General features: G+C 55.2%; 7 protein-coding genes and 1 pseudogene across 8 annotated transcripts in view; 5 read left to right on the top strand and 3 right to left on the bottom strand.

The window, feature by feature from the left end:
- Nucleotides 1-15,742, bottom strand: part of LOC136566957 (nuclear receptor ROR-beta-like) — a 16,216-nt gene extending 474 nt beyond the window's left edge. The window contains exons 1-10 of one of the 2 annotated variants that reach the window (XM_066566359.1): nucleotides 15,695-15,742; nucleotides 8,083-8,168; nucleotides 7,824-7,965; nucleotides 7,081-7,494; nucleotides 6,262-6,383; nucleotides 5,362-5,494; nucleotides 4,208-4,315; nucleotides 3,187-3,297; nucleotides 2,416-2,528; nucleotides 1-1,879 (exon numbers count right to left, since the gene is read on the bottom strand). The exon at nucleotides 1-1,879 is cut by the window's left edge and continues 474 nt beyond it. In XM_066566359.1, the coding sequence (XP_066422456.1) occupies nucleotides 1,718-1,879; nucleotides 2,416-2,528; nucleotides 3,187-3,297; nucleotides 4,208-4,315; nucleotides 5,362-5,494; nucleotides 6,262-6,383; nucleotides 7,081-7,494; nucleotides 7,824-7,836 (1,176 nt within the window). In that variant the 5' untranslated portion in view covers nucleotides 7,837-7,965; nucleotides 8,083-8,168; nucleotides 15,695-15,742 and the 3' untranslated portion in view covers nucleotides 1-1,717. Of the gene's footprint in view, nucleotides 1,880-2,415; nucleotides 2,529-3,186; nucleotides 3,298-4,207; nucleotides 4,316-5,361; nucleotides 5,495-6,261; nucleotides 6,384-7,080; nucleotides 7,495-7,823; nucleotides 7,966-8,082; nucleotides 8,169-15,441; nucleotides 15,524-15,694 lie in introns of those variants that run through there. The other variant, XM_066566358.1, reaches the window with a different exon arrangement.
- An 18,764-nt stretch (nucleotides 15,743-34,506) lies between these two features.
- On the top strand, nucleotides 34,507-44,096 carry LOC136566846 (AN1-type zinc finger protein 5-like). Its single transcript, XM_066566168.1, has 7 exons — nucleotides 34,507-34,620; nucleotides 34,930-35,209; nucleotides 36,267-36,440; nucleotides 37,448-37,541; nucleotides 38,323-38,441; nucleotides 39,871-39,981; nucleotides 41,683-44,096. Exons 3-7 carry the CDS (start codon nucleotides 36,290-36,292, stop codon nucleotides 41,829-41,831), a joined length of 624 nt encoding a protein of 207 aa, XP_066422265.1. The 5' UTR covers nucleotides 34,507-34,620; nucleotides 34,930-35,209; nucleotides 36,267-36,289; the 3' UTR covers nucleotides 41,832-44,096.
- Nucleotides 44,097-45,152: 1,056 nt separating this feature from the next.
- LOC136566848 (protein FAM32A-like) lies at nucleotides 45,153-46,057 on the bottom strand (annotated as a pseudogene).
- Nucleotides 46,058-46,388: 331 nt separating this feature from the next.
- Nucleotides 46,389-53,620, top strand: ABHD17A (abhydrolase domain containing 17A, depalmitoylase). The gene is made up of 5 exons (XM_066566223.1): nucleotides 46,389-46,488; nucleotides 48,464-48,958; nucleotides 50,344-50,538; nucleotides 51,707-51,886; nucleotides 52,706-53,620. Exons 2-5 carry the CDS (start codon nucleotides 48,654-48,656, stop codon nucleotides 52,929-52,931), a joined length of 906 nt encoding a protein of 301 aa, XP_066422320.1. The 5' UTR covers nucleotides 46,389-46,488; nucleotides 48,464-48,653; the 3' UTR covers nucleotides 52,932-53,620.
- An 11,452-nt stretch (nucleotides 53,621-65,072) lies between these two features.
- On the top strand, nucleotides 65,073-115,714 carry REXO1 (RNA exonuclease 1 homolog). Its single transcript, XM_066566312.1, has 16 exons — nucleotides 65,073-65,262; nucleotides 82,766-84,522; nucleotides 89,293-89,394; nucleotides 91,671-91,872; nucleotides 92,535-92,698; nucleotides 94,786-94,923; nucleotides 97,351-97,474; nucleotides 98,546-98,659; nucleotides 101,252-101,389; nucleotides 103,374-103,487; nucleotides 104,728-104,801; nucleotides 108,253-108,363; nucleotides 108,687-108,802; nucleotides 108,950-109,088; nucleotides 112,229-112,349; nucleotides 113,348-115,714. The coding sequence occupies exons 1-16, from the start codon at nucleotides 65,073-65,075 to the stop codon at nucleotides 113,434-113,436; spliced, it is 3,693 nt and encodes a 1,230-aa protein (XP_066422409.1). The 3' UTR covers nucleotides 113,437-115,714.
- An 11,245-nt stretch (nucleotides 115,715-126,959) lies between these two features.
- Nucleotides 126,960-154,686, top strand: ATP8B3 (ATPase phospholipid transporting 8B3). Its single transcript, XM_066566617.1, has 27 exons — nucleotides 126,960-127,021; nucleotides 127,497-127,588; nucleotides 128,849-128,962; nucleotides 130,162-130,260; nucleotides 130,670-130,731; nucleotides 131,287-131,359; nucleotides 131,449-131,519; nucleotides 132,869-132,951; nucleotides 134,869-135,027; nucleotides 135,949-136,037; nucleotides 136,610-136,803; nucleotides 137,519-137,727; nucleotides 139,826-139,860; nucleotides 140,983-141,139; nucleotides 141,769-141,957; nucleotides 143,093-143,205; nucleotides 144,457-144,621; nucleotides 145,874-145,985; nucleotides 146,227-146,302; nucleotides 146,679-146,811; nucleotides 147,232-147,499; nucleotides 148,289-148,512; nucleotides 150,358-150,441; nucleotides 150,948-151,187; nucleotides 151,379-151,517; nucleotides 152,423-152,553; nucleotides 154,279-154,686. The coding sequence occupies exons 1-27, from the start codon at nucleotides 126,967-126,969 to the stop codon at nucleotides 154,684-154,686; spliced, it is 3,774 nt and encodes a 1,257-aa protein (XP_066422714.1). The 5' UTR covers nucleotides 126,960-126,966.
- A 2,774-nt stretch (nucleotides 154,687-157,460) lies between these two features.
- ONECUT3 (one cut homeobox 3) lies at nucleotides 157,461-192,903 on the bottom strand. The gene is made up of 2 exons (XM_066566177.1): nucleotides 191,874-192,903; nucleotides 157,461-165,385 (listed from the first exon to the last, which is right to left on the bottom strand). The coding sequence occupies exons 1-2, from the start codon at nucleotides 192,901-192,903 to the stop codon at nucleotides 165,093-165,095; spliced, it is 1,323 nt and encodes a 440-aa protein (XP_066422274.1). The 3' UTR covers nucleotides 157,461-165,092.
- A 193-nt stretch (nucleotides 192,904-193,096) lies between these two features.
- On the top strand, nucleotides 193,097-198,157 carry LOC136567108 (basic proline-rich protein-like). Its single transcript, XM_066566616.1, has 5 exons — nucleotides 193,097-193,383; nucleotides 194,695-194,833; nucleotides 196,058-196,361; nucleotides 197,563-197,663; nucleotides 197,954-198,157. Exons 1-5 carry the CDS (start codon nucleotides 193,097-193,099, stop codon nucleotides 198,155-198,157), a joined length of 1,035 nt encoding a protein of 344 aa, XP_066422713.1.
- Nucleotides 198,158-277,946: the final 79,789 nt, after the last annotated feature.

Raw genomic sequence — 277,946 nt, 5'->3', positions numbered from 1 at the left:
GCAGAAATCCCATGGGAGAGTCTTCCCTCATCAAGGTTGGTCCATGGTCTTCCCTAGGAGGTGTTTTAACAAAAGCAGGAATATCCCTCACGTTGCTTAGAAAGCTGCTTGTTTGGTTTGAAGGGTGCAGTTGTGGATCCAAAGGTTTTGGCTCCCGCTCGGGGATGGTCCGAGCTGCCCGAGGATGGGGTTGGGTGCACGAGGAATCAGCACAAAGCAGGAAAGGAGCTTAGGATTTTAGCCCTTTGTCAGCAGAAACTGGGGCTGCCTCGGAGCAGGTTTTTCCCTCGTAGTTTTTTGGCATTTGCTGCAGTGGGAGCAGGAGCAGGGACAGAAAAATCCATCTGCAGAGCCACCGAGTCTCTCAAGCATCCCCTGCTGCCGTGGCCGAGAACAGCATCATCCCACCAATCCTTCCTTCATCCCCTTTTGAGCCTCCCAAAAGGAGCAGCAGGTCCCAAACACCACATTCCTTCCAACCAGCCTTATTCCTTGAAGGGAATAAGGACCTTTCACTTCCCTTGGCTCCAACAGACAGTTTCTCCCCCTCAAAAGCTCCTAAATCCTGCAAACTCAAGAGCAACTCCCAAAATAACAGTTCTAGGGAGCTCATTGAGGGGAAAGCCTGGGTCCAACTCAACCTGCAGCCACACCTGGGCTCCTGTGTGTGGTGTGGGAAAGGGGAACCTGGGGATGGGGTGGGATGGAGAAAGGGTCACAAACCCTGCTCTGGGTGCTGAACCTTGGGGCAGTTTTAATGGGATTGATAAGAGAACTACACACAGCAGCAGCAGCACCCAGAGAGCCACCACTGCTGCGGCCACCACGGGGACAGGGACAGCCCTGGAGCCCCTCAGTGGCCACGGGTGCCTCTGGGGTGGGATGGCCAGGATTTGGGCTCTGGCTGAAGTCCCACAGGCCTGGAAAAGCTTCTGGGATGCACAGAGGTGGCACGAGGCAGGTGAACCTGCTGAACCAGCTCCACAAATTTGGGTGGTCGCCCAGCTGGCCAAGGAGCTGGCTGAGAATTTGGGAAAATGCTGTGATGCAGGGCATGGAGACCCTGCAAAGCTTTTCCACTGCTGCACTGAGAATCTTTTCCCTCAAAGCAGCTTCCCCCACAGGAAAATCCTGTGCTGAGTCCCCCACCAGCCACAGCCAGACCTTTCCTGGCCAAGCTCCCAGGGTCCCGCTGCACCCGTGGGAGATGAAATAAAGCAAAGGCTCTGTCCTTTCCCTCTCCTCAGCTGCAGCCCCAACCCGACCCAGCCGAGTCAGCATCGCCCCTTCTTTATCCCATGCCTGATGTTCGGGTTAAAAAAACCACAATAAAATAAAAATAATAATTAAAAAACCAAAGAAATAAAAATGGGAGGTGGAGAGTGCAGCCAGGACAGCGGGAAGGGCACTCCCTCCTCCCGTGTCACCAGGAGCAGCCTGTCCCTCACCACTGCCAGGAGCATCTCCTCTCCCAAGCAGAGATTTCACATTCATTTCACTGGTATGGCAAAGTCCATTTGCTTTTTCCTTCAAGGTGCTTTACATTCAAGAGCTATTGCAATCCACAGCGAGGAGATGGGGCCAGGGAGGCACCGCAGCCACCCCGGGGGTTTCTCTTGCCTTTGATTATTTGATTTAAATAAATTGCCCCAAACCTCTGAAGTGCAGTTTGTCTCCAAATTTTGGGGAACTCCAAGGGGGCCGCTGGCTCCTGGCCTTAGCTCTCCCGGGGGTCGCTGTACTGAAGCTCAGAGTTGAAAACCTCCTTGTAGAGGGGGGGGAAGTTCATGGCAGTCTCCGGGTGCAGGAGACGGAAAAATTCCAGCTTGTCCAAGTGCAGGTTGCAAATGGTCTTCATCAAGGGCAGCTTGGAAACCATCTGCAGGGAGAGAAGGAGCTGGTGACCACTGGGATGCTGTGTGTGGTGGCCCTGATGCTGCTCTCCCCCCCCCTTGGGGACAAGCAGGGGTGTTTGGGGACCACTCGGTGTCCCCTGCACTGCTGTTCCCCCTTCCCTGGGCACAGGGGGTGGGTTTGGGGATCAAACCTGGCGCTGGGGCACCAGCACACTGCCCACCTTTGGGCAGCCTGGCAGCAACCTGGCCTCACCCCAAACCCTCATCTTTCCACACTGGGGGCTCCTCCTCACCCCAGCCCTGTGCAGGGCAAAGCATTCCCAAAATGGCTCTTTTTCCTAAAACAACCACCCCCATTTCCTGGTGCACTGCCAGGTTCAGCAGCACTGCCTGCACCACAAGGGAGATTCACAGCCCTTGGGAGGAGAAATTCTTCTCCTCCTCTGACAGGTTTGGGGTCTCTCTCTCCAAAATGTTTTTGGCTCATGAGCTCTGGCCCAGCCACATCCCCCAGCTCAGACACCCCCTGCACCCCTGGCTGGGTTTGCTGTGCCCCTACCTTCGAGAGCTTGTCCTCAGCGGAGTGTTTCTTCTGGATCTCGTGCTGCAGGGCCACATAGATCTTGTCCTGGAGCTTCTGCACCTTCTTGGACTCAGTCAGCCACGGGCGGTCTGCAGGAGAGGAAGGACAGAGTCACCACTTGTTGGATTGGGTTCTTTTCTGACTTAGAGATGGGGCAACAGAGAGGTGTTTTAAGAACTTTTATTTTATTTTTAGTAAATATAATATATGTATAATATAATGTAATATAATGTATTGTAATATAATATAATGTAATATAATATAATATAATATAATATAATATAATATAATATAATATAATATAATATAATATAATATAATATAATAATAAAATATAATATAAGTATTAAATATATGTTTTACTGATAGCATATAATATATGTTATAAATCATGCTATCACAATTAGAAGCTAACTATTAGAACACCATCACTATTAGAGGCTAATCCATTTCCCACAACCACAGAGCCACCACATGGCCAGAGTCACCAAGGGTCTCACCCAGGCACAGAGCAGTGGCTCTTTTAACCTTTCCTGCTCCCCAGGATGGTTTTGGGGACACTTGGCTCCTCTCTCAGCTCCCCACCCCACCATGGGTGACACGGTTCCTCTTCCTACCAAGGAAATTTGGCAGATGCATTTTCCCCCCAAGTTCCTTTCCCAGGAATAACTGAAATCATCCACCAAGGAAGGTTTCTGGGGACAGCTCTCTCCACAGGACACCCCCAGATTTGGAGCCCCCCAGTACCTGGGGAGAGCAGGACAGCAGCAGTGAAGAGGGCGAGCTCCTCGTCCGACAGCTGCAGGCGGCACAGGGTCCTGCCCAGCTCGAAGACGGCACCGATGAGGTCGTCACAGCCTGAGAGGGGACAGCAGGGACACCTCACTGTCACTGTCACTGTCACTGTCACTGTCACTGCTCTGCCCACCCAGCAGCAGAGCCCAGCGGCACCCGGAGCTTGGAAAGGTTTTGGGAGAGGAGATGGGTGGGGAGGGGGGTCCTGGACACTCACCTGGCAAATTCCAGCCTTATCTGGGTTCCAGAGGGAGAGGAGAGGGACAGGGAAAAGAGAGGATAGGGGGAGGAAGAGGAGGAGAAGAAGGAGAAAGAGGGAGAGAGGGAGAGAGGGAGAGAGGGAGAGAGGGAGAGAGGGAGAGAGGGAGGGAGGGAGAGAGGGAGGGAGGGAGGGAGGGAGGGAGGGAGGGAGGGAGGGAGGGAGGAAGGAAGGAAGGAAGGAAGGAAGGAAGGAAGGAAGGAAGGAAGGAAGGAAGGAAGGAAGGAAGGAAGGAAGGAAGGAAGGAAGGAAGGAAGGAAGGAAGGAAGGAAGGAAGGAAGGAAGGAAGGAAGGAAGGAAGGAAGGAAGGAAGGAAGGAAGGAAGGAAGGAAGGAAGGAAGGAAGGAAGGAAGGAAGGAAGGAAGGAAGGAAGGAAGGAAGGAAGGAAGGAAGGAAGGAAGGAAGGAAGGAAGGAAGGAAGGAAGGAAGGAAGGAAGGAAGGAAGGAAGGAAGGAAGGAGAAGGGAGGAGAAGGTGAAAGAAAGAAGGGAGGAGAAGGAGGAGAAGGAGAAAAGAAGGAGAAAGAAAGAAAGAAGGGAGGAGAAGGAGAGAAAGAAGGAGGAGAAGGAAGGAAGAGAAAGAAGGAGGAGAAAGAAGAAGGGGAAGGAAGAAGGAGAAGGAAGAAGGAGAAGGAAGAAGAAGGAAGATGGAGAAGGAAGGAGGTGAAGAAGAAGGAGAAAGAGAGCCCCAAGGGAGGGGCAGCAGGAGCCCTTACCGAGAGATTTGAACATCTGCATGCCACCGAACTTGCCCTCGAAGAGGACGGTGTTGTTCAGGGGGTTGAAGGCGCGGATCATGCGGATCAGGAGCACCTCGAGGCAACCTGATGTAGGCAGAGAGAGCGCAGACGAGGGCAGGGCAGGGCAGGGTGGGGAAGGTCAGGGGGGTTTCCATCACCCCAGGACCAAATGTAAGAAAGAGGAAAGCCCCCAGTGCACGTTTGAGGTCCAGATTGTTCATTCCCAAGAGCAGAATGGGTATTTCAACAAATCCAGTTTGGGTTTTTGGGATTGGTTAGGTTTTTTTTTTAGGTGTCCAATTGTGACCACAATATTTCACCAAAGGGAAATATTATCCAGTCATTGGCAGCCAGGCACAGAGAGACCGAGGTCGTGGTGGAGCACCGAGAGAGAGGAAAGGGTGAAAACAAAATAAATAAAAGGAAAATGGAAGGAAGAAATGAAAGAATGAGTTAAACTCCAGCGCTTCAGGCACAGCCAGCTCTGGCTTTGGGGTACAGCACCCTGCTGGGATGCTGGCACGTGTCCCCAGGGCTGGGTGCTAATCTCAGCTCCCCAGCTCTGACAGATTAGAAACTATGAGGTTGTCCCAGTGTTTTGGGGATTTTGCACATTCAGCTCCCTGGCCTGGGCACGGCATTGCCAGCTTGGGCAGATGGAAGGGTGGGGGACGTGGGTGTGCGCTGCCATCATCCTCCTCTTCCCAGTCTCTTGCTGGGAGAAGAGGCCAATCCTTTTCTCTCAATCCTCCCTGCTCCTGTTTGAGTTTGGCACCCCTTCTCCCAGAGGAAAACCTTCTGTTCTCGTTTCCATCCCAGTTTCTGGGTGACATTTGGATGAGGGCGGCCGTGGAGAAAAGCCTGTGCCCAAGGCAGGCACTCGCCACGTGCCCCCCTTCACCATCATGGATGTGACCTGCAGCTCCTCCCAGCCCAGCACCTGCTCCCCCAGCACTGGGAGAACTGGGGCAGCCGGGGGGGGACCCCCAAAAAAGGAAAGCACCAGCCAAGAGAAAAGATGGGATTTGCTTCTGGCCCCACGGCTGCCGCTCAGGAGAGGGGTTGGGGGTGGCAGGGGACAGTGGGGACACGCAGGGGGTGGCAGGGGGCCAGGGGGGCTCCCCCCTTACCGGCTTTCAGGAGGATGATCTGGTCGTTCTGGCAGAGCTCCATGAAGCCGTCGATGCGCTTGGCAAACTCCACCACGTACTGGATGGCGTTGGAGATCTGCAGCGAGCACTGCTGCCACATGGCCTCGCAGCTCTGTGCCACAGGGGACACTCTCAGGGAGTGCTGGCACCCCTGCACCCCAGCTCTGTCACCCCCAGGGCAGGGACAAGACCCCAGTGCTGAGCCACCCATGGGGGACACTCAGGGTGTGCTGGCACCCCAGCTTTGTCACCCCCATGGCAGGGATGAGACCCCAGTGCTGTGCCATCCATGGGGGACACTCAGGGTGTGCTGGCACCCCTGCACCCCAGCTCTGTCACCCCCAGGGCAGGGACAAGACCCCAGTGCTGAGCCACCCATGGGGGACACTCAGGGTGTGCTGGCACCCCAGCTTTGTCACCCCCATGGCAGGGATGAGACCCCAGTGCTGTGCCATCCATGGGGGACACTCAGGGTGTGCTGGCACCCTGGCACCCCAGCTCTGTCACCCCCATGGCAGGGATGAGACCCCAGTGCTGTGCCATGCACAGGGGACACTCTCAGGGAGTGCTGGCACCCTGGCACCTCAGTTCTGTGACTCCCCAGGGCAGGGACGAGACCCCAGTGCTGTGCCATCCATGGGGGACACTCAGGGTGTGCTGGCACCACAGCTCTGTCACCCTCAGGGCAAGGATGAGCTCTGTCACGCCAGGGCAGTGCTGTGCCATCCACGGGGGATGGTGGCATTGGGACACCTGGGGTGTGAGCTGTCACAGCAAACTCCCCCTCTGGGCAGCTCCCAAGCACTGACAGACCCCTCCTCAGCCAGCAGAGCCCCAGGGGACAGTGGCTGTGCCAGGGGCTGTGGCAGTGGCACTCACCTTGCTCTGCAGGGCACGGACCTCCTCGGGGGAGTAGAGGCTCCACGCCAGGCGCTTCAGCTCCTCCGTTGTGTACTGGCACGTCTCCAGGTGGGACTTCACCACGTTCTGGGCCACCCGGTCTGCAGGGGAGGGGGGACAGCAGGAGGTGAGACCTGGGCCCCCCAACCCTGTCCTGGCCTCTGGGGCTGCTGGGCTGAGGGCTGGAGGGGTGGTGGGGCTCTCACACGGTGTCACAGGGTGCAAGGACAGATGGGGCAGCAGGGGCTGAGCCCAAAGCAAGCAAGGGATGTGCCACAGACCTTGGGTGTGCTGAGCTCCACAGGGAGCCTCGGGGCTGCTCCAAGAGCTGAGGCTGGGCTCATCCCCTGGGATGCTCAATACCCTAGGGATGCTATTGGTACCCCCAGGGATGCTACTGGTACCCCCAGGGATGCTACTGGTACCCCCAGGGATGCTCAGTATCTCAGGGATGCTCAGAATTGTTTGGGTTGAAGCTTAAATCCCATCCACTTATTCATCTTAAATCTCATTCCAACCCCCTGCCGTGGGCAAGGACACCTTCCCCTAGACCGGGTGTGTGTCCCCAGGGCTGGGTGTGTCCTGCAAGGTGCTGAGGTGGCAGCAGGGATGCACCCCCTTGGTACCCCCAGGGATGCCATCACTGTATCCCCCCGGGCAGGTTGGGCTCTGGGGAAGGACTCACTCCCATTCCAAGTGTAAGTGGAGGGATGGATCCCTCCTGCATCCTTTGACTCACTGACTCATCCTCGTGGCCACACACCCCCCACACTTGCCCTGCCCTGCCCTGGCACTCACCAATCTCCAGGACAGAGATGTCAGGGGGCAGCTGGGCACCCTCCAGCGCCCCGTGTGCCAACAGCGCCGGCTCCAGCATCAGCTCGTAGAGAGATTCCTGCTTGATGAGCGTGGCATCAGCCACGTCCAGGCTGGACTGGTCGGGCGAGGGCTGTGCCGAGGCCAGCAGGTCCAGGTTGTAGTAGGTGCTGCTGCCATCAGGGGTCAGGGGGAAGTCGAAGAGGAGCCCGTCGGACAGCGTGGAGATGTCGTCCAGGTCCGAGAGGCCGCTGCTGACGCTCGTGGTGTAGACGCGGCTCAGGGGCTCGGGCTCGTCCTTGGCGCCGCCGCTCTGCTCCTGGCTCTGCTGGTGCTTCTGCACCTCGGCGTAGAGGCTGTCCCGCTGCTTCTTGGACATGCGGCCGAACTTCACCGCTGCCCCGGGGGGGAGAGGCGGCCGCGTCAGGGCAGCTTCACCCCCCAGGGCAAAGCCGCGGCCCTGGGAAAGGCCCTGGCTGCCCGGGGAGCGCCTGGGCTGGGGGCTGGGACCCCCCTGGATGCACCCCCGCCATCCCAGACCAACCCTGGGTCAAACCAAACAGAACCAATTTCGATTTTCCCCCCGAAAATACAAAAGCGTTTCTTGCTTCCCAAAGCCTCCTCTCACCGGGCTGGCCCTGAGCGGGGGGAGCAGCTTCATCCTGAGTGCCTGACACGCTCCGAGGAGGAGCAGGGGACCCCTGGGGACCCGGGGCAGGACTCACCGTCGCGGGACATGCCCAGTGCCAGGCATTTCTGCAGGCGGCAGTGCTGGCAGCGGTTGCGGTTGGTGCGGTCGATCAGGCAGTTCCTTTGCCGGGAGCACGAGTAGCTGGCATTGTTCTGCTGGCTCCTCCGAAAGAAACCCTGCCCGGGATGGGATGGGATGGGATGGGATGGGAGGGGATGGGATGGGAGGAGTTGAGAAGCGGCCGCTGGAAGGCAGGGCCGCCCCCTGCCCGCAGCCGGCCTCCCCGGGCTCACCTTGCAGCCTTCGCAGGTGATGACACCGTAGTGGATCCCTGAGGATTTGTCTCCGCAGATCTTGCACGGGATCACCTCGATTTGGGCTGCGGTGGATGGGGAAAGGGGGGAAACCAGGGGGTTAATGATGGTCACTGCTGAGAGGGAGGAGAGGGATGGCTGAGGGCTGGCTCAGTACCTGGGGAAACTGAGGCACGAGAGCTGGACCCAAGCGGCAGCTCAGCCCTTCCCACAGACCCCACAAGGGTTCTTGCACCTCAGAGAGGTCCCTAAAAGGTTCACACAGGGTGTGGGGAACCCCCATCCCGCAGCAGCAAGAGCCAGGGTAGGAAAGCCCTTGGAAGGTTTCTGCCCCAGCGTGCCCGGGACCCTGTTTTGGAATCACTGCCCTTATTTTTCAACCAATGTGTGCACCAGGACAGGGACAGCCTCGGCACAGGGACCATCCCATCCCTGCAAATGCTCTGCTGCTGGAGGTGTGCCCCAAGCAGAGGGTCTGGGCCCCCCCGTGCCCCCCAGCAGCTCCTTTGAACCCAGGACCGATATAGCCACCCCCAGCTCAAGGTCCCGGCCCCTTCCCCCCACAAATCCGCTTCCCTGCCGCTTCTGCTTCGCTGGCACTGAGCTGCTAATAGGCTTCGTCCTCCTCATTTTCCAGCTGCCCCAGATCTGGGCCGGCTCTGCCCTCCCGCCCCGCGGGGGGGATGCTCGGCACCCCCGGGGCTGTACGTGCCTCCCGGCATCTCTGCACCCTCTAATCCCCGCTGCAGCCCCCGCAGCCCCGGCCGGGCTCAGCCTGGCGGCGCTCTCGAGGGCGCTGGGCAGGCACCGCCGCGCCAAAATAACCCCCAGGGCCAGATTATGGTTATTTCCAATCTCCTGGGCCTGTGCAAATCCCCGCGCTCGGGTAATTCCCTTCTGCCTCTCCCCTGGGAGCCATCGGTGGCTCTGCTGGAGAGCTGTGCTCTGTAGGGCCACCTCTGTGAGTGACAGCCCCAGTGCTCAGCCAGTGCCACCTGTACCTGGCAGGGTCCTGGGGTCCCTTAATGCTTGGGGGAGGCTGGGATGGGCAGTGAGGCCTCACTGGCCAGAAGGGCAGCCGAGGTGCCATTGGTCCCCCAGGGATGCCATCGGTCCCCCAGGGATGCTCAGTACCCCAGGGAAGGCCTTGGTCCCTCCTAGGGATTCTCTCTGTCCCCCAGGGGTGCCATTGGTACCCCCAGGGATGCTATGGGTACCCCCAGGGATGCTGTTGGTACACACCACCCCACCCCACCCCCCAGGGATGCTCAATATCCCAGGGATGCTGTTGATACCCCCAGGGATGCTCTTGGTACCCCCAGGGATTCCATAGGTATCTCCAGGGATGCCCTTGGTACCCCCAGGGATGCCACCACTGCATCCCCCAGGGCAGGTTTGCTCTCCCCGGCTCTGGGGAAGGATCCACTCCCATTCCAGGCATAAGTGGAGGAACAGATCCCTCCTGCATCCTTTGACTCACTGATTAACCCCGTGCCCCACATGCACCAGCTGGTTTTGGGGCTTACCCCTCCTCCCCCGGGCAGCTTCCCCAGGGCTGTGTGTTGTCCCCCGACTCGAGGGAGTCACATCCCATCCCTGCCCCTCCCCACATCCTCTGCCTACGCCTCTGCCGTGCTTTGAGCCTGAGCAGAGCTGGTTTCCCCGCGGTGGGCAGGGCAGGGATGTCCAGGGCATCCTCACATCCCCCGCAGCTGCACCGACACCGCAGCGCCTTTCACAGGGGCACGGAGGCACCAGAAGGGCCACTCGTGGTCACCCCCAAACCACCCCCCAGCTCCCATGACCAAAACACCCCCAATTCCCCGGATCCCGCTGCCATCTCCCGCCACTCTGCCGGACCGCAGGGACCGCTCTGCTCCCCACCACCCTGCCCGAGCCCTGTCCGGGATGGGACCGAGGTGGTGGCACGGCGGGGGGCACAGGGAGGGGGTGCCACCCCCGGCAGGAAGCGGCGTCGGGCTCGTTATGCAACGTTAATTGCAGCCGCCGGCAGCGCGGGTGATGCATCGCGCCCGCCGCGCCCTCACGCCCGCGGCCGATACTCCGGTCCCCGGAATTACCGGCAAACACCGGGGCTGAGCGCGGCCCGGCAGCCCCAGCTGAGCCCCAAAAACCCCAACGACCCCAAAGGCTTCGTGTGCCGGTGGCCAAATCCCGCCCCACAAGAGCCTCCGGGGCTGGAGCTGAGGGTGATGATGATGATGATGATGCTGTCCTGATGAAGGACAAGCCCCGACCGCCCGCCGTGTGCCCGCAGCCTTTTGGGGCTCTAATTACCATCCTGCTAATTACCCGGCCGTGCCCGCCGCTGGCACCTGACCCGCTCTAAGACGCTCGCCCCAAATAACTGACGTGGAGATACGGCCGTAACCTGGCGATGGCAATTACAGCCCGGCACGGTTAATTGCTGCTCTGATTGGAAACCCGGCTGAATCACCGAGTCGGCTCCTTCAGTGTCCCCTCGTGCCGCGGCCATGGACCCCCGAGGCGGCCGGACCATCCCCCATCTCCCCCGCGACCCCAAACACGCCCCTGGGGCAAATCCAGAGGGATGGGAAGGAAGGTGGGTGTGGGTGGGGTGGCCACGGCAGCTCCGGCATCCCCCAAATCTCACTGTGATCAGGGAAAACATCTCAGTAGACCCCAAATCCCGGATATTCCTCCACCCCAACCACCCCACCCTGTGCCTCAGTTTCCCCACTGGAGAATTTAGCATCTCCTCCCACCCCAACCGTGCGAACGGGGGGGGGGACATTTAGGAGGGGCTGAGCCGGGGGAGGCAGCAGGGAACCTCCACCCCGGGCCCGATGGGGCTAAAACAGAGATCAGGATAAAAGAAACAACGAAAGGGTTAAAAAAAATAAGTAATAATGATCTCCAGCCGGCAATTAAAATGTCCCGGCGGTGGTATTTGCTCTCCTCCCACTGTAAACACTTCTTGCCCAACTCCCGGCCCGCTGCCACCGGCCGGCCCTTATGTAAGCGGCCCGGTGCGGCCCCGGTCCCGGCCGTGGCGGGGCGATGCCCCCGGTGCGGCGTGCAGCCCTCCTGTCCCTCCTGTCCCACTGACACACTTTCTGCCCGTGGCCACGCCGCTTGTGTAACCACGGCCCTTAACCCTTGCGGGCCCGCGGCCGCTCCCGCGCCAGGCTGGGCTCACACCGACCTCCCGCCCCCGGGAGCGGGGATTTTGGGGTGTTTTGGGGTGATACCTCCAGCTGAGAGCACCCATTTGCCACCCTGAGCTGCAGCTGCAGGCGAGGGGCACAGGTGTGTCCCTGGTCGCCTGTCACCCCCCAGACCTGGCTGTGTGTGTCCCCTCCAGGCCAGCACCGCTCCCCCTGCCCGTGCTGGAGGCTCCTCCACGGTTTCGGCAGAGCCAGAGCCGCCCTCCCCGAGCAGGAATGGGCCGGGCACACCCTCCCCTGCATCGCCTCCGCCCCAAGGGCGGGCATCTCTTGCACCCCAAAACAAAACAAGGCAGGCCCTGCAGGGTGCAGCCGTGGGCGCTGGACCCCTCTCGGTGGTGCAGGGAGGAAGGTGGCCCCATCCTCATCCTCCCCCTCCCCCTGTCCCTCCCCTCGGCCCTATGATCTCACTGCTGTGGGGGAATCACCCCAAAACCCTCAGCACCCCATTAAGCCTTGGGATGTGCTGTGACCCCACTGCTGCTGGAGAATTTTTGGAGCTGCCTCCCCCTCCCCATCGGCATAGCTGGGTGCCCCTGGCTGTGGGGTGAGGACTCCTGGGAGGGGTTTGTTTTGGGGTGCACTTCAGATCCCTGCACAGTCCCCCAGGGTGAGCCTGCACAGCTGTCACCCCACAGGGGCAGAATGTGGGCACCCCTTCCCCTGGGGGGCCACGTGAGGCCATGGTGTCCTTGCTGGAGGCAGTGGGGCAGCATCCCAGCTCTGAGTATTTCAGAGGTGGCTCTGTGCCTCTGGGGCCATCCCTGCCCCAAATACCCCCCAGTGCTTCCCCAGTGCCCTGGCTTGGTACCCAGTGAACCTGCTGGGAGAGAGCTCTGTGCCCCATCCCTCTGCCAGGCTCCATCGATGCTGCAGGATGGGCACCCCTGGGAGTTGGCAGCAGCCCTGCAGCCCCCCTGGATCCCCCAGCCCCAGCCAGGGCACCGGGGGGCTCTGATGCTTCCCCTCCACCACCTCTCCCCTTGCAGGGGGACTCAGCATCCCCCTGGTGCAGCCAGAGCAGGGAGAGGAGGGTGAGTCCAGGCTGCACAGGGACCCACAGGGACCCACAAGGACCCACAGGGACACACAAGGACCCACAGGGACACACAGGGACACACACAGGGACCTACAATGCCACCCCGTTTCCCATTCCTGCCCTAAACCCCAGTTCTGCACCTGCATCCTCTGCAGCAGCCTCCAGCCCCAGGAGTGACTGCACTTCCCCACAGCCACCGTCCACAGTTGTGTTTTGCTGTTGGGGCAGGAATAAACAAGGAAATAAAGGGAATTATCACCCCTTTATATCTGCTGTTGGCTTTGCTATTAAACAGCCTCCAGTGCTGCAGTGCCTCGGGGTCTCCCAGCACCCCAACACTTCGGCCATGGCTGCCAAAAAATCCCATCCCCATCCCTGCACCCCCGGGAACCCCAAACAAGGCAGGCCCATGCCGGGTGTTCACAGCCCCGGCTCCAGGAACACCGGGGCCAAGTGGGCAGCAGGGAAAATTCAGATGACACAACCACGGCCCGTGCCGGGCTGGGATTCTGGAGGGAGAGCTGCTTTCCTAAGCGATCAGCAAAGATTTCCTGGAAACTTTGGGCCAGAACAGCGCTCAGCTGTTCTCACCCTGCCCTGGGGCAACCCCTGGCCACCTTCCCTTGCAGGCACGCGAACGGAGCTTTTGCTTTCTCCCCAGTCTCCAGCAAAGAGCTGCTTTTCCCCCTCCCATGGTGCAGTGTGTGCCCCCAACAGGGAAATGGCAGCTCGGGATGGGCGATGTGGCTCCCCCAGGGCCGCTCCGGTTCAGCAGCTCCGGTTCCACAGCTCCCGTGCCACGCCGAGCCGTGCCAAGGCCAGCCCCGCAGCCCTTTGCACTTTGCCTGCTGCACAAGGGTGGCAAAGGTGAGGCCTTTGCGGGGAGGGGGGACCTGCCAGCCCGGGGCGGGGACAAGCCGGGCTGCGGTGGGAGAACCCCTCCGGCAGAGCTGCTAAACCGGGGGGTAATTATCTCCCTGGGGGCTAAAAAAAGGCAGGAGAGCAGCTCTGCTCACCACATCCGATAAACCGGGCTGATTTAGACATTAGCAGCTCTTTAAATAGTCGCCGCGAGTTCAAAGTTAAACGTGACAGGGAGCAGCGACAGGGACTGTAGGATGGGGACAGAGACCACCGACCCCATCGCTGCTCTCCCCTCTCCCGGCGCTGACTCTCCCTGGGGTTATCGGGGTGGGGGATCCTGCAAATCCCGTCCGGACCCCCATAAAGGCAGAGGACAGCTTTCTCCTCCAGGTTTGGTTTTTGGGAATGGAGGCACGGCCGTCCCCGCGCTGCGGTCCCGGGACAGGCGCGGCCGTCGTGCGGGAGGGCCCGGTGGGTGCCGGCCGCGCCAGCGTGTGCACGCCGCCGAAACGGGCAGGGAAGCTCCTCCTCCGCCCTCTCTGATTTTTTCCAATGACAGATCTAGGTCACTAGGACAAGTCGCAAAGGCTGCCGAGCCACCGCACGCTCCTCGCCACGCTGCTTGCAAAACAAGTGAGCAGGAGGGCTGGAAATCGTATAGGATTATACAAGGCAAAGCCTCTTCCCCGGCCCCGGCGCAGCCGCGGCGCAGGGAAGGACAGGAGCGAGGAGCTGCTGTGGGCCCCCGGGGAAATGGGGCAGAGCGGTGGCGGTTTTGGGAAGGAAAATGGAGATTGAATCAATTTGGCGTCGCCATGCGGCATTTGGGCTTCGAGAGGGATGAGGACGCGGGACTGCGGGAAAAACGCCCGACTGGGGGGAACGGTGGGATATCAGCAGGGTTCGGCCCTAAATTAGGGTCGACACCAGCAATTCATGGGGGGAAAGGAAAAATATTTTTAAAAAAGGAAAAGTTCGCCCAGTTGCTAATTAAGCCGGTGCTGGCTGTGCAAGTGCTACGTAAGAGCCAGGCGTGATCGCAATTAGGCAGGCGATAATGCTTCCCTCCGTCCTCGTAAAGGTGCAAAGCCAGGATGTCGAGGGGCAGGAAGGGGATGTGGGGGGCTCGCGTCGCCCTCCTCACCCACCCCAGCCCCACCGTTACACAAGAGTGAGGCGGGGGCAGAGCCGCAGCACCCGCGGCGCAGGGAGGAAGCAGGTTTTGAGGATTTGAGGAGCTCAGGATGAACGTCCTGGTGCCCACTCCCCAAAATGAGCCTAAGGACGTGCACCCCCCAAAATACACCTATGGAGGAGCACCAGGGAGTCCTGGCAGGGCTCAGGGCTCGGGGAAGGCAGGGCATGATGGAAAAATGGTTTAAAGGAGGATGAAAATCCCAGCCCAGCATGCTGGAACGGAGCTGAGTCCGGCCACCGCTGCGTCACCATCACCAGGCCCCGCCGGATTGTCCCGCTGGAGCCTTCCTCCCTCCATCCTCCTCCTCCCCACCGCCTGCTCGGCAAAGCAGAGGGGTGAAAAGTAGGAATTGCCTTTGGTAACGGGTAAAACCAGGCAGGTGCTGGCACAACTCACCCCTGCCCTGGAAAAGGGGCACCCAAAATTGCACCTGACCCCTTGCCCGTCCCTGCGGGAGCCTCCCAAACTGCCCCCTACGCCGTGGGGAGGGGGAAAAGGGGGAAAAAACTACAATAAATCCAGCCCTGGTGGGAGCAACATATTGAAGAGGAGATTAAGGGGTTTAGTGCGGGGAAAAGCTTAAGAGTGCGTCTAAGCCGGCGTCGGAAAGCAAAGCAAAATAAACAAGAATTTTATTCCCAACGAAAGGGGAGCTGGAGGAGGCAGAGCGGCCCCGGCGGGGCTGCTGCGGGTTCCCCCCTTGTCCCGTTCCAGCGGGGCTGCTGCGGGTCCCCCCGTGTCCCCGGTGGGGCCGCTGCGGGCTCCTTCCCATCCCTTCCGCGGGGCTCACACGGCTCCCCTCGCCCTCCTCCAGCAAAGTTGATGCGGATCCCCCCTTGTCACTGTCCGGGCTGACACCGAGTCCCCCCGTCCCCCACGGCGGGGCTGATGCGGCTCCCCCGTATCCCCGTCCGGGCTGACGTCGGGTCCTGCCCGTGCCCCTCGGCCAGGCTGGTGCGGTGTCCCCGATCCCCACCGGCACCAACTTGTGCCGCTGCCCCCCGCAGCCCCCGGCCCCCCGGACCCACCTCGCATCGTGTCCGCCGCGCTCAGGGCGCCGGGGGGCGCATGGGGCGGCGCGGGGCTCCGGAGCGGCGCGGGGCGCGGCGGGGAGCGGCGGCACCGGGAGGCACCGGGCGGCACCGGGAAGCACCGGGCGGCACCGGGCGGCTCTGGCACCTGCCCCTCCGCCGCGCCGTGACCCACTTCTGCCCGAGCATGCGGCCGTTCACATGACGAGCCCGCCCCGCCCCCCCCAATCGGTTTCACTTCCAGCCCCACCTCCTGCCCTTCGTCCTCCTCCTCCTCCTGCTCCATCCCCATCCCCGCCGCTCCGCCGCCCGGTGCTCGGCGCTGCGCGGGCGCTGCCGGAGTCCGCCCGGGAGCGGGGTCTGCGCGACCCCCGCCCGGCCGGGGCGGCTCGGAGCTGCCCCCGGGGCTGCCCGCCCCCGGGAGGGACGAGCCGTGCCCGTCCTGCCCCGGCTCGCCCAGGCACGGGGCCGGCTGCGTGTCCCGCTGAATCACGGCTGCCTTGCTTCACTTCGCGCCCGTGCAGCCCCGCTGTCCCCGCCAGGGACCCCAAAAAACCCCGGCAGGACAGGACAGGACAGGACAGGGCTGGGGGTCTTTGCAGAAGGGGCAGCACCCGGCACCGGGGGGGTGTGGGGAGCACGGGAACCCCCCTGTGGCTGCCCAAAGTGGCCATGCCAGGGTGCAGATGATGAGATCTGGGGGCACATCCGAGCTGGGAGCCCTGCGGGTCAGGAATGGTGCCGTGGAAGAAGAGGGAAGCTTTGAAGGTGGCAGGGAGGCATTCCCACCCCATCTCTCACGCTGGGATGGGCACAGGTGGTTTTGGGGCCCGGGGCTGTACCCTGGATAAGGGACACTGCTCTAAGAGGTGCAGAAATGGTGGCTCTGGACCAGGCCTCACCGTGCAGAGCCCGAGGTGCCAGCACAGGGCAAAGTCCCCTGGCTGGGGTTTGTGGTGCACCAGGTCACCAGAGTCCTCCCTGGTGCCACATCACAGGGGTGGAGGCAGCTGGCCCTGGCAATGCTGGGCCAGGGTTCAGGTGCCAGGGTCAGTGCTCAGCAGTGCCCAGCAATGCCTGGGGACAGTGGCACTGGCCTGGAGACCTGATGGGTGTGGAGAAGGCATCTGCCATAGGCATGAGCACTGCTCCCACTGCAGACACGGATCTGGCATCCACCATGGGCATGGGCCTGGTATCACCACAGCCATGGATGGGGCATCTGCCATGAGCATGAGTGGGGCATCTGTCACGAGCATGGCATCCAACCATGGTCACAAGCATGGCACAGCCATATCAGCTATGGATGTGGAGACAACATCCACCAGAGGCACAGATGCAGCCACCATCACCATCACCACACGTGGCATCACTGCCTCCTGTCTGGATGGCCTCCTGCTCTTGCAGCTGGGCCCTGAGGGGACACCTCAGCCCCCCAACGCTCAAATCAAACCATTCAATGGCAGCTGAAGGGGGCAATTTCAGCCCACATCCACCCCAAACGCTGAGCTGAGCCGGGGGTGCAGAGATGCCAATGGGCCGCTGGCAGAGGGGTTCCCCTGCTCTGGCACAGGCGGGTGGCAGTGGCAGGGGGACGCTGGGGCTGAGCCGTGGTGGCATTTTGTGTTTTGTGCTCTCCCAGCCCTGCGCCGAGACCCGCCCGGCTCGGCTCCGGCTGCGGCGGGGAGGGGGCCGGGGCTGGGGGGCGGAGGGGCCGAGCTCGCTCCAGCGCTGCTGTCTGACACGATTTTGCTGACGGCGATTGGGAACGGGTTCGCTGCTCTCGCCGGTCGGATTCGCTCCTTCCTCCCGGCTTTCCTGCCTGCTCCGCATGGATGGGCACGCAGACGGGACGAGGGCCGACGTCTCGCCTCGCTCTTGGCAGGCTCCGCTCGCAGCGCGGCCCCGGATGGAGGCAGAGCTCCCGGCCCGGTGCGCATCCCGAGCGGCCCCGGCCGGGGGCAGCCCCCGCGCTGCCTCCCCCGGGGTCACGGGAGCTGCCCCAAGCAGGTCACCCTCATTAGCCCCATTTCGGATGGGGAAACTGAGAGCGGGAGCAGCGCGGTGACTCCTCGTGGCACGCAGGGTCCGGCCCCGGCCGAGTCGCCCCTCCCTAAAGGCGGTCGCCGATTGCGGCTGTTGGGACAATCGTGGCTGAATCGCGGCAGAGCGAGAGCGAAAAATCCTCCCGGAGTGCTCGGCGCAATCCAAAAGTACGAGGTTACATAAGCGGCACCACACCTGCCGTGAGCAACGCGGGACCCACGCAGCCATCCACGCACCCGCTCCCGCCGCCGGCCCTTTAACCCTTCGTGTGCGGCACCCCCCCCCGCTCCGTCTTATCTCTGTTCACATTTCCCTGTCTCTTCCTGCATCCCATGGGGCACCTACAGGTTCGGGAATGGCCCGGGGAAAGGCCCAGGGGAGAAGGAGATGCTGCAGGGTCACCTGAGCATGTGCTGGGTGCTGCAGATCTGGGATTCAGCCCCACGGCTTTGAGGCCACATGGGTGGAAGTGGAGAGGTTCTACTGGAGCACGACCCCTTTTTCTCATGATGGGGTCTCACCCCATGGGCTTGGCTGGGTTTAAATTGGGGGAATTTTCCTCACTCCCAGGAAAGCCAGAACAAGGTGGAGCCAGCTCACTGGTGGCTGAGCCCCTGGAGTAACATTTGCTCCTAAGAGAGGAGCAGCCTTGACCAGGGCTGTTTCTGCAGTGGAGGTCACATAACATGCCCTAAAAACCCTCTCCCCCTCTCCATGCAGTGACAGGAGCTGGTGCAGCTCATTCACATCTGCCTGGGGCAGAGACCTCACCCCAGCATCTCCTGCTGCTGCTCCTGCTGATGGGAACAGTGGGGCTGGAGGGCCAGAGCTGCCCTTGGTTCCTGCGTGGTGCCAGGCCCAGACTCTGTGCCAGGAGCTGCACCCACCGGGACAATGCTGGGGGACAGGTCCAGTGGGGCTGGATCCAGCCCAGCCCAGGTGGCACCAGTGGCAGAGGACAGAAACAGCCACCAGGAAGGGACAAGCACCCAAAAACTGACACTTGCCACCATCCGGCTCTTCTCCTCCTGCCCCAGCCCCGCTGCCAAATCTTTGTGATCAGGGCCAGGGCAGACGGCGGGGCCCTGCCAGGCTGTGGCAGCTCTGAAGTGGCCACCAGGACCAGCGCAGCCGCCCCGGGCTGGCCCGGAGGTGAGCAGGAATTCCGGATGACACCATCGCGCCTTAATCACTGTTTGCTCTCCCTCGGGCCCCACCCAGCGAGAGGGGAACCTTCTGCCAGCATCGCCCGTCCCACACCCAGAGCCCCCCACCCAGAGCCCCCACCCAGAGCCCCTCACCCCGCTCGGGGCTGGAACAGCAGCCCCAGGCTCGGCGAGCCCCGGGCTGGCCCCGCCGGACCCCGCGGTGTCCCTGCCTGGGCTCCCTGCCAGGGCACTGCCAGGGCACTGCCAGGCGCCTGCCGTGACTCAGTTTCCCATCTGGAGTGGCTGACTGCCCGGCAGGGAATGGGGCACGGGGTGAACACACTGATGGGGGCCACAGCACTGGGGTCCCCACAGCTCATCCTCGGGGAGGGGGGGAGGAATGTGCCCCAGGGCAGCCCCCAGGCTCAGGGCTGGGCAAGAGGGATGAGGGTCCTGTCCCTCAACCTCTGGAATGGATGGGGGTCCTGGGGGTCCCTCAATCCCTGGGCTGGATGAGGGTCCTGTCCCTCAGTCCCTGGAATGGATGAGGGTCCTGTCCCTCAACCTCTGGAATGATGGGGGTCCTGGGGGTCCCTCAGTCCCTGGAACGGATGAGGGTCCTGTCCCTCAATCCCAGGGTTAGATGGGGATCCTGTCCCCCATCCCCAGGGCTGGATGAGGGTCCTGTCCCTCAGTCCCTGGGCTGGATGAGGGTCCTGTCCCTCAATCCCAGGGCTGGATGAGGGTCCTGTCCCTCAATCCCAGGGTAAGATGGGGGTCCTGTCCCCCATACCAGGGCTGGATGAGGGTCCTGTCCCCCATCCCCAGGGCTGGATGAAGGCCCAGCCATGTGCCCCACACTGGTCTGAGGGTGAGGGCAGCACTGGAGGTTGGGGGGGCTGCAGCAGAACTGCAGCACTTGCAGCCACTGAGCCTCATTGTGCCCCCCAGCCGTGGGGGTGGAACAGGGGGCACCCCCTGCTCAGGGGCTGGGTTAGGGTTAGGGTCACTGCTTTGTCCTGTCCACGGTGCCAGTGCCACCCTCCCTCCCCCCCTGCTGCTGAAGTGCCTCGTGGCTGCAGGATGGGGGTCCCTCACTGTGCCAAAGCAAACGGGGCAGTGCCCTCAGACCACGGGCATGAGATGTGGCTGTGCCAGCTGTGCCAGGCCTGGCAGGCAGTGGGATCAGGCATGGTGCTGGGCACGTGGCCCCGCTGCAGTGCTGTGAGTCACTGCACCTCTGCTGCTGCTGCTTATGCAAAGGCTGGCACGGCATGGGCTGTGGGGCCAGGGGTAATGGGGCCATGGAAAATGGCTGTGCTGTGGGGCTGTGGGGCCATGGGATGGGACTGTGCTGTGGGGCTGTGGGGCTGTGGGGCTGTGGTGTTCAGGAGCCATGGCATGGGGCTGTGGGGTCATGGGGCTGTGGGGCCATGGGGTAATGGGGCCACAGAAAATGGCTGTGCTGTGGGGCTGTGGGGCCATGGGATGGGACTGTGCTGTGGGGCTGTGGGGCTGTGGGGCTGTGGTGTTCAGGAGCCATGGCATGGGGCTGTGGGGTCATGGGGCTGTGGGGCCATGGGGTAATGGGGCCACAGAAAATGGCTGTGGTGTGGGGCTATGGGATCATGGAATGAGACTGTGCGGTGGGGCTGTGAGGCTGTGCTGTTCAGGAGCCATGGCATGGGGCTGTGGGGTCATGGGGCTGTGGGGCCGTGGGGCTGTGGGGCCATGGGGTGGGACTCTGCTGTTGGGCTGTGAGGCCATGCTGTGTGGCTGCGGTGTTCAGGGGCCATGGCATGGGGCTGTGGGGTCATGGGGCCGTGGGTGTCATTCAGACACACTGTGAGTGCAAAGCAGAGCATGGAGAAGGGGGAAACTGAGGCAGCAGCGGCGCGCACCCCTGAGTCCTGCAGCCCGTGCGGGGCTGTCCCTGTCACTGCCCGGGGCCGGGAGCAGGGGGGCAGCAGGGCCAGGTGTAACCGGAGCCCCCGGGCTGGCCTGGCTCGCTCACGGCTCACGTAACGCCTGCCCGGTGCTTATGCAATTGCTGCTGCCATGTGGCTCTAAGGGACACCGAACGCCGGGCAATTACCCGGCCCCTAATCAGCAGCGACGCAGGATAACGAGGCTAATTGGAGCCGTGGCCAGCAGAGCTGCCGGGGGAGGAACATTCAGTCTCCCCCCGCACCCCGAGGGGTGTCCCAAGCAATTAGTGACTGCTGAGCCTTCCTCAGGGGCTGGGGGAGGGGGAACCGTGGCCGGGCTGGGTCCCACTGTGCCCCGGGCAGCGGCTGTGGGTGCCCACTGGGGTGGAGCACGGCACCTCCATCCCTGCTTCATCCCCATCCCTGCCTGCATCCACACCCCTGCCTCATCCCCATCCCTGCCTCATCCCCATCCCTGCCTGCATCCACACCCCTGCCTGCATCCCATCCCTGCCTCCATCCACACCCCTGCCTCCATCCACACCCCTGCCTGCATCCCATCCCTGCCTGCATCCCATCCCTGCCTCATCCACACCCCTGCTTCATCCCCATCCCTGCCTCATCCACACCCCTGCCTCCATCCCATCCCTGCCTCATCCACACCCCTGCCTGCATCCACACCCCTGCCTCCATCCACACCCCTGCCTGCATCCACACCCCTCCCTCCATCCACACCCCTGCTTCATCCCCATCCCTGCCTCATCCACACCCCTGCCTCCATCCACACCCCTGCCTGCATCCACACCCCTGCCTCCATCCACACCCCTGCCTCATCCCCATCCCTGCCTCCATCCACACCCCTGCTTCCATCCCCATCCCTGCCTCATCCCCATCCCTGCCTCCATCCACACCCCTGCTTCATCCCCATCCCTGCCTCATCCACACCCCTGCCTCCATCCACACCCCTGCCTCATCCACACCCCTGCCTGCATCCCATCCCTGCCTCCATCCACACCCTTGCTTCATCCCCATCCCTGCCTCATCCCCATCCCTGCCTCCATCCACACCCCTGCCTGCATCCCATCCCTTCCTGCATCCCATCCCTGCCCTCATCTGTCTCCATCTCCATTCCCCTCTGCACCCCCATCCCTGCCTGCATCCCCATCACTGTTTGTATCCCTGTTTCTTCCTGCATCCCTGTCCATCTGCACCCTCATCCCTGTCTCCATCCCCATCTTTGTTTCCATCCCTGTCCCCGTCTCCATCCCTGTCTCTGTCTCCATCTCTGTTTCCATCCCCGTTTCCATCCCCATCCCTCTCTCCATCCTTGTCCCCATCCCCATCCCTCTCTCCATCCCCATCCCACACTGCTGTAGCTCACTGATGCTCCAAGTAGGTCACTGGGCCGTGGTGTTGTGTGACCGTGGGTGGCTGCAGGGCCCACCCTGGGGGGCTTGGGGCTCCCCTTGCCCCTGGTTTTCCTGGCCCCAGGCCCAGCCCTGCTCACCCCTCTGGGCTCGGTGGTCCCTGGGGAGGGGCAAAGGCAGCTTCTCCCTGGCCCAGGCTGCAGAGCCCTGACCCCCCTCACTGCACAAATGCCACCCAAATTGGCACCTGAAGGATGGTCCTGCCCTTCCAACACCATCCCCTCCCTCCCCGGAGCCCCAGGGGCTCAGCTCAGGGCGAGGGGTGCAGGGGCTCCCCGGGCAGCTCCCCCTGGCACAGCCCCAGCTCGGCACCGTCCGGGCACCGCGCGGTGCTGCCGAATCTCCAGCGTCATAATTAGGAGATAAACAGGAAAGAGGAAAGGGGCAGATTTCATATTCCGCCCCGATCCCCCCCGGGACAGATAAAAGCGGAGTGGGGGGACTCAAGGGGGCTTTTTTCCCACTTGTTTCTGCTGAATCAAACATTTTTCCTCCTGCTTAGAAGATTTCCTGACTCCCCCCGTTTCCCCCCGCTCCTGCCTTAATGAGGTTTTGCTGTAAAAGTCTCCGAGCCTCAACCATGGCCTTGAGTTAATCTCCAGGCACCTTCAAAGCTGGGTTGTTCCTGCCCCCCCCACCAGCCCCTCCTTCACCTCCATCTTTTTGAACTTCCCAGCCACAAAATTGCTGAGTTTCATGTGATGCTGCTTCCCCCATGCCCGATGGTGAGCACAGGGGTCCCGGGGCAGATGGAGGCACTTGACAGTGATACAGTCCCTAGGGCTGGGGCAGGGATGGGGAATGGTCCCTCCAGGTGGAAAAGCCACCTGCCTTTAAGGGGAACCTCCAATCTGGAGTGAAAAGGGTAAATTTGGAGATTTTATTTTACCCCTATATTGGAATATTGCGGAAAGGCTGCTCAGGGACACCAAGATGGTGGCTCTGTTTTCACCACCAATAGTGAGGCTCTGGGGGCTGGTGGCACTGGGGCATCACCCTGTGGGGCAGGCAGAGGATGTGGCAGGATAGGGTGGAGGTGCCAGGAGCATCCCCCATCCAGGGCTCAGCTGGGGATGACTGAGGGACCCCAGGCTGGGGGTGGCAGCGGGAAAATGGTGCTGGTCAAGGTCCTGTCCTGCAGCCCACCCAGGGCTCTGCCATGGGGAGCAGCTGCTCCCTGGGGAAGGGGTTGGAAGCTGCACAGCCCCTCGGTGGCATCCCTGCTGCCAGGGCAGACCCTGACCCTCAGAGCACCCATCCATCCCTGCTGGGGGGCTCTGGGCACCCCACCCTGCCTATGGGTGCCCAGCCCTGAGCACAGCAGGTCCCAAACCCTGGCAATGGGAGCAGCAGGAGCAGAGCTGCCAGCACAGTGGGGTGCTGCCCTGTCCCACCCATGCTGGGCCCTCGGGCACTGCCAGGGCTCCTGCCCCCGGTGCCCCCGGTGCCCCCGGTGCCCGTACCTGGGCGTCCCGTTCCAGAGCTGATCTGGAGGCTTTAGTGCAAGTTAATCCCAGCAATCCCTTAATTCCAAGGACCAAAATAGGAAAGATCAGTAGGTCAGTGGGAAAAGCTCTTGGCCAAAGTTAACATGTTAATGCAGAGAGAAGGCGAGGTAAAGAGCAGGGAAGAGGAAAGTGCCCAGAAATCTGCTGCTGGCCCTCCCCATGCCCGGGCTCTGATCCCTGCATCCCGCTGGTTTGGGGATGCCAAGCCCAAAGGAAGGCTTGCCAGCTCCCCTCTGGTGCAATTTTGGGAAGGAAGGAAGGAGGATTTTCCCCCTTCCAGCGAACACCTCAAGCCCAGCAGCGGCATCCCCGGGGCGTTCAGCCCCGCCCTGCCGGGGCTGGGACTGCGCGTTAGCACCGCTGAGCGGCCCTAATTAGGGCTTGGCAGGCGCCCTCCTCGGCCCGGTAAGCGCCTTTTTGGCTGCTGCTCTGGAAAAAGCCGCGCCAGAGGGCTTAGCTTTTAATGCAGCCAAAGCCCAGGTGAGCCGCCCACCGCTGGGCAGCCCCAGGGGCCGGTGCCAGCCCGCCCCGAGGGGCTCAGCCCTGCTTGTGGGTCCCAGCTCCAGCTGTGGCCTCACCTGGTGGCCCCACACAGGACCCCCAGCCCTGCAGTGCCGGGGCTGCTGCTGGTGCATCCCAGCTGGAACCTCCCAAGGCCTTTCCCTGCATCCCCAGGTGCTTTCCCCTGGGGTTGGGTGCTTTTGGGCAATAATATCGCTATGGGAGCAGTTTCCTTAAATCCATCTTTGTTACCACAAGCAGCTTAGCACCAGAAACTCTCTTCCTCTCTGCTCTTTTAATACGATCCCAGCTTAGCAAAGCCCTGGGCTTAGCCACTGCCCCTGCAGTGCAAGTGAGGAGAGGAGAATTAAATAATATGAAAGGAGAAAACAAAGGGCTCTGCTTGATTTAAGCAGCTGGAGGGGGGGTGGCAGCAAACCAGCCCTGCCTCGGGAGAGCCACTGGGGTTACCTGAGGAGGGGGATGCTTGGTGGGGTGATACAGGGTGGGGCCCCTCTGGGATGCCTCCTTTTTACAGGTCAGTGGGTCAGGGATGCTCTGAGGCTCTCAGCCATTGCTCCTGCTGACAGATCTCAAGGGAGACAAGGTGCCCTCAAATACCTCACCATGCTTCCTCGTGGCAAATATCCCCATTTTCTGGAGTTTTTCTATCTTGGGCTCTGCCAGAACCAGCAAACAGCTCGGGAGAACTCAGTGTCCTTTGCAGGGGCAGCATCACAGCAGGACACGGGCCTTCCCCACATTCCCCACCCCACTAGAGCGGGGTAGGGGTCCTGGCAGCCGGGCAGACCCTGCTCCCACCATGGGCTGGGGCTTCCTGCTCACCCCGGCCTCGCAGCTGCCCGGGCTGGCTCCCATGGCTGCCACCGTGGCTCACCTTGGACTCCGCTCCCGGCACAGCCCAGCGCCCGCCGGGGTTGCTGGGGAGACGGGCTGGTTTATTTACCATCGGCTCTGCGATAAGGAGTGTGAAAGGAGAGGAGGAGCACATGGTGTCCAATGTGCCTGACCCACTTTTCCATCGCCCGGGCATCGCTGGCCCTCGGCGATTGGATTGCAGCGGCTGCGGAGCCCTGGAGCTTGGGGCGTCCTCTCTTCCCTTCCCTTCCCTTCCCTTCCCTTCCCTTCCCTTCCCTTCCCTTCCCTTCCCTTCCCTTCCCTTCCCTTCCCTTCCCTTCCCTTCCCTTCCCTTCCCTTCCCTTCCCTTCCCTTCCCTTCCCTTCCCTTCCCTTCCCTTCCCTTCCCTTCCCTTCCCTTCCCTTCCCTTCCCTTCCTCCCCCTCCCTCCCTCCCGCTCCTGTCGCGATCCCGCAGGTCTGGAGCAGTCCCCACAGGGAATTTCGGTCTCTCAGCCTTCACCTGCCGTGTCCCCCCCGCTGTCCCCTCCCCTCTGGTGGCACCGGCACCGCAGGAAGGTCCAGTGGCCCCTGAGCCCCAAACCCCGCCGTGCCCCGAGGGTTTCGCTCCCTCTCGCCCTTCCCGGAGCATCCTCCCTCCCTCCCTTCCTTCCTCCCTCCCTCCCTCCCTCCCTCCCTCCCTCCCTTCCTCCCCTGCGAGCCCCAGGTGGGCACACAGGTGAAGCATCCCCGGCTTCGGGGAGTGGGTGAGGATGGAATCCCGCGTGGGATCTCCACGGGGCCGCTCCCCCGGTCCGTCCCTGCCGCGGTGGCCCCGGCGGCGCTGGCACAGTGGCCCAGATCTGCCATTCCGCATGGCTGCCCCCGCTGTCCCCGGGGCCGGGCCCGCCGGGCCGGGCGCTCGCTCGGCGCCTCGTCCGCCCTCCCGCTAATCCGACATGACTCTTCCATTAGAGACGAGATGCCGGCAAAGAGCTTTTCGGTGTAGGAATTAACTCCTTCTCCCACCCCGCAGCTCCCTGACCTGGAGCGTGGGCTCTGGCTGCGTTGCCTGTGTGGCCTGGGGTCTGTGGGATGGGGAGGGGTCCCCCCGTTGTCACCCCCGGCCTGGTGGTGGTGGCTGGTTCCCCGGGGGACATGGCCAAGCCCTCAGTGTGCACCTCCCATCCTCCTCCTGTGGGAATGCGGGATGCCAGCAGAGCCCCGGCACTGAGGGGGCACAGGGGGACAGAGAGGGGCACCCCCCGGGTGGCAGGAGGGGCCCCAGCCCTGTCCCTGTCCCTGTCCCTGGCTGCAGCACAGCTGCTTCCCTTATCGATCTTCTCTTGTTAATTATCGGCTCCAATCGAGCCTGATCAGAGCCACGGCTCCCTGTTGTGGTTTTGGCCATTCCTCCCCTGCCCTGAGGTGCTGGGGGTGCAGGGCAGCAGATGGGACCCAAAGGGGAGCTTGGGGAGCTGGGGGCAGGTGGGATTTGGGGGGCATTCCTGGCCAGGGGGTGCTCTCTAAGCAGGGGCACTGGGAACATGGTGGGGACTGAAGGAGGGGAAGAGCCCAAGCCAGGAGTCAGCACATGGAGCCCTGAATGCCCCAGAGCAGAGGTGCCAGCACCTCACATGTGGCACTGGGGGACAGCAAGGGTGGCTCTAACAGAAAAGGAAGTCAAAACAGTACAGGGTTCACTCTCCAGGACCAGGCACTGCCCCAAGGACAGCCACCTTCCCACACTGGGCCAGAGCTGTCCCTCATGTCCCTGTACCCCAGGAGCCATGCAGGGGTGGTGACAGCAGTCCCCAATCCCCTGCTCCAAGGAGAAGCCCCAACATCCTTCCAGAAGGGAAGCAAAGCTGATCCTGCCTGGTGCTGGGCTCAGGGGAAGCACCCACACTCTGCCTCCTTGTGCTGCTCCATCGATGAAGAGAAGGATGGGCACTTGTGCCCCTGGCCACCCTTTCCAGGGCTGGGGTCTGTCCCTGGATGGAGTCAGGACCCTCCTCGAGCCAGGTCTCATAAGCTCTTTGAGATCTATTTCTCCCCCAAGATAGCTCAGCTACCTTAGAAGGCATAAAATCAGCAGGATGGCTTCTGTGGTAGTGTTGGAAACAAAAAGGTTCAATAAAAGGCAAAATAACAAACTCTTTGCAGGAAAAAACTGATCCAGGTGCAAGAGGTTCTTGCTCCTGGTAAAACACCTCACAAAAGCCATTAGTTTCTTTGTTCTCCTCTTTTTCTAAATTGCCCAAACAGGACTTTTTGGCTCCCGTGCAATTGGCTATCCTTAAGTTTGAGGTGAAGTCCCCCAGGTCCTGTGAGATGCCTTTTCACCTAATAGAGGAGAGAAACTTCTGGGCTTATTTCCTTTTTTGAGGGGACAAAGGAGAGTTTGGTGACTCCATCAACAGAGGGCACATTCCTATACCTGATACCCCATTCTCTCGCCTGAGGTCCTGGAAAATGCCCTAGACAGAGGGCTCATCCCCAGGATACAGAGGGGAAACTGAGGCACGGAGTGAGGAGGGGACATGCACCATGATGGGCTCTGCAGAGCTGGTGGCTCTGCTGGCACCAGGAGGGTGCTTGAGCCCTGTCCCTGCCATGGTGGGCTCTGCTGCCCTTGGGGCTCCCTTCAGAGGCAGCCACCCCCCAGCAGCCCCCCAGGCAGGGAGTGCTCAGGAAGGGCTGCAGCCAAGGGGGCTGCAGAGGATGGGGAGGAGCTGCTGTCCCCTGATGTTGTCACCATCACCTCCCCCCTCACTGGTGTCACTGCTCTGGGGACCTTTTGCCATCGTGGGCTGGGTCAGTTTGGGTCAGGATCCTGTGTAAGGCTGGCTGTGAGCACCTGGCTCACAGAGGGGATGTCCCAATGGAGAGCTGACCTGGATCCCAGCCACCCGTGTGACTGTCACCTCCCATGCCTCTAATGGCCCTGGGACAAGGGCCTCTAGCAAGGAAACAACCCTGCAGCAGCCAGAGAGGACAGGACTGGGGACAGCTGTCCCTTGCAGTGACACCAGGACATCCCAGCCCAGGGTGGGCTCTTGGGGCCCCTCTGTGGTGCTGTGGGACTCAGAGTGAGGGACATCCACCAAAGCCAGTTTGGGAGGTCACCCTGCAGACCCGGGGTCTCCTGATCCCCCCCAGAGCAGAGAGATGCCCAAAAGGACATGACCTCTCCTCCCACTCTGGGCAGGGCCAAAACATGCATTGATTATTTCTGAGGGACTCTCTGGCTGCAGATCAGGGTGCCATCACTCTTCCTCCACACCGGATGGCTCAGACTCCATGGCAGGGTGGGGCTGTGGTGGCAGTGCAGGAAACCATCCCAAAATCCCAGTGCAGAGCCCCCCATGAAATATTCAGGCTGCTCTGCACAATTCCCACCTTGCTGCTGTCGGAAGCACCATGAATATTGCAGGTGGGCATTAAAGTTTCAGGGCTGCCATGTTTCAGGACACTGTCACCACGGGAAGTCCCTCCACTGGGACATGTCACACCTTCTCCAGGCTCCAGTGTCCTCTTTCTCTCTGGTTTACCCCAAAAACTGGTGGTGGTGATGGGCTGGGTCCTTGAGGTGCAAACCAACAAGAAGCTCTTCACTGTGTCCCTGGAATGGGCTGGCACAGTTCAGGGAAGAGTTTCAGGACTGGGAAAAGCAGAAATTGTGCTCACCCCACCCCGAGGCTCAGCCATGGTCCCCAGTGCCCTGACAGCAGCGTGGCCCCACTCCTCCCCACTTCCAGGCACAGAAGGATGCCCTGAGCATCTCAGAGGGTTTCATCCTCCATGTCATGAGCTTTCCAGGTCAGTCCCTATCAGAAGGGACCATTCCCTTCTCATCCCCCTGCTCTTATAACTTGGCTCTTCCCGTGTTTATATAACAGCGACGTCTCCTGCGGACTGGGGAGAGAATTGGCCGGGGAGAAATAATGAGGATAATTCAAGTCATTTGGGAAGACGAGGTTTTCGAGGTGCCCAGCGTCTTCCACCTTTTACATGTTGTCTCTAATCATCCGCAATCTCGGATGGCCATTGATGGAGCTCGTTGCTGTGGTGACGGATGAATAGCCCTGGGACTGTACCATGCCAAAAAAGTGCTGTCCTTTCCATCAAAACAACAACAACAACAAAAATATCGTTTTGTTCAGGAAATTAAGCAGTTTGCAACCAAATAGCAGAGTCTGAAAAGGCTCCTGCGTCTGTCCCTTCCTCCCGGCTCCCGCGGCTCTGTTGGGTTTGTCAGGAACATGCCCAGCACCCCGGAGGGTCCTTTGTGTGCACCAGACAAGGAGAAGGTGGTAATTGCAAGGGGGTTTCTAACCCACTGAGCCTTTTAAAAGGATTTGATGCCCCCCTGCACCTCTGTGCTGGCCCAGATGTGTGTCACACAGGCAGGGAGCGCGGGGCCGGGGGCGGGCGCAGCACTAGGTTAATGTGTTAGCTGTGCACAGCCAGCAGCCAGGGGACAGGGCAGTGGGGGGGACCAGGCAGCAGGCAGGGTGTCAGGGCTCAGGTCCTGCTCATTCCCCAGGCAAGCAGCAATTCTCAGTGGTGAGAGCCAGCATGGGGCTCCTGAGCTGCTGAGAAGTGTGGCCAAGGCCAAACAAGGGTTTCTGCTGTTGTCAGCCTCTGTGGTTTTCCATATAAGCTCCCTCCCAGGCAATAGTACCAGAGCTCAGCTTCCCTTCCTCCCCAGATGCTTGAGAAGCATCTCCTGGGATGGCTGCTGGAGATGCTGCTCTCAAGCTGTGCCACTGGATGTGGGTAGTGCAGCCCTTGGGTCCAAGGCTGCCAGGCTGGGAGGGGGAGGCTTTGGGGTCTGCCCAACCAGGGATTGCCCCTGGCTGTGGGGGTTTGACCCTCCCAGTGCTGGAACCATGTCTCAGGCTGTTCCCTGAGGGTGTTTGTATAACCCCAGACTGGCTTGGCTTGGGAGGGACCTTAAAGCCCACCCAGTGCCACTCCTGCCATGGCAGGGACACCTCCCACTGTGCCAGGCTGCTCCCAGCCCTGTCCAGCCTGGCCTTGGGCACTGCCAGGGATGCAGGGGCAGCCCCAGCTGCTTTGGGCACTCTGTGCCAGGGCCACTGGGTCACTGTGCTGTGACACAGTGTATCCTCCACGTATGACCCCCATCACTGCTCTGGGCTGCATTTTGAGCCAGAGGTCTGGTCCTTGCTGGCATCTTTGGTGCTCCCAAACACTACCCACCAGTGATGGAATCACAGAATCATAAAATCCTGGAATATCCTGAGTGAGAAAAGACTAACAAGAGTCATCCAGTGCAGCCCCTGTGCCTGCACAGCCACCCCAAGAACCCCACCCTGAGCAGCCCTGGGAGCTCCTGGAGCTCTGGCAGCCTTGGCACCATTCCCTGGGGAGCCTGGGCAGTGCCCAGCAGCCTTGGGGGGAAGAACCTTGCCCTGATCTCCATGCCAAGGCCTGGCCCAGCTCCAGCCCTTGCTGGGCTCCTGTCCCTGTCCCAGAGCAGAGCTCAGCCCCTGCCCCTGTGCCTGCCCTGGGCAGGAGCTGCAGCCCCCAGGAGCCTCCGCTCAGTCTCCTGTGCTGCAGCTGAACAAACCGAGGACAGGGATGGTGTGACTGGGAGCTGTGTGGCTCCAACATCCATCCTGCAAGAGCGTAAAAAGCCAAAACCATCGCAGGGCGAGTGCCCAGCTGGCAGCCTGGGAGAGCCCTGGGGCGCAGCAGGGTCGGAGCCAGGCCCTGCACTTGGGGGCAGCGGGAAGGAGGAGGGAGGAGGAGGGATGGGCACACGGAGAGAGAACATTTTAGACGACCTGAGGAGGAGAAATGCGCTAAGTTCCCTCAGATCCAGCCCCTCGCCGGGCGAGGGCCCAGGGCAGCGCTCTGCCAGCCGTCCCCAGCGCCCCCCACCCTCTCTGGGCTCAGGCAGAGCCAGATGGAGGGAGGCACATCCTGGCTGCGCGGAGATCGAGGCGGTGAAGCGGGCTGGGGAGATTAACTCCACCGGGAAAACAAGCTCAGCAGACGCGGCGGAGCTCAGGACCCCTCTGTGTGCGTGTGTGTGTGTGTGTGTGCACACGCGTGTGCCCCGAGCACGCACGGACACACACGCACAGAGGGAACGGGGCGCTCGGATGTGTTTGTGTGCTTGTGTGTGTTCGACAGAGCCGCTGAGCCCGCGCCTCGCCTCGGAGGGGCAGCCGGGTATTGGCGATGTGGCCTCATCCTTTAATTGCTCTGCTTTGATAACAGTGATAATTGGCTGGAAATCGATACTGTTTTGCTCCTGTTTTTCCCATCCTGTCTCACCCAGCCTCCCCTCCCTTCCCGGACGCCGTCGTGCTCTCTTTAGTGGGTGACATTTAAAGGCCGTGCCACAGCCATTAGATAAGCCAGGCGGAGAAGATGCTGTGGAGAGACAGGGCTGATGCCGGCAGGGATGGGGGCAGCTCCCCTCTCCTCTCCCATGGCTCAAGGACAGATGGACACGATGCTCCAGCAACACGTCCTGGTGCTCTGGGAGCCACAGGGGTGGGGGGACCGCTGGATCTGGGGGTGAGGGGAGAGTGAAGAGGGAGAGAAACAAACCCAGGCTGTGTCGGCCAGGAGCTCCCTCCAGCTTTGGCTCTGAAAATTGTGCCAGAACATCACGGGAAAATGTGTATTAATATCACACTGCCCAGCCTGCCCTGCTCTGGCAGCCCCATCCCAGTCTGCAAGAGCCAAGGGACCTCATTAGCCAAGGGAGCCTTGTTGGCTGAGTGACCCTCACTAACAAAGCAGGGTCCAGGGACCCCCTCTGCAGGGCTGGCAGTGAGTGAGGGATGCCTGGGAGGCTGCAGGTGTGTGAGTTACCTGTGCCCTCACTTCCATGGGCACCTCTATGCCCACACTCCCCGGTTACCTGTGCACACATCTTCCCTGGTAACTCCTGCTCACACCTTCCCAGGGTACCTGTGTGTTCATCATCCCCATGGAGCTGTGTGCCCACCTCTAGGAGAACCTGTGTGCCCACCTTCTGTGGGTATCTGTGCACTCACCATGCCAGGTATCTGTGCTTTCACCCTCCCCAGGTACCTGTGCACCCACTGTCACTGAGTACCTGTGCACCCACTGTTGCTGGGTATCTCTGTCCTCACCATCCCTGGGTACCTGTGCACCCACCGTTCAAGGTTGCCTGTGAATGCAGATTCCTTGGGTACCTGTGCACCCACCATCTCTGGCTACCTGTGTGCCCACCATTTGTGGGTACCTGTGCACCCACTGTCACTGGGTACCTGTGTCCTCACCATCCCTGGGTACCTGTGCACCCACCGTTCAAGGTTGCCTGTGAATTCACCCTCCTCAGGTGCTTGTCCACCCACCATCTCTGAATACCTGTGTGCCCACTGTCTGTGGGTACCTGTGCACCCACCATCCCTGGATACCTTCCCACTGTCCCTGGGTACCTGTGTGCTCACCATCTGTGAGTACCTATGCACTCTGCATCCCTGGGTACCTGTGTACCTACCTTCCCTGGGTACTCACACCCACCGTCCCTGTGCACCCACCCTCTGTGCCCTCACCCTCACTGGGTACTGTGCACCCACCATTCACGGGTAGCTGTGTGCCCACCATTTGTGGGTACGTGTGCATCCACTGTCCCTGGGTAGCTGTGTCCTCGCCATTCCTGTGTACCTGTGTACCCACCTTCCCCAGGTACCCACACCCACTGTCCCTGTTCACTCACCCTCTGTGGGTACCTGTGCACCCATCCTCTCTGGGTACATGTACACCACCCTCTGTGCCCTCACCCTCCCTGGGTACCTGTGCCCTCACCCTCTGTGGGTACCTGTACACCACCCTCAGTACCCTCACCCTCTGTAGGTACCTGTACACCCACCCTCTGGGCCCTCACCCTCTCTGGGCACCCGTGCCCACGTCCGTGGGTTCCAGGTGCCACCTTGTGGCCGCGCTCCCGGCCCGGGGTGCTGTCACTGGCAATGTCCCAGCCTGTCCCCGCAGGTTGCTCTGCGCTGCCCCAAAGGCTCCCTACGGCACCCCCAGAGCGGAGCCCGGCCCGCGCCTCTCTTCAAACCGAACCCGGGCCGAACCCCGCCGGAGCTCAGGGCACAGCTCTTTGTAGGGCAGGGAGGTGCTGGGGAGACTCCCTGGCAGTGGCTTCCCGGGGGTTTTGCTGCTCGGTGTTCCCCAGCCGAGCTGGGAGCGGGCGTTTTCTCCTGCGGGGTCTGCCCCCATGGCAATGGCAGTGGGGAGGGCTGGACCCCCGGGAAGGGTTTGGAGGAGAGTCCTGGAGCCCAGCACGGACACACGGGCTCGGAGGGGAGTCCTGCACGCAGGGCTGGGCACACGGGCTCAGAAGGAACTCGGGCCCCTGGCCAGCTGGGCCACCTGAGCAAAGCTTTGACTGAATAAACCCCCACATCCCCCAGTGCGTGCTGAAGAGATGCAGGAACAGTTTGTAGCTGGGAATCCCTTGCAGCTGGAGCATCCCACCCATCCTATGGATGGTGTACGGCCCCAAACCCCAGAGCTGGGGGTCCCAGCCCCTCTCCTGCCGCTGGGGCAGAGCTGGCATCCCTCCCCTGTGGATGGGGTGTGAGCAGAGCGCTGTCCAGGCTCTTCCCCAGCAGTTACAGCTATGTCCCAGTTACCCCAGTCCCCTGCCCTGCAGCTGGAGCCCCCGCAGTGTCCCAGCCTCTACAGCCATGCAAATCTGTGTCCCAGCCCCTATAACTCGAGGGACAAGGGTCTCACCCCCCTTCCTACAGCCTGGGTGTGGTTGTGACCCCTCTCTCTGCAGGGGAGCGGGCTGTGTCCCACCCCACACACCCACGTGAGGTTCTCAGGCCCTCAGCTATAGACAGGGCACATCTATAACCCTGGCCCTACAGCCAAGGGGGTCAGAGCTCCCTCTCCTACAGTCAGGGCACACGTACACCGCAATCCCTGTAACCAGAGGGTCCCAGCCCTCGCCTCCATTGCTGAAGCACACCTATATCCCAGCCCCTGCCCTATGCCCCTATGGCCAGGCAGGGAGGGCTCACAGTGCTCCCCGCTATTCCCATAGCCCACCGACACTCCTGTTCCCACAGCCGGGGGTCACAACAATCCCCGCTATTCCCATAGCCCACCGACACTCCTGTTCCCACAGCCGGGGGTCACAGCACTCCCCGCTATTCCATAGCCCACCGACACTCCTGTTCCCACAGCTGCGGGGGTCACAGCCCGCTCTGCTATTCCCATAGCCCACCGACACTCCTGTTCCCACAGCCGGGGGTCACAGCACTCCCCGCTATTCCCGGAGCCCACCGACACTCCTGTTCCCACAGCCGGGGGTCACAGCACTCCCCGCTATTCCATAGCCCACCGACACTCCTGTTCCCACAGCCGGGGGTCACAGCCCGCTCTGCTATTCCCATAGCCCACCGACACTCCTGTTCCCACAGCTGCGGGGGTCACAGCCCGCTCCGCTTTGCTGACACACCCACACCCCAGCCCCTGCCCTGCACGCCGCCCGTGTCCCCGAGGGCTGTCGCAGCCCCCTGCCCTCGCCCCGGCTCGCACCGACACCCCCGGCCCCGTCCCAGGCCTCGCGTCCCCCCCGTCCCGTCCCCCCCGTCCCGGGCCCTCCCCGGGGGAGGCGCTCGGGGCCCGCGCCCGCCATGTTTCCCGGCAGCGCTCCCTGCCCGCCGCCCGCCTGAGCCTCCCGGGGCCGGCCCGGCCCGGCCCGGGGCCGCCCGCCCTCCTCCGCCGCCGGTGAGTGGGGCCCGGCCAGCGGGGCCCGGCCCGGGGCTCCCGCTCCGCGCAGGCCGCGGAGCCTCGGCCTCGATTAGCGCCGCGGGCCGGGAGCGGGGAGCGGGGCCCGGCCGCGGCGGGCGGGGGCGGCGGGCCGGGGCCGGCCGCGGGAGGGGGCGAGCGGGCAGGGGTCTCTCCCCCGCCGGACGGGAGGGGTCCCGGCAGCCTCGGGCCGCCCGGGCACGGCGGGGGCCGCGGCTCGGCCCGTCCGGCCGGCTGGGCCGTGCGGCGCTCGGGGAGGGCTGAGCCCGCGGCCCCTTCTCTTCGCAGGGACTCGATCGACAGCAGCTCCCCAAGGTTTGTCCGTGTGGCAGCGGGCGCCAGCCGGGACCCCCGAGGGATCCGCGGCTGCCGGAGCTGCCCTGGCTGCGAGTGCCCGAGGAGAGGCCGGTTCGGGCCGGGAGGGTCCCGGTGTAGCCATGGGAGCGCTGGTCTGAGCTCTGCGGGGGACCCCCGGGTGCGGAGCCGAAACCCGCATCCCCCAGCTGGGGACGAGGAGGGATAAACCAGAGGTGATCCGGTTCCGTCCCACGGGAGCGCTCCTGGCAGGGTAATGGTTTCGTGTTTGTCTTGTTTATTCCCTCGGTGAAGCAAGTTTTGTAGGAGCAGGAAGGGAAGCGGCAGGGCTGGCTGGGAGGTCGTGGGTACTTCATGAACCCCACAAAGGCAGCACTGCTGGGAGCTCCTGGTACCAACGGCGTGGCTTTGTGCCCGAGCTGGAGCCACCCGCACCCACCATGGTCCTGCGCACATCCTCTCCCCTTGTTCTGTGTCAGAGTTGGACTGGCTGCAGCCACGTTGTCCACACACATTGGAATTGTGTGTGGTTTTTGTTTGTGCCTCATGGTTCTCATTTGGAGCACTGTGGTGGGTTTGGCCCTGTAAATGCTACACCGTGTGTGGCTGGAAGGGGCTGGTTCCTGGGGCTGGAGGTAACTGCATGTGATCCAGAGAGAAATTATTAAGATTAAATTTAAAATTAGGTTTCAGTGTGTCAGCTGTTTTCCCTGGGAAGGTGTTCTGGAATCACATCTTACTGCTGGAAAGAAAACCTTATCCTTATTTCCAGCCTAACCATGCTAATGTTCCCCTTACCCACGTATGTCAGAGCAGAGCGTCAGTGGGTTCTTTCTGCATCGCTTGCGTCATCTTCCTGAGAATTAAAAAACTAAACCAGGCTCGAAATGAAAACCAAAATGTGACTGACTGGGCCTGCACTGGGCGTGTGAGGTGTGGGTGTTCACGGGGGGGGCATCGATGGTGCTGTGGGGGCACATTTGGTACCGGTGCAGAGCGGATTGTTGGGGTCTGACGTGCTCGTGTGTCACCGGGAGTTTAGGGAGCCTCGTGGTGCAGCAGGGAGAGCTGGGAGCCAGTTCCTGTTGGCTTTGCAGTCTGGCTCTGGGCAGCTGTGGATGACTTAGGGCCCCAGGACATGGATTTTAGGAGCCCTGAGTTGCTCGAGGATCTGGGGGCCTGGTGTGGTTGTGCACGTGCAGGAACCAGGCTCTCTTGGGATCCTTTGTGCTCCTTCCTGATCAGCTGCAGCACACAATGCCCGGGTGCTCAGGCCCTCACAGCTGTTTATTTCTGATTGCTGGCTGCAGCTCGGTGCCTCGGAGGGGCGAGGATGGCTCAGGAGACGAACCAGACGCAGGTGCCTCTGCTGTGTACCACGGGCTGCGGCTTCTACGGCAGCCCCCGGACCAACGGCATGTGCTCCGTGTGCTACAAGGAGTTCCTGCAGAGGCAGCAGAGCAGTGACCGGATAAGCCCTCCAGGTAGAGGATTTTTTCCTGGAAATCTGTCTTAAATGGGTGTTTGGATACAATCTGTGTTCAGCATGGTGCTGGTGCCTGGCCACCAGCAGATTTACCCCCTCCTAGAAAAATCATACTTCCTTTTTTATGGATGCCCAAGGCTCTAAATCAAGGACCCAAGCCCTCAAGCACTTCTGTTCCTTGTCAGGAGGGACACTTGCTTTCTTCCCAGTCCCACCAGTTTGTGAAGGCCCATCCCAGCCAGCACCTTCCAGTAAACTGTAGAATTTCACATGTGATAATGGTGATCCCAGCTTTCAGCTATTTCCTGCTCCCTGATTAGGTGCTGACTGCTGGGAACCATGACAAAGCCCCACAATGAAATTTTATTTGGCCTATTTTTATAATATTCTTATCTTAACAGTATGATATCTAAAAGCCATGACTTACAAGTTTTGTTTCCTGCACTTGGGATGGGAGCAGGGGAAGGATGCTCTCTGAAACGTGAGCAGGGATCTCTTTTGCTGGGGGTTTGTGCAGATGCCATGTGTACAGAGTGAGAAATGCCTCTGAGAGTTCTTCCACAGTTTATTCCTGGGGGTCATGGAATTCATCATGGCTTCCCTTGAGTCACCCACACAAAATATGCTCAGGAACATGACTTTTCCTGACAAAGGCTCTTCCTAAGACCCCAGCTTAGATCCTCAGCTGATACAAACCCATATGTGTCTGTTGAAGCTTTTTCCTTTCAGCAGATGATGATCTGGTTCTTACACCTTGGAGAAGTTACAAAGTGCCATTGGGTTCAAGATCCAGACAGCTCTGGTGTCCCCTGCACAAATTTGGAGAGTGTAGGAACAGGGGTATGGGAGTGATCCCAACAGGGGTGTGCCCTCCCAGCTCCAGTAGGGAACAGGAGTGTAAGGCCTGCTGGAAGTGCTCGTTCTGCTTTCTCCTTGACTGTCCAGCACCTGAGGAACTTGCTGATACTTCCCAGAGATTTGACCAAGCCTGCTCTTGTCTCACAGCACCCAGTGGTCCTAGCAGCAGCCCCATGGCTCCCGAGGCCATCGCGGGACAGCGCGCGGAGGGAGACTCCACACCTGAGGATGCAAAAGCCAGGTAGGGGCAGAGTCTGGAGGGGAGGGGATCTAAACCCTGCTTAAATCCAGCTCTGGGACACAAGGGACAGGCTGTCATCCTTTGTATGTCTGTGAACAGGCTGGGTCAGACTTTGTGTGGAAGATTGAAATGTCCCTCAATCTGCTGCTGCTGCTGAGTAGAGTGAGGTATCAGAGGGTTGGAAGTAAATTAAGTGACATCTTGGTTCTCCTGCAGCCAGTGTACCTTGTCTGTCCCTGGCTCTGTTCAACTGTTCAATTTCTGCTCAGTCACAAGTATTGGGATTTTTGGGGTTTTCCTGCACAGGGCCAAGAGTTGGACTTGGATGGATCACGAGGATCATCAGCTCAGAATGTGGTGTGATTCTAAGTGAAAGCACCTGCTGATGACCCAGTCTGGAAGCTGTGACAGCAGGATTAGAGACCTTGGAACTGTTTGATGGGGAGGAGGACAGAGCTGCACTGAGCTCTACCATCACATTACAGCCCTGACTCATAACTGTGTTTTCCTGCTCCTGGACTTGTTTGGATAGGCTCTTGCCTTGTCTTTGAGATATAATTGGGTGCAAAAGGAAGCTGAGATCATCATAGATTCATTCCATTTATGTCTATAAAGAACTTTGATCCCCGATCTCAAGGGGAATTGACCTGCTGTGCTCCTGACCTACTTTTGAATATAAGGAAATAAACTTTATGGGCTGAAGGTCTCTCCCACATAACTGTCTATCAAATGAAAATACTTGTGTTTTCTCTTTTTGTTTGTCTGCTGCACATGCTCCCAGCGCTCAGACTCCTGTGACCCATCAGATGACGGCCATGAGCATATCCAGAGAGGAAACCAGCAACGAGACAGAGGAATTCAGCAAGACAGATGAAGCCTCATCGGCTTCTTCCTCATCAGGTAGGGTGGTTGGTTTGTCCTTTGCACAGATCTGAGTGACACTGAGGCTCAGGAGTCCATTGGAGCAGCAGGGACAGCTGCTGACCCCGGGGTGTGTCCCCTCCTGGCAGTAAAGACACACCTGAGAGCTGAGGAGGAGACTTGTTTTGGTGACAGGGAGGAGAGCAAATGCTGTGCTCGAGGGCAGGCTGATAGAGATTGCTCTGTGGGCTGAGGGCTGAGTGGCTGCCAGCCCTGGAGTGGCTGGCAGGAGGATAATCTTCCATGACGCCTCTCCCAGCGAATGGCAGCGAGCCCGGAGCGTCCCACAGCCTGACGCGGCTGCTGCTGCCGGCACTCCCCTGCCAGCTCCCGAGGGGGAGGAAGGGAGGCAGATCCATCCGAGCCTTGGAGAGAGGTGACTCCTTTGTGACACTGCCTGGGGGTAGTGGAGGCCTGTTGTTGTCACCCCCTGTGATGGGGGAGCGTGTCCCTCGGGGGGTGTTACACAGGGAGTGCCCTGACGTGATGGAGGAGCAGCAGAGTCATTGCCCAGTGTGGCACATCCTCCAGCTGATGCCATAGGCAGGTGATCTGCATGCAGACACCCTCCTTTGCTCAGCTGACAGCTTGCTTGCATTGAAAGCTAAAAAAACCCAGGAGCTGTTGGTTGCTAAAAAGCCAGGCTCTAGTCACCACACATGGCTGGGCATTGTGGGTAGGTTATCTCTGCTTGCCTGCAAGCCCAGGAGGCAATTTACAACAGGCAGGTGAGAGGCTGTTAAAAAGAGGTTTGGGAGAGCCTGCCCCTTTCATCTGCCTGGGTAATTTTTAGGAGGCTGTTTAGGGTAAGCCCCACAAAGCTGTCTCTGTTTTGTCTCCTCAGAGCAGCCTGCACCACAGGTGCTCCAAGGAGCAGTTGGAGCTCCTCCCTCCTGTTGACTTCTCTAACCTGCTTAGGTACTGGAGGAAATCCTGCTAAGCATCAATGACCTTTAACAATCTGGCTTTGAGAGCTCAGTTTTCCCTTTGGTAGATTAGAGGCAGTGATGGATATCTGTGTAAAGCATTCTAAGACCTACATTTGGGGAACACTTACATAAGAGTCAGCAAAAATAATTACTAGTACTTACAAGGGGTTAATTTTTTTTCTCCCTGCAAAGATTAACTGTGGGCTCAGCTGACAGCTGTGTTGCTGTACAGCAGCTGAGCTGTAGTGACTATCCAGTCACTGTCCAGTGGCCACTTCAGCTTTGGATTTAAGGCATTTGAAACAGAGAGGAAGCTGTGAGGTGGAGATCTCAGTGGAACAAGGCAAATCTCCCAGTTTGTGGTATGTCAGCCAGGGCAGAGTGCACACAGAGAGTCATCAGAGCCTCAAGCAGCTCCTGTGGTAAAATGAATGTTTGGTTTATCAAGAAGGGCAGCAAAACTCTTGCCTCTGTTTCAGGTACCCTGCTTGAGATATCCCAGAACACGGCTGAGGGCAAGACGGCTTCGGAAAAACCGAAACCGAAGAAGAATCGCTGCTTCACCTGCCGGAAGAAGATTGGGCTGACTGGTAAGTGCCTGGCTCTGGGAAAGCTTCCCTGTGCCCTAAGCAGCCCAGAGTGAGAGCCCTGTGAGCACAGTGCTGTGGTGCTGCTGGGTTTGGAGGGTCAGAGGCTGGAGGTTCCCCCCAAATCCATCCTGGGGCCGTGGTGCTGCAGGAGAGGAGGGAGGGGAGCTCCGACCTGCAACAGCACTGGCTGAGGCAGCATCCTGGGGAACATCCCACTCACTGCCAGGGTCCTGGCAGCCCTTGGGAGCAGGGTTGGATGCAGCAGCACCTCTTGGTTGTTCCTGCTTCTTGGCAGAAGCTGCTGTAGAGGAAGGCAGAGCTCACTGTGGATCAGAATCTGCTCCCGGTCAGGTTGTGGTAAAGCTTTCGTAACAGTGACATGAACTGAGCTAGACCCAAATGGAAAATCTCTCTCCAAGACTCATCCCATTTGTTAATGCTGCCTGATTTCCACTGTTAGCTTCCTGAGAGCAGGATGGCTCTCAGCATGCAGGCTGTAAAGCTGGAGGGAGAAGTGCTGGGATGGTGTCAGGGCACTGCTATCAATGGGAAAACAGCTTCTGGAAAGTGAAGCAATTAATTTGGCTGTGGTTTGTTAATAAAAACATCATTCCCCTAAATTATCTCTGGCATTTAATGCTTCTCTGGAAGAAAGTTAACTCTGGAGCTGTGCAGGTCATGTTGTTCTGGCAGAGCACTTGCTCCTGTAGCCTGCTTGGGGCATCCAGCAGCCAGGGACTGACTGTTTTCATGGATATAAGAGGCTTTGGCCAAGTCTAGACTGACAGTTTGAACCTGAGTTTGCCTGGAAATCCATGGGCACTGTCCTGGAATAGGGGTAGGTTTATAAACCTGGATCTGGGCTGGGTGCTCTGTGCCCAGCCTTCACGTTGCAGAGAGGATTGTTTTCCTGGATGAGGGTTTCCTTTAAACTATGAGAAATTCTCTTCTTTAGGATTCAACTTAGAACTCCTGTGAATTCAGGGCATTAGGATAAAATGAGTTTTCTCTACCAGGGGTAAACTGGCACCTTGGAACAAGGTGTTTGTGGGCTTTACAGCCTGTAGTTGGAAAAACATGAAGGGACAGAGCAGGATTCCCTGCTGTCCTGCAGCACATCCCCTGCTTGCTCCCTGCCTTGCTTTCCCAGTGTGCTGTGTTAATGGTAGCACTCTGAGCATTGTTCCTGAGTGAAGTGACTGAAGTAAGAATTTTGAAGCCTTAATAGCTCAAACATAAGGGGGTGATCCTAAGGTGGTGACAGCTCTGCTGCTTGCTGCTGGTCAGCCCAGCTGCTGCTGTGTGACCCTGGGGAGCTGGACTGGCTCGGAGGGCTCAGCTCCAGCTCGGGCTGCCTGGGGAGCCTGGTCTGGATTAGCAATCTGGCACTCTGCAGTGCCTGGCACGTCCCTTGTCCCCTGGGAATGTGGACAGCAGCTGCTCTGGGAGCCTTTCCCACCATGTGACAGCTGGGGCTGCCCGGAGCACACAGAGCTCCTGAGCCAGAGCAAAGCCAAGAGCCACCCATGGTCTCCCCCAAATGAAGAGTCCCTTTGGCCTGTGCAGGCCCCCCTCCCTTGGCCCTCTTTCTCTGCATTGGTGGCATTTCCTGGCCTGGCAGGAAGGAGCCAGGCCCTGCTGCCTTCCTGCCCAGCTGGATGGGGTCTGATGTGGCTTTGTCCCTGCTCTTCCTCCCCTCAGGCTTCGACTGCCGCTGCGGGAACCTGTTCTGTGCCATTCACCGGTACTCTGACATGCACGCCTGCCCCTACGACTACAAGGCAGAAGCTGCCGAGAAGATCCGCAAGGAAAACCCCATCGTTATCGCCGAGAAGATCCAGAAGTTGTGAAGGGGTCCGAGCAGCTCGAACTGCAGCCAGGCTGCCTGGTGCTCCTCCCCTTCCTCCCAGCCTTCCTCCTCCTCCTCCTCCTCCCAGCCCCTGCGGCGGTGCGAGGGTGGCTCCGGCAGCGCACACAAACCGGCACCTGGACACGGGGCCTCCTCGCGCCTCTGGCAGTCAGTTGGTGTTCTCCTCTCCCTCCCTGCCTGTCCAACAGCCACAGCTCAGCTGATGTGTTCTCAACCAGCTTCCCAAAGGAAAAGGGACCGTCCTGTCCCGCTGCTCTGGCTCTAAGACCTCGCACTCGCCTCTTGCCGGGCACTGCACGGTGGGAGCAGCCGGGCTCTGCTGGGCTCAGCCGGGCTCAGCCTTTCCCCTCCCGGCAGCTCCGAGTCCTGCAAACCACCCAGGGCTTGTGGCAGCAGTCCCCGAGCAGCCTGGGCTCTGTTCCCTCTCCTGTAGCCCCGGGAGCTGGGGGATCCTGGCAGCCCGGCTGCCGTCTGCTCCCCGGGAGGTGTTTGCTGCCCGATGCAGAGAAGTTGATTCTGTAGTTCCAGCACCCCAGACCCCTCTCCCCACCCTCTGTTGCCGCTGTTGGAGAAGCACCAAGGGGGCTGAGCAGTGATGCTGGCACAGGGAAGATATTTTGTGGCTTGAAGTGACGTGGGCAGGGCAGGACCTTCCAGAAGGTTCTGCTCGCTGTCGTGTGCCTCTCTCCACAGGGAGGGAGCCAGGGACACCCCTGCTCCAGCCTCCTGCTCCAGCACCCCTGGATAACCCCGGCTGCTTTCCCAGCAAGGTGTGTGTCCCTCAGTGCTGCCTGTGCCTGCTCTCCTCTCTCCCCTCTTTCCTCTCCCCTTTCTCTTCTTCCTTCTCTCTCTCTCCCTGCCTTCTGCCTTACACGAGTCGCTCTCATCAGGGTTGTGCACAAAGCTCAGGTCCCCACACCTCTGCTTCTGGACTTGTCCCTGCATCCAGGTGACAGTGGGGTCCCCTCCTCCCATGTGGGCCATGCTGGTATTGGGGAGAGCTTGGGGAGCCCACCCAGCTGCTCTCCTCTGCCTCCTCCCTGCCTGTGGGCTGAGAGGCCGGGCCAGGTCCCCAGGAGATGCTCTGCAAGCCAGACAGAGGGAACTAGGGCACAGGGAAAGTCACAAGGAGGGTCCCAGGGTGCCCAGAAGTCCAGGTGGGGGCTCAGAAACACCCATGGAGAGACCCAGGGAGCAGGGAGAGGTGCTTGGAGGGCTCTGGGCTCAGTGAGAGACTCAGAATTCCCTGAGGTGCTGGAAGGCCCAGGGAGGGCTCTGGGGTGCAAGGGAAGGCAGAAGGAGAACTTTGGGGTACAGTGAACATGCTCAGAGGCCTCAAGCACCCCAAAAGCCACTTGGAAGGCTCTGGGGATGCAGACACTCACACAGGAAGGGAGGTGTAGGAAAAACCAAATGCCACTCAGTACCACTCCAGAAGGAGCACCTGGAGGGCTCTGTTGGGAGGACCTGGGGCTCAGGGATGCAGCACAAGGCAGGCAGGGGCTCCTGGGGCACAGCCACAGCCTCTTCCATGCCCAGGGGATTCCTGGGAACACCAGGAGCGGGGCTGTGGCCATGGGGCTCTGGTTCTCAAGCAGAGAAACCCGTCTGTGTCCCGGGGGATGAGCAGCAGCCTCTGTCCCACTCTGCTGGCCATCCCACGCTTTGGAAGCTTTCCCTTGGTGTCAGCAGAGCTGCAGGGCCCAGCTGGGGGAGATCACAGCAGTTCCTTCCTCCCAAGGGCTGTTTTCCTGCCCTGCTTGTGGCAGTTCTGCCCAGGTGCTGGTGGGGGGGATCCCTCTGAGTGTTTGGTTTCTGCAGTCTGCTCCAGCCAAAGCAGTGTGTGCTCTGTGCCAGCAGCATCTGAACCTCCCAAACTGCTGCAAACCCCCCCTCCAGCACTGAGAGGAGTGAGGCTGCCTCTCACCAGCCTTTTCCTCAGGTTTTTCCTTCTGGATAACATTGACATCATGTCTGGAGCACGCAAGTGGCTGCACCCCTGCACACACCTGGGGAGCTGGAGCTGGTGCGTGGCCAGGCTGGGTTTGCCACGGAGCTTTTGGCTGAGGATGATCCCTCACCCTCGGGGGATGCAGGAATTGCAGCCACCAGCCCCAGGAAGTGCAGCAGCTCCCATGGATCCCTTGGGAAAGCCCACAGCCACCTGCTTCTCCAGCACTGCCCCTTTCCCTGTTCTCCCTCCCTGTCCATGAGTGTAAATACAACACAGTCTAGTTTGCTTGGATGCTGTGGGTGCTCTGTTTCAGGCAGGAATGTCTGTGGGGCTTGGCTTGGCTCTTTTGGGAGGCTCTGGGGCTCTGTGCCTCAGTTTCCCTGTGGATGATCACTGACAGTATCTGGAGCTGGCTGGGGATCAGAGCACCCCACACCTGCACCCCCAGATCTCAAATCCACCAGGGCCTGGGCTGGATGATCCCCAGAGGTCACTTCAACCCTGACAAGTCTGGATGAGCAGGAAGCCCTGGCTGGGTTTGAGGGGCTCTGAGGTTCTCCTGAGTTCCCTCTTGTCTGCTGTCACTCCCTTGTGGGAGGAAAGGGAGTTTGGGACACCAAAGCCTCCCCCTCCATATCCTTGTGGGGCGTTTGGGCAGTGGCACCAGGACTGACTTCAGCTTGGTGACATCTCTGCAGGGAGACACGGGAAATGTGGGAGGATGGACTGGATGAAGGGAGGGCCTGGTGGGCACAGGAGTGCCCATCTGTGCCCAGCGCTGTCCCCAGGGCTCGGTGCCTCCTCCAGGCCTGTGCAGTTCCTGTAGCAGCGCCCTGTGCGAGGGGCAGACCGGATCCTGATCGGGTTTCACGGTGATTCAGAGCAGGGGGAGTGACTGATTCACCTGCAGGCCCTGCTGCCATCCAGAGGGACCCTGAGGGGCTGGGTGAGAGCTGGGTGGGGGCAAACCTGGGGGGGTCAACAAGGGCAAGTGTAGAGTCCTTGTAGACCCTGGGGAGGAACAACCGCAGGGGCAGCACGGGCTGGGGGTGACCCGCTGGAGAGCAGCTCTGCAGAGAAGGACCTGGGGCTTCTGGGGGATGGCAAACTGTCCCTGAGCCAGCAGAGTGTCCTGGGGCCAGGGGGGACACGGGGACCCTGCCCCTCTGCCTGGGGAGGCACAGCTGGGGTGCTGTGTCCACTTCTGGGACAAGAAGGACAAGGAGCTACTGGGGAGGGTCCAGTGGAGGCCCCAAAGGTGATTTGGGGTCTGGAGCTCCTCTCTGATGAGGAGAGACCATGGGAGCTGGGCTTGGTTAATCCAGAGAAGACTGAGAGTGTTGGATGTTTGGGTTTTTTTCAAAGACTATAGAATAAGACAGCTTAAAGTCACAAGAGCTCCGAAGTTGCATTCGAGAATATAACAATGTGGAGAACAGCCAGGTTTACATCGATACAAACCAAACCCAGCTCCAGAGCCGCGACAAGCAGTTCATTGAGTCCAGCTGCCTTTGGGATGTCGCAGTGCTCGGTCAGAGCATCCAAGTGCCCGCTGAACTCCTCCACTCGCTCCTTGCGGGTTTTCGACGCTTTCTTCAGGATCTGCTCCATTTGCTGCTTCTCCTGCATCTTCTCCAAGGCCACCTGCGCCAGGGTGCGCTTGTCCAGCCCGCGCTTCTCCTCCACCTCCTCCTCCTCCCTGCTCCTTGCTGCCCGTGATCTGGGCTTTGTCTTTCGCCTCCTTCTCCCGCCTGCCGGTCCCCAGGGCCCCCGCTGCCCTTCAGCCGCAGGGGACCGCGCTCCATGATTTTTTTTCAAATTTCTAGATTTTTGTCAAATTTTCTACAGTCCCAAACCCATAGAAATCAATGTTTAATGTTCATTGGTCCCGAGTTGCGCAGTTCTTGGTATTTGGTTTCCTATCGGATACGGATTTCCTCGCCTCTGATGTTAATTAGGTCTTCACTCCTGATTTGCATTTCCTTACCAGCCTTTTCCAGGTGTCTCCAGCTTTGCCAGGGGGCAGGCCTGGAGTAACGTTCGCTGATGTTTCGCCAATGGCCCTTGATGGCCTTTATCTCTCGTGTATCTCTCATGCTGCTCGGGGCCTGCTGAGATGCCGATCTCATTGTTGCAGGTGGAACAGTGCTTTGGAGGGAAACTTCTGTTCCCTTCCCCCGGGGCAAAGGCGAACAAACGTGACTAAAGTTAGGAAATAAAAATTTTAAACTTGGTATATTGTCCAACAAGAGGCGATCTCACCACTACACCTAAATATCTCCAACGTGAGTGTCAGACTCCTTCCAGTGATGCAATGGCCATAAACTAAACGAAACCACAAGTTCCACCTCAACGTGAGGAAGAGCTTATTTACACTGAGGGTGGCAGAGCACTGAGCAGCTGCCCAGGGAGGCGGTGGAGTCTCCCTCTCCGGAGACCTTCCAAGCCCACCTGCTCTAGGTGACCAAGGCCGGCCTGGACGATCTCCAGGTGCTTTTTGGGATCCATTTGGGATTTTGGGATCCAGGGCACGAGGAGAGGCGGCCGCGCTGTTCCCATGGCAACGGGCGCGCGACGATGGCGTCACTTCCGGCCGGGGCGGGGCCAGCGCCGCCCCCGCCTGGGAGGCCGCAACGGCCGCGGGGCCTCCGGCAGCGGCGAGCGGGGCCGGGAGGATGAGCAGGTACCGGGCGGGCACGGCCACACGGGCTGGGGACCGGCACACGGGCCGGGGGCGGCCTGCGGGGAGCGGGGCCCGGCGGCGGGGCCGTCACGGTGTGTTGGTGGGGGTCTCCAGCGCGGTCAGAGGGAGGGGAGGCCTCGGCACGCGGGGGAGGCCGCGCTGGTCGGTGAGGGGGGGACGCAGTGGTCAGTGTGGGGGACGCACTGGGGGGTGGGGGAGACTGGTCAGTGAGGGGGGGATACGGTCAGTGAGGGGGAGACACGGTGGTCAGTGGTTTAGGGGGGGCACATTGGTCAGTGAAGAAAGGACGCAGTGCTCAGTGGTTTGGGGGGGACACAGTGGTCAGTGTCGGTTTGGGGGGGGGGGTCATTGGGGGTGTGGAACCCCTCCCAGCGGGCAATGGGAGGGGGAGGCCGGGCAGGGTGTGTGAGCCTCCCCAGCAGGCGGGAGAGGCTCCGGTGGGCGGCGTGTCCCGCAGCCGGCGGTGGGGGCAGGACGGGGACCCCTCAATAGGCGGGGAGGGGTCCAGTGGGGCTGTGGGGGGCACGCACTCAGTGATCGGGGAGGGGTCCCACAGCTCAGTGTGTGTTTGGGGGGTCCCCAGCGATCAGAGAGGGGATTGGGGCCCACAGCAGTCGGGGGGGCCCACACGGGTCAGTGTCGGGGGCGTCTCCATGCTTGTCTGCAACGTGGGGGGGCCACAATGGACAGCGAGGGGGAGAACTCACTGCTCAGGGGTGGGGGGAAGGGTCAGTGCTGGGGGGAGGCCAGCAGCGGGCAATGGAGGGAAACGTGTGGGATGGGGGTCCCAGAGCCCGGTCAGGGTTTGCGGGGTGAGGGTCCCAGAGCCCGGTCAGGGTGTGCGGGGTGAGGGTCCCAGAGCCCGGTCAGGGTGTGCGGGGTGGGGGTCCCAGAGCCCGGTCAGGGTGTGCGGGGTGGGGGTCCCAGAGCCCGGTCAGGGTGTGCGGGGTGGGGGTCCCAGAGCCCGGTCAGGGTGTGCGGGGTGAGGGTCCCAGAGCCCGGTCAGGGTGTGCGGGGTGAGGGTCCTGTTTCTGCCGGGGGGAGGGAGCCCCACCAGTCAGTGGTGGGGGCCCCACAGAGGTCAGGACAGCCGGGATCCCCCCCCTCGCTGGGTGTGGGCTCGGTGTGTGTGCGGTGGGTCGGGGCAGGGGCCGGGCAGGGCTGGCCTCCCACGGCGGGGTGTCCCCAGCTGGTCCCTGGCTTTGTCCCAGCGTGTGCGAGACACACGACACGAGTGTGACACGCGCTGTGAGTGGCCCGTAGTGCCACCTCCCCGCGTGGGTGTGCGGTCACCGGAGACCCCGTTCTGCCCCGGGAGTGCCACGGGGTGCCAACCCTGGCAGGGACACGGCTGCCACGTGCCAGGTGTCACACCGGCCTGGCCCTGCTGTGGATGGTCACCGGCCCGAGGGGGCTCCCACCGGGGCACGGGGCATCCCTTCACTGCCAGTATTTTGGCTTATTTCAGTGCCAGATCCCAGCCTCAGTGCCATATCTCTCTTCCACCCTTTCCTCCCCTTTCCCAGGCCTTAGGAAGCAGATGGAGCGAATTCCTCGGGGTGTGGGCTGGTTTGACATTCCTCAGCTCAAGCCTGTGCCCAAACTTGCAGAAAATAGTTGCCTTTTTTTTTTTTTTTTTTTTTTTTTCCCCTCTTCCCCCCTTCCTCTCCCCTTTCCCCTTTTCTCCTCGGGAGCTTGGCTCTCCCGAACGCCTGGGTGGCCCCGGGGGAGCCGTGTCCTTTGTCCCATCAGCCGTGTGGCTGCTGTGGGGGTGGCGTGTGTGGGATCTGCGCTTGTCCTCGCCCCCTCGGCGGGGGCTGCCGAATGTGGCAGGAGCTCGGATTTCGGGGGGGGCTTGCAGGGATGCTCGGGGGAGCGGGGGGGACACTGCGGGGAGCACATTTGGTCACGGAGGGGACAGACAGAGCCCTCAGAGCCCCCGCCCTGCCCGCAGGCCCCCGCAGCCGCCGGACGGACAGATGGACACGGCAGCCCCGGCCCGCGCTGCTCGGCCGGCGCCAGCCGTGCCCAGGGCCAGCTGAGGACGGGGCGTCTCCGGGCCCGGCGTCGTTGCCGGCCTCTGTCGGATTCGGATCCTCCCTCGCTCCGGGCGCGGCCGCCTCCCCTCCCGCCTCGCCGCCGTCATGAACGGGCTGTCGATCAGCCAACTCTGCTGCCTCTTCTGCTGCCCGCCCTGCCCCAGCCGCATCGCGGCCAAGCTGGCCTTCCTGCCCCCGGAGCCCACCTACGCCATGGTGCCCGAGCCCGAGCCCGTGGGCAGCACAGGCTCCCTGCGCGGCGCCGCGGGCCGCTGGAAGCTGCACCTGAAGGAGAGGGCGGATTTCCAGTACTCCCAGCGGGAGCTGGACAACATCGAGGTGTTCGTCACCAAGAGCAGCCGGGGCAACCGCGTCGGCTGCATGTACGTCCGCTGCGTGCCCGGCGCCAGGTGAGTCACCGCGGGTGTGCCAGCTGGGGCTCTGCTGGGCTGCCCTGGGGCTGCCCTGGGGGCTCCTGTCCCCTCTTCCCCCTCGCTGGAGGAGCTGGCCCTGCCCCGGGGTTTTGGAGGAGCTGGCCCTGCCCCAGGGTTTTGGAGGCTCCGGTGGGACGGGCGAGCTGCGCTCCCAGGACCGGTCTGGCCGCCCTGGGAGTGGGGTTAAAGCAGGAGCAGAGGCAAAGCCGAGGCTGCAGGGGTGTGGGGATTCCCCAGGCTGTCTCACAGGCCCCTGGTGTCGTGGCACTGATGCAATGCTCCAGGGGTTTGCACAGAGGTGGTGCTCAGGGGGCACTGGGGTGGCTGCACCAGCTGCTTCTCCCTGTGCCCAGCCCTGTGGTGACCATGGGATGGCAACTGCCCCTGCCAGCCAGGAGAGCCTGGCTTAGTCAAATTCACATCTTTTGATTCCTCAAGGAAAAGAGGGATGGGAGTGAAAGCCAGGAGGGGTTTGGTCACTCCTGTGGGTCTGTGAACTGGCACCCTGGAGTGTGAAATGGAGACCTCCTCCTACTGCCAGGAGGAAACTTGGCAGCTGCTCCCCAAGCAGTGGCACAGTTTTGGGGTTCAGGTGCAGAGGGAGGCCATATCACCCCAGTTGACCCCTTTCATATGTTCTCCCAGGAACAACAGGTTCTCAAAGACCAGCATCCCAGGCATCAGGAGGGGAAAACCTGGGCTGGGGGGAACCAGGCCTGCCAAACCATGGGGTATCAGGTGCTGCTGGCTGTCTGACCTCCCCCAGCTCATCCTGTCACCGACTTCCAGCTGGGGCTCCCTGGGCATCCAGGCCAGGATTGGAGGCTCAGCCTGGCCACAGATCCCTTGGACCAGCTGCAGGGGCTCAGCAGGGAGTGGGTCCTGCTCCCTCCCTCTGGCAGAAGGGAGCCAAGCTCTCATCAATCTGCTATTAGTGTTAATTTTTATGATTAACATTGTTTTTCCCCTTATGGTGGAAATTTCTTGTGCCTTGTCACTCCCACAATTCACTTCTCTCTCAGCATCTGGTGTCTTGCCAGGCTCAGGAGAGAAAAAACCCGCTGTCAGAATTCTTACTTGAAATCCCCATTGGGCAAACGGCCCCAAATCCTGAGCTTTTTACCAAAAATAGACTCAAAAACTTCAACAGAATCATCATCCTGCCTTCAAGCTGCCTGTTCCTGCTGGGAGCGAGCCCCTGGCTCTGTCAGGGAAGGGTCTGGGGGTGTCACAAGGAGCTCCCTTGGTGGCTAGAGGGGTGTTGGCCCTTTGTGTGCTGGGGTTTGCTTGCTGCCCTTGGGGGATCTCCGTGCTGGAGCTCCAGCAGAGCCCAGGATTAACGTTCCATACCCACATCCCAGGTACACGGTGCTCTTCTCCCACGGCAACGCCGTGGACCTGGGGCAGATGAGCAGCTTCTACATCGGGCTGGGCACCCGCATCAACTGCAACATCTTCTCCTACGACTACTCTGGCTACGGCGTGAGCACGGGCAGGCCCTCGGAGCGCAACCTCTACTCCGACATCGACGCCGCGTGGCAGGCGCTGCGCACACGGTGAGCATGGAAAAGCCTGCAGGAGAACCCTGTGCTCAGCAGCCTGCAAAACAGGAAACCTCCCAGGAGGGGAACCCTGGGCCGCTGGAGACAGGAAGGGGTGGTTGGAAAATGTAGAGGGAGCAGCTGGAGGATCCAAGGGGCAGGGATGCTGCAGAGCATGACCTTGGCACAAGCTCTGCTTCCTGTGTCACTGTGCCAGGCTCAGCTCTGGTTCCCCTGCCAGGCTTGGGGTGCAGCCCCGTGCCAGGCTCAGCTCTGGTTCTCCTGCCAGGCTTGGGGTGCAGCCCTGTGCCAGGCTCAGCTCTGGTTCCCCTGCCAGGCTTGGGGCGCAGCTCCATGCCAGGCTCAGCTCTGGTTCTCCTGCCAGCCTTGGGGTGCAGCCCTGTGCCAGGCTCAGCTCTGGTTCTCCTGCTAGCCTTGGGGTGCAGCCCCATGCCAGACTCAGCTCTCGTTCCCCTGCCAGCCTTGGGGTGCAGCTCCATGCCAGGCTCAGCTCTGGTTCCCCTGCCAGCCTTGGGGTGCAGCCCTGTGCCAGGCTCAGCTCTGGTTCCCCTGCCAGGCTTGGGGTGCAGCTCCATGCCAGGCTCAGCTATGGTTCTCCTGCCAGCCTTGGGGTGCAGCCCTGTGCCAGGCTCAGCTCTGGTTCCCCTGCCAGGCTTGGGGTGCAGCTCCATGCCAGGCTCAGCTATGGTTCTCCTGCCAGGCTTGGGGTGCAGCTCCATGCCAGACTCAGCTCTCGTTCCCCTGCCAGCCTTGGGGTGCAGCTCCATGCCAGGCTCAGCTCTGGTTCCCCTGCCAGGCTTGGGGTGCAGCCCCATGCCAGGCTCACCTCCTCTTCCTCAGGCCTGGCTCATGGTGTGACCCAGAGCTGGGGCTGCCCCATGTGGCTACAGTCCAGGGTCTGTACACCCTATAACCCTGACCTGGTGAGGGAAAGCCTTGACTTCCCCCAGAACTCAGCTGGCAGCTCAACCCTGCCTGCTCCCTGGTCCTTTGGGAGCTCAGGGAGCTGCTCTGGGCCAAGCCATGAGGAGCTGGGCAAGATCAGGGAACAGACCCCAGACCTTACCAGGAGCCTTGTGGGTGCAGTGACCAGCACAGAGTAAGCCCTGAGCTGTCTCTCCTGGCGATGTGCCTGCCCACTGAGCTGCCCTGTCCCATCCAGGTACGGGATCAGCCCGGAGAACATCATTTTGTACGGACAGAGCATCGGCACCGTGCCCACGGTTGACCTGGCCTCCCGCTACGAGTGCGCGGCCATCGTGCTGCACTCCCCGCTCACCTCCGGCATGCGCGTCGCCTTCCCCGACACCAAGAAGACCTACTGGTTCGATGCCTTCCCCAAGTGAGTGCCCTGGGCAGGGGGCACGGGGGGTTTGGAGGGGCAGTGCCCAAAGCAGCTCTGGTCACAACCAGGGGACATGTGACATGTGGGCCATTTTTTGTGATAGGTTTAAATATCCCCTTTCAGCATCTTCTTGCTCTGTGTTTGGGGCCCTCTGGGAGTTGTAGCCCTGCCTGGGGTCACTGTGCCCACTCCCCTGTGCCATCACCTCCTGGTCACCCCGTCCCAGTGACTTTGCCCACCAGCTTTGGGGCTGTGCCGCTGGCCCCCATCAGGTGTCACAAGCCCTGGGTGTCCCTGGGACCCCTCTGCCCCCCAAGAGTAATTCCTTAGGGATTTTTCTGCTCTTCAGATAGCAGGAGGGTGCTGAGAGGCTGAGCTCTTCCTTTGCCTCTCCCTTGCAGCCAGGCCAGTGGGGCCCAGGGGGCAGTCCCTGAGCCGGAAGCTGTGGGCTGGGAGCCACCAGCCCACGCTCTGCATCCTGATGGCCTCACATGGCCTTTGGGATGGGCTGGGACCTGTGTTTCCCTTCCTCAGAGCCCAGCAGGGAAGGGCTGTCCTGTAGCAGTTCCCATCAGCCCTGCCGAGGTCCCACGGGGATGTTGTCACTGCTGTCTGCTCCTTGTCTGTCACACTGGGGCAGATCTTTTCCTTGGCAGAAGCTCTGTGTCCCTCCCTGTCTCTGTGCTCTGCCATGATCAAAGAGCATTTCCTGGTCCCTGTCCCAGGGGATGTTTTGGGGGCAGGAGGAGTGGAAATGTCTCATTCCCTGTGCTTACCCCCTCTCTCCTCTCTCCCCCATCCACCCTTTTGTGACAGCATCGAGAAGATCTCCAAAATCACCTCTCCTGTCCTCATCATCCACGGTACAGAGGACGAAGTCATCGACTTCTCGCACGGCCTGGCGCTGTTTGAGCGCTGCCCCAAGGCCGTGGAGCCGCTGTGGGTGGACGGGGCCGGGCACAATGACATTGAACTCTACAGCCAGTACCTCGAGCGCCTTCGGAAATTCATCTCCCAGGAGCTGGCCAGCCAACGCAACTAGCCAGGGTGACAGGCAGGGGGGTTCTGCTTGTTTCTCCAGTTCTCCCAGTAGCTCTCCCTAGTCCCTGCTGCTGGAGCTGTAATGAGTTTGCTCAGCCTCGGCTCCAGGCTCAGGAGAGGGCGGGAGGCCCTGGAATGGACAGTGTTTGCTCTTGGCCATGAGCACAGCTCTCCTCCCTGCTGGTGCCAGCCTGGCGCTGCTGGCACCACCGGCCAGAGATGGCAGCTCCCTCCTTGCCCCTCCCCAGAGACATGAGCCCACCCTCTGTGGGTGGATCCTTGGCTTCAGACACGTCCTCATCCCCTCTCCCGAACCGGCGACATCCCGAGTCCCTCCTGGCCGCTCTGCTGCTCTGACCATAGCAATAAGGCGAGTTGGAGAGGGGCTGGGGGCCGGCCCCTCGCGGTGTCCCCGTGCCTGGGACACAGGAGGTGGCAGTTCCTGCTCTCCATGGAGCTTTCCCGGGCCCAGCGCTGGCGGTGCCCGGTGTTCACCCCCGGCTGGGGCAGAGCCGTGTCCCCACGGGGACGATGGGGATGCATGGAGGAGGTGCCCCCCTCCCCACACCTCCTCCAGTCTGGCGCTGCTCGGCCTTCCCAGAGCACTCCTGGTGCTCAGGTCACCCCTGGAAAACCTCCTCGGGGCGAGGGAAGCAGGCAGCAAATAAAGAGCAGAGGTTTAACGTTTCACCTGTGTGTGCCCTTTCCCTGCCTACCCCTGGGGGCTCCAGAGCCAGCCCCAGGGTGTCCGGCCCCTCAACCTTCCCCCTGTTCAGCACCTTCCCTAGATTGCCCTCGGCCAGATCCCCAGTGCTTGTCACCTTGTCACCCTCCTCTGGGGACTGGGTGACCCCAAGGTGCCAACAGGAGCAGGGAAGATGCCCTCGGCCCCTGGGACCAAAGGTCTGTGTGTCCAGTGGGACCTGAGGACAGCAGGAGCCCATTCCCCTGTCCTGTGTCATTAGGGGATCCATGGGATCACAGGTGGAGGGTGGCCTCAGCCCTCAGGAGCTGTAAGGGGCTGGCTGTGCCACAGGGGACAGGGGACGTCCCCATGGCCTGCTCTGTACCAGGCCAGCACAGCAAGGGTGGACATGGGCTGGTCCAGGGGTCCATGGGATGATCCTGGAGAGAGCAAACCCTATTTCTGACCTGCTCCATGCCCAGTTCTGACCAGAGCTGTGTGGGGACCTCAGTGATTCTGGGGGTGCACAGGCCATGGGGGCAGGTGCAGGGGTGTCCCACAGGGTCCTCCCACCAGCACGCAGGAAATTTGCCCCAGGGAAGGGCAGAGGCTCAGGTTGGTGATTTTTGGGACAGTGCCTGCTCTTCCACCTCAGGAAGAGCTGCTTGTCTGTGTGTTTTCCTGCCCCTGGGACATCCCTGGCCCCAGCCCAAACAGCAAAACACTGCTCTGCCCTTCCCTTCCCCTCCTGTCGCTGTCCTCCCGGTGTCCTGTCCCCGACAGAGGCCCTGGGGCCCGCCAGGCTCATGTGAGGAGGGATTTAATCTCCTTAGGGGCTCAGGGGCCAGGCGGGGGGGCTGCTGCACCCCCCTCTCTGAGCACTCCCATTGTTGGGGGCTGGGGGGGCAAGGTGGGGGGCACGGGACCCCCTGCTCCCCACACATCCCTCTTTGCCCCCAGGAGCAGAGCAGGAGGGATGAGCCTCCCCCAGTGCTGGGGCTGTGCAGGAGCTGGAAGAGGAGTGGGTGGCTCTGGAGGGGGCCTCACTCATTTCCAGGGGGATTTTGGGCTCCAGGAGCTGGGATGTCATAAATGAGCTGGGATGTCTGGCTTCTCCCTGCACAATCCCCCAGTCCTTCCTTCCTTGCCCATCCCTCTGCCAGCAGTGGCCAGGTGGTTTAGGAGCCATGGCCTCACACGTGTGTGGGAAGCCAAAGCCTCCCAGCCCAGCTCCTTCTGGCCCCACTGTCCCAGGGCTCCCTAATCCTGGCACAGAGACGTTCTGTGTGCACCCAGGGTATTTTTATCCTCTTACTGCTGCTGTTTCCTGTTGAGCTGTGGATGCTTCAGGCCAGTTCTGCCTTGCCAGCAGGATGGCTCAGAGCTCCTTGGGTTTGGGGGAATGTTGAGGTGGCTTGAGGTTGTTTTTCCTGTGTCTGAGTTTAAAAACAGGCAAAAGGTCAGGGAAGTTCAGCCTGATCCCCAAAGTCTAGAGGCAGGTGAGGAGTATGGGAGTCCATGGAGATGGACATTGCTGGGTGCCACCTCCATGGTGGGGAGCCCTGACTGGGATCAGGGGTCAGGGCTTTGGGTCTGGATGTGGCCCAGGATGGAGGCTCCATCCCCACTCAGCAGCTGGAGCAGGGAGGGACAGAGGAGCACTCACCCCACGAGAGCTGCAGGGGCCTCAGAGGGTGTGGGCTGGGGGTCCTGGGCACAGGAACCCCCACCTGGGGCCAGACTGGGCCACAAACCACTGGGATGGCACTTCTGTCCCTCTGGGACGGCACTTCTGTCCCTTTGGGATCACACTTCTGTCCCTCTGGGATCACACTTCTGTCCCTCTGGGACAGCACTTCTGTCCCTCTGGGATCACACTTCTGTCCCTTTGGGATGGCACTTCTGTCCCTCTGGGATGGCACTTCTGTCCCCTTTGGGACAGCACTTCTGTCCCTTTGGGACGGCACTTCTGTCCCCTTTGGGACGGCACTTCTGTCCCCTTTGGGATGGCACTTCTGTCCCCTTTGGGACGGCACTTCTGTCCCTTTAGGACGGCACTTCTGTCCCTCTGGGATCACGCTTCTGTCCCTCTGGGATCACACTTCTGTCCCCTCCTCTGGTGCTGCAGTTTGGGGTGAAGGAAGGGCACTGGGTGGGGGACAGGGCTGGACAGTTTTGTCCCTGGATGGGGACTCTGCAGTGTCCTTTCCTGGAGGGGACAGGCAGAGCCAAGGCCTTGAGTGTCCCCAGAGTCCCTCCTGCAGCCAGAGCAGAGCAGGGTCAGGGCAGGTGTCCCTCTGGCCGGTTTGGAGCCCCCAGCCAGGGGGGCACAGGGGCCCAGGCTGGGCATGGGGGACGTTGGGTCCAGCCAAGAGGGGTTTAAGTCTCATTTGGGGCATAAATGAGGCTTTTGATGGCCGGACCCTGCGTGCCACAGTCATGAGACCTCGTTCAGAGGCCGAGCTCAGTCATGGGATCCAGGAAACTGAATTAAAGCAACTTAAGGAGCTTTTTTCCGAGCTCTGCTCTGGTTTTCCACGTGCTTGTCATATGAACAAAGACGCTATAAAAGGGCAGAGGGGAAGGATCCCATCGGAGGTCGGGCTGGGAGAAGGGGCAGCGTTGGGGAGGATGCCAGGGTGAGGAGAGCAGCACGGTGCTGGCTGAGCTGGAGGGAAGGAGACAGAAAGGACAAGGAGAGGGGAGAATGTGTTGGCTGTTGAGTGAGGTGGAGGCCTGGCAGACAGCAGGGACAGTGGGGACAGAGCTGGGGGAGCAGAGCTGGGGGAGCAGAGCTGTGTCCCCCTCCCCGAGCAGCGCAGAGCCCGACGAGCCCGAGGCTGCACCGCGACACCGGCGGCACCTCCCTGGTGAGACACGGGCAGGGGGGCAGGGGGGCACCCATGGCCCTGGGGACATCACAGCCCTGGGGACACCACAGCCCTGGGGACACCCCGATAGGGCACCCACAGCCCTGGAGATACCCACAGCCCTGGGGACACTCTCAGAGGACACCCAGAGCCCCGGGGACATCACAGCCTTGGGGACTTCCAGAACCCTGGGGATACCCACAGCCCTGGGAACACCCTGAGAGGGCACCCACAGCCCCAGGGACATCACAAACCTGGGAACACCCTGAGAGGGCACCCAGAGCCCTGGGGACACCCTTGAGAGGGCACCCACAACCTTGAGGGGGCACCCAGAATTCATGAGTGGCACCCAGAAGCCAGGGGGGCACCCGGCCCTGCCCTGTTGGCTGGGGCTGGGACAGGGGTGGCAGGTGGTGGCTCCTGAGGGTCCCTGAGCTGGGCTGGGAACCTGGGCCTGGGTGGGAATCCATGGGATGGCCCCACCCTTCTCTGCCTGTGCACATCTGTGTGCACTCACACACATGTGCACGCACAGGTGTGCATACAGGGACCTCTGCACGCGTGTGCACACACACAGGAGTGTGCACAGCCCTGCTGAGACCTGCACACACACACAGGAGGTGTCCACAGACACACAGGGACCTGCACAGACACACAGGAGTGTGCACAGACACACAGGGACCTGCACACACACACAGGAGTGTGCACAGACACACAGGGACCTGCACACACACACAGGAGGTGTCCACAGACACACAGGGACCTGCACAGACACAGATGTGCACACACACACTCACACACACACACAGATGTACACAACACACAGATGTGCACTCACACACAGATTTGCACTCAGACACACTCACACTCACACTCACACTCACATTCACACAGATGTGCACACACTCCCTCTGCCCCTCTCCTCACCCTGGGGTACCACAGCAGTCCCTGCACCCCCAGCTCCACTGCACCTCCTCCTGCACCTCCCAAACCACCCCAGGGACCTCAGCCATGCCAGGGCTGTGCCAGGGACACCCAGGGCTGCTTTCACCTCCTGGAGATGTGTGGCAGCCCAAGAATCTCCAGCTTTTTCTGACCCCCCAGCTCCCCTGGCTCCATGGGAACCCCAGGATGCCATAGGATCCCTCAGCTCTGTGGGATCACCCCAGATCTCCTCAGCTGCTCGGGATTTCCCACCTCCCTGGGATCCTCCACCTCCCCAGAATCCCCCACCTCCCCAGATCCCCCAGCCCTTTGGGATCCCCCAGCTCCCTGGGATCCCCCAGCCCTTTGGGATCCCCCAGCTCCCTGCGATCCCCCAGCTCTCCAGAATCCCCCAGCTCCCTGGGATCCCCCAGCTCTTTGGGATCCCCCAGCTCCCCAGAATCCCCCAGCTCCCCAGATCCCCCCAGCTCCCCAGATTCCCCTGCTCCTTGAGATCCCCCAGCTCCCTGGGATCTCCCAGCTCTCCAGAATCCCCCAGCTTCCCAGATCCCCCAGCTCTTTGGGATCCCCCAGCTCCCCAGATCCCCCAGCCCTTTGGGATCCCCCATCCCTTTGGGATCCCCCAGCTCCCTGGGATCTCCCAGCTCCCCAGATCCCCCAGCCCTTTGGGATCCCCCAGCTCCCCAGATCCCCCAGCCCTTTGGGATCCCCCAGCTCCCTGGGATCTCCCAGCTCCCCAGATCCCCCAGCCCTTTGGGATCCCCCAGCTCCCCAGATCCCCCAGCCCTTTGGGATCCCCCAGCTCCCTGGGATCCCCCAGCTCCCCAGCTCCCCAGATCCCCCCAGTTCCCCGGATCCCCCAGCTCCCCAGATCCCCCATCCCTTTGGGATCCCCCATCCCTTTGGGATCCCCCAGCTCCCCAGAATCCCCAGCTCCCCGTGCTGTCCCCTCACGTCTCTCCTCTGTCCGCAGGAGCTCTCGCAGGAGTGCGGGGCCGGGCCCGCTGCCCCCTGTGAGCTTCCCTTTGTCATCCTATGCCTGAGCGTTCCTGGAGGCTGGGACGGCCAAGGGAGGCCCACGGGCCGCCACAGCCCCGCGGTGACAGCGCCAGGACAGCACGGCTGGGAGCCCGCACTGGGCTGGGACACCCTGTGGGACGGAAATGTCACTTGGGGGGCAGAGCATCCCCGTGGGGGCTGGGAGCAGCCCCTTCGTGGCAAAGAATCCTTGTAGGGGCCAGAGCATCCCTCTAGGAACATCCTGGGGGGTGAAAATCCCATAGAGGGACCAGAACGACCTGGAGGAGGGGCTGGGATGCGACCCCTTGGTGTGCCAGGAGCAGCTGTGGGGAGCTGGAGCATCCCCTGGGGAAGGGAAAGGATCCTTTTGGGGTGCCAGAAGAATTGTGGGGAGCTGGGAACATCTGTAGGGACCTGGAGCATCCCCTGGGGAAGGCAAAGGATCCCTTTGGGGTGGCAGAAGAATGTGGGGAGCTGGGAACACCCATGGGGAGCTGGAGCATCCCTTTGGGATGGCAGAAGAATGTGGGGAGCTGGGAACACCCATGGGGAGCTGGAGCATCCCTTTGGGGTGGCAGAAGAAGTGTGGGGAGCTGGGAACACCCATGGGGAGCTGGAGCATCTCCTGGGGAAGGGAAAGGATCCTTTTGGGATGGCAGAAGAATGTGGCAAGCTGGAAACATCTGTAGGGAGCTGGAGCATCCCCTGGAGAAGGGAAAGGATCCCTTTGGGGTGCCAGAAGAACTGTGGGGAGCTGGAGAACCCCTTTGGTACCCCATGGGCTGGGGCTGGGGCTGGGCAGGGGGGCGGCAGCAGCCAGGCCATTGCTCAGGATGTGGATGGGATTCTGGGATGTCACAGAGAACCCATGCCTGGGAAGGAACTCCCATGGGGGACATGGACCATGGGGTGTTCAATGTAGGGTGGTACCAGGATGAGGTACTGGGAGAACTGGGAGTACTGGGAGCGATGTCACCGTCCTGGTGAGCCCATCCCTGTGCAGATGTGACCCCATGGGAGGATGTTCTGGCAGCTCCAGGGAAGGAAGGCCCTGTTCTCCCAGCTCTGTTCCCTCCTCCAGCTTCACAAACCCCTCCTGGCACCTCGTGCTGAGGCTGGAAATGTTCCCATGAGCATTCAGAGAAAATCTCCCCCTTGGGGAGCAGAAACTCGTCCTGGGAGCTCAGATGAGGTGATGCAGAGCGAGGAGCAGGGAGTGGGGGTCTTTGGGGGAGGCTCTGCTCACACCAGTGTCTGGTTTCCATTTTTTGGGTTCTTCTCCCAAAACTCGACCCCATTCACCAGCTGGGGGTGGCTGGCAGGGCAGGGATCAGCTGGGGGGGCAGGGCTGGAGGGTGGGGGTGAGATCCCAGGGGACCCCCGAGCCCCCGGCTGGATCTGAGCTCTGCTCTGGGAAGGGAACAGGAGTGAGGGAGGGGCTGCTCCTGGGCCACAGCCGGTCCTGGGGCTGTGGGGGACACCCAGCAAGGAGTGAGGTCACCCTGGCACCAGGGCAGGTCCCTGTGTCCCCCAGCACAGTGTGGTGTGTCCCTGTCACAAGGGACAGGTCCCTGTGTCCCCTTGTGCGGTGTCCACCCTGTGTGGTGTCCCCCTGTCATAGAGGACAGGTCCCTGTGTCCCCCAGCACAGTGTGGTGTTCCCCTGTCAATGGGGACAGGTCCCTGTGTCCCCCAGCACAGTGTTGTGTTCCCCTGTCAATGGGGACAGGTCCCTGTGTCACTCAGTACATTGTGGTGTGTCCCTATCACTGGGGACAGGTCCCTGTGTCACTGTCACCTAGCACAGTGTGTTGTCACTGGGGACAGGTCCCTGTGTCACTCTGTGTCCCCCAGCACAGTGTGGTGTCCCCCTGTCACAGGGTACAGATCCCTGTGTCCCCCAGCACAGTGTGGTGTCCCCCTGTCAATGGGGACAGATCCCTGTGTCACTCTCCCCCAGCACAGTGTGGTGTCCCCCTGTCAATGGGGACAGGTCCCTGTGTCCCCCAGCACAGTGTGGTGTCCCCCTGTCAATGGGGACAGGTCCCTGTGTCACTCAGCACAGTGTGGTGTCCCCCTGTCAATGGGGACAGGTCCCTGTGTCCCCCAGCACAGTGTGGTGTCCCCCTGTCAATGGGGACAGGTCCCTGTGTCCCCCAGCACAGTGTGGTGTCCCCCTGTCAATGGGGACAGGTCCCTGTGTCACTCTCCCCCAGCACAGTGTCGTCTCTCCTGTCACAGGGGACAGATCCCTGTGTCCCCAGCAGCAGGAAGGGCTGTGCCAGGAGACTCTGGCCCCGATGCAGTGACATGGCCCCTGCCTGGCTCTCCTGGGGAGGTGAGGGCCAAACCCCTGTCCCCGTGTCCCTGCAGGGTCAGGAACAGCCCCACCCTGTGCCCCCCTGCCCCAGCTTGTCCCCTCCTGCCCTGGAATCAGAGCCTCTGCCTGGGGTCCCCCTCACTGTCTGGGGTCCCCTCACTGTCTGGGGTCCCCCTCACTGTCTGGGGTCCCTCTCACTGTCTGGGGTCCCCCTCACTGTCTGGGGTCCCCCTCACTGTCTGGGGTCCCTCTCACTGTCTGGGGTCCCCCTCACTGTCTGGGGTCCCTCTCACTGTCTGGGGTCCTCTCCCTTCTCTGCAGAGGCTCAGGAGCTCTGAGGCGCTGGGGTCAGGTTTTGGGGTCCCTTGGTCAGTCCAGGACACTGGGGGGGTTCAGGTCCTGGCAGGGCTGGAGGGATTCCTTGGGGTGCTGAGCAGTGGGGGAATCTGGGGGTGCTGCTTCCAGAGGAGCTGCCTGGGGTTGCACAGGGACCCTCGGGAGCTTTCCCAGTGCTCCTGACTGGGAGCTGAGTGGGCATCCCAGTAACCTGAGCTAGTGAGGAGGCAACAGCAAGACCAGCATCGATTTTGGGAAGGATTTCCATGTGGGGTCCTCCAGGTCTGGGCAGAAAAAAATATTTTATTTTATTTAATTTTTAAAAAATTATTTATTATTTTATCTTATTTTATTTCTTATTTTATTTCTATTTTATTTTATTTATGAATTTATTTTATTTCTTATTGCATCTAATTATATTTCTTATTTTATTTCATTTTATTTATGAATTTATTTTATTTTGTTTATGATTTTATTTTATTTTATTTCTGATTTTATTTTATTTTATTTATCTTATTTCTTATTTTATTTTATTTTATTTTAGTTCTTATTTTATCTTATTTCTTATTTTATTTTATTTTATCTTATTTTATTTCTTATTTTATTTTATTTAATTTCATTTATACCATTTTTATTGTGCTGGTTTGTGAGTTGAAGAAGCACAGGATGAGAATTATAAAGGAGGGAAATACTCCATGTATCTGCACTTTTATGTGTGTGTCTTTCTTGAAACTTCTCTGTTACAGCTGAAGTTCTATAAAACACATTTAACCACGCCATAAAAACAAAACCACTCTGTTTCAGTGGGGGAAATGAGCCTGCTCTCCCAGGCCTGGTGGGGAGCTCTGGGTGGGGATCTCAGCACAGCCCTGCCCCAGTACCAGGGCATGGTTTCTGCCCGAGGGAAGGCAGCTGATCTCCTGGGCTTTCCTGCTTTTTAGGAGCTCTTTAGGGATTATTCAGCTTTCCCAGGGTCAGCAGCTGCTGGTTCTGCTCAGTGCTAACCCTGGGCTCTGCTGGGATGCCGTGGGAGCAATGGGCAGGAGGAGGCAGCAGCCTGTGCCCAATTTGGAAAACAAAGAGGGTTTTTTTCACTTACCACTATTACAAAACACAACCTTGCAGTCTTTCCCTTGTCCCTCCCTTTGGCCAAGGCCAGCTCCTCCTCGTGCACCTTCCTCTGCATCACCCACTTGTTCCTGGCATTGCCCTTGAGCCTCCCATCTCTCCTTGCACATGAGGTGAGGCTCTCCTGGACCATCCTGAACCCCAGGCTGGGCTGTCCCGTGGGATTTCCCCTCGAGGGTTGGGTCCTTGCTGGCTGAGAACAGCCTCACCTGCTGCAGATGGAGTCTCCCTGCTCTGAGCACCCAGCAGGGGCAGTGCCAGGGGATTCCCAGGAGCTGTGGATGCCCCTGTCTGGGTTTGAACAGACAGGTGTGTGCTCAGGAAGGCAGGAGCCTCCCCTGAAATGGAAAATGTAAACCCCCTCTCTCTGAATTGTTATAACTTTGAAATTAAGGGGCTCTCAGGCAAAGATATGGGAATAGGAATAACAGTTCTTTACTAGGAAAACTAAAAATACAAATGCAATAGTACAAACAAACCCTGCCAGAGTCAGACCATGCCCTGTCCCCTGTGTGTCAGGGGGTGGCACAGCCCCATCCCATGGGGGCTCAGCCCTCCTGCAGTGCCAGCTGTGGTTCTGCTGGAGCAGGGATCCTGCACAAGGGGGGAGTTTTCCTCTGCAGCTCCAGGGCTGCTGGAGATGGGCCTGGGCTCCCTCTGGCCATGCAGGGCAGCAGAAGCTGCTCCTCTGGCAATGCACTGGGCAAAGGCTGCTGTGCTGTGCCAGGCTCACATTGGATCCAGGTAGGAATGCTGGGCTCCTGCCCTGGGCGCAGCATCTCCCCATGGGATGATGGAATTGGATCAGCCCTGCAGGGACACTCAGTGGCCATGGACAGCAGAGATCTCCTGGAGGGAGGGTTGGTGTGGGAGAGATGAAGAAAAAACTGCCCAAAGAACAGCAGAGAACTGCCCCAGCTCTGACAGGTGGTATAATAGAATACACATCCCCAACCACATCTTCCAACCTAAGACAGCCTCACATGACTGATTCCCACAGGGCTGGCTCCAAGTCCCTGCTATGGGCTCAACCAAAGCGCTGTCACTGCGTGCCTCAGTTTCCCCACTGGTGAATGCAGCTGTGTGACTGCCTGGGGCAAGGAGGGGGCTGGGCCCTCATGGGATGTGGAACCAGTTCTTGGCCTGGACTTGGCCTCGGGTCGCTGCCCAAACCCGCCCAGGGTGCTGCTGCTCTCCAGGAGGCCCAAGCTGTGCTGGGACCCAGGGAGCTGCTCTGAGGTGCTCCATGCTGGGGTGGATGGGCTGGGCTGGGGCTGGTTCTTTTGAATTTTAAAAGCTCCCTAGAATGCTTTAGGATGGTTCTTTAGATGATGTTATAATTATCTTTCCATGGTAGTCGATGCTGAGGCAGTGGTCTGTGCTGGGAAGGTTGTCCATGGTGGTGTTAAAAACAGGACCACACTCCCGGTACTAAAGTGCTTTCAGCGTTTATTATAATAAAGAGAAAGGCCTAAAGCAAGGGGCCTGGGCTGAGCAGGAGCATTCCTGTCGAGGATGCTGCAGCACCGGTGCTGGGGCTTCCTCGCAACTTCCCTGGGTGAGAAGCCCTTCTTTATCCTGTTTTTTGTCCCTTTGGATTGGTTTCTTTTTGGATCCTTCATTTGCATGGAGGTTTAAGGTGCTTGATTGGCCCATTACAGTTCTGTCTGTTTCTCTCTGGGGGTGGCGCACTCTACTGAGGTGTGTTATGGTATGTTGAGTACAGTATTTCTTATAACCACCCTTTTAACCCCTTTTACCATAACCAAACTAATAGTACGTGTTTAACAATTACCAACTATTTTACAACCGTTTCTAGCCTATTTTTAACAGGGGTCCATGCTAGGCATTGATCCATGCTGGGGCTGGTGGTCCATGCTGGGAATACTGGGACTGGGGCAATGGTCCATGCTGGGGTCTGCAGGCTCTGCTGATGTGGTCCCTGGTGCTCCACCGTGGTCTGTGCTGAGGATTCTTGGCTGATGTGCCACAGAGCAAGGAGCCCGTGACCATCACTGTGCCCACAGCTGGCAGCAGGGTGAGGTGGCTCTAGCTCTGGGGATGAACCCTCAGCCAAACCCAGCCAAGCTTGGATTACAGAAACCTGGAATATCCTGAGCTGCGAGGGAACCATGAGGATCATTGAGTCCAACTCCCTGCAGACACCCAAGAACCCCACCCTGAGCACCCTGAGAGCGCTGGTTCTGCATGGCAGCTCTGCAGCCCGGCCGGACCCGAGGGAACGGGAGCGCTGGAGCTCGGCTGGAGCCCAGGAGACTGAGGGGAGGCTCCCCGGGGGCTGCAGCTCCTGCCCAGGGCAGGCACAGGGGCAGGGGCTGAGCTCTGCTCTGGGACAGGGACAGGAGCCCAGCAAGGGCTGGAGCTGGGCCAGGCCTTGGCATGGAGCTCAGGGCAAGGTTCTGCCCCCCGAGGCTGCTGGGCACTGCCCAGGCTCCCCAGGGAATGGTGCCAAGGCTGCCACAGCTCCAGGAGCTCCCAGGGCTGCTCAGGGTGGGGTTCTTGGGGTGGCTGTGCAGGGACAGGGGCTGGGATCCATGATCGCTGCGGATTCCCCTCAGGCCATCCCCGATCCCCCTCAGGCCATTCCCGGTCCTGTGGCCGCTCCCGGCCCCGCCTCAGCCCCGCCCGCCCCGCCCCGCTCTCAGGCGCGCCGCGGGCAGCCCTGTGCGGGCAGCGGCGTCGCGGGGTCCTCGCCGCCGCGCCCGGCGCTCCCAAGATGGCGGCGGGGCCGGTACCGGCCGTGTGAGGCGGGAGCGCGTCCCGGCCGCCCGCGGCTCCTCTGCCCGCCCGGCCCCGCTCCCGCCCCGCAGCCGGCGGGATGCTCAGATCCACCGGCTACTTCCGCGGCATCGACTGCCCGTTCCTCAACGCCGGGGGGTCGGGGCCGGGCCGGGGGTGCCGCAGGCCCTACTGCCATTTTCGCCACCCCCCGGTGGCCCCGGCGCCGTGCGGAGCCTCCGGAGCCTCAGGCGACCCCAGCGTGGGGCTCCCGCTCGGACACGGCGCAGGTACGGCCCGGCCCGGCCCGGCCGCGGTGCCCCCTCACCTTCCCACGGCCCCGTCTCCGGGTGCGGCCGTTCCCGTCCCCGCCGCCCCGGCCCGGTCGTGCTTTCGCCCCCCGCCCCGTGTGTTTTCCCCCCTGCGAGGGCAGGCCCGTGCCTGGCCTCCTCCTCTGCCGCCTGCCACCGTTCAGGGCCCGGCTCAGCCCCCAAGCCCCTCCGCAGTGCAGATCCTGGGGTCTGCCGTTGTCACCGGCGGAGCCCGGCCGTGCCCTGCCCGTGGCTGTCAGCTCGCCCTGGGGCCCGGGGAGGATTTGAAGGAGCCGTGCGGCCCCAGCGGGTGAGGGTGGCTGGGCTCGGTGGGATCCCACCGGGTGTTGGCGAGCAGCGTCCCGAGGCTCCGGGACAGCCCCAGCGCTGCCCCGGTCCCGTTCTTTGTCGCTGCGGGCACTGGGCTCACGAGGCGCTGAGGTGTCAGGCCGGTTCCAGAGCTGCTGACAGCTCCCGTTAGATCCAGGAGCTGCCTAGAGCAGGGAGGCAAGGCCCAGGCTGGGCTTGCTGGGCTCTTTGGGGGGCTGTGGTCAGGCAGACCCTCCCGTGGTCCATGCTGGGGCTGGTGGTCCATGCTGGGAATACTGGAATGTGCTGGGAATACTGGAATGTGCTGGGGCAGTGTTCCATGCTGGGGCCAGAGGTCCATGGTGGTCCATACTGGGAATACTGGAATGTGCTGGGAATACTGGAATGTGCTGGGGCAGTGCTCCATGCTGGGGCCAGAGGTCCATGGTGGTCCATACTGGGAATATCAGAATGTGCTGGGGCAGTGGTCCAAGCCTGTGAGGAGCTTGTGGGGCTCAGGGCACTGCCAGGCTTCTCAAAGGCAGCCTGGCACAAACCCCCAGTGATTGAGGCAGTCATGGAGTGTCCTGAGCTGGAACAGACCCACCAGGATCAATAGTGAGCTATTGTTGGCCCTTCTTCCAGCAGCTCTTTTCATTTTATTTATACACATTATTTGCTGTTCTGCTGATTTATAGGCAGAAAAAAGCCTTCATTCTTCTCCCCAGAAGAGCATTCTTTATGTCAAAGCTTTGTTATTTCTGTTAGGTATAATGGGATAATAATGCTGGTGTGGACAGTCTCTAATAATCTGAAGCAGAAATTGCCAAAACAAAGCCTAGTTTGTGGTTTTTTTGTGTGCTTACTTAACTTTGGGTTGCTCTCAAGTTTGGAAGAGGATTAATTATTGATGTCTCCTGGTTACCAGGCCAGCTTACCACCAATACTAGTTTAGTTTAAAATAAAAGAAGCATTCTCAGGGCTGTCACAGGCAGATAATTGTTAGAAAGACAAAGTCTTTTTTCCAATTTTAAAATTCTTTTGAATTTTAAAAGCTCCCTAGAATGCTTTAGGATGATTCTTTAGATGATGTTATAATTACCTTTCAGTGTGCTGTTCCTGCACATCTTTAAATATCTGAATGTCAGTTTTGGAACTGGAATTGCTCATTTTGGCCTGCACAAGGTACTGCTGTGCTTGGAGGTGGAAGTGGGGAAGGGAAAACCTCTGTGTGCCCCTGGGAAGTGTGTGAGGCTCCCAGAGCTGGCTGGAAGTGTTGGTGTGAGCTGAGTGTGAAGGACAAGAAAAAAATACCCCAGTGCCTTGCTAGGCTTGGCCTGGGCGTGTCAGACACAGGAGAAGCAGCCTGAGCTTTGGGGAGTAAGAGTTTCCTTTCAATCATGGAATTGTTAAGGTTGGAAAAGCCTTCCAAGGTCATCAAATCCAACCTTCAGCCATTGTGGTCACCACCAACCCCTGTCCTCTAGAGCCACATCCACACATTGTTTGGACACTTCCAGGGATGGGGACTCCACCAATGCCCTGAGCAGCCCCTTCCAGTGCTTGACAACTTTTTCTATGAAAAAAATATGTTTTCTTAACTCTATATTCTATATATTCTGTATTCTATATAGTCTATATTCTCTGTATTCTGAATTTCTCATAGAATTTCTCATAGAATTTCTCATAGAATTTCTCATAGAATTTCTCATAGAATTTCTCATAGAATCTCTTATGGAATCTCTTATGGAATCTCTTATGGAATCTCTTGTGGAATCTCTTGTGGAATCTCTTATGGAATTTCTTGTAGAATTTCTTATTAGAAATTCTTATTCTTATAGTCTTAATATTCTATTCTATTCTTGTTTCTTAATAGAAATTCTTATATAGAATCTATATAATTTCTATATTTTCTTACTATCCAACCAAATCTACAGCACTTAGAAGAGTTTTTTTGGCAAAGAAGAGCCCCACTGTGGGCCTGGTTTCCCAGGGGAAGGTTCTGTCACTTTGAAAGAAGCAGGATGACGAGGCTGAGCTCCAGGCACTGCTCCCTGCAGGCAGCTCAGAGCCTGTTCCTGCCTCTTTCCCAAACTCTTGGCATGCAGCACATGGCACAGCTGGCATAACAGGGAGCTGTGAGTTCTGTCTCAGCTCAGGGTTTGCCTCCAGACATTTTTTAATGTTGGTTCTGTGTTGGCTCCCACCTGCAGAGCTGGGCACCAGCAGCAGGAGGACGTGGAGCTGCTGGAGCCAGGCCAGAGGAGGCACGGAGATGCTGCAAGGGCTGGAGCCCCTCTGCTCTGGAGCCAGCCTGGCACAGTGGGGGTGCTCACCTGGACAAGAGAAGGCTCCAGGGACACCCCAGAGCCCCTGGCAGGGCCTGAAGGGGCTCCAGGAGAGCTGCAGAGGGACTGGGGACAAGGCCTGCAGGGACAGGAGCCAGGCAATGGCTCCCAGTGCCAGAGGGCAGGGCTGGATGGGATCTTGGCAATCAGGAATTGTTCCCTGTGAGGGTGGGCAGGCCCTGGCACAGGGTGCCCAGAGCAGCTGTGGCTGCCCCTGCATCCCTGGCAGTGCCCAAGGCCAGGCTGGACAGGGCTGGGAGCAGCCTGGGACAGTGGGAGGTGTCCCTGCCATGGCAGGGGTGGCACTGGGTGGGCTTGAACAAACCATAACCCACAAACCATTCTGGGATTGTGTGGAATTCTTTCAATGCCCAGCTGTGGCTCAGGGTGCTCCCAGGTGTGGCTGTGGCTGCAGGGGCCAGGGAGGAGCTGCCTCTGCCTGGGGAGCTCCTGTGCTGAGCTGAGCTGAGCTGAGCAGGCAGAGGGGGCAGTGCCACTGTGTTTGTGTCCCCAGTGGAAGGACACGACTCCAGTGAGGATGCCAGAGCCTGCAAGGAGCTGATGGTGTGGAAGATCAGAGAGGATGGCCCTGGATCCCTGGCAGGACAAGGCTTGGAGCAGCCTGGGACAGTGGGAGGTGTCCCTACCATGGCAGGGGTGGCTCTGGATGGGCTCTGAGGTCCCTTCCCACCCAAACCATTCTGGGATTCTGTGATTCCAATCGAGAAATGGGAAATGAGCAATGGACCTGCTGCAATCTCAGGCTTTTAGAACAGACTCCAGCAGGTCACAAAATGTTCCTGATTCCTGTAGGAGCAGGGAGACACTTCTGCAGTTATTTTGCAGTGCTTGGCTCAGCTTGCAGGGAAGGATTCTGGTTGAAGTGCTCCTCTCATTCCCTGCCTGCCCGAGGCTCCTGGCCTGGAAGGATCTGGAGGATTTACACTAGAGGGTGTAGTAGCTCAGCCAGAACCAGGCAACCATCTTCTGGGAGCAGCTTCTCATCCCCCAGGGCTTGCTCCCTGCCAGGGGAACTGCCTGTCTTGTTTTGAAGTAGCCTCCTAACCATGCACGTGGCCAGGTCTGACCTATTTAATCACATCACTCGATAGAGAAGCTTTAAAAATGTCATTTTTTTTTGCCAAGGCAGGTGGGTTTCTACACCAAGAGCTGCAGCACAGATTGGTGTTTTCTGGGATGGTGCCTAGAAAAAAAGGATAACATCTAAAGGAGCAGCCTGCTAAGCATATTGATTTGAGGCTGGGGCTGGCTTTGATGTTTGAGGCTCACCAAAGGATTGGCAGGAACCCCAAAACTCTTGGTGCAATTTCATAGCTTTGAAAGGAGCTTTTGAAAACTGCAAGTGGAGCTGGCCCTGGCAGGTTGTGGGAGGGGGGGGACGTGCACATGTGCCAGGTGGAGCAGAGAGGATGTGGAAAGAGGAATTAGTGGGATGCAGCACTGTTCCCCCCCTTTTTTTTGCCCACCCTCACTGCTCCAGGCTTCCCAAGGTTCAGGTGTTCATAAATGATCCCTGTTTTTCACACACGTTGCTAGAGTGCTCCCAGGCCCTGGGGGACAGTGGTGCAGAGCCCTCCATGCCCCTTGGAGGTCTGGAGGAGCAGGATTGAGTTTTCCCTGACTGCTGCTGGATTGTCAGGAGTTCCCTTCCCCTTCCCCTTCCCCTTCCCCTCCCATCCAGAAGCAGGTCCATAAATACAAACATGTTGAGAGAGGGGCACATTTGAGCTGGAGTCTGAAACATGGAATGCTTGGTGTGGGAAATCTATTCCAGTGGTTTTTTTGCAGGGATTGCCTGTGTGGTAACAGAATGTGGGTGCCTTGGAGGATTGTGAAAATCCTGTGCTGAGCTGAGGCTGATGGGCTTTTTGTCCAGGACTGGGAATCTGGAGATTGCAAATTCTCATCCTGACTTGGCTGAAGTGCTTTTTCCATCTCTGAGACGACTAAAACCCACCTGCTTCAGAGCAGGATGAAAAGATTATTGAATGTGTGTGAAGTGCTTTGAAAGCGTGCGCTGTAAGGAGGAGGGAAGAGCTGCCTTCAGTCCTAAAAGCGTCTTTTCAAGAGCTGTAGAGGGGAAAAATAGGTCTCTCTTTAAAGTCAAGGTCCTGAGTATGCTGAAAAACATAAAAGAGGCATAATACAGCTCTTCATAAATATCTTAAGGTAGGCAGCCCTGGTTTGCTGGTTTGATGCTGTCTGGGGGTGTTTTGGACGTGGATGTTTTTGAACCCAGAGCAGAAAGCTGCTTCCAGGTCTGGAGCTCTGAGCTCTTTTGTCTGCATTGATCACAGAATCCTGGAATGTGCAGAGCTGGAAAGGACCCACAGGGGTCATCAAATCCAACCCCTGTCCCTGCCCAGCCACCCCAAGAACCCCACCCTGAGCAGCCCTGGGAGCTCCTGGAGCTCTGGCAGCCTTGGCACCATTCCCTGGGGAGCCTGGGCAGTGCCCAGCAGCCTGGGGGGGAAGAGCCTTGCCCTGAGCTCCATGCCAAGGCCTGGCCCAGCTCCAGCCACTCCCTCAGGTCCTGATCCTTGTGTTCTTGTGGGATGGGAAGAGCCAGCCAGGCTTTCAGCACCTTGCCTGAAGTATTTTGTTCTGCAGTGAAGGGCACTGAGCTGCTCAGCAGTTTTCTGATGTGGTCCAAAGCTTGTGGAGCAGTTTTCTGGCTGTGTGGATTTTTTCTATCTGGGTGTACAAAGCTTTGCTGGTTAGACCTGGATCAAATCTGTGGAAGGTGTCAGGGACAGAGTTTGCTCCTCTGTGTGATTGACCCAGTGAGCTGCTGCAACACTACTGGGCTCAAGTCAAGTGTGGAGAAATCCTTGGGCTTATCTCCCCAGCTTTATCCCTGGATCCTGTCACTGGTGCAGGGAGGCATTCACTTCTCCCTTCTTCTGCCCAAAAGCAGCCACAGAGGATGGCTGTGACCAGGATGATCCCCCCAAGGCTGCTGGGCACTGCCCAGGCTCCCCAGGGAATGGTGCCAAGGCTGCCAGAGCTCCAGGAGCTGCCAGGGCTGCTCAGGGTGGGGTTCTTGGGGTGGCTGTGCAGGGACAGGGGCTGGGATCCATGATCCCTGTGGGTCCTTTCCAACTGAGGATGTTCTATGGTTCTGTGATACTTGGTAAAACCTAAAGAGGTTCTTTAATAGTTAAAACCCAGCTTTAATTGCCCCTTACTCAAGACAGGGCCAGGTTCCTCACACAGCACTGCTGAGGGGCTGTGCCTGTTTGTGGCAGCAGCCTTGGCACAGGTTGGGATTTGTGTGACTCACATTGCAGGCCATGTTCATGCTGTGTTGTAGAAGGGATGACAAAACATCTTTCCCAATGCATTTTCCTTCCTGGAACTGATATTGTGCACGATCATCTCAACAGAGAGATTTTATTACTGTATTTGCTACAGCAGAAGTGGAAGCCCAAGTGTTTTCAGTATCATTTCACTGACACAGCAAAGCAGGTGTTCAGCGTTGGGTGCTCCAGTCCATGAACTGGGAGGGGGCATCAATTCTGCTTCCCCCCCCCCATCAGTGTTTAGGAGAATAATTACCAAAATGCACACCAGTGGATTTTATTTTTAACCAAGTTTTGAAATGAAGAGTGAAGAACCAGTTGGTGGTGAGGTCGGGATGTGTCTTTTCAGCAGTTTGAGATTTGTGGTGATTTCCCTGGTTGGGGCGTTCCTGTGGGTGGGCAGGTGCAGGTGCCCTTTGTGCTGGGACTTCAGTGTGGCCTCACAGGACACTTCCCATATTTGGGTTTTCTGTGGCTCTGGGGATATTCCCCCCTAAAAATCCAAGTCTCCCCACGTGGGGCTCCGGATGTGTGAAAAGCAGGAGGGAGGAGCAGATCTCCATCAAGCCAGCAGGATTTAGGGTTTGGCACAGCTGGAGTTGTGCCAGTGCTGGTGAGTCCCCGGCTCCTCTCCGCCCGCCCAGCAGCCGCCCTGTGTGTGCAATCCCGGCATTGAAAACCTCCTCTCATCCCTGACATTTGAACACTTCCTCTAATTTACGTTTTTAATCTCCAGCCAAGCCCCGCCGCTCCAGCGGGAAGCACAATTCACTAATGCAGCGCTTCCCGGAGCGAGCTCCGTGCGCTGCGCGGGGCGGAGGCGCCTGGGGGCTCCCGTGGGCTGGGGAGGCAGCGACGGGCAGGGCCAGGCTGTGTCCCTGCCGTGTCACCTCCTGTCCTGCTGGCCCAGGCTGTGTCCCTGCCGTGTCACCTCCTCCCCGGGCTGTGTCCCTGCCGTGTCACCTCCTCCCCGGGCTGTGTCCCTGCCGTGTCACCTCCTCCCTGGGCTGTGTCCCTGCCCTGCCACCTCCTGTCCTGCTGGCCCAGGCTGTGTCCCAGCCGTGCCACCTCCTCCCCGGGCTGTGTCCCAGCCGTGCCACCTCCTGTCCTGCTGGCCCAGGCTGTGTCCCAGCCGTGCCATCTCTTCCCCTGCTGGCCCAGGCTGTGTCCCAGCCGTGCCACCTCCTCCCCAGGCTGTGTCCCAGCGCTGCCACCTCCTGCCCAGGCTGTGTCCCTTCCCTGCCACCTCTTCCCCTGCTGGCCCAGGCTGTGTCCCAGCGCTGCCACCTCCTGCCCAGGCTGTGTCCCTGCCGTGTCACCTCCTCCCCAGGCTGTGTCCCAGCCGTGCCACCTCCTGTCCTACTGGCCCAGGCTGTGTCCCACCGCTGTCACCTCCTCCCCAGGCTGTGTCCCTGCCCTGCCACCCCTTCCCCTGCTGGCCCAGGCTGTGTCCCAGCCGTGCCACCTCCTCCCCAGGCTGTGTCCCTGCCGTGCCACCTCCTCCCCGGGCTGTGTCCCTGCCCTGCCACCCCTTCCCCTGCTGGCCCAGGCTGTGTCCCTGCCCTGCCACCTCTTCCCCTGCTGGCCCAGGCTGTGTCCCTGCCGTGTCATCTCCTCCCCAGGCTGTGTCCCAGCCGTGCCACCTCGTCCCCTGCTGGCCCAGGCTGTGTCCCAGCCCTGCCACCTCCTCCCCGGGCTGTGTCCCAGCCGTGCCACCTCCTGCCCAGGCTGTGTCCCTGCCGTGTCACCTCCTCCCCGGGCTGTGTCCCAGCCGTGCCACCTCCTGCCCAGGCTGTGTCCCAGCCGTGTCACCTCCTCCCCAGGCTGTGTCCCAGCCGTGCCACCTCCTGCCCTGCTGGCCCGGGGGCTGCAGAGCTGCGGGTTTGGCTCGGCACGGCCGGGGGTGGATGTTTGCGGAGCTGCTGCGCACAAGGTGTGGAGCTCAGACCAAGCTGAAAGCAGCCGCAGGTGGGGAGTGGGGAGAGGAGGAAGAGGAGGAGGAGGAGGTCAGAAACTCCCCCAAGGTGAGGGCAGCAGCTCTAGGAAAGAGGAAGGGGCTCGGGCAGCCCTTGCAGACGCTCTGGACCGCGCCGGGCCGGGAGCACCGGAGGGCGAAGGCGGGCCCGGGGCTGGTCCTGCCCCGGTGCCCACAAAGTGCTGTGTCAGCATTCGCGCACCGCGTGCTGCCGCCTGCCCGGGCCGGGGCAGCTCCAGCATGAACAAATACCTGCAGTGTTTGTCGAGCCCCGGCAGCTCAGGTAACTCTTTCTGAAGTTTTTGGCGTCCTGCGGGGTGAGGTGGAGGTTTGGGGGGTGCGGCTGGGAAGGAGCAGCTACAGAGAAGCGACTTCTCCAGGGAGGTTTCACGTGGTGGCCATTCATTGAGCAGGGACCTGAGTGTCACCTGCCTCTGGAATATGTGTGCTGTGCAGAAAGCCCACATTGGCTTTGGAGGGTCTGGTTTACAAGGGTTTTCTTTCCCCTGTGGATTTTGGATTTTTATTGAAGAGAGGTTTGTGCTGGGGTGTTGGGTTCTGTGGTTCAAATTGGCTGTGGAGCTGCAGGTGTCCGAGACCTAAAGGAGCTGCAGAGTTTTAATTCCAGCTTTTGAATTGTTTAAAGCCAGACAGGTTTTAAAAACAGTTGAAGTTTTGCTTTTAGCTTTTCATACATCACAACTAAAGTGTTTTTAATATAATATAATATAATACTCCTTGAAAGGTGTTTTTCTTTAGCTTTCAACTTTGTTTTCCAAATGTTCAGTCGTGACTAAGTTGAAATAGTTGAGTTTTGGGCTTTGTGGGTTTTTTTCCTTGTCTCAAGCAGGAATTTTTCCCCCACACTAGTTAAAGAATCAGACAGGTGTTGAGAAGATAACTTATCTACAGCATGCCAGAAAAAGGCTGGAAAATTAAAGGACTGGTCAGTGTTGCTGCTTGTGACTGTGCTGGTTGGAGTAGGTTTTCAAGGTGAAGTTGAATGGAGAGAAGTCACCAGAATACTTGAAATATTTAATTTTTCTTTTTCTTTGAAAAGAAGACTTGCTCTGCTAATTGTATTTTTGAGTAGATCCTTAGTTTTATTACACAGGAGATGTGGAAATGGTTTCTGGGCTTTTTCTCAGAGGGAAAAACCAAGTCTCTGTTAAGTTTGTTTTGGGTTTTTTTTTCCCCAAACAGAATTTAAACTTCTGTATTTTGAAGAGTAACTTTATTGCTAAAATGAGAGGGAGAATAGAAAGATCTCCAAATAACCCAAACACTGAATATCCAGATTTTCAAACAGTGAGACTCCTTCCAGCCTGTGCATGACAGGCTGTGGGGTCAGGGTGTATTTTGGGTGCCAGTCTTTGTCCTCTGCCTGTCCTGGCCAATCCAGCCAGTTGGGATTCTCACATTTTTCCTAAGTTATGGGAGCAATATGTCAGTGGTGTGATTTCCTCTGAGGAAAATGTCTCGCAGACCTTGATGCTGTTCTCCAGCAGAGTGGGTGGGACTGGCAGTGATCCTGGGCATGGAGGGATGGCAGCGATGGGTTGGTGTGGGCCAGGTCATCCTGTCCTGGCTTTTGCATCCCTGGATTGAGGGGGTGTTGCTGGGTGAGGCAGTGACAGCCCCAGGAGTCTTTGGGGACTCCCTGTGAGGCCACCAAGAGGGTGAAGCTGCCATGCTCAGTGGCTTGAGGACCTTTCAGATTCTTGTTTTGCTGCACCAGAGACAAAAGTGCCTGTGAGAAGTGATACTTCCAAAAATGTAAAAGGTTTATTAAAACCTTATCAAAAATACAACAGAAGACTGAATAGAGAAAATATTACAGCACCTGCAGCAGAGGATTTTTCCCACCATGTGCTCACCCACACAATGGAGATTTTCCCTTTTAACCCTTTAGCCCCTCCCAAAGTTCTGTCCATTGGCTCCTTTGCTGTCCAGTGGTGGAGTTCACTTCTTAATTCCTGATTGGAGGTCAGGTGCTGCCATAGTAACAATCCCACCCTCCCAAATGTCCCAAACCCAGGCCACCCCTGATAACAGCACAAGGGGGGTAAAACACAACTATAAATCTATAAACTTCTCTTAATACATATACAGGATATTTGCCTTTTAATTGTAAGAGTCAAATATTGCATTACTCATCTATCACATGCCCAAAGTTGCGTTGCCTTGAATAAATTGAGGAGGTGGGTGCTGCATCCCAGGTTGTTTCTGTCTGAGCTGCTTGGTGGGATGTGCCCTGATGAGTTTCCTGCTGAGTTGTTCCCTGATAACACTTCCAGCTTTGGAAGGACCCTCTGGAGGTGCTCTGGCTGAATGAACCCCCTTGGGCAGGTCTCTGTCTTGAGATCAGGACTGGGGACAAGGCCTGCAGGGACAGGAGCCAGGCAATGGCTCCCAGTGCCAGAGGGCAGGGCTGGATGGGATCTTGGCAATCAGGAATTGTTCCCTGTGAGGGTGGGCAGGCCCTGGCACAGGGTGCCCAGAGCAGCTGGGGCTGCCCCTGCATCCCTGGCAGTGCCCAAGGCCAGGCTGGACAGGGCTGGGAGCAGCCTGGGGCAGTGGGAGGTGTCCCTGCCATGGCAGGGGTGGCACTGGGTGGGCTTGAACAAACCATAACCCACAAACCATTCTGGGATTGTGTGGAATTCTTTCAATGCCCAGCTGTGGCTCAGGGTGCTCCCAGGTGTGGCTGTGGCTGCAGGGGCCAGGGAGGAGCTGCCTCTGCCTGGGGAGCTCCTGTGCTGAGCTGAGCTGAGCTGAGCAGGCAGAGGGGGCAGTGCCACTGTGTTTGTGTCCCCAGTGGAAGGACACGACTCCAGTGAGGAGGGACAGGAGCCAGGCAATGGCTCCCAGTGCCAGAGGGCAGGGCTGGATGGGATCTTGGCAATCAGGAATTGTTCCCTGGCAGGGTGGGCAGGCCCTGGCACAGGGTGCCCAGAGCAGCTGGGGCTGCCCCTGGATCCCTGGCAGTGCCCAAGGCCAGGCTGGACAGGGCTGGGAGCAGCCTGGGACAGTGGGAGGTGTCCAGGAATGAGATGGGCTCTGAGGGCCCTCCCAACCCAAACCATTCCCTGATTTCTCTCATGGCACTGCCTGCCCTCAGTCTGGGGTGGCTGAGCTGAGCAGGCAGCTCAGGGTGCAGTGCAGAGCTGGGGTCTGGCTGCTCTTGTCCCTCAGTGTGACCCTGGGGTTCAGCCCTTGGGGACAGGTGGCCCCATTGGCCACAACATCTGGGGAAACCAGCACTGCCCTGCTGGAACCCAGCAGGGCTAAAAATACCTTGGAGTGAGAGATGACTGTTCAGACAGTTTTTCAGTCTTGCTAATATCAGACTTTCTTTTCTCATATTAGCATCCTTTTTTCCATTAGAGAAATGACTGTAGAGGTTCATGATGTACTTTGAGGCTGTGGCATTAAATACCTCCCCTGGAGGAACAAATCCAAGAAGTGCACAGGGATTCTTCTGCCTCTAATGCCTCTCAAACCTTGCTTCCTGGTGTTCCTTGACCAACATAGGGTTATCTCTGCTTTTAACACTTAATTTTATAATTAGATTTACTTTTGAAAAACACAAAAAAGGAGCAAAACAAATCCTTGGACTAGGGTTGAAGTTGAAGAAACATTTTTCTTAGCTCCCCTTTGCTGCCCTCCTAACCCATTTCCTCTGGATGATTATTTGAAATGTACTATTTTAAATCTCAGTGTTAATTATTTCCAAGTGGTTGCATATTATTGTTAAATTAATTGTTGGAAATTTGCTTTGGGTCCTGGTGAATGAGCTCTGTGCCAAAACCTGCCATTTCTTGTGTGCTCTTGAATTCTGAAGAGTAGCAGAACTCAGGCTGCTGGTAAAACCTCTCTGAAACATTCTGTTCTTGAGGCACCACTCTCCCTTCTGTGAAGTGTTAAATGCAAAGCTCAGAATGATTTTCCAGTGGTGATAATTTTTCTGCAATCACAGGGGTTGTCCCTTTGCTGAGTGCTGGCACTGTAAACACAGCGAGCTCTTAAGCCAACAAAGCTGTTCCGATGACGTGAAATAAAAATGCCTTTATTCCTTCCTTTTCCAAAGAGTCTCCAAACAGCTTTCACCTTCCCCACCTCCACATGAATTCCCCTTTTGTTGCCAGCTGCAGGTGACCCAGGGCAATGGGTGCCTGCAGCAGCAGGGCTTGAAAATCAAAAAGAGCTCTAAGATCATTGTCCAGCAGTCAGCCCAGCCACTAAACCATGGCCCCAGGTGCCACATGCACACCATTTTTGAGCACTTGCAGGGACAGGGACTCCAGCAGTTCCCTGGCAGCCTGTGCCAATGTCTGACAACTCTTCCTGTGAAGAAATGTTCTCAATATCCAATTTAACCTCCCCTGGCCCAGCCTGAGGCCATTCCCTCTGCTCCTGTCCCTGTTCCCTGGAGCACAGCCCAGCTGTCCCCTCCTGTCAGGAGCTGTGCAGAGCCACAAGGGCCCCCTGAGCCTCCTTTGCTCCAGGCTGAGCCCCTTCCCAGCTCCCTGAGCCTCTCCTGGTGCTCCAGCCCCTTCCCATCTCTGTTCTCTCCCCTGGACACCCCCAGCCCCTCAGTGTCCTTCTTGTGGGTTCACTACAAGAAATGTTCAATGTCTTTTGACCCGTGCTGGTCCCTCTGCAGCTTGGCCAGCAAAACCTTTTGTTTGGAATTCCTAATTGCTGTAAATTTGAAAGTTTCTAATTCTTGCAGCCTTTTTGGCTGGCAGCAGCAGCAGCTGAGTAGCTCTGTTGGATCTGGGAGAAGCAGTTGTCATCCAGTTGTCCAGAGCAGCTGTGGCTGCCCCTGCATCCCTGGAAGTGCCCAGGGTTGGACAGGGCTGGGAGCAGCCTGGGACAGTGGGAGGTGTCCCTGCCCATGGCAGGGGTGGCACTGGATGAGCTTTAAGGTCCCTTCCAACCCAAACCAGTCTGGGATTCTGTTTCCCACATGCATTCAAGAGCTGGAGTCCTTTTCCAAAACCTGCACGTTTGCATGATCATTACAGCTCACCTGTGACACATTTGGGCTTTTCTGTAATTAAAGCATCTCAGCTATGTGCTGTGGTAGGCCTGGACAAAAGAAAGAAAGACTTTTCTCTGGAATGATTCACTGTAAAATAAGTTTTACCTTCACACAGGTGACCTTGTCCTCCCACTCTTCTTTAATGTCAGCCTTGTTTACTGCCCTTGCCTGTTGCCCAAACTAGAAGGACCAGTGAGGAGTCTGGCTCAGAGAAGCTTTGTAATAATCCAGCTCCACCTTGGAACTGAAGCCTCGTGTCCCTCAATCATCCTGACAGTAACCAGGGAAAAAACCCATCAGCCTGGTTTTTTAGGTAGAATCTTGTTCTGTGTTTCTATATTTTCTGTGCTGCAATGGCTGATTTAAGCACAGCTCAGTTGGGTGTGTTCTAAAGCAGCTCTGGGTTAAATATAATGGTCTGCATAGAGACCTCTGTGTCTCTATTAATATAACAGATATAATTCTTAATGATATATTAATAATATTAATATCAACAACTTGTTTAATATTAATAACTTGTTTTCTAGAATATTGATGGTAACCTCACCTTTTGTTTCTCATGTATCTGAGATACAATAATTTATTAAAATAGTTTGTACTTTGAAAAGTGTTTTTAGTTCACAATCCTGCCAGGAGTTGGCATCTCAAGTCTCATTATCTCGTGATTCCCAGGGGTCAGAGCAGATTCTGCTCTCCACCCCTCCAAAATGAGTTCCTTCACTAGGAGTGCCTCAGTCCTCCTGCTGCAGCAGAGCAGCAGCCCCAGTGCAGCTCATCCTGCACCCCCTGAGTGCCCAGCTTAGTGAAGGGAAGAGGAATAAAAGACAACGTGAAGCAGACTCCTTTGAGGTCAGCTCCCAGGGCAGGATCCTTCCCTTTGCTGGTTCCTGGGAGTGTGGTTTGGCAGCTGAAAAGCTGATTTCAAATGGCAGGTTGAACCATTTCAAATGGTGGTTTGGAGACTTGTGTGCTAATGCCTCATCATATATGTATACATATAAATAGATACAAAAAGGATATAAAATAAATCTATAAATATAGAACTATAAATAAACATATAAAACATATAATATAATATATGCATGTAAACATAATTTTTAAAATATAAATATTTCACAACTATACTAAAATATAAATATTTCACAACTATACTAAAATATAAATATACAGTTTATATAAATATATAATTTATATAAATATATAATTTATATAAATTATATAGATGTACATTTTATAATATATATAGCATAAATTATCTATATTTATATATAGATAAATACATATCTTTATATATTTATATAAGACTATATTTATGTTTATATATTTATATGAATAATATTTATATATATTTATATTCATCTAAATACAAATATAAATAAATATACTCCTATATAAATATACATTTCTATTTATATATATTTTTGTATTAATGTTATAATATATATAAAATGTTATATATATAAAATATATATTTATATCTATTATAACATTTATACAAAAATATATTTAAAAACATATATATAAATATATTTTTTGTATATATTTTTTTGCATAAATTAAACCCCTCCTGCCGTGTTTCTGCTGCATTCTCTGCAGATGCCTCGTGGCCAGAGGGGATGGTGCTGATGGGCATCCTGGAGCCTCTTACCCAAGTCTTTCATGGGCAGGCAGCCTTTGATCAGCAGTGCTGGAGAATCCATCAGGCCTCCCCCACACTTGCACAGAGCTCTTTCCCTGCCCTGTCTCACAGCCTGTGGCATGTCCTGAGGTTATAATGTGTGTTTTCATCATTCCAGACACAGAAAATGTGCCAGGAGTTTTGTGCTAGAGATAAGCAGCAGCCACCATGTCTGTGCTGGGCTTGCCTCCTGCTTGCCCTGATCCTGATATGTTTAAAATAGTTTGGTTTTCTGCATGTACAAGATGGCTTTTGTTTAGTTAGGGTTTGTTGCTTTTTTTTTGGCAAGTCTCTAGATCCAGACTCTGAGTTCTCTGTTTGCAGGCCATCTGATATTTAGCCCTGCATGAATTATCAGCCTTTCAGCTGTTCCCTTCAAATATTTGTGCTGCATTTTAGGTCTCAGTCCAGATTTAGAGGGTAGTGGCTGACTCCTGCAGGCTTCAGTGCACTGGTGCTTTCTGCCAGTGTGGAGCTGATGTTTCACCCCATGGTCACACATGAGCTGTCTGCTCCTTCTCACTTCTTAGGCTGATTTTGTCCCTAACAACTCTGATAATCTCTACATAGCCTTGCCTTGATGCTGCTGCTGTTTGCATATGGGTTTGTTCATATTTTTGCCTTGTTACCTGCATTTCTTCAAGGTTTCTAACCAGGAATTGCTCTGTCCCTGGTCTGACACCTGCTCCCTCCCTGTGTCCCAGGGAGGAGCACACCTTGGCTTTGGGAAGACTCTTGGTGTCATCATTACAGCTCTCTGCCATAGCTGGAGGAGAACTGGCTGCAGAAGTAGCACCTTGTTCCTCTTTCCCCACGTTGGTGGCTCTGAGCAGGGCTCAGGCAGGCCTGTGGAAGGGGGTGACATCACACTGCCATTGCCCAGAGTCCCTGTTCAATCAGGAGCTAATTGATTTGGGAAAAAACCTTGCAAACCCAAAGGGATGAAAAGTATTTTCTCAAACTGCTGCCTTTATTTTAACCCAGCCTCTTTCATTCTGCTTCCTTGGGGGCCAGTTATGCCAACCACTAGACAGATCCTTTTCCTGTTGCCAAAGGAAGCTTTGCATTTATGTATTGTCTCTAAAAAACCCCAAACCTACCCCTGCCTCCCCCCAAAAAACCCCAAATCCCTCAGTCTTATGAGAATGATAGAAACAGCTCTTTTAACCCTGTTTCTGACTGTTATGAGAAATTCTCTCATCCCTCTTAGACATGAGATTTTTTAAATTTTCTGTTTGCTTTTTATTTGGTTCTTATGCATATCCATGTTGGAGAGCCAGTTTTGTACTGTCCTTGTAGCAGAGAACAAAAAGCTCCTCTGGAATGTCAGCACCTAGAGATGCTGTGATAAAACAAGGATTAAAAACAGCTCAAAGTCAAAAAGCAGCTGTTAATGTTCCTGAGGCTTCTGTCATTGAGTCCTGGAAGGATGTGGGTTGGGAGAGACTTTAAAAATCATCCAGTGCCACCCCCACCATGGGCAGGGACACCTTCCTCAATGCCAGGGTGCTCCAAGCCCCCTCCAGCCTGGCCTTGGGCACTGCCAGGGATGCAGGGCCATCCTCTCTGATCTTCCACATCTTCATGCAGGCTCTGGCATCCTCACTGCAGTCGTGTCCTTCCACTGGGGACACAAACACAGTGGCACTGCCCCCTCTGCCTGCTCAGCTCAGCTCAGCTCAGCACAGGAGCTCCCCAGGCAGAGGCAGCTCCTCCCTGGCCCCTGCAGCCACAGCCACACCTGGGAGCACCCTGAGCCACAGCTGGGCATTGAAAGAATTCCACACAATCCCAGAATGGTTTGTGGGTTATGGTTTGTTCAAGCCCACCCAGTGCCACCCCTGCCATGGCAGGGACACCTCCCACTGTGCCAGGCTGCTCCCAGCCCTGTCCAGCCTGGCCTTGGGCACTGCCAGGGATGCAGGGGCAGCCCCAGCTGCTCTGGGAAATCCATTCCAGGGATGGATTCCACAATTCCTGATTGCCAAGATCCCATCCAGCCCTGCCCTCTGGCACTGGGAGCCATTGCCTGGCTCCTGTCCCTGCAGGCCTTGTCCCCAGTCCCTCTGCAGCTCTCCTGGAGCCCCTTCAGGCCCTGCCAGGGGCTCTGAGGTGTCCCTGGAGCCTCCTCTTGTCCAGGCTGCATGTGGAAGAGAGGCCATCAAAGGGACTTTTCTGGAAAGGGGAATGTGGAAAAGGGAGATGCTGTGGGTGTTCAGTGTTCTTGGTGGATGCTCTCAGTGGTTGTGTTGTGTTGCCTGTTGTAGTTTTTCCTTCCTGCCAGCAGCTCTCAGTTTGTCAGTTCAGATCAGAGTGGTTTTCCTGCAGCTGCCATGAGAATCACGGAGCCTTGAGGAATACTGGAGGTGAGCATTGGGTGTTGGCACTGGGAAGTGAGAACCTAATCCACAGTTTCTCACTTCTCCTCTTTCCTCCTTGGTGGCTTCATTGAATTTAGCAGATCGTTCTGAGCACAGTCAGCTCCCCTTGGGCCTGATAGAGTGATTATTCTTTGGTGCCCTGAAGAATATTTAATTTATAGAGCTTTTCCATGAGTCTTAAAAGCACTTGTTAACAAATCTTTAGTCCTGGGAGTAAGTTTTACAGTCTGGTTTAGTCTAGACCAGAGAACATCACTGGTGGCTTTTGGTATCCTATGTTTATTTATTCTGTGGTGCAAGAGACACTGGTTTTGGTTGTGTCATTCAGTGTTGGGGTTTGATCAGAGCAGACCCTAAAAAGACCTCATTTTAAATTTTACTTGAATTGCTGGCAGTAAATGATTTTTTTTTCCCTTTCCAGAGCGAGGCTATGATCCCTACAACCCCGAGCTGCCCAGGCCCTCTCTGGAGGTGGAGGATGGCTTTCTGGCTGACATTACAGATGTCACACCTGGAATTCTGGAGCTGGAGCTGGTCAACAAGGCCATTGAGGCAGTGAAGAACGAAGTGGAGAGGGAGCAGAAGAAGTACGAGGAGCTGCTGGAAACCACGAAGGAGTTTGGTGCTTCAGAGGGCTCCTCACTCATTTCAAACACACCTGTGACAGCTGCTGGGCCTCAGAATGATTCCTTTGCCTCCTTGGAGTACAATCCAGGGAGCTACAACTTCACTAATAACTCAGACTACAACCCCACTCCTCTGGCTGCTGCTGGCTGCTCCAGTAAATACACTTTGGATTCCTCCCGCTCCAAAGGCAGCTCCCTGGAGTACGTCCCCAAGGCTGTGGTGCAGAATAAAAAATACAGCAGCACTGTCACTAACAACAAATACGTGATTGATGACTCCAAGCCTTCCACAGACTTGGAATATGACCCCCTTTCCAATTACTCTGCCAGGCTGTTGGGCAAAGGCACAACCAAGGGGTCCAAAAGGGACAGGGCCTCTGATTATGAGGACTCCTACTCTCCATCAAGGAAGAAGCTCTGTGAAGATCCTGATGATGATGAGGTGTTGGCCAGGTTCTCCTCCTCTGAAGATGAGGCTGAGGTGGAATATAAAACAGCTTCTGGTAGTTCACCCTCAAAAGCTGGTTCTGAGAGTGAGTCAAACGAGTCCTCCAGCAAAGAGCAGAGCTCAAAAGTGGAAAGCTCTGCTTCCCAGGGGAGCAAAGAAGCAGCACAGCACAGGGAGGACCTTCCAAATTCACAGAAAAACCTTGCCAAGAACTCATCAGACAAGAACTCAAAGGCAGCGAAGTTGTGTTCTGGTAAGAACAACAAGGAAATTGAAAATAAAAACAAAGACTCCAAAGACAAAACAAAAAAGAAGAAAACCGATGTTAGTAAAGCAGCAGGCCTCAGTGAGGCTGGGAAGAAGGAGAAAAATAAAAATGCAGACAAAGACAAAGTGCTCAAGAAAGAAGAAAAATTAAAAACCAAGAACGAAGAGAAAAACTGCAAAGACAAAAGCGTCAAAGTGAAAACAGATGGGAACTTGAAAAAACCTGAAAAACAGAAGTCAGAAAAAGTGGATGGGTGTAAGAAAGAAAAATCCAAGTCCAGCACCAGCAGTTCAGGGAAAAGCAAGAGCGAAGGTGTCACCAAGGGCACAGAGAAAGTGGGGAGCAGCAAGAAGGATCCTCAGAGCAAAACAGCTGATGTGAAAAATGGCAAGGAAAGTTCTGGTCCTAAAAACAAGGAGAAAGGGCCCAAGAGCTCCCTGGAGAGAAAGAAGGACAAGGTCACTTGTGCAGGACAGGGAGACCCCAAGAAGGGTCGGAAGCAGCAGAGTTTGAGTCACGTGGACCTGTTTGGGGATGAGAGTGGAGATGAGGATGACAAAGGCCGGCCTTTGTCCTCCTCATTGCTTGATGTGAGCTCAGACTTGGATGGGGCTGACTCTGGCTCAGCCTCTGACAGTGACAGGGACAGGACAAAGAAAGCAAAGCGCTCCAAGTTGTCCAAGTCCTCCTCATCTTCCTCTACATCTGATGACATTGATTATTCCATCCTTGAGAAAGATGTGGACTTTGAGTCAGATCCCATGGAGGAGTGTCTCAGGATCTTTAATGAATCTAAAGATGTGAAAACTGAAGACAAGGGAAGGCTGGGCAAACAGGTAATGCTGGGTTGGAGGTGTTGGTTCTCTCCCCTCCAAAGGTGGGAGGATTCTGGTTTGGTTTAGTGGTGCTGCTTATCTCAAGTGGCTGAAGAGGGAGACTCCATGTGTTGGAAGAATCCCTTCCTTGTTGTGACTGAGTGCCTGGAAGTGTTTGCTCCTGAATTTACCTGTTGGATTCAAAGCTGCTGTGAAATGCAAGAGTTCAGTCCCCTCTTGTGTGGAAGGCTTTCAGCTTTCAGATTATCAATTACTTCTGTCTCCATCTGGCCTGGGAACCCTGGGGGTGTGGATGGCTGGAGAAAAGGCTGCAGGGAGTGAGTTTGGGGGTTTCAAAGCCAATCTAAGGTCACCAGCCTGGGCACTGCCTTCCTGTTGCAGCAGAGTTTAAGGAACATGGGGGGAGGTAGAACCTGGACAGGGTGTTGGTGCAAGTAAGTCCAGTATTTGTCAGACACTTTGGAGACTCCCCAAATTCATCTTTCCTATTCTAAATGCATACTACAGGTAGTTCCTCGGGATCTCTGGATACCTTGTGGGTGGTGCAAGCAAGAAATGGAAGGTAAAATTTCTTCCAGTGGTGCCAGGGGCTTCAGACTAAGGAGAACTAAAAGACAGTATTTCCATAACAAAAAAATAATTGAAGGGTGCATAATCTGTAGCAGGAATTTCTGATCAGTGAATTCAGAAAGTGCTGAACCAGGGGCTGCCACTCACAGCAATCAGTTAATTGTGGCCTGGAGTGACAAAACTCAGCTGTCAGCAGCTGTGGCTCCTTTGCATCTCTGTGCTGAGGTTTGGTTTCCTGCTCCTTGGGGAAGGAGGCTCACTGCAGCACAGGGATCCTTCTCTGGGAGATGGGTGTCTGTGGGTGGGATTGGTCATGGGGCATTGTTTTTGCTTGTGGAGTGATTTCCTAGATGGACCCATTGTGGTTTGACACTGGCCAAACACCAGGCACCCATGGAAGTCACTCACTTGCCCTCCCCTGCTACAGCTGCACAGAGGAGAGAAAAAATTCAAACCAAGGGTTCATGAGTTGACCAGAAGAGAATACTCCAAGGGCTCAACTTAGAGGTACAAAGTGAGTTTATTGCTAACAAAATCAGAATATAATGAGAAGTAAAAGAAGCCCTTAAAACAGCTTTTTCCACCCCAGCCCCTCCTTCCTTCCCACTGACAGTGCAGGGAGAGAGGCCATGGGGGTTTGGTCAGTTCATCAGTGAGATTTTCTTCCACTGCTCTGGGAGAGGACCCCTGTGAGACTGTGGGGTCCCTCCAAGGGGGGAGAGAGCTCTCCATGAACTTCTCCAATGTGGGGCCACTCCCAGGAGCAGCAGCCCTGCCACACCTGCTGCAGTGTGAGTCCCTTCCATGGGCACACAGCCCTTCCATGGGCACACAGCCCCCCAAAACTGCTGCAATGAGAGTCCCTTCTGTGGGCACACAGCCCCCCAGAACTGCTGCAGTGTGAGTCCCTTCCATGGGCACACAGCCCTTCCATGGGCACACAGCCCCCCAAAACTGCTGCAATGAGAGTCCCTTCCATGGGCACACAGCCCTTCCATGGGCACACAGCCCCCCAAAACTGCTGCAATGAGAGTCCCTTCCATGGGCACAGAGCCCCCCAAAACTGCTGCAATGAGAGTCCCTTCCATGGGCACACAGCCCCCCAGAACTGCTGCAATGAGAGTCCCTTCCGTGGGCACACAGCCCTTCCATGGGCACAGAGCCCCCCAGAACTGCTGCAATGAGAGTCCCAACCATGGGCACAGAGCCCCCCAGAACTGCTGCAATGAGAGTCCCAACCATGGGCACAAAGCCCCCCAGAACTGCTGCAGTGTGAGTCCCTTCCATGGGCACACAGCCCTTCCATGGGCACACAGCCCCCCAGAACTGCTGCAATGAGAGTCCCTTCTATGGGCACAAAGCCCTTCCATGGGCACAGAGCCCCCCAGAACTGCTGCAATGAGGGTCCCTTCCACAGACACACAGCCCCCCAAAATTGCTGCAATGAGGGTCCCTTCCGTGGGCACACAGCCCTTCCGTGGGCACAGAGCCCCCCAAAACTGCTGCAACGAGAGTCCCTTCCAGGGGCACACAGCCCTTCCATGGGCACAAAGCCCTTCCATGGGCACAGAGCCCCCCAGAACTGCTGCAATGAGAGTCCCAACCATGGGCACAAAGCCCTTCCATGGGCACACAGATCCCCCAAAAACTGCTGCAATGAGGGTCCCTTCCATAGACACACAGCCCCCCAAAACTGCTGCAATGAGGGTCCCTTCCATGGGCACACAGCCCCCAAAACTGCTGCAATGAGGGTCCCTTCCATGGGCACACAGCCCCCAAAACTGCTGCAATGAGGGTCCCTTCCATGGGCACACAGCCCCCCAAACTGCTGTGGCATGGGTGCAGTGCTCCAAGGCCAGGCTGTTCCAGTCTGGAAGTGGGGCCCCTCTCTCTCCACTGGGTCTCCCACTGGATCACAGCCCCCTCCAGGCATCCACCCAGCATGGGCACCTCACCCATGGGCTGTGGGTGGATCTCTGCATCCCCCACGGATTTCTGCATCCTCTTTGGATCTCCATGGGCTGAAAGTGGATTTATGCATCCTCCATGGAGCCCCATGGGCTGAGAATGGATCTCTGCATCCTCCATGGATCTCTGCATCCCCCATGGGTCCCCAGGGGCTATGGGTGGATCTCTGCATCCCTATGGATCCCCACAGGCTGTGGGTGGATCTCTGCATCCCTATGGATCCCCACAGGCTGTGGGTGGATCTCTGCATCCCCCATGGGTCCCCAGGGGCTATGGGTGGATCTCTGCATCCCTATGGATCCCCACAGGCTGTGGGTGGATCTCTGCATCCCTATGGATCCCCAGGGGCTGTGGGTGGATCCCTGCATCCCTATGGATCCCCACAGGCTGTGGGTGGATCTCTGCATCCCCCATGGGTCCCACAGGCTGTGGGTGGATCTCTGCATCCCTATGGATCCCCACAGGCTGTGGGTGGATCTCTGCATCCCCCATGGGTCCCACAGGCTGTGGGTGGATCTCTGCATCCCTATGGATCCCCAGGGGCTATGGTGGATCCCTGCATCCCTATGGATCCCCACAGGCTGTGGGTGGATCTCTGCATCCCCCATGGGTCCCACAGGCTGTGGGTGGATCTCTGCATCCCTATGGATCCCCAGGGGCTGCAGGGGCACAGCTGTTTCACCATGGTCATCACCACAGCCTGCAGAGGAATCTCAGCTCTGGTGCCTGGAGCACCTCCTGCCCCTCCTTCTCCACTCACCTTGGGGTCTCCATGTTGTTTCCCTCACATGTTCTCACCTCCTCTTCTTTAGCTGGAATTAAAACTGCATGCCTCACTTTATTTTGATTTTCTTCTTTAAATCTGTTATCACAGAAGTGTTACCATCTCCTCTAATTGGCCCAGCCTTGACCAGCAGCATGTCCATCTTCAGAGCCATCAGGGATTGGCTCTGCTGGACATGGTGGAAGCTTCCAGCAGCTTCTCTGTGCATCAGAAGCCACCTCTGTGCATCCCTCCAATACCAAACACCAAGCTCTGCAAAACCAGCACAACCCTGTGTTGTTTGGGTTCAGTAATGTGCCAGGCCTTGGCATGGAGCTCAGGGCAAGGCTCTTCCCCCCCAGGCTGCTGGGCACTGCCCAGGCTCCCCAGGGAATGGTGCCAAGGCTGCCAGAGCTCCAGGAGCTGCCAGGGCTGCTCAGGGTGGGGTTCTTGGGGTGCCTGGGCAGGGATGGGGCTGCACTGATGATCCCTGAGGGTCCCTTCCAGCCCAGGATGTTGCAGGATTCTGTGATTGCAGGAGCTGCATGTGGCAGTGCAGTGCTTTTCTGCCTGGCAGAATTGCACTGTGAGAGTTTATTAGGGGTGTAAGTGAATTACCAAACCCTGGGGTTCCTGGGGAGCCAGGTGAGTCAGGGTGCCCCTTGTGGTGATGAATACAGGCTTGTCCCGAGTGCTGCCTGAGCTCATCCCTAAATCCAGCCTTGGCTCTGCTGCTGAATTTCAGAGACTGTCAGGCTCATGGCAGAGTTTTGCCAGGAGCTGTTTTGAGAAACTGAAAACAAGATTGTCTGGAGAGCAGCTGGAGTTCTAAGAAACAAAACACTTCACAAGTTTCTATCAATTAACAACTGAGTCAAATTTCAAGCAGATTTCCAAGTGGTTCTCCTTGTCCAGGAGCAGCTCTGAGGTGTCAGCTCGGAGCAGCTTTGGCTGGAGAGGTGCTTCTGCCTCCTGCTGTGTTTCTGGATGTGAGCTGAGCTGTGTCACCAGAGTCTCCCTGCAGTGACAGCTGTGGCTGAACCTGCTGAAAATATTTCCCTAAATGTGGGGTGAGGGCACCGTGGTTTGGTGTTGAGCAGGTGTCAGCACCTGCCCAGGGCAGAATGAGTCAGTTCCCAACTTCTTAAAAACCAATCCACCCTAAACCCCCTGGACTCTGAAAATGCCATGGGAGGTGAGGAGTGTGAGTGGCTGCCAGGGGAGGGCTGGTCAAGGCTCCTGTGCCAGGTAAGGCTGATCCTGCCCCATGCCAGCTCATGGAGCTGCTGCTGGGGTGGGAATGTCCTGCTGCTGTTCCTTGGTGGCTTCTGGAAGGTTCTTGTCACTGGCCCAGCAGCTGGCCACGTGTTCCCACCTGTCCTCTGCAAGGTTAACCCAAAAGGAGACTTCCCACATCTCCTTCTTGTAAGGGATCTTCAAGTCTGTTCTCCTGTTCTTTTGTTTTCCAGCCATCCAAAGAGGAAGCAAATGAAGAAAAGACAGAAGATAATTTAACTACCTTGTTTCCTGGCCAAAAAAGAAGGATCTCTCATCTTGTCAAACAAGGAAATGTAAGTGCAGATTTAGAAGCAGATTAGTTTAGGTTGTTCCAAGTGAGGATTTTCTGTCCTGACCCTGGAAAAGGCTGCACTCCCAGGGCCAGGCAGCAGTGTGAGAGCTGTTTGTGCTGGGATCAATCTATGGCTGTTTTATTTCCTCTCTTTCCAATTCCTCAAAAATTTCCCATATTTAGGATCTTTTAAAAGTGGCAGCAAAACAAAAAACCTTCCTAAAACCAAGGGTAGGCTGGGAAGAGTGAGTGAATTGTGCTCTTGGTAACCCTTTGGGATAGGTTGGGGTGTTCATTTTTCTCCAGTATAGCTTAATTTAGAGATTTCAATAAAAAATAACTGGACACAAGGTTACTCTGTATCTGCTGGTATTTTTCTGTGCCTTGTGGATCTAAAAGATAGTACAGGAATTTGGTCAAATGTTTAAAACCATTACCTTACATCTGCTCTGAATCAGCCAAGATCTCAGCAGTATTTGTTTGGATAATCTTCTTTCCCAATTGTACAAATACAGAGGAGAAAAATTAAAACCAACCAAACAAACAAACAAAAAAAAACCAAAAATCAAAGAAGAAGCAAAAAAATCTGATTTTTTTATTCCTTTCTCCCTGGGATTTTAATTCATGTATTCTCTGAGGGTTTAATGTGTTTCCCTCCAGGTGCTGATCTCAGATTAGTTTTATGTTGCAGCTGGATAAGAGTGGAGCCTTGTGCACTAATTTGAGCTGGGTAGTCCAAATTAATTGTTCTGCCTTTCCTCTCTGCCTAGGAAGGATTTTTTTTGCCTTTAATAATTTGAAGCCCTGGGGTCAATACAATAGGATTTATTTAACTACATATCTCCAGCCAGTTCATGTGGTTTGATAAGGGCCCTTTCTTCCAAAGTGAAGAGATAAGAGACTGAAGCAAATGGCTTGGAAATTCATTAACTCAAATATTTATTGCAAAAAGGCACCTTTTAGACATGTACAAACCTTTAAATATATTTTCTTAATGTGACAGCTGATCCAAAAATGCTTTCCAAAGATGGGAGCCCCAGCAGAGCCTTTGCTTGGGCAAACAGAGCTGATCTGGTGTGCTCAGCTGCCAGGGCAGCTCCAGGACCTGCATTCCCTGCAGTTTCTCAGCTCAGAGCAGCTCCCAGCTCTGCCCAGGAGGTGCTGTAACACCTCAGCTGCCACTTTTCACCTCAGAACGTGCTTTGCTGTGTCCCTCCAAGTGGAATATTTGCTCAGTCTTGCTCATGATTTATGGCTCAGGGACTGAGAGGAGAAGGGGAGGGAGCCGAGTTCGGGGTTGGTTGCCAGGGGAAATGGGGGCCAAAGGAATTGCAGGTGAGGCAGAAAATGAGTGGCCTGTGCTGCTTGGAAGTCTGTAATTATAATTTAATGTCTGACTGCACCCAGTTTGGTATCCAGAAGCTGCTGTCAGCATCAGAGGCCGGGAATGCAGGAGGTGCCAGCTTTGCCCCCAGGTGTTTCACTGGGCCACCCTCGTCCAAGGAGATTCCAGGAGGGAGGGCCTGTTCCTCACATTTCAAAGGCTGTTAAGTAGAGGGAGAAGTTTGTACTACTGCTGCTTCTCTTGCACTTGTGCTGCTAGGAAACTTCTCTCTTTGCTGACATAATTTCTGGCACTTTTCCTGCGAACCTAAATTTGGCCATCAAAGGAAGCTCGTGTGGAACCTGTTTGTGCTGTAACTGAGGTGCCTCCAGAAGTGGGCAGGGACAGAGCCTGTTTGAAATTCAGAAAATCAGTTTATGTAATGCTCTGATCCCATAAATACTTCTCTGTGAGGCTTTTAAGCAGTTCCAGGGCTGCAGAGAGGTGGGAGCTGCTGTGGTGCAGAGGTGGATGCAGGTGTCCTCAGGGAGGGAGCAGTGGAGCTCAGTGTCCTGTGGCAAAGAGGAGTGGAGAATTGGTGTCACTTTTTTATTGCAGTAAAAAGCAAAGAAAGCAGCACAGGGCAAGGTCTGTGTGCTAGGGCAAGGCTGAGGGTGTTGATAGAGCCCAGGACTGGGCTGGGCACAGCCACTAAAGCAGCTCATGAGTTGAGGAACGTGCCAGTGAGCTGGGAGGCCTTCCCAGAGCATGAATCATTAATGCCATGTTTGTTAAAGGATGACTCTTAATTATTTCATTCTGGAAGACACTTGGGTTGTTGTCCTCTCAAAACCCTGTACTTGCTAACAGAGGGCTTGAGGAGAAGGGACCTTTCTGGGGGGTGTGGATGGAGCAGGGGAGCTGCTGGCCCTAAATGCTGTTTGTGTGTGCAGGCAGAGACCCCGAGCAAGCCGGTGGTGCGGCCCTACCGTCCCCCCACAGCCCAGGAGGTGTGTTACCAGAGGATCCAGCTGGCTCAGCAGCAGGCAGCACAGCTGGCTGGGGCTGTTCAAAAGACCTCTCTCTGTTTGCCAGGAGAAAAGAGGAGGATTGCTCACGTGCCAAATGCAGCCCTCACCGCAGCGGCCAAGCAAAGTAAGCCAGCAGTGGGATGTGGGGTCACTGTCCTGTCCTTCCCCTGGTTAAAGGCTCTACCCTGTTTATATTTCTCCTGAGCACGTGTGAAACTGTCAGGGGATGTGTAGGACTGGCCATGACTTGAATCTCTGCTGGGAGTGTCCAGTGGAAGGTCTTTCCCTGAGAAATTCCACCCTGCTGTGAAAAGCAGCAGGTCAGACGTGTCCAGCCTGATCTGTCTCACCCAACCTCCCTCGCTTCAGCCTCTCCTTTTTCTGTTTCTTCCTTGGATTGTGTTTGCTCTTCATTCCCTCTTCCATTGGAGCCTGGAGGGGGCAGGAGCAGGAGGGAAGTGCTAATGAAGGCTCCTTGCTGTGCCTTTGTGGTGGAAGGACTCAGAGCTGACGTGTGGGGTGTCAGTGCCTCCAGCTGACAGAGTTACCTCTTTAAACTCTGCTGACTCAGGCACCCCAAAACAAACCCAAATGAGACACGTTTCCTGGCAGATGATTTCTTCATCCTTGCCTGCAAGGTGGTAAAATTGCCCAATTTGTGTCCCTTTGGAGACCTGGATTTGAGAAAATCACAGCTTGCAGTACTGGCCTTTGATAGTGAGTTCATTCTGGCAGCCTGGAGCCCAGTGGCAGGATTTGTACCTGAGTGTTTTGTGTTCCCTGCAGGCCTTGGGAGCAGTAAGACAGCTGTTGGTGGCAGGAGTGTCACACCTTCCAATGACTCTGAAGCCTCCACCCTTCCTCTGAAGCCTTGCACCTTGGCTGGGATGGCTTCCAAGACCACCAGCACCATCGTGCCCAAAAGGGTAGCACATGTTCCCTCCTTACAGGTAAGGGGAATTTGAATTCTTTCCTGTCATTCCCCAGGGAGGGTGGAATGTTTGATCCTGCTGTTCCAAACTTAGCACTCCCTGAGAATGGTGTTTTGATTACGTTGATTGAGTGGGTTTGTTTCTTCCTGTGGTTTTCCTAGATAGCATTGTATAAAAAATTAAACACTCAAGTGGTAGGAGCTTAAAAAGGTAGAAATACTTAAATGCTGCTCTGATCTCTGTGAATATTGATCACTTGTCTCCAATTTGAGCCTTCTCTTGTGCTGACTGGCCTGAGTGTGTTTGGGTCAGGGGCTTGGAACCTCCTGTGCTCAAAAGCCAGGGGTGGATTCATGGCCTTGCCAGGCTCTGTGGGCCACACTGGTGGTTATGAATAATGTCCCTCTGTGACCTAGATAATAAAATGTGAGCACTGAACTTCATGCTGCTGGTGGTTTTTAAAGAAAAGGCTATTTTGTCTTTGTTAGTTGCTTTTGTTTTGTTTCTCTTTACCCCCTGGGATCTCTGCCCAGCCTTTGGGTGCCTTTGTTATGAGTTCCTAAGCAAAGTGACAGGACACAGGGAATGGCTTCCACTGCCAGAGAGCAGGGTTAGATGGGATCTTGGAAAGGAATTTGTGGCTGTGAGGGTGGGCAGGCCCTGGCACAGGGTGCCCAGAGCAGCTGGGGCTGCCCCTGCATCCCTGGCAGTGCCCAAGGCCAGGCTGGACAGGGCTGGGAGCAGCTGGGACAGTGGGAGGTGTCCCTGCCATGGCAGGAGTGGAATGGGATGATTTTTAAAGCCCCTTCCCACCCAAACCATTCTGGGATTCTGTTAAGTCCCTCCTTTCCTGGTACTTGCTAAGACAACTGAGAGCAGAATTCCCCCTGGAGCAGCCTGGGATGGCATAAGGAGCTGTGTGCTGGAGTGCATGGCAGAACTGGTTAGTGCCACGACTTGGTTAAAGATCCCTTTTTTGATGATGGTTTGTGTCAAGATCTGTCATAACTTGCTCTGATTATTTCTAGAAGAGTGAAAAGTAATTTTTTTCCTTTCCCACCCAAACTGCCACCATAGTAACGTCGAACTTGAAGCTGATTAAAAATAAGAGAAATAAGTGAAAGGATAAAATATTTAGCAGAGTTAGAGAGGTGCTTAAGGGTATAATATTAGAGGTTGAGAATTTATATATTTAATGTAAATTTAATGATGCCCTGTTCAAATCCCTTTGAACAGGGCATCAAGGTGAGAGTCTCCTGGGGAAAATGAGCACTTCTCCCATTGGGATAGGACCAGTTGCTCCCCTTGGAACAAGCTCACAGCTTCCACAGAGTTGTTGTTATTCCAGATTGCAGCAGATGGCTTGGTTTATGGATATCTCTTGGGTGGGATGGAGGACAACTGACAAAACAATTGGGTGTTTTAGAGATGAATGAACATTTTCCTCTCTGAAAAAGAGACAAGTGTGCTGTGATGTGGGGCATAAACTGGTGTGAAATGGAAAGCTGCAGTGGTGGCTCACAGCTCAGCCCAACATGCAGCTTTTGAAGAACATGCCATTAAATTGAAGGGGGCAAATCCTTTTAGGAACCTCATGATTGACATGAAAAATGGAAGAAAACCCCCAATGCAGTCAATTTACAGGAATGCCCCAGGAAGTGGGGGTGGGATCAGTTACAGCCTGGCAGGAGGGGCCTCCTGTTCTCTCTTCAGAGCCAGAGCACCAAACCTGTGTGTGGTGCCCATCACTGGTGGTGTGTGTTCATGGCTCCAGTGGTGCTTGGTGCCATCCTAACCTTGGCCCTCTCAGTGGAAATGTCAGCATGCCCTGCTCTGGAATGCTGGGTGTGACTAATGGCCCTGGAGTCCCTGGCTCCTGGCTGACCTCAGAGTGAAATACAGCTGTTTTCTGAAGGACTTAGAGCACTGAAGGTGGTGAAGCCTCAAGTGGTATTTTTAGTACCAAAAGTGCTGCGTGTTAAGTTTGGCTTTGGGCAGATTTTCAAAAAGGAAGTCATCCCATGATTAATAACAGGAAGTGGGAGAGCCTCAGAGCAACCTCCTGGAGCCTGACCAGCCTCTTTCTCTCTCTGTCTCACCTCCAGAGCACCACTTTACAGAGGCCTGTTATTCCCACAGAGTTTGGTGCTAAAGTCCCAACCAACATTCGTCAGAGGTATCTCAATCTCTTCATTGATGAGTGCCTGAAGTTCTGCTCCTCCTCCCAGGAAGCCTTCGACAAGGTCTGTACACATCCCTGCTTCTCAGGAATAATGTTTGCAGCAGGGAATGACATCCTCTGCCTTGGCCAAAACCTTCTAAAATGGTAGCAAATCCAGAAAACTGAATTGTATTTATGCTTGCAGAAACTTGGGGGTGTGAGCTTGATGATCTTAAGGTCCCTTCCAAGCCAGACCATTCCCTGATTCCCTGAAGATTCCCCTATGCACAACTGAGGAAAATGGCATTAAATATCACCAGAATGGGCAACAGCAAGTGTCATTCCAGTGGGGTCTTCCAGTAGGAAATCCCATCTTTCCCTTCATTTGCAAATCTTGCCTGAGCCCTTTAATAACCCCAGGAGAGGATGCAGAGGAATGTGCATTGTGGTCAAAGAGCTTCTGCTCTGGTGCAGCCAAAAACACCTCCTGGAATCAAAGTGTTGAGCACAGGGAAGTGTTTGGGATAGACGTGTTTGGTTGGGAATTGGGTCCTTGCTGCTTCTGAAGGCTGTTAAGGAGACTTTAAGGAACTTTCTAGCAGTAGGGACAGTATGGTTGGATTTCCAGAAGAGAGTAATACATTTTCTTGGAAAAGCTTGGCTGTTATTTGGGTAAATGTGGGACATTGTGTGGTGTGTTCCAAAACAAAGCAGACACCACAAGGATTTCTTTTGTGGGATTCCACCTTCCCAAGGAGCCACCATTTGCCAAACCTCCTTTTCTTACCAGTTAAGATCTTGCACTGCCCCAAAGTGGGGAAAGCAGCCTTGCCCAGGCAGTTCCAAGAACAAGAATCAAGAATTACTTGATGAAAACGTGGCAAACTTAGATATTCTTGGGAACAAGAGCAGCTCTGGAAAACTTAAGCCAAGGTGGCAGCAGACTTTATACTGGGGGAAAGACAAAGGATGATATCAGTTTAAAATATGTTAAAGTTTCAATTTTTTTTTTTTTTTTGCTAAGTAGGAAAGTTTTATTAATCTCTTCAGGAAAGTTTCTCATGAAAGTACTTTTTCTAGCACTTTGCTTAAAATGAAATACTTTTTTTTCTCTTATTTATGTGAGCAAGTACATATTGGTGCCATATTCTGCTTTATTACTCAATTCCTTGTCAGGCAATTTTTTTTCTTTGTGGTCCTACTGATGCCTTGTGAAGGCTGAGCTAGAACAGAGACTGGACAGAGCTAAAGAATAAAGCAGGGATTTATTAGGAGGCCACAATGGATCCACCTTGGGCAGCACAAGAGCCCAGCCAGGGCTGCACCCAAGATGAACCAAAATGGTCCCAAAATGCACAACTGATCACAGGGTCCCTCACTTTGATCAGTTCTGCTCCATTTGCATATTGGAGTTCATTGTCCAATTCCAGCCCCACCCCATCCAGTCCCATCCTTGTTTTTCTCTCTCCAGACCGCGTTGTTTGTGCTCTTGGGGCTGAGATTTGGATCATTTGTCCTTGGTCCCCAGCTGGAGCAGGAATTGTTTTGTCTCCCTGCTCTGTGCACAGAGCTCACCATGCCATAATGTGAAACCCAGACCCACAGACTGAAGCAGCACAGAATCTGAAAAACAGAAAAGCTCAAACCTGAGGCATCACTACTTGGAGTCTGTATTTAAGAGCCAAACATTTCTTTTCTCCAAAAGCCATGGAAATGTGGCTGCCCCATCCCTGAGAGTGTTCAAGGCTAGGTTGGATGGGGCTTGGAACAACCTGGGATAGTGGAAGGTGGAAAAAACTGATCTTTGAGGTTCCTCCCTGACAGAACCCAGGACATTCCTCTGACTGCCCTGGAGGACTTGAGGCCCTGGCAAGGGGCTCAGAGACCTTGGCACAGAGTCAAAAACACCTGTGCCTTTGATTTTAGTCCATGGAAACAATTCCCAACTTTGTGTGAAGAGTTACAAGCCACAGGGGTTTGAGTAGAATGATAGTGAATTTACCACAGGGTGGAAAAGTAGAATTTTGGAGTTTTTAGAATGGGGGTTCAAGAGGCAAGATAGAGGAATCTGGGCATGTTCTTTCTCCTTCTTCTTCTTGTCCTCCATCTTCTGCTGTGATGGTGGCACTTTTGGGTTGGTTTAGAGTACAGACAGACTGTCTAACATAGGTGATAGGTATTGGAAAATTATTGTAAATAAAGTACAGGTAGTGTTTAGTATAAAAAGATAACACCATCTGAGGGTGGTCAGTGTGCCTCAACCTGACCTGCCAGACAGATCTCAGCAGGTCAAACAGACAATGATTAGATAAGAGCAAATAAACAACCTTGAGAACCAGAGCCAAGGAATTCTGCCTTCTTCTTCCATCTTGGGGTTTGGAAACAGAGACTTTCCAACACCTCAGGGTCATCTCAACACCAGAGACCTCATCACCTCCTATCCCAAACCGTTCTGGGGTTCTGTGAGCAGTGGAAAGGAGTGTGTGGTGATGGTTTGTGCTGTTCCCAGGCCCTGGCAGAGGAGAAGGTGGCCTACGAGCGCAGCACCAGCCGCAACATCTACCTGAACGTGGCTGTGAACACCCTGAAGAAGCTCCGCAGCCTCGTGCCCAACTCCCCAGCCAGCACCAACAGTAGGTACCTTGCAGCTGAGCAGCTGGAGCCCTGCTGGGATTACAAACCACACAGAGAAACTTGTTTCAAAAGCCAGAACCCATTTCTCAGCAGCATTATGCTGAAAGGCAAACAGCTCCAGTTTAGCTTTTTATAGCCTGGCAAGCCTTAATGGGCCTTCAAGAGGCAGGTCCTGCAATGCTTTGTTGGCTTTCTCAGCTTAAATGGAGATAATGCCACATGGGTGGTTTTTTTTTTAGCACAAGTTCTTTCAAATGAAAAGCCCTGCTAATGGAGTAACTTTCACATGATGCCTTCAAAGTGATAGACTCGTCCATCACCACAGAAATCTGTTACACACATTAAGCTTCAAGAGAGAAACGAAGAGGGTTAAGACATTTCATTATTGGCCCTCCAGAGGGTACATTAAACAATCAATTTGTGCTGTTCTTGTGATTTTTTTTTTCCTTTGGTCTCTTCCCTTCTCTCCTCTCTGTCTTCATTACGTTCCTGGCCATTAGGCAGAGCAGCTGAACTTGGAGGCTGGCCTTTAGGAGAGGGCTGCCAGTTAATGATTAGTAAAAAGCCCCTCTCTGCCATTGTCTGATGTGTTGAGCATATTCTAGAGCTCTGAAGCTCCTTTCTGAAAGAAGCTGAAGGATCCTACGTGGGAGGTTGGTCTGCAGGGCCCCAGAATCAAAGCTGCTTCCTGGGGGTGGGTGATGCCCTCACACAGCACATGAAGGGGTCAAGTTGTTTCTGTGCTGACTCCTCTCTTCTGGTCAGTCAGAGGCCTTGCTGTGCAGAGTGAGCAGGGAGAGCTACAAGTTTCTAACAAAACTGGAAAAGTGTTTTTGCTGCCCTTAAAATTGCTGTGGGCTGACAGTGTGAACAGAATACTCTCTGTGGTGCTGGGATGGAAATGCTGGGCCAGCATGTGGCACAAAAAATCCATTTCTGGAGCAAAACAAGAGTTAAAGAGAATAAACACAATCCTCCTCTTGCCCATGTGTAGCGTCCCAAACTGGGACTGAAGTCACCCACTGGGTACCTGATCTCTGTCCCCCTGTGCTGCTCCCCTCTCCTTGCAGAGACAAGTAACAAGAAGGTGGTGTCCCACGAGGCTGTGCTGGGAGGAAAGCTTGCTGCCAAGACCAGCTTCACTCTGAACCGCTCAGGGAGCCTGAGAGCTGAGGATCTGACAGGTCAGAGCCTGTTCCTGCTGGGCTGTCACTGCTGAGGGGGGAGCTGAGGTGTGACACTGACTGGGGGGTGCAGGACCAGGCTGCTGCATTCACCTCGAGTTGTGGGGGCACTCTGGGCACCACAAGATCAGAAAGATCAAAAGCTGTTGGAGAGTGCCCAAAGGAGGGACTTGGAGCTGGGGAAGGGGCTGAGGAAAAAAGAAATGCAGCAGCAAATCCCAAAGCCAAACAGGACCCAGATGTCCTGGAAATCAGCAGACATGCAGAGAACCAGACCAAGGTGCCCAAGCTGAGCTCTTCTAAGGCAGGAGCATCCCTTGGGATGTGCTCAGCAACTGTTCCAGGCATCACAGCAGATCTGGCTCATCTCAGAGCACTGCAGAAAGGGCCCTGGGGGTCCTGGTCAGTGGCAAGTTGGATCTGAGTCACTGCTGGGCCCTGGCAGCCCCAAGGGCCACCCTGTGCTGGGGGCACCAGGCCCAGGGAGGGATTGTCCCACTCTGCTCTGCCCTGGGGCAGCCTCACCTCCAGTGCTGGGGGCACTTTGGGCACGACGAGATCAGAAGGAGCCAAAGCTGTTGGAGAGTGGCCAAAGGAGGGACACGGAGCTGGGGAAGGGCTGAGGAGCAGCTGAGGGCACTTGGCTGGTTCAGCTGGAGCCCAGGAGACTGAGGGGAGGCTCCTGGGGGCTGCAGCTCCTGCCCAGGGCAGGCACAGGGGCAGGGGCTGAGCTCTGCTCTGGGACAGGGACAGGAGCCCAGCAAGGGCTGGAGCTGGGCCAGGCCTTGGCATGGAGCTCAGGGCAAGGTTCTGCCCCCCGAGGCTGCTGGGCACTGCCCAGGCTCCCCAGGGAATGGTGCCAAGGCTGCCACAGCTCCAGGAGCTCCCAGGGCTGCTCAGGGTGGGGTTCTTGGGGTGGCTGTGCAGGGATGGAGCTGGGATCAATGATCCCTGAGGGTCCCTTCCCACTGAGAACATTCCAGGATTCCTTGGTTTGTCCAGTCTCTGGGCCTGTGTGAAGCTGGTTGTGGTGGCAGTGCAGGGCACTGGGGCTGTGTGTGTCACTCCTGGTGTCACCTGAACTCTCAGTGGCTGCTGCTGCCCAGGGTGACAGAGCTGGACAGGCTCTGAGCAGCCTGGTCTGGTGGAAGGTGCAACAAGATGGTCTCTAAGGTCTCTCCCAGCCCAAACCTGCACTCTCAGGGGTGCTCAGGGTGGGGCTCTTGGGGTGGCTGTGCAGGAACAGGCGCTGGGATCAATGATCCCTGTGGGTCCCTTCCCACTCAGGATTATATGACCTGAAGTACTGGGATTTCTCTGTCCTCTGGCTGCATCACAGAGCTGCAGAGTCCCCTGGGGGATGGTGACACCACTGACCAGTGCCCTCCTTCCGTCCTCACTGGGGCTCTGAGGTCACAGCTGCAGCCTGGCTGGCTTTGATGGAGCATCAATAACCACTCAGAGCTGCCTCTTGTGCTTTGGGCATTATTTTACTTCAACTTTCTTGCCCTGAAGCAGTTCTTTACAATGTGCCTGTCAGATTAAAAGGCAAACTTAAAAATCTCCATTTCTGCAGGGCTCAGTTTCACCAATGTCACGGGAAGGTCGTATCGTAGCCAAAGGGTTGTGCCACGAGCATTTTTCATGTGGGCTCAAATCAGTTATGGGTATTTTGGTTGCCAAGAGATGTAGGCAAATTGTGGAGGAGATCAGAGGAGAGCCAGGGAGGCCATGGAGCAGAAGGAATTGACATTGAGAAAGCTTAAAAGGGCCAATATAGCTCAGCTAAGCAACATCAAAGGGCACCCAGGAATATTGGAAGGGTTTAATGCAGCAGCCAAAGGAGATATTGAGCAGAGTGCAAGGAGTTATAATTATTCTGTGAAATGAAACAAGCAGCCTGAAATCAGTAGCAGGAAGAAACTTCTGATAATGAAGTTTTTAGGGAGCTGTGGGTGGCCTTTGAGGGGTATTTGAGGGCTGTGTTACCAATTATCAGCTGTTGCATTTAAACATTAGAATTGGAGAAGTCTCTCACATTTAGTGACAGGACAAGGGGGAATGGCTCCCACTGCCAGAAGGCAGGGCTGGATGGGATCTTGGCCATCAGGAATTGTTCCCTGGCAGGGTGGGCAGGCCCTGGCACAGGGTGCCCAGAGCAGCTGGGGCTGCCCCTGCATCCCTGGCAGTGCCCAAGGCCAGGCTGGACAGGGCTGGGAGCAGCCTGGGACAGTGGGAGGTGTCCCTGCCATGGCAGGGGTGGGATGGGATGATCTCCAAGGTCCCTTCCACCCAAATTGGGTTGGTTCTATCAGTAACAGCAAGGCTGAAGATGGGCCTTGTGGAGGAATTCTGTTCCAGCTGTGCTTTCCAGACTTAATGCTCCTTCTTCAAGGAGTTTACAAATCAACTTGTACAATAATGGCCAGATTTTAAAAATGACCACCCAACACCTATTCCCCTGTCCACCCTGAGTTGAGTCAAGTTCAGAATAGTGGGGGAAGTTCAGTTTATCAAGGCAGGAGACTTTGTAAAGGCAGAAACACAGGCAGTGCTTCGGTGCTGAGAGCTGAGCCCTGTGTTTGTGTGCAGGAGCTGCCCTGTACCGGCGCCTCAAGGAGTACCTGATGACTGAGGAGCAGCTCAAGGAGAATGGCTACCCAATGCCTCACCCTGAGAAGGCTGGACGGGCTGTGCTCTTCACTGCAGAGGAGAAGAAAGTCACTGACTGTAAGCTCTGCTGCCTCTTTCCTTCTGCAGGGTCTGCTGGGCACGGCAGGAGCTGCCCCTTGGTCCTGTTGGGATGGGGAGTGTGGCTGCAGAACTCTGCTGCTCTGGAGAGTTTCTTCAGCTTTCACATCCTGAGAATGCTGGTGTTGACCCAGAGTTTATAGTCTGTGAGGCTGAGGGAGGTTTCTAATTTGTAATTTCCAGGTAACAAGTGACAGGATGAAAGGAAACAGCTTCAAGTCGCACCAGAGGAGGTTTAGATTGGATATAAGGGAAAATTTTTGTGTGGAAAAGGTTGTGAAGCATTGAACAAGCTGCCCAGGGCAGTGGTGGAGTCATCACCCTGTAAATGTTGAACAAATGTGTGGATGTGGCACCTGGGGACGTGGTTTAGTGGTGACCACGGTGGTGGTGCTGATGGTTGGATTTGATCTTAAAGGTCTTTTCCACCCTCAGCAATTCCAGGATTCTGTGCTGCCAAAGAACAGCAATGGAACAGGTTGGAAAGAGGCTCCTGTTCTGCACATGGTGGCCCTCCCCTCTCCCAGGGGAAGGATTTTTTTCTGTCTCTGTCTGTGTGAGCTGCTGTTATGGTGGGATAAGGACTGACACAGGGCCAGGCTGGTTTTGCACTGGGTCCCGCTCTGCTGCTCTGGATTGCAGAGTTTGCAGAGTTTTCCATTTGATCTCGTGGCACTTCTGGGCCAAATAGTTCCCCAGAGCCCTTTGTGCAGCTGGACAAAATGATCATAAAATCACAAAATAGTTTGGATTGGAAGGGACTTCAAAGCCCATCTCATTCCACTCCCCGAACACCTTCCACCAGACTGGGTTGCTCCAACCCAATCCAGCCTGGCCTTGAACCCACAGGTTGGGTCAACCCACAGGATGGGGTCTTCCTCTGAATTTTCTGAACTCATGGCAAGATTTCTGCTGCTCAGCCCCTGCCTAAAGCAGGCTGTGCTGCAGCAGGGATAAAATCCAGACTGGTGATTTCTGTTGAGGTGCTTTGCCACGCACCCCTGAGCATCTGTGTGGAGAGACCTCACTAAAGTGTGTTAAGTGCTCATCCATGTTAACACCTTGTGCCTACATTTGTCCTGTGGTTGCTGAAGCAACCTGGGCAAAAGCTCTCTTGCATTAACACTGTCAAGTGCTGTATTTGTGAGAGCCCTTTTTTCCCAGGAACCAGCCAGCTTCTTTATATGAACCTGAGCTCATGTTCCTGCTTTTGTTCCTGTAGTTTCCTGCAGATGTTGCAGGATTTTTGAATTTCTCCTTGTTTAACTAAAGCTGCCACTGTGACCAGTTGGGCAGAGCTGGCAATGTGCTAACAGCTTTAATGCTCACCCCAAAATGGAATTTTGGTGGAACTGTGGAATTGCATGGAGATCAGAAGAATCATAGCTCCTTCCCAGTGGCTTTTTGCATGTCCCTTCCCCAAATTTTGGGCAGTAAAAGCAGAGGTGGTAGGAGGGAGCAGTTGCAGACTGCCAGGCCCTGCCCTAAGTGCTCCTTCATCCAGCTGCTGGAAAATCCTGACAGAAAAGCTGTGCCCTAGAAGGGCTAAAATGTCATTTGGAAGTGACAAGGCACAGATCCCCTGGAAACCAGGCTTCATTAGCTCTGGTGTCCAAAGAATGACTTATTTATCCTGTTCCTTAAAATAACTGTGTTAGACTCCAACGTAATTTGCTGTGCGTGGAGAAACAATGCAGCAAACCTTGACGGAACTGAGGGCAGCTTATGTGGACCAGCAAAACCACTGGAGAGTCTTTGTGTTTGCCTCTGGGAAGTGTTTGGAGGGGGGGATTGCTGTGCCTTTATAGGAGTTTGCAACAACATTTGGAATCTTTTATAACAGAAAACATCATTTAACAGCGTTTGGGGCTGAGTGATGGTGATTTACTTGGCTTTGGCCAGGTGAGGGGGTAGGAAAGGCTGCTTGCAGTGACCTGGCTGTTGTTTGTCTCCTGTCCCCAAGCCTCGTGCAGGATCTGCTGTCGCTGTGGCACCGAGTACATGGTGTCAGCCTCGGGGAGCTGCATCCGCAGGGAGGAGTGCGTCCATCACTGGGGGCGCCTGCGCAAGCAGAGAGGTACAGCCAGCCCTGCCAGGCACTGCTGCATCGATGGAAAATCCCTTTGCCACCACTGCTTCTCCTGAGAAGCTTCAGCTTCCCCATGTTTTGCTCCTCTGGAATGTGATTTGGAGAATTGTTTACCCAGCATGTGAATTGGTTTTAATTAATGGCCAATCACAGCCAGTTGGGTCAGGCTCTCTGAGTCTGTCACGGGTTTTTTATTATCATTCTTTGCTCGCCTTCTGATGTCTCCTTCTTCTTTCTTTAGTGTAGTTTTACTGTATAATTATAATATAATAAATATAATATAATATAACATAATTAATATAATATAGATAATATAACATAACATAACATAACATAACATAATATAATATAATATAATATAATATAATATAATATAATATAATATAATATAATATAATATAATATAATATAATATAATATAACATAATAAATATAATATAATAAATATAATATAATAAATATATTATATTATATTGTATTATATTATATTATATTATATTATATTATATTATATTATATTATATTATATTATATTATATTATATTATATTATATTATATTATATTATATTATAATCAGCCTTCTAAGAACTTGGAGTCAATTCTCACCTCATCCTGGGACCCACAACAACACTGCAACAATTAATAACCACAGGTTGGCCCTGCTGCCTGTGCTGCAGCCCCAAACACAGGCTCTTCCTCAGCTTTGAGCTTGATTTTGGGGCTTGTCACGCTCCCAGGTGGTGGCAGTTCTGTGCCTGTCACTGCAGTGGCCTCACAAAGAGCTGCTGGGCTTGGCTGTCCTCAGAATGTGACACTGGGGCTGCAGCACGGGGGTTTCATTTTTGTCCAGAAAAGTAAAGGGAAAAGCCTTGCTGTGCTTTTTGAAAAGAATCAGCCCTTTAAAAGGCTGACTGGGAGCACTAGAGGTCTGTCACTCCCAGGAGAGTTCACTGATCTTGGCTGAATTCATTTGCAGCAAGGCACTAACCTAGTTTGAGCTCTGCTCTGGTTTTCCATCAGAGCAGCTGAGTGGCTTCTGGAGTTTGTCTGGCTGAGTACCAGAGACTTAAACTCTTTAGATTGCTGCCTGTGAATCCACAGCTATTTTTCCCCTGTGTTGGACACACTTTTGTCATGCTTATCCAGGGGATCTGCAGTGAAAGCTGAAGTTCAGATCTCTTGTTAACAAGAGTTCTCTCCTTGACCCTTCATCTCTTTCTCTTTCAGTGCCAGGTGGGTGGGAAACTCACTACAGCTGCTGCTCTGGAGCTGTGGGGTCACCAGGCTGCCAGGTTGCTAAAGTAAGTGATGGAACAACACCTCTTCATTCTCAGTGACATTTGTGCTCTGCTCACACTGACAGTGGCTGGGAAATCCTTGCTTAAGCCTTTACAAGAACAGTGGCTTCCCTTAAGGGGATAAAACAAGTGCAACTTAATTTTTTTTTGCTCTGCAGTGGTGGGAAAATCCAGTATCTGACACTCAGCTGTCTGCAGTGAGCTGGGTTCATTTATCCTGAGCTGCCCAGCTCATCTGCTTGAGGGACATAGGAAAGCTCATGTTCTTCAGTGAATCACAGAAGAAATGAGAAAGAAGGGATTTCCTTTTAAGGAGCAGTCTCAGAGCCTTGGCAACAGTGCCAAACCCTTTTCCCATCTTTTCCTTTCCAGATTCCCATGCTAAGGTAACTTTATCCTGGTGGACAGATCTTTTCTGACAAGTTTTCTTGGTTGTAATGAGGGGAGGACCCTTCCCAATGAGCCTGTTGTAACTCCAAAATATCACAAAACTTCTTTTGAGGGAGCCCAGCACTAGAAAAAGGAATGAAGAAACTTCTCAGTTGTGGAGTTTGATGGAGCAGAGCACTGTCTGGGTACCTTTGTACCTTTTTTCTTTCCCTTAGGCAGCAGAAGAGTTGCTGTGCCACCCCAGCATCCCCAGTCTGTCCTGTGCCTTTCTCTCAGGTCTCTGGGCATGTTCCTTGTCATTGTTTTAGTGGCATTTTTATATTTGGCAGCTGCCACACAAGGGAGAACAAAAAGCTAGAGGTAGAAGGTGATTCTGGGCAAAACTCAAGGTTTGTTAGAATTTATTTGTTTACACCATTAAAGCCTGTCCTGCACAGTTGGATTGGATGGGATCAGGTTATTACTTTTCTTTTTTTTCCACATGAATTTAAGATTTTTTTTAAAAATCAGCTGCTCTGGGCACCCTGTGCCAGGGCCTGCCCACCCTGCCAGGGAACAATTCCTGATTTCCAGGATCCCATCCAGCCCTGCCCTCTGGCAGTGGGAGCCATTCCCTGGCTCCTGTCCCTCCATCCCAGTATAAAAAGTCTCTCTCCCTTCTTTTCACAAGCCCCCAGTTTTCACAGCACCCCTTGGTAGCTTCAGGGTTGAATCCACAGCCTGCTCAGCATCAGAGCACACCGTGAAATTTTGGGATGTTGGGGTATTGGGGAGCACAGAATCCTTCAGTTTTGAAGAAATGCTTTGAAAGCAGAAAATCTTTGTAATGAGGCACCATTCTCAGTAACTGGAGCAGTAAGCTGCTTAGAAAACTCGTGTGTGTCCAAGCACAGGGGTGGGAAATCCTTGCTTAAGCCTTTAGCAGAACAGTGGCTTCCCTTAAGGGGATAAACCAAGTGCAACTTCAATTGTTTTGCCCTGCAGTGGTGGGAAAATCCAGAATTTGGCGCTCAGCTGTGTGAGTGAGCTGGGTTTGCTGCAGTTAGGCAGGGAGGCAGGAGGTGGCAGGAGGGAGCTGTGCTGCTCCAGGGAGCCTGCAGAGGCTGCTCTTTGTGCTTCCTGAAAAACAGGAGCAACTTCCCTGCCCTCCTCCCAGCCGAGGAGAATTGGGCATTTTCATGACAACAACTGACAGAGAAAAATACCTAATGGGATTTTTTTCACTTCACTGCTCAGTTCTGTTGTATCACACAGGGAGGGAAGGGCTGAAGCTGCAAGGGGGAAGTGTTTGGTGTCTCCTGGCTGCTGAGCTGCTCTCCCCAGTCCCTCAGCAGAGCAGTTCCATGCCATGGGTGCAGAGGGACAAGTGCAGCCCCTGGCAGCAGTGATCCATGAGGCCTTGGAGCAGTGCTGGCTGTGGAATCTGGGACAGATTGGCCTCAGTGTTGGCCCAGCTGCCTCATTAAGTTCAAATGATGCAGTTCCTGTGCTCTGGCTGTACCTGCAGTAGTGACCTGTGCAGGAAAATATGCAAATCCTGCTTTGGTTTCCTCTCTGCCCACACGTAGCAGCTTTACAAGGGCCTCAGTTCCTCCTCTCTCCAGCCTTTAATCCTGGGACAAACCAGAACAGTTTCATTCTTTGTAGGGTGAGACCTTTGGGAAGCTCTGTCCTGTGCTGGGCACTGCTGAGGTCCCACTTCAATTCCTGGGGTCAGTTTGGGCTCCTCATGACAAGAAGGACATTGAGGGGCTGGAGCATGTCCAGAGATGGGAACAGAGCTGGGGAAGGGTCTGGAGCACCAGGAGAGGCTGAGGGAGCTGGGAAGGGGCTCAGCCTGGAGCAAAGGAGGCTCAGGGGGCCCTTGTGGCTCTGCACAGCTCCTGACAGGAGGGGACAGCCCAGGGGTGTCAGGCTCTGCTCCAGGGAACAGGGACAGGAGGAGAGGGAACGGCCTCAGGCTGGGCCAGGGGAGGTTTAGGTGGGATATTGAGAAAATTTCTTCACAGAAGGGTTTGTAAAGCATTGGAAGGGGTTTCCCAGGACAGTGATAGAGTCACCAACCCTGGGAGTGCTCAGGAAGCACGTGGGTGTGGCACCTGGGGACATGGTTTAGTGGTGACCATGGTGGGGCTGCTGGGTTGACTTGATGATCCTGGGAGTCCTTTCCAGCCTTAAGGATTCAGTGATTCCTTGGTTTTGGGCATGGCAAAGGAGGCTGTACCCAGGTTGCTGTGGTTGTACACAAAGACATGGAGATTTAGGGACAGACAAAACTTCAACACAACAAAAAACCCCACTGGGGAATAAGGGAGGGAGAGCATTACCTCTGGGTGTGGTGCAGGTTGGTTTTACCTAGAACCATGTTAGCAGGCAAAAGGACTGTCCCAGCTCTGCCTTGCCCTCTGCTACCTGTTCCTGCTTCCCCTTTAAACTTCCTCCAGCTCAGATCCCCTGCTTGCCAGGAAGGTTTCAGGATAACCAGTGGGATCTGAGCTGTGGAGGAGTGTGGGAGTATCTGTGTTGCAACAGCAGCTCAGTCATGCACTGGCTAAAACCACTTGTGAAATCACTCCCTGAGTTTTCCTGCTGGATCTTGTTGACCCTGGAGCTGGGAACAATGCTTGGAAATGCCCTCCATTGCCTCACGTGCTGCTGGGCTGGGGCTGCTGTGGGTGTGGCTGCCTGGGTGTGGATGCACACATTGCTCTGGAGTCTGGGCTTAGGATCCTGCACCTGGCCTTGATTTGGCCACAGGAACCAGGAGCTGGAGTTACAGCAGAGTCAGGCCTCAGTGTGACCCTTCCTGACTAATTCTGCTCCAGATTGAGAGCTCCTTCTCCCCAGACATGTCCTGCTCCTCCATGTGCTGTCAGTACGATGCCACCAGCCCTGATGTGCCGCTGGAATCAGGGCTGCCCATGCTGTGTTTGCTGTGGTTGTGAACTTCTCAAAACTTATTCCTCATTAAGAAATTACTAAAACTCAAGTGGAGGTTTGTTGGAGTGGGCTCTTTGGCTTCTTGTTCCTATGCTCACCAGCTGTCCCTGTCTTTTCCTTTCAGCAACACGTGCACGATGGGCGCAAGGAGAGCCTGGATGGTTTTGTGAAGACTTTTGAGAAGCTGCCCACAACTGATGGCTACCCTGGGATCTATGCCTTAGACTGTGAAATGGTGGGTCCAAAGCCAAAACAAAGCTTTTTGGGGCTGCCTGAGGTGTGACACAAGTGGCTGTTTGTGTGTGTGACACAAGGGAAGCTGTTTGCTGACCCGATTCTCTCTGTTCTGAATATTGGTGCTGGAGGTGTAAATGAGCTCTTATTGATTGCTGTGTTTGGCTTGAGGGCTGTGCAGCCCTGGCAGGCTCTGACTGGCCCACGCTGGGCAGTGCTGCTGCCTGGCCTTGCTGCATTTTGGGAGCTGCAGCCCTTGGTGAGGGGCTCCACAGATCCCACACTGTTCTGGCCTGTGCCATCACTTCTGCCCTGTTCTTGCAGTGCTACACTAAGCAAGGACTGGAGCTGACAAGAGTAACTGTGATCAACTCAGAGCTGAAAGTGGTGTATGACACCTTTGTCAAGCCAGATTCCAAGGTGGTGGATTACAACACCAGGTGAGGATGGTTTTCCTTGGGACAGAGCTTTGTGCTCTCTCAGGAACTTGCTGAAACTCCCCTGACCACCACTCCCTAAGGGCTGAGGGGCTTTGAGGTATTTCTTCAAGTGAAGGACCCCCACCTGTTCCATGCTGTTCTGTGCAGGTTCTCAGGTGTGACAGAAGAGGACCTGGAGAACACGAGCATCACCCTGCGGGATGTCCAAGCCGTCCTCCTGAACATGTTCAGTGCAGACACCATTCTGATAGGGCACAGCTTGGAAAGCGACTTATTTGCACTAAAGGTAACTTGAGCTCTGCCTTCACATCTCCCTGGGGTGCTTTCCCACCCTGGGGAGTGTTGGGTGGAATTTAGGAACTGTTGATTTCCAAGGATCAGGGGGGTGGTCTCACCTCAGGTCCTGTGTGCAGTTGTGGGCACCACGATATAAAAAAGCCATGCACCCATTAGAGAGTGTCCTGAGGAGCTGTGAGGATGGGGAAGAGTCTGAGGGGCCTCATGAGGAGCAGCTGAGGGCACTTGGCTGGTTCAGCTGGAGCCCAGGAGACTGAGGGGAGGCTCCTGGGGGCTGCAGCTCCTGCCCAGGGCAGGCACAGGGGCAGGGGCTGAGCTCTGCTCTGGGACAGGGACAGGAGCCCAGCAAGGGCTGGAGCTGGGCCAGGCCTTGGCATGGAGCTCAGGGCAAGGTTCTGCCCCCCGAGGCTGCTGGGCACTGCCCAGGCTCCCCAGGGAATGGTGCCAAGGCTGCCAGAGCTCCAGGAGCTCCCAGGGCTGCTCAGGGTGGGGTTGTTGGGGGGGCTGTGCAGGGACAGGGGCTGGGATCCATGATCGCTGAGGGTCCCTTCCCACTGAGAACATTCCAGGATTCCTTGGTTTGTCCAGTCTCTGGGCCTGTGTGAAGCTGGTTGTGGTGGCAGTGCAGGGCACTGGGGCTGTGTGTGTCACTCCTGGTGTCACCTGAACTCTCAGTGGCTGCTGCTGCCCAGGGTGACAGAGCTGGACAGGGCCCTGAGCAGCCTGGTCTGGTGGAAGGTGCAACAAGATGGTCTCTAAGGTCTCTCCCAACCCAAACCATTCCATGATTCCATGACTGACCCCAAATCATTTGCCTCTCACCCCTGCCTGATCTATTCTTTGTTCTGTGCCAGCTTTTCTAGGAATTGTGCTGTTAATTTGATGAAGTTATTTTGACCTTTTACCTGTCCTGTTTCCTGCCTTGCCCTCACCAGCCTGGTGTGCCCAGGGTCCTGCCAGGGACTGTGTCCTGCCCTGAGGGGTTTGTCCTGGGTCAGCAGGAGAACATGTGGCAGGCAGGAGCCAAGTCTTTGTGCTCACATGCCAGAACTTCCCTCAGCCATTCTTTGTCCCACAGCTCTCCTGCTGAAGCCTCTGTGGCTGCCAGCTCCCAGGGCTGGGCTGGGTTGGAAGCAGGAGCTTTTAATGCCTGTAAAACACTTTACCTCTCCATGGCACCCTTTATCCCAGCTTTGGAGAGGCTTCATCATAATCAGAAAGACATTATTTCCAGTTAGATCAGCTCGAGATGACTGCCTTGGCCTCTTAGAGGCTTGATTTTCTCTTAGCACCACAGCTGCTGCCAAGAGGAGGAGCCAGAGCAATGTGGGGTGTCACAGCAGAATGGCCCAGGGCTGTGGCACCAAAGCCATATCTCACTAATGGCTGTGGCAACTTCCAAGTGCTGATGGCATTTCAAGTTTTATTTAAAGCTTTATTATCCTGTTTCCTCACTCTTCCTGATCTACATAAGTAATTACCAGTGTGTCTGGGAGGGTGCCAGGGCTGAGTGCAGTCCAGGGGAGATTATCCATAACATTGGCAGTTTTATATTCTGAGGAGTGGAGCAGGTTGTTCCTGTTGAAGTGCAGTTGTGGAGCTGTTCCTGATGGAGTTCTGGGCTGTCCTGCAGCATGAGCTGGTGCCTGGGGGCAGAGAGGAGAGGGGATTATCAGGGTCCTTTTGGAGTTATCCCTGTTGGGACAGGACTCAGGTTTATCTCTTAGGCCCAGCCCTTCACTGCTGTGCTCAGGATGTGGGATTGCCCTCACCCACATTCCTCCAGCTCCCACTGAATGTAGCTCATGACAGCAGAGAATTCATCTTGTCTTGGCCTGAGAGGAAGAAATCAGTGTTAAAAAAAGCCCAAGCCAGCCTGCCCTGTGGTTACAGACTTCATCAGGTGGGGCCTTTTGGCTGTCCCCAGCCCCTTGGTGCAGGGCAGGGAGCACTTTGACCTGTTCAGCATCCCCAGTTCCCCCAGTGTGGTGACAATTCACAGCTGAGCTGTTGCATTAGAGGGCTGGAGCCAGCCTGGCACAGCTGGGGGTGCTCACCTGGACAAGAGAAGGCTCCAGGGACACCCCAGAGCCCCTGGCAGGGCCTGAAGGGGCTCCAGGAGAGCTGCAGAGGGACTGGGGACAAGGCCTGCAGGGACAGGAGCCAGGCAATGGCTCCCAGTGCCAGAGGGCAGGGCTGGATGGGATCTTGGCAATCAGGAATTGTTCCCTGGCAGGGTGGGCAGGCCCTGGCACAGGGTGCCCAGAGCAGCTGGGGCTGCCCCTGCATCCCTGGCAGTGCCCAAGGCCAGGCTGGACAGGGCTGGGAGCAGCCTGGGACAGTGGGAGGTGTCCCTGCCATGGCACTGGATGGAGTAGAAGCTCTTTAAAAAGTCCCAACTCAAAACACTCTGATATGATTCAGTGATAAAATTTCCTTGTCCCATTCCATCCTTGCTGAGCTGGTGCTGGTTAAAAACTTCCTGTTGATTCATTGCTGGTGGATGGGAGGATTTGGGGTTGGTTTGCACCCTGAAGGCCAGACCTGCTCTGCAGCAGCAGTGGGATGTACATCCTGCTTTGTCATGTGGGCACATCCTGCCCACTTCTGTCCCCATCTCAGGATCCCAGAATGGTTGGGTTGGAAGGGACCATGAGGATTACCCAGTTCCAATGCTCTGCCATGGGCAGGGTGCCCCTCACCAGACTGAGAAGCAGCTGAGAGTTTGCTACAGCTCCCACAGGGGCTGTTCTGTGCAGTCTGCTGGTTCTTCAGTTTAGTTTTTAGTTGGGAAAGACTCCAGAGCTATTGCAGCTTCTCCAGGCTGGGGGGTCAAGGATTGGCCTGTCCTGCTGGATCAGCCCCAATCTCTGCTGAGATTCAGGAAACCTCCTGAATGTGAGGTTCCAGGGCAGTGGGGCTGGCACAGCAGTGGGAATGCTGTGTGCCCACACCCTGCACGGGTGCCCACATGCCCAGAGCCTCCTGCCAGACTGGTTGGGCTGGAAGCTGCCGAGCGCTGCACGGAGCCCAGAGCTGACCAGAAGGTTCCTGCAGCATGGCTGATGGCCAGGAGTGCCTGTCCCTGTGGGAGTGGGGGAATAACCCTGCTGCTGTGCTCGTCCCCAGCTGATCCATGGCACTGTGGTGGACACAGCCATCGTGTTCCCCCACCGCCTGGGGCTGCCCTACAAGCGGGCGCTGCGCACGCTGATGGCCGACTACCTCAAACGCATCATCCAGGACAATGGTGAGACCTCTGAGGGACCCCACACCTCCTGGCTGTGCTCTCCTCAGCCCTGCCTTCCTCTGCTCTCCCCAGTCCTCCTGCCACTGGTTTTTTGTGCCCTGCATGTGTGTGGTAGCTGGGAATGTGCTGGCGTAAGAAGCCTCAGCCACAGTTCATGTGTATGACCCCTGCTCCAAGGGCAGAGCTCTCCCTGCTTCCCTCCCTGTGCTGAGTGGGACCAGGGGGGTGGTGTGGGAAGGCTGAGGGTGGCTCTGCCAAGGTCAAGTCCTGCCTCCCTTTCTCTCTCTGGCCAGCTGGGATGGACCCTCCTGTTGGAAGTGGGGCCTGTTCCCTCCTGTCCTCCCTGAGCACATTGTGAACATTGCTGGGGAAGCTCCCAGCTGTTCCACAGCTGATGGTGTCAGGCTCAAACCCAGCAAAAAGTCTGGGTTTAGTGGAAAAAAATACGTGTTTAATGTTGGGAGTGTTCAGCCTAGAGAAGAGAAGGCCTTGGGGACTCCTTAAAGCCCCTGGCAGGGCCTGAAGGGGCCCCAGGAGAGCTGCAGAGGGACTGGGGACAAGGCCTGCAGGGACAGGAGCCAGGCAATGGCTCCCAGTGCCAGAGGGCAGGGCTGGATGGGATCTTGGCAATCAGGAATTGTTCCCTGTGAGGGTGGGCAGGCCCTGGCACAGGGTGCCCAGAGCAACTGGGGCTGCCCCTGCATCCCTGGCAGTGCCCAAGGCCAGGCTGGACAGGGCTGGGAGCAGCCTGGGACAGTGGGAGGTGTCCCTGCCATGGCAGGGGTGGCACTGGGTGGGCTTGAACAAACCATAACCCACAAACCATTCTGGGATTGTGTGGAATTCTTTCAATGCCCAGCTGTGGCTCAGGGTGCTCCCAGGTGTGGCTGTGGCTGCAGGGGCCAGGGAGGAGCTGCCTCTGCCTGGGGAGCTCCTGTGCTGAGCTGAGCTGAGCTGAGCAGGCAGAGGGGGCAGTGCCACTGTGTTTGTGTCCCCAGTGGAAGGACACGACTCCAGTGAGGATGCCAGAGCCTGCATGGAGCTGATGGTGTGGAAGATCAGAGAGGATGCGAAGGTGAAGCGATGACCTCGTGTGGTGTCTCTGCTGTTCTCCTGCACCTCTGTGAAGAAGCAGTGCAATAAATGCCCACAGCCACTCTGTCCCCCCGTGCCAGCAGCATGTTCCTGCTCCCACCATCCCAGCAGGACTCCTGCACTCACACCTGCAGTCCCCCTGCCCAGGTGGTGGCTCTCAGATCCTCAGGCTCCACCTGAGGGATTCTCTGTGGTCCAAGCTCTGCCTTTTTGGGCCTGGCAAGGTGGTTTGGAGTAGCACAACCAGAACTTCTTGGTTCCTAGGAGAAGCTTGTTAGAGGTAGGTTGGAGATGTGCAGGAGGATCTTACTGGTTCAGTTAAAGGTAGATTGTTTACTTTTTTTTTTTTCTCCCAAATGTAACTTAAATTGCCTCTGTACTCCAAAGCAGTGTTTGGAGAGGGGGGAGATGGAAGAAGGTTGGGCAGGAAGCTGAGAGTGGATTGTGTAGCTGGTGTGGGAAGCAAGAGCTGAGGATCAAGCACTTGGGAAGGGATCCTGGTGCAATCCCACTGTGGAGCTGCAGAAGAGGGAGGCTGGCTCTGAGGGACAGCAGTGAGGTGGGATCTGGGAATTGGCACCTGGTTCTGCAGTCAGTGCAAAGGGGGAACCCACCAGTGTCCCCCCTTGTCCAGACCTCAGGGAGCCACGAGGCAGGACAGGGACAAACAGCACCCAGAGCCAGGGAGAGGCTGCATCCCATCACTGCAGGGTGGCACAAGGATCCTCACCCTCAGCTTCCAGCAGGGCCCCAGTGAGCTTGTGTTCAGGGAACAAGGTTTTTGGGGTGCAGATGGGGTTGCACCTAAGGGGTGGCCCCAGCAGAGTGCAGGAGTCCCCACCAGGCTGGCCCTGCCGCAGGGACTTGGTCCAGGCAAAAGCAATAGGGGAAAATTTCACCCATTTCTTCAAAATTCCTTCATTTCACCTCATTCACATGTTGGGATTCTGCAGAGAGCAAAGGACCCAGCTGTGTGTCTGGAGCCTGGACTAGAGCACTGCTGGGTGTGACTGTCACTGGGGTGAGTGGGTGGCACTGGTGGCTCCCTCTGCCCAGCCCCTGCTGCTGGCTGGGGACAGCAGAGCTGAGGGCAGCAATCCCCATGGACCCCATGGTGTCTCAGCTGGGCTCAGGGAGCACCTTCACCCCCGAGCAGTGACCCTGAGCCCCCCTGGCAGCACTGGAGTTGTGTCCCTTGGTGCTGCTGTGTCCCTGTGTCCCTTGGTGGCTGCTGTGTCAGTCTGGGGGCAGAGGAGCTGCTGGGCTTTGGTTCCTGTCAGAGCCAGGTCCTGCTCACTCCTCGGTGCCCCTGCTGGGCTCGGGGTTTGGGGACAGCCCTGTGTCCCCTGCATGTCCTGCTGAGCTGGCCCAGCCATGGGCAGGGGTCCAGGACAGGGATGTCCCTGCTCCACCCCACGCTGGCCCTGGTGCATTCTCCCATCCACTGCTGCCCTCAGAGGCAGGGAGGTGACTTCTCTGCCAGGCTCTGCAGGAGCACTGGGGCTGTACAGACTCCTGCTACTGCTGAGCCCACCCTTGTTTCCTCTGGCAGCCAGTTCCTTAGCCCAGCTTTGGGGGATGCAGCTCCCCCAGTGCTCCACATCCAGCTCTGCTCCTTCCCTGCCTTGGGGCTTCCACCCCAAGCAGCCTTGGGACCCCTTGGGCTGTCCCTGTGTCCCAGGCTGTGGGACAGACAGTTCAGTGCCTCCCAGCTGGGGAGGGAAGGTTTGTTCCTGTTTCTGCCTCTTTGCCATGTTTATCCCCCATTTATCTTCACCCCTGGCTGCAGGGATGGAATGTCCCTGGAGCAGCCAGGCCTCAGATTTGGCTCTTGCCTGTTCCTCACAGGCAGCTCCTGCTCCCCAGCCTCCCACAGCAGCTCCTTCCCTGGCACAGCCATGGGCACCGGGTGCTGTGTCCTGCTCTGCAGCTCTTGGCTCCATCCCCCCTCCTGGGGCTGGGGCAGGCAGGGAATTCCTCCAGGCAGGAATCCTGCCAGCCCATGCACCTCCATCATTTCCCCTTCTTTCCCCATGGTCAGCCTACACTGAGGCTTTTGGGGTGGGGGTGAGGGGGGTGTCTGTGTCAAGGGATGTCCCTGGGAGGGTGGAACCATATCCAGCCACACCATGGGTGTGCTCAGAGCCAGTCCTGGCCCAGGGCTGCCATCACCTCCCCAGCACCAGAGGTTTGGTTGGGTTGTACAGAACGATTGTAACCTGTAACTTTTTGTAATTGTTTTTAATAAAAGAGTGTTGACTAGATGCACATCCCTGAGTCTGAGACTGCTCTACCTGCTGGTGGGGTGTGATGGGGGGGGTGCTGGAGCCATCCTGGGCTGGGAGGGGCTGGACAGGCTTCCCAGGAGATCCTTCCCAAGCTGGAGAAGTGAGTTCAACATGTCCAAGGTCCTGCAGCTGGGTCTGGGCACAGCCTGGGGATGAGCTCAGGGAGAGCAGCCCTGGGGGAAGGACCTGGGGTGTTGGTGGGTGAGAGGCTCAGGCTGCCCCGGCCATGGGCACTGAGCCAGAAACCCCCCCTGGGCTGGGCTGAGCCCCCAGCGTGGGCAGCAGGGGAGGGGGGGATTCTGCCCCTGTGCCCCTGTGCTCAGGTGAGACCCCACCTGCAGAGCTGCCCCAGCCCTGGGCACCAGCAGCAGGAGGACGTGGAGCTGCTGGAGCCAGGCCAGAGGAGGCACGGAGATGCTGCAAGGGCTGGAGCCCCTCTGCTCTGGAGCCAGCCTGGCACAGCTGGGGCTGCTCACCTGGACAAGAGAAGGCTCCAGGGACACCCCAGAGCCCCTGGCAGGGCCTGAAGGGGCTCCAGGAGAGCTGCAGAGGGACTGGGGACAAGGCCTGCAGGGACAGGAGCCAGGCAATGGCTCCCAGTGCCAGAGGGCAGGGCTGGATGGGATCTTGGCAATCAGGAATTGTTCCCTGGCAGGGTGGGCAGGCCCTGGCACAGGGTGCCCAGAGCAGCAGGGGCTGCCCCTGCATCCCTGGCAGTGCCCAAGGCCAGGCTGGACAGGGCTGGGAGCAGCCTGGGACAGTGGGAGGTGTCCCTGCCATGGCAGGGGTGGCACTGGGTGGGCTTTGAGGTCCCTCCCAACCCAAACCATTCCAGGATTCTGTGACAGCAGCGGGGACAAGACCCTGTTCTGCTGCTTGGGGCTGGGGGTGACCCTGTGGGGTCCCTGCATGGCCCCTCAGGTGTGTCCCCCCCACCACTCTGGCACAGGGTGACACAGGTGCTGCACAGTCTGAGGGGTGAGTGGGGTCCCAGCTCTGAGGGGTCCCATCCTGTCCCCGCTCTGCCCTTTCAGAAGCCACCTGCTGCCCAATCCAAACCATTCCGTGACTCCTCGGCCCCTTCAATTCGCAGCCACTGTTGACAGAATTCAGAGAATTCACAGAATCACAGAATCACAGAATCACAGAAGGAGCTGAGCTCACTGTGAATCACTGGGCTGGAAGAGACCTCCAAGATCATCGAGTCCAACCCAGCGCCAACAGCTCAACTGAGCCCTGGCACCCAGTGCCACATCCAGGCTTTGTTAAACACACCCAGGGATGGGGACTCCACCACCTCCCCAGGCAGCCATTCCAGAGCTTTATCACCCTTTCTGTAAAAATCTTTTTTCCTAATCTCCAACCTAAATTTCCCTTGGTGCAGCTTGAGGCTGTGTGCTCTGGTTCTGTGTCTGTTCATGCCCCTGGCTGGCTCTGCAGCCCAGCCCAGCTCCTGCTGCTCCCTGCCCCTCCAGGACATCCCAAGAAAAAGGAATGAAATCGGTGCAGCTCCTTTGGGACAGAACCTGATCCCAACCCCCTGGACTGAATGAGTGGGGGGGGGGGGTCACGGCCAGACCCTCGCTCTGTGCAAACCCCACACCCCGAGGGCACCTCCCAGCTCCTCCTGCCTCATCCAGAGCCGGGATGGAGCCTCGGCATCCCCGGCCCTGCCGGGCTCCCCCTGGAGCCCCAGGATGTTCTGCTCCCTCTGGGTGCCACTGAGGGAACCCCGGCCAGCCACAGCACAGGGGACAGTGGGCAGGGGCACTCTCTGTGCCCCGGGGGTACCAAAGGCAGCCAGGCTGATCCTGGGGGTACCAAAGGCAGCCAGGCTGATCCCTGGGGGTGCCAAAGGCAGCCAGGCTGATCCTGGGGGTACCAAAGGCAGCCAGGCTGATCCTGGGGGTGCCAAAGGCAGCCAGGCTGATCCTGGGGGTACCAAAGGCAGCCAGGCTGATCCTGGGGGTGCCAAAGGCAGCCAGGCTGATCCTGGGGGTGCCAAAGGCAGCCAGGCTGATCCTGGGGGTACCAAAGGCAGCCAGGCTGATCCTGGGGGTGCCAAAGGCAGCCAGGCTGGTCCCTGAGGGTTCCAAAGGCAGCCAGGCTGATCCCTGAGGGTACCAAAGGCAGCCAGGCTGATCCTGGGGGTGCCAAAGGCAGCCAGGCTGATCCTGGGGGTGCCAAAGGCAGCCAGGCTGATCCTCTGCAGCAGAGGAGATGCTGGAACAACGGTGGAAGATGAAGGGGCCGACTCTTAGCAGGGTTAATCCAAAATTTATTTCAGGAGCTCCTGGGAGCCCCAGCAACCTCAGGGGGCTCCTGCTGAGCCCCCGGAGAGGTGCCAAGGTTACATTGAAAGGGAGGTGGAAACCCAAAGTAGAAAACATTTACTGACCAATGAGTGACCCTAAGGGATGGATTCTGGGAATGGACATTTAGGACAGGATTTGGGGTAACACTTGGGGGGTGACCCCTGGCCTCTGGCTGATCACTCGAGGTCCTGGATGGAAAGTTCTAGATGGGGGTGATGGGATGCTGAGTGACTGACAGAGAGCCAGGGTGGGGATTTGGGGATGCTCTCAGCAAAGGGATTACACAGGTAGAGGGAGGGAACACAATCTGGTGTAAACCATTTGGGGAAAATGAGGGGATACAAAGACAAAACCATTATAAAACATAAAAACTCACACCACCATCGGCATCCCCCGGCCCTGCCAGGCTCCCTCCAGAGCCTGCATCAATCTCCCAAATGGGGCAGGAATGAAAGTGCCAAGCCAAGGAGCTGATTCAGCACGGAGGAAGAGGTGAAGGTAAAAAGTTCAAATAAAGAAATAATGGCCCATTAGATGACCTCACAGGCAATGTGTTTTATTTAACGTGGCTGATGGCTCGGCGATGGCAGCGGCCGCTCCCGAGGCTGTGAAAGTCACACCTGGAGCGTTCTCAGCCTCCTCAGGGCTTCTGTGGCACTGCCTGCTCTGACAGTGACCTCCCCATCCCCGAGGGTCCCTCTGCTCCCCCCCTTGCAGCTCACCTGATAGCCTAGGTGACATCAGGGAACCCCTGCAGTGACAAAAGCATTTTGCTTTTTTATTTTTCTTTATTTTTCTTTTTTTTTTTTTTCCTTTTTTTGGGGCCTTCAGGGTGACAGGGACCCTTTGAGTCTCCTCCAAGGCGAGGGTGGAGGCAGGTGGCATTTTTAGGGTTATGAGAGCCCTGGTCCCCAGGGAGCAGCCCTCACCCAGCCCCAGGCTTGGGGAGGGACAGGAGGACACAAGGACACAAAACCGCGTTGGACGGGGCTCGGAGGTTTAACCCTGCCCTGGGGGCGCAGCGGCTGCCAGGGGGCAGCTCCCGGGGAGGGGACACACGGGGACAAACCCTGCAGTGCCAGGGGAGGGGACACACGGACACAGCAGGACAAAACCCGCGGTGCTGGGGAGGGGACACACGGACACAGCAGGACAAACCCTGCGGTGCCAGGGGAGGGGACACACGGACACAGCAGGACAAACCCTGCAGTGCCAGGGGAGGGGACACACGGACACAGCAGGACAAAACCCGCGGTGCTGGGGAGGGGACACACGGGGACAAACCCTGCGGTGCCAGGGGAGGGGACACACGGGGACAAACCCTGCGGTGCTGGGGAGGGGACACACGGACACAGCAGGACAAACCCTGCAGTGCCAGGGGAGGGGACACACGGACACAGCAGGACAAACCCCGCGGTGCTGGGGAGGGGACACACGGACACAGCAGGACAAACCCCGCAGTGCTGGGGAGGGGACACACGGACACAGCAGGACAAACCCTGCAGCGCCTCTGCCCCGGCCTCCCGGCGCTCATTAATTACCCTGGAAGGGCGGGGGGGGTGTCCGCTAATTGCAGAGGGCGATTGATTGGGAAAATGTCACCGTCACTGGCCTCTGTTGCCAGGGTGACCTCGGCCGTTCCCGGGTGCCCAAAGGCACCCGCCGGGGACACCGGAGCGGGGTGTGAATGTCCCTGTCCTTCCTCCAAAGGGATCGATCCATCCTCCCCGGGAAGGGCGAGAGGGAGCGAAACCCTCGGGGCACGGCGGGGTTTGGGGCTCAGGGGCCACTGGACCTTCCTGCGGTGCCGGTGCCACCGGAGGGGAGGGGACAGCGGGGGGGACACGGCAGGTGAAGGCTGAGAGACCGAAATTCCCTGTGGGGACTGCTCCAGACCTGCGGGATCGCGACAGGAGCGGGAGGGAGGGAGGGAGGGAGGAAGGAAGGAAGGGAGGAAGGAAGGAAGGAAGGAAGGAAGGAAGGAAGGAAGGAAGGAAGGAAGGAAGGAAGGAAGGAAGGAAGGAAGGAAGGAAGGAAGGAAGGAAGGAAGGAAGGAAGGAAGGAAGGAAGGAAGGAAGGAAGGAAGGAAGGAAGGAAGGAAGGGTTGGTTTATTTCAGACCTGTGTCACTGTCACCAGCCCTGCAGGACAATGAACAGCAGCTCGGTCCTTCGGGGCACAGTCTGGGATGTTTCTCCTTTTGTCTGGACCTGAGGAGCGACCTCAGGATGGGAACAGTGCCCGAATCTGTCCCCAGTGCCCGAATCTGTCCCCCAGTGCTGCCACTGACACCCTGAGTGGGAACATGGGCACACAGGAGATGTGTACAGGGACATGGGGACATACATGGGGACACTGGGACATGTATGGGGACATGGGGACATCTGGACATGTACAGGGACATGGGGACACAGGGACATGAGGATATGTGTGGAAACAGGGGGGATGTGAGGGCCGTGAGGGGACACAGGCCCATGAGGACACGGATGGGGACACGGGGACATGTATGAGTTGTTTTTGTAGATTTGGTTTTTTTGTTTGTGTTTCTGTGTAGAATTCTTTGTCTTTCTTTTTCTTTGTAATAACAGAAGTGGTCAGGGGGGTGTTGCAGTGGGAGGTTGGTGGTTTTGATGGGTATAAAATAGTGTTTGGTGCTGTGCATGCTTGGCACTGGGGTTTGTTATTTTGTTCTATGGAAACTCTTGGTGAGGTGCTGTTATTTTGTTTTAAGGGAGTTTGATTAGTAATGATGTAAGACATTTGTATAACAGTTTTTGGTTTGGAGTTGCAGTTTCTAAATTTTTACTCGAATTTTCAGTTAAATGTTCAGGAGGGCTGTTGTTTTGTTTAGGACTGTTATTTTTGATGTTGTAAGGTTTGTGTACAAGGTTGTGGACAAGGGGACATGTATAGGGACACGTGTGGGGACACAAATGGGGACACGGGGGCAGAGCAGGAGCCGCTCCCGGCTGTGCAGTAAATGCTTCATGGGCTGCGGGGCTGGCGCTGGGTGATCGCCTCCGGGTCCCTGCGTTAATTGCAGGCAGTAATTAACGCAATGCCGGCGATGCGGGACCACTGCGGGTGTGCAGGATGCGAGCGGGGCGGACACGAGCTCCGGCCTCATTAATTAGCTGCCGTCACTAACGAGGTGGCCTCTGTCCCCAGCTGGGCTCTGCTGGCACTGCCCGCAGTGGCTCCTTTGTGCCTTCGGCCTCCTCTTCCTCGCTGTCCCCTCCTCCCGCCTTGCTCGGTGCCTGTGAAAAATGCGTATTTTATGATTGGCTTTTCACAAATATTCAAATTAATATTACATGTGTTGTGTTAGAAAGTAATGCTGTATTAATTCTCTTAAGTAGTGTGTTAAATATAGTTTTAGGTTATAAAAATTGTTAAAATAGAAAACTTTGCTATGTAGGATACTTTTTTTAAAGAAAGGACTCGCACTGAGATGGCAGCCACAGGACACCTGAATCTTTCAGAGAAAGAGAATTTATTGCTCCATTATCAGAAGAAATGAACTTCTTCCACCTCGAAGGCGCTGTCAGGATCCAGAGGAAGAAGTTGTGGATGACCGGACAGAATCCTGTGTTTGAATGAAATTTATGCATCATGGATGAGATGTATGAATATGCAACAGGCTGTTGCTTTTAAGGGTTAATCCTCTGTTAACGTAGGTCCTTTTTCGGGCTCGTGCTGCCCTGAAAAAGGTACCCGGACGTCCGTAACTCTTTGTTTCTATTGTCTCATATTGTCCTAATTCAATTTGTCCAAATTATTATTACTCTAATTGTATTACTATTTTTATAACCATTTTATTACTGTGAAACTTTTAAAATTTTAAAAGCAAGTGATTGGCGTTTTTCACAGCGCCCAAGCACAGCCCAGCCGCTCCCGAGCTGCTGCCACACCCGGGGGGCTCGGGGGGCACCAGTGGCACCAGTGGGGACACCAGCCCTGCCCGGGATCAGCCTGGCCCTGCACTGGGACGGTGGCAGGGACACCCGGCGGTGTCGCCGCGTCGCGGAGCCCGGACGGTCCCGCGGGAGCGGCGGCTCGGCTCGGTTTGAGCGGGACGGACGCGGGCAGGAGGGGCAGGAGGGAGGCGGGCAGGGCCCGGGGGTGTGGCATGGGCTGTCCCCGGCCCCGCGTGGGGCAGGGCGGTGGCAGGAGGGGTGGCAGGGCGCTGGCAGCGCGGGTGGCAGCAGTCCCGTCCCGCGGAGCGGCAGGAGCGCGGCGCTGCCCGGGGCTGTGCCCGGCGCCGGGGCAGGTACGGGGACCCCGCGGGGAGCGCGGCACGGCGACAGCGGGGACAGACACGGCTGGCAGGGCCATGGGGTGCCGGGGCAGCCCCTCCGGGCACGGAGCAGCGTTTGGGGACGGCCTTGGCACCCCAAAGCGCATCCAAGCGGCTGGAAAAGGGAGCGAGAGGAGGGAAACTCATGGCTCGGGCACGTCCTGGGCGATAACCCCGAGAGGTTTTAATGATGGCCCGGCCGAGCGCGGGGGCGTTTCCGGCGTGCCGGGCCCGGGAGGTGACAGCCACCCCCCGCTCGCTGTCGCCTGTCGCGGTGGGTGACACTGGGGCGGGGTGGCCGTGGGGACATCCCCGGGGTGGCTCTGGCTGCGGTCCCCGTGGGACACTGGGGTCGGGGAAACAACAGCAGCGCCCGGGGAGGGGTCACGGGGCCGTGTGCCAGCCCCGGGGAGGGACCCAGGGCCAGGCTGGTGCTGTCCCCAGCGTGTCCCCAGCGCGGGAAGGAGCCGGAGGGCACCGGGAGCCCCGAGCTGTGCTGCCCCGAGCTCTCACACAGCTCCCGCACGGAGCCGAGCTCGGCGCTGAGCCGCGGATTTCAGGAACAAAACCCGCACAGAATTCCCGTGGCAGCGCTCGGGGCAGGCAGGGACAGAAACCTGAGCGGGTTTCACCAGCCCCGGCCAAACCCTGGTGGCGCCGTGCCCGGCCCTCCTTAAACCCGGCTCTGCTCAGCCATGCGAACCTCCAGGAGCCCGGAGCGGCACTTTTGGGGTGGGAAAGTTCTGCTTTGGGGCTTCTGAGCCCCCGGCAGCAGCGCAGGGATGCTTCAGGGACACTCCCGGGATGGGACAGTCCCGGCGGCTCCATCCCAGGTGGGGATTTGGGGAAACATCCCCTGGGGTAAGAACTCACTGATGGGCTCGCTGAGGTGTGGGACAGTGCTCACAGGGTGTCCTCAGGTGTGGGACAGTGCTCACAGGATGTCCTGAGCTGTGGGACAGTGCTCACAGGGTGTCCCCAGGTGTGGGACAGTGCTCACAGGGTGTCCTGAGCTGTGGGACAGTGCTCACAGGGTGTCCCCAGGTGCTCACAGGGTGTCCCCAGGTGCTCACAGGGTGTCCTGTGCTTTTGACCATCCCCAGCCCTCCCTGGGAGCCCTGGGCTGGGCCAGAGCAGGGTTTGTCTGTCCAGGCTGGGCCAGAGCAGGGTTTGTCTGTCCAGGCTGTCCCCCCATGGGGCTGGGGCTGGCAGGGAGCCCTGGCACCAGTTCCTGCCTCCCCAAAGTGCAGTTTTTATCTCTAATTACTGAGCTGATGAGTGACGTTTGTCAAGAGCTTTCTTGGAATCGAGATTTCTTGGATACCTCCTCGAAAATATTTTTTCCAGTGCTTTAATTCACTTTTTTCCCCCTGCTCCAGGCCCTGGCAAGAGACAGCACCCCCAGCTGCCTTTGCAGGGCACTCAGCCCCATGGAGAGCCCAGTCTGTGCCAGCTGCAGGTGCTGAACAAGCCCTGGTTTTGTTTGGCACCGTTTGGATTCTGTGGAGCTGCTGAGTGGAGCCTGGCTGGGCATCCTGGTGAGCCTGACTGGACCCAAAGGGGCTCAGAGATGCCAGGCACGGTGGGGACGTGGTGAATCAGCAGCTTCAGGTCTGATCCTGAGCACGAGGGGACCAGGATAACCCCAAATCAACCCAGGAATTCCAGTGTGGCACTCAGGGCAGGTTGGTCTGGAAGCAGAGCCCAGGAAAACACCTTGGAAATTCTCAGTGTCAGCCTCACCCTACATGTTGGTGTCCTAGAGCAAGGAGGGAGGGCAGGGGATGCTTTGAGCTCTGATCAGAGCCCTGAGGGCACAGCCAGGGTTACTGGCCCTGAGCAGCCCCCTGGGACCCCCAACCACCCCCCTGGGCTGGGGAAGCTCAGCCAGGGCTCAGTTCTGGACCAGGCCCCCAGGGTGGCTCTGGCTTGGCCACACTCCTGGGCCTTGGGCTGGCTTGTCCCGATGGATGGGCTGTGTCTCACCCCAGCCTTTGTCCCCTTTGCAATCCTGACTCTGCCCTTCCCAGCCTGAGCCTGGACCTCTCCATCAGGAGCTTGGCTGAGGCTGAGGCTCAGGGCTTGTCCCAGCTGCCCCCCCTGGCTGGGACCCTGGAATGGGTTGGGTTGGCCCTTAAAGCCCCTCCAGTGCCACCCCTGCCATGGCAGGGACACCTCCCACTGTCCCAGGCTGCTCCCAGCCCTGTCCAGCCTGGCCTGGGACACTTCAGGGATGGGATCAGGGTTTGTGAGCAGCTGCCTCAGTTTTCCCCATACCCTGAGGTTTCTCTTGTCTCCTGTAGGATTTTCCCTGTGGAGCAGCTGCCCCCTCTGGTCCTGTATCCCTCATCCTGTTTATGGTCCCTGAGGGGATCCCCCATATCCCAGTCCCTCTGGCAGGAGGAGAGAGGGCAGTGGGCTTGCCAGGAGCAGGGCAGGGAGGGCTTTGTGTCCCTCCTTGGTCCCTTTGTACACAGAGAGATTGTAAAATATATGAAAACCAGCTGTAAACATTGTAACAATGCCTTATAAATAATTCTTATCACAAAAATCAGTGAATTCACATGATACAATCAATATATTAGCAGCAAGTGTTTGCAAGGCTTGAGACAATATTTTTAAACATTTATATAATATTAAAAACAATCACTATTTATTGGTATTACCTATAGAAAGCAGAAACAGCAGAGGTTACAAGCTCATTACCAGCAATCCCCAAAACTCTGAATCACTGGGGAATCAGCTGATGACCCTGCAGATAGGATCTGATTGAAGTTCCCCAAATATTCTGTCTTCAGAGACATTTTGGGCACGTGAATCATCACTAACACTCGTATCCTTTCACGGTGGTTTCCCTTGCTGTGAAACACTTTTCCCAGTAGAAGATTTCCATCTGTGCCATATTTGGAATATCACTGATTTGCAAAGTGCCTCCCTTTTCTGCACCTTGGGCTGTCACTGGGCTGTCACATTTTCCACAGAATCTGGGCAATATTTTGTTTTATGTCCAAATTTTCCACACTTTAACCGTGGCCTTTTGGCGAGTCCTGCTGCCATTATTTCTGTGGAGTTGTTGTGTTGAGGAGTTACATGGAGATCTGTGAGGGTTTTTTTGTCCTGCCTTTGTCCCTGTGGGATCAGATCCCTGTCTGTCTGTCTGTCTGTCTGTCTGCAGGAGAGCTGTCCCCAGCTGGCAGAACCCTGGGACAAGGACACAAGTGGGGCACAGCCGGGAGGAAGGGGGAGATTGGCTTTGCTCTGTGTCAAATCCTATTTTGCCTGAACTAAATGGTCTCAGTCTGGGCACTGAGGGGCTTCTGTGGGATTTCTGTGTGGGAGAGATCCCATCCCTCCAGGGATCCACTGCTCTTCCTTCTCCCCCTCAGCCTTGGGACAAATGGGAGTGGGAGCTCTTGGGAGTGTCCCACCACCCCCAGCAGCTCCCTGAAACCTTCCCTTCCTCCCCTTTGTTTGTGAAAACAAAGAAAGCAACATTTGGGGCTGCCCCTGGATCCCTGGCAGTGTCCCAGGCCAGGCTGGGCAGGGTTTGGAGCAGCCTGGGATGGTGGAAGGTGTCCCATGGCAGGCGTGGGATGGGATGGGATGGGATGGGATGGGATGGGATGGGATGGGATGGGATGGGATGGGATGGGATGGGATGGGATGGGATGGGATGGGATGGGATGGGATGAGCTTTAAAGTCCCTCCCAACCCAAACCACTCTGGGATTGTGTGTGCTAAGCTCAGGGTGTCATTTAGGATCCAAGGACAGGGACAGCACCAAGTCCTGGGTGGTAAAGAAGGATTTCGTGGATCTGGGCAAGCTCTTGGCTGCAGGTGTTTGGGTCCCTTTGACCTGTAATGAGGATGGATGCCCAGCCAGTGGCATCTGTGAGGTGTTGGGACAAACCAATACCCACAGGAGCAAGAGGGAAGTTAATACTTGGGGTAAAAGAAGGAAAAAAGTGATCAAAGGAGTGAGATAAGAAATAACGGCAGGGGCTGACTTCTGGTGGGGTTATTTAATAATAAAGTAATTAATGCTTTATCCCTCACTGCCTCCCTTCATGTGAGGATCACAAAGCTCTTCACAAACATTAATTAATCTTCCCTACCATCCCTGCAGGAAGGTCACAGGGCCATCAAGCATGAGGGAAATCTTGTCATTGATGGAGCTGGGCTGGGCTGGCAGCACAGGGAGAGCTCCAATTCCTCCTCAAGGATTTCAGTGATTTCCTGCAGCTTCCCCAGAGGGCAAAAATGCCTTGGAGCTGTCACAGGGAGCTGGGATGGGTGAAGGCTGATGGGAGAATGTCCCTCCCACAGGGTGTCCTGCCCTGGAGCCTCGGGGAGCTGGAGCATCCCAACGGGATCCCACTGTCCCTGCTCAGTGTTCCAAAGGTCTCTGGTTGTCCCTGTCCCCAGGGCCTGGCATTTGGGAGCTGGAGCATCCCAGTGGGATCCTGCTGTCCCTGCTCAGTGTTCCAAAGGTCTCTGGTTGTCCCTGTCCCCAGGGCCTGGCATTTGGGAGCTGGAGCATCCCAGTGGGATCCTGCTGTCCCTGCTCAGTGTTCCAAAGGTCTCAGATTGTCCTTGTCCCCAGGGCCTGGCAGAGGTGCCAGCATGGCTGAGCAGGAGCCAGCCCCAGGCTGCCCACGTGGGAAGCAGCAGCTGCCAGGTCAGTGTGACAAGGGGGTGGTTTGGGGATTTTGCTGCTTTCAGATGGTTGGTGAGGGAGCTGAGTGTGGGACACGGGTGTGGAATGGGGAAGAAGAAGGTCTGGGGTGAGCAGGGGCAGTGCTGAGAGCAGGGCTGGGATGTTCCCAGCCCTTGCTTGGAGGGTCTGCACTGGGATGGCAAAAACAGAACTGGGAGAGGAATGAGCAGAACCCCAAAGGCTGGGGGCTCACCCTGCAGGGCCTGAGCCCTCTGTGAGCCAAACTCAGAGCCCAAGGGGCCACCCTGAGCCTCGGGGGAGGCGTGGGCAGCTCTGGAATGTTCTGCTCTCTGTCCCCTGTCACTGACCCTGAGACCCAGCTGTGCCTGCAGCTCCCGAGGGCCCCTGGGGAGCCACCCCAGCCATGGCCACCACTGGTCCCTGTGCCCTGGCCTGGCTCCCAGGGGAACTGGGGGATGTCCCTTTGCTCTTCCAGCTTTCACCTGGGAGGTGAGAGCCAACGACCGCAGCTACCACAGGCAGGTCAGGAAGAAATTTGCCTTCTGCCTGAGCAAGAGGAAATACTCGGTGAGCTAGGCTGGTCCTTCCCTTCCCTTCCCCTCCCTTCCCCTCCCTTCCCTTCCCTTCCCTTCCCTTCCCTTCCCTTCCCTTCCCTTCCCTTCCCTTCCCTTCCCTTCCCTTCCCTTCCCTTCCCTTCCCTTCCCTTCCCTTCCCTTCCCTTCCCTTCCCTTCCCTTCCCTTCCCTTCCCTTCCCTTCCCTTCCCTTCCCTTCCCCAAAAGAAAGTTAAGAAGGAGCATTAGTGGTGCCCCGTGTGAGGGGAAAAAAATTATTAATAGAATACATTATAAAATTAATAATATAAAAAATAAAATAATATATTAAAGTATATTAAAATAATAATAATAAATAATAAATATATATACTACTATTAAAATTAAAATAATATAAAAATAAAAATATATGGAATATAAAAATATATGAAATAATAATAAAATTAATCATCAATATATACAATACTATTAAAAATAATGTAAAATATAATAAAATAAATATTAAATAATTTTTAAAATTAATTATAAAGATCTATAATATTATTACTATAAAAATATAAAATAATAGAATATAATAAAAATATATTAAATAGTATTCTAAAAATTTATATATATAATACAATTTAAATAAAAATAATACAAAAATAAAATAAAATATTAAAAAATATATTAAAATATATAAAATTTATTAATAAATATATATAATACAATTAAAATTAAAATACTATTAAAATAAAAATAATATATTAAAATAGAAATTATTAATTATATAAAATGTATAATAATATTAAAATAAAATATTTTAAAATGTTATTAGAACTAGAATATTCATTAATAATATAATGAATGATAAATAATAAAAATAATAATAGTAATAAAAACTAAGAATAATTATAGTAAAAATTAAATAAAATTTATTAATAATGAATATTTTAAAATATAAATTATTGATTATAGTGATAATGATAATAATGATAACAATGATAATAATGATAATAATGGTAATAATGATAAAAACAACAACAACAACAATTTTTATTTTTATTTTTATTTTTATTTTTATTTTTATTTTTATTTTTATTTTTATTTTTATTTTTATTTTTATTTTTATTTTTACTTTTATTTTTACTTTTATTAATATTTTAGAAATCACCATTTTCCCTTATGGCTTTGATAATTAAGGCATCTCTTGTGCTGTGTGAAATCCTAAGAGCAGCAGAATGTTCTGGCATTTGCAGAGCAGGTTCCCTGATTTCTGTGTCCCCCTGTCCCCAGGGCAATGCCATCAGGACAGCCAAGTACAACCTGCTCACCTTCCTGCCCCTGAACCTCTATGAGCAGTTCCACCGCATGGCCAACGTCTACTTCGTCTTCGTCATCCTCCTCCAGGTGGGCACAGGCACCCCGTGGGTACTGGAATATGAAAACCCCCGGGGGTAGAGGGCATCCTTTGAATCTGCCAATCACTCGATGCCCTTCTGGAATTGCAGGACTGACAGACAGTGCTGGGAGGGGAAAGGAGAGGTGACTGACACATCTGGCAGGGAATTATCAGGGAGGGACCTGGGGTTCTGGGGTAAACCCTGAAATCACAACATAACGGGTGTATGCCAGGGCTCTGCCCACGCAGGGCTCTCTGCAGCTCAGGACAGGCAATCTGGGCTGAAAGGTTCCCCAGGAGCTTTTCTGTGGTGTTCAGCATCTTTCAGGAACTTTCTGAGAGGTTTAACCTGTGTTCAGTGTGGTTAATTTAAATTAAAGTCTCCTTACTTAAGGAGGATGTGGAGATGCTGGAGCCAGGCCAGAGGAGGGCATGGAGATGCTCCAGGCCTCCAGCTGGGAGCCCCTCTTCTGGTTTTATTTCTCTCCTCCAAAGTTTTGATTTCTTCTTTCAGTTTTCTTCTCTTTCTTCTTCTCCTTTCCCCTTCGTGTCTTGGTTTAACTTCTAACCCTGGAGCTCACCTGGACAAGAGAAGGCTCCAGGGACACCCCAGAGCCCCTGGCAGGGCCTGAAGGGGCTCCAGGAGAGCTGCAGAGGGACTGGGGACAAGGCCTGCAGGGACAGGAGCCAGGCAATGGCTCCCAGTGCCAGAGGGCAGGGCTGGATGGGATCTTGGCAATCAGGAATTGTTCCCTGGCAGGGTGGGCAGGCCCTGGCACAGGGTGCCCAGAGCAGCTGGGGCTGCCCCTGCATCCCTGGCAGTGCCCAAGGCCAGGCTGGACAGGGCTGGGAGCACCTGGGACAGTGGGAGGTGTCCCTGCCATGGCAGGGGTGGGATGAGATGGGCTTTGAGGTCCCTCCCAACCCAAATCTTTCCTTGATTCTATAAAATGGGTTTGGTTCGCATGGAGCTGAAGCTCAGATTGACCACACCAAAACAGAAATTCATCCCTCCAGAGTCAGAGACCCTGAAGCATTTCACACTTCAAAAAGAGGTGAAAACCCAGCACAAGAGGTGTCTGTAGCAGAGATGTTGATTTGGTGATCCTGAGATGGGATCCTGCCAGCCAGGGAGTCACTCAGTCACCTCAAGTGTCCCAAGGTGGGACAGGAGCTGTGTCAGTGCTGTAAAATCCTCGTTCTGCAGACTTTCCCTGAGATCTCCACGCTGCCCTGGTACACCCTGCTGTTCCCCCTGAGCTGCCTCCTCATCATCCGGGGGCTGCGAGACCTCATCGATGACATTGTGAGTGGGGGGTGGCCCTGGGGACAGGGGCAGGGAGGGGCCCTTTGCTGTCAGCTGGGCTGAGGGGCTCAGGGGCTGCTGCCACCCCTCAGTCCTGAGGGATCCCCTACTCCACCACATCCACATGGGTTTTTATTTTCCCTTGGGAAAGATGTCACACCCTGGCTGCTTCCCTTGGGGTCCAAACCCTCATTTCTGTCACCTTTAATGCTTTGACTATGGGTTGGAGTGCCAGGTGGGTCCCCAGAACCACCTGGGGAAAATTCAGCCTCTTTATTCATCAGAACAAACCTTCCCACGGCTCTGGGGTGAGGAGGGAGGTGGTGGCATCAGGGGGGTGTTTTGGTGGGACACCACAGCCTGGCATTGCCCATTGCCATCCCTTGGTCTGTCTGTCTGTCCTGTGCAGGGCCGTCACCGCAGTGACAGGAGCATCAACAGCAGGCCCTGTGAGATCCTGGCTGGGAGGAGGTGAGGGGGGCTCTGCCTGTGTTTGCCACATCCAGAACATCTGTGATCCCATTAAGTGAGAAGTGAGGACCCTTGAGCAGCTGAGGAGTGGCTTTGGTGGGACTGTTCTGGGCTCTGCAAGCTCCCATCACCTCCCAAAACGTGCCACAGGTCCTCCTGGAGGATTGGTGATGTTCCAGGCATGGGCAGCGGGTTTAGAAATGCCCCAGTTTGCTGAGATGTGCTGGGGGAGGCTTTCCTTGGCCACAGAATTCCTCCAGGCCATCACATCCAACCCATGGAGATGTGTCCCTGCCCAGCACTGCTCCACGGAAAGATGAGCTTTTCCCAGCTGTGCTCAGGGTGCTGAGAGCCCCTGTCACCTGTGAGGACAGGGACATGGATGTGACACACAGCTCCTGTGCCACCCTCGGTGCTCAGCCCTCTGGAGGTGCCACAAGAGCCTGGAGATCCAAATCCTGCAGGAATTCAGGACAGGCACGGGCTGAAACACCCCCAGCCCCCAGTCCCACCACTCTGCAGGGACACAAAGTTGTCCCCTGGGTGTCCCCACAGGTTCTGCTGGCGGGAGTGGCGCGACATCTGCGTCGGGGACATCGTGCGGCTGCGCAAGGACAGCGTCGTCCCGGTGAGGGGGGACCAGAGCTGGCTGTGCCCTGGGGACAGCAGTGACCAGGGGCTCATCCTGCTGCTCTCTCCCCTTTTCTGCTCCTCAAGGCTGACCTGCTCCTGCTGTGCAGCTCCGAGCCCAGCAGCCTGTGCTACGTGGAGACCGCTGACATTGATGGGTGAGGAGAGCACGGGGACAGGGACAGGGACAGGGACCCCTCTGGCCATGGGGGGTGATGCCTTGAGGAGCTGGAACAGAGGCTGGATGGAGTTCAGAGGGATAAAATGGATATTTTATTGAAATGCCTTCCAAGGCCACACCCTGGCAGTGCCACAGCCACAGTCGTGGCTGTGCCCAGATGGCTCCAAAATGGAAACAAAAAGGGCTTGGCCACCAGATCTCACATTTTTATAAGTTTTAGTCCATTTGCATATAGGAGTTAACTATTCAATTGTTCATTGTCCAGTTAACAACAATTGTATTGTTAATTGTCCAATTAACAGCTTCAAATGATGAAGTTTCATCCTCCTTGCTTGCTTGCCCACCCTTCTCTTTTCATGTTGTTTGTCCTTTGGGCCTGAGTTTGAAGGGATTGTCCTTGAGTCTCCAGCTGGAATAGGATTGTTTTGTCTTCACCAGCCTGTGAAGAGATCCTAGTATAAATCCTATATCCTATATATATATCCTACATACATACATACATATATATATACATATACATATATATATATATATATATATATATATATATATATATATATATAAAATGGATATAGGATATATATATAGGATAGGTATAGAGGTATAGGATATAGGATTATATATAGAATAGGATATATATATATATAGGATATATATTTATAGGATATATATAGGAGATATATATATAGGATATAAGATATATATATATATAGGATATTATATAGGAGATATACACACACACACACACACACACACACACACACACACATATATATATATATATCCTATATATCCTATATATCCTATATATTATATATCTATCCTTAATATAAAGCTAAAAGCTGCTCACCAAAACAGAACAGAAAAACTTAAACCCTAGGGTATCAGGGGGACAGGGCCAGAGACCCTTGTCTTGGGGACTCCCCAAGACTGTGGAAACCACAGGATGTGGGAGATCCTCCAAAACCCAAACCTGCAGACACCCCAGAAACACAGATTTCACCCACAAATTTGCAATATGGGAGTCCAGAAGCTCTGCTGAGGGTTCTACAGAGCAGCTGGCACCTAAGGCTGGTGTTTCCATGTCTCAGCTCCCTCCAGCCCATCCTCCCTGTTCAGGATGATTTAAGGGCAGGGTCCCTGGGCCAGGGCTCTTCCTGCACATGTGGCATGACAGATTCCTCTCTCTGGCATGTCACTGCCACCACTTGTGTAATTAGCTGATAATTAATGGCTGTCTCTGTCCCGTGGGCCTGACAGGAGGATGAACAGCTCTGTCACCCCACAGGGTTGTTTTATTTTCCTTTCCCTGGCTCCTACTCACAGGGAAACCAACCTGAAGTTCAGACAGGCCCTTCTGGTGACCCACCAGGAGCTGCAGAGCGAGGAGAGCATGGCTGCCTTTGATGGTGAGTCTGCTGGCTGGGGGAGCCCGTGGCCAATCCCACTGGGATGGGATGGACCCAGCCTTGGGAATTCTCTGTTCCCCATCAGTCCAGCAAGAGGCACCAAAGGCCTCGTGGGGAGGCTCTTCCCATCGCTTCTGTGATGGATCCACCAGGGTTGGGCACCTTCCCCCTGCCCTGGGTCTTGATTTTCCTATGTGCCCAAACCTGAGCCCAGCCCCTGCTGCTCCTCCTCAGGGAGCAGAACTCCCCTCTCCAAGGCCTTCGGGGTGAAGGGGGTTGTGTTTGTACCTTCTCCAGTGAGGTTCCTGCACTGCCCAACCTCCCAGCACCTCCCTGAGCCTTAATCTGAGCCCTCCAAATCCCACCTAGAGATGCCCTGACAAACCCTGGATCTCCCCAGGAGGCCCCGAGTGTTGGATTATTCTCAGCTTTTCACAGAGATGGGGTAACTGAGAAGTGTTTGAAAAGATTTTATTCCATTTTCAGTCTCGATGAAGGGTGAAACATAAGAGATGTAAAACTCTAAGCCATTACACCGGAAGCCAACCTTTTTCTTGGTTATAATACTTAATAAATTTAGAAAAAAATCATAAATTTTTATAATGTTTCATTTTATAATTTTCATCTTTACATGTTTATATTAGTAATTCTATTAATAGTTTATTAAATTATTAAATTTTATTTTAATCTATTAAATCAAAAGTATTTATTTAATTAAATTATTAAAATTATTAATTTATTTAAAATTATTAAATCTATTATGAATCTTTACATTATTAATTTTTTTACATTTTCATTTTTATAATTTTTCATTTTATAATACTTTATTAAAAGTAAATTTTTACAGTTTTTATTTTATAATTTTCGTTTTTATATTTTTTACATTATTAATTTTACTACAATTGATTAAATGATTAAAATTAATTCAATAATTAAATTAAATTAATTATATTATTAAAATCGTTAAATTTATTAATAATTTTAACATGAATATTTTTCCATTTTCATTTTTATATATCTTATTTTATATACTTTTAGCTTTATAACTTTATAACACTTTATAACTTTTTCACCCTGTCAACTATTACCACACAACGCTGCTAATACTTCTATAGGATATATACACATATATACACTTTCCCAAGTGTACTAGTGTATTTTAACACTAATAACCTGTCGGGTTTGGCTCTCTGTCTCTGCCCCGACACGGGTAGGGTGGTTCTTGGGTGGCACGCGTTTCAAAGGACGAGTTTGGACTCTTCAGCTTCTCGATCTTCAGATTGTTTATTGTTTCTTATCTACAAAATTTTCTGTCTGCCCAACAGAGGTCTGATCTGCAAGGCAGCCAAGGGCACTCTCTGACCACCCACGGGGCGGTCATGTCTTTTTATACTAAAATCTACATACATAATATTTACTTTTATTTTCTAATACTTTTCACCCATGTTAGCAAGTGCACCTTCACCATAAACTAATCTCTAAGTGCTAACATCACCACAGGAGATGGAGGACAAGAAGAAGAAAGAAGAAGGACGAGACACACCTTGATCTCTCCATCTTGTCTCTATAACTCCCCTGTACCAAAAACTTTAAAGTCTATATTTCACTTTCTAAATGTGTTCTTTTTACACCTTTCACTCTAAAGTGATTCTCATGTCTTCAAATTCTTGTCACTTCTGTGGATGGATCAAAATCAAGCTACCAAACACTCTTGGCAACATTCTAGGATTTTCGAGACTCTCAAGGGTTCTCTTGGCATCTCTGGACATCGGGAATGATGTGCTGAGATCCCACAATAACCTATATTTTTACCATTATAACTCAATTTCCCACATCCCAGCACCCCTCTTTGGAGGGGACTGATGGGGCTGAGAGGGGAGGAAGGCTCTCTCTGCCCCCTGACTTTACCTGTGCCAGGGCGGGTGAGGTGCGAGGAGCCCAACAGCCGCCTGCACACCTTCACGGGCACCCTGCGCTGGCGGGGCCGCACCCACGCCCTGGACGGAGACCGGGTCCTGCTGCGGGGCTGCCGCGTCCGCAACACCGCCCTCTGCTACGGCCTGGTGCTCTACGCAGGCGAGTGTCCCTGCCCCGGGGGGTTTGAGCTGCCCGAGCCATTCCAGCGCCGGCAGGGCTGGCACAAGGTGGAGGAGATGCTGCCGTGTGTCCTGGTGGTACCAAAGCTCTCCTCATCTCGGGTTATCTCCCAGCTGCAGCAATATTTGGTCAAAAATATCTTGGGTTTAACATGTTCAGAGAATCCCAGGCTGGTGTGGGTTGGGAGGGATCTTAAAGCCCATCCAGTGCCACCCCTGCCATGGCAGGGACACCTCCCACTGCCCCAGGCTGCTCCATGTGACAGCGTTCACAGGGGTCTGAGGATGAGGGAAGAGATGAGGATCTGACTCCATGTTTCAGAAGGCTCGATTTATTATTTTATGATATATATTACATTAAAACTATACTAAAAGAATAGAAGAAAGGATTTCATCAGAAGGCTAGCTAAATATCGAAAAAAAAAAGGAATGAAAAACAAAGGTTTGTGGCTCGGACAGAGAGCCTGAGCCAGCTGAGCTGTGATTGGCCATTAATTAGAAACAACCAACATGAGCCAATCACAGATCCACCTGTTGCATTCCACAGCAGCAGATAATCAATTTGTTCCTGAGGCCTCTCAGCTTCTCAGGAGGAAAAATCCTAAGAAAAGGCTTTTCCATAAAAGATGTCTGTGACAGCTCCAAGCCCTGTCCAGCCTGGCCTTGGACACTTCCACTCATCCCAGATCCAGCCCACCCAGCTCAGGCCATGGGGAGCTGTGGGGAGAGGGAGGGGTGAGAGCTGCTGTGAGCATCACATTTTGGGGCCTGCAGCCACGGCTCCATGGACACTGATGGAGGGAGGGTCTCCTCAGGGGAGGGGAGGTGTCCTCACGGAGGGAAGCAGCCTCACTGACCTTCTGGGACTTGCATTTTTACTTTGGAAATGTTCCCTGCCCAGGGTTTGATTCCAAAATCATGAGGAACTCTGGGAAGATCAAGAGGAAGAAAACCAAGCTGGACCACCTGATGGACCGGCTGGTGATCGTGGTGGGTGTGGGGCCAACACCTCTGCCCTGCTCCTGGAGGGGCCCTCAGGGCTGCTCATGAGGGGCTCTTGCTTGGGTGGTGCTGCTTTTCTTCATCTTGCGACATTTGGGCCAAAATATCTTGAGTTTAACATGTTCAGAGAATCCCAGAAAGATTTGGGTTGGGAGGGACCTCAAAGCCCACCCAGTGCCACCCCTGCCATGGCAGGGACACCTCCCACTGTCCCAGGCTGCTCCCAGCCCTGTCCAGCCTGGCCTTGGGCACTGCCAGGGATGCAGGGGCAGCCCCAGCTGCTCTGGGCACCCTGTGCCAGGGCCTGCCCACCCTGCCAGGGAACAATTCCCGATTGCCAAGATCCCATCCAGCCCTGCCCTCTGGCAATGGGAGCCATTGCCTGGCTGCTGTCCCTGCAGGCCTTGTCCCCAGTCCCTCTGCAGCTCTCCTGGAGCCCCTTCAGGCCCTGCCAGGGGCTCGGAGGTGTCCCTGGAGCCTTCTAGAGAAGATTCTGGTGGGCTCTGCCATCCTGGGGCTTTCTTATCTTGGGACCTTCTCATGCTGGTTTCCCACCCCAGATCTTCCTGCTGCTGTTGGTGACGTCCCTGGGCCTGGCTGTGGCCTCTGGGTTCTGGGCCAGGACATTCCAGGAGAAGCACAGCTACCTGGCTGCCCTCTACCAGCACACCAGCCCTGCCCACCAGGCCTTCCTCAACTTCTGGGGCTTCACCATCCTCCTGAGCATCATCATCCCCATGTCCATGTACATCACGTAAGGACCACAGAGCTTGGTGGGGACCAGAGCCCAGCACCCACCCCCTGCCCTTGTTCCTCACCTGGAAATTGGGTCACAGCCCCAAAATGAAGGTCCAGGTGTGGCCCAGGTCATTCCCAGGTGTTCCCTTAGCCAGCAGAGGGGAAGGATGGATGGGATGTGTGTCCTACAAACACCAAGGGTGTGCTTTGGGATCTTCCCAGGGCAAAAGCAGAACAGGGATGTGAACCCTGGGCACCCCTGATGAGGGATGGAGGGACAGGACACAGGGAATGGCTTCCACTGCCAGAGGAATATTGGGATATTGGGAGTCATGGGCAGGCTGAGGATGGCTCTGAGGAAGGTGCAGCTCCCTGGATGCAGGATCTGAGATATTCCTGGGCTTCCTATGGACAGCAGCAGCGTGGGGGAGGAGAAGGGCACAGCTGCTCTGTGCAGCCAGCAATCACAATTTATGTTGGAAAAAGCTGTTTCCAAAATTTTGGGCCCTTCACTGGGCCTCCAGATCTGTGAATTTGGTCAGCAAGGGCCAGAATTCCAGAGGGGACCCAGTGGGTGATGAAAACCCTCTGGAATTGTGTCCCTTGAGGAGAGCAGTAGGATCACAGTGGGGATGTCCCCCTGCCTTTCCTTCCTCTCTCAGGTCCCCAGCACCCTGGGCTGAGAGGAACAGCACCTCCTTCTCCCTGTTTTCTCTTCCTGCACTCCCTAGGTTTGAATTCATCTACCTGGTGAACAGCTGTTTCATCAACTGGGATCTGGAGATGTATTATGGTGCCAAGGACATCCCAGCTGAGGCCAGGAGCACCAGCCTCAGCGACCAGCTGGGCCAGATCCAGTACATCTTCTCGGACAAGACGGGCACCCTGACCCAGAACATCATGAGCTTCAAGAAATGCTGTGTCAACGGGACCATCTATGGTAACTGGGGCTGGGATTGGTTTGTAGGGGCTCAGGTGAACCTGGAGCTGGCTCTTTCCACCCCTGCTGAGTGTTTGGGACAGGGGGATTGGTGTTGGTAGGAATTCTCCTTGTCCTCATGCCCCATGGTTTTGGAGCTTTGCAGGATTTATTATTGTCTGGGTTTGAACAGACAGGTGTGTGATCAGGAAGGCAGGGGCCTCCCTGAAATGGAAAATGTAAACCTCCTCTCTCTGAATTATTATAATTTTGAAATTAAGGGGCTCTCAGGCAAAGATATGGGAATAGGAATAACAGTTCTTTACTAGGGAAAATGAAAATACAAATGCAATAGCACAAAAAAGAAAACAAACCCTGCCAGAGTCAGACCATGCCCTGTCCCCCTGTGTGTCAGGGGGTGGCACAGCCCCATCCCATGGGGGCTCAGCCCTCCTGCAGTGCCAGCTGTGGTTCTGCTGGAGCAGGGATCCTGCACAAGGGGGGAGTTTTCCTCTGCAGCTCCAGTGGAAAAGGCAGCTGCTCCTCTGGGAATGCAGAGGAAAGGCTGTTCTGGTGTCCCAAAGCTCAGATTGGATCCAGGTAGGAATGCTCGGCTCCTGCCCTGGGCGCAGCATCTCCCCATGGGATGCTGGAATTGGATCAGCCCTGCAGGGACACTCAGTGGCCATGGACAGCAGAGATCTCCTGGAGGGAGGGTTGGTGTGGGAGAGATAAAGAAAAAACTGCCCAAAAAACAGAATAACAGAACTGCCCCAGCTCTGACAGATGGGAATAGAATACATATCCCCAGCCACATCTTCCAACCTAAGACAACTGTTGTTTTTAATGAAGGAATGGGATTATTGTTGGATTAAGAATGTTTTTTGTTTAGATAAATATTAGTTTTAGAAGTTGTGAGATTTTAAAGGGGGAAGTAGTTGGTAATAGTTTAAAGTAGTTATAAGTTTTTTGTTATAATACATAATTTTTAAATTTAATAGGTAGTTGTTATGAGGTTTATTTTCTTTTTTTTTTAATTTATTATATCTATTTAATTTTGTTGTATTGTGGATATTTTTGTTTAATGGGTTTTTGTAGTATGTTTATATATGTTTTTATATAATTTTTAGTTTTCCTTTTAGTTATTTTTTAGCTTAGTTTTAGTTCAGTTAATTTTTAGTTAGTTTTAGTTTATTTTATGTAATTATATTTTTATATTCTATTTTTATAATTTTATTAATATAGCTTTTATTAATTTAAGGTATTTTTTACTAATAATTATAGAAATATAAGTTCATTATTTTTATTTAATGTTATGTATTTTATTTTTATATTAAGGTTTTTTTAAGGTTGTAGATTAAGTTTTTTCCAATTGTGGGAGTTTTTATTTTTTTATTTTGTTATAAAATTATCAGTGTCCTTAAACTGTTCAATTAGAGTGAATATATGTCATTGCTCTTTGCTTTTTTTTTTTTAAATTTTGTCTGTTTGGGTTTTTTTGGTTTTTTTAACCTTTTCTGTACATTTAAAAATTCATTACTTTTTAATGATTCTGCTCAGTTTTCCCCATAAAGCCTTGAAAATTGCCAAGTCCTTCCTCTTCTCATTGCTGCACTTTCTCCAGCTCTTGGTTTACTTTGGGAACCCTCATGATGCTTAATTAGGGACATTTAATGAGCAGGGCAGGCCCAAGGTTTAGCATGAAGCCCTGTTTTCCTGTGACAAGCATCATGTGCCTGAGACAAATGGACAGTGGTAAAAGAAAAAAGGAAGACAAAAAAAAAAAAACCCTGGCAAAGCTTTTAGACAGGAATAAACCAAATTTTCCCTGATGTAGCACATTGCACCCCTGTGGAGCAGCATCGCCCTCATCCCAGCAGGCTTTGGCCAAATGTCCCAGGAAATGCAGCTGAAAGTAGACCTGAATTTTTAACATTAAAATCATGGTGAAAATCTGAACAAAAATCAAAAAAGTGAGGATATCCCAGTGGAGTCCAGTCCTGGGCAGGTTTTTGGTTTTTTACTGGTTTTTGGCCAGCAGAAGCAGGAATCCCTCCAGAGAAGCTGCTCCAAACCCCCTGCCAGCCCTCTATTAATGGGATTATTTCTATTTTGGCAGGTTCAGGCACAGGGCATGAGAACAAACAGCCACAGGTGAGTAAACTCCCCCCCCATGTGCCATGGGGCTGTCACTGGTACCTCTGGTGACATTGGTGACACTGGTGACCCCAGGCACAGCCTGGTGCTGAGGAGCTCAGCTGGCTCTCAGCAGGGTCCAGGCTCTCAGAGGGGTCTGCTGAGTTTGTCATTCAGGACAGGGGAACTGGGGTGATGAAAGGATGCAGTTCTGATTTTTAGGGTTTTTTCACTCCCAGCTGTTTTACACTCACCCCCTTGGCGTGGGCAGCGCAGAGCTGGGCTCAGCTCCAGCCTGGGTCTGTGCCCTGGGGGTCTCACTGGCAGGGAGGGGAGGGACACCTTAGAAGGTGTCTGGGTTTGAACAGACAGGTGTGTGCTCAGGAAGGCAGGAGCCTCCCCTGAAATGGAAAATGTAAACCCCCTCTCTCTGAATTGTTATAATTTTGAAACGAAGGGGTCTCAGGCAAAGATATGGGAATAGGAATAACAGTTCTTTACTAGGGAAAAATGAAAATACAAATGCAATAGAACAAAAAAGAAAACAAATCACTGCCAGAGTCAGACCATGCCCTGCTCCCCTGTGTGTCAGGGGGTGGCACAGCCCCATCCCATGGGGGCTCAGCCCTCCTGCAGTGCCAGCTGTGGTTCTGCTGGAGCAGGGATCCTGCACAAGGGGGGAGTTTTCCTCTGCAGCTCCAGGGCTGCTGGAGATGGGCCTGGGCTCCCTCTGGCAATGCAGGGCAGCAGAAGCTGCTCCTCTGGGAATGCACTGGGCAAAGGCTGCTGTGCTGTGCCAGGCTCACATTGGATCCAGGTAGGAATGCTCGGCTCCTGCCCTGGGCGCAGCATCTCCCCATGGGATGATGGAATTGGATCAGCCCTGCAGGGACACTCAGTGGCCATGGACAGCAGAGATCTCCTGGAGGAAGGGTTGGTGTGGGAGAGATGAAGAAAAAACTGCACAAGAACAGAATAACAGAACTAACAGAACTGCTCCACAGATAGGAACAGAGCACACATCCCCATTTCCAACCTGAGACAGAAGGACACCAGAGTGGCACTGTGTCACATCCTGGGGACACAGAGCCCTGTGCTCCGTCCCACTGGGTTCCTGCATCCTGCCTGTGCCTCTTGCAGGGCTCAGGGCTGAGCTGGGAGCACCCCAGGGAGCAGAAGTCGGGTGTTTGTGATGTGACGCTGCTGGAAGCTGCCCAGAGGGACAACGACCCAGTGCTGAGGGAGTTCCTGAGGCTGCTGGCCCTCTGCCACACCGTCATGGTGGAGGACAGGGGCGGTGGGTTTGAGCTGCCCCTCGGGGCTCTGGGGCTGTGGTGGGGTTTGGCAGCGCCCAGCAAAGCTCAGCTGTGGGGTGGGAGAACCTGTGGGGGGTTCGTGCCACTGTCCCTGTGCCATGGGTTTGTGTTTGGGGGAGTTTTAGAGCTCATGGGTGGGAACAGAAGCACAAGGGGGATAATCCTGTCTGGGATCATAGAATCCCAGCATGGCTGAGGTTGGGAGGGACCTCAAAGCCCATCCAGTGCCACCCCTGCCATGGCAAGGACACCTCCCACTGTCCCAGGCTGCTCCCAGCCCTGTCCAGCCTGGCCTTGGGCACTGCCAGGGATGCAGGGGCAGCCCCAGCTGCTCTGGGCACCCTGTGCCAGGGCCTGCCCACCCTCACAGGGAACAATTCCTGATTGCCAAGATCCCATCCAGCCCTGCCCTCTGGCAGTGGGAGCCATTGCCTGGCTCCTGTCCCTCCATCCCTTGTCCCTCTGCAGATCAGACAAGCAGGACTGGCCTTCCCCAGCCTGGCAGCTCAGGCTCAGGGTGTCACAGCTGGGCAAGAATGGGACACTACAGCTGTCCCAGTGGGGTTTGCTGTGAGTCTCTCTGTGTAACCCTCCTCCTCCTCTCCTGCAGACCAGCTGGTTTACCAGGCAGCCTCCCCAGATGAGGAAGCGCTGGTGCTGGCAGCCAGGAGCTTGGGCTATGTCTTCCTGGCCCGGACTCAGGACTCCATCACCATCAGGGAGCTGGGCAGGACCAGGACCTACGAGCTGCTGGCCATGCTGGACTTCAACAGCGACCGCAAGAGGATGTCTGTCCTGGGTGAGCGGGGTGGGGTGGGCTGTCCCAGGTCCCTTCTGTGCTCAGCCCTACAAGGGATGGCACTGGCATGGCTGCAGGTGGCCACAGCTGGCTCCTGAGGGTCATCCTGGTCATCCCTGTGGATTTGCTCACCTTGGTCAAGGCAGCCAAGAAGGGTTTGAGCAGCCAAGAGAGAGGAAGTATCTCAGGTTTTTGGTTGTTAATTGCTGTCCCAGATGTGAAGGATGTCTCTGTTTCAGCCCACACGTCTGAAGAACGAGTCAGAGCTCTTCAGTTTTTGGTCTTGAAGTTGTTTATTAATTCTTATCTATAAAATTTTCTTTCTGCCCATCTGAGATCTGCTCAACAGGGCAGCCACAGGCACTCTGACCACCCCTGAGGGGGTGCTGTCTTTTTATACTACAAACTACGTATAACATATTTACACTTAATTCCCAATACCTATCACCCATGTTAGACAGTGCACTTCTACTCTAAACCAATCCCAAAGTGCCAACATCACTGCAGAAAATGGAGACCAAGAAGAAGAAGAAGAAGAAAGGCTGGACACACCCAAGTTCCTCCATCTTGTCCCCATAACCCCCATACCAAAAATCCTAAAATCTACATTTTCACCCTGTGATCATTTTATTATTATACTATTCAAACCTCTGTGACTTTCAGGTCCTCATACCAAGCTGGCAACTTGCTCCAGGGGTCACAATCAAACCCACAGGTGTTTTGGGCTGAGTGCCAGGGTCTCCAAGCCCCCTGGCGGGGTCCTCAGCAACTCTGGACACCTGGAGGGATGTGCTGAGTTCCAACATCAGTAAATCCACAGCTGGCTCCTGAGGGTCATCCTGGTCATCCCTGTGGATTTGCTCACCTTGGTCAGGGCAGCTGAGAAGGGTTTGAGCAGCCAAGAGAGAGGAAATAAATCCAGGACTCAGAGGAGTTCTGTGAGGAACTGGCAGTCCCTGATTCTGCCCCATGCTGGTGCAGATCTGGGGATACTCCTGTGCTCCTCATGGCCACAGATGGAAAAGCACCAGCGACCCTCTGGAGGCCAGCACGGCCAGCGTGGCCACCGTGCAGGGACAGCAGTGAATGGGAGCCACCTCTGAGGGGCCCTAAGGTGTCCTCCCCTCCCTGGCAGTGCGAGACCCCCAGGGCACCATCCGGCTCTACACCAAGGGTGCTGACACCGTCATCCTGGAGAGGCTGCGGAGCCGAGGGCCCCAGGAGAGCCTCACCGAGAGGGCTCTGGATGTGAGTGCCACCCCCGGGGTGACAGCACTGCTCTGCCTCCTGCTGGCTTTGGGCTGGGTGTCCTGCACTCTGTGCCCTGTGCTCTTCCTCCCTCTGCCTAAGGGATTTTGGTTCCGCCTTCTGCTCTAGGAGCCTCACCTGCATGTGGGACAGGGGGTGAGAGGGAATGGATTCCCCCTTCGGTGTTCTGCATGGAGCAGCTGCATGCAGGGATGCCCATGGGGATGCTGGAGGATGGGGGAAGGGAATCAGAGCCTGGAGAGAGATGCTCAGGTCCTGGAGTGTCTCTGGCTCTGCCCATGGCTGCCCTGGGGTGATGCCCTGGTCCTGTGAGAGTTTCCTGGCCCTCTCTATTGCCGTTTGGGGGTCTATGTACAAATCACAAACAGGATGGGACTGCTGGGGAACACTTCCCAAGTTGTTTTATTTTCCAGCATCACTCTCATTACATGGTTATGACAATGGGAAGATGCCACCAGCTCACATCCCCAGCATCAGACAAAAAACTCAATGTTACAACTCACTTTAAAAGTTTTTTGACCAATGAAACAAAGCAAAAGCACATTGACAGTATTTCTATCCAACCACTATAAGCACATGTACCTTTGGTTTAAACAATTCTTGCTTATTTCAAATACAATATCTACTTGTAAGCCTTAAAATACAGTGCACAGAGCTCCATTATTAAGCTTAGAACTCCCTTATTATATCTCACTAGCTAAACTTCCCTGTAGCTTAGGGAGTTATTCTAGCCAAGTGTTAATACACAGATCATTGTTAGATTTGTCCTTACTTTCTACTTTTCATATAATTTCCCACAGTCTCCTGGGGAGGGAGGATGTTACAGAAGCCTCCTCGAGCCAGGTCTCTTAAGCTCTCAGAGGTCTATAACACACCCAAGATAGCTCAGCTGCCCTTGGAAGCATAAAGACCAGCAGGATGGCTTCTGTTGCAGTATTGGAGACAAAAAGGTTTAATGAAAGGCAAAATAACAAACAGAGAAGAACCGAGCCAGGTGCCAGAGGTTCTTTGTTCACTTCTTTTTTTAGTTAATTGCTTAGGAGGGACTTTTTGGCTTCTGTCCAATTAGCTATCCTTAAGTTTGAGGTGAAGTCCCCCAGGCCTATGTGATGCCTTTTTTCACCTAATCGAGGAGAGAAACTGCTGGGCCTCTTTCCTTTTCGAGGGGCCAAAGCAGAGTTTTGTCACCCACTCGTGTGGGAGGGGAGTGCTGATGTGTCCTGCCCGCAGCGCTTTGCGGAGGAGACGCTGAGGACGCTGTGCGTGGCCAGCAGGGAGGTGAGCGAGGCCGAGTTCCACGCCTGGGGCCGGAGGCACCGCGAGGCCGCGGCGCTGCTGGGGGACCGCGCCCGGGAGCTGGACCGGCTCTACGAGGAGATGGAGCAGAACCTGCAGGTGGGACGTGGGGCAGAGTCTGAGGGTCCCCAGGGCGAGGGAAGAGATGAGAATTTTGATTTTAGGTTTCAGAAGGTTGATTTATTGTACTATTCTATTCTATTCTCTTACATTACATCACCTTATGTTATGTTATATTTATATTATTTACATTATATATTATATATAATATATACTTATATTATATAAATAATAAATATAATATCTACTTTATATTATATATTATAACATCTATAATATATCATATTATATAATATCACCTATTATATCATATTACATTGCATTATATTATATTATATTACATCACACCAGATTATATTCTGTTACATTATATTCTGTTATATTATATTAAAAATGTTATACTAAAATTATACTAAAAGAAATAAAGAGAAAGGATTTCATCAGAAGGCTAGAAAGGAATATATTATATTACATTATATTATATTATATTATATTATATTATATTATATTATATTATATTATATTATATTATATTATATTATATTATATTATATTATATATAAATAATATATCTAATATATAATATATAATATTATATATAATAATATATAAATATATATAAATTATAGAAATATATATAATTTATATTATATTACGTTACGTTACATTACATACAATTATATTACATTACATTACGTTACATTACATTACAATTATATTATATTATAAATGTTATACTATAATTATACTAAAAGAAATAGAGATAAAGGATTTTAGAGGTTAGAAGGAATGAATAATAAAAACCTGTGACTGCTCACAGCATCGACAGGGCTGGACCATGATTGGTTATCAAGTAAAAACAATCCACATGAGACCAATCAAAGATGTACTTGGCACATTCCACAGCAGCAGATAATTATTGTTTATATTTTGTTTCTGAGGTTTCTCAGCTTCTCAGGAGAGAAATCCTGGCAAAGGTATTTTTCAGAAAATATGTCAGTACAGGACAGGGCTGGGGTCAGGAGGAGATCTCTGTGCCCCAGAGGGCAGGCAAGGGAGTTTGGCTCTCCAGAATGAGGAGGTGAAGTGTCCAACCTAACACCCATTCCCTGGGGGCAGCACAGGTGGAGTTTGCCCCGAGGGGTGACTTTGTGACATGCCAGTGGATGTAGATGTCAGTGTAGATGTCAGGTTGTGTCACCCCCAGCAAGGGCTGCTGGTTGGATGCAGGGGTGATTCCCACCTCTGTCCTGGCCTGCCCCATGCCATGACACCCAGTCACCCCCTCCAGCTGCTCGGGGCCACAGCCATCGAGGACAAGCTGCAAGAGGGAGTCCCTGAGACCATCCAGCTGCTGAAACTGGGCAACATCAAAGTCTGGGTGCTGACAGGAGACAAACAAGGTCAGTGGAGACCCCCCCAACAAATTTGAGCTTCTCCCTTGACCAGGACCAGAGAGGAGAAGGACCACTGGGAGTGGGCAGGAACTGGTCCTGCTGCTCCCTTAGCAGCACATCCCACCTGGCAGGGGAAACTGAGGCAGGGGAAGGAGCTGCTGCCCTCCAAGGGCTCTTGGAGCCGAGGGCTGGGGGCTGCCCTGGGCTGGGGGCAGCACCATGGACCACTGAGAGCTGGGTGTTGCAGAGACCGCGATGAACATCGGCTACGCCTGCAGGCTGCTGACAGACGACATGGAGATCCTGGAGGAGAAGGAGGTCAGGTGAGGAATTGTCCCCTCCTGGCTCAGGACATTGCTGTCCCTGCTGGGGACACCCTTAGGCAGAGGAACTGGTGCAGGGTGGGCAGAGCTCGGCTCAGCCACGGGAGCTTCTCCTGCCCTGTGCCAGCCATGGTCTCCATCTGGTGCTCTTCCAGGCCTCCCCACCTGTTTCTTCTCCCACCTCATGCTCTTCATTGGTAGGCTTTGCCCAGAAAGGATTTAAACTTCTCTCCAGCCTCTAAAGCAGGCTGATTTCTGATATGAGTGAACCTCCTCTTTGTTCCTCCTGTTCCCACCACAGTCCCATCTCTGTGGCTTTGAGATGACCAATTCCCAGTGTCCCCAGCTCATGTCCAACCCCCCTTTCCTCCCACAGTGAGATCCTCCAGGCTTACTGGGAGAGCAACAACAACCTCAGTGGCCGTGGGGATGCCCCATGCAGCTTCTCCCAGCAGCACGCAGAGACTCCGTGCCACAAGAGAGCCATCATCATCAGCGGGGACTTCCTGGTAAGGTGGCACCTGGATGCTGTTCTCTGCTCCCTGCTTGATGGTTGTTCCTGCCCTGGTGGTATCAGAGTCCTGGGTGGCACCAGCACGGGCAGGACATGGTGCTCCTCCTGCCCAAAAGGTGGGAAAAGCCCATTTGGGGCTGGGGAATGAAGGGTGGGGAGGAGAACAACTTTGCACTGAGCATTTGGTGTTGGGGGGCTCTGGCCAAAGCTGCCCAGTGCTCTGGGGTGACACGGGCTGGGTGGGGATCACAAGGTCTCCTGGTCACACTGGGACATACTGGGCTCATGGTCACAGCACCCACTGTGTGATGAGCTTGGGGAAAACCAGAGTCACTCTTTGGGGGCATTTGAGAGCAGTGCTGAAGAGCTCTGAGGGCTATGGGTGAGGTCCCAGCCACGTGTGCTCTCCCCCAAGGACGGAATCCTGCACACAGGAGAGGTGCTGAAGGAGAAGAAGGGGTGGCCATGGCGGTGGCTGTGCTGTGGCAGGGCCGAGGCCTCACAGGACCAGGGGGCTCTGGTGGAGAAGGCCTTTGTGGACCTGGCCACCAGCTGCCAGGCTGTGATCTGCTGCAGGGTGACCCCCAAGCAGAAAGCCCTGATGGTGCAGCTGGTGAAGAAGCACAAGAAGGCCGTCACCTTAGCCATCGGGGACGGGGCCAACGATGTCAACATGATCAAAAGTGAGGCTCGGGCAGAGGGAGGTCGGGGCTCTGTTGGTGTGTGTGTCCCACTGGTGATGGTGGTGCCTTATTTGTCATCTCCACCACGTCACCCTCCCCTTTGGGGTGAGGAACCGGGAGGGGAAGCCCCAGACCTGTTCCCCACATTGCTATGCTGGGAGGGGAGCGAGAGGCACAGTACCAGCCCAAGATAAGTGCATGGTAGCCCACGTGCTTTTGGCATCTGGGATGAACCTTGATGAACCCTCAAACCCCAGCGTGGGCAGCTGGCAGAGCCATCCCTGCCCCTCCCAGCAGCCCTGACACGGGGCTGTGCTCTCACACCACTCCTGGAATATCCAGGACATGGCATAGAGGGGGCTTGTTCCCTTTTGTCTGTTACTCCTGGATTCACGTTCCTGGGGACAACCTGTTGTCATTATAGTGCAAGAGTTCTACGGTTATTACATTGCAAGGGTTCCATATTGCTAGAGTTTTGTACCTCCTTGATGTTTCTTGTAGGCACCTCCTCTAGACACTGACTCTTCCTTGTCCTTGCAGTAGCCAACTAACTCCAGTTCCTACCAATCTACTCTTTTATAACACGCTTCTTATTGGCTACAGGTGTGGCCTGTTAAAATCAGGCCTGCTCCTAATCTTTAATAATTGGTTCTGCTGCAACTCTTTAGGGAATAAGATTACATTCTATACCACCTTCATTTACCCTACTGCATCCCCCTACAACAACCCACGGGGACATCAAGCCCCCGGCTGCCCCCAAAGCTCCCCGTGTGCGTTTGCCGCCCGCAGCCGCGGACATCGGGGTGGGCATCAGCGGGCTGGAGGGGCTGCAGGCCGTGCAGTGCAGTGACTACGCCCTGGCCCAGTTCTCCTTCCTGCAGCGCCTGCTGCTGGTGCACGGCCGCTGGAACTACCTGCGCATCTGCAAGTTCCTCCGCTGCTTCTTCTACAAGACCTTCGCCGGCCTCCTGGCCCAGGTGTGGTTCGCTTTCCACAGCGGATTCACGGCCCAGGTGAGGGGTGCAGGGTAAATTTGGGGCAAATGTGGGAGAAAACCTCCAAAAGGGGGCCCCTCCAGAAAGCAAACCCACATGGCCCCTCGCCCCAACCAGTTCGGGAAGGATTCCTTGGAGAGAAATGGAAAGAACCTGTTTATTTAACAGGCACAGCACCCCCCAGGACACAAAATGAACAATACCCACACCCAACTAAAGCATTTACTAGTCCCAGTATAGGTGATAGAAAAGACACCATTGGCATGATAGAGACTATGTACCGCAAGGGAAAGATGAAATAATAATGAAAACTATGCTATAAACAGCAAAGATCAACCCTTGTACCGTTTACATCATGGTCTAGCAAGAAAAAACAAGCAAAATGAATTTAAGTTTGCCACCCCAAAACCCAAGCAAGCTACTTATGAGCAGCTATTACTGATAAACCCATCTCTGTGGCAAAAGAGTGGGATGACTCGTTAGTAGAGGTGAAAAGCCAACTGAGCTGGGTTTTCACCATCTGCCCCAACGTGGGGCAGATGACACCACTCTGTCACCGCTCTGAAAAAGATGACAACTTCAGAAAGTCTCTCTTGGGGGTGGTCGCTCTGTTATCAGTCCATCCTGTGCTGGGGTAGCTGCTGCAGCCACAAGGTGCAAACTCTTGGTGTTTCCCAGGTCCCAGTCCGGAGCAGGTTCGAGTAGGTCCAAAAAAGGGAAAGGAGAAACAGTCCAGGAAAAGTTTGGACTGCTTAGCTAAACTAACTAATGAGCAGGAGCAAAAAGCAAGAACAAAGCAGAAGCAAGAGCAAAGCAAAAAGCAAAAGCAGCACCATGTACTGCCCCATTTCTGTGTCCCGCCAGCTGTGGGGGAGCGGCTGATAGCAAAACCAAAACAAAACATTCACTCTTCAAAGCCAGTCTTGAAGGCACAAAACATGATATCCAGCATAAACAGATGGGGATGGGGATACAAGCATCATAATGTCACCCTAGGACAAGGGGTCACATCCATCCTGTGGAGGTCTCTGCACCAGAGTTACACCCCCCTGCTCAGGGATCATGCCTGGGGCTGCTTGGAGTACACGTGTCCACATCACCCCCTTGGTCCCCTTTTCTCCCTTGCCATGTCCAAATTCTGACTGAGACACAACTTGTTATCTGTGCTGGTTATCTGCACTGGTTATCTGCTTTTCACCTGGCTGGACTGGGAAAGCACCCCAGGGAAACTCAGGATCTCCTTTGTCATAGTTGAGACAGAGCCAATACAAAGCAGCACACTCCATTTTCAGATGGCTTCAAACCCTTTTTTATTATAGCATGCATGCTTTTTATACATCCTTACAAGACTCATAAGTTTACACTTTACTCATTGGTCAGGAAAGACCAACAAAGTGCTTATTGGAGTAGACAGTTGCAGGTTTCTCTTATTTCTCCTTCTTTCTTTCTTGGTTTCTATGTCAACGACCTTGGTAGGAAATTCTTTCAGGGGTAAACATGGATCCTCTTATCAAACTTCTCTCCGGCTCACAGAACTTGCTCTAAAACCTCTTCCACAGCTGTGAGCTGCAGTTCAGGCTTGGACAGATGTAGGATCCCATGTGCATTAAGCTGGTTTCCTCCAAAATGGGAGCTTTGATCCCAAGGGCCATCATCAAGTGTGACTTGACCAGCAACACGTGGAACTCCGGCCCCATCTCTGTCTGCAGCATGACCCTACAGACAATGTGGGGCTGATGCAGGGGATGGGGCAAGTCCAAAGGGATTTCCATGCTTGGATCTGAGTGTCCTGGGGCCTGGGCATCCTTTGTGAATCTTTCCAAAGCACCTCCAAGCTCACAGCTTCTCCCTGTTCCCTTCTAGCCTCTGTATGAGGGCTGGTTCCTCGCACTCTACAATATTTTCTACACTGCCTACCCCGTGCTGTCCGTGGGCCTTTTTGAGCAGGTACAGCTTCCCTGGGCTCACTCAGCCCTGTAGCACCCTCGGCAGCTGGGAGCCAGCCTGGCAGTGACTGCCCCCTGTCCACAGCCCTTTGTGCCAGCACAGGGCACTGGGAGCTCGCTGGGCATTTGGAGCTCACCCTCAGTCCTGGGGTGCCTGTCCCCAGTCCCCCCCAGAGCCACTGGGCAGAGGTGCCCACTGCAGCTCTCCCAGAGGGTGTGTGGGGTGGGGCAGACCCATCCTGCTCCCCAAATCTCTGCATCCCCTCTGGGATTCCCTCCCTGTCCCAATCCCTGAATCCCCTCTGGGATTCCCTCCCTGTCCCAATCCCTCCATCCCCTCTGGGATTCTCTCCCTGCCCCAATCCCTCCATCCCCTCTGGGATTCCCTCCCTGCCCCAATCCCTTCATTCCCTCTGGAATTCCCTCCCTGCCCCAATCCCTGCATTCCATCTGGGATTCCCTCCCTGCCCCAATTCCTGGATCCCCTCTGGGATGCTCTCCCAGCAGGATGTGAGTGCCAAGAAGAGCCTGGAGTTCCCTGAGCTCTATGTGGTCGGGCAGCAGGACGAGCTCTTCAATTACCGTGTTTTTGGTGTCACCCTCCTGCACGGGGTGGGCACCTCCCTCATCAGCTTCTACATCACGCTCTGGGCCTTTGAGGACCACGTCGGCACCAAGGTTGTGGGTGACTATGAGTCCTTCTCTGTCACAGTGGCCCTGTCAGCGTTGCTGTCGGTCCTGGTGGAGGTGAGCACTGATCTGCTCTTGCTCATCCTGCCCCACAGCAGATCTTCATGGTCCCTGGGCTCTGGCACTGTCCCCAGAGGCTTTATGGCTGGGGGATGCTGTCCCTGGGATGGAGGAGGGATTTGGACAAAACAGCTGAATGGAAGAGGGTCACAACAGCCCTTGTGAGACTGCATGCTCTGTCCCCACAGATTGTCCTGGACACTCAGTACTGGACAGTGCTGTCCTTCCTGATGGTCACAGCCAGCCTGCTCCTCTTCTGCCTCTTCTCCTTCCTGACCCAAACTGTTGATGCCTACAGGATAGCCCCTGCCATCTTCCGCTTCCCAGGTGAGGTCTCCTGGAGATCCCCATGGCCCTTCCCTTCCCTGTCCTTGGTGCTAGGAGCTGTTTCCCACCCTGTAGATAATCTCCTTGTTCTTGAACTGCTGCCTTGACTTCTAATTCCACTTTAGGTGCCATCTCCTCTTTAGAGCCCTCAGCACCTTCCTGGCTGGGGGTCTGTCCCCCAGCACTTGTTCCCTGTTCCCTCTCCACCTTCCCTACTATCTCGGTTTGGAAAGACAGGTGCCTGCTAAGGAAGGCAGGAGCCTCCCCTGAAATGGAGAATGTGAACCCTCCCCACCCCTCTGAATTGCTATAAATTTTAAATTAAGGGGCTCTCAGGCAAAAAATGTGGGAGGAGGAAATAACAGTTCTTTAATAGGGAAGAAAATAAAAGGATAAGATAAACAATGCAGTGAACTAAAACAACACTGCCAGAGTCAGAACTCAGCCTGACACCCTGTGGGTCAGGGTGTTGGCAGCAGAACCATTGGAATTGTGGCTCAGCCCTCCTGCAGTGTCAGGAATGGTTCTGCTGGAGCAGGGATCCTGGAGAAGGGTGGAATCATCCTCTGAAGATCCAGTGGCAGAGGCAGCTGCTGTTCCTCTGGGAAATCCCGTGGAGAAGCCGTGCTGGTGTTCCAGGATCTCCAGATTATATCCGGGTAGGAATGCTTGGCTCCTCCCTCTGGGCTCACATCTCCCAATGGGATGCTGTAGTTCTTATCAGCCATGCAGGGACATTCAATAGCTGTTATCAGCAGGTGTCTGCCCAGAGGGAGGAGTGATTGTGGAAGAGATAAGGAAAAACTGCCCACTTGACAAAAGACAAATGCCATCCAGATGGTAATAGAGTACATCTTACCTGTACACAGAGTACATCTTGCCTTGCATCTCCCCTGTGTTGACAGATGCCAGTTGGAATGCCCTGACTGACCCCTACGTACTGCTCGTGGTCCTGCTGTCCCTGGTGGTCAACACCCTCCCCTCGCTCACCGTGCACGCCATCCGTGCCACCCTGGGCAGAGCCACCACCCAGCAGGTGAGGGCTGGGGGCACTGGCAGGGCAGGTTCTGCTTCCCACCAGTGTCTGGGATTGGTGATGGCAAGGGGAGGTTCCCCAGGGAAGCCTGGGCTGTAGTGCTGGGACATGTTACCTCTCCTTGGTGGTCCCACTCATGGTGGTCCTTCATGACGCTGGCACCAACTCTGACTCCAGGGGCCTCTCCCAAAATTGCTCCATGGCCCAGCTTGGCCAGGGCCCAGACACCTGACCCAGCTCTTGGAGAGGGTCTGCTTTTGGTTGCAGTGAGGAATTGTCCTCCAGAACCCCCCAGGAGGGTCTGGGGTCTGGTGCAGGTCTGGTACCACCCCAGCCTTGGTGGAGCTCACCCCCACTGGGGTTGTGGGTTGTACCTTCAGAAGAGTCCAGGTGAAAGCAGGGGTTGAGATTGTGCTCCAGAGCTTTGTGAGCTTTGCAGCCCCCTGGGAGACTCCCCACATCCCCCATCCCATCATGGAAAAGGAGGTCGTGGTGGAGCTGGGATCCAAACCCTGTCCTGGTGGGGATGCCTTGTGAAGGCTGAGCTAGAACTGAGACTGGACAGAGCTAAAGAATAAAGTAGGGATTTATTAAAAGGCCTTAATGGATCCACCTTGGACAACACAAGAGCCCAGCCAGGCCTACACCCAAGATAAAACCCAAAATGGCCACAAAATGCATGACCAGTCATGGGGGCTCTCACTTTTATAAGTTCTGTTCCATTTGCATATTGGAGTTCATTGTCCAATTCCAGCTTAAGGATATCGAGTTCCATCCTTCTTGTTTTTCTCTCTTCAGCCCACGTTGTTTGTGCTCTTGGGCCTGAGATTTGGATCATTTGTCCTTGGTCCCCAGCTGGAGCAGGAATTGTTTTGTCTCCCTGCTCTCTGCACAGAGCTCACCGTCCCATAATATGAAGCCAGACCCACAGACTAAAGCAGCACAGAATCTGGAAAATAGAAAAGCTCAAACCTGAGGCATCAATGGAGGCTGTCCCTGTGCCTACCATGTGTCCCACCTTGGGCTGAGGGCTTGCCTGGGAGGTGTCCACAGCCTGTGTGGGAGCAGGGGTTGACACTATGCTCCAGAGTCCATGAGCTTTGCAGATCCCCAGGAGAATCCCCATGGAAAATCAGGTCATTGTAGAGCTGGGAGCCAAGCTGTGCCCTGGGGGAGGTGCCCCTATGCTCCCTTTGATGTCTCAGGTTTGAGCTTTTCTATTTTTCAGATTCTGTGCTGCTTTAGTCTGTGGGTCTGGGTTCACATGAGGGGATGGGGAGCTCTGTGCACAGAGCAGGGAGACAAAACAATTCCTGCTCCAGCTGGGGACCAAGGACAAATGATCCAAATCTCAGCCCCAAGAGGACAAACAGCATGGGCTGACAAGAGAAAAACAAGGATGGGACTGGATGGGCTGGGGCTGGAACTGGACAATGAACTCCAATATGCAAATGGAGCAGGTCTTATAAAAGTGGGAGACCCCGTGCCCGGTCGTGCATTTTGTGGCAATTTTGGTTCATCTTGGGTGCAGCTCTGGCTGGGCTCTTGTGCTGCCCAGGGTGGATCCATTGAGGCCTCCTAATAAATCCCTGCTTTATTCTTTAGCTCTGTCCAGTCTCTGCTCTAGGTCAGCCCTCACAAGGCATCCCCACCTTCATGTCCCCCCTTGGGCTGAGGGCTCTCCGGGGAGCTGTCCCCAGCCCTGATCTCCCTGATCTCTTGCAGAAGATCCAGCTGAGGGCCAGGCGGGCCCCGGAGCCCCCGGTGGAGCTGCGCTCGCACGTCCCCCGCGGCTCCTTCCGCCGCTCCAGCTACGCCTTCTCCCACCAGGAGGGCTACGGCGGCCTCATCACCCGCGGGGACAGCCTGCGTGTGAGGGACAGCCGGGACAGCCTGCGTGTGAGGGACAGCCTGCGTGTGAGGGACAGCCAGGACAGCCTGCGTGTGAGGGACAGCCTGCGTGTGAGGGACAGCCAGGACAGCCTGCGTGTGAGGGACAGCCTGCGTGTGAGGGACAGCCAGGACAGCCTGCGTGTGAGGGACAGCCTGCGTGTGAGGGACAGCCAGGACAGCCTACGTGTGAGGGACAGTCTGTGTGTGAGGGACAGCCTGCGTGTGAGGGACAGCCTGTGAGGGACAGTCTGTGTGTGAGGGACAGCCGGGACAGCCTGCGTGTGAGGGACAGTCTGTGAGGGACAGCCTGCGTGTGAGGGACAGTCTGTGTGCTGGGGACAGCCTGTGTATGAGGGACAGCCAGGACAGTCTGTGTGTGAGGGACAGTCTGTGTGCTGGGGACAGCCTGTGTGTGAGGGACAGTCTGTGTGTGAGGGACAGTCTGTGTGCTGGGGACAGCCTGTGTGTGAGGGACAGCCTGTGTGTGAGGGACAGCCAGGACAGTCTGTGTGTGAGGGACAGTCTGTGTGTGAGGGACAGTCTGCGTGCTGGGGACACTCTGTGTGCCAGGGCCACCCCCAGCACCGCCCCGGGTGCCCTGTGCCCCCAGGGGACCCCAGCTGTGCCCTCGGTGTAGCTGCCCCTTGGTGTAGCTGCCCCACCCTGCTGGGCCGGGGCACTCCTGCCTGGTCCCTCCTGCCAGGGGACACCTTCAGTCCTGTCTGGTGGCTTTGCAGAGGGGCTGGCCCAGCCTGGGGGGCTCCTGCTGTGGCACCGTGACCCCCACAGTGGGAGCACATGGCTTTGTAGAGATGTATGGCTGTGACAGCCACTGAGCACTGCCACCAGGCTCCCTGATTGCTGCCACCAGGCTCCCTGATTGCTGCCACCAGCTGCCCATTGCCACCAGGCTCCCTGATTGCTGCCACCAGGCTCCCTGACTGCTGCCACCAGCTGCCCTTTGCCACCAGGCTCACTGACCATTGTCACCAGGCTCCCTGATCTCTGTCACCAGGCTCACTGCCCATTGCCACCAGGCTCACTGACCATTGTCACCAGGCTCCCTGATCACTGCCACCAGGCTCACTGCCCGCTGCCACCAGGCTCCCTGCCCACTGCCACCAGGCTCCCTGCCCGCTGTCCCCAGGCTCTCTGATGTCTGTCACCAGGCTCTGCCTGCTGTCACCAGGCTCTGCCTGCTGTCACCAGGCTGGCCCTCACCCTGTGACCCCTGGCTGGCAGCCCAGCCCCCTTCACTCTGCTGAGCCCTCAGAGCCTCTGGTGTGAGGCTGATCCCAGCCCAGGCTGCACCCACAAAGGCAGTGCTGCCGGCCCAGACTCATTAATTAACTCTGGATTAATTAACTGCCCCCATGGAGAGCAGCAGGGGGGCTGGGGAGTGCAGGCCCTCAGCCCTGCTCGTTCCCACCCACTGGGGACTGAGCTGCAGTGGCTGCAGGTAGAACCTTGTTTTGTGCTCTCCACCAAGGGCTGGTGTCAGTCCTGTGGTTTTTCTGTCAGGTCACAGAATCCTGGAGTGGTTTGGGTGGTGTTGGATTATGGTTTTTTTATTTAGAGATGGGGTAACTGAGAGATGTTTTAAAAATTTTTATTCTATTTTTAGTCTCATGAGAAGAGTGAGACAATACAGATGTTATAATTTATGCTATCACTATCAGAAGCTGACTGTTTCTTACTTACAATATATTATAAATCTTTCTTGGTTTATCAGATTTTGCAACACTGTGTTGTAAATGCTTTAAAGCCAATAATCTAAATTACTCCTTGTGGGTTTTATTACAATGCATCTTTCATAGTTCTATTTCTTTAAACTATCTAGTCTTGTTTTTAAGGCCATCTTTTGAAACTTGTTTCTAGGTCTATTTTTCTCTTAACAATGCCTGTCCTATTCCGTGGCATTTCTAAGTCAGCATTTCTTATCTCAAAGTTTGCATACAGGTGCCCACTATTTTCTACAAATTTATTTCCCACATTGTGATGCCTTAAAGCTCATCCCATTCCACCCTCTGCCATGGGCAGGGTCACCTCCACCAGCCCAGGTGGCTCAGACTCGAGCAATGTAACTTTAAAATATCTCCTAATATCTGGAGAGGCAGCCAGGTATGATTGATTGATTGATTGATTGATTGATTTTTCTTCTCCAGCCAGACCAGCCTGGCTCCTGCAGCCTCCTTGTCCCTCCCCACCACTCCCAGCTCTTGCCTTTGCTGTCCCTGCACAAGGGGCAGTGTCCTCTGTGTGCCCTGCCCCGTGTCCACTCCCCCAGCTCTGGTGTCCCCACCTTTGGGGACAGTTTATGCTCACAGGCTCTGCAAAGTCCCAGAAGCACTTCTGGGGGGGATGTGGAGAAGTTCTGCCTGCTGGGCACAGGGGACACAGTCCCACAGAGCCAGGGCCACCAGCAGTGCCTGCTGGAGAAGTTGTGTGTGAACAAATGACTGGTGACCAGGTCACCCTTTTTATGGGTTTTGGCTTTTAATCAAAAAGACTTTTTAGCTTTTCTCTCCTCTCCTGGAAACCTCTGCTGTGCCACGAAGGGTGAAAGCAGCACTGAAAGGTCCCATGGTCCCTCTGTCTGTGCCAGCAGTGCTCATGCCATGGCAAAAAGCACAGTAGGAAAATAAATTTGGGTCAAAAGATGCACAATTAAATCATCCACGGAGGCTTGGCCCTGCCTGAGGCACACATGGTTCCATGGGTTTGTTTTACAAGTGCTTTGGCCTCATCTGCACCGGGTTTGTGAGAATTAAAGTGTTTCCCTTGGGTTCTGGCCAGAAGGGATTGGATGGTGCCAAGAAATAAAAATCTTTCCTCTGGGAAAGCTCTCACTGCTGCAATTGCCAGGTGGAAAAGAGGGGGAGAAACTTTCCCCAGTGTCCTGGGCATGGTCCCTGAAGCTCCCAGGCCAGGTTTGAGAGAGGAGTGAGGTGGTGAAAGGGGGCAGGGGAGGGGAGTGACCCCCTCACCACCACAGGACACCACACACTCCAGGGTGAATGACTAGAAAATAATTTATTGAAGAAACAGAAAGCTGCAGAAATACAACACAGTCATGACCAGTAGAGGATGAACAAATAGAGATTAATTTTTTCTCTCTTTTAAAACATGTTGACAGGCTGGAGTTAAGTTTCCTGATAACTTCCCCTGCGTGAGTCATTGCAAAGAACAAGGAACAAACTCCAGAGCACACAGCACAGTTTGGATAAAGTGCCTGACACATAAGACTCTTTTTTATTTTATTTTTTTTCTTTTTTAAAGTTTGTAAATAGCTTAAACAAATATAGTTGCAAGACACAGAGGAGTAACAATTGCATTTCGCTGTAGAACAAAACTTATCCCATGAGAGTAACAATGAAGCAGCAGCAAAAAAAAAAAAAAATTAATTAAATTAGAAGGAAAAAGTCATTTAAAAACTCAGAGATGTGGCCCTCAGACTGCATGGGACGAGGACAAGCCTCACCTATTGCTATACAGAAAAATGAGCAACGTTTTCTGGAGGAGGCTGGGCTGGCAGAGCCGAGGCTGTGGGTTCTCCCTGGCCAGGCTGGATTCTGTCTGACTCCTTTGTTTCCTTTAGAAATCAAAGAGCAAAAATACAAAGAAACCAAACCAACACAGGCCCAAATTTTGTTCTTTGCATTTTTAATTTCCTCTCTTTAAAGACACCAGACAAAGACGTGAGAGGAAGTGGGTTCCTTGTGGCAGCTCCTGCAGTCCAGCCCCATGGCTGGGTGTCCTCTGAGACAAGGGAAAGGAGCCAGCTCCGTGCTGGGGACACGTGGTGGTGACAGGGACAGGCAAACAGGGCAGTGACAACCCCAGGGTGAGGTAAAGAGGAGCTCCAAGTCTCCCCCACCCAGACTTGGGATGTTCAGCAAAAAGGGTGAACGGTGAATTTTTGGCAAAGCCATTTCTCTCACTCTGTGCTGATGTCCTACCTGCCCAGCTGATGTTAGAGCAGGGAAAGTTTGGCTCTGGTGGGGTAAAAATGTTTAGAACTGACCCCAGGAGGCTCCTGCTTTCCTGGCAGGATGGGGATGGTGCTGCCCCACTGCTGGCACCGGGGTTTCAAAGTATAAAAGCCATCGTTGGAAAACTTCCACTCCAGGAAGAACTGGGGCATCACAGGTCATGGAATCACCCAAATCCCTGAAAACTTCCACAGTTCAAGCAGGAGACACTGGTCAGGATGAACCAGTAGGTTCTAGTGGGAGATCCCAGGTCTCCTCCTCTTCCTCACTGCCCTCCATCACCCTCAGAGGTGTTCTCAGGGCCCTGTTTTCACTCCTGCTCCCCACAGCACAAAAATGCCCTTTGGGTGCAACCCTGGTCAAGAGAATTGTCTTTAGGACAGAGCTTGGATTGTCATTACCTGCAGGGAAAAAAAATCTTTGGTATCGTGGCAAGTTGCTCCTGAAGGCATTTTGGTGGTGTGGGCAGCAGGCAGGGCCAGGTCCAGGGTGGGCTCAGCTGAGCCAGAGTCCTGGTGGGCCAAAGGACAGGGAACAGGACTCAGAGCTTGGCTTCTCCAGGGCTTCCCAAGCCATCACTCCCAGGATGGAATCCAGCTGGTCTCTTAAGCTCCAAGGACTTGTGACTGGGGCTCTGTCCAAACCTTCTTGCAGTTGTGATTGGGGTCTTGGTTGTCAAGCTTCTCCTGGTGGAAAAGGTCTTGGAGGAGGAAATGGGGCGTGGTGGGGATGCTGAGGACAGAAGGGTTGGTCAGCACATGAGTGGGGCTGCTGGAACCAACATCATCTCCTAAAAGCCAGGTCCTTGGTTCTGTGGGTCTTCCACCAGCACCTGGTGCTGAGCATCTCGGTGCTGGCACCAGACAAAGGCTGCAGACTGAAAAACACCTTCCTTGGCTTGTGGGAGCCACTTTGGTGGGGCTTGAAGGAGCTGAGATCTCTTTCTTCATGGTGAGCTTCACCTCGAATGGTGAAGAGGCTGGGAAGGGCTGAGGAAGCAGCAGTTTCAGGGAAATGCTCTGGGAATGGCACCACTGCCTCCTCCAGGTCCCCATCACCCTCCTGGTCCCCAAAGATGTGGCTTCTCAATGCTCCTGTCTGTGAGCAGGGAGAGGAGGAGGAGCAGGGGGAGGAAGGAGCCCCTCAGGGGTGGACTCTGGGCATTTCAGAGAGCTCCAAAGCCTTTCCAAAGTGCCCTGAGGCCATCTGGTGGGTTGGGATCCTCCAGGGGCTCTTCCACTGCCCGGACTCTTCCTCTTCCACCAGGGCAGTGTCTGCACAGAGTGAGGGCCAGGCTGGTGGCAGGGACAGAGTGCTGGCTGTGCCTCGGACCCAAACCACATTCCTGAGGACAAAGACCCCAGAAATGGGTCACCCCAACCCATGCCTGCTCCAGCTGGGCCTTGATGCATCTCCAGCACCTCTTTCTGTGCAGGGACAGGGCTGTCAGGGCGTCCCAAGGATGGGATTTGGGAGCATCACCTGGAGAGGTCTCGCCCTGAGGGGAGTTTTGGGGTGCCCAGGGTTGTTTCCCTTGTCTCAGAAGACACGAGGAGCCCCATGGTTTTGCCAGCTCAGGTCATGGTGGCAGCTGATTGTCTCTCCTCCTCTTGGCTGCACTTGGGATTAGACCCACAGAGCTGGAAAAGCAAAAAAAACCAAACCCAAACCCCACAATTTCCCCTCCAAACAAACAGAAAACAAAGCAGAGCGAGGAGCCAGACCTCAGGGGGAGGCAGGAGGGACGGGTGGGCACGGCAGGCTCCCGTGCCCCAGATTCCCTTACCCTGTTTGCTGGGCACGGGGCCAGGCTGTGCCCCCCACCCTGCCCTGCCCGGGGCTGCCCTGAGCAGCCCCCTCCTCCCCCTGTGGCTGCCAAGGGATTTCCAGGGTGAGGAAAGGAAGAAAAGAGGTGAAGGAAGAAACTGAGGGGATAAATGATGACATTCCCGTGGTTGTGAGCTGGAACAGAACCATGATCCATGCAGAGAAATCTTCATCAACCAAAAATTCGTGGACAAAAAAAGCAGTTTGTCCCCTCCCGCTCCCACCCGACCACCCCTCCCCAATAATTATTACATTACTTCAAGAAAGAGTATATTTTTTTCATGCATAAATCAAATTCTCATCTTGTCTTTTTTTTTCTTTTTTTTTTGTCTTCTTTAAATTACATTTGAACACAGAACACATATAATAAATACTCTCATACGACATGACTCAGAGAAAAGTAACACATCTGAACGCAAAGGTATCGTCATCATTATTAGTTTTTCTTTTTTTTTCTTTTTTTTTTTAAAAGGACTTGTTTAAATATGAAATCTGTAAACTCCAAGGGTCCTTTTTTTTTAATCTTTCTCTCTCTTTCTCTCTCTCTCTCTCTTTCTCTCTCTTTTTTTTTTTAAATCGTGAAACTATCCAGCTTTCATTTCCTTAACATTCAATATGTCTCCCATTGAACGCATCAAAGAAATAAGAACATGCCGTCTTCTGCAAAATTATAATTTAACAGTATAAAGCTTCAAGTCACAAATTCCAAAAACTAGCTAAGTAATTTTTTTTTTTATCACATAAACTATACATTAAATATTTTGAGGTATTTCAGAGAACATTGTCAAAGGCTTGTAAGGTCTGTGCTGGGTGGCAATGAAGGCTTTCTCCTGCATAGAGAACATCTTTGGTATCACAAGCCAGGTGGGGACTGGGGACAAGGAGGGTGGCGTGGCCAGGAGGGCGGGCAAGCCCTGGCCAAGGCAATCGTGTGGAGGTGGGCAGGGGGGACAGGGAGGTGACAGGGAGGTGACAGGGCCCTCTCAGGCTGCCCAGCAGGATGGGGAACCCCCATGGGGTTGCTCTCACCAGGGGCATTGGAATCCTGGAATATCTTGGATTGGAAGGGACCCCCTCCAAGGATCACCAAGTCCAGCTCCTGGTCCTGCACGGGACAACCCCAAGAATCACAGCAGGGGCGGCCCTGGGCAAGTTTGGTCCAACTCAAAGGAGTCGCCTTGGCTGGAGCCTGACCCAGGCAGGTACAATTCAACCCAAGTTTGCCCTAAACTGGGCATTCTGGAGATTGCTGGGGAGCTCTGGCAGGTCCCCCTCCTGCCTTCTGCTGAAGCCAAGGGGCAGAATGGAGCAAACCTGGCTGCACAGGTCCTCCCCAGTGAGCCAAAAACGCCCCTCTGGGGACTGGGAAACAGCTCCTGCTGGAAGGATTCACTGCTCCAACCCCTTCCCTACGGGAAGAGTTTGGAGAAAGCTCAGGGTGAAGCTTCCACTGCTCCTGCCTTCATCTTTCCAGACAGAAATGCCATGAACTGTGCTACCAAAAGCAAGAACCGAAGCTCAAATCTGAGCTGAGTGAGGCAAAAACACCCAAATCTGAGGAAACTCAACTTTGTCACCTCATGGGGAAACTCAACTTCATCACCTCATGAGGAAACTCAACTTTGTCACCTCGTGGGCTTCTGCAGGGTCCAGCACTGAGGCTGGAGAAGGTAATGGAGCAAAGCCCTTCCCTGGGAGCAGCATCTCTGGACACCAGATCTGTGCTCCTGGGGCAGGAGGGGCTGCATGGAGGGACCCTGGGGACAGCTTGGGGGACACAGGGACATCTGGGAGTGGGGACACGCTGGGGAACCAGCACCTTTCCCTCAGCCAGGGGGATGTTTTCTCTTCAATTAGGACAAGGGTTGGTTTTTCGTTCCTTCATCCCAACACCCAGAGGCTACGGGAGCCCTGGGACTCTGTCCCTGTGGAGAGCTGAGGTCACACTGAGTTTTGGGGTCAAAGCAGAGGAGCAAAGAAATGGCCACACACCTTTGGTACAGGAAAAAGGCACTCATCTACCACGCTGCCATCCCGGGGCTGCTCACTCGCCTCCTCCCTCGCTCTCTGGGGCCTCAGGGCAGGGCTGGGGCTGGGGCTGGGGCTGGGGCTGGCCAGGGGCTCTCTGGGCCAGCCTGGCCACGGGGAGCAGGGAAAGTGGCGATTCCAGCACAGACCAGACAAGGCAACAAAATCTTTGGTATCAGACGTGATTTTCAAATCACAAAAATTGAAAACTCAAGTGAGGTAGCCTTTAGTCTTGGGTTCTCACTAGAAATGTCTTTGCATCCTTGAGGGCCTGTGGCATTTACTCTTTTTTTTTTTTCTTTTCTTTTTTTTTTTCTTTTTCTTTCTTTTCCTCTTTTCCCCTTTTTTTGTTTTTTTTTTTCTTTTTTTTTCCTGTTGTGTTTTTCACTTCCCAAACCAAGGCCCCCTTCCTGGCTTTGCAGCCCTTGAATACTACTCGATGGGGTTCAGGAATCCACCACCATCATCACCACGTCACGACAAGACGAAGAAACAACATTAGGGGAAAAAATCAGTGGCGGGGAGCGGGGTCCTGGGGGGGGATGAGATTCCCATTAGGTTTTGGGTTCTGGTTGGCAAAACACGCTGTGGCACCTGCCCCTTCCCGCTCTGCCCTCTCTCCATCCCTCTCTCCCACCCTCTGTCCAGCAATATTGGTCAGTTTGGGGTCACCGTGTCCAGCCTGACACCCCCAGCCCCTCCACCGCCCACCTACCCCAGGAGCTCTTTGGTTCAAGACGTCCTCTGACCCTGCCTGCTCAGGGCTTCGTGTGCAGGGCTTTTTTCTTTCTCTCTTCATTCTTTTGTCCTTTCTTTTCTCCTTATTTTTGGGGTGCTTGTTTTTTTGGGTTTTTTTTTTTTTGGTTTTGTATTTTTTTTTTGGTGAACACATACCCTTTTCTTTTCATTTCTTTTCTTTTTTTTTTTCCTTCTTTTCAACAAGGTGCCTTCCTGTGACACAACTGATCACTCTCAAAGTAAAGTGAATCGAAAAAACCATAGAACACAGATGGTACTTTTTACCCGCATAAATTCAAGAGTGTCCCTTTTTTTTGGTTGATGGTTGGTTTTGGAGGATTTTTTTTTCCCCAACTGATGGGGGAAGAAGGGGACCTTGCCTCCCTCTTCATCCCCAAGCCTCTCCCAGCCCTTCCCTGTCCCCAGGGGCACCTCCTGCTCCTCCCGAGGACACCCCGGGCTGCAAGGAGCCCTCGGGGGGCTGGGAGAGGGCTGATTGTAAGGGTTTGGCCTCGTGATTGCTTTTTTATATGGCACAAGTCACCATCGAGAGCTCGGAGGAAACGATCCCTTTGAAGCTAAGTACCATTGCTCCAGAAATTCGCGTTTAAGGCAGGTTGTTAATTGGCACAAAAAAAAAAAAATCTGGTGTCTTTTTGGTAAGTTGCCGGTCTTTGTTGAGCTTGTTTGGTTGTGGTTTCTGTTGTTATTCCTTTTTTTGGGAGGGGGGAGGGTTGGTTTTTTTTCCCTTTCAATCTCGTAGGGGAGTTTTCCCCTTCTCACACCCAGGGCTGGATTTCGCCACCAGATCCCTCGGATTTTTCTTTTCCCACCGTGCACCGACGTTGGCTCCCAGGAGGGAAAGTTTTTTTGGTTGTCGTTGTCGTTGCTGTTGTTGCGTTTTTGGTTTTGTAATTTCTTTGGTAACAGAGATGAAGAGGAGGGATGGGAGGGGGCAAGAGTGTGTGTGTCGAGGGGTGGATGGGGCAAGAGGCAAAGCCAACAAATCTGCTTGGTCTGTATCCATTCCTCAGCCGAAAAGTGAACCAGAAATCCAGAGGTGAAAGGTGGAGCCAGTCACCAGGAAAGATCAGATCCTTCGCTCCGAGTCTCTCCTCCCGTCTCCTCTCCAACAATTGTTATTTTAAATACCCGATTTCTGTAGCTAAAATGTGCTTCTCTGACCTGCTGGGGCAGCGGGGGTCCCCTGGGGAGGGGGTGCTCGGGTCCGTGGAGGCAGGAGGGGACTCCTTCACCATGGAGCTTCTCCGGGAGGGATCTGGGACAGGAGGGCTCTCGTGGGTGGGGGGCTGTGGGGGGCCTGGGGTGTGGGTGCTCCTGGGGGTGCCCGGGGGGATCAGAGGAAGATGCCCATAGAGGGAATGGGGGGTACAGGGGTGTCCTCAGCCAAGTTTCCAAAACCCTCAAGGGATGGAAGTGCCACGTGGTGATGGCACAGAGGGTCTGGCTGCCTTGGGGAACCCACTGCACCTGAGCAGGGGAAATCCTCCAGCAATCAGAGACCTGGCAGAGCCCGGGAGCCCTCCAGGCACGCCAGGAGAACTTCCCCTGCTCAGTCCTCAGGTCTGGCCCTGGTGCAGTGGGGCTGTGCCAGAGCCCAGCCTGTGACCCCACCTCTACCCCTCCCCTGTGGGAGCCACAAGGATGGCTGTGACAGAGATCGGGGCGAGAGGTCAGGATGGGCCCCTCTCCCCAAAAACCTTCATGGGCAGGGGGAAACGAGGCTCTGTGATCCCCAAGGACCAGGGATGCTTCCTTCCAAACAGAGCCCTGCTCCTCCCTCCATCCCACAGGTTTCCTCTGAGCCCTCCTGGGGATGGAACTGACCTGGTCACAAACCCTGCTCCAGGAGGTGGCAGCAGGAGGTGGCAGCAGGAGGTGGCTCCAGGCCCACCTCCATGGCTGACACCCAGCTGAGGGTTTGCAGGCTACCAAACCCACCCCAAAAGCACCCACCCCACTCAGGCCACGCGTGTGAGTCTGGGGTTGGCTTTGTCATGAGGGGGACACCCAGGAAGGGGCAGGGAGGGCTGGGGGACATCATGCTTTGGAGAAAGTGCTTGTAGACGACGAGGGGACGCCGGGGTTGGCGCCGGGCTCCTCCTGCCAGCGGTTCATGCAGCGCCGGCGGGCGTTCATGAAGAAGTTGCTGACGGTGTTGAGCTCCAGGCCCAGCTGCTGGGAGATGGTCATCTGCATCTCCTTGGATGGGCGCTTGTTCTCCTTGAAGATGGCGATCAGGGTGCGGCGCTGCAGGTCCGTGAAGACCAAGCGCTGCTTCTTGGGCTGCAGGCTCCGGTCCTTCTGCTGCTCCTGCTCCTTGCGCTTGCAGGCTGGACACGTTCAAAAGAGAGAACAGGGCTGTTAATTTGGGCTCCCCCACCCTGGCTTGCTTGCAAAATCCAGGCTGCCTCCCAAAATCCAGGCCCTTCCCGCCAGGAATTCGCTGGCTTGTGTACCACCGCCCCCTCCTCTTCCTCCCTGAGCCTGCTGAGAAGGGACAATGGCCTCTTGTGGCACCAGGGTGACAAAAGCCTGGGGGAAGGCCAGGGAAAGTCTCAGCATCTCCAGCTGACCCTGGGCTAGAGACTGAGGACTGCTCTGTTCCCAGACTGGCTATGGGGATTCAGCCCTGAATTCTGGGGGTTATCCTTCGGCCTCCCTCAGCATGGTCTCACTCCTCATCACCCCTGGGGATGTCCCTGGAGGACTCAGGGAACCAGGAAGACTCAGGTGTCTCCTGGCCACCACATCCAGCAGCCAGCTCGGAAATGCAGGGACAGGGACATTATGGAAAGGTCACTCTGCAGCCTTAATCCCACAGCATCAGCTTGGAAGGACCTATCATGGATCCACCTGCTCTGGGAAGGGTTCACTGGAGGCTCCAGGAAATTCTGTCTCCCCCGTGTGCCTTTGCTACCAGATCCTCAGGCACATTTGTCAGCATTGAATTAAAAGCTTTCCCTACAGGTTTGGCAGGAGGCAAAGGTCAGCACAGAGGGGCTGCCACAGGGGGGAAGCCAGGAAAGCCCCCCTGACCCCAGCACTCTGCATGGGGGCAGAGAGGGAAGTGAGTAAAATAAATAAATATATGAATTTTAATTGTGGGGATCTCAAGCACACTGTTGATGGAAGGGGTGGGACAAGGGGACCTTTGCTATGATATTTTCTTTGAAAACTATAAAATGGTGGAGGTGGCTGATCCAGTCCCAGCTCAAAACAGGGCCAACCCTGAAGCTGTCAGGTTTGATCTGGGTGCTCAGGGACTCAGCCAGACACAGAACTGCAGGAACCTGAGATGCCATGGACAAGGCAGAGCATGGACCTGACCCTGCAGGGCTGGGGACAAAGCATTTCCTCCTGGGAAGCTGAGAAAAGAGAGCGCAAACTGTGAGCTGAAGACTTCCCAGAGGCAGTCCCGCTCTTGCCCGGGGCAGCAGCAGTTTTCAGCCTTTGGGCTTTCTTGGTTCAGATTCTCTGAAGGATGTTGCAGGGCCTCTTGAGACATTTGCTGTCCTGGATGGCAGATTTCACCTTGGCACTTGCAGGAGCCTCTTTGGCCGGGAGGGCTCAAGGCAGTTCCAAGCTCCAAGCACAGAGCTCGGAGGGGCCAAGATGCTGCAGGGGCATGGGTCAGGTATTTCCCTTGGGCTGAGCCCCTCCCTGCTCTCCAAACACACCTCCACAGCCACAGGGGAGGCAGTGTGTAACCCAGGAGTAGTGGGAGGCTGTTTGGAGTAATTTCTTCCTCACTGGAAGATGAGCAATCTCCTCCTCCTGTGGTTCCTCAGCTGCCTCCACTCCCCAGCCCTCTTCACATCACCTCAAACTGTGAGCAAAGGATGAGATCCACCCCTCCCACCCAGAGCTGGGGAAATCTGGAGCTCACTGAAGGAGACAATTTATGCAGCAGATTGAGCTCTGTGTCCCAGCTGCTGGGCTCAGTCCTGGCCCTGTCCCCACACCGTGCTGGGAGCCACCAGCTCTGCTCCCACTGGGCAGGGCATGGGAGGCACCAAGCTGGACACCACCAAGCACTCTCAGTCCAAACCAGCCAGCCCTGGTAAAGCCAGTGGAGAACCTTCCCCTCCCCTTCCCCCCCTCCCCAGGCAGGTTTGGCTGCACATCACCATCCTTAGGGACAAAGGGACACTCAGGGTGATGCCAGAGGACCCTGTCCCAGGGGTACCTTACTCAAACAGCCAGCAGAGAATGTGGAAACCTACCCTATGACCATCAGATGCTTGCAAAAAGAACAAACAAAAAAAGCCTTTATAGAAAATTTGACTTTTTTTTCCCCCCTCAGATATGAATTGAAAAAAAGAACCCACCCCAAACGCCCCCCCCAAGCCAAACAACAAACAGAAACACTCCCCCCACACTTGTACCCCGAGCCCACCCTCCCCAAGCCCTCCCAGCACCCCTGGCATGCTCAGCTCCTCCTGTGTCCAGGGTGGGCTCCTCACACTCCACCCACGGGGGCTCTGCCCTGCAGCATGGCCCCTGGAATGTCTCCATGTGGATGGGAGATGTGACCCAGCTGTCACCCTGGCAATCCAGTCTGTCCTCTTGCTCTCCTTTCTGCTGGCACCCATTCCCACATCCAGCCCAGGGTCCAGCCTCTCAGCTTTCCACCCTCCCATTCCTTTTTTAGCAGTGATTATTACAACCCAGTCTCCCATCAATAACTCTGAGCTCCGAGGCAAACACAAACCATCAGGGTAAAACTGGGCTCCTGCAGTGGCAGCAGTGGCAGCAGTGCCATTGTCCAGGCACGGGTGACATCCTGCTCCTCACCCCCGCTAGTTTGGGTTATTTTTGCTAGTTTGGGTTATTTTTGCTAGTTTGGGTTATTTCTTTTTGCTAGTTTGGGTTATTTTTGGCCTGCGCTGCCACATCCCCCATTTCCTGTGCTGGTTTGTTTATTTATTAATTTCCCTTTCTGCTGACACAGCCCCACTCCCTCTCCCCAGCTCAATCTAATTACAGCTCCGCACAGCAGCGATCGATGCCGGCGCTGCTCAGATCTATTTACGGCAGCCATCAACCCCTCCACGGAGGATCTTTTTCCCATTCCCCATCCCCTGGGTGCTGCTTGCCCAGGCAGCCTGCTGGTGGCTGTCCCCACGTCCCCACAGGCAGCCAGGGACGAGGGGCAGCCAGGTGTGGCATTCACATTCTCTGGAAAAATTCCCTTCACCCAGGACTTTTCTCCTGGGAAGCTGAGAAGCCTCAGAGAAAAGGAAAACAATTCTTATCTCATTTGCTTCTGCTGTATTTGGCTCATGTGGGATGTGTTTGGAGATTGTTTACCCACAGGTGATTGTTCCATTGGGTTCTGCTGTGAGTTGTTTTGGCTCTTTGGCCAATTGGAGCCAAGCTGTGTCAAGACTCTGGAAAGAGTCAGGAGTTTTCATTATTCTCTTTTTAGCATTCAGTAAGGATCCTTTTTGTATCCTTTAGTATAGTGTTCTTTAATATAATATAGTATTATCAAGTAATAAATGAGCCTTCTGAGAACATGGAGTCAGATTCATCATTCCTGCCTTCATCAGGCATTCCCTGTGGATACAACAGCCAGGGGCACAGCTCTGCCTCCCACCCATACCAGCCATGGCTCAGGTATTTTCTTTGTGCTCCAAAATCCCTTTTCCCCCCAAGTTCTAAGATCCAAACAGCCCATCCTGGGCTTAATGTTGTTTTTCCATCATGTCCTTCCTGGCTCTCTGGGCTTGGCTGTAGGGATGGGGACATTTCCACCCCTGCCTCTCCATGTGTCCCCAAAGGACAGGGGTTATCCTGCTCCTCTTGGGGCCACAGAGGGCCCTGGCAGTACCAGGACCAATTGCCCCAGTCCCAAGGCTGCCAGAGCTCCAGGAGCTCCCAGGGGTGCTCAGGGTGGGGTTTTGGGGTGGCTGTGCAGGGACAGGGGCTGCACTGATCATCCCTGAGGGTCCCTTCCAGCTCAGGATATTCCAGTCTCCCATGGCTCTGTTGGCCAATAAAGGGTTCTGCTCACCCACAGTGGGGGTTTTCTCCTCTGTCAACCCCTCCCCAGCTCATTTCACACCCTCCAAACCCACCAAGGAGCCCAGAAGTGACAAGGGGGGATGGCAGCCACAGTGGGACGGGGTTGGTGACGGCACAGATCCCTCCACACACTGGGCACACAATCCAAACATCCCATCCCCAAGGCAGCTCTGACCCGGCTGCAGAAAAAACCACAGGGAGCAAAGACAAGGAGGAACCTCGGGCAGGGAAAGCAGGAGGAAAGAGCTCCAAAAGGCAGAAAGATCCTCTCCTCCTCCCCAGAGCTTCTGCCCAGGGTTTCTGCCTCCCGGGAGCCTCATGTCAGAGGCAGCTCGTTTTCCTTGACTTAACCTTGACAGCTCCGAGCAAAACATCTCCCAAATCATTTCAGAGGGGACATAATGGAGACAATCAAATGGCTGCTGCTCAGGAACTGCGATTATGCCTCCCAGCGTGAACCCCACCAAGCATTTAACTAATACCTGATGGCTTTGCAGGCTTCCACAGCCTGTCAGGCCCTGCTTTCTCTATTATACCAGCAAACCTCTGCTTTTCGGCCCCAGTGTGCTCTTCCCTCTCCATTCACTTGCAATACAACCTGTAATTTTCTGCCCACTTTGCTTAAGTGCTGGTGATTTGTTGAAATCACAAAAGACAGCCAGGGGCTTTCAGAGCCAGCAAGCCGGCTGTAAGCAAGGTTAGGGGGGGGAAATTCTGCACAAAACCCACCAGTTTCCCTCTTTTTCTCCTTGTCAAATCATCTCCCAGGGGTGGAAGAGGACTGAGGAGCATTTATGGGCTCAGAGGGAGGTGGAGGAAGGGATGGAGAGGGGGAACCTGGGTGTGGTTGGCCAGGTGGGGACAGCAAAGGTGGGATGGGCTGATGTGGGAAATGGATTTGTAAGGAATTCTCCAAGCCTGGCAGAAGGCTCACCCAGTGTGCACCTGTGTGCAAACCTGGAGATGAGAAATGCTGGCTTAGAAATGCCAGGGAATAGCACAGACATTGCTGAGAGAGAAATGGAACCAGGAAGTTTCAAAGGATGGGCTTGCAAATAAGACTGGATACTTTGGGGAAATAGAACTGTGAAAGATGCAGTGTAGTAGGATCCACAAGGGGTAATTTTAGATTATTGGCTTTAAGGTATTTACAGCATGGTGTGGCTAAAGCTGATAGGCCAAGAAATGTTTATAATAAATTGTAATTAGGAAATAGCTGGCTTCTGATGGTGATGGCATGAATTATAACATCTGTATTGTCTCACCCTTCACATGAGACTGAAAATGGAATAAAAGTTTACAAAACACCTCTCAGTTACTCCATCTCTGGGTCAGAAAAGGACCCAATCCAACAGGCTGATTCCACTGGTGGGAAATGGCCCTGAGCAAAGCTGGCTGCTCTCTGTGCCCTCAAGACGGGCCCAGCTCCTGCAGTGCCTCAGTTTCCCCCTCTCCTTGAAGGGGCAGAGGGATCTGAAAGGAGGTTGGAGCCAGGTGGGGGTGAGTCTCTTCTCCCAAGTAACCAATGACAGAAGGAAATGGCCTCCAGTTGCACCAGGAGAGGTTTAGATTGGATATTAGGGAAAATTTCTTCATGGGAAAGGTTGCCCAGCCCTGGCAGAGGGTGCCCAGGGAAATGGTGGAGTCACCATCCCTGGAAGTGTTCCAAACCTGTGTGGATGTGGCACCTGGGGACGTGGTTTAGCAGGGAACATGGCAGTGGTGCTGGGTTGGTGCTTGTGCTTGGTCTAAGAGCTCTTTTCCAGCCTTGATTCCATGGCTCTGTGATGTCCCTCCATTGCCAGAGGAGGGGCTGGGTGTTACTGGCTCAGCCCCCACCTGCCCTGGAAGGTTTTGGGAGCTTCAGCTCTGAGCAAAGAGGGATGAGCCCAGGATGAAAGTCATGAATGAACCTCGTGGTGTCTGCTCCCCTGAGCTGCAGCAGGGACCAGGGAGCTTTGTCTCCAAACCAGAAATCCTCTGGTTCACAGTGGGGCTGCTCAGGTGCTGGGGCAGCTCTGAGAGCTTGGTTTGATTTCTCTTTGTGCTGCAGGAAAAAAGAGATTTGTCACAAATTGGGGTCTCCAGCAGAAATTCAGATCTTCTCCAGCTGGGAGAACACAATGCTGACAGTACAGAACAAAGGAAAAGTGCTCAAAAATCAAACCTCAACTTTCTTTTTGCCTTTTTTCTTTTCCTGAAACCCCATTTGGTTCCAAACACAGACAAACAGAAAGGCACAGTGGACAGATGAGTGTTGTGAGAGATGAGTAATGCCATGGTTGACTCTCACAATTAAAAGGCAAATATCCTGTATATATGTTAAGAGAAGTTTTACAGATTTATAGTTTTTACCCCCCTTGTGCTGTTATCAGGGGTGGCCTGGGTTTGGGACATTTGGGAGGGTGGGATTGTTACTATGGCAGCACCTGACCTCCAATCAGGATTTAAGGAAGTGAACTCCACCACTGGACAGCAAAGGAGCCAATGCACAGAACTTTGGGAGGGGCTAAAGGGTTAAAAGGCAAAATCTCCATTGTGTGGGTGAGCACATGGTGGGAAAAATCCTCTGCTGCAGGTGCTGTAATATTTTCTCTATTCAGTCTTTGGTTGTATTTTTGATAAGGTTTTAATAAACCTTTTACATTTTTAGGAAGTGAGTATCATTTTTCACAGTGTCCACCCTGGAATGACCTGCAGAGCCTGCCCTGCAGTGCCCATTCCTGGGGTCTCCCAGCCTTCAGCTGCACACGATCACAAAATCACCTCCCGGCCTCCAAAACTTGTGGGGAATTTTGGGTGCTGTGGTCCTACAGCATCTCAGCCACTCTGTAGTGATAAAAAACCCATCAGAGGCCACTCAGAGTGTGGGAGATGCAGTCAGGAGCTGCAGAGCATCCCAGAACATCCTGGGAGGACTGACACAGGCCAGCCCCACACGTGTCCCTGTGCCACCACGTGTCCCCTGGTGGGGCCAGGCTTCCCTGCCGGTGTCCCTGGTGTCGCTGGCAGCTCGGGGACGGGGAGAGCCCCTGGGCATTGGTATGCAGCCAGTGCTGCAGGGGGAGCAGCTTCCCTGAGCCCAGCAAATTAAATCTTCCTCTGAGCACTGCCAATGAGGAGAGGAGATGAGACAAAGCGCTGCTGCCTGTGCTTCCCTGCCCTGCTGCGCTTCCCTGCCCTTCCCTGCCTTCCCTCCCTGGGAAAAATGCATATTTTGTGATTGGCTTTTTGCAAATATTAAAATGAATATTGTATGTGTTGTGTTAGAAAGTGATGCTGTATTCATTTTCGTAAGTAGTGTGGTAAATATAGTTGTAGGTTATAACAAAATGTTAAAATAGAAACTTTGCTATATAGGATACTTTTTTTAAAGAGAGGACTCGCAGTGAGATAGCAGCCACAGGACACCTGAATCTTTCAGAGAAAGAGAATTTATTGCCCTCTTTTCAGAAGAAACGAACTTCTTCCCGCCTTGCTCAGCCATGAAGACTTAAGATTAAGAAGAAGTTGACACTGCCCAGACAGAATCCTGTGTTTGAATGGAATTTATGCATCATGTATGAGGTGTATGAATATGCAATATGTTGTTGTTTTTAAGGGTCAGTCCTCTGTTAACGTGGGGCCTTTTCCTGGGCTTTGCCCAGAAAAAGGTACCAGGATGTCCATAACTCTTTGTTTCTATTGTCTCACATTGTCCTAATACAAATTGTCCAAATCATTATTACTTTAATTATATTACTATTTTTATAACCATTTTATTACTATTAAACTTCTAAAATTTTAAAAACAAGTGATTGGTGTTTTTCACCCTTCCCTTCCCTTCCCTTCCCTTCCCTTCCCTTCCCTTCCCTTCCCTTCCCTTCCCTTCCCTTCCCTTCCCTTCCCTTCCCTTCCCTTCCCTTCCCTTCCCTTCCCTTCCCTTCCCTTCCCTTCCCTTCCCTTCCCTTCCCTTCCCTTCCCTTCCCTCCTCACACCAAGTTTTTGGTGCCTCAGCCCAGGGAGCAGCTCTGACCCAGCTCAGCTGGATCCAGCATTTGGTTTGCACTGTATATTTTTCTATATGTACTTTTCTTAGATGTTAGAAATTCATTATTGACCCTAGCAGGTGATCTTTAGGTTTTAAAATGGTGATGGGTGATAAATTCTTGATTAGAGAGTTTGCAGCTGAAATTTGCCTATGAAGTTAACAAATTAATTTTCTTTGTGTGTGTTAATGAACCTAGGATGTTAAGATATTATATTCTTTGACTCTTCCAGTTCAATCTAGAAATAATGCAATGGATCTGGCCCTGCTGGCCACCCACACCAAGCACCCCACACATCCCCCACAGCCCCAGGGGTTGGCACCTGGAGGGAAGGGGCTGGAAAGGGAAGCACGAGCCCTCTGTGCCCTGTCGGGTGACAAGGGTCCCTCCGAGATGGGGGTCCCGATTCGGGCTCAGCCCCCAGGACAGCTCATTTCCTCTCCTGCTCTTCTCAAGCCTGGCCTGCCCTTCCAAGGGTGGCATTTGCAGCGCTCCCAGCACTGAAGCAGAGGAGTTTGTGTGGTTTGAGGGCAGCTGAAGCGATACAGAGGAGCTGTGGCTGCTGCAGCTCTGCTCGGTTCCATCCCTCCACATCTGCCCTGGTTTTATCCTTGTCCTGCCCAGGTGAGCTGTTCTGGCCCTGGTGCCAGCCACCAAATCCCTCTCAGGGACACCAAAACAGCTTCACGTGACTTAAAAAGATGAGTTTGTTGTTAAAAGCATTTCTTTTCTGCACAGGTTTCATTTCCCACTTGCTTTTCCAGACTCCTTTATGAAGGCAGACCTGGTGCCCTGCTCTGCTCTCCCCAACACCCGGGGGAATGAGGATCAGCTCTGTCGGGAACATTTCCCCCATTTGTCCTATTTCCTCCCTTTCCAGGCCTGTTTTATGGACCAGGATCAGCTGCTTTTATTGTTCCAGTGGACACCGCGCCTATGGGGAGCTGCTGCCCGGGACTGGAGCGCTGCCGTGGCCAGGCAGGGCTGGGCAGGAGCCCCGGAGCGCTGCTCGGATCTCCTCGCTCCTCTCCCGAGTCAGCAGCACTTAGCGAGACGAGAGCAAATTGGTGCTAATGAAGTGCCGGAGTCAGGCGGCAGCGCCCGGAGGGACGGCAGGGCGGAGGGGATGAGGCTGGAAAAGCTCCATCCCCTGCAATGAGTTTTCCTTGGAGCCAGCTTGTGCTCAGCGCTGGTGCAAGAGCCCCAGCTACACATTCTGGGGGGAAAGGGGGAGTTTGGGGGTTGATTTGTGCCATGGCTGCCGGTGGGGCTGGTGTTGGGTCAGATATTAGGGAAAGGTTCTTCCCTCCGAGGGTGCTGGGCGCTGCCCAGGCTCCCCAAGAATGGTGCCAAGGCTGCCAGGACAGCACTCCCAGGGGTGCTCAGGGTGGGATTGTTGGGGTGGCTCTGCAGCGCTGGACTGATTATCCCTGAGGGTCCCTTCCAGCTCAGGTGCTGGGGAAGGTGAAACAGGAAAGCCTTATAAATATGATTGCCTGGCAAAAGATGATTTTGAGAATATAGAAACTATAAGCGAGATTGAAATGAAAGCAAGCTTTGAGATCCCTCAGTTACTGAACAACTGGAAAACAATGGCATAGCCAGCTGAAGGTGATCCCCTTTTGATGGAACAACACCCTCTGCTTGCAGACAGGCCCAAGGGTCAGAGCAGACCCTGCCAGCTTGGCAGAAGGGGCCCAAAGAGGAGTTTTTAGGGTTTAAAATGTAGCACAGAATAGTAATGTGATGATTCTTATAGGCTGTATGGAAATGCTATAGGATTTGTATCTTGTACTAGATTGATTATTGAGAATTAGAATATTCAACACAGAAGAAGATTTATTGTATTGGAACGGGAACTTCGCCCTCTTAGCTCTTGCCTCTTACTCTCTTACCCCTTTTACCCTCTTATGCTTTTGCTCTCTTATCCTTTTACTCTCTTACCTTCTCATCCTCTCTCCCCTCTCTTCTCTCAGGCCTGCTCTGAGCTGTGCCTGCAGCTCCCAGCAGAGCCCTGCACCCAGGCCCTTTGCAATAAACCCCAAATTCCATGGCCTGGCTGCAGAGATCTCTCGTGTCCGTCTGTCCCGACTGTGCTACCCCCCACGCTCCTACACTCAGGATTTTCCATTCTGTGACAACGAGGTAATGCTGGACAAGGAGCCTGTGATGGGAATCCGGGGTGGCATCCCTGTGACACTGAACTTGTTAGTCCATGGATTTTCATTCAGACTGATTCATGCTGTGCTGCAGGATGAGCTCTGTCAGCTGAAGGATCCACTTCCAAGTTTGCTTCTGAAGGACCACTCCTGCAGCTTGAGTTGTTCCAGAACGTGTAAATAATCTTTACTGAATAGGCCAATAAGTTGTAAATTAATAAATTAAAGTATTAATTAAACACAGGGGATTTGCAGATCTACATGTCAGCATTTGGTCCACACACTCTGAACTTCAGATAAATGCAAACTGTGTGAAAGAGAAAACATTTCTGGCTGGGGGGGCTGTGCATTCCATTCTCTCCTCACTCCTTCACACAGGAGAGGAGCAGCAAGGATCTCCCTTTGGGATTCCCTTTGGGATTCCCAGCAGCCTGTTCCTGCCTCCAGCTGCTCCTGGAACTCTGAGCAGGGACATTGAGCAAGTTCAGTGGCCATGGCACATCCTTCATCAGGGTGTGCTGGCCCTGAGCTGGTGCCCAGAGAGGGCCCAGAGCCATCATCAGCCACAAACAATGGGCTGGAGACAGGGAAAGAGCAGTGGAAGGGAAAAACCCAAGAGTTTCCTGCATATCCTGATTAAATCAGGTCCTGGGTGTGTTTATGGGGTGTGAGATGGGAAGGTCACAGAATCACAGAATCCACAGAATTCACAGAATCACTGGGTTGGAAGAGACCTCCAAGAGACCTCCATTGCATTATTTCTAGATCGAACTGGAAGAGTCCAAGAATATAATCCTCTTAACATCCTAGGCCCATTAACACACACACAAGATCATTGAGTCCATCCCAGCCCCAGCACCTCAACTGAACCCTGGCACCCAGTGCCACATCCAGGCTTTGTTAAACACACCCAGGGATGGGGACTCCACCACCTCCCCGGGCAGCCATTGCAGAACTTTATCACCCTTTCTGTAAAAAACTTTTTCCTGATACCCAACCTGTATTTCCCTTGGTGCAGTTGAGGCTGTGTGCTCTGGTTCTGTCAGTTCCTGGAGAAAGAGCCCAGCCCCAGCTGAGCACAGGCACCTTTCAGGAGCTGCAGAGAGTGATGAGGGCACCCCTGAGTCTCCTTTTCTCCAGGCTGAGCACCCCCAGCTCCCTCAGTCCCTTGGGGCTTGGCTGAGTCAGTTCTCAGTGGGCTGCTGGATTTCTGCCCCTGGTGCAGAGACAGCCAGGACAGTCTGTAATCCTCAGGGTGGGGTGTACAGGGTCCCCAGGACCCTCTGAGGGTGGGCAGGATGATGTGCACAGGGCCATCATCTGCTCTGGGTACCTCTGAGCTCCAGCAGTGCATGGCAGGAGGGAGATTCAGCCTGGAGCCCCTCATGGTGTGAGGCTCTACTCCAGGGAGCCCCGGGCATTGACAGCCCTCTGTCAGCCCTTGTCACAGCCCAGCTCCAGTGTGACCCTAAATCTGGCTCCAGTGTGACCCCAAATTCGGCTCCAGTGTGACCCCAAATCCCAGTTTTTCCCACCTGGCACAGAGACTGCATGGGGAGCAGGCCCAGCCCAGCAGGGTCAGGGAAATCCCAGCCCTGAGCACAGCCTGGGGATGAGCTCAGGGAGAGCAGCCCTGGGGGAAGGACTTGGGGTGTTGGTGGGTGAGAGGCTCAGGCTGCCCCGGCCATGGGCACTGAGCCAGAAACCCCCCCTGTGCTGGGCTGAGCCCCCAGTGTGGGCAGCAGGGGAGGGGGGGATTCTGCCCCTGTGCCCCTGTGCTCAGGTGAGACCCCACCTGCAGAGCTGCCCCAGCCCTGGGCACCAGCAGCAGGAGGACGTGGAGCTGCTGGAGCCAGGCCAGAGGAGGCACGGAGATGCTGCAAGGGCTGGAGCCCCTCTGCTCTGGAGCCAGCCTGGCACAGCTGGGGCTGCTCACCTGGACAAGAGAAGGCTCCAGGGACACCCCAGAGCCCCTGGCAGGGCCTGAAGGGGCTCCAGGAGAGCTGCAGAGGGACTGGGGACAAGGCCTGCAGGGACAGGAGCCAGGCAATGGCTCCCACTGCCAGAGGGCAGGGCTGGATGGGATCTTGGCAATCAGGAATTGTTCCCTGGCAGGGTGGGCAGGCCCTGGCACAGGGTGCCCAGAGCAGCTGGGGCTGCCCCTGCATCCCTGGCAGTGCCCAAGGCCAGGCTGGACAGGGCTGGGAGCAGCCTGGGACAGTGGGAGGTGTCCCTGCCATGGCAGGGGTGGCGCTGGGTGGGCTTTGAGGTCCCTCACAGCCCAAACCGCGCTGCAATTCTGTGACAATGGCAGGGACACAGCCCCATTGTGTCGCTCGGTGTGGCCCCTCAGGTGTGTCCCCCTCGCCCCTCAGGGCCCAGGGTGACTCTGGCCCCTCCCGGGCTGAGGGTGAGGAGGGGTCCCAGCACGCCCCCTCCCCCCCCGCCATTCCGCAGCGCTGGTCCCGCCCGCTCCCCCCGTACTGACAATGGTTCGTTCCGCAGCCGCTCTGGGCCGTCCCCGCCCCGCTGGCGCCCCCCTGCGGATGGTCACGCGCGCTCCCCCCCGGGGCGGCGCAGTGGTACAGCCCGGCACACCTTCCCCCGCTGCCCGATGGACCGGCCCTTGCTCCCCCCTTCCTCAGCTCAATGGGCCGGTCCAGCCGCTCCGCGCACACGGGATGGAGCGGTCCACCCGCGCCCCGGGGGGGGAGAATGGGAGCCCCTCTTCCCGACCCGGGTGCGGGGCAGGGAAGCTCCGTGTGCCCCATTGCTGCTCATCCCTCCCCATCGCTGCCCCATCACTGTCCCCGTCACTGCCACATTACTGCCCCATCACTGCCCCCATCGCTGCCCTATCACTGCTCCATCCCTGCCCATCATCCATCAGTCACTGCCCCATGACATCACTGCTCCATCACACTGCCCCCATCCCTGCCCCATCTGCCCCATCTGCCCCATCACTGCCCCATCACTGGCCATCGATGCCCATCACTGGTCAATCATTGCCCCATCACATCGCTGCCCATCACCGCCCCATTAATGCGCCATCCCTGCCCCATCCCTGCTCCCATCCCTGCCCCGCTATTGCTCCACACATATGCGGCAGTAAAACCACACCAGACCCCCACCCAGCCACACAACCACGGTCCGCAGCCCCACCGGGACCCCGCTGTCCCCCAGGGCGTCCCCGGGGTGTCCCCCGGGCGCGGTGGCACGGCCGGCACTAAGCCAGTGACTCTTAATCCACCGCCCGGCGTTATTAGTTCAGCTCCCCAGGCATTTCCCGCAGTAATTGCGCTGATCTGCCTGGGATTATGCGCTGCCACCGCAACGATGGATGATGTTTTAATTTGAGCTGGGCATCTCCGGGGAGGGCAGGGCAGGAGCGAGACCCCCTGAGCTCTGGGGAGGACTCAGAGCCTTTTCAGAGTCCCAGTGTGGGGTGCAGGGGCTGCTCAGGGCTGTTTTAGGCTGGAACCTGCACCCTGGTTGTCCATCAAGCGATGCCCTGGCTGGACAGCAGGGTCCAGCGATCCCAGCTGGGTGGGGATGGGGTTCAGCTCCCCCTGCGTGGCTGGGGAGGGCTCTTCCCAAATCCCAAATCCCTGCTGGGCTGGGTGAACGATCACGGTCCTGGCCCCATCCAGCCGGGAGGGAAACCCACGGGAAAAGGGCTCCTGCCTCCTCCCCTCCAAAGGCAGCAGAGAAACTCCCTCCTCAACGTTACCTTTAAAAATGACCCCCACCCCGCGCTGTTCCTTCTGGTAACGCAGCAATTAATCACGGCGAGGATGGGATAGATTTGTAATCAGCTCCCCCCTCCCACAGCCCCCATTTCGCAGCCCTGGGTGTTTTTCCCGGCTCCCCCGCCCCATTCCGTGTGGGGATGGGGCCAGTGCAGCCCATTGATCCTGCCCGGTCGATTTTATTGAAACTCCCACGAGTGGCTTTAACTGCGTGTTGGATATTGCTGGCACATCACTTTGATGGCGACGTGACCGGCGGGAGCTCACGGGCAGGTTTGAGGGGAGGGCTGCAGGATCCATCCCGCAGGAGCTGCCCCATTCCTTGCCGTATTCCCTGCCCCTATTCCTTACCCCATTCCCTGCCCCAATCCCTGCCCCTATTCCTTATCCTATTCTTTGCCCTATTCCCTGCCCCATTCCCTGTCCCCATTCCCTGCCCCTATTCCTTACCCTATTCCCTGCCCCATTCCCTGTGCATTCCCAACCCCATTCCCTGCCCCTATTCCTTACCCTGTTCCCTTCCCCTATTCCCTCTGCATCCCCTGCCCCATTCCCTGCCCCTACTCCTTATCCTATTCCATGCCCCTATTCCCTGTGCATTCCCTGCCCTACTCTCTTCCCCATTCCCTGCATCTATTACCGGCCCTATTCCCTTCCCCTATTCCCTGTCCCATTCCCTGCCCTATTCTTTATCCTATTTCTTACCCCATTCCCAGCCCCACTCCCTGCCTCTATTTCCTGTCCCATTCCCTGCCCTGCTTGCTCCCTGCTCCTATTCCCTTTCCCCATTCTCTGCCCCTATATCCTGTCCCCATTCCCAGCCCCATTCCCTGCCCCTATTCCTTATCCTATTCTTTACCCCATTCCCAGCCCCATTCCCTGCTTGCTCCCTACCCCATTCCCTACTCTATTCCCTGCCCCAACTCCCAGCCCCATTCCCTGCCCTATTCCTTATCTTATCCCTTACCCTATTCCTTGCCCCATTCTCTGGCCCTATATCCTGTCCCCCATTCCCTGCCCCATTCCCAGCCCACTCCCTGCCCCGTTCCCTGCCCTATTCCTTATCCTATTCTTTACCCCATTCCCTGCCCCTATTCCCTTGCCCCATTCTCTGCCCCTATATCCTGTTCCCATTCCCTGCCCCTATTCTGTGCCCCTAGTCCGTGCCCCTATTCCCCGCCCCATTCCCTGCCCTATTCCTTATCCTATTCTTTATCCCATTCCCAGCCCATTCCCTGCCCCATTCCCAGCCCCATTCCGTGCCCCTATTCCCTGCCCCATTCCCTGTCCCCATTCCCTGCCCATCCCCAGGGCTTTCCCCCGAAGGTGGGATGGTAGAATGGGACAGCAGAGCTGGGGAAGGGGCTTGGGATGGTTCCAGGGAATGGTTTCTCTTGGAAAAGGGTTGGGGGGTAAAATGTGTTGAGGAGGAAAGGAGAGAGTGAAGGGGGGGAAAGAGAGCAAAGAAAAATGAGTCAAGAGGAAAGGGAATAAAGCGAAGGAAGAGAGGGAAAAGGGAGAAGAGGGAAAGGAGGAGATGCAGAAGAAGAGAGAAAAAGGGAAAGAAAAATAAATAAGAAAAAAAAGAGAAAAGGAGAAATATAAGGAATATAAGGAAAAGAAAAGAGAAAGATAGGAAAAGGAGAACGAAAAAGGAAGAATAAAAAGGGAAATGAAGGGAGAAAGTGAAAGAAAGGGGCTGAAAAGGGAGAAAAAGAAAAGGTAAAGAAGAAAGAGAAAAGGGAAAAGAAAACAAGGAGGGGGAAGAGCAAAGGGAGGAAAGGAGGGAGCTAGGGGACCCTGGGGTGGCACAGCTGTGCCCGAGGCAATGCCCAGCAGCCCCTTGGCTTCCCCTTCCCACTCCTGCCTCTTTTCTGCCATTCTTGCACAGCAAGAGACACTGCCAGGCACTGCCAGGTGACACTGCCAGGGCACTGCCAGGCACTGCCAGGTGACAGTGGCACTGCCAGGGCACTGTCAGGGCACTGCCAGGTGCTGCCCCTCCCTCCAGCTGCACCCTGGAGGTTCCTGGGCCGGGCTCGGCTCTGGGATGAATCCCTCATCCAGAGGAAGCACAAACCCTCCACAAACCCCCTGAAAAGCGCTGGGGTACAAGGCTGAGGGGGGTCTGAACCCCTAAATGTCCCCCAGGGTCCCTTTTCCCGAGGATGAAGAACCTGGCTCACCCCAGGGAACCACAGCAGGGCCACCACCTCACCATGGTGACAAAAAGCAGAGCAAAGAAATCATCTGGGTTTTTCTTGGGGACGGTGAAGGCAGAAGAATCAGCATTTTGGGGTGAAAAAGGCTGTTAGGGTTTTGGGGAGATGCTTTCAGAATTTTTCCAGGAAAAGCCAACTGGTTTGGAATCATCTTTCCTTGAATAAATGCCCTGATTTTGATGGTTTTCTTTCAATTTCTGTTTTCTGGCTGCCTGTGTGTGCAGGCAAGTGAGCCAGTGCCTTTGGGCAGCCCAGCAGAGGAGCTCCCAGGGAAACACCAGGACAGGGATTTGCTGATTCTGCTTGAGAAATGTCACCAAAATCCCACAGCTTGGCCCCAAAAAGAGGATTAACATCAGACATTGATTCAGGCATCCATTTCCAGAGGCCTTGGGGTCACTCTGAAGCCTGGTAGGGCAGTGTCACCATCCCACCCTCTCCCTGCTCTATTCCCTGCCTCTATTTCCTTCCCCTATTCCCTGCCCTATTTGCCCCCATTCCCTGCCCTATTGCCTGCTCTATTCCCTGCCCCTATTCCCTCCCCCCATTCCCTGCCCCATTCCTTTCCCCTATTCCCTGCCCCATTCCCTGGTCTATTCCCTTCCCCTATTTCCTGCTCTATTCCCAGCCCCATTCCCAGCCCTATTTACTCCCATTCCCTGCCCTATTCCCTTCCCCTATTTCCTTTTCCATTCCCTTCCTCTATTCCCTGCCCCATTCCCTGCCCTATTTGTCCCCATTCCCTATCCCCATTCCCTATCCCCATTCCCTGACCCATTCCCTGCCCCTACTCCCTGTTCTATTCCCTATCCCCATTCCCTGCCCCATTCCCTGCCCTTATTCCCTATCCCCATTCCCTGTTCTATTCCCTGCCCCATTCCCTGCCCTATTGCCTGCTCTATTCCCTGCCCCTATTTCCTGCCCCATTCCCTTCCCCAATTCCCTTCCCCTATTCCCAGCCCCATTCACCCCCATTCCCTGCCCTATTCCCTTCCCCATTCCCTGTCCTATTTGCCCCCATTCCCTATCCCCATTCCCTGCCCCATTCCCTGCCCCTATTCCCTGCCCCTCTTCCCTATCCCCATTCCCTGTTCTATTCCCTGCCCCATTCCCTATTTGCCCCCATTCCCTATCCTCATTCCCTGCCCTATTCCCTGGAGTTGGGGGGCGGATGAGGAAGGGTCCCCCCATTCTGGGGAGGCTCTGGAAGCCCAAACCCCTTTGGCATCGAGCATCCAGCATCGCATTCCAGCCCAGCTGCGCCAGGTGCGGCTCCATCCACGCAGGAACCGCAGCGAGACCCGCCCCCACCCCGGGCTGGGATTATCCGGGGGTTCCGCGCCGGGGCAAACAAGGGACACTCGGAAAATGGGGGGAAAACCCACGAAATAGGGGCAGGTCTGTGTGAAAATGGCAGGGGTGGGGTCTGCCGCGGTGGGAGCAGCTCCCGGAGCGCTGAGATCTCTGTCAGCCCCTGATGCTATCGCCCGTCAGCAGCTCCCGCTGCATTTGCAATTTTGTCCCTGGTGGAGAAGCTTCGCTCGTTACCTGCTCCTTATCGGCCGCGGGAGCAGCGTGGCTCCCACAAAGCGACCTCGAAACGCTCCGGGGCACCGGAGAATTTTTCCTTGGTCCAAAGATCCAGCTAAGTTACCGTTCCTTTTGCATTTCCCACTAAAAACTGCTTGGGAAAGACTCTATGGAGGGAAGTAAGATGGACTGACCCCTCCCTAGTATATTCTCTGATAATATACCAAGCCTGAAATTACAGATTTGGGGTAAATGCTAAAAAGAAACTGTTAACAGAATTCAGGGAAGTTTCAATTCACTATCAGGAGACATTTCTGTAGCAGTAGGTTGGACAAATGTTTATGAGAGATGATAGTTGATCCTGGAATCAGTCAGGATATGAATCAAGGTCTTGAGATCTCTTTCAGATGTATGGTTCCACATTGTTTCAGTCATCTTCCAACCACCTTCCAATGCCTCCCTTCCTCGGGTTTCATAACCTGCTGCTGTCAGAGCTCTGCCCTGCACTGTTCATCCCCTCTGCTGCCCAGGGAAACTGAGGCACGAGGGGGGTGCTCATCCATGGCCACGTCACGGCTCGTGTCTCTTCCACGTGGTGGCTTTGGGACATTTCCCAGGGCTCAAAGCCACCCTTGCCATGGCCTTGGCTGCCCCAGACCGTGCCCTGCCCGTGCTGTGGGCACTCCTTGGAGCCCGAGGTGTTTCCCCTGCTCTTGGTCCTTTTGGGGTTTGTAGGGTCCCTGACAGCCAAACCGGGCACTTTGGGTTCCCACAGAGCCCCCTCAGCACACCCAAACCCCCAGGCCTGAATATCTGGGGCTCTCTGGAGTCATTCCTGCAGCAGGAGAGCTCAGCTCTCCTCCAGCCTGATGGGATGGGAGACCTGCAGCTCCCCTTGCTGCCTCGTCCTGCCGAGCCCTGAGCTCAGCAGAGTGGGGTTGGTACCCCTGGCCTGGCAGCAGCAGCAGGAAAAGCTGCAATTTGCTCTTCCCTTTTTTTTTTTTTTTTCTTTTCTTTTTTGGGAGGTTTTGTTGTTGTTTGTTTTTTTTTTTTTTTTTTTTTTTGTCAAGATGTTGGGATTTTCCTCCCTCCTCTGCAAGCAAGGAGAATATAGACAGTCCCAGCCTTCCCTGCTTTCCCCTCCTGTTCCATTTGGAAATTTTTCATTTCCTTCTCCCAGGCTGGGCAGAGCTGAGGCACCCTCAGTCTGCCAGGGCTGATGAGGTTTCCCAAATCCCAAAGTGAATCCAAGCAATAGAAGCAACCTGCCCATCTCAGCCCAGCATCCCTGCATGCCTCCATGTGGGCAAGGCTTGACTTCAGCACCTGTGAAACACCTTGAACCCAACTCCTCCAGACATAAAACACCCGTGGAATGGCTTTAAAATCACTTCTGAACCTCCTCTCCTTGCACTGCAAAACCACCATTATTTAGAGCATTGAGGTAGATCCCTAATGGAATATATATATATATATATATATTTATATATGTGTGTGTATATATATATATATATATATATATATATATACACACACATATGTTCCATTATATATATTTCAAGAATGACCCTAATAACTGAACAAAATTATATATAATTTTATATTTATAATGAATAGAAATAAAAAGAGAAATAATTATAAATATAATATAAAATAAATAATATAAAAGATATTTTTATATAGTCATAATAAATAACTTAAGCAATAACTTAGCAAATTTATATATACATTATATATATGTATAAAATTTATATTTATTTATATTTATTTATACATATATATTTATATATATGTATAAAAATAACAGCACATATATATGTGTGTATGTATATATATATATATATATACATAATATATATATATATAAACATAAATTTTCTAAGTTATTAGGGTCATCTTTGAAATCCTATCCATGTCCATACAAACATCTCTCAATTTTAATATTGGGTCCTTATTTTTTAAATATCCTGGTCCCTCTTTCCAGCACCAGAGAATCCACGTTGCCTCTTTTCTTTGCTATTTTTTAACAACACCAAACGTTTTAAAAATCCATTTCTCCCATCCAAGCCAGACTTGCTTTACATCTTGCTGGATACAGAGATTTCCCTGTATCATTTGAGGCATTAACGAGATTTTTGAATTTCCATTAAATCAGCAAATTTTGCCGCTCGGCGGCCTCAGTCGTGCACGGAGCCAGGATTAAACACACTCCAGAAGCTGCCAAAAGCTGCTGCTCGCCAGCACCTCCCTGCATGGCTTCTGGATGAGGATGGAGGGGAACATTTTGGACTCCACCTTCCCTTTTGGGCCGGTTTCCAAGCCCAGGGGCTGCCCCAACCTCTCTGCGCTGCCCTTGGGGCTGTGCAGGAGCAGGGCCATGGCCAGGTGCACATCCCAGCTGGGTCAGACCATGTCCCAGGCTGATGGCACCTGGCCTGGGTTGATGGGACTCATCCTGGGCTCCTTTAAGCCTCAGCTTCATGCCAATCTCCAGGAATTTGCACATCTCAGCTCAAATCCAAAAAAGAAGCCAGGCCAGAGCCATGAACGTGGGTATGGGGTGAGGGCAGATCAAAGCTGCCCAATGCCTCCATTCCTGCTCAGGGCTGGCCTCCCTCTGCTGGAACCTTTCCAAAAACCTCAGGGAACCTCAGAGACTCTTCCTGTCCTGGGGAAAGTGACTGGTCCAGTTCTGTCCGAGCCAGGGAAGCAGCAATTCCCACAGGGAACATGGCCTGTCCTGCTGGGATTCTCTCCCAGCATCCCAAATTGCTCCCAAGGTCTGGAGCAGGAGGAGCATTTCCACATCCCCACTGAGCTGCCAAGGCTCAGTTCCTTCAAGCCAGGCTCTGATGGAGTTTATTTCATTTTAAATCTCATTTTTGTGTTTGTGTTTCCAGTCAGCCATCACCACCCTGCTGCAATCCCAGGACAGCCTCGCACCAGGAGCCCTCTGTGCCAGGAGATTTTTGTTTCCTTTACACCCAGGTGATGCCCAGGGCAAGGCAGGACATTGCCAAGGCAGGAAAGCACCAGCCTGGGCCCTTCCTCTGCTCTTTTGCCTTCACCATCCCTCTGCTTTCTCTGCTTTTTTGGCACCAAGGGAGCTGGGCAGAAAATGCAGTGATGGGAGCACAGAGCTTCCTCCTCAGCCCCTCAGTGGGGCACAGCTGCCCCCCCAGAGCCACAGACTCCCCAGCCCTGCACCTGCCTCTGAGCAGAATGAGAAAATATTGGATTTGTTTTGTGAAGGGAAAAAAAAATAAAAAAATAATAATAAAAAAAATCCAATATTCTGTCTGCGATCCCAGACTCCGTGCCTGGTTATGGCAGGAAAATGCTGTAAATCTCCCCTTTCCCCACCAGCTGGGAGAGAAAAACCCATTTTCTTTTAATATTCTTATTTTTCTCCTGGTCTAAGCCCCATCATTTTGCAGTCAGCTCTGCAATCTCTTTGTTGACCAGGGCTTAAACCTGCTCTCCCGGCTCCCCCGACCCCGGGAAGTCGCCTCGCACACCCTTCCCAGCAGCTCCCAGGCAGCGGCAATGAGATTTTAATAGATGTATTTTCAAATTAGTTCTGGGCCTTTCAAGACTTATCAGTTAAATGAGGTTTTTCAAATTGATTCAAAGGTCACTCCGAGAGTTTTCTCTTCTCTGTTATCTCTCCCTTATGGTTTCAGTGGCGATTGACAGGACAAGGAAAAAAATTATCACCCCCGTGTTGTACACCCAGAAAAAGATAAACCCAACAAAAACCCACCCAAAACGCGAACCCAAATTAAAAGGAGGCGGCAAGAAAAGCCCCAGGCGTGGCCCCCGGGGCTGGGGCGATGCGCAGAGCCCGTGGGGGATTTGGGGAGCAGCGTTTGGGGGAGCAGAACCCGCGGGCGCGGGTGGGTGGCAGAGGGGAGCTCGTTTCCTGGGGGTGTGGGGAAGGAACCCCATTTAATGTTTAACCTGCGGGAGGTTTATTGGCCCCTTCTGAGGCGCAGATTAGGAGCAAACAGAAAAACAGCCGCGGGCGGAGCGAGGCGGCCCCGCCGAGCTGATAAGGCGGTGGCGCGAAGGGTGCGGGGAGCTGCGGGACACGGGCAATGAGGGGGACACCGGGAGCTGCGGGGTTCGGGAATGAGGGACACCGGGAGCTGCGGGACACGGGGTTCGGGCAGTGAGGGACACCGGGAGCTGCGGGGTTTGGGAATGAGGGACACCGGGAGCTGCGGGACACGGGCAATGAGGGGGACACCGGGAGCTGCGGGGTTCGAGAATGAGGGATACCAGGAGCTGCGGGGTTCAGGCAATGAGGGACACCAGGAGTTGCGGGGTTCAGGCATGAGGGACACCAGGAGCTGCGGGACACGGGGTTCGGGCAGTGAGGAGAGACACGGGGTTCGGGCAGTGAGGGACGCCAGGAGCTGCGGGGTTTGGGAATGAGGGACACCAGGACCTGCGGGACACGGGGTTCAGGAATGAGGGACACCAGGAATTGCGGGGTTCAGGAATGAGGGACACCAGGAGCTGCGGGGTTCAGGAATGAGGGACACCAGGAATTGCGGGGTTCAGGAATGAGGGACACCAGGAGCTGCGGGGTTCAGGAATGAGGGACACCAGGAGCTGCGGGGTGCAGGAATGAGGGACTCCGGGAGCTGCGGGACACGGCGCAGGGAGAGCAGCGGAGCGCGCAGCGGCCGCACCCGCGCAGCCGGGGACGCCGGCGGTGGCTGCTCCGTGCGGGCGGCTCCGCACCGCCGGAGAAAGTCGCCTCTAATTCACGAAAACACAAAACTTGCTTCAAAAGGGACCGTAAAGCTCATCTCGTTCCAACTATATTTATGAGCTAAAAAAAAATATAAAAAATTAGCAAAATAAAATAGTAATTTAAGAAAAAAATTAAGAAATTCAAATTAAAAAAAAAAGTATATATATAACCCAAACCAAAGCAAAAAACCCCGCACTTTTTAAGGTTTGGTTTGGTGGTTTTTGTTTTTTGCTGGGACAAAGCTTTGCCTCCTTTCCCGAATCTTTCTCCGACTCCTTGCGTGGGCAGCTCTCCCGGGCCGGGAGGAGCCGCTGCGAGCCGGGAGCCCCAAAATCTCGTTTTCGCCCATTTTACGGCGACAAAACCCATTCGCTCCCGGTCCTCCAAAGCTCTCCGCTGCTGCGGCGCCTTTTTCCCGTCGCCTGCGGCCACGCGCGGATCGAAAGCAACGAAACCGTGCGCGGTTTTCTGCCGCTCTCCCGGGCCAGAGCCGGGCCGGGGCCGGGGCCGCCCGGTGCTCGGTGGCCGCGGGCCGGGAGGAGCCGACGTTGGGCCAAAGTCGTTTGAAAGAGGCTGAAATTAAAACAAAACTCGTGAAAAATAATTAAAAATTTCATATATTTCCCGAGTTTTTACTCAGCGCCATCTTGTCCCTTTTTCTATCACGTCTGTGTATTAATTCGCGGTATTAATTAGTGATATTAATTATTGGTGTTGTCGAAGCTCTCAGGCATTTGTCTTGGCCCAGCCCCGCGGTCGTGCTCGCAGTTCCGGGGTGGTTTTGGGGTTTGTGTTGAAAAACGACGCTTTGTGCTGCGGTGGAGACATGTGCGGGGAAGGGATTCATGGGAAAAGGAGAATCAAAAAAGAAAGGAAAGGAAAGAAAGGAAAAGGAAGGAAAATAATGGAAAAGAATGGAAAGAAAAGAAAGGAAAAGGAAGGAAAATAATGGAAAAGAAAGGAAAAGAAAGGAGAAAAGGAAGAAAGGAAGAAAAATGAAAGAAAGAAGGAAGGGAAGAAAGAAAGTCAGAAGGCAAGAAGGCAAGAAAGAAAGAAAGAAAGAAAGAAAGAAAGAAAGAAAGAAAGAAAGAAAGAAAGAAAGAAAGAAAGAAAGAAAGAAAGAAAGAAAGAAAGAAAGAAAGAAAGAAAGAAAGAAAGAAAGAAAGAAAGAAAGAAAGAGAAAGAAAACGAACAAAAACAAGATAAAACAAAAAAAATTAAAATGAAGAACGAAAAAACGGGGGTGGGGGGTGAGGGGCGGAAGTGTTAATGGAAAAATAAAACGAAAGGTTGGAGAGGGAAAAGGAGAAGCGAATGGGGCCCCTCGGGGCCAGCCGCACCCCACGCGCGGGGGTGAATTCCACGCACAGCCGGGGGAATCCGCGGCAGGAGGGATCCCCGAGAGCCCTTGGAGCGGGGAACGCCCCAGAGGGACACGACGGCGTCGTGGCCCTCCCGAGAAATAACCACGAGCGAATTTCCTGGTGCTGAGTGTCGGAATAAATCGGGGGCGGGCAGGGGGTTCCCGCTGGAGGGGGCTGGGATGGGAGCGCACCCAAAGCCACGCGAGGCACCCCCTGCCCACGGACACGCGGGGATGGGCGCGCAGGAACGCTCCCAGCTCCCCCATCGCCCCTCGGGGACGGAGCCGGGCCCTTTTCCGCCCCCAGGGCACGGGGGTTTAGCGGCTGCGGGTCACAGCCGTGCGGGGATCCCCAGAAGTGGCACCGTGGGAGCTCTGCGTCCCCCCAACACTCCCAAGTTGGTGGGGATTAATCTGGAGCGGGCCCGGGGGGCTGCGGCCGCCACTCGGGGCCGCAGAGATGAACGGCCCGAGGGGACGGGCTGGGCACGGCCAGATGCTGCCCAGATGTTTCTCCGTGGGACCCCTCCTCTTCTGCCGAGCCCCTTGGGGCGAGCAGGGCCGGAGGGAGCCCGGGGCGGCCGGAGCTGCAGCCCCCTCATCTCCCAGCTGAATAATTAATGGTTCATCTGCGGAGGGGCGGCGGGACGGGGGGAACTGGGCTGGAAAGAGGAGAAAAGCGGCGGGTGCCATTTCTAGGGGCCCGGCGTGGTCATCGATCCGCGGCTCACTGACTCGGACTAATCCATCAGATGGACTCCTGCGGCCCCGGACCGGGACCAGGACCAGGGCTAGGATCAAAAATAGAAACAAAAAAAAAAAAAGAAGAAAAAAGAGAAGAGGAATAAGAATAGGACCGGGTCCAGAACCAGGACCAAGACCAGGAACAAGAATAGGAAGAGAACCAGGAGCAGAACGAGGAAGAGGACCAGAAAGAGAAATAGGAATAGAACCAGGACAGAGGCAGGAATAGGATCAGAACCAGTACCAGTCCGTGCCCCGGCCGTGCCACACAAACACAAAAGTCGAACAATTTTTTTTTTTTTTTTTTTTTTTTTGCCTTCTACCGGGAAAGAAAAATTCTTCTCGCCGCCCACGTCCCTTCCCTGCTTGCCGGGGGCCGAAGGTGGCAACCATGCGGAGCCCTCCAGGCCCCCAGCCTGGAAAAGAACGGGAAAGGACGAGCGCACTCAGCCCGAGGCCTCGGGTCGGGGATTCACCGGCATCGATCGGGGGGCTCGGGCCCGGCCCCCCCAGCGCTGCCCCTTCCCCCGAAGCCGCCGCTCGGGGCGGCCGGGCCGGGGCTGAGCCCGGGGCGGACCCAGGGCCCGGCCCGGGCGGGCGGGAGGGCGGCAGGAGCGAAACGAAAGCGGGACCCGGCGGGGCTCGGGGCCGGAACAAAGCGGCAGCACCGGGGGAGCAGCTCGGCCGAGCCCCTCCGGGAGCCGCGTGGGGCGGTCGGTCCCGCGTGGGGAGCGAGGAGCGGCACGGGCAGGTTCAGCACGGGAGGTTGGGCCGGTGGTTTGTGGATTTTTTCCTGTTTTCACGGACAGCAAATGAACAAACCCCGTTGCCCGGAAATCTGGGGGGTTAATTCCTGTAAATAATGGGGACATGGCGGCTCTGGCAGCGGGGGAAACGGCGCCGGGGAAGAAAAATAATTTTGGGGAGAATAAACCTCCCACGGCGGCGCGAGGAGCAAAGAGGGGACAGCAGGGACAGGGACCCTACGAGGCGGTTCGGGGACAGGGATCCCTGACCCGGGCCGGGGACAAGGACGTCTCCAGGCGGGCCGAGAAGAGGGTTCCCCCTGAGCTTCCCCCAGCTGCGGCCGCCTTTTTATCAGCACTATCACGGATATTTTAAATTATTATTACTACTATTATTTTTGAATTATTCATTATTATTTCCAATTCTGGCGAGGCAGAAGCCCGAGCCCGCTGCTCAATTAGCCCCAACAACGGGGGCATTAAACGGCCGATAGCGGCAGTGTTTAAATCTTTATTTACCAGAACCTTGTAAAGCCAGGAACAATTTGCATTCTATTAACTGCTTTTCAATAGGGCATCGACTGGAACTAAAAGATGCCACTACCCTGCCCTAATTAAAGAGCAACTGAATTACACTAAATACATATGAACGCTGCTCTGCCCCATAAATAACGGCGGGTCCTCGTCGCTGCCTTTGCCCGTCCCTACGGGGAGCTCGGATTTCTTAAAAAATAAATTACAAACCACTAACGTGTGTTTTATCCGCCACGGCTCGGCCCCGCGGAGCCAGGAGCTCCAGCCGCGTTTCCGGGGGGAGCGGCTCTGGGCCGGGGCTGGCCGGGAGCACCGGGCACGTCCCCGCTCGCCGCTGTCCCCTCGGTCGCACCCTCCGGCCTCTTCCCCGCGACCCCCGCCCGCCCTCGGCTCAGATCGCCGCGTTCCTCCAGCACAGCCTCGGCGGGGAACGGCGCTGCGGGACCTCGAGGCAGCCGGGGATTGAGACACGGGGCAGGCGGGGCTGGGTCCTTCTGCCGGGGGCAGCTCCTGTCCGGAGATTCCCCTGAGCGCGGCCCCGGGACCGAGAGGCGGCGGCCGAAGCGACGGCGGAGGAGTTCCAGGGTTCTGCCGGCGCCACGGGGCCGGTTCGGCGGCACCGAGAGGGAAATCCCCAAAGCAGGAGAACGGGCGGCGGCCAACGGGCACCTCTCGGCTCCCTCCAGACGCGAGCCCGCATCTCTCGCGGGCAGCGGCAGGCCCGGGAAGGCGGGAGGTCGCCTTAGGTATAACTCACCTTAAACAGAAATTCCTTCCCTTTGGTTTTAAGGTCACAAACCGGGTCGGTAACACCGCCCGGGCCCGGCCCCAGTTCGCGATGGCAACCCCGGAACCCCCGAGGGTTCCCACGCGTGTTCGCAGCACCCCCTGACCCACCCGCTGGAGGTGCGGGGCGGCCCGAGCCGAGCCGAGCCGAGCCGTGCCGTGTCCTACCTGCCAGTCTGAGCGCCGACATCCTCTGAAATTCCGGCTCCTGCAACCATTTCCACATCCTGCGGAAAGTCTCCCGACCGGACTTGAGCTTACTCCAGGGCTTGGGGTTCCGCAGCAGGTCCGAGAGGGTCCCCTGGGAGCGGCACAAGATCCTCTGCGCGAAGATGGCCTGCGGGATGCTGTACCGCTTCAGCTCGGCCGTGATCCTCTGGGCCACCTCCTTGGTGTTGATCTCCTCCACCTGCCCGGAGCCGCCGGGCTGGGAGCCGGGGCCGGGCGCCGGGCGCTCCCGCTCGCCCAGCAGCGAGGCTCCGGGCTGCCCGTGCGGGTGCCCGTGCGGGTGCATCCCGTTGAGCGGCGGCATCATGGCCGAGCTGGGCGCCGCCAGCCCCCGCGCCAGGTGCTCCTCGCCCCGGGACAGCATCGCGGCGTGCGAGTCGAAGCCGTTGGGCGAGAGCATCTTCTCGTTGGGCAAGTGGCCGGCGGGGCCGTAGGGGGCCAGCGGCTGCTGGGCGTTGTGGAGGCTGCCCAGCCCGTTGGGCAGCGGCGATAGGGGCTGCCCCATGGCCGGCATGTCCTTGGGGTAGTGGCTGTAGAGGTTGCCCATGGAGGCCAAGCTCCGCTCGTCGCGCATGAGGGTGAAGCTACCGCTGACGTTGCCGGCCAGGCGCTGGTGCGGGTGGTGGTGGTGGTGGTGGTGGTGCGGGTGGTGGAACTTCTCCGAGACGGTGGAGATGGGCGGCAGGTGCTGCAGGGGAGTCAGCGTGGTGTAGGTGCTGCTCAGGCTCATGCCGGAGGGCGACTCGCAGGACATGCTCATGGCGGGGTGCAGCGGGGCTCCCAGGCTGTGCTCGCCGCGGTAGTCGCCCCCCTCCAGGATGGAGGCCATGCCCGAGACCATGGCGGGCCGGCCGTGCGGCACCAGGTTGCGGTGCGAGCTCTGCCGCCCGTGCGCGGGGCTCAGCAGCTCGGCGGGCTGCGAGTGCGGGACTCCGTGCAGGCTGCCCAGGTTCTCCATCGCCAGCTCCATGGTGGCCGCCGGGCTCTGCCGCTGCCTCGCCCGCTCGCTCGCTGCCTTCCTCCCCCACCCCCCCGCCGCCGCCGCCGCCGCCTCCTCCTCCTCCTCCTCCTCCACCGCCGCCCCCCCTCCCCGCGCCGGCTGCCCGGATTAATTCAGACTCCGCGCCCGGGGATCGATGTCCGCGCCCCGCGGTCAGGCCGGCATGGCGCGCCCGCCGCCCGCCCTGCCGGGCGCGGGGCTGGGGGCGCGGGGCTGGGGGCGCGGGGCGCTGCGCGGGGCGCGGGGCTCGGTGCGGGGCGGCTGCGGAGCCTCGGCCGCCGGCTCCCGGCAGCCTCGCTCTGGCCCGCGGCGTGACGTCAGCGCCGCCCCGCCCCGCCCCCCCCGGCGGACCGAGCCGCCCCCCCGCCCCTCTCCCGGTGCCGCGGGGAGCGCCCGCAGCCGGACCCCGCCGGGGTCACCTTCCCCCGCCCCGCCCCGCCCCGCCCCGCGGTGACACCGCCGCCCCGGGGTGACCCCGCTGCCACCGGCCTGACCCTCCCCGCACCGGCTGTCGCGCCCTCCCCGCCGCACCCGGTGCCCAGCGGGTGCCGAGCGCCCACCTGCGCCCCCGAACATCTGGCTGACCCCAGGCCACTCCCTGTGCACACATCTGGCTGTGCCAGCCACCCCTGGATGTGCCTGTACCCAGCGTTCCCAACACCCCCTGTCCCCCGCTGCCTGCCCCGTGCCCTTCCCAAGGGCCTGGCTGTCCCTTTCTACCCCAAATATCCTGTCCCGCACCCCCGCGTTCCCCACGCGTGTCCCCCCGTCCCCACGCGTGTCCCCTGCCCCTCGGTGGGCGCTGGCGAGGTGGCCTTGGCACGGGGAGGGGAGGTGACAGGGACACGCTTGGAGAGACACACGGTGCTGCAGGGCCCTGAGCAGCGGTGCTGGAGGAGGAAAAAAAAAAAGAAGGAAGGAAGGAAAGGGAAAGGGAAAGAATGAATCGAAATGGAAAATGGAAAACGCGAAGAGAAAATGGAAAATGAAATGGGAAAATGGAGAATGGAAAGAGAAAATTGAAAGGGAAAAGGGAAATGGGAAGGTAAAGGAAAGGCGGTGAGGAAGACTGGATGAAGAGACAACGTGAGCCGGTTTTCGGTCACGGGAGGGGCGGCTGCTCGGTGTCCTTCCAGAAGGGTTTTCAGCTGGCCCCGGCCCCGTTACCCCGAGCTGGGCTCCCCGGGCAATCCCGGCCTTTCCCGGCCGTGTCCGCTCCCCCAGGCCGGCACATGCCGGTTTCCCAAGCTTTATTGAACAGACCGAAAAAATAAAAATAAAATCCATCGCTTCCTGCGGGTGGGGCCCCCCAGCCCCGTGCGGGCTGCTCAGCTCCCGGCCCCTGCCGGGCTCCCGGCGGCTTCCACAGGGAGGGACGAGCTGGGAGCCCCGGTGTGGGGTGGCAGCGGCGGGACAGCAGGGCCCGGCTCTTCCGGGGGTGTTCGTGGTGACCCACCCCGCACTCCCCAGCTCAGGGAGTAATTCAGCCAAATCCCGTCCAAATACAGCGCTTTTAACACGAGCCATCTCAAGCCACCTCACCCCATCTCAACCCATCCGTTCCATCCATCGCATCACATCCCATCCATCCCATAGTTTTCTATCCCATCTGGCACCTTCACCGGGAAGTCAATTAAGCGCCCAGTTCATTAAAATAAAGCCCCGCAAATTCCCGGGACGTGAGAGCGAGGGTAGGTGATGATCGGAGGGGAGGGGGGTCCTCCCCTCTGCCCCTTTTCTGCCCCTTACACCCTGATCTAGCCCCCGGAGCCGGCGTGGGGAAGGACTCCGGCCCCCCCTTGGCCTCCCCCTCGGTTTATTCCGGCCTGGAGGGCCCGGGGGCCGCGAGCAGGACCCCCGAGATGGAGGGAACCAGCCGGGCCGGGGGACTTTCGGGCAGGTAACGGGACCGGAGCCGGGCGGGGAGGGACAGGGCGGCCTGGAATCCAGCAGAGATTAGAGGGGGGGACGAAGCTGAGGTGCCAGGAGCGGGCAGGGAGCCCCAGAGCCAGACAGGAGTGGGAAGGAGCTGGACAGGAGGGAAGAGATGGGCAGGGGAACGCGGAACCGGGCAGAGATGGGCAGGGGAAGGCTCGGAGCTGGGCACGGATGGGCAGGGGAAGGCTCGGAGCTGGGCACGGATGGACAGGGATGGGCAGAGGAAGGCTCGGAGCTGGGCAGGGATGGGCAGGAGAGGCTCGGAGCTGGGCAGGGATGGGCAGGGAAGTCTCGGAGCTGGGCAGGGATGGGCAGAGGAAGGCTCGGAGCTGGGCAGGGATGGGCAGAGGAAGGCTCGGAGCTGAGCAGGAGAGGCTCGGAGCTGGGCAGGAGAGGCTCGGAGCTGGGCAGGAATGGGCAGGGAAGTCTCGGAGCTGGGCAGGGATGGGCAGGAGAGGCTCGGAGCTGGGCAGGGATGGGCAGGGGGCCTGGAGCTGGGCAGTGCCGAAGTGTCGAGATGAGCGGCGAGGAGGAGGTGGGGAACAAACCAGGGATGAAGCATCCGCGTCTGGAAGGGTTTCATTGAGTGTAATAATGGCGATAGCGCATCGACCGCCCATCGATAGATCTATCCCTGCAGCTGCCGTCCCGCACCGCGGCCCCGCGCCGGGCTCCCGACGCCCCCTCCAACCCCAGCCCCGCCGGGCCCGCAGCACCGGGAGCCCCCCGGGACGGGCGCTGGACTCTGCCCCCCGCCGAGCCTCGCACCGAGCAAACAGCAAAAAAGAGAGAGACTTTTTAGTAATTAGTGCGACATAATTGAGTAATGCGGTAGCCCCGCGCCCCCCTCCCGCCCCCCCCGGCCCTTCCCCGATCGATGCAATATCATTAGGGCGAGAGGCACCGAGACACGCGGGGCCGGGCCGCGGGGAGGCGGCGGGAGCTGCCCGGGCCGCCGAGCGGGGTCCGGCCCGGGCTCCGCGGGGTTCGCTGCCTGCGCGGCCGCTCCGGCCCGGGGGAAGCCCTGGGAGCGCCCAGAGGCTCTGGCCATGGGCCGGGACGCAGCGCGGGGGAGAGGCCCCGGCTCCATTTGCCAGCTGGATGCTATTGATCCCTTCCCTCGCCACCTCTTTCTTCCCGAGCTCCCTCTTCCCTATTTAATTCCCTTCCCTCTACTCCTCCGCAGCCGCCCGGGCTGCGCTCCGAGCGGGGCCGGGCACTGCGGGCACCGGGGGCGCGGAGCGGCGAGCGCGGGGAGGGGGCGCGGGGGTCGGGGCAGCCCCCACCACCCCCCCACAACCCCCCAGCCCCGCCACATCCCCGCAGCGACCACGGAGCGGAGCGAGGAGCAGAGACCCAGCAGCCCCTCCCCGACCCCCCCAGCTTCCCGGAGCTGCTCTCGGCGTCCCCGTCCCTGCCCCGCTGCCCCCGGGCCGTGCGGGCTCTTGGGGCGGCCGCAGAGCCGGGGGAGGTATCGAGCGTTGCTGCCGGTACCGTGCCCGCCGCTCCAGGGCTGGTTTGAGCTCAAATCTGGTTTCTTTTTCTTTTTTCTTTTTCTTTTTTTCTTTTTTTTTTTTTCCATTGCACTTAGGAACAGCGCGAAGGCGCAAACGCCCCGGCCAGGACCAGCCCCAACGGAGGGGCCGCACCGCGGGCGGTGCTGCCGCCGAGCAGGCACCGGGCACCGGCCAAACCGTCGGGTTTTACCGGGCAAGGGAAGAAAAGGAGCCGGAAAGCGGCTCCACGCACCCCGCCGGGACCCAAAAAGTTCCCTAAAGTTCTTTAAGGCTTCAAAATAACAGCACCATCGCCTGGCAGGTGAATTATTTAGTGCCTATAGATCCCTCGCAAACCCTTTCATTTCGGTTCCAAACCTTCCCCAGCCCAGCCTTTGCCTATGGATGTCTCGATTTTCCAACAATCAAGCGGGAGGCAAAGAGCGTGGCAATTCCTGCTAATCGATTTTCCATACAATGGGCCCCAGATGATGTTTTAAAATGTGAGAAACTAAAATGTGTTGGTTTAAATAAGACTTTTGCAATCAATAGCTTTTAAAAAAAGAGTCTTTGATACCGGTTCTTGAAGGGGATTCAAACGCTTTCGCTTCCAAAACAAAACAAAGCAGGAAAAAAACCAGCCACGCCGGAAAAGTTCCGCCTGGATTTGGGGTCATTACAGCGGGATATGGAGAAAACCGCTCGGGGGGCGCAGTGGGGGGACCGCAGCCCCCAGACCCCGCTGTCCCCACCGCGCCCCCTCCGCGGGGCTCAGCTCCTCCCGGGCCGGCCGCGGGCCGGGCCAGCCCCGCGATCCTGCTCCTGTCCCTCCCTGTCCCGCCTGTTCGGGTGCGATTTTCCCTTCCCCACGCTGCCGGCGGCGCTCGGTCGCGTTGCACTGTGGTTTGTTGCGCCCCGGGAAGGAATCCAGCCGAGAAAAAACTCCGGCCCTTTCCCCACCGAGCGCTTCTTCTGCTTAAAATTCCGGCCCCCCTCGGCCGATCATCGAGGTCTGCGCCCTCGCAGGCTTTTTTTAAATTTTATTTTTAATTTTTAAGACAGTTTTAGCTGCAAGATCAGGCCCTTTCCCCACCCCTCCCGACTTCTTTTCCTTTTCCTTTCCCTTTCCCTTTGCGGGATAGAATAGAATTTTTTTAATGCCCTACCCGCGTGAAAATTTTCATTCTCTCTGCAGATCCGGCCCAGGAGGTTTTTAGGGACAGGAGCGGAGCGGGGTCCGGCCGGGACCTGCGCCCTCCCCCGCCCGGCTCCGCCGCCCGCCTCGCCCCGGTCCCGGTGGGTCGGCCTGGGCCGCGCTGGGAGGGGGGAAAGCGGCGGCACCAGGGGGGAAGCGAGGCGGGGGGGGTCGGGAGGGAGAGCTGGGGGCCGAACCGGCCCCTCCAGGAATTTTCCGGAGACTTTTCTCGTTTACCCGGAAACTTTGGGCGGCCTCGAAACTCAGCGGGAAGCAGCGGCGGGGTGGCGGCGGCGGCGGGGAGCGGGGACGGAGGGGTTCCCATCCGATTTCGCCCCGGGGGGAGCAGTTTGAGGACGAGCCGTGCCTCTTTTCGATGTGACCCCCGCAGGATTTCCCCGAACCGAGCGGCCCCGCGGAGCTGCGGCGCATCCCGGGCCGTGCCGGGCGCCCCCGGGGTTCCGCACCCACCCGGGCCGGGGAGCGGGGCCCGGGTCCCCCCCGCTGCCCCCGCACCTCGAACACCCCCGGGAGTCTCCGGGAGCCTCTTTCAGCCGCAATTTGTTTTCAAAAGTTCCCCGCAGAGCACCGCTGAACTTTACATCCTGGCAGCCGCACGGAGAGGGCTCGACCCCATCGGAACTTTCGGGGGAAAAGCGAAGAAAAACCTCTGGGATTTCGCCCAGCTGCGAGATATAAAAATTGTACAATCGAATTTTTATTTTATTTTTTTTTCTCTTAATTTTTGCCCTCCCTCCCGTTGTCTCTCTGCCTTTCCCTGCTCAGGCCCGGCTGTCCCCGAGCCAGGTTGGGGTGCGAGTGTCCCCAAGGGGGACACACGGAACGAGTTCACCCGTGATCTACGGGACGGGACCGCGGGTGTCCCCCAGACCTCCGGGATGTCATTGCTCCCCCTGCTCTGCCTTCTGCTACTTTTTGCTCCTTCTGCATTTTGGAGCCCTTCAAACCCGCGTCTCTGCGCGCCCCAAAAGCTCTCGGGGGCTCGGGGAGTTGGAGGCAGAAACCGGGGCCGGTAAAACATTGAGGGAACGGGAGGAACCGGGTGTTTTCCGCCGCGCCGCATCCCCCGTGCATCGCCAGCACGCGAGCCTGATGCAGTCATTTTATTCATAGTATAGACAATCTATATCCTATACAAAATATACACAGAAAGCTAGAGGATTTATTTTATATAAATGCGATTTTTAAAATACATACAATATATTTTTAATTTTCCCCCTTGTGTTTCTGTGTTTCCCGCAGATATTTTCCTTTCTCTTCAGGCTCTTTCACCTGCCTCGGGAGAAGCCGTCTCTGCTTTTTCACCAAGATCCCGGCTTTGGGCACTTCTGTCCCCGCTGCCGAGGGCAGAGGGAAGGCAGGGCCGGCCTTGTGCGAGCTGCAGAGCGCCCGGGGAGGGGGAGCGGGCCCGGCACCCCCCGGTCCGGTCCGGGGGCTCAGCCCCGCAACAGGTACCGGGGAACCGGGGTACGGGGGTACCGGGGTACCGGGGAACCGGGGTACGGGGGTACCGGGGAACCGGGGTACGGGGGTACCGGGATACCGGGGAACCGGGGTACGGGGGTACCGGGGTACCGGGGAACCGGGGTACGGGGGTACCGGGGTACCGGGGAAAAGGGGTACCAGGGTGCCGGGGTACCGGGGAACCGGGGAACAGGGGTACCGGGGTAACGGGGAACAGGGGTACGGGGGTACCGGGGAACAGGGGTACCGGGGTAACGGGGTACCGGGGAACTGGGGAACGGGGATACCGGGGAACGGGGAACCGGGGTGCCGGGGTACCGGGAAACCAGGGAACCGGGGTCCCGGGGCTGTGGGGACCGGCCCGGCCTGCGGGAGGAGCCGAGGGAGGCAGCGCTAGGGGCAGGAAGGGCTGGGCTGAGGGAAAATGGGAAATGAAGCTGGAAGGGACAGGCAGGGACAGAGACAGGCACTGGTGAGGGAAAATGGGAAAGGAGACAGGGAAGGAACAGGAAGGGACGGAGACAGGCTCCGATGAGGGTGAGGGAAATTGGGAAATGAAGCTGGGATGGACAGGCAGGCACAGAGACAGGCACTGGTGAGGGTGAGGGAAAATGGGAAGGGACAAGGCAAGGATGGAAGGGGACACGGCAGGGAGGGGATAAGGAAAATGGGAAATGAGGCGGGGGTGATGACAAGGCAGGGATGGGGATGAGGGAAAGCAGCAATCAGCGGGGACGAAGCAGGGACAAGGCAGGGAGCTGCCACCCCCAGCCAGAGCAAGCAGCTGCCCCGGAGGACAGGCAGGGGGTCCCTGCAGGCTGGGATGCCCCTCGCCCACCCGGGCTTGCCTGGGACACAGAGCGCTGGTCACCAGAACAGCCCCGAGTGGCTCAGACCCCACCATGGACCCGCCCGAGGGAAATGCCCCAAAGCCACCCCTCCCACCGAACCCGGCCACCCCCCCGGTCACAAAGCCACTCCCGGGGGCAGATGCCACCCAAGAGCCAGCCTGGCTGGGGCACGAGGGGCTGGCAGCCCTCGGCCCGTGAGCTCCTCTCCCCCGCAGCAGTAATTGCTGCTGTATTTATCCAAACTGGGAGGGGGTGCCAGAGAAAGACTTCGAAGAGTAATTTTCCGGGAATTCTCCTCGGTGTAATTGTCTTGATAATAAATCCAGACGCTTAGCCTGTGTATGAATTGCTTTTTACCATTTTCATTTATTATTGAACACAGTGGGGAGAAGGGGAAAACGCAACATGGCTCTTTCTTGTGAGAGAGAAGGGGCGAAGGGGCTGAGGAGACAATTTCTCTGCGGATCCGGGAAACCTGGATGTGTTCATCATCCTGCTCTCTGCTTTGCTGGGGTTTTTTTTCTCCCCTTAATACTTAGCCCGTTTCCCCACCCCCCACTTTTTTGGGGGTTATTGAAAACTAATTAAATAACCCGTTAGCTAACACGTTAAATTAAGATCCACTCTTGGATTTAATGATGTCTCCGGAAGAATTGACAGAAATGTGAAGACAGACTGTCAATAGATTCCTTCCCCTGGTTAAAGTGTATAAATGTGATTAAAACAGATCTCCGAGAAGGGTGTCCCGGCACACGGGGATGGAGCCAGCGGGGCACCTGCGAGCTCTGGAGGGAAACATCTCCTGAAGTGGATGCTGAGCGGGGCCGTGGACGGTAGGACAAGATCGCTGCTCCCTGGAGGATGAGGAACCACCCTGAGCCATGATTTGGGCTGGAGGGAGAGCCTGGAAAAAGCTCTGGGGGACAGAGGAGCATCTCAGCCATTCCCAGGCTCCGTGCAGCACCAGGGCTGCTCCTCCATCCCCCAGGGCAGTTTGTGCCACCAGCACGGACTCAAAGCCGAGCCTAAGTGCAAAGCTGAGCCCAGGCGTGCAAACAGCCGGCGTGGCGAGCACACACCCACGGCTTTCTGCCTAAGCTCTCAGGTAAAGGTTACCTTAGCATCCAGGCTGGAAAAAATCAATGGCTGATACAGCATGAGACTCAGAGAGACAACATACATCTATCACTTAGGGATTCGATGGGCTTAGAATAGTCTTGTCAACAAATGATTGTTTAAACAGAATATCTCAACTGTTTATGGCACCCTTAATCCATACATCTGAGCACCACTGGAACAAGTCGGGAGCACGGATTGCTCTGTGGAAACCTCTGTCGTTAGGTCCGGGGCTGCAGAACACTTAAGCATGTGCTTAAGTCTCTTAGACTTCAAATTAATCATGTACTTAAGTGTTTTGCTCGGCCAGGCCTGGCTTAAGAACAGGGAAATACCTGTCATTATGTTAATGGATGAAGTTTTTGTTTCCTGCTCTTCATTTGTAAAGGGCTGTGCTCACACGTGTGCTCTGGACACGGAGGCTCCTGCCTGGTTTATCCAGTGTGCAAACAGAGCCGGGGCCACCCGGCTGTCCGGGCTATTCCACAGCTCTGCCCCTCCCTGGGCACTGGATCCTTCATGGGGCACCTCAGGGAGGCCTCGGGGCAGTGCAAAGGGAGCTGCTGGGTGAAAATCCCTAAGGATGGGAGGTAAATCATGAGGGGAGGGCTGCCAAAAAAACCTGCGGGAGAATGGAGAGGAAAAAGAAGCTGGAAAAGCACCACAGACCTGGAGCAAGAACTCTGATGTTCACAGGGAGCTGAGCTGGGAGAGAGGAGTTCCAGATCCAACCACCCTGGAGATCTTCTGTGGAACCCCCAGAGCCCCTCAAGGCCCCTCAGAGCCCCCAGAGCCCCCCAGAGCCCCCAGAGGCCCCCGGAGCCCCCAGAGGCCCCCGGAGCCCCCAGCACCGAGAGCTGTGACCCACTGGGGCAGAGGCAGATGCTGAGGAGATGCTGTCCCAGGCCCCTCGGTCCCCACGTGGGTCTGATGCCTTGAGAGGGCTGAGCTGGAGCAGAGACTGGACAGAGCTAAAGAATAAAGCAGGGATTTATTAAAAAGCCTCAATGGATCCACCTTGGGCAGCACAAGAGCCCAGCCAGGGCTGCACCCAAGATGAACCAAAATGGTCACAAAATGCACGACCGGGCACGGGGTTTCTCACTTTTATAAGACCTGCTCCATTTGCATCTTGCAGTTCATTGTCCAGTTCCAGCCCCAGCCCATCCAGTCCCATCCTTGTTTTTCTCTCGTCAGCCCATGCTGTTTGTCCTCTTGGGGCTGAGATTTGGATCATTTGTCCTTGGTCCCCAGCTGGAGCGGGAATTGTTTTGTCTCCCTGCTCTGTGCACAGAGCTCACCATGCCCTCATGTGAACCCAGACCCACAGACTAAAGCAGCACAGAATCTGAAAAATAGAAAAGCTCAAACCTGAGGCATCAAAGGGAGCATAGGGGCACCTCCCCCAGGGCACAGCTTGGCTCCCAGCTCTACAATGACCTGATTTTCCATGGGGATTCTCCTGGGGATCTGCAAAGCTCATGGACTCTGGAGCACAGTGTCAACCCCTGCTCCCACACAGGCTGTGGACACCTCCCAGGCAAGCCCTCAGCCCAAGGTGGGACACATGGTAGGCACAGGGACACCCTCCACTGATGCCTCAGGTTTGAGCTTTTCTATTTTCCAGATTCTGTGCTGCTTTAGTCTGTGGGTCTGGGCAGGAATTGTTTTGTCTCCCTGCTCTGTGCACAGAGCTCACCATCCCCACATGTGAAGCCCAGACCCGCCCACTAAAGCAGCACAGAGTCTGAAAAATAGAAAAGCTCAATCCTGAGGCATCAGGTGGCTCAGCTGTGATATGGGGAGCCCAGGGAAGTGGTGGAGCCACCATCCCTGAAAGTGTTCCAAAAACCCTGTGCAGATGTGCTCAGGGCCATGGTTTAGAGCTGGGCCTGGTAAATGGATGGACTTGAAAATCTTGGAGAGCTTTTCCAGCTTAACTGAGCCCATGAAGGGCCAGCAGTGCCACTACCTGCACCATCACCTGCCCACCCTGCCAGGGGGATCTCTGCCTGTGGGCTCAGCTTCTCAGCACTTGTCTCCTGTTAAACCACAACAAACTCATCACTTTGGGAAGGTGAAGCTTCTGCTTCCTCCCTCAAGCTTCCAAGTGAACTTAAAGGAGTCCCTCAGGTGTTCAGGGGCTTTGTAAGGGAACAGGAACTTTTAGGAACAGGGCCTGAAGAATAAAACCTTCAATGTTACTCCTAAAAATGCAGAATGAATTTTCTTTTCTGCAAAACTAATAATCTCACATTGTCAAGGGTCTCTCTCCTTCCCACTTGCAGCCCTCTTCTTCCTCCCTCTCCTTGATGTTCTCAGAGAATCCCAGACTGGTTTGGGTTGGAGGGGATGTTAAAGCCCATCCCATCCCACCCCTGCCATGGCAGGGACACCTCCCACTGTCCCAGGCTGCTCCCAGCCCTGTCCAGCCTGGCCTTGGGCACTGCCAGGGATGCAGGGGCAGCCCCAGCTGCTCTGGGCACCCTGTGCCAGGGCCTGCCCACCCTCACAGGGAACAATTCCTGATTGCCAAGATCCCATCCAGCTCTGCCCTCTGGCACTGGGAGCCATTGCCTGGCTCCTGTCCCTCCATGCCTTGTCCCCAGTCCCTCTGCAGCTCTCCCGGAGCCCCTTCAGGCCCTGCCAGGGGCTCTGGGGTGTCCCTGGAGCCTTCTCTTGTCCAGGTGAGCACCCCCAGCTGTTAAGTCAAGCCCCTGGTTAAGCTTCACCCCTGATGGTCTCACTGGAGGGGACTGGGGGAATTCTGTCCCAGATGTCACCTCCCTCTCCCTTTCCTACAAAATCCACATCCCAAGCTCAAACCCAGCAGCAATTCCTGAACCCATGGACTCCTTCACCACCCCCTGATGAAAGCTGGGCTGGTGCCCATGGCAGTCAGGGGGAGGCTGGGGCAGGGATGGCCACAGTGGGGACACCATGAGGGGCTTGAGGCAGGAACCAAACCCAGCCCCAGCCCCCTGGATCCATCTGAATCCAGCAGCTGCTGGAGCTGCTCCCAGAGGACTGGGAAAAGGTGCTTGGGAGCACAGGGGAGCATCCACCCTGCCTGGAGGATTCTGAGGAGCAGCCCTGGAGGTTTCTGTGGCAGGGAGGACCAGGAATGTTTTCCTGAGATGCTGCTCAGCTCTCGGGGCCAGCTCAGAGCCTGTCAGATATCGAGCAGGGCCATCAATGCTGCAGCTCTAAGTGAAAGCAAAAATCAGTTAATGGTCTTGTCCAGCCCTGCTCTGGGCATGGGGAGTCCTCACAGAACCTGGGGCTGGTGATTTGTGAGGGGCTGATTAGTAAAGTGTGTTGTAGTGAGTTTTTATGTTTTATAATGGTTTTGTCTTTGTTTCCCCTTATTTTCCCCACATTGTACCCCCTCCCTCTACCTGTATAATCCCTCTCCTTTGCTGAGAGCATCCCCAAATCCCCACCCTGGCTCTCTGTCAGTCACTCAGCATCCCATCCCCTCCATCTAGAACTTTCCATCCAGGACCTCGAGTGATCAGCCAGAGGCCAGGGGTCACCCCCCAAGTGTTACCCCAAATCCTGTCCTAAATGTCCATTCCCAGAATCCATCCCTTAGGGTCACTCACTGGTCAGTAAATGTTTTCTACTTTGGGTTTCCACCTCCCTTTCAATGTAACCTTGGCACCTCTCCCGGGGCTCTCAGCAGGAGCTCTCTGAGGTTTGTGGGGGCTCCCAGGAGCTCCTGAAATAAATTTTGGATTAACCCTGCTAAGAGTCGGCCCCTTCATCTTCCACTGTTGTTCCAGCATCTCCTCTGCTGCAGGGGATCAGCCTGGCTGCCTTTGGCACCCCCAGGATCAGCCTGGCTGCCTTTGGCACCCCCAGGATCAGCCTGGCTGCCTTTGGCACCCCCAGGATCAGCCTGGCTGCCTTTGGTACCCCAGGATCAGCCTGGCTGCCTTTGGCACCCCCAGGATCAGCCTGGCTGCCTTTGGTACCCCCAGGATCAGCCTGGCTGCCTTTGGCACTCCCAGGATCAGCCTGGCTGCCTTTGGCACTCCCAGGATCAGCCTGGCTGCCTTTGGTACCCCCAGGATCAGCCTGGCTGCCCTCTGTACCATTTTAAAACCTAAAGATCACCTGCTAGGATCAATAACAAATTTCTAACCTCTGAGAAAAGTACATATAGAAAAATATACAGTGCAAACCAAATGCTGGATCCAGCTGAGCTAGGTCAGAGCTGCTCCCTGGGCTGAGGCACCAAAAGCTTGGTGTGAGGAGGGAAGGGAAGGGAAGGGAAGGGAAGGGAAGGGAAGGGAAGGGAAGGGAAGGGAAGGGAAGGGAAGGGAAGGGAAGGGAAGGGAAGGGAAGGGAAGGGAAGGGAAGGGAAGGGAAGGGAAGGGAAGGGAAGGGAAGGGAAGGGAAGGGTGGGAAATGCCAATCACTTGTTTTTAAAATTTTAGAAGTTTAATAGTAATAAAATGGTTATAAAGATAGTAATACAATTAGAGTAATAATAATTTGGACAATTTGTATTAGGACAATATGAGACAAGAGAGAGAAAGAGTTATGGACATCCCGGTACTTTTTTCTGGGCAAAATAAGCCCAAAAAAGGACACCCATTAACAGAGGATTAACCCTTAAAAACAATAACCTGTTGCATATTCATACACCTCATACATGATGCATAAATTTCATTCAAGCACAGAATTCTGTCTTCCTCTGAATTCTAACGGTGTCATGGCTGAGCAAGGTGGGAAGAAGTTTGTTTCTTCTGATAATGGAGCAATAAATTCTCTTTCTCTGAAAGATTCAGGTGTCCTGTGGCTGCCATCTCACTGTGAGTCCTTTTCTTTAGGAAAAAAGTATCCTACATAGCAAAGTTTCTATTTTAACATTTTGTTATAACCTACAACTATATTTACCACACTACTTAAGAGAATTAATACAGCAACACTTTCTAACATAATACCTATAATATTCATTTGAATATTTGTGAAAAGCCAATCATAAACCACACATTTTTCACAGTGATCATTCAGCAGCCATTACCATGTGTATAAAACAAAAATATCCCAAAAATCCCTGTGGGAAGAGGGAAATCACTGCCCCCATTGCAGGAAGGGCTGCTATTCATCAGAGCCTGTAAGTACCTGCTCCAACCCCCTGGGAATTTGGAGAAGGGGTTTGGGATCTGACAGATCCTCCTTCTGTGAGGATTTATGGGAATTTGAATTTCTTCACATAGGAAAAAACCCCAAGAAATGGAATGAAGCAATCCCAGCTGTTACAGACATTGTCAATCAAGGCAGGAGGTTCTGACAGGCTGTAGAGTTGCAGCTCAATTTAAGTTCGGGCGGTTTTTCAAATTTCCTTTTAGTGTAAATTAATCATGATTTTAAAACAAAAATAAGATCACACAGGGCTAGAAGAGGAAAATGATTCCTTTGGAAATGCTGAAGTGGGATAATCTGATGACTCCTGTTCTTTCAAAATGAAATGTTTGAAAAGGAAATTTTCAGAAAGCAGTGGCTCTTTTGGAAGAATGATTTCTTTTGATAAAGTGACATTTTTTCTGATTTTCCAAACTTTTGGAATATCCCTGACCTTTGCTTGGTGTGGAAAGGCTTCAGAGGCTCCCAGGAACAGAGCCCTGCATCAATAGGGCTCTCAACTTGTCCTCCAAGGTTTGCATCCTGCCCTTCCTCTGTGTGAAAAATATTAGTGTAGGACAAGAAAATTCCAAAAGGCAACTGCAGAGGAGGAGAAAATTGCAGCAGCAGCAGAGTCAGGAGGACTCCTCACAACAAAGGATTTGCTTTCTTTGGCCACCCAGAATGGGGAATTCAACCCTGCCTGGATGCCTGGGTGTAAAGTCTGAGTAACTGCCTTGGCCTGAGTTATGCTCAGCTCTTCAGGATGAAAAACTGCTGGAATTTTTAATCTACATTAAGATAATAATTTATCTTTCAGTATAACAATATATCTTTAAAATAGGAGAATAATCTATCTTTAAGATGGGATAATAACACTCATGTCCTCTGCTGCTTCTTCCCTGGGCTGAAGGTCAGAGGAGGGTCCATAGAGCTGCCCACAGTGTTCAGGGGTTCAGATCAAAGCCCACCCAGGGGGGTTTCTTGTCTCCATTGAGAGCCAGAGCCCACCCAGATGTAAGGCAGGCCCTTGTGGAAAAAGGAAAAAGCTTCTCCCTCCAGTTTGACCAGGAACTGTTGTGATGCAGAGCCCCAGAGTTGAGTGTGGAACCCCAAAATTAATCAAAGGGGTGACCCAGGGGGCAGCTGGCCCAGTGACAGGGTGGATGTGCCACTGTGGCACCCTGGGCTTTACTGGAGTCAGAGGTTGTGCCAAGGCTGAGGGTTGGGATCAGAACCCCCCCAAGCCATCTCTGGGCTCATTTTCCACCTTGGGAGCATCCATGGGTGTGAGTTACCCCCTGTGGGAGCTGACCAAAGGGTTGGGTTGGATGAGCCCACAGAAATGTGGCTTTTCCCAGCTCTTGTGGGAGCCCACCTGCACTCGTGGAAATGAAGCCACTTCCCATGGGTGCCTCCCAAGGGGAAACACCCACTTGGGAGCACTTGTGGTCCAGTACTGACCCCTCTGTCCTCTGTCCATGTGAGAGAACCACAAAACAAAGGCTGCAAACCCTGGCAGGAGGAGTTTGGGCTCTAAATGTGACTTCTTGCAGGGACTGCAGTACCAGACACAAATGAGGTGCCTCCATCTGGAGCAGGTGGAGCCAGAGCAGCATCAATACCTGCACAGCAAATACTCTGCAGCACCTGGGAAAGCACCTCCCCAGCCCTGATCTGCATCTGGTGGAGGAGCAGCAAAACCTGGGCACAGCTTTTAGGATGAGCTGCAAAGACTTGGCTGTTGGGGAGGCCATGGGAGCCAGAGCTCCGAGCCTCCTGTGGCCATTAGGATTTGCCTAATGAAGGGTTCTTTGGGAGGAAGGATGGACCTTGTCTACACACAAAATTGCAAGCCAAAATTGGTCTTGTGTAGACACTCTTAAATCATTTCAAAGCAGGTTGGTATTGGTTTGTATAATTCGATTCCTTTACCAAAGCGAAGCGAAATCGATGCAAATGGGGTTTACATTGATCCCAGTACATCCGCACAAAGGTTTTGCCCCAGTTTAATGAAATCAGTTTAAAAAGACACCTTTAGCTAACCTGGCATAACTTTGTGTCCAGCCAAGGTGAGGGACACAGGGAGAAGGGAGGACAGGAGTGCGCTGAGCCCCAAAAAGAGGTGACGGAGCTGGTGCAGAGGCTGCGGTGGCGAGAAGTGATAAGGAATGGGTCAATAGAGTTTTCTCAAAGATTTTTTTTTTAAAGAAAGGTTAAATGTGAGGTGATATCGATTTCCCTTTTCTCCTCGTCCCTCCTCTCGCCACCCCCCAGCCCCTTCCCTTCCTCCCTGCCCTTTCCCCACCTCCCCAGCACCCGGAGCCAGCCTTGGAGGAGGACTCGCAGCCCAAAGTGGCCAAGTGACCAGGGAGGACCACGGTGCTGGCCAATGGCCATCCCAAGGAGCCCCTGTTGCTTAGCAACCCGCGGCAGAGAGAGGCAGGGAGCACAAAAAGATGGATTTTCAGATTGCAGCAGCCAAGCAGATCAATTCTGCAACATGGGCTACAGTGGCCAAGCGGAATCTCTCTTGCTCCCAGCAGGTATTGATCCAGCCATGCTATAGGCATTGAATGAGCTCTAATAAGTCCTGAGTAAACAGGAACAAGGACTTAAGTGATAGCCCAGCAGTCAAACATCAACTCCCTTTGTCTTCTTCTTCCTCCTCTTCTTCTTTTTTTTTTTTTTTAATTGCTGAAGGGTTTGTGAGAAAAGGACAATAAACTTTATTGATAGAAAAATAGAGTCAGAATATCACTTCCTTCTCAGCCTGGGAGGGTTTGGAGGGGGAAAAAGTCCCTGCCTTGAAATTCCAGGTTGGCTTTGGAGAGCAGTGACCTGGGGACACACATGGTGAATGTGGCTCCCAGCTCCCCTGAGCTTCCCTGGGCATGGCCAAAACTCAATGGCAACATCTTTCAAAGGGAATCCTTATGGAATCCCAGACTGGTTTGGGTTGGGAGGGACATCAGAGCTCATCCAGTTCCATCCCTGTGCCATGGACACCTTCCACTAAACCAGGTAGCTCCAAGCCCCATCCAGCCTGGCCTTGGACATTTCCGGGGATGGGACATGGAAGTCATGATGGAAAACTTCGAGTTTTTCCAGGGACAGCCTCATGTCCAGAGCTGCCCAATTGAGTCAGTGAGAACATCCAGGAGTTTGGACTTCAGGTGGAATCTCCTCCAGATCTCCAGGGGAGGTTAAACCTCCTGGCAGGGAGATGCAACCCAGGCCAGCCTTGGGGAAGGGGCTGGGAGCAGGGAAATGACCCCTTGGGAGATGGCAGGGCAGGCAGCACAGCTGGCAAAGAGCTGGAAGGATTTGTCCAGAGCTGTGGGATGCTCAGGAAAAGGAAGCAGCAAAGGTGGCCTTGGCTGTGAGAGGCTTTGTTTGCAGTCTGGGAGTGGAACCAGGCTGGGCTGGTCGAGGACTCTGAGGTCAAAGAAAGGAGCCCAGGATGGCAGGGGAAATTTTGGAGGACACCACTGAGCTTGAAGGACCTGACTGTAAAGGAAATGTGTGGCTGGGACCAAGGAAAAACCCAAAATAACTCAAGTGACAAAAACTTGGCTTGGCAGCTCCCAGACACTGGGAGAAGTGTCTCAGTTTTACAAAACCCCTCAACTGCTTGGACTTTGCCAGCTGCTCTCTACTCAGGGCTGCAGTGCCCAGCCCTTTGCAGCCCAAGAGCCTGGGGAACAAACACCCCATGGGCACATCAAACCTGCTGCCCTGTCCCTGCCTCTGTCCTTGCCCCTGCCCTTGTCCCTGTCCCCCCTCCACTCCATTGCTCCCGTGCTGTAGGAAATGGATTTGTGAGAATTTTTCAAGTTTGATAGGAAGTTTTCATACAGGTGCACACTGTGTGAGCTTTCTGTCAGGCTTTGAGAATTCCCTACAAATCCATTTCCTACATTTCCTCCTCTCTCTTGAACGGGGGAGAGATTAGACACAATCTTCTATCACAGCCATCTTCTGATTGTGATGGTGTGAATTGTCACAGATGATTCAGATAATAATGTGAACATCTGTATTGTCTCACCCTTCACAGAAGACTGAAAACAGAATAAAAGTTTTTAAAACACCTCTCAGGTACCCCATCTCTAAATCAGAAAAGGATTTAATCCAACACTGTGCCTCCTCCTGCAGCATCTCCATCCCCTTTTTCCTTCCCCTCCCTGCAGTGAGGAGCCCCTCACACTCAGGACTCTCCATCTCCTGCTCCCTGTGCATCAGCTTTAGCTGTTCTCTCCCCAATTTCCTTAAATATCCTAAATTTCCAGCTCCATCTCCATGCACAGTGAAGCCTCCAGCCCCTGCTGTCTCCCAGCTGAGGAGCTGCTGCCTCAGGGAGGACCAGGATCCCACCCCAAGGGCTGGATGCTGCTCCGCCTGCCCATGCCCAGGTGACACCAATTAAACACCTGGAGCTGCTCCAGGTTTATCCTGGTGTAATGGCTTTACATGTAAAATCCTGTACCTCCCCAAAAACCCCCATAATATGATTTTTACACCCTTTTTAATTTCTCCAGTAAAATTTTCATGTTGTTATTTTCATTGTAAATGAAAATATTATGTTATTTTCATTGTTATGTTTTCTTATTCCATTGAGTTAATTAAGAGCATTTTTCTCTTATCCTGTACCCCCACTACTTTACCTTTCTCCTAATCCTATCTCACAACAAAAAGCAAGTGCATTAGTAATTAACCAACACCAAACCCACCATACTCTTTAATACATTAGCAAAAAAATCTCAAAATTAACAAAATCTCAAATTAGCAAACCGAAACCACTGCAGACTGGGATTCCAGGCAGGGCTGTCTCCAGCCATTATGGGACTGGGGAAATGAGAGCTGTGTGCTTGCACTCCTGAGCTCTCCCAGCCCACATTTCAGCAGCTTCATCCTAACAGGGCTGATAATTAATTGATCTGATATGAAGGTGGCTGCGGCCCGTGCTCCTGGCCACAGCCAAAGGAGTGAGACTGAATTCTGAGCTCTGAGAGGGAGCAAAGGGAGCTCTGGGCAGGGGCAGGGGTGTGTGGTGCCCCTGAGGGGTTTGTGAGCCCTGGGGCTCCCTCACTCCAGGGTGGGAGAAGGAGCAAATAGCCAAGCACTCGTCCATTCCCAAAGATATTTGCCATTTTCCAGGATGAGGGAAGATTTAGTGTCTTTTTCTGAAGGTTTCTGCATTTCAAAGTAATATCAGAAGGGCTTGAAGCTTAATCTTTGTTACCCAGGAGGCTCCAGGAATCAGGCAGAAGGAGGGAAAAGATCGAACCAGTCCTGCAGTATGAATTTATTCCCTGGGGGGTCCAAGGCACCAATATTTTCTCTCCCCTCCATTAAAGGGGTAACCCCAGCCCCACACAGGAACCCCTCATGTGCCCGTGCAGGAGTTGGAACAGTGACCTGGTGTCTGGGTTTGAACAGACAGGTGTGTGCTAAGGAAGGCAGGAGCCTCCCTGAAATGGAAAATGTAAACCCCCTCTCTCTGAATTATTATAATTTTGAAATTAAGGGGCTCTCAGGCAAAGATATGGGAATAGGAATAACAGTTCTTTACTAGGAAAATTAAAAATACAAATGCAATAGAACAAAAAAGAAAACAAACCACTGCCAGAGTCAGACCATGCCCTGCCCCCTGTGTGTCAGGGGGTGGCACAGCCCCATCCCATGGGGGCTCAGCCCTCCTGCAGTGCCAGCTGTGGCTCTGCTGGAGCAGGGATCCTGCACAAGGGGGGAGTTTTCCTCTGCAGCTCCAGGGCTGCTGCAGATGGGCCTGGGCTCCCTCTGGCCATGCAGGGCAGCAGAAGCTGCTCCTCTGGGAATGCACTGGGCAAAGGCTGCTGTGCTGTGCCAGGCTCACATTGGATCCAGGTAGGAATGCTTGGCTCCTGCCCTGGGCGCAGCATCTCCCCATGGGATGATGGAATTGGATCAGCCCTGCAGGGACACTCAGAAGAGAACAGCCCCACCTCTGACAGATAGGAAGAGAATTCCCCTATTTCCTCCTAAGACACATGGAGGAGGTGAGATGGCATCACCTGGAGGGCTGGAAGGAGAACTCCTGATGGCACCAAACCCTTTTGTTTGCCAGGGTTCTGCTAGGGATGGGAGGTGCAGGGAGAGAGGCAGGGATGCTGCAGGGGCTGGGATGCTGAGCAGGTTCTTAGGTTGGAAACGGGGCTGTGTGTTCTATTCCCACCTGTCAGAGCTGGGGCAGTTCTCTGCTGTTCTTGTGCAGTTTTTTCTTTATCTCTCCCACACCAACCCTCCCTCCAGGAGATCTCTGCTGTCCATGGCCACTGAGTGTCCCTGCAGGGCTGATCCAATTCCATCATCCCATGGGGAGATGCTGCGCCCAGGGCAGGAGCCGAGCATTCCTACCTGGATCCAATCTGAGCTTTGGGACACCAGAACAGCCTTTCCTCTGCATTCCCAGAGGAGCAGCTGCCTTTTCCACTGGAGCTGCAGAGGAAAACTCCCCCCTTGTGCAGGATCCCTGCTCCAGCAGAGCCACAGCTGGCACTGCAGGAGGGCTGAGCCCCCATGGGATGGGGCTGTGCCACCCCCTGACACACAGGGGGCAGGGCATGGGCTGACTCTGGCAGTGTTGTTTTGTATCACTGCATTGTTTATTTTATTTTTATTTTCTTCCCTAATGAAGAACTGTTATTCCTGCTCCCATTATCTTTGCCTGAGACCCCTTCGTTTCAAAATTATAATAATTCAGAGGGAGGGGGTTTACATTTTCCATTTCAGGGAGGCTCCTGCCTTCCTTAGCACACACCTGTCTGTTCAAACCCAGACTCCAGGTCCCAGGGCTGTAGAGCTGGAGATGTGGGAGGAGCAGAATAAAATCACAGAATCCCACAATCATTAAGGTTGGAAAGGGTTTCCAAGAGCATTGCAACCAATCCCTACCCTAGCACTGCCAGGTCCACCTGAGGTCTCTGTGGGGCTGGGATCCATCTAATCTGGGTGCTCTGCTGTGGTTAATTTTTGACCTGTGTATGTGAGGCCATTGTCTGTTTTTACTTCTTGGAGTACACCCAATGAAGCAAAAACCTGTAAAAAATGTTGGTAAGTATGATTGGCTGTTTCCCCTGTGAGTGCAGAAGTAAAAACTGCACCTGAAAAAGTATCTAGAGATACTTTTATATCTATAGATATCAATATTATATATAATTATGTATTATATATTATATAAATTTATATAAAATTATTTTATGTACATGAATATTTTTAATTTTTCCAAAATGTGGATATTTGGTAATATCTGTTTGCTTTTCAACTCTTTTCAAAACTGACCCTCTGTGGCTGAGCCTCAGCTCCCTTGGGGGATCATTATCTGCCAGGGGGGCTCATCCTGACCACAGACCCAGGGCAGGCAGGGGCTGCAGGGTCCTGGGAAAATCCTGGTCCAGCTGGACATTAAACCCTGAGGAGGAGCCCACAGGGGACCCCAGCAGCACCCAGGGCTGAGCAGGGCCAGACAGGGCCTCCAGCTGCTCAGGGCTCAGGTCCTGGGGCTGTGATCCTGCCCCAGGCACAGCAGCTGGGGAAAACACAAACCCAGCCATTCTGTGCAGAGCAGAACAGCTGGAGCTTCACCCCCTCAGCCCTGACAGGAGTGAGGAGCTCCTGGTGTCCCAGGGGACGTGGGTGTCCCCTCCTGGCATGAGCTGTGCTGGGGAGGTGCTCCCAGGCCCCACCTGCTGCAGGAAATGCCTTTGGGAATGGAATGGGGAGATGGGAACCACAATGGAATGGGGAGATGTGAGCTGCAATGGAATGGGGAGATGGGAACCACAATGGAATGGGGACATGGGAACCACCCCACAGGGCCTGGTGGAGGCTGCTTTGCTCTGGGATCCCCCTCCCTGAGCTCTGGCCTTGGCCAAGGTATCCTGGAGAGGATCTGCACAGAAACACTGAGGGCACCTGGTGAAACTTCCCTTCCTGCCCTGGGAAAATCTCCTTCTGCAGGCACGGGAGGGGGTTCATCCTTCCCTCCGTGCTGCAAGGGCTGGCCATGGTTTCACACAGTCAGAGGGCAGGGCTGGATGGGATATTGGGGGAAATTCTGCCCTGGCAGGGTGGGCAGGCCCTGGCACAGGGTGCCCAGAGCAGCTGGGGCTGCCCCTGCATCCCTGGCAGTGCCCAAGGCCAGGCTGGACAGGGCTGGGAGCAGCCTGGGACAGTGGGAGGTGTCCCTGCCATGGCAGGGGTGGCTCTGGATGAGCTTCAAGGTCCCTCCCAACCCAATTCTGTGGTTCTGTGAGTCTGTGATTTCCTTTTCCACACAGTGAGATAAAAACCTCCTTTCCACTCATTGCACTGGAAGCTCAGGTTTCCCTTCGCAGGTCAAATTTAGAGCATCCTCAGGAGCTGCATTAAAAACCACATTAAATCCACCTGAGCACCAAAGTGGGTGCTGCAGGGGAGCTGCAGGAGAGCTCTGTGGTCTTTGCTGAGTTTTGGGGAGGGCAGCAGGCCCAGGGGCTGGGAGGGGCTGGCACAAGCAGCCCTGGGTATTTATAGGGTATTTATGGGGTATTTATGGCTCTGAGTGCAGGCTCCAACCAGCGCTATCAGCTTCCCACCACAATGCACCCAATCGTTTGAAATTTAAAACAAAATGTAAAACAAGGAATAATGGTAACAAAAAAGGCTTAATTAATTGAAGTAAATTGCATCACAATAGCGATTTCTCAGTAACTTGGCTAAGTGCCCCATTATTCTGATTTCACTCAGTATTCATGGATACTGAATAAATCACGGGCCCTGCACTTACAGCCTGTGCAGAGGGGCAGGGGATGAGGTCCTGCCACCTCCTCCTCCTCCTCTTCTCCATCGATATCCCAGCACTTCCCAAGTGTCTGCCTTAAATGGCAGCCAGAGAAATGACCATCAGAAGGAATTAATTGTACAGCAGGGCTTTTTTGAGGTTCTTTTTCTTTTTAACCTTTACAAAAAATTTTCCCTGGAGATTCACCAGGAGGGTTTTTCCTGGGTTGTTTCCCCTCAATGCTGCCCTGGTCTGGTTATCAATATCCTATTCCAGTTTATTTGAAATATTTTTTTTTCTCCCTGCTTGAGCTGTGATGGGCTCGGCTCTGTGGCTGGCACCTCCCTGGGCATGGCTGGGTTTGCTGGAAGGGGGCAGTGAGCTGGTGAGGGCAGCTGGGTCACTCAGCAAGCATTCCTGCTGCTCCTGCCTCTATCCATGCTTATCCAGGGCTGCTCCAGCTTTGGGAGCAGCCTGGAGCCTGCTGAGCACCAGCCTGGAGCAGCACTGATGGTGAACAGCTCGTTTGGGTGGTTTATGAGATGCTGAGAGGGGAGGATGCCCCTAAAGCTGAGCTGAGGAGGACTCTGGACCACATCCCTGCAGCCACCACAGCTGGACAGAGGTCCTGCACCCCAGCATTCCCAGCTTGGATGCATCCCTGCAAACAAAACCCCTGGAATGAGGTCCTGCACCTCAGCATTCCCATCCCTGCAAACAAAACCCCTGGAATGAGGTCCTGTACCTCAGCATTCCCAGCATGGACACATCCCTTCAAACAAAATCCCTGGAATGAGGTCCTGTATCTCAGCATTCCCAGCATGGACACATCCCTGCAGCCACCACAGCTGGAGAGAGGTCCTGCACCCCAGCATTCCCAGCATGGACACATCCCTGCAAACAAAACCCCTGGAATGAGGTCCTGCACCCCAGCATTCCCAGCTTGGATGCATCCCTGCAGCCACCACAGCTGGAGTGAGGTCCTGCATCCTGGAATTCCCATCCCTGCAAACAAAACCACTGGAGAGAGGTCCCGCACCCCAACATTCCCAGCTTGGACACATCCCTGCAAACCAAACCGCTGGAATGAGGTCCTGCACCTCAGCATTCCCATCCCTGCAAACAAAACCCCTGGAATGAGGTGCTGCCCCCCGGCATTCCCAGCCTGGACACATCGGGGCACCACGGGCTTTGTTCTCCCACCCTCGCTAATCGCTGCTGGATGTACCAAGCCTGAGCAGCCCAGAGGCGCCTTCTCCAGGAGCCTGAGGATGGAAAACCCGCTCGGAAATGCTGCAGCCCGTCCCTCCTCCCCGCCCGAGCGGGGCTTGGTACGGCCAGCATTGATCCGATCGCCGCTCGATGGGATCAGCGGCGGGGAGGCTTCGGGGGGGGACAGAGCCCGCCTCAAAGAGGCTCCCTCAGCCCGTGGCTCTGTGGGATCTGCTCCGGGATCTGCTCCCTCAGCCCGTGGCTCTGTGGGATCTGCTCCCTCAGCCCGTGGCTCTGTGGGATCTGCTCCCTCAGCCCGTGGCTCTGTGGGATCTGCTGCGGGATCTGCTCCCTCAGCCCGTGGCTCTGTGGGATCTGCCCCGAGGCTCCCTCAGCCTGTGGCTCTGTGGGATCTGCCCCGAAGTTCCCTCAGTCCGTGGCTCTGTGGGATCTGCTCCGGGATCTGCTCCCTCAGCCCGTGGCTCTGTGGGATCTGCCCCGAAGTTCCCTCAGCCCGTGGCTCTGTGGGATCTGCCCCGAGGCTCCCTCAGCCTGTGGTTCTGTGGGATCTGCTCCGGGATCTGCTCCCAGCCTCTCCTCAGTGTCCCCAGCTGCTGCCATGTCCCCTCTGTGCCATGGAGGAGGCGGGCGCGATGTTGCAGCCTCATCCCTCTTTTCTCTTCCCCCCCAAAGCATCGTCCCCTCTCCTCTGGAGCGTCCCTGGAGACCCCAGCCCCAAATCCCAGCACGGGCCGGCCCAGGCGCCTCCCCGCCGTGCAATTCCTGCCGAGCGGGGCTGCTGCCAGGGGCCGAGGAATCGATAAATCGATGGCAATCAAGATCCCAAGGTGCAATCATAATTAATGTTCATCCCTGATGGATCATGTCATGTTTCTGCCGTGCTCACGTGAGCCGGGATGATAAACCCGACTGTTTAATGGCGCTTTTGCACATCCCTTCCCCTTCCCAGGCCCCAGGGTGTCCCCTCCCCGGCAGGAGGGACTGAGGGGACACCAAGGGACCCAAAGAGCCCCTCGGAGAGAGGTGGAGCCCGGAGGGGCCGGGCTGGGCTGGGCTGAGCTGGGTTGGGCTGGGATGGGCAGGGTTGGGCAGGGTTGGGCCGAGCTGAGCTGAGCTGGGCTGTGCTGGGCTGAGCTGGGCTGGGCTGGGCTGGGCTGGGCTGTGCTGGGCTGAGCTGGGCTGGGCTGGGCTGGGCTGGGCTGGGCTGGGCCGGGCTAGGCCGGGCTGTGCCGAGCTGGGCTGAGCCGGGCTGGGCCGAGCTGGGCACATTGCTGTGCTCGGCTGAGCTGGGTTGGGCAGGGTTGGGCCGAGCCGAGCTGAGCTGGGCTGGGCTGGGCCGGGCTGGGCCGGGCTGGGCCGGGCTGTGCTGAGCTGGGCTGAGCCGGGCTGGGCCGGGCTGTGCTGAGCTGGGCTGAGCCGGACTGGGCCGAGCTGAGCTGGGCTGGGCTGGGCTGGGCTGGGCTGGGCTGGGCTGTGCTGGGCCGGGCTGGGCGTGTGGGGCGCTCTTTGCCCAGCTCGGCACCCCCAGAACAGCTCCCGGCCTTGCCGGGCTCTGCCCAGCCCCACTCACTGGCACAAACCCGGAGTAACCGGGCTCGGACCAATCCATCAGTGCTCAGAGGGGGTTAAACAGTGCCGTGCTCACCTCGGCCCAGTGAAACCATGGTTCCTGAGAGATCCCTTTGTGCCACCCTGGGCCGTGGTGGCAGTGGCAGTGGTGACAGTGGCAGTGGTGGCAGTGGCCATGGTGGCAGTGGCAGTGGTGGCAGTGGCAGTGGTGGCAGTGGTCGTGGTGACAGTGGCAGTGGTGGCAGTGGCAGTGGTGGCAGTGGCAGTGGTGGCAGTGGCTGTGGGGACAGTGGCAGTGGTGGCAGTGGCAGTGGTGGCAGTGGTCGTGGTGACAATGGCAGTGGTGACAATGGCAGTGGTGACAGTGGCAGTGGTGGCAGTGGCTGTGGTGGCAGTGGCAGTGGTGGCAGTGGCAGTGGTGGCAGTGGCTGTGGTGACAGTGGCAGTGGCGGCAGTGGCAGTGGTGGCAGTGGCCGTGGTGGCAGTGGCAGTGGTGGCAGTGGCCGTGGTGACAGTGGCCGTGGTGACAGTGGCTGTGGTGACAGTGGCAGTGGTGGCAGTGGCCGTGGTGGCAGTGGCAGTGGTGGCAGTGGCCGTGGTGGCAGTGGCTGTGGGGACAGTGGCAGTGGTGACAGTGGCAGTGGTGGCAGTGGCAGTGGTGGCAGTGGCCGTGGTGACAGTGGCCGTGGTGACAGTGGCTGTGGTGACAATGGCCGTGGGGACGCTCCCCTGTCCTGGCCGTGGCACGGGGGGATGCAGAGCCTCCCTCAGGTTGGGAGCTCGGGGGTGGATGAGCCCTGGGCACCCCTTGTGTTTTCCTGCCGAGGTGCAGAGGCACGGGGGGAGCACAGGGATGCCCTGCCGTGTTCTGCTCCCCGCTCCAGGGCTCTGCTGCTCGGTGATCCCTGCCCGCACAGCCCCACTTCCCGATGGATGCTCCCTCTGCAGGGATCAGGGGTGGCACTGGATCCAACCCTGACCCCGTGTGGGTCGTGGCTGCTTCCTCAGCACCCTCCACAAGCAGCTGGAGAGGTGCAGCGCCCGAGGCTCAGCTCCATCCCTCCCACCCCACGGGGATCCAGCCCCATCTGAGCCCGCTGCAAGACTCCGAGCCCTCCACAGCTGCACACCTTTGTCTACATGCCAAAATTCCTCCTTTCCCACTTTTGGGGGGCTGTCCAGGGCCATTCCAGAGGGTGCAGAAGTTGGGAAGTGCCCGGGGAGTGCAGCAGCAGCAGCAGCAGGGCCCGGCGGGAGCCCGGGGAGCAGAGCCGGGTATCGATTTCCCATTGATCCCATGCAACCATATTCTGCAGCGGCTGCTGTCCTACATTTCAATCCCACACCTTCGCCTCTGACTTTAATGGGCTTCATCACAGCCCAAAGCTTTATTTAACCGAGAGGGGAGGGAGTGGCAGGTGGCTGCCAGAAATGGGAGCAGCCTGGGGTCTGCTGGATCCCTCCCAGCTCCCAGGAGAAATTCTCTGGGTGTTTTGGGGGATGTGGGTGCCCCCACAGCCCTGAGGAGAGCTGTTGGTAGCAGCACCTGCCACCTCCAGGTCTCTCTCAGCCCGTCCTGGCTGTACCTGCCCGGCTCCATGTCCTGAACAAAGGGCTCCAGCAGCGGCCAGAAGGGCAAAATGTGGCTCCACCTTGACAGGATCCACCTGTCCTGCTCTGCTCCATCCCACCACACCTTCCTCAGTGCCTCTGCTCACACAGAATCAGAGTCACCTGCTTAGAAAAGCCCTCTGAGGTCATTGAGGTCAAACTGTGCCCCATCCCCACCTTGTCCCCAGCCCAGAGCACTGAGAGCCACATCCAGGCCTTCCTTGGACCTGCAGAATCACTCGTGCGGGAGCTCTGCCGCCGGCCCAGGGCCCAGGTGCGAGGTTACAGACGACACGTACGCCCCGCGACAGCTGCGAGATGAATATGGAGGAGCCAGCTCCGGTTAGGGATGCCTGCGCCTTCCATGGGCGTTCCTGGAGGATCCATCAATGCAAATCGATGGCACAGAGCGCTGGATTCAGCTCCTGCCGGCAGCCTGGGGGGCTGGAAGCAGCGAGACAGAGCAGGAGAGGAGCAGCTGAGCATGGGGTCACCCCTGGGAGCTGGGAGGGAGAGGACAGGATGGGCAAACCCTCCTGGATGAGGATCTTGAGAGGTGGGAGAAGGAGCCAGTTCTCGGAGTCTTTTGGGTCGCTTTGACCCCAAGAATGTTAAAAGTCTCTTTTCCCAGCCTGGCACTTGAAGAAGCAGTCAGGGCTCTTCATTTCTCAGTCTCAAGGTTGTTTATTGTTTCTTATCTATAAAAAATTTTCTCCTGCCCTGCCAAGGTCCGCCCAGCAGGACAGTTCCAGGCACTCTGCCTGCCCCCAGGGCAGGGTTATGTCTTTATACTAAAAACTACATGTACAATATTTACAATTACTTTCCAATACCTACCACCTATGTTAGACAGTGAGCTTCTACTCTAAACCAATCTAAAAGTGCCAACATCACAGCAGAAGATGGAGGCCAAGAAGAAGAAGGAGAAAGGCTGGACATGCCCAGTTCCCTCCATCTTGCCTCCTGAACCCCCATACCAAAAAACCTAAAATCTACTTTTCCACCCCGTGATAACTTCACTAATATTCTACTTAAACTGTTGTGGCTTGCTGATCTTCATACAAGGTTGGTCATTTGCTCTATGGGTCATAATCAAACCCACAGGTGTTCTGGGCTCTGTGCCAGGGCTTCTGAGCCCCCTGGCAGGGGTCCTGGCAGTCCAGGACAGCCAGAGGAATGTCCTGAATTCCGACACCACTGGAGCTTGTCGCTCTGGCCATTATTGATATTTGCCATTTCCAACTTGTGCCAACATCACAGCAGAAGATGGAGGCCAAGAAGAAGAAAGAGAAGGGCTGGACACACCCAGTTCCCTCCATCTTGCCTCCTGAACCCCCATTACAAAACCCCTAAAATCTACTTTTCCACCCCGTGATAACTTCACTATTATTCTACCTAAACTGTTGAGGCTTGCTGATCTTCATATAAGGTTGGTCATTTGCTCCACGGGTCATAATCAAACCCACAGGTGTTTTGGGCTCTGTGCCAGGGTCTCTGAGCCCCCTGGCAGGGCTCTTGGCCATCCTGGACAGCCAGAGGGGTGTTCTGGGTTCCCACAGCCAGTGGCACAGAGGGATGGTTGGTGCTCCAGACCTGCTCTGGCAGGAGGCCCTGGGGGAGGCAGGGACATGTTCCTGCCATTCCTCCTCCTTTTCCAGGCTTCCCTGGACTGTGTGTGTGCCAGGCTGGTGAATTCCCCCAACACCATTCCAGCAATCCAAAACTGTGTCTCCAGAAGCTGCCAGCAGTTCAGCTGAGCCATGGCTGGGAGCAGGAGGAGATGCAGGACTTGAGAGCAAGAAGGGTGGAGGACCTGAGAGCAGGAAGACCAGGGAGCAGGATGGGTGGGGGACCTGGGAGCAGGAGAAATGGAGGAGCTGGGATGAGGAAGAATGGAGGACCTGGGAACACAAGGGATGGAGGACCTGGGATGAGGAAAAATGGAGGACCTGGGAACCAAAGGGATGGAGGACCTGGGCACTGGGAAATGCCCAAAAACCCCTTCAGGCTTTCCTGGTGGCAGCAGATTGACAGCCCAGCTCCACCAGTCCCTTTCAGGTCTCTCAAGGAGCCTTTTAGTGCTGGTTTCAATGGGAGAAGCTCAAAGCCAACATCAGCCTCTGCCAAAGAGCCCCTGCTGCCATCCCAGCCTCCCCCTGCTCCAAGGCAGCTCCCTGCCCACGCTCCTGCTCCTCCCTGGGGCAGAATATGGATGCTGTGTTTGTTTTTGATTTATGCCAAGCTGAAAAAGAAATACATTTTCTTCAATTATTAATCAGTGAGGTGTGAGAGGGGGGCACAAGCTGGAATTAACTCTGTGACCTTTGGGGGTGGGGCTTTGGCTCCCTGCCTCCCTCCACTCCTGAGCCCAGCACGTGTTCCCAGTCCTCTCAGCAGAAATGGGGCTGCTCCTGTGAGAAAGCCCCTGGCTGATGTCCCCAAGGCTGCTGAGGGTGTTTAGATGATGGGGACAGTGTAGGACACAGGCAGCTCAGGCTATGGGGACATCCAGAGTCATCCTGGTGTTCACACCCACCCCATGCACTGCCAGCCTGGGCCCAAACCAGGTCAGGCTGTGGATCCACCTGTCCTGCTCTGCTCCATCCCACCACACCTTCCTCAGTGCCTCTGCTCTCACAGAATCAGAGTCACCTGCTTGGAAAACCCCTCTGAGGTCACCGAGGTCAAACTGTGCCCCATCCCCACCTTGTCCCCAGCCCAGAGACTCAGAGCCACATCCAGGCCTTCCTTGGACACCTCCAGGGATGGGAGCTCCAAACTTCCCTGGGCAGTTACAAGGCCTGAGCACCCTTTCCATGGAGAAATTCCTCCTGATGTTCATCTTTAACCTCCCCTCGCCCAGCCTGAGGCCGTTCCCTCTCCTCCTGTCCCTGTTCCCTGGAGCACAGCCCGACCCCTGGGCTGTCCCCTCCTGTCAGGAGCTGTGCAGAGCCACAAGGTCCCCCCTGAGCCTCCTTTGCTCCAGGCTCAGCCCCTTCCCAGCTCCCTGAGCCTCTCCTGGTGCTCCAGACTCTTCCCTGTCTCTGTTCCCTCTCTGGACACGCTCCAGCCTTGATGTCTGTCCTGCAGTGAGGGGTCAGTACTGGACACTTGCTCCAGGTTTGTCCTCAGCAGTGCCCAGCACAGAGGGACAATCCCTGTGTCCCTGCTGGTTTTGGTACAAGCCAGGTGCCATTGGCCTTCTTGGCCACCCTGGCCATGCCCAGGCCCTTGGGACACCCCAGGCCCACCTCTGCTCCGACACAGCCACTCCCCTTAGAGAGACACAGCAGGATGGGGTCCCCCCACAGCTTCCCACCCTCCCTTGGGTGCTCCCAGCCAGGACAGAGACCAAATCTCCCTCTCCCTCCTTTGGCTCTTGGCTTCTGCTCTTGGCATTGGGTGGACTCCCAGCTTTAGGTGTCTGAGGAGGCTTTGGCAAGAAGGCAGCTGGGCAGGAGCGAGGAGATTTTTGCATGTCTGGACTTCTCCTCCACCCTCCTGCCTCAAAAACACCCCCTGAGCCGATTTTCAGGCCAGAGCCCAGCCTGCCTCCCTCAGAAGGATGGGGAGGCCCCGAGCCCGGCAGGAGCAGGCAAAGTTGGCCTTGGGAAGTTGGAGCATTGGCGGCGCAGGCGCGTTCTGGGTTCCCTGCCCCCTCCAGGGCCGCTCGCTCCCTCCATCCCTCCCTCCCTCCCTCCCTCCCTCCCTCCCTCCCTCCCTGCCCAAAGCAGCACTGCGGCAGCAGCACAGCAAACTGATCAAGGCACAGCACTGATCAATAGGAGTATTGAGCACTGCTCAAGGGACGCTGAGTTTTGCGGATTCAGGGCTAACCAGAGCCCCGAGCTGCCTCTCCTCCCCTGGCACTGTCACCCCAGGCCTGGCTGGGCCACCCTCTGCCAGCTCATGTCCCTGCTGGGGACAGCTCCCAGGAAGAAGCTGAGACCGTGCAGGCTCGAGGCACTGGTGGCACTTGGAGCTGGAGGGAGAGGGGACAGTGAGCAGCTCCCAGGGACATTTCTGCACAATGGCTTCATGGCAGAGTCTTGGGGACAACCTTGTTCATGGGGCTCAGGCTCTCTGAGACAGGTGCATCCAAGCTGTGAGATTTCCAGGGATGGGGATGGAGGAGCTTGGGTTCATTCTGATGGTGGGAAGAAGAGAAGAACAACCTCAGGCTGATCTTGACCCGAGTGTGAGAAAGGAAATTCTGCCCCTGTGCCGCTGTGCTCAGGTGAGACCCCACCTGCAGAGCTGCCCCAGCCCTGGGCACCAGCAGCAGGAGGACGTGGAGCTGCTGGAGCCAGGCCAGAGGAGGCACGGAGATGCTGCAAGGGCTGGAGCCCCTCTGCTCTGGAGCCAGCCTGGCACAGCTGGGGGAACTCACCTGGACAAGAGAAGGCTCCAGGGACACCCCAGAGCCCCTGGCAGGGCCTGAAGGGGCTCCAGGAGAGCTGCAGAGGGACTGGGGACAAGGCCTGCAGGGACAGGAGCCAGGCAATGGCTCCCAGTGCCAGAGGGCAGGGCTGGATGGGATCTTGGCAATCAGGAATTGTTCCCTGTGAGGGTGGGCAGGCCCTGGCACAGGGTGCCCAGAGCAGCTGGGGCTGCCCCTGCATCCCTGGCAGTGCCCAAGGCCAGGCTGGACAGGGCTGGGAGCAGCTAGGACAGTGGGAGGTGTCCCTGCCATGGCAGGGGTGGCACTGGGTGGGCTTCGAGGTCCCTTATGCCCCAAACCCTCCTGGGATTCTCCAAGAACCATTCACAGCTTCGGACTGAACCCAAGTGGGAGGGGGGAGCCCTCCAGCAGCTCAAACCTCCCAGCAGAGCTTGGATGGAAAATGTGGGATGATCACAGACACACCCCTTGCTCCATGGCAGGAGATGCCTCTGGAAGGCCTGGCTGGTTTTCCTGGGCTGCAGCTCCCAGGAGGAGCCCACGGGATGCGCTCCTGGCTCAGGGTCTGGTCGCAGCCCCTCGGGTTCTGATGGAAAAGGATTTTCACATTGAGCATCCCCAGCTCGCTGACAGCCATGAGGGGAGGGATGGGGAAGGCAGATAGCCCCAAGAGGCTGATAAGGTGCTGGGAAAGATAACACAGAAATTGAACAGAACTTCATGTGAAGAGCTGCTGCTTTAAACCTGTCCCAGCCCCTTCACTACCGAGCACAGAGGGACATTACACCTTGTGAGGTAAAAATAGCACATTTAATGAAGCTGGGAAAACGTCAATTGTGTTTGGTTGGAATTGCAGAGACCTCATTTCCATGTTCCCTGCGAAAATGCTTCAGCTTTGGAACAGATATGAAAGCTCCACATATGCAAAATGAGCTTCGAGCCAGCAAAGCAGCAGGAACCAAACACAAAACCTTGTCCCACACCCCCAGGTTTGACCATTATCACTCTCACACAGCTCAGGGGTTCAGCTTCTGGTCACCTAGGGGAAAAAAAAAACCCCACATTTTAAACCTGCTAAATTTGTGATAGAAATTTGCCATCTAAGCTGAATTCTACTCCCAAATTGAGGGCGTTTTGGAGTGAGCGTTGAAGGGAATGGGAGAAATTCCAGGCTGAAAATGCATTTAGGGGGAAAAGAGATGGGCCATTGGCTGTCTTTGATTTAGGAGGAAGGGAAATGTCTGTCTCTGGAGAGGAAGGAAACGTCTTTGCTCACTTTAACCTGGAGGGAAGGACGTGTCTGGCCCCTGTCCCAGTGCCACTCTGGCAGGATGGGGCTGGTATGGATTTTTGAGGGAGGGGAGCGGTGGGGGATGCCACTGATGCCATTTCATTTCACCCTGCAGCACTTGGCTCACACGCCCTCCAAAGGGCCCATCCGTCATGCTCCTCGTTAGGGAAAATCCATTCTAAAAACCTCTCATTTTTATTTTAAAGTCTAATAGAGCACAGTGGTAATTTTCACTTTAAATAACGATTACACACTTGGAAGTACAAGGTGTGCCTGAGGGCCCCTGGCAGGAGTGAGCAGTGGGGCCTGCTGCTCCCTTCCCTCTGGGCAGGACCCAGAGATGCTGCCCAGAGCTCCACAAGTGCAATTCCTATTTGCACCCCTTATTTAGAAGGATTTGGGGAAAACTTTTTGCTGGGAGGTGCTGACATCAGGCCTGAGGCAGCTCTCAGGGTGAGGTGGTGACACAAACTCCATCTCTGCTCACACAGGGCCTTCGGGAAGTGTTGGAACCCTGGCTGCTGAGAAGTTTGGGCTTTCTGGGCTAAGAGGCACAGACTCACAAGAGAGCACCACATTTGACCTGAAGCTGTGGAGAAGACTCCCAAAATTGATTAATAGCACTGAGATTATGAGTGTGTCATTATTAGAAGTGAATAATATCAGAAGGTAGAAAACTCAGAGTTTGGAGTTTTAAAATAGAGTAATAAATATGAAACAAGATAAAAGTTTTAAAGCAGAGATAAATTGTTCTTCTTTACCTTATTTTTCCTTCTCCTTCATGAGTTTAAGTAACATTTTGTAATTAGGCCAAAAAAAATCTACATTGCGAGCTTCAAGTGATCAGTTATTGAGTTAAAAGAGAAAATAATTTAAGTATCATTTCTTAATTAAATAGTTTAGCCTTAAAGACCTTATAACAAGAGATAGTTAACCATTTTGTACCTTAGTAATAAGAGACTACAGAACTCACAACTATAAAACTATGACACTAATAAAAAACAATAAACACCTAAGTCTAAACACAAATTATCATCTCAAGTACCTTCAATCCTAACCCCCAAAAAATTTTAAAAAAACCAAAACAAAACAAAAACCAAACACAAACAAAAATCTCAGAGCACAGGAGCTGCTCTGGAGCCTTTTCTCAACCTCCTCTCCCATTTTCATCTGCTGAGCCACTCTCTATCCCAGGAGCAGCCCTGAAACTCAGAGTGAGATGTGGCACCTCCCAGGCAGAGCTGGTGGGTTCCTAAAGCTCCCTGAGAAAAAAAGGTGCATGACAAAAGGGGCTCAGCCCCTGAGGTTCTCACCCTGTTCCCATGACCTCCCTGCTCTCTGCTGATCCCTTCCCCTGCCATTTCCCATCTCCCTGGCCCCAAAATGTGACCCAGAGCCACTGTTGTGCATCTGGGCAAGCTGGGCTGGCTCTGCAAAGTCCTTGGGGAAGCCCTCTGCTGGAGAGCAGCATTTCCCACGGGAGCTGCCAGGGAATTGTCTTGCTGGGAGCATTGTCTGCCAAGCCAGGATGTCCCTGCCCTGACAGGGAGCTGCAGATCCCAAGGAAAACCCAGGGAAGAGCTGAGCTCTGCTGAGGAAGCTGCACGCTTTCTGCAGCCCTGCAGAGCTTTTGCAGGAGCTGGAAGCTCAGCTGGAGCTGGAGCAGAGCACTCAGGGGGAGGTGGGAGAGAGTCAGGCCCTCATTGGGCAACAGCTGGGCTGGAGCTGGGACAGCCCCTGGGATGTGAGCAGGGCTGGAAAAACCCCAAGCACAGGAGCTGCTCTGGAGCCTTTCCTCAACCTCCTCTTCCATTCTCATCTGCTGAGCCACACTGCACATCCTTCCCTCCATCCATCCATCCATCCATCCATCCATCCATCCATCCATCCATCCATCCATCCATCCATCCATCAGCTCCATCCATCCATCAGCTCTATCCTTTCCTCAGGTCCATCCAGCCCTGACCTTCATCAAGCTCTCACCTCCATCCATCTCCATCCAGCTCCATCCAGTCTTCAGGTCCATTCATCCTTGACCCCAACCATCCCTGACCTCCATCCAGCTCTCAGCACCATCCATCCATCCATCCATCCCTCCGTCCATCCATCCGTCCATCCATCCATCCATCCATCCATCCATCCATCCATCCATCCATCCGTCCGTCCGTCCGTCCGTCCGTCCGTCCATCCATCCATCCATCCATCATCCATCCATCCATCCATCCATCCATCCATCCATCCATCCATCCATCCATCCATCCATCCATCCCAGCTCCATCCATCCCAGCTCCAGCCCCTCTCCCCATCACCTCCCAGGTCTCACCAGGTCTCAGCCCCCAGGCCCCTCGAGCTGCCCGGAGCTCCCAGACAGACAAACTCTGCTCCCTGTCCCTGCTCCCCTCCAGCCCCTCCATCCTGGCAGATTCCAGCTCCTCCTTGGCCTGGCTGGCACCCTGGCTGAGGCCTCACAAACCCACCCAAGCAACAAACAGAGAAAGAGATGCAAGGATGGAAAATTCCCCTTCATAATTAATAAATGAAGAATATTGTTGTTAATCGATGTAGCTGTGAAGAGAATATCGATTCCAGCCTCATGCTATTTTTTGTGCGGCTTAGATTTTTACACCTCATTTAGAGGCAGGTCTCTCTGGGGACCTCTTAACACCAAAAGATATTTGCAGGAGTCCAAAGTAGAAGGGAAGAAAAGGGGGAAAAAAGATTAATTATTACCAGAGCTGGAGAATTATGTGTATGTCCCATTGTGGCCAACTGCAGCACGGATTTGAATATTTGATTAATAGCGATTCCAGCCAGGGCTGATAACTTATCTCCATGCTGGGTATTTAATAAACAAGCGGGAGCCATTAGAAACATTTTTAATATTAATCCCAGGAAATTATGCTGATGAAGGCCAACCCTTTGCCTGTTAGGACTATGCAAGGAGGATTCCCTCCTCGCTTGCCTCATTCCATCTTTGGCTGGTTTAAATCCTCTGTGCCTCAATTTTTGTTTTCCAAGATAGGTAAAGCCAGAGTTGGAAGTGGCACTGGTTAAAGCACTGTGAGAGGAGCTCTCATTAGAGCTGAACCTTTAATGAACAGCCAGGGATGTGATTGGGATGAGCAGGGGGAGCAGCAGGCTCAGGGAGCCGCTGGGGGGTCCTGCAGAGTCTCAGCGCAAGGATGGGCTCACTCCAGGGGGAATCGCATCCCAGCTGCTGTTCCTGCTCTGGGAGGAGGCAGAGCAGGAGCTGTGTGTCCCAAAACCATGTCTGGTGGGGATATGGCCCCGCCTTCTGAAGGGCTAAGAATAGGTCAAAGATGTGAGGAGCAGTGACATTCCTGGAAAGTGGCAAAATCCAGCAGGAGGTGCTGGGACAAGGCTCCTCAGGGACACCACAGCTGGTCCTGGCTCCTCCAGCCAGCCTGCCTGGGGATGTGCAGCCCACGGGGCTGGAGGGTGATCCCAAAGAACCACAGATCCTCCTCATGGCTGTCAGGGATCCTCTCAGGTTTTCTGTGGTTGAAATGGCTCCCGAGGTATTAAAGAGTCTTTTTTCCAGTCCTGTGACCAAAGAAGAAGTCGAGATTCCTCAGCTCTGCTTTTCAAGGTTGTTTATTTGCTTTTATCTATTACATTCTTTCTCTGACCTGCTGAGGTCTGTCCAGCAGGTTGGTTTGTGGCACACTGACCACCCTTGGGGTGGTGTTGGCTTTTTATACTAAAAACTATGTGTACTTTATTTACAATAATTTTCCAATACCTATCACCTATGTTAGACAGTCTGTCTCTACTCTAAACCAATCCAGAAGTGTCACCATCACAGCAGAAGATGGAGGACAAGAAGAAGAAGAAGGAGGACAGGACACGCCCAGATTCCTTCATCTTGCCTCTTGAACCCCCATTCTAAATCCCCAAAATTCTACTTTTTCATCTTGTTAGAAATTAACTATCATTCTACTCAAACCCTTGTGGCTTGTAAGTCTTCACACAAAGTTGGCAGTTTTCTCCATGGGCTAAAATGGAAGGCACAGGTGTTTTTGACTCTGTGCCAAAGTCTCTGAGCCCCCTGCCAGGGTCTTGAGTCCTCCAGGGCAGTCAGAGGAATGTCCTGGGTTCTGACAGGGATCCCTCTTGCTGAGAGGCTTCAGGAGGTGGCTGGAGAGGGGAGAAATTAATCCCTAAACAGGAGGATGGTGATGGATCCTGCTCCACACAGGTTCTGCCAGTGCCACCTGGAGTTTGGGTCTGGGGCATGTTCAGAGCAGACTGGGACATTTAGATCAAATTTCAGCCAAGTAAGGAGGGAAAAAATAAAACAGAAAACACCAGACATTTGGCTTTTCATTGTCACAAAACATTCATGAGAGTGAACACAGAGTCCCCAAAAAGAGGAGGCTGAGCCTGCCTGAGGTGGATCAGGCTCAGCACTTAGGCCTGATGCAAAGGGGGAATCAGCAGGAGGAGTGGGATTCTCCTTGGCAAGGCACAGAAAGCTCCTTAAAATCCCTTCCAAACCAAACCATTCCATGATTCCATGAAAGCAGCAGCCCCCAGGCTGTTCTGGGTGCCCCACAGCATTTGCTGAGTATGAGATGGCAAAAGGGACTCTTGCTCAAAAACCCCCTGAGGTACAATTTAGGAGATGGGGAGAAAGCAAAGGATGAAGGAATGTGCACAGGGGGTGGGACAGCAGCCACTGGGGTGTCCCAGAATGAGCCACTGCCCCTTTCCCTGGCCCTGCTTTGGGGACAGCTGTGTCACCCCTGCCTGTGGTGGCCTCGGGGCACAGAGGGACCAGGAGCAGCCCTGGGAGCTGGGCTGTGCTCCCTCCTCCACACTCCAGCAGGGCTCCTGCATCCATCTCCTGCTCCGGCCCTGATAGGCCCTGCTGCTGCAGATCCATGCAGATCAATGCAAAATTAATTAGAGTAATCAACTCAGCTGTACCACAGAGATCATACAGGCAGGGTTTTAGGTGACTAATTGGTGGAAGCTGACAGCCAGTGTCCCCGGTGTCTTAGAGGTATTAACACTTTTTTCTCTGTAGATTAATTACCTTTTTCCACCTTTCACTTGACGGGCCTGTCCGTGCTGTGCTGTTTGGGGGGAGCAGGCGTGGAGGCAGGGCCTGAGGAGCTTCCCATGGAGTGCAGTGTGTAGATTTGGGAGCAGGCAAGCCCAGGTTCCTTTGGGGGGCACAGCTTTGTCACCAGCAGCTGGATTTTAGGGGAGGGATGGGTGTCCCTGTCCCCTGCTGAGCCTCCTGGCCATGGCAAAGCCCCACTCGTGCACGTTTACTCTCCTCTTGTGCCTGTCCCAGCACATGCATGGATGTTGAGGAAGATGAAACAGGAAAGCCTTAAAAATATGATTGTCTGGCAAAAGATTTTGAGAATATGGAAACTATAAGCGAGATTGAAATGAAAGCAACCTTTGAGATCTCTCAGTTACTGAATAACGGGAAAACAATGGTGTGGCCAGCTGAAGGCGATCCCCTTTTGATGGAACAACACCCTCTGCTTGCAGACAGCTCCAAGGGTCCAAGCAGACCCTGCTAGCTTGGCAGAAGGGGTCTAAAGAGGAGTTTTTAGGGTTTAAAATGTAGCACAGTATGGTAGTGTAATGATTCTTATAGGCTGTATGGAAATGCTGTAGGATTTGTATCTTGTACTAGATTGGTTAGTGAGAATCAGAATATTCAACACAGAAGAAGATTTATTGTATTGGAACGGGAACTTCGCCCTCTTAGCTCTTAGCTCTTGCCTCTTACCCTGTTTATTCTCTTACCCCTTTTACCCTGTGCCTGCAGCTCCCAGCAGGGCCCTGCCCCCAGGCCCTTTGCAATAAACCCCAAGTTCCACGACCTGGCTGCAGAGATCTCTCGTGTCTGTCTGTCCCGACCGTCCTACCCCACAATGCTCTGACAATGGAGCCTCCATCTCCCTCCTCTTCGGCCTGGGATCAGGGTTGGCACGCTGGAACATCTTTTGGCCAAGGCTGCTGCCCCCACTGCTGCTCTGAGGCTGTGCCACAGGCACATGAGGAGGTTACAAGGGAGATTTGCTCAAATACCAACACGGGGGCTGTGGGGGACTCTGATGCTGCTGCAGCAGGAGCTGGGAGCCAGGCAGAGGCTCTCAATAGCCAGGGTGATTAATCACCATCAGTTATCCAGCTCCAGAGATGGGTGCTCCATCACCTGCACTCTGAGTTGCCACTGGGCATCTTTCTGCTGAGAGTGCCCTGGAAATTCTGGCATGAGAGAGAGAGAGAGACACAAAATCTTGGCACTGCTGAGGCCCCACCTGGAATCCTGTGTCCTGTTCTGAGCCTCTCACTGCAAGAGACACTGAGGGGCTGGGGGTGTCCAGGGCAGGGAACAGAGATGGGGAAGGGTCTGGAGCTCCAGGAGGGGCTCAGGGAGCTGGGAAGGGGCTGAGCCTGGAGCAAAGGAGGCTCAGGGGGCCCTTGTGGCTCTGCACAGCTCCTGACAGGAGGGGACAGCCCAGGGGTCGGGCTGTGCTCCAGGGAACAGGGACAGGAGGAGAGGGAATGGAAGCTGTGCCAGGGGAGGTTGAGGTTGGATATTGGGGAAAATTTCTTCACTGAAAGTGTGATCAGGCATTGGCACAGGCTGCCCAGGGCAGTGATGGAGTCACCATCCCTGGAAGTGTTCAGAAAGCAGAGCAGATGGGGCACTTTGCCACATGGCTCCATGGGCAGGGAGGCACTCAGTCAAAGGCTGATATTGGAAGAATTTTCCAGCCTCAGTGATTGTTTTGTTCTGTGATTCCACCAAGGTCCCTTGGGAAGCTCCTGGTGACCTTCACCCTGCTGAGCCCGGAGAGCCAGGGGGATTCTCCCCTCTGACAGATGAGGGGCAAAGCCCAGGTGAGCAACCAGAGATATTTCCTGCCTTAATGAAACACATCAGAGGCACTGGCTGGGCACAGGGCAAGGCAGCAGAACCCTCCTCCTGCCCGGGCTCTCAGCACGGAAACCCCACGAGCTGAGCCCCTGGGTGTCACTTGTCACTGGAGAGGAGGTGGAAGGAGGCTCTGCCAGTCCAGCCAGCAGCAGCTTTCCCACCAAAGGGAAGGTGTCAGATCCAGAGCAGTCACCAGGCTGAGGCCACCAGAGGAGGATCTGCACCCTCAGAGAGCCCTGTGTCCCCTCTGATGGTGACTGTCCTGTCACTGTCATTTTCTGAAAAATCCCTTCACCAGGATTTCTTCTCCTGGGAAGCTGAGAGGCCTCAGAGAAAAATGAAAATAATAATGATCTGATCTGCTTCTCCTGTGTTTTGCTGCTTTGGAATGTGGCTGGAGATTGTTTATCCAACATGTGAATTGTTTTTAATTAATGACCAATCACAGCCAGCTGTGTCAGACTCTGAGGAGTCAGTCACAAGTTTTTAATTAGGAACTTATTAAGCCTTCTGTAAGTATCCTTTCTCTATTCTTTAGTATAGTTTTAGTATAGTATTATTTTATATAATATAATAAATTATATTTACTATAATATAATAAACATAATGTTAATAATAAATTTAATAATAAAAATATAATAATAAAATTAAATAAATAATAAAAATTAAAATTAAATAATAAAAATAAAATAAATGATAAAAATAATTACAATAAGTATATTAATAAATAATATTATTCATAATAAATAATATATAATATAATATAATACATTATAATAAAGTTCTGTTATATAATATAATAAATTATATTTATTATATAATGATGAATAAATAAATAAAATAGCAAATAATAAAATAATAAATTAGCTTTCTAAGAACATGGAGTCAGATTCATCAGTTCTTCCTTCATCCTGGGGACCCAGCAAACACCACAGCTGTCCCACAGCCAGGGAGGACAGACATCCCCACCCAGTGCCACAGCCACCCCACACTTGTCCCTCCCAGGGGGTGGGAAATGGGTCCTGGCACCTGATGCAGGGCTCAGCCTCTGAGCAGGTTTTATTGGCAGGGGGAACAGAGATGGCAGTGCCAACCAGGGGAGGGAAAATCTCCAAGCTCAGGAGGTTCATGGGCACAGCACTGCAGAAATTCAGCTGCTTTTGGGATGAGCAGGGAAGTGTGGGGTCAGCAGAAGTTGGCATTTGTTACAGGAGCATCCCTGTAATGGGGGCACAGGGGATTTATGGACAGGGGATTTATGGACAGGGGCAGGGCCTGCTCCAAGGAGCTCAGCAGCATGCACAGGCAGTGGATTTAAAGTGGAAGAAAGTAGAGATAGATGGAATATTGGGGGGAATTCTTCCCTGTGAGGGTGGGCAGGCCCTGGCACAGGGTGCCCAGAGCAGCTGGGGCTGCCCCTGCATCCCTGGCAGTGCCCAAGGCCAGGCTGGGCAGGGCTGGGAGCAGCCTGGGACAGTGGGAGGTGCAGGGGTGGCACTGGATGGGCTCTAAGGTCCCTTCCAGCCCAAACCACTCCAGATTTTGTACTGACCAACGGGGTGACCCTGGGGTAGAGCCAATACCTGACTCCAAACCTCAGCAGCATCCGACTCACATCAAAACCTTGACCCTCCCTTTGTGTTTATTTCCTAAAAATAAAAAAGCAACACCCCTGTACCTTTCCTGCAAGATAAAAGGCAATTTTCCAAGAAAAGTGCCTCTCCATGCAGCTTCAGCCAGCAAAAATCCAACTGTGGTGGGAAGTCACCACATCTTTCAAAGGGTGAGGTGGCTTCCCTTGGGAGGGGTTTGGGGTGGTGGAAGGGGTCCAGCAGGACCTGACCCCACAGAACTCCCTGAGCCCGTGGCTGCTGCTCCTTTGAACCCCGGGGAGAGGGGCAGGGAAGGGGCAGGGAGCCACCAAGCAGGGACAGGAGGGGAGGGACAAGGGACAAAGGACACCCGGATGGCCCAATGCCCCCCAGGGGTTAGAGGGCAACCTTTGGATCTGCCAATCCCTTCTGGAATGCCAGGAGTGACAGACAGTGCTGGGAGGGGAAAGGAGAGGGGACTGACACACCTGGCAGGGTATTATCAGGGGAGGGACCCGAGGTTCTGGGGTACACCCCGAAATCACAACGCAACACATCTGCTCATGCCTGTCCCCATTCCCTGGTTTGGGCCCCAAGTCCTGGTGGCACCGGGTGGCTCCCAGGGCACCAAGCCCGGGGTGAGCATCCTCTCCTGTGACCCCGCCGCCACCTCGCAGCAGGCAGAGGCTGCAGGAGGGGCACCGTTCCCTCCCCAGCTCCCCGCACTTTAGATGCTTTCATCCCTGAAAGCTTCGGCAGGAAGAAAGGAGAGTGGCCTGAGCCCGGTAAGTGCTTTCCTTTTTTAACAAAGCCCCGGCGAGAGGGAGCGCGGAGCGAGCGCGGAGCGACCCCTCCCAGCGCGGCTTATCGGGATTTGCCCATCCCTAAAAATAAATCTTCCCCCTTTTCCTTTTACAGGGCCTTTCAAGCCGTATCCCCCAGGTCCTCGTGGAGGGTAATGAAGGCGCAAGGCAGGGCTTGGAGCTGCCTGAATTATTCATCAGGAATAATATTTGTGGCCTTTTCCTTCTGGTGGTGAATCAATGGAGAATTTATGGGCAAGGATCCCCACTGGCTGTGGGGACGGCAGCGTTTGCCAAAAATTGGGGATGGTGATGATGGTGATGATGATGATGGTGGATTTGGGGGTCCATCACCCTTTCTGCCACTCTCCCATCTCCTGAGAGGGACGAGTGTGGGGTGGCTGTGGCACTGGGTGGGGACATCTGGAGAGCACCATCCCCTGGCACTGGGACAGCTGTGGTGTTTGCTGGGTCCCCAGGACCAAGGAGGAATTGATGAATCTGACTCCATGTTCTCAGAAAGCTAATTTATTGTTTTATGATATTATATTATATAAAAGAACACTATACTAAAACTATACTAGAGAAAGGATATTTACAGAAGGCTTAACAAGATAAAACTCGTGGGAATTTGGCACAAGATCCCAACCCCAGGCACTGGGATCTCACTGGTTTGTGCCCAAAGTCAAGCCTGGCCTTGCTGTGCCAGGGGGAGGGACAGAAGCACGAGGGGAGGATGGTTTTTTATAGTAATACAAAAAACGTAATTGTCCTTAATATCATAGAGCCTTGTTAACAAAAGCACAGTGTAAATCGTGTTATGATTCCAAATTTTGTACAATAGTTCGACTGAAATTTTAATTAGTCTGTCCCAAAATGGAATTTAAAAAGACAAAAAAAAAGGTACCTTAAATCAGAAACAATATAGACCTTACTATAATAATAACTTTAGGACTTAAAATGTTACAAAAATATTCACAACAACCTTCCTTCTACCTCAAACTACTTCAAAAACAGCCTCAAAACAATTAAATCAATTCAATTGTTAGCTAAGTAAACAATCTCATACCCTAAACAATTTCTCTTACATTAAACAATTTATTAACTAATATTCAAAGTGTAAGGCATACAACTCTACAAAACAGAATAACAATTCATTTTCTTTTTTTAATACATAAACATAAGTATAAAGATTTTCTTAAAATGTGTTATTTGAATCATTCTAACCATTTGATAGCTATACATAAAAACATAAGACAATTACAAAAAATATAACCAAACTCAAAGTCAAAAAAATATACATTTCATTAACTAAACCTTACACCAATATTAAAAAAACCTTTTAAAAATAAACATATATCTACTAATTATCATAATATTTATACCTTATATAATCATAATATAATTTCTATACAAATATATAAAAATATTAAAAATATATATTAAATAAATATTGTAAAGAAATATTGTAAATATAAAAATAAAAAAATATATTAAATATAATATTTATGCCTTATACAATCAAAATAGAATTTATATAGAAATAAATAAAAATAAATATATAAAATATATATTAAATAAATCTATAAATATAAAATTAAATATTATAAATATATACATAAATATAAAATATATGTTAAATATAATATTTATACCTTACACTATCATAATATTTATACCTTTATACCCATCTACTTCAATATATCCAACAAAAATTTAACAAAACAATCAAAGCAGCATTCATAGTTCAAACAAGAGTCCATGTGTGAGGGACTCCAGAACCCCCAGCACCACCTGAACCACAGGGGAAGCCCCCCAAGGACGGGGACAGTGTCACAGAGGTGCCCTGGCAGGGCAGGACTTGTCTGAGGTGTCTCCTCAATCCCCTCTGGCTCCTCCAGGAGCAGCCTGGATCAGGGGCTTCACCTGGTGAGAAGCTCTTGTGGAGAAACTGGGAGCAGGACGGTGCTCCTGGGGCAGGTCCAGTGCAGCCACCCCAGAGCTTCAGGGAACTGCTGAGGGAAACCAAGGAAAGCTCCAGAAGAGGACCTGGACTCTCTTCCCACCTTTCCTGCTGGCTCTGAGCTCTCCCTTTACTCAGAGCAGGGGAAGGGGGAATCACATTTCTACATCTGCATGGGCAGCTAATGCTGCTGTGAGGCCTGCTTCCCACTGCATCCCATTGATCCCATCCCATTGCATCCCACTGCATCCCATTGCTTCCCATTGTATCCCACTGCTTCCCATTGATCCCATCCCACTGCATCCCACTGCTTCCCATTGATCCCATCCCACTGCATCCCACTGCATCCCATTGATCCCATCCCATTGCTTCCCACTGCATCCCATTGATCCCATCCCATTGCATCCCACTGCATCCCATTGCTTCCCATTGTATCCCACTGCATCCCATTGATCCCATCCCATTGCTTCCCACTGCATCCCATTGATCCCATCCCATTGCATCCCACTGCTTCCCATTGATCCCATCCCACTGCATCCCACTGCTTCCCATTGATCCCATCCCACTGCATCCCACTGCATCCCATCCCATTGCATCCCATTGCTTCCCACTGCATCCCATTGATCCCATCCCATTGCATCCCACTGCTTCCCATTGATCCCATCCCACTGCATCCCACTGCATCCCATTGATCCCATCCCATTGCATCCCACTGCTTCCCATTGATCCCATCCCATTGCATCCCACTGCATCCCATTGCATCCCATTGATCCCATCCCATTGCTTCCCACTGCATCCCATTGCATCCCATTGATCCCATCCCATTGCTTCCCACTGCATCCCATTGATCCCCCCCATCCCATCCCACCCTATCCCATCCCACTGCTTCCCACTGCATCCCATCCCACTGCATCCCATCCCATTGCTTCCCATTGCATTGATCCCATCCCACTGCTTCCCATCCCATCCCATCCCATTGCATACCACTGATCCCATCCCATCCCATAAATCCCATCCCACTGATCCCATCCCATCCCATAAATCCCACCCCATCCCATCCCATTGATCCCATCCCATTGCATCCCATCCTGTTGCATCCCACTGCTTCCCATTGCATCCCATTACATTGATCCCATCCCACTGCTTCCCATCCCATCAATCCCATCCCACTGATCCCACCCCAGTGATCCCACCCCATCCCATCCCACTGATCCCATCCCATCCCATGAGATAAAAAAGTGGTTTTGAGAGGGTTTTTGTGAGGGAATTGCAGTTTTAAACCCAAACTGAGCAGTTTTGCAGGGTCCATCCCATCTTTCTGCCTTTTCCCTGCCAGGGATGAGCTCCCAGCAGAAGATGGAAGCTCCATGGACAGTTGGAGCCGCTGAGGAGCTTTGGGGAAAGGCCCTTTCTCAGCTGCTTTTGGGATGGAAGATCCTTGTTCAGAGCAGGGGGACCTCACAAGGGACTGACTGCAGCTGGCTCAGAAGGGGCAGAAGCAGCTCCCTGGTTTGGATTTAAAGAACAGATCATGGAAGTCCCACATATATATCTCAAAAATTAACCACATATTTAAAAAATAAGAGTGTTCATCACACCTTTAATATTCCTCATTCTCCCACAAATCAAACAATTGTTAAAAAAAAAATCGAACATTAAAACACATTTTTAATCAATCATGGAATCATGGAATTGTTTGGTTTGGAAGGGACCTTAAAGCCCATCTTATTCCACCCCTTCTCACAGGCAGGGTCACCTTGCACTGCTCCAGGTTGTCCATCCTGCCTTGGCCACCTCCAGGGATGGGGCAGGATCAGATCATGCTCAGCCAGGTGCAAACTGTGCTGACCACAGGGGTCTGGGATCAGCTTTTGCTGCAGCAGCGATTCCTGACATGTAAAACTCGGCTTTTACACCTGAGATTTGCACCTGCACCCCCTCCACCCAAACAAAACCCCCCGGGAGGGCTTCACAAAGCTCCAAACCTCCCCACACAGCCCCCCCAACCCCATCAGCGATGAGGATGAGCCCAAGCCCTCACCCAGCGCCTCCAGGTGACAGCGAGAAGGTGGCTCTGCTCGTCAGGGTGGCACCGTGTCACCCAGGCCAAGGAGAAGAGCCCTAATGCAGTTTTGACAACGAGACCATCAGTTAAGTGCTCCGTGTGGATATTTCCCCCTCTCTCCATTGTTTATTATTGGAAGTTACAAGTAGCTAAAGACCTCCCCAATTATCTGGGAGCCACTTAAGAGCAATTGAGCACCTGTCACCCACTGAATGGGCTGCCTCGCCCTAATGACAGGAGAGGAGAAAAGCTGCAGGTCAGCAGTGCCGGGATGCCGGCAATTTACAGCCGAGCAGGGCCAGCTCCAGGCGCAGAGACAGGAGAAAAACACCCCGAGAGGCAGGAGGAGGGAAGGGACCGGGATAAACCTCCCCAGGACGGGTGGGAGCCTCGATGAGCACAGCTCGAGGGTCACTGCTCGGATGTGGAGCTCTGCAGCATCCCTGGGGATGTGCAGCATGTAAATAGGAAAGAAAAAGTCCCAGGAATCATTCACTGAGCATCATCCAGCACGGCAAAAAAAAAGTCCTGGGCTTTTTTCCTCACACCAGATTTTGGTTCTGGCTGCTGGCAGGGTTGGAGGTGCTGCAAACACCCAGCACAGAGCCTGAACCTCCAGGATTGGGGCTGCATTTCCCAGGTGAGGCCACTTCAGACAGCCTTAGACATGAAAAGCTTTGCTTTTGAGGCATCATTTGGAATAGATTCGTTATAATTTCTATGTAATAGAAATGTATCAAGCAGGTTAATTGTATAGAATGACATGAAAAAAATCTGACACGGTAGCAGCCAAAGCTGAGGTGATGTATCCCCACCAGGAATGAGGAAATATGTGTGTAAAATATCCTAAAAGTCGTGTTGTAGGAAGGAGGCTGCACTCAGCTCTCTGGAACAAAGCCTGAAGCCATCCTCTCCCCTCTGGAGCACCTGGGAACCACCTTCCCTGGAAGAGCAGGGGCTTTTCTCCTAAGAGAAGAAAGCTGCCCATGCAGCTTTCAGTATTTTTTCAGTATTTTTTCAGGGGTTTTTTCAGTATTTTTCCAATGCACACGGCTCTGGATTTGTGCAGCAAGGATGTGGGAAGAGGAGAACCCAGCAGTGATCCCCTATTCTGAGAGTGTGCCCAGGAAATGGGGGGCTGGGAATGGGGGAGAAGGTGCCAACCTGGAAAAGTTCATCGATAGAAACATAAAATTAAAATAATTTGCGTCAATTCTGCTGAGTGGCTGTTAGGCCTAATTGTTATTGACTCCTCACTGTAATTATTAAGGCTTACACAGAGCTGGGCTGGCAAAGGAGCGGGGTTTGGGACCCCCACACACTCAGAGTGTCCCCCCACATGCCCAGGAGTGGGACAGGGACGTGTGGGCTCCTTGGTTCTTGGAAACAGCCCCAAAAGCAGCAAAGGGGGGAATTTGGCCCATGTTTGGCATGCAGGAATGAGGGGGAAGATGGAGAAGGGATGAAGGAGGGGGAATGCAAAGGCAGATGGGAGGAATGGGCAAGGCTGAGCAGGCAGCCCCAGAGGGAGCCCGTGGGTGCTGCCAGGGCTGCTGGCTCGGAGTGGGGTTGGGTGATTTCCTCCCCTCCTTCCTTTGTTTCTGCTGGCAGCACCGAGCCCAGGCAGCAGAGGAGCTGATCAATAGGAACACGGTGTTTGCATGGATCATACATGCCAAGAGCACGTTCCCAGATCAATGCCGAGGGCTCGCACAACCAGGGGAGGGGAGGGGAGGGGAGGGGAGAGCAAACCCACCCTGGCAGGATGAGCCTGGCCACAGGATGTTCTGTTTCCATGGCAATGGGCTGCTCTCCCCCCACCCCGCACCCTGCTGGGGACCCCTCTCAGCACCCCAAGGCAGGGCAGGCATCCCACAGGGGTCTCCCCCTGCTCAGGGTGGTCCTGCTGCCCTCACGGCCTCAGGAACGGGCTCAGGAACGAATGACACCTCATTCTGTGACAATGAGGCGTCACCACCACACCTCCAGCTCTGGAGAAGATCCTCGTCCTGGTTTTCCTCATTCCCACCGGCCAGGGCTGCAACCAGAGCTCCCAAGGGCCCGTGTGGATCCCAGCTCCAGCTCCCCACCTGCCCCAGGGCTCCCAGGAATTCAGCAGATCCTGTCTTTAGTGTTCTTCAGCAGATCCTGTCTTTAAAGTGCTCTGGCAATGAAAAGCACTGGAGAAAAGTGCTCAGAAAGCTGAATGGAACCAGATCTTGTCCAGCCAAGGGTGGACATCCCCTGCTTTGTTCCCCTGCAAAGAAAGACACCCTGAGCCAAATCCCCCCCAAACAGCCCAGTCCAGGGGAGCCTGGGCGTTTCTGGCCCACCTTCCCTGCCAGGTCTCACTCGTGCCTGGCTGCAGGGAAGAGGGAGGCTGGAGCTGCAGCAGAGGCAGCCAATAATTCCCAGCCAATAAAGTTATCTGAGGGTAATGATTAAGGCCTTACGAGCAATGCAGCTCGTGTGGAGCTGGGGAGAGCACGAGCCAGGCTCTGCTGCAGATGTCCTTGCAGGCAGCAGCTGACCTTGGCCAGGCACAGCCACACAGCTGCTGCCAGACCCCCTCCCCATCCAGGGGTGGGATATCACTGCAAGGGAGGGCCCTGGCCAGGACTCGAAGGGCTCCTGGTGGCCACAGTGGCCAACTCTGTGTCCCTCCTGCAGTGAGGAAAGGGAGCAGGGTGGTGGGAGGATGATGGGGAGGAGATGGAGGAGGTGGGATGGGCTGGAAGCCCTTGGGGTCACAACTGGAGCTCTGGAATGTCACCTACACACCCCTGAGGGTGGGCAGTTGTCCTCCACATTTCTCCTGGGACAATTGTGGGTGAGAGGCTGCCCCAGCCATGAGTGTTGGCCCCCAGAAACCCCCCCTGTGCTGGGCTGAGCCCCCAACGTGGGCAGCAGGGGAGGGGGGGATTCTGCCCCTGTGCCCCTGTGCTCAGGTGAGACCCCACCTGCAGAGCTGCCCCAGCCCTGGGCACCAGCAGCAGGAGGACGTGGAGCTGCTGGAGCCAGGCCAGAGGAGGCACGGAGATGCTGCAAGGGCTGGAGCCCCTCTGCTCTGGAGCCAGCCTGGCACAGCTGGGGCTGCTCACCTGGACAAGAGAAGGCTCCAGGGACACCCCAGAGCCCCTGGCAGGGCCTGAAGGGGCTCCAGGAGAGCTGCAGAGGGACTGGGGACAAGGCCTGCAGGGACAGGAGCCAGGCAATGGCTCCCATTGCCAGAGGGCAGGGCTGGATGGGATCTTGGCAATCAGGAATTGTTCCCTGGCAGGGTGGGCAGGCCCTGGCACAGGGTGCCCAGAGCAGCTGGGGCTGCCCCTGCATCCCTGGCAGTGCCCAAGGCCAGGCTGGACAGGGCTTGGAGCAGCCTGGGACAGTGGGAGGTGTCCCTGCCATGGCAGGGGTGGCACTGGGTGGGCTTTGAGGTCCCTTCCACACCAGTTCTGGGATTCTGGAATTCTCTGCAGTCTCACCCTTGGAGCAGCAGAGCTGCTTCCCAAAGCAGCATTTCAGGTGCTGGCAGCCCATGGGCAGAGGTGGCACTGAAGTTCCTCTGACAGGATTTGCACCACTTTGACCCTGCTATTGTGTAAAACTTTTTTTTTTTTTTTAAATCAGCCAGGAAGCAAATTAAAAAAGTTGGCTGTGCAGGAATTAGGCCTTTTGGCTGATAGTTTGGGAAGCATCTGTCTCCATTGCCTGCAAATTAGTCTTCCACAGGAGAGTAATCAGATGTTTAATGCAGCCACAAATGAAATCACCCATCATTAACCATTCAAACCAAGAGGTCTGGAAAGGACTGGACCTACAAATCCCCCTGGACTGAGGGCAGGGGGAGCTGGGGAGGGGCTGGTGCCACAATTTTGGGATGGGGGCAATGAGAGCCATGCTCTGCTCATGAGGCTCCACCTGCCTGGAAAGCCTGAGAAGGGGATGGGCTCTGATGAACCAAAGCCCAGCTGGGGTATTTGGAGCAAAACCAGAGATCTGAGCCAGAAAAACTCAGCTTTGTGAAGGACCGGGGTGGGTGTGGTGAGGTCTCAGAACCTGCTGCTCTCCCAGGAATTGGTTTCCAGTTTGCTAAGGCAGCATCTCCCCCAGCCCATGGGTTCTGCTGCCCCCTCAGCTCAGGGCTGGCCATGGGAATCACTCTGGAGGGGCAGCATCGTCCTCATCCTCGTCCTTGTCCTCATCCTCCTCCTCCTCCTCCTCCTCCTCACAACCCCCTGCCCACCCATCTCACAGTCCTGGACCTCTGGGTTGGCCCCACAGCACCCAGAGGTGCTGGAGGGACATGTGGGACAGGGAATGTGCTGGGATGTCCTGGGACATCCCCAGACCCTGCAGTGACCCCAGCTGGGGCAGAGGGGAATCCCTGGGGTTGAAGGCAGAGCGACACACTGGTGCTTTGGGGCTGAGAAAAAGCTCAAAGGGCCTTTCCCCCCTGGTTTTGGTCTCTCCAAACTCCAGTTTGGAGTGAATTCCTGGGGGAAAAAACCCAATCCAAGTGTTGAATTTGCCAGCAGCCACAGGAAAGTGGGAGGTGCAGATGTTGCCAGCTGTGCCCTGCCTTGCTGGGGCAGCCCCCAGCACAGGAGCTGTGTAAAACCTCCCAAACCAGGATTTTGGGGATATTCTCCACACATCTTTTCTCATTCATGATGGGAATACATCACTTCATGCTTTGATTGTGGGTTTTTATCACACCATTCACCCTCAGGTGCCTCTGCACCTGTTTGGGCTGGAAGTTCATCATCAGATACAGGAAAAAAACCCAGGGAATTTTGGTCCCAGGCTGACACCAACACAAATGCATGACAAACACAGAGAGCCAGGGAGACATTTACCCCTGTGAGAGAGGTCAGCACAGAGGTTATGGAGCATCTGAGCCCTGGGGAGCTGCTCCATCCATTCTGCCCTTAAAGAGTAATCCCTTAAAAATGACTTTTGTGCCAGAGAAGGGAAGGAGATGGAGGGAGTGTGAGAGCCTGCCTGCTGGAGAAGTAAGTTCTTTGTTGCCTACAGCTTGTTAAATCCATACATTGAAGAGAAGAATAAATAAAAAATCAAATCTCTACTTCTGAAAAGCGTTTCTGTGGGGAGCTGCTTCCCTGAATCTTCCAGCCCTGGCTGTGTCAATAAATCAATAGCTGATGCAGGTTGGCTGCAATCGGCTGCAGGAGAGCAGGGGGTGATGGATGGACAGCAGAGAGGCAAATCTGAGAGATAGGGCAGAGGTGATGCTCACCTTGAGCTTTATTGTTTGCCACTGCCAGACAGGGGAGTGGGGAGGCGCTGGGGCAGTGCTGAGCGTGTGCAGCCCGCACCACCCGCCCTATGGAGGAGTTCTGCCCTTGGGGGATATTGTGGGAATGCTTTGGGGAACTTTTCAGACCTTTTGGGGAATTCTTGGTGATTTTTTTTTTAATTTTGGGGGGATTTTTAAGGAATTTTCTGATTTTTTTTTGGTAATTCTTTGAGAATTTATTTTAATTTTGGGGGGATTTTTGTGAAATTTCTGACTTTTTGGGGGAATTCTTTGAGAATTTTTATTTCCTTTTGGGGGGATTTTTGGGGAAATTTTCTGCCTTTTTTGGGAATTCTTTGAGGTTTTTTTTAATTTTTGGGAATTTTTCTGACTTTTTTTGATTCTTGGAGAATTTTTTTTTTAATTTTGGGGGATTTTTAAGGAATTTTGGGATTTTTTTGGGAATTCTTTGAGAATTTTTTTTTTATTTTGGGGGATTTTTCTGACTTTTTTTTAATTCTTTGAGAATTTTTTAAAATTTTGCGGGGATTTTGGGGGCAATTTTTTGGGAATTTTCTGACTTTTTTGGGAATTCTTTGAGAATTTTGGGAATTTTGAGGGGAATTTTGGGGGGAATTTTCTGACTCTTTGGGGAATTCTTTGAGAAATTTTTTTTAATTTTGGGGGGATTTTTTGGGGGGATTTTCTGACTTTTTTGGGGAATTCTTTGAAATTTTTTTTTAATTTTGGGAGGATTTTGGGGGAAATTTTCTCACTTTTTTGGGAATTCTTTGAGATTTTTTTTTTATTTTGTGGGGATTTTTTGGTATTTTTTCTGACTTTTTAAAAAAAATTCTTTGAGATTTTTTTTAATTTTGGGGAATATTTTGGGGAATTTTTGGGGAAATTTTCTGACTTTTTGGGGAATTCTTTGAGAATTTTTTTGAAAATTCGGGAGAATTTTGGGCGGAATTTTCTGACTTTTTTAAATTCTTTGAGATTTTTGGGAGAGGGTTTTGAGAATTTTGGGATTTTTTGGGGAATTCTTTGAGAATTTTTTTTTTTAATTTTGGGGGGAGTTTGGGGGGATTTTTCTGACTTTTTTTCAATTCTTTGAGAATTTTATGGGGATTTTTTTTTTATTTTTGGGGGGAATTTTTTGAGAATTTTGGGAAACTTTTTTGGGAATCTTGGGCTCCCCAGAGCCCTCCACTCCCCAAGAGCCTCCCATGCCCTTCCTCTGCCTCCCACCCAGTGCTCTCCTCTGTCACACAAATGGTTAAAGTGAGAAGAGAAGCTGAAGGATGCTCTGTGAGGCTGGGAAGGAGGGATGGCCCTGGGCAGGGGCTCCCACAAGGAGCTCTCAGTTTTGGGTGCAAGGAAACTTCCCTGCTCCTGCTTGGGAAGGAGAGAAACATGGGATTGTTCAGTGTTGGAGCCCTGGCTACTGAGAATTTTGAACTTTCTGCACTGATCCCCAGGAGAACATTACACTTGAGCTGAAGAGATTCCACAGTTTCCTAGTTTGCCATCAGGAAGGGGAAGAAGGATCAGGTCTCCTGGTCTGGAGTTGGGTTCAGGCAGCACAGACCAAACCCAGCAGAGCCCAGGACCAGGCCAGGGCAGTCTTAGGGTCAGGATGAGCCCGACTCAGGAGGTGAAATCTTCCCTTCTGCCACCCTCCTGCTGCCCCACAGCTCTGCTGAGCTCGGGGAGAGCTTTGGGACCCTCCCCGTGCCCTGGGGCTGATGCCAGAGGGCAGCTGGTGACAGACAAGGTGACCATTGTCACTCTGAAGCATTTCTCCTGAACTTCTGCTGCCTGAGTGGCCCTACTGAGGCTGCCCTGGCCTCCTGCAGGTGCCCTCAGGGGTTATTGCAGCCCCTCCAAACCCATCCAGGGAGTTCCTCAACAGGAGGAAGCACAGAGAGAAAAGGATTCACCCTGGCTTGCCCTGAGCCTGCCCTCAGAGAGAGTTGGAAACCCCCATGTTCTCTTAGGAAAGCAAGAAAATAACCATGTCCCCTCTTCTCCAGGCTGATCTCAATTTTTAGGGCTCCTCAAATGCCCCTTCATGTGGGTCCCAGCCCTGGTGCCTCTCCCTGCTCAGCTCCCAGGGTTACTGAGTGTGGACTGATCCAGGACTAAAAGGATCTGCTCTGATTTCTCCTCTGCTCCTCTGCCAACCATTGCCAACCTCCCTTTTGCCTGCTTGTCTGAGATGACATTTCCAAAGAGCTCCCCACATTAATTCCCAGAGCTCCTCCCTGAGCAGCAGCAGCAGCAGGAGCCAGTTTGGAGCCCACAGAGGGGTTAAGGCTGTTTTCCCCACATCCACATTGTATATCACCTGCCCTTTTATTGTCCAGCCTCCTCATACCCTTAGATCCTTCTGCAAACTTTCCCAATCATTCTTTGCAGCAACTTCCATGACAATTCCTGCCTCCCCACCAATTACCTCTGAATTTTCTGCTTTTTTTCCTGAATTATTTAAGACTCTGTGGATCAGGGCGGGTCCCAGAAATGACCCCTGCAAACCTCACATGGAAATCCTCCATGGTGGTTGGTTCAGGCACCAGCTGGTCACATTCCTGGTCCCAGGTTCTCCAGGAGAAGCAAACCTGAGTAAGAGGGGGTCTGCTTTGGAGAGCATGGAAGAAGCAACAGGTCCTGTAAGACAAACAGGAATGTTGAGGAAGATCCTTCACCCAGCAAGAGGCTTCTGCCATGGAGGGGTTCTCTTCAAGCCCTTAGGCTGTCCTGCATGTGCATGTCTGTCCTGGGGTCTGTCTGTCCTCAGGTCTGTCTGTCCAGCCTGTTCATCCCCTGGCCTGGGATCCCATGGAGCAATCCATGCCTGGAAACCTGCAGAATTGGATTTTCACAGAATCAGAGAATCCCAGACTCCTTTGGGTTGGATGGGACCTTCAAGATCCCCGGGTTCCAGCCCCTGCCATGGGCAGGGATGGCACCCCCTGGACACCCCTGTTTTCTCCTGGGATAGTGCAGGGGTGGCCATCAGGGTAAGGTTCTTCTCCCCAAGGCTGCTGGGCACTGCCCAGGCTCCCCCAATGGTCCCCAAGGCTGCCAGAGCTCCAGGATTAAATTAGATTAAACCCAAGTAAACCCAGGATTAAACTAGATTTAAACCCAAGTAACTTCTTCACTTACTCAGGAGCATTAGAGGCACCTTACACATGGAAATTAAGAACCATTTGAAACACCCTGCATTGGCAGGTCAAAATATTTAATTTTAGTAGTATTTCATTTCATTTCAGTGTTTGGACACTGCTCCCAGGGAGGCTCAGGGTGGGATTGTTGGGGTGTCTGGGCAGGGTTGGATTTGATCCTTGGGGATCCCTTCCAGCTCAGGATATTCCAGGATTCTGTGTTTCCAACCAAGCCACGGAGATGCTGCATCCCCTCCCCTTGGCTTTCAGCCTCGTTGTGTCCCAAAGGCTGCAGCAGACCCACAACCACCTCGGTTTGCCCAGCAGCTTTCCCCTTTGAGAAGGGGAGAAGCAGAGGAATCCAACTTCACTTTGTTCCTCCCTCCAGTTCACTCTTGTTTCCATTCAAAGCAGCTTGGAAAACAATAGCCAAAAATAACCAGGGAGGGCTGGAGGGAGAGGACACTGCTATGGCAACTGCCGTCACTCCCTGCCCTGCTGAGGAGCCAGAGCTGCACATTTGTCTCTATTCCCCACAAGACTGGCTCAGCCCCAGCCCCAGGCATGCCCCGAGCCAGTCTCTCTTTGGGTGGGCAAACTGGCACCTCACCCACTGGGCACTGCTGGGCAGCCGAGGGGCAGCCAGGAGCAAACAAAAACATAAAACCTGGGTGTCACCACAATTCTCTTCACTGAGAAAAGCAAGGCACAATTCTTCCCAAGAATATTTCTGAGATTCTCTGAACCTCAGAGAAAGGAAAAACAATTCTTATCTCATTTGCTGTGCCTGTGTTTGTGCCAAAGTAGAATGCAATGTGGAGATGGTTTACCCACATTGATGGTGTTTTGGTTCCTTGGCCTGTCAGGGATCATCACATCCCAATGTGTAGCCCCAGATATCTCTTCACTGAGAAAAGCAAGGCACAATTCTTCCCAAGAATATTCTTATCTCTCCCAGGAATATTCTTATTTACTGTGCCTGTGCTTGTGCCAAAGTAGAATGCAATGTGGAGATTGTTTACCCACAGTGATGGTGGTTTGGTTCCTTGGCCTGTCAGGGCCAGGTGTGTGGCCCCACATTTCTCTTCACAGAGAAAAGCAAGGCACAATTCTTCCCAAGAATATTCTTATCTCATTTGCTGTGCCTGTGTTTGTGCCACAGCAGAATGCAATATGGAGATTGGTTTACCCACAGTGATGGTGGTTTGGTTCCTTGGCCTGTCAGGGCCAGGTGTGTAGCCCCAGATTTCTCTTGAAAAAGAAAAGCAAGGCACAATTCTTCCCAAGAATATTCCTATCTCTCCCAAGAATATTCTTATTTGCTGTGCCTGTGTTTGTGCCACAGCAGAATAGAATGTGGAGATTGTTTACCCACAGTGAGGGTGGTTTGGTTCCTTGGCCTGTCAGGGCCAGGTGTGTGTGTGTGTGTGTCAGGACTGAGGGTGACAGTCACGAGTTCCTGTGCAGTTGTGTGCAGAGCTGAGTGCTTGGCAGATTCAGTTTAGATGTAATGTAACACAGTGCAATATAATTTAGAATGATATAGTATAATCAAGTAATTAATTAGCCTTCTGATATCAATGGAGTCCTGCTCATCATTCCTCCCCTTCGTCAGGGGCAAAAATATCCACTGTACCTGGGGGCTGCAAGTGTTTGGAAGTGGGTGGAAAAGAGCAGAGTTGTGGTTTCTGTGCTGGGTCTCCCCCTCCATCCATGCAAAGGTTTCATGAGCACGGCCACAACAAGGCAGAGATACTTAAAAATAAAAATAACCCAGCCAAGGGCAGCCAGAGAGTGCTCTTAGGGCGACAGCACGGGCTGGATGTGAGAGGATGAGATGTTTAAAAGGTTTGAAAGCAAACCTAAAGCCAGATCAAAAAGACAGGCACTGCATGGTGTAAAAACCCCTCAGGCTTTTCCAGATCACTTCAGACTCCTCAAGGAGATGCTGGGTTGAGGCTGCAGTAAATGGCATGGGGAGGTTTGGCTCTCCTTCCTTCTCTGGGGGAGCCAAGACCTTGCTCACAAGCTGGATGAGGAGATTTCTTTGTGCTGGGTTTGGGTTTATGCTCTGGGTGCCTCGTTAGGCTCATCTTGGTCTTTATCCAAATCCTCTTTGAGTTCATCTGAAATGCCCCAAAGCAGCATCTGCCCTGCAGAGCTCTGCTGTCCCTTTCCTGCCATTTATTGCTGAGGACAGAATTCCTGTAGGTTTTAACATCCTAAAATCTGCAGGTGGGCCAGATTTTGGGTCACACTCAGTTTCCTTCAGGTTCCTTCAGAGCAGGAAAGCCAAATCCAACCCTTCTGCTGAGGTCCCACATACAGGGCTGAGTGGGAGCAGGAACCTCCACATGTCTGGCCCAGAGTCATGAGAAAAAAAAATCATTCTCAGCCTTTATTTTTTTCCCCTGAAGGTACAGCTTGTCAACATCTCCCCTGAAATAAACCCAGGGAAGAAATAATTGGATTAAACCCGAGTAACTTCTTCACTTACTCAGGAGCATTAGAGGCACCTTACACATGGAAATTAAGTACCATTTGAAACATCCTGCATTGGCAGGTCAAAGTATTTAATTTCAGCTTTTAAATAGCATTTCCTTCCGGAGCTTTCCCTCAGCCACTTCATTCAGCTGAAGTCAACACAGCTCCTGGTGTTTGTCTGATGAAGGACTTGTCACATCACAGGTTCCATTCTTGCTCATCCCTGCTCTGATTTTCAGCTTTCCTCCAAGGGAGCAGCCAGGCTCCTGCCTCAGCAGCTGGGGAAAGCCTGAGGTCCTGGCACGATCCCAGCTGGATTCCTCTCCAGCCCTGCCACCCTGGCATTGCCTGGGCACTCTCAGGAAGAGCCAGCAGGTGCCACATGCTCCCAGTTTGAGGACTGGAAACTGATTCAGGGACAACAAATGGGTTCACTGCAAACTCCTGAGGAAGGGAGCAGGGTCAGGACTCAGTGGAATCACAGAATCATTAATTTTGGAAAAGCCCTCTGAGATCATTGAGCCCTGCCATTAACCCAGCCCTGTGGTCACCACTAAAACACATCCCCAGGCACCACATCCACGCTTTTTTTTGGACACTTCCAGTGGTGGTGACTGTACCACTGCTCTGGGAAGCCTGTGCCAATGCCTGGCCACCCTTTCCAGGAAGAAATGTTTCCTAATATCCAAACTAAACCTCCTCTGGGGCAGCTTGAGGCCTTGTCCTCTCTTCCTGTCACTTTTTACCTGGGAAAAAAAGACTCAAATCTCCATCTCCAGAATGTGCCCAGGGTAGCCCCAATATTCAGGCTGGAGCAGTTCCAGGGCGTCTTTTCCAGCCTAAATTAGTCTATGATTCCAAAATCATCAACAATTAAACCAGCACTAAACTGTGTCCCTAATCCACATCTCCTTTAAATCCCTCCAGAGGCTGGGCTTTGTGTCTTGGTCTTTTCCCATGGCCTTGTGTGGCTTCAGTGGTGAAAAACCCACCTGAGAACCTGCCAGAGCTGGTTTCACCTAAGGAAGGGGATAATTTAAAGAATTAGAGAGTGGTTTGGATCAGAAGAGACCTTTGGGATCATCACATCCCAACCCCTGCCATGGGCAAAGGCAACACATCTCCCCTGGCACAGCTGGAGACAGGAAGGTGCTGCCAGGTGTGACAAACTTGGAGCTGCACATGAGGCTGGTGGCAGGATTGCCACCTGGGCAGGCACAGAATCATCCTGGGTCATGGAATCGTTCAGGTTGGCAGAGATTTAAGATCCTGGAGCCCAACCCACATCTCTGCAGGCACAGCAGGATGAGCTGCCTGGGGCCTGGCAGGGTCAGGATCTGCCAGGGATGACAGGGGAGGGCTGGTGGCTTCCTGGGACACCTGGCTGTCCCCCCTGGCCTGGGCAGGCACAGGTGCCATGGGCTGTGGAGTCTGGGATGCAGCCAGGAGCAGAGAACACCTTTCCTTCCTTCCTTCCTTGCAGCTGCAACAGCAAAGCAGTGGCAGGGAGCTGAGGGGGAGGATGGGCTTTTTTGTCCTCCTTTCATCTTGGCACTGACATCCCCTGGGTCAAGAGTGGCTCTTGCATGGGACCAGCCCTGCCGAGCCGTGCCCGGACCCACTGGAGACGCCCACCATCGCCACCTCCTCCCAGCCGCACAGAAAATCCCCGGTGTCCCTGCCCTGGCCGGGCTCTGCTCCTTCCCCGGCTCTCGGTACAGTATCTGCCGGCCCCCTCCTTGCTCCTCGGGCTTTGTCAAAGCACATTTCCCAATTAGAGGATAAAAATATTCCATTCCTGACTCCGCGAGCTATCGATTTTGCCTGTAGCTGTGGAGGGGGCGAGGGCGGGCGTGTGCGGGGTAGGGAGAGGTGAAGGGCTGCAGGCACGAAGTGCAGCTGCCTCCCCCCTACCCCTTTATTATTATTGTTATTATTCATCCCGGTGAAAAGCAGCGAGCAGGACTGGTTAGCTCAGCTGACCACTGATAGAGAACAGGGGATCGATACTTAATTGACACAGGCTGGGCAGCCGGAGCAGGGATTGGAGATGGGGGAAGGTTTCTGGGAGGAGGCAGGGGAAGAGGAGAGAAGGAACAAAAGCCAGGGAAAGGAGGAGAGGCAGGGAGAGGGTGGGAGGAGCGGGGAAATAATGAAGGAAGAGGCAGAGAGGCCGGGGAGCCCCGCGGGAGCGCTGCCCTGGGAGCGGCTCCAGCCCGGCTGTGGCGGGGCAGGAGCGGTGACAGCGTGCCCGGGACTGTCCTGAGGGTGTCACAGCCTCTGTGGGGAGCAAGGTGTGGGCTCTGTGCTCTGCTGGGCACCCTCAGCACAGCGATGTGCCCAGGGCCAGCACTGCCAGCTGTACCTGCTTGCCCACATCGTCGAGAGAGGGACAAGCACTGAGTGTCCCAAACAGCCCAGGGAACAACCTGCTGGCCTGGGGTCTCTGCCACCAGCTCACCAACCACCAAACAAGTCACAGAATCATAAAATCCCAGACTAGTTGGGGTTGGAAGGTGCTGCCAGCTGTCTCTGTGTTTGCCCACCGTCACTGGGAGAGGGACAAGCCCTGAGTATGGCTCCAGTGACAGAAGCAGGCCAGGAGACCCCAGCAATGCCCAGGGAACAACGTGCTGACCTCTCCCACCAGCCTGGAGTGTAGCTCCACCTCCCTGTGTGTCCCTCCCGAGGCAGTACAGCCTGTCCCATGAGCTGTATCTGCCTCTAGAGGTGGTCTAAGCTCTCCACACCTTATTTTCCAACCTCTGCTAACGCCTCCCAAAGCTGTTGGAAGGCTGAGTTTGAGCACAGCTCATCCAGTGAAGCTGCTCTAGATGGTGGCTGGTCTAAGCAGCCACAGAAAATGGTTGGAATGAGGCCTTTAAAGTCCTTGCCAACCCAAACCAGTCTGGGATTTTGTGATCCTGTGACTTGTTTTCTCTCCTTGGTCATCCTCTCTCTGCCCAACCCAGCCAACCCAGCTCACATGGCAGGGTCTCACTGAGCACAGATGTGTCACCTGGTGGCCCTGCTCATTCCAGTCCCTTGAGAAGAACAAGTTCTGAGTGCTCAGCAGAGCTCACAGTGCCCTGGTTTATTGGGAGAAGCCCTGAGCAGGCTGGGGAGGGCACAGAGGCCAGGTGAGGTACCAGACCTGGCAGCCACACCTTGTTCCAGTCAGCTTCAGTGAGGGCCCCACCAGAGCCTCTCCCCTGGGTGGGGCACCAGGTTTACAAGGAAAATGTGGACAAGCTGGAGAACCATGAAGGGAATGGACAGGAGCAGGAGGTTTGGCCTTTGAGGAAGAGTAGAAGGCAGGGAGTTCATGTGCTCCAGAAGGGACAAGAGAGCAGCAAATCCAGAAGGACGGGACATTGGCTGGTTTCTTCACCATCTCAGATAAGGGGAGGACAGAAGAAACCAAGCCAGGCTGAAGATGGGCTCCTGGGCAGCAGCCAGCTTCTCTCTGAGGATTTTGGTGGCCCTTGGTGGCCTTGAACATGATTGTTACAGAGGTCTGGGGGAGGACAAGGTGGACATTCCTGCAGAACTCCAAGAGATACTGTGTGTGGTACAGAGGTCTCCAAAGGGAGCTTTGACCAGAAGAAGAGAAAATTGTTCACCTTCTCCAGGACTTGGCTACTCCAAAGCATTGGGCACGACATCCTTGGGGCCTTATGCTGGGCCAGGAAGGGAAAAGCCAAGACATGTCTTGACCTTCAAAGTCCTTCAGGACTTTGGAGCAGAGCTGGGCTCTCAGCCCAAGATAGAGGCAGCAGGATTCCTTCCATGGGCAAAAGGCTCCTCACCCCTGCCTGTGCAATAAGAGGGGTGACCTTTCCCAACCCTGAAGGTCACTTTTCTTCCTCTTTCATTTTCTTCTTGGCCCTTCCAGTTCTCTCAGCCACCATTTTCAATGGGGCACCCATGCACAGAAAGTTTTCAAGGCTGACCTTCACCAGCACCTCCCACAACACAACCCAGCTGTCCAGGGAGAGGCTGTTTGGCCTCGAGCAGAGCCCAGCAGAGCCCGTGGCTCCCAGTCAGCAGGAAGAAGAAGGCTCTTCCAGGCATCTCCTCCTGCCTCAGGTATTTCAACCTACACAGAGCATGGAGACACACCTGAAGTGCCTGGATGGCAAAGGGTCAGACCTTCTTCCTACCCATTGCCCATGGATGGGAAAAGCAGATTTATTTAACTTGTCTTGGCACCAAACAAAGAGAGCTTTGAAAGCAGGATTGGGGTGGTGAGAAAACAACATTTTGATTTTACTTGTTTGTATGGACTCTTAGAGGCCCAGCCTGAGATTGGCTCCTTGTTCAGGTGTGGGCCCCACCAGGCCATGGCAGAGGGACCTTCATGGCAGGGCCTGCCTCGTCACTCTTGATCTATAACACGTCAGCCTTAAAAGGATCCTCTCCATCTCCTTAAACAATGCATTGCCGCCGTCCATCTCTCCCATTAATGCATCAAAAATCATTAGGCATTTCTATGGAGACCCATCACCATAAACGCAGCCTCCAAATGCACTCCGGCATTAAAGTGGCCAAAGTAAACTGAGGCTATTCCTGTGGTAAAACCCTCTCCTCACTCCCCCGTCCCACCCCAGCCCTCCCCCAGCCCTCGCCGTCTCTCTTCCCTCGATCAATTTTATGGTGCTTGCCTGGGGTTCATTAATGTTTCCGGAATCTCTCTGTGCCCTGTTTAAAAATTCTTAATTAAGCAAGGTTTTTTTGTTTACACTTGAACTAATTACACTTTTAAACCCGACAATAAAACATCAGCTCTGGGCCATTAGGGCCCGCCACGGGCAGGCAATTCAGGAACTGCCATGCTCTGCAAGGAGATAGGAAGGCCGGGGATGCAGCCTAGCTTCCGTCAAGAGGACGCCAGGATCTTCACCGGCTACATGGAGATGGGGGCCAAGGGTTCCAGGAGCCAGATGTCCCCTTCAGCTCTTCCTCGTTCCCTCCGGATGCGCCTTCCCTCCGAGATAAGGCCTGGCAGAGGAGATGGATGGGGAGGTGTCCCCTCCCGGGCTCATCGCTGTTTGCCACGCTTGGGTTCTCCACACAAGCTGCTTGTTTTTCCAGAGTTGGCCCAGGAATGGGTGGTGGGGGAGATGGAGGCCTGGGGAGCCATGGGCCTGAAGGAGGAGGTAGGCCTGGGATGGCGTGGTTGGGTTGTGGCCAACAGGCCGGGCTGGAGCATGGGTCTGGACCCATGGAGGGGGTCTCCTGTCAGAACTCAGCACATCCCTCCAGGTGTCCAGAGTTGCTGAGGACCCCACCAGGGGGGCTCAGAGACCCTGGCACGCAGCCCGGAGCACCTGGGGATTTGATTGTGACCCCTGGAGCAAGTTGCCAGCTTTGTATGAGGACCTGAAAGTCAGAGAGGTTTGAATAGTATAATAATAAAATGATCACAGGGTGAAAATGTAGATTTTAGGATTTTTGGTATGGGGGTTATGGGGACAAGATGGAGGAACTTGGGTGTGTCCAGCCTTTCTTCTTCTTCTTCTTCTTGGTCTCCATTTTCTGCAGTGCCGTTGGCACTTTGGGATTGGTTTACAGTAGAGGTGCACTGTCTAACATAGGTGATAGGTATTGGGAATTAAGTGTAAATATGTTATATGTAGTTTGTAGTATAAAAAGACAACACCCCCTCAGGGGTGGTCAGAGTGCCTGTGGCTGCCCTGCTGAGCAGATCTCAGCTGGGCAGAAAGAAAATTTTATAGATAAGAATTAATAAACAACCTCAAGACCAAAAAGTGAAGAGCTCTGACTCGTTCTTGAGTTGCATGGGCCAAAGCAGAGACATCCTGCACATCTCGGGGCAGCAATTAACAACCAAAAACCCGAGACTCTTCCAGGTGGCCAAGGAGCAGAAGGGATGGAGCAGAACCTCTGGGACACGTCTGTCTCCATCAGCAAGGGAGTGGAGCACACCTCAGCAGCTTGGGCTCAGCTTCTCAGCGCTGCAGAAAACTCTTTTTTCCTGGCCATTGTCTGCCTTGGGCTTTGTGAGTCCATCCCTGGGGACAGCAGCTGAGCTGGGGTGCTCAGTCCTTGGGGTGGTGGCAGCTGGTGCTGCTGGAGACCCTTCAGGCAGGAGATGGTGCAGCTGGTGGTGGACACAGGGTCACCCCTGCCCAGCACCATCAATGCCCAAAAGTGCCCATGAGCACAGAAACAGGGCTCACCCAGGAGCTGTTCTGCTCCAATCAGTACCAGCAGGTGCTGGTCACGAGCTCACCTCCCACCACAGTGGTGGCTCTCCAGACACCAGCTCCAAACTGGTATCTCCTGCCTTCTTTCTGTCCCATGCAAAAGTACCCTTCCTGACATCAGGAAGGCCCATGGGGCAGGATGAAGGTGGGGCAGGATGAGTCTGGGACATGAGGAAGGTGGGAGATGAAGATGGGAACGGGGCAGGGTGGTTGGGAGCCTTTGGGACATGTCAGTGGTGGCCAAGTGGAGAAGGGAAGGCAGGACATGGCAGGGCACTGGTCCCTGCACGTTGGCAACTCTTGGTGGCCTCAGATTCCTGATTTCTGTCTCCTGCTCTTGTTGCACTCCAGCAGCAGAGAGGTGGAAATCCTCCATATCCCACCCAGCCAGGCAGCCTCTTCCAGGTCCTTCAAGGCACCCACCAAGAGGAAAAGGGGAAACCAAGTCCTGATGGCCCAACTTTTGCTCAGATGCTTTCCTGAGATCCTCACCAGAGGGAAAAAAACAGAGTTCCAGAACTCCTTCTGCAAAAGTGGCTGTGGCAATTGGAAAATCCTTCCAGTAGAGGATTCAGATTGGATATGAAACATTTCTTCACTGGAAATGTGGTCAGGCACTGGCACAGGCTGCCCAGGGAGTGACCATCCCTGGAAGTGTTCAAAAGCCATGTGCATGAGGTTCAGTGGAGAAACAAAGCTGGGTTAATGGTTGGACTCAAAGATCTTGGAGGTCTTTTCCACCTATAACAATTCCATGATTCTGTGACTTCCTCTTCGCCCACCCTGGGAGCTTTTGCAGTGCAACAAACGCTCTGAGCAGGACCAAATCCTTACATCCAGCCCTATACCCTGCTCCCCACCTTGCTCCATCCCAAAAGGCTGCCCCCACCACCGCTGCCTTTTGGAAATCCCTTTCCCTGCTTGCTGCCAGCAGGGAGCTTGGGAAAAATGTCTCACCCTCACCGAGATCCCTGCAACCAAGCTCCTTGATAAACTCCCCCACACGGTGAGAAATGGGGCTTCAAAGACACTGTTTTTTTCCATAGATATTTATTTAAAAATTAAAAATCCACATATAAAACCTTTTTGGGAAATATTGCATTTTTAACACAAAAAAAATCCCTCAGATGTGTTGTTTTGCACAGATGCTCAAAGGTTTTTGTGAGCCTAATTCATAAATAAATTTTCTTGGAAAGATGAGAGGAAGACAGGACCAGAATTGTCTGTCCCAACACACCGATCTTTCTTTTCTCCTCTCCTTTTTGAAGCAGAAAACTTCACATTTTGTGTGAATACATGAGCCAAAACCCGAGGAAAGAGTTGATTCCTTCCTCACGGCCGCCGCTGCCCGTGTGAGCTCCCAGCCCTCCTCCTGGCCAGGAGCGGGAGCGCAGCGGCAGCAGCGGCTCCATCCCCTCCTCAGCCAGAAATCCTCTGATTTTGGGGTTATTTTATTCATTCTGGCCTCGACCCGTTTGGTGGCAGCTGCTGGTTCGTGTGAAATCTGCCTGGACCTGTCCCAGGGGGATGTCAGCTTGCCGTGCTGCCCCTGGAGCAAGGAATTCCCTGGAGAGGTTCCTGGGGGGATTTTACCCCAGCACAGCAGAATCCGACCTTGTCCCAGCAGAGGCTGGGAGGAAGGAAAGTCCATGATCCTCCTGAGAGGGGCACAGAGCAGGGGAGCAGCTCCCCAGGATTCCCAAACTACTGAGGGCCCTGGGGTGAGAGGCTCAGGCTGCCCCGGCCATGGGCACTGAGCCAGAAACCCCCCCTGTGCTGGGCTGAGCCCCCAGCGTGGGCAGCAGGGGAGGGGGGGATTCTGCCCCTGTGCCCCTGTGCTCAGGTGAGACCCCACCTGCAGAGCTGCCCCAGCCCTGGGCACCAGCAGCAGGAGGACGTGGAGCTGCTGGAGCCAGGCCAGAGGAGGCACGGAGATGCTGCAAGGGCTGGAGCCCCTCTGCTCTGGAGCCAGCCTGGCACAGCTGGGGCTGCTCACCTGGACAAGAGAAGGCTCCAGGGACACCCCAGAGCCCCTGGCAGGGCCTGAAGGGGCTCCAGGAGAGCTGCAGAGGGACTGGGGACAAGGCCTGCAGGGACAGGAGCCAGGCAATGGCTCCCAGTGCCAGAGGGCAGGGCTGGATGGGATCTTGGCAATCAGGAATTGTTCCCTGGCAGGGTGGGCAGGCCCTGGCACAGGGTGCCCAGAGCAGCTGGGGCTGCCCCTGCATCCCTGGCAGTGCCCAAGGCCAGGCTGGATGGGGCTTGTCTGGGATTTTGGGATGTGGCTCCAGCCTGGGGGTGCATCCCCTCCTCACCCCTGCACTCAGCAGCTGGGCTGGGCAGGGCACGGCCATGCAACAGCAGCACAGCAGCCACACAGGGTCACACAGTCAGGGATAAGGGGACAAAGCCACCCCAGGGGTGCCAAGGGCAGAGGAGGGAGCAGGAGGAGAGTCTGAGGGAAAGGAGGAAGGAGCAGCAAGAACAGGGCTGGGTTTGCAGCAGGTTCCTCTCAGGGTATTGGCTCAGGTTGCATCGATCCAGGTGTGATCAGAAATTTGTATTTGCTGCACAGGGGAGAGAGAGAGAAGCCCCAGGGGAATGAAAACAACAAGCATGGGAAATCTGGAGGTGGGAATTTTCCTGTCCCTTCTATTGCTCTGGATGAAGGCAAAGTAACAGATGAAGGCAAAGTAACAGATCCCAAATTCCTGGCAGCTCCATCCAGCATGGAGCATCCCAAAAATGGCACAAGGCACATGGAGAACACAGCTCAGAGGATGTCTTAGCTCTGGGAGCACCTTGGATGCCAAATCCAATCCCTGTTCATGTCACACCCTCCCTCAGCACCTTCTCCTCCTCCTCCCAAGCCCTCCTTCATAGACCCCCCTTCAGGGGACCCAAGCTGAGCCCAGCAAACTCATCAAACCTGTAACACAGGTAAGCTCCAGCCAGCCTGGCTAAATCCACATGAAAATATGGAATGGAATATGGAATAAATCATGAGACACCATGTCTGGGTGCTTTGGTTTTCCTTGAGTGCCCACAGGCATCCACAGGAGCCAGGAAGGCCCAGAGAGGATGGAGGGGAGCTCACCTCCCCCTGCTCCCCCTGCCCATCTCCTGGGAGGGGCCTTTGAGGGTGATAAATCTCCCTGGTTAACTGGGAGCAACACTGGGGAGGATTTACCACAGGAAAATGGCCAAAAAGGTGGAGAAGAGAAACAGTGCAGCATGTGTGGGGTTTGATCCATAGGGAGGAGGATGGAGGAGCAAAGGAAGGCAGGGGAACCACACCTCTCCAGGCATGAGGAGTCAGCCCTGGCTGTCCTGCTGGCTGGGACAGAGGAGAGAGGAGAAACCTCTGAGCATGGGTGAGCTGATGCCCCTCACACTCCTACCTGTCTGTCTTCATTTTCCCCAATTTTTCTCTTTCCTCATCAAGGCCTGAAGGAAAACTGCTGCTGCTGGAAATGTCAGCCAGGATTTGCTCTTCAGTGGGGGAAGCAGGAAGGGCAGGATGGGAGCAGAGGGGAGCAGGGATGAGCAGCTGCAGGTCTCGTTTTGCCTGGGGAGGGATGAGGGGGAACAGCTCATGTGTGTCCCCCAGAATTAGGTCAGGACCCCCCAGTGGGGTTTGAGGTGGCCCCAGAGCTCTCCCACAGCCGTGTCCCTGCAGTGCGGGGCTGAACAGGGTTTGTAGAGTGCTGGGGCAGGAGTTTGCTGGGTTAACAACTCCACACTCCCCCCCAGCCATGTGTCCCTCCACCCACCCCATCATTTGCTGCTCCCTGGCCCCATAGGCAGAGCCCCCACCCCACAGGCCCTCCAGCTCCAAATCCCAGCCCCTAAACAGCCCCCAGGTCGGGCAGCTTCCCACATCCCTTTCCCCTTCCCGCAGCCAACATAATGGCCGGAGCGCGGCCAGGCTGCAGCCTCCTCCTCCCTCGCCCTGCCCCTGTTTCCATTTTATGAGCTTTTTCTTGCCATAAATATGGTTTTGAGAGCCCATTTATCAGGTCCTGCAGCTCTGGAGTCAGCCTGCCGCGCTGCCCATGGCAGGTCAGAATTGACTCGTATGATATTAGAATTGCTATTGATCCCTTCGGCACCTCGCCCCGCTCCCGGCTCCGTGACCCGGTGTCAGGCTGGGCAGCTCCGGCCGCCCCGCGCCTCCCCCGAGCTGCTCCCATCCCTCTGCTCATCCCGGGGCTGCGATGGGGTCTCTGCTCCCTGTGTGCCTTCACCCTGAAGGGACCCAGCCCCTGTGTCCCCCCACGGGTCCTTTATCCCCCCATCGCCTCCCCCCAGGGGATGCTGAACCACCCAGAGCTGCTCTGTGCACAGAGCTGGGGGATTCCCAAGTTTTTCCCAAGCTCTGCTTTGGGAGAATTCCAAGGTTCTGAGCCCACTGCAAGAGGACTTTGGGGCTGAGATGGGTGTGGCACCCCCAAAAGGCTGTCAAACCCTCAGTGCCTCAGTTTCCCTGCCTCCAAAGTGAAGGATCTTCACCCCCTTTTCCTACAGAATTCCAGGCTGAAGGCCACTGGTCTTGAGTAGCTTTAGTTGTTGCTTTTATCAACACAGGCAAATACCACCAATGATTTGAACAGAATTAACCTGTTTTTTTCCATCCCTGTTTCCTGAGGGATCCATGCAGGTTCCTGCTGTGCTGGAAGCCTTTCAGCAGTTTGCCAAAACACAGTAATTTTCACCCCCAGGTTCCTTTGACCTCCAATCAAATCTCCATCTTTCTTTCCCCTATTTTTCCCTAGAGAAGGAGCCTGCTTTCTGGTCCCTCTTGGACAGAATGAAGGGCACCAAAGGAAAAGAGCAGGCAGCCAGATCAAACCATGTGGGAGAAGGTCCTTCCCCATGGGAATGTCCCCTGCAACAGCATGATGCTGCAGACACTGCAAGGGTGGTCAGGAACAAAGAACATTTCCATGGGAGACAAACTGTCCATGGCCATGCACAGCCAAGACACCAACCCTACACCTGAGGGCTGCAGGAGTAGCTGGGGCTGCATCTGTGGTGGGGAGGACATTTCATAGCCGCGCGTAGTCACACGTGGTCATCCACAGTTGTGTGTGGTCATGGATGGTGGTGAGTGGTCATGTGTGGTTGTACACAGCTGGGCAGTGATACAGGGATGTCTGTGGTCATCTGTGGCTGTGTGTAGTCATGGATGGTGGTGAATGGTCATGCGTGGTCATCCATGGTCGTACATGGTCAGCGAGTGGTCACATGTGGTCACACACAACTGTGCATGGTGATATTTGGTTGTGCGTGGTCATGCAGGATTGTGTGTGGTCGTGGATGGTGGTGAGTGGCCGTGTGTGATCATACATGATTGTTCATGGTCATACATGACAGTGAGTGGCCATGCATGGTAATAATATAGGGCTGGGTTGAGCGTGGTCATGCATGGTCACAAATGGTGGTGAGTGGTTGTGCGTGGTCTTACAGAGTTGTGCATGGGAATTTAGAGATGTCCATGATCATGTGTGGTTTTGTGTGGTCATGGACAGTAGTGAATGGTCATGCATGGTCATCTATGGTTGTAGATGGTCAGCCGTGGTTGTAGATGGTCAGCCATGGTGGCAAGTGGTTGTATGTGGTCATACATGGTTGTTCGAGGTGACATTTGGTTGTACAATGTTGTGTGTGGATTTGTGTGGTCATGGATGGTAAGGAATGGTCACACATGACCATTCATGGTTGCACATGGTCATGGATGGTGGTGAGTGGTTGTGTGTGGTCATCCATGATTCTGCATGGTGATCCATGATTCTACACAGTCATTCATGGTTGCCCATGGTCATGGACAGTGGTGTGTGGTTGTGTGTGGTCATGGATGGTGGGGAATGGTCGTGCATGGCCATTCATGGTTGTACATAGTCATCCATGGTGGTGAGTGGTCATGTGTGGTCATCCATGGTTGTACATGATCAGGGATGGTGGTGAATGGTTGTGTGTGGTCATTTGTGGTTGTGCATGGTCAGCCATGGTTGTACATGGTCTGCCATGGTGGTGAGTGGTCATGTGGGGTCATCTGTAGTTGTACATGGTCATCCATGGTTGTACGAGGTCATGGAGGGTGGTGAATGGTTGCGTGTGGTCATCCATGGTCAGCCATGATGGTGAGTGGTCGTGTGTGTTCATGCCCAGTTGTGCACGGTGACATTTGGTTGTCCATGGCTCTGTGTGGTGGTGAATGGTTGTGCGTGGTGATCTGTAATTGTACAAGGTCACACACGATGGCGAGTGGTCAGACATGGCAATGTTGGGTTGTGTGTGCTCATGGATGATGAGGAATTCTCAGGAATGCTCAGGTGTGCTTGTGCATGGTCATACACTGTCCTGCACAGCAGTGAATGGTCACGCGTGGTCACACACGGTCCCATGTGGCAGTGGTGACATCAGGGCCAGCTCTCTGTGCCCATACCCTGGGGCAGGACATGAGGAGCTGCCAGCTCCCAGCTCCAGGTGCAGCCTCAGGGATGCCCCAGCTCTCCAAGGAGTTTGTCTCCAGCCAGGACTGGCGATCGATCAAGGGGAAACTCCACATCCTCCTGAGCAGCCCAGGATTAATTTATGTTTGTCTGAAGGACGCTAATTAAGCCTGTTTAAGAGAAAGTTAACTTTAATACGGTGATCTAGTTGATATTAAGAAGCTGCCAAGGAGAGCTGAAAGCAGCTGATCCAACGCCTGGCCAGAGGCTCTGCCTCAGGATCTGCTGAGCCCAGAGCCAGGGCAGGACCCCTCTGCCCCAGAATGCTTCCCGTGACATTCCCTGCTCCTGCATCCCACCTGCTGCAGCACCCAGAGGGCACAAAACAAGGACCAAATCTGATACAACCTGAGCTTATCAAACAGGACCAAAAGTACTTTTTTTCAAGTTTATCAGCAGTTTCCCACTACCCAGCTCAAAAAAAAAAAATAGAAGTACTTTGATTTGAAATGAAAACTGGTCCGAAATCATTAGCAAATCGAAAGTTGAGCAAAAACCGATAGTTCTGGATCAGGCAGCATGTTTGGGTTTGATTTCAGGCTTTGAGGCACAGCTCGAACGTTTTAAGGTCAAACCAAGGGAAATTGTTCCAAAGTTTCTCCGGAGCTGCCTGGCGCTGGAGCTGCTCCCGTGTGAGCTGGCACAACCGGGCTGTGCCGGAGCCCCGCGTCGCCCCAGGGCAGGAAGCGGTGCCTGCTCCTGCTGCCCTGGCTGGTGCGGGAAGCCTGGAGCTCCCTGCGCTCCCCCTGCTTCCCAGTTCCAGCAGTGACAGCCAGGACAGGCCACCAGCCCCGGGCTGAGCGGTGGCAGCGGCTCATCATCACCCGGGGCAGGGCGACTCACATCGAGTCAACAAAAAAATCTCCTGGCAGCTCCATCTCTTTTTTCCCCCCTTAAAGCAAACATCTTCATTACAGCTTGGAGTTGTTTAAATAAATGAATTAATATTGACAAACCATCAACGAGGCTAATAAATGATTAGTTAAAGGCATACATACATCACATTACGGTTAGCATTAGCCGGAGCTTAATTACTTGTGGAGAGGATCCCATTAGAGGAGGTGCTACGTCGCCGTCACCCTCCACAGCCCTCTGCTCCCATGGGGCTCCCGTGGCCCTGAGGGACCCCCGTGGCACTTGGGGCCCTGCCAGGGTGGGCATCAGCGGGGCAGGGGGTGGCAGAGGGATCCTGTCCCTGCCTGCTGCTGCGGGCACATCTCATCTGTGCAGTGAGCAGGACGGGCTCAGCAGCAGAGCTCTGGGCAGGAGGAGTTTGACCCCTGGCCTGGCACGGGGTGGTCCAACACCCAGATCCATGCAGCCTGTGAGGAGAGACACCAGCAAATAAAATAGGCAATAAATAATAATAACAATATCATAAAATTTTCAAATTTATTGAAAACCGGTCCACTCGCCGAATATTGGATTTTTCTATTATTTACGCAGCTGCTGATTTTCTGTAAATATTTAATGCCCCATGGATTTTTTTTTCCAAAGTACAAATCTGAACAATTTCTAAATTTAAAATCCATTGCAAGGCAGCCTGATCCTGCCCCCCTCCTCAGTGGGAACCACCCAGAACTGGGATGGGACTGATGTGCACCTGGAGGTGTCCATGAAAACTCCTTCTGCTGGGCATATTTTGGGTCATCCTCTCAGCCCTCAGATATCAGAGGGGACAAATGGGCAAAGTGAGACCTCTGAAACCTCCTAAGAATCTTTGTGGTGTGTCCAGCAGGCTGTGCCACCCATGCCAGGGTCCCCAGGCCACCGTGCTGGTCACACTTTTGGTGTCACTGGGTCACTGTTGTGGCAGAAGCCAAAGAGCCCAAAAGGCAAAACCGGAGATGAAAGGCAGCGAGAGCCAGACTCACATCCATATGCAATGGGGCTTGGAGAGGTTTGTTAGGACTAAAGAGGCGCTTTCATCCCTTCCCAAGGTGTTGTAATGTATCCCCAGCTGGCTTTCATCTCCCCCTGATTGATACTCAGGGCTCTAATGAGCGTGACGGGAAAAGTGGCAGGGGGAGGAGAGGGGGGGACACAAACCCCTCTGCAAAGGTTTCAAAACACTTTCCGTGTTGCAGCTAATGAGGGGATCAGGAGAGGGGAGCTGGAGCTGTGCCAAGGAGTGCTGGGAGCACTGGGCTCCTCCAAGGCTCTTGGTCTGTGCTCACCTTGGCCATGGGTGACCCCAGGAGCACCTAAAGCCAAAGAAGGACTTAAAATCCCCATTGCTCTAGTGTGGCCTCCTTTGTGTTTGTCCCCAAACTGCAGAGCAGTGGGACAGTGGCCCCAGTGGTCCCCCTGGCCTGAGAGGGGAGGGTTTGTCCCCCTCTCCTTGGGGCAGGTGAGAGAGGAGCCCCAGGACAGAGCAGCCTGCTCCCAGGAAGGCTGGATGCTCAGGAGGCATCCTCCACGATCCTCCTCCTCCTCCTCACTCCTGGGCTAAAAATCACAGAATCCCAGAATGATTTAGGCTGGAAGGGACCTTAATGCTCATGTTAAATACCCCCTGTCATGGGCAGGGACAACTTCCACTAGACCAGGTTGCTCAGAGCTCCATCCAGCCTAGCCCTGGGCACTTCCAGGGGTGGGAAATCTGGACAAACCCCAATGGGACCCCCCTGCACCCCCACAGCTCCTCCCTCCTCCTGCTCCTTTTCCATTTATGCCACCAAAGGCAGCTTGGTGGCATCCCTGGCTCTGCTCCATGCTGTGAGGAGCCAGCAGGGCTGTCACTGCTCCTCTTGTTCTGCCACCTGGGGTCAGCCCTGCTGGCACCTGCTGCGGGTCCCCAGCCGCCTCCTGACAGGGCCACACCAGTGCCACCAGCTCTGGGTGCAGGGCAGTGCTGCCACACTCCCCCCACGGCAGGAATGGTCTCACTGCAGCCCAGAAAACTCCGGGCAGGACCCACAGCCGAGCCCTGGGGGGTGAGGGAGGGATCCAGGATGGATCCTGGAGATGGGAGCTGCTCCAGTGTGGTGGCACTGCTGTGACTGGGAGTGTCCTCATGTTGGATTTAGCTCTTTTACGACCCAGAGATGGGGCAACTGAGAGGGGTTTTAAAAAATGTTATTCCATTTTCAGTCTCATGTGAAGGGTGAGACAATACAGATGTTATAATTCATGCCATCACCATCAGAAGCCAACTATTTCCTAATTACAATTTATTATAAACATTTCTTGGCCTATCAGCTTTAGCCACACCATGCTGTAAATACCTTAAAGCCAATCATCTAAAATTACCCCTTGTGGGTCCTACCACAACCCATCTTTCATAGTTATATTTCTCCAAAGTATCCAGTCTTATTTGCAAGGCCATCCTTTGAAACTTCCTAGTTCCATTTCTCTCTCAGCAATGTCTGTTCTATTCCCTGGCATTTCTAAGTCAGTATTTCTTATCTCCAAGTTTGCACACAGGTGCACACTGGGTGAGCCTTCTGCCAGGCTTGGAGAATTCCTTACAAATCCATTTCCCACATCCTTGGAACCCCCAGCACAAGGCTCGGCTCCAGGGGGCAGATCCTCCCTCCCCATGGCAGCTCAGCCCCTACAGGGATGTCCTCAAGTCACCCATACCTCTCCTTCCTCCTCCTCTTCCTCTCTGCTCCCTGTTCCTGCCCCCAGGGCTAACGGGGCTAGCGGGCTGTGTCACCATCATATGTTCTGAAAAAACCATTCACCAGGATTTCGTCTCCTGGAAAGCTGAGAAGCCTCAGAGAAAAATGAAAACAATAATTATCTGATCTGCTTCTCCTGTGTTTTGCTGCTTTGGAACGTGGTTTGGGCATTGTTTACCAACTGGTCATTGTTTGATTGGTTTCATGTGAATTGTTTTTACTTAATGACCAATCACAGTCCAGCCGTGTCGAGGCTCTGGAGGGTCACGAGTTTTTCATGAGTATCTTGTTAAGCCTTCTGTAAGTATCCATTCTCTATTCTTTAGTGTAGTTTTAGTATAGCATTCTTTAATGTAATATCAGTACATAAAATAATAAATTAGCCTTCTAAGAACATGGAGTCAGATTCATCTTTCCTTCCCACCATGGGGACCCTGAAAATACAACACAGGGCTGCTGAGGGATGGCCATGGGGTCCTGAGGGAAGGCCACAGGGCCAGTGGGGTGCTGGGGGATGGCCATGGGGCTAGTGGGGCCCTGAGGGATGGCCACGGGGCCAGTGGGGTGCTGGGGGATGGCCATGGGGCCAGCAGGCTGAGGGTGGCCATGGGGCCCTGCTGAGGGATGGCCACGGGGCCAGCGGGGTGCTGGGGGATGGCCACGGGGCTAGCGGGGCCCTGAGGGTGGCCACAGGGCCCTGAGCGTTGGCCACGGGGCAAGTGGGGCATGAGGGATGGCCATGGGGCTAGGGGGGTGCTAAGGGATGGCCATGGGGTCAGCGGGGCCCTGAGGGATGGCGACAGGGCTGGTGAGGCTCTGAGCAATGGCCATGGGGCTAATGCGCTGCTGGGGGATGGCCACAGAGCTAGAAGGCTGCTGAGCGATGGCCACCAGGCTAGCAGGGCCCTGAGGGTGGCCACAGGGCTAGTGTGCCCTAAGGGATGGCCATGGGGCTGGCGGGGTGAGGGATGGCCATGGGGCTAGTGGGGCTAACAGGGCTGGAGGGGCCCTGAGGGTGGCTACGGGTCAAGCAGGGCCTGAGGGATGGCCACGGGGCTAGGGGGGTGCTGAGGGATGGCCACGGGGCTAGTGGGGCCTGAGAGATGGCCATGGGGCCCTGAGGGATGGCCATGGGGCTAACAGGGCCCTGAGGGATGGCCATGGGGCTAACAGGGCCCTGATGGGTGGCCATGGGGCCCTGAGGGATGGCCACGGGGCCATCGGGGCCCTGAGCAATGGCCACGGGGCTAGCAGGGCTCTGAGGGTGGCCACGGGACCCTGAGCAATGGCCACGGGGCTAGCGGGGCCCTGAGGGTGGCCACGGGACCCTGAGCAATGGCCACGGGGCTAGCGGGGCCCTGAGGGTGGCCACGGGACCCTGAGCAATGGCCACGGGGCTAGCGGGGCCCTGAGGGTGGCCACGGGACCCTGAGCAATGGCCACGGGGCTAGCGGGGCCCTGAGGGTGGCCCCACACCATGCGGGTCTGACAGGCCCGGACCGAGCGCGGCCCCTCCCCTCCCCTCCCCTCCCGCCCGTTTGTTCTCCCTCACGTCCCGATGGGTCTGAGCTGGCAGCTCCTCTGGGAATGCCAAAAATACAAAAGTGGGTAAAAAATGGGAAAGGGCAAAAAAGGGAAGGGGGTGAAGAGAGGGAAAGCAAAAAAGAGGGAAAAGGAAAAAAAGGGAGGAAAGAGAAAAAAAGAAGGGAAGGGAAGGGAAGGGAAGGGAAGGGAAGGGAAGGGAAGGGAAGGGAAGGGAAGGGAAGGGAAGGGAAGGGAAGGGAAGGGAAGGGAAGGGAAGGGAAGGGAAGGGAAGGGAAGGGAAGGGAAGGGAAGGGAAGGAAGTTATAGCAGCTTCTCCCAGGCAGCCAGACACCTTAAATAACGGACCTTAAACTCCATCCCATCCCACCCCTGCCATGGCAGGGACAGCTCCCACTGCCCCAGGCTGCTCCCAGCCCTGTCCAGCCTGGCCTTGGGCACTGCCAGGGATGCAGGGGCAGCCCCAGCTGCTCTGGGCACCCTGTGCCAGGGCCTGCCCACCCTGCCAGGGAACAATTCCTGATTGCCAAGATCCCATCCAGCCCTGCCCTCTGGCACTGGGAGCCATTGCCTGGCTCCTGTCCCTGCAGGCCTTGTCCCCAGTCCCTCTGCAGCTCTCCTGGAGCCCCTTCAGGCCCTGCCAGGGGCTCGGAGGTGTCCCTGGAGCCTTCTCTTGTCCAGGTGAGCACCCCCAGCTGTGCCAGGCTGGCTCCAGAGCACAGGTACAACAATTCATTTTCATTCTCTTCCAGCCCTTGGAGCCAGCCAGGATGCAGGAACAAGAATTTACAGACAAAAAAGTAAAAGGAAAGGAAAGGGGGGACAAGGAGGGATCCCCACTTTGTCTGGAGTCTAGAGAGTGTCACTGGGAGCCTCCAGAGCCACCAGCCCAGCGAGGAGATGGGACCTGGGGGTGCCCCACACCCAGCACTGCTGGGGTTGGGGTACCCAGGACCCATCACAGCTCCCAGAATCCATGGAGGGGCTTCCCCAGAGCTTCCAGACCTTCAAGCAACTACTTGGAAAACCAGAAATGCACTTGAAAGCCTCCCAAAACTCAGGGCCTGAAGCTTTAAAAATGGCCACAGGCAATGTCTGTCCATGCAGCTCCTGGAGCAGCTCAGGACTGCCAGGACCTCAGCCCCAGCTCCAGCCCTGCAGCTCCATGGCTCTGCCCCAGGCCATCTCTGCTGTCCCTGAGAGCTGGGAGGTGCTGCTGGGCACCCCAGGGGCCAGGTGGCACAGCTGCCTCAGCTGCTGGCATTTTGGGCTCAGTCCCTCCCACCAAGGACAGCATCCACCCTCTCCCCTCACACAGCCCATGGCTGAGGGATGGATGGGATTGGATCTCAGATGGGGAGGAGGAAGGTGAAAATAAATGGGAAAGTGAGGGGGGAGAGGATGGAGGAGCAGGAGAGCGTTTGGCAATGGAGCCGGGGCTGAGAAGTGCCTGGAGGGCAGCATCTCCACCCTGGTGGGTCCCAGACGTCCTATCCCAGCCCTGAATCTCCAGCTGTGAGCACTGGGGCCAGCTGGAAAGGAAGCCCTGCAAGGTGTCACAAATAACCTTCATTTGTCCCCCGGATTCCCTTGTCCCATCTTCAACCAGTCTCCCACTGCCCCAGCATCCCTCATGGGCACCACCAAGGGTCCTGTCCCTTTCCCTTGGCTCCCTGTCCCTTCCCTTGGACCTCTGTCCCCTTCCCTTTACTCCCTGTCCCTTCTCTCGGCTCCCTGTCCCTTCTCTTGGCTCCCTGTCCCCTTCCCTTGGCTCCCTGTCCCTTCCCTTTGCTCCCTGTCCCTTCCCTCGGCTCCCTGTCCCTTCTCTTGGCTCCCTGTCCCCTTCCCTCAGTTCCCTGTCCCTTCCCTTTGCTCCCTGTCCCTTCCCTTTGCTCCCTGTCCCCTTCCCTTTGCTCCCTGTCCCCTTCCCTTGGCTCCCTGTCCCCTTCCCTTGGCTCCCTGTCCCTTCTCTTGGCTCCCTGTCCCTTCTCTCGGCTCCCTGTCCCCTTCCCTCAGTTCCCTGTCCCCTTCCCTCAGCTCCCTGTCCTTTTCCTCAGTTCCCTGTCCCCTTCCCTCAGTTTCCTGTCCCTTCCCTTTGCTCCCTGTCCCCTTCCCTTGGCTCCCTGTCCCTTCCCTTTGCTCCCTGTCCCTTCCCTCGGCTCCCTGTCCCTTCCCTCGGCTCCCTGTCCCCTTCCCTTGGATCTCTGTCCCATTCCCTTTGCTCCCTGTCCCCTTCCCTTGGCTCCCTGTCCCTTTCCTTTGCTCCCTGTCCCCAGTGCATCCCAGTCACTGCCTGGGGTTGCTACCCTGACCCCAAACACGGCACCATCAGTCCCGGTGGGGGTGTTTGGGGACCCCCACCCTGTCAGGGCCCCTCATGGAGCAGCTGCTCCCCCGGATCCAGCAGCACCAGGACCCCGAAAGGCTCCAGGGCAAATAGGGAGGAAAAAGAGCAGAGCAGGGAGCAGGCACAGCTCACACCAAGGCTGCTGTGGGGACACCCCAAAGTCTTTCCCACCCCTGTGGCAGCTCCTGACCTTCCCTGGGCTGACCCTGCTTCCCTCAGCCCTTCCAGCACTGCCTCTGCCTCTCCCCGTGTCCCTCCCCTCCCTCCTCACTTCCAAACCCCCCCGAGGTCTCTGATTTTCCAAGCCCAGTTACCCCAGCACAGCGCCCTGGCTGGGAGAGAGCCTGGGATCCACCAGGAGCCTTCATCCCCAGAGGAGCACCGGGGGTCCCACAGCCCTGGGCTCTCCAGGGGAGCACAGCCCAGCAGGACATGAGGCACAAGGGACCTTAAACTCCATCCCATCCCACCCCTGCCATGGCAGGGACACCTCCCACTGTCCCAGGCTGCTCCCAGCCCTGTCCAGCCTGGCCTTGGGCACTGCCAGGGATGCAGGGGCAGCCCCAGCTGCTCTGGGCACCCTGTGCCAGGGCCTGCCCACCCTGCCAGGGAACAATTCCTGATTGCCAAGATCCCATCCAGCCCTGCCCTCTGGCACTGGGAGCCATTGCCTGGCTCCTGTCCCTGCAGGCCTTGTCCCCAGTCCCTCTGCAGCTCTCCTGGAGCCCCTTCAGGCCCTGCCAGGGGCTCGCAGGTGTCCCTGGAGCCTTCTCTTGTCCAGGTGAGCCCCCCCAGCTGTGCCAGGCTGGCTCCAGAGCCACCCCAGCAGGAGCCACATCCCATCCTGTTCTTGCTGAGGGAACAGGCACAGAGGGCTCTGAAGGGATTTGGGAACTTCACCTGTCAGGGCAGGAGCTGCAGAGGGGTTTTGTGGCAGCCCAGCTCCTCTCCTGCTCCCAGGGTCTGTGCAGATCAGAGTGGGGCTGCAGGAGCCTCCCCTGCAATGCCAGAGCACACCCAGCCCATGGAGCTGCGAGGCTCGGGCTCATCACAGGAGCTGGAGCAGGAGCACTTGGCTGGAAAAGGATTTTGGCAAACCCAAAACCCCTCCACCAGGTCCCCTCCTGCCCACAGGCCTCCTGTGCCACAGCCACAGTGAAAAGCTGTTTGGTCCACAGCTGCAAAGGCAAAGCCCTGGCAGAGGGAGAGCCTGGGGTGAGCCCAGACTCTTCACCTGCCCTGGGTCATGGCACTGGCTCCTTCCTTCTCCAAGGAACACCAGAGGGGGGAAAGCTGTGGCTGCTTTGGGAGGAAAGATTTTGCTCTGGGCTTTCACCACTTCTGAGCAATTCCACAGCCACCCCCCCCTGTCTATAACAGCCTTTGAAGCCAGACCCTTCAGGGGTCCCTGTGCCCCAAGGAGCCCCCAGGGGCAGAATCCCAAGGATCCCTCACGTGCTCAGCTCCTGCCTGTGCTCAGCTCCTTTGGAGCTGCCACTCCACAGAGCCAGCAGAGCCCAAACCTCTGCAGGGAGCTGGTTTACAAGAAGAGGAGTGCTGGCTTCCCAAACAAGGCTCCCAGTCCACAACACATTTCCAGCCATACATAATCTAATATACGTTACCATAGCGCCAATCAATAACTCAGTAGGCCAGCTCCGAAATTATTCTCTTAAAGGGCCAGAGCTCCTCTTCCTCCCCCTCCCCAGGCCCATCTGCCTCGTATCAGGGCCCAGAGGAGCCTCGTGTCCCCAGGTGTCACCTGCCAGGCAGGACACCACGCCAGGCTGGTGGTGACACCCTGCACCCATCACATCCCTGTGCCACAGCGTGAGGGACACATGGGTGCCATCCCCAGGGCACATCTCTGCCACCACCAGCAGCTTCCTCCCTGCTCTGCAGCTCTGTATGGACACAGCTTTCCCTTCCTCAGCATCCCAACACTCCCTCATCACACCAGGATTCCTCAGGTTCTGGGGAGCAGAGGATGCCCAGCCCTGCCCTCTGGCAGTGGGAGCCATTGCCTGGCTCCTGTCCCTGCAGGCCTTGTCCCCAGTCCCTCTGCAGCTCTCCTGGAGCCCCTTCAGGCCCTGCAAGGGGCTCTGAGCTCTCCTTGGATCCTTCTCCTCTCCTGGTGAGCACCCCCAGCTGTGCCAGCCTGGCTCCAGAGCACAGGTACAACAATTCATTTTCATTCTCTTCCAGCCCTTGGAGCCAGCCAGGATGCAGGAACAAGAATTAACAGATGAAAAAGTAAAAGGAAAGGAAAGGAAAGGAAAGGAAAGGAAAGGAAAGGGGGGACAAGCAGGGACCCCCACTTTGGAGTCCAGAGAGACTCACTGGGAGCCTAGAGCACCTGGAGTGTGTTTCCAGCCTGGCTCCCAAAGCACTGTTGGCTGGCAACCACTTCTTCTCCTGCTCAAAAGGGGGGCAAATATCTTCTCCCCCTGCTCAAAATCCACAGGGGAAAAGCTGCCAAAGCCCCCAAAGTGGCGATGGCCTCCCTGCAGCCCTCCCTGGGGCAGGAAAAGCGTCCCAAGAGCCGCTGCTCTGCACATCCCGCACAAACCCACCGTGCGTGGATCCCCGATTTCCACCCCCGGGCTGTGCCCGCCTCCCCTCCAGCACTCGAGGTCCCGTTCTGAGAGTGACAAAGAGGTGGCAGCACCCGGAGCCGCTCTCTCAGGTGGCTCCGCCTGCGCAGCCCGGGCAGAACGAGCCCCGAGCCCCGCAGGGGAACCCTCCCGTTCCTAAATCCCTGAGCACCGAGAGCCAGCGATGCCAGCGAGGTCCCCTCCTGTGTGGCTCAATTCCAGCAAAGAGAAGGCAGGAAAAGGAGGATAATCACTGAGAGAGGGGATCTTCGTCAGGAGCTGGAGTGACAGGAAAGGGGGAATGAGTTCACACTAAGAGAGGGGTTTGGATCAGATATTAGGAAAAGATTCTTGGCTGTGAGGGGGCACAGGGTGCCCAGAGCAGCTGGGGCTGCCCCTGCATCCCTGGCAGTGCCCAAGGCCAGGGCCTGGAGCAGCCTGGGACAGTGGGAGGTGTCCCTGCCATGGCAGGGTGGCTCTGGGTGGGCTTTGAGGTCCCTTCCACTGAAACCATTCTGGGACTGTGACAATTAATAAGATCCTAATGAGCCTCGGCAAAAGCATGGGCTGCAAAGTGCCTCATTTTGGGTGGAGTTTGGGAGGTTTCTGAGCTAACCACGTGCTCCTGTTTGATTGGCATTGCCAGAATTCGGAATCTCCCCCCCTGCACCCCGAGCTGAGCATTCCCAACCTGGGGATGAGCTGAGGCTGTGCTGCCAGCGGCTGTGCCAGGCTGATCCTGCCCCCTCAGCACCGCGGGAAACACTTTGGGGGGGATTTTAGGGTTCTGCTTCTTTCCAAGCTCACAACCAAACACTCTGCAAAGGAGATGCGGGAGCTGTGGGCTGGGTGCAGGCAGGGTCTGCTCGCACCGCACTCCTCTGAGCACGGGGAGTCCTGTTGAAAGAAAAGCCAACAGATTTTCATAGAAAACCGAGGATTTTTCTCCCCTTTCATTTCATCCCATCCCCAGAACGTTTTCACGGAAACCCTGACCAAACCCCCTCCCTGAGAGCTTTGTGTTTGCCACTCTTTAACCCCCGAGCTGCCTGCCCGTGGGCACGGCTGACCTCGCACAGGAGCAACCCTTGGGCACAGCCCAAGAACCAAACCTCGCTCTGGGGACAATCTCCAGAGCCGCCAGGTCCCTGCAGCCCAGCGGCATCCCCGGGCAGGGCTGCAGCCCCCGGGGAGCCCTCTCGGCACGGCCAGCTGCCTTCAGCAGCCCCCGAAGGGCAGCGCGGCCCCGGCAGCGCTGTCAGCCAGGCTCTACGTCTTCCATTAATTCACTTCACACTGTCCGTATTGATCGGCTCTGCTCTCTCCCCGGTGCCCCCCTTCGCAGCCCTCCCCCCCGCCGGCTGCTGCACCGCTGGGCAGCCCAGCCTGCATGCTGCATGATCCATACAAACTCACTTACTCAGGGAAATCAATGGGCTCGAAAGAGCACACGCAGCAAGGCGAGGAGTCTGTCTGGGGATCGACCGCCCAGCAAGGAGACACAGAGAGAGAGCAGCAGCCCGGACCCCGCCGCTGCCCGGCGCCCCTCCAGCCTGCCCGGGGGCAGGGGCGTCCCGCTGGCAGCCCCCGCGTGCCCCGGCCCCCCGAGGGACGCTGGTGACAGGGGACAGCCGGCCCGGGGCTTCCCTGCTCCACCTCGGGGAAGGTCCCGCCGGGGTCGCTGCCGCCTCCCCCCGGCCCAAGAGGAAGCTCAGCCCCCTTTGGTGCTCCAGCATCGTCCCTTTGGTTCGCACAGCTTCAGCCAGGTCACGCTGCAGCCGTGCCTCAGTTTCCCCGTGTTTATCCAGCAAGGTGAATCCCAGAATCCCGACATTATTCAGATGCCCGGGGCTGATGGATGGCGCATCTCCTTCACCTCCTCCACTGTCCCAGGCTGCTCCAAGCCCTGTCCAGCCTGGCAGGGAACACTTCCAGAGATCCAAGAACAGCCCCAGCTGCTCTGGGCACCCTGTGCCGGGGCCTGCCCACCCTGCCAGGGAACAATTCCTGCCCAATCTCCCATCTAATTCCACCTTCCTTCAGCCTTTCCCCCTTGTCCTGCCTCTGATGCCCAAGGCAGCTGGAAGGATGCTCCCCTTCCAGCCAGTTCCAGGGCTGGGGGATGCTCTGCCAGGCCTGTTCACAGCAGCAATAACCGGTTCTGGAGCCAAGAGAAGCTAAAATTGAGGATTTTTGCCCCTTCTCAGAGCACCATTGGCCCAATTTGCCCTGGGAAACTGTTGCCACCACACAGGCAGCGCCGGGGTGATTAATAAATCCTGCCAGAAGAGCTGCTGCTGTGCTGAGTTTGCCCATCAAGGAAGGAAATCTTTATTTATATATATTCTATAAACTAATTTTTGCATCATTGCAATAAATCCATCTTCCAGCCGTCAGCTGCAATCTGCCGTCAGGGCCGGCCACGGGCGGCTCCGGGCGGGATGCGGGGGTGGGGGCAGCAGGAACGGCAGCACCGGGGGGTCCTGGGGGGTCCCGGGGTGCCCTCGGGGGCTGGAGCCCAAATGGGAACCTGGGGCTGTGTCCGGGGAGTGCAGGAGCAGCCGGTGCCCCCCTGTGTGTGGGGTTGTCCTGCAGGGACACGGAGGGACCCCAGGGACACGGAGGGACCCCAGGGACACGGAGGGACCCCAGGGACACGGAGGGGCTGTCACGGCACCGGGAACACGGGACCCCGGCGGGCTCGGAGCCGCTGCCTCGCTGGGAAGGAGCGGGGGGAGCTGGGAGGGCCCGAGCCGGTGCTGCCGGCCCAGTACCGGTAAATGCCCCGCGGGGCGGGGGAGCCTCTTCCGAGCAGCCCCCTCCCCTCCCGGGGCAGTGTGGTTGTGCTGGAGACACCGAGTCTGTCTGTCCTCCGCAGGCTCCAGCCCCAGCAGCGCTGGGGGGAGCGCGGGGCTGGGGAGCAGCGGCGGAGTTCTGGGGACAGGCACTGCCCCAAAGCCATCCCCCAGCTCGGGGGCCCCTCGGGGTTCGGCCTGGGGGACAGGGGGTGGCAATGCAGGGCCCGAGCAGCCTCTGTGGGACCTGGTGGCTTTTTGGGCTGGGACCTCGTCCGGGGGTGGCTGCACCCCTGAGCCACGGAGGAGCATCCTGAGATGGGAATTGCAGAGAAGTCGGGGTTCCCACCCCGCTGGCCTCCCTGAGGGTGCCCCCTGCCCTGGCAGCCCGGGGGGTTCCCCAGGAGCAGCACCCGGCTGGGGGGAGGTTTGGGTGCCCCATCCCACCCCATCCCACCCCACCCCATCCCATCCCATCCCATCCCATCCCATCCCATCCCCGGTTCAGCCCGGCAGGGCGGGCAGGAGCTGCGGGCCGGGATCCGCTGGGAGATGGCGCTGCCGGGCCCCGGGCAGGCCAGGACAGCCCGCGGGGGAATGGAACCTGGACCGCGGGGGCATGGAGAGGGTGAGGAAGGTGATGAAGGCACAGAGCAGGGGATGGAGGAAGGTGAGGAAGGTGATGAAGGCACAGAGCAGGGGATGGAGGAAGGTTGCCATCGGCTCCCCCATTCAGCAGTCAGAGCCCCCCTCCCCTCCCAGGGCCTTCCCCATTTTGGGGGTCTCAGGGCTTTCTGCCCCCCTCCCCTCCTTGGCAGGGGGAGCTGCTGGGGTGCAGCAAAGCCCCCTCTGCCCCAGCCCTTGCTGACTTTGTCTGGCAGGATGGGGGAGCCTGGGGGGAGCGCTGGGTCACCCACAAGTCCCCCCACCCTGCCCAGGGACCCCCACCCCAGCACACCCCTCTGTCCTGAGCTCCCTGCAGAGCCCTCGAGGGACCCATTTGGGGGACATGGCACAGGCTTGGGGAAAAACCTCTGAGCTGCTTTTCTGTCCTTCTGCCCCTGTTTTGTCCCCTTTTCCCCCTTCCCGGGCTGCCAGCCCTGGCACTCTGGAGCCGAGGAGGGCTCTGTGCATAGCAATGAGATTGATTGACCCCCTGACCCCGGCCCGGCCCGGGGCTCCCTCCAGGGCACCCGGGTCAGCGGCTGCTGACCGGCTCCGGTTGCCACGGTGACACCAGGGGTCCCCAGGGACGGGTGGGGGGCTCGGGGATGCAGGGGGGGCTGCTGGGGCAGGGCACAGTGTCAAGGCTGCTGCGTTAGTGGGATGCTGCTGGTTTGGGGAGGGTGAGGGTTAAATTGACAGCCCAGGTGGGATGGGAGGGGTGCCAGGGGGTGCCAGATCACCTGTGAGGGTGGGTGTGGTGTTCTCTGGGGAAACTGAGGCAGAGAGGGACACCTGGGTGGCACAGCAGGGACCCAGGAGTGATGGGAGTGGGAAGAAAGGCTGGGGAAGGGAAGGGAAGGGAAGGGAAGGGAAGGGAAGGGAAGGGAAGGGAAGGGAAGGGAAGGGAAGGGAAGGGAAGGGAAGGGAAGGGAAGGGAAGGGAAGGGAAGGGAAGGGAAGGGAAGGGAAGGGAAGGGAAGGGAAGGGAAGGGAAGGGAGAGGGGGGAGCAGGGAGAGGTCAGGGGAGGAGGTTTGGGTGGGGAGTGTAGGATGGAAGGTAGAGGCCTGCAGGGCAGGATGGAGGGTGCAGGGACGCAGGGGTGCAGTGTGAGGGGTTTGGGGTGCAGAAGGAGGAGTGCTGGGGTGCAGGGGTGCAGTGGGGAAGGACAGCATGGAGGGGTGAAGTGTGCAGGGTTGTGGGGGGCAGTGTGAGGGTTGCAGGGGTACAAAGTGAGGGGCACAAGGTGAGGGGCACAAGGGGAGGGGTGCAGGATGCAGGTCCCGCCCGGGGGTCCCAATTCCTGGGCTCCGCTGCCCTCTAGCGGGCGGGTCCTGCCCCTCCCGGCTGCGCTGTCCCCGCGCTGTCCCCGCGCTGTCCCCGCTCTCCGGGGGTCCCTGTGCCCTGTCCCCAGGATCCCGCGTGGAACCATTGCCGTCCCCCGGGGGGACACGTCCGGGACAGGTCCCCGGGGTGAAGGGATGGGGCAAGCTGCGAGGGGCTCTGGAGTTAAAGCCACCCAGCCCATCCTCGGGGATCGCCCGTGCGGCCCCGGGCCAGCGCGGGGTTCCCTTTGTCCCCCTCTTTGTCCCCCCCGGTCCCTCCGCGCCCCCCGGGACCCCCCGAGCCCGCGGCCCTGCAGTGCCGCCACCGGCCGCCAGGTGGCGCCACGAGCCCTCCCCGGCCGTGTCTTGTCCGTCTGTCTGTCCCTGAGTCTGTCTCTGTGTCTGTTCCTGTGTCTGTCCGTGTGCCTGTTCCTGTCCTGTCTGTTGCTGTCCGTGTGTCTGTCCCTGGCCTGTCCCTATGCCTGTCCCTGTCCTGTCCCTGTGTCTGTCCCTGTCCTGTCCGTGTGCCTGTCCCTGTCCTGTCCATGTGTCTGTCCCTGTCCTGTCCGTGTATCTGTCCCTGTCCTGTCCGTGGCTGTCCCTGTGTACTGTCCGTGATTGTCCCCGTGTCAGTTCCTGTTCTGTCCCTGTATTTCAGTTCCTGTGTCTGTGTGTCTGTCCCTATCCTGTCCGTGGCTGTCCCTGTGTACTGTCCATGATTGTCCCCGTGTCTGTCCCTGTTCTGCCCCTGCATTTCGGTTCCTGTGTCTGTCCCTGTGTCCCGTCCCCTGTCCCCGTTCTGTAACTGTCCCTGTCACCAGCCCTGCTCTGTCTTCAGCCCTGCACTTGTGCACTGCCTCGTCCCCAGCCCTGTTCCTGTCTCCGTGCCCAGACCCGATTCTGTCCTGTCCCTGTCCCCAGCCCTGTCCCCGACCTCGTGTCTGTCTCTGCGCCCTGTCCTGTCCCCGTCCCTGTCTTCAGCCCCGACTCG

The sequence above is a fragment of the Molothrus aeneus genome, chromosome 27 (assembly GCF_037042795.1).
Source record: "Molothrus aeneus isolate 106 chromosome 27, BPBGC_Maene_1.0, whole genome shotgun sequence".
In the NCBI taxonomy this organism is placed as follows: domain Eukaryota; kingdom Metazoa; phylum Chordata; class Aves; order Passeriformes; family Icteridae; genus Molothrus; species Molothrus aeneus.
This window is presented reverse-complemented; position numbering and strand designations above follow the sequence as displayed.

What these genes read in the sequence shown, in the direction of transcription:
- LOC136566846 (XM_066566168.1), top strand. Translation starts at nt 36,290, where the DNA reads ATGGCTCAGGAGACGAACCAGACGCAGGTGCCTCTGCTGTGTACCACG. An exon ending in TGACCGGATAAGCCCTCCAG is followed by an intron (nt 36,441 to 37,447) that starts GTAGAGGATTTT and finishes CTTGTCTCACAG; the next exon opens with CACCCAGTGGTCCTAGCAGC. An exon ending in ATCGGCTTCTTCCTCATCAG is followed by an intron (nt 38,442 to 39,870) that starts GTAGGGTGGTTG and finishes CCTCTGTTTCAG; the next exon opens with GTACCCTGCTTGAGATATCC.
- ABHD17A (XM_066566223.1), top strand. Translation starts at nt 48,654, where the DNA reads ATGAACGGGCTGTCGATCAGCCAACTCTGCTGCCTCTTCTGCTGCCCG. An exon ending in CGCTGCGTGCCCGGCGCCAG is followed by an intron (nt 48,959 to 50,343) that starts GTGAGTCACCGC and finishes CCCACATCCCAG; the next exon opens with GTACACGGTGCTCTTCTCCC. An exon ending in TGGTTCGATGCCTTCCCCAA is followed by an intron (nt 51,887 to 52,705) that starts GTGAGTGCCCTG and finishes CTTTTGTGACAG; the next exon opens with CATCGAGAAGATCTCCAAAA.
- REXO1 (XM_066566312.1), top strand. Translation starts at nt 65,073, where the DNA reads ATGCTCAGATCCACCGGCTACTTCCGCGGCATCGACTGCCCGTTCCTC. An exon ending in GAGAGCTGAGGATCTGACAG is followed by an intron (nt 98,660 to 101,251) that starts GTCAGAGCCTGT and finishes GTTTGTGTGCAG; the next exon opens with GAGCTGCCCTGTACCGGCGC. An exon ending in GTGGTGGATTACAACACCAG is followed by an intron (nt 108,803 to 108,949) that starts GTGAGGATGGTT and finishes TGTTCTGTGCAG; the next exon opens with GTTCTCAGGTGTGACAGAAG.
- ATP8B3 (XM_066566617.1), top strand. Translation starts at nt 126,967, where the DNA reads ATGGCTGAGCAGGAGCCAGCCCCAGGCTGCCCACGTGGGAAGCAGCAG. An exon ending in GAGATCCTGGCTGGGAGGAG is followed by an intron (nt 130,732 to 131,286) that starts GTGAGGGGGGCT and finishes GTGTCCCCACAG; the next exon opens with GTTCTGCTGGCGGGAGTGGC. An exon ending in CGGCCTGGTGCTCTACGCAG is followed by an intron (nt 135,028 to 135,948) that starts GCGAGTGTCCCT and finishes TTCCCTGCCCAG; the next exon opens with GGTTTGATTCCAAAATCATG.
- ONECUT3 (XM_066566177.1), bottom strand. Translation starts at nt 192,903, where the DNA reads ATGGAGCTGGCGATGGAGAACCTGGGCAGCCTGCACGGAGTCCCGCAC. An exon ending in GTCGGCGCTCAGACTGGCAG is followed by an intron (nt 165,386 to 191,873) that starts GTAGGACACGGC and finishes GAACGTGTCCAG; the next exon opens with CCTGCAAGCGCAAGGAGCAG.
- LOC136567108 (XM_066566616.1), top strand. Translation starts at nt 193,097, where the DNA reads ATGGCGCGCCCGCCGCCCGCCCTGCCGGGCGCGGGGCTGGGGGCGCGG. An exon ending in GCCGGGGGACTTTCGGGCAG is followed by an intron (nt 194,834 to 196,057) that starts GTAACGGGACCG and finishes ACTCCTCCGCAG; the next exon opens with CCGCCCGGGCTGCGCTCCGA. An exon ending in GGTATCGAGCGTTGCTGCCG is followed by an intron (nt 196,362 to 197,562) that starts GTACCGTGCCCG and finishes TTCTCTCTGCAG; the next exon opens with ATCCGGCCCAGGAGGTTTTT.